A 236,874-nucleotide genomic window follows, 5' to 3' on the forward strand; every position below is an offset into this window, starting at 1 on the left:
TTGTTTGTGCTCTCTCTCTCTCTCTCTCTCTCTCTCTCTCTGCTTTTGTCCGATTGTGATTAATTAGGCGCCACGGGCAGCAGCAGTCTCAAATAATATTTAAATGGCTTGCATGCATAAACAGAGAGCGGCGGAAATGCAAATATTTTGCTCCAAATAGCCGCGCGCGGGCTGCGATCGCGGGCCGGCCAGAGTTGTTGACTGCGAGCGTCTCGCTGACAATGTGTCAACACAAGCTCTCTGTTTGTGAAACACGAACGATTTGTGCGTGAAAATCGCGCTCAAAGGCGTGTGTGCATGAGGCTAGAAAATGAAAAATAGAACTTTGAGTGGCGAAACGTCCCTCGTGACTAATCATTGCGCGCGGGGCGTGTGCCGCGGGCGCGCGTTGAAAAATGTGAGCCAGAGAGGAATTTTCCACGCACGCACTCGCGTCGTTTCTAAAACGGACTTTGTTTGCAAAAACTCGCCTAGCTAACTGGCAGCGCGGCCGCACTTCTTGTCAAATGCTACGGATAGCCTCTTTGCATGGCCCCGCAGCGAGGGAAAAAGCAAAAAATAAAACGCCAACAGCGGAAGGCTTTCCACGAATTAATGATCACGCTGCTAGTGGGCAGCGCGAGTGACGTTCAGCTACTCACTTAAAATATGTCTCGTTCCTTCGCGCAACCAGTATGCCAGGAAATGAAATTAAACGCGCGTGCGAGATGGGTTTCGGGGGGCCGAAAATTAATTTGTAGCCAAAAACGCGTGTCATGAGAAGATGAAGATCCTCGAAAAATTGATCTTGCGACTTATGTTTTCAAATTTGGTTTCAATTTAATTTTTATTATGGCAAAATCTAGTCAGTGGGAAATTTGCAAACTTAGCAAATTTAATTATACGGCATGAATTAAAAATTCTGTTAATTTGAGACTGTAAAATTAACTTTTTTAGTCTAACGCTGTTATCTATGTCCGATGAAGGGGCTAAATAAAGACATCAAAATTGTCAAAAGTCTAGAATTTATTTTCTTTCAAAGCTCTTTCATAAATATTTATAAAACATAATATTTTGGTATTTTCCGTATTTTCAACCTTCAAAGAAGAGCAAGATTTAAGACTTAAAGGCATGATTATACAGTGCTTTTTAAATTAAATTACTTTTCCTCTTTAATGTTTTTTATTTTATTTTGGTCATAAGGGTCATATTAAAATTCATATCAGTTTGAAACATCTTCGGAGTCCGATGTTATTTTTATCAGACTATTTAATAAAGCTAAAAATCCTCCATTTTAATTTCGTATTCAGGATATACACATAAAGCATTTGCAGCTTTCCCGTACAAGACTAAAACCTTAAATTGATTTAAATTTCTAAAACTATTTATGGAATGATCTGCGTCTTTTCTTACAAATTAATAATTTATTCACTTTCTTACTGCAAATTTTCTGAAAGGAAATCCTCTGTCAGGGATCGGAACAAAAAAACAAACGGATGCTGCCTAATCGAAAGAGTGTGCAGTTGAGGGAAATTAAATGGGCGAGACTTGGCGCCGTCAAATTCAATTTCGTTGTGATTTCTCCCATTTTGCAAGGCAACACAGCTGCGCAGGGCTGCAAAAAACATTTTATTTCTCAGCCAATTTCACGTGCTCTTGGTGGAGGGCAAACGCGAGGAATTGGCAAAAGCCGACTAATAAAAGTCCACTCGGACTTAACCTCCGCGGGCGCTGGCTTTTTCTCTGCGGCTCGTGAGAGGAGCGGCTGCCTCTATTTATATGAGAGAGAGTGAGAGTTTAACATTCATAAAATCTGGAGTAGAGATTGACGTCAGAGACGAAAACAGGACAAATTTTATGTTCTGTCCATTTATATTGGAGGGCAGCGCAGGGACGTGCGAGGGAAAAGCGTCTATTTCTGGCCCAAATATGGCCCGTCACGTCCGATATTCTCCCTCCACCCACGACACGTCTAAAGGTTGTTTTGATGCGTGTAGACGTTTATCGTGCATAATCAGGCCCATGCTAATTACGGCCCAATATAGTGACAATACAGTCCAGATCGATTGCTGTTAAGATAAAATAAATTCATAAATATATAAAATTGAGGGGATATTCACCAACTCAATATTATTATTGAAGGTAATTATAAAAATTATGAGCACAATAAGTAAATTCTGACGAAGTAGAACAAGAATATATGTGCAAAAAAATAAGATATTTTGAGTAGATCATATTAACGGTCCCCTCTGTGCCCTTATGAATTTAAAAAGAGGTTATGTTATTTTTTTGGCAATTTAATATTTATGAAGTTCTATTTTTCACGGAATTTTATTAGATTTGGATAACAATAGTGGAGAAATTTAAATTTTAACTTTTAAATGTTTAAACCAGTCTGTTGGCTCGGATTGTTAAGGCATTCTCAGGAATGTATTTCGCACCTTTCTAGCGGCTTTAGGGAGAAATGTCTGGCGTTTCAATAAAAGACCTCGGTAAGTGGACGCGAAAAGATGGCCACTAGGGCCCCATGTCATCCGCTCAGCGGTGAGCTCATAGCCCACGGGATGTGCTGAGTGAGCAGAGGTTCAAAAATATATCATCTTGAATGAAAAATCAGACTGGACAACATTATTGGTGGATTTGGTTTAAAACGTTTTAACAGCCCATTATATATTCGAAATTTTATTTTACAAAGATACACAGTTTCCAGCTTCAAAAGAATTTTCTCTGTTAAAATTAAATAAATACATATTTGTTTGAGACAGGTTTGAGGTGAAAATTAATTCTTCGCTGGTTCCATTGCATAACGGGATCCGAAAAATCTACCAAAAACGTGGCGTTTGACACTAAATGAGCGTGATAATCAATTCGACAACTCAAAAGGAATTAAAAAAGACCCTGAAATAGCCTAGTAAAAATAAAAAATTTGAAGACCACACCATTTGTCCGAGTTTCATTTGGAAAGCTAACAAAAGTGTTAATCAAGCTTTTGCTAATTTTATAGCCAACATGTGTATTAAAATCAAACTGAATATATTATAGACCGGCTGAAAAATCTGGAATTTTGGCAGTTATTTGGAAGAAATGTTCATTTACGTACAACATAAAATAATTTGCTTGATTACTCATTAAAGCGCACAAGTAAAACACATGGCTACGTGCTTGTCTCGTCTAACATTGAAATATTTTCAGCCATATGTTGGGAGCGAAAATATGCTGTCCGTCAGGAGCCTTTGATGCCGCGGTTGATATTGCAAGTAAATAAAGCACAGCTCCTTATATAACATGCTATTCCAATTCCGGGCCGGTGCACGTGAAGCCGCTCCGCCAGAGACCACGGGGTTGGATTCGTCGATGTCAATCATGTGTCTAATTGGCCCGCCCTCGTTGTTTACGGAATTATCTTTCACAGCAACATAAACCAATCGATATCAAACGAAATATCTAGCTCCCTGACCTGTTAATCAGACTTGTTCAGAATCAGCAGATGCTCATGTGATCATTTTTTTCCACCGATGACGCCGGTGCAAGTGTGGAATTCGACGTTTTAGTAAAACACGCAGGATTTAGAGATCAAAAAGTGACTATAGACCGTATTGTTTTGATATTTTGGCTCCACATTTAAAAAATGCTGGCTTTTCTTTGATGGGAAATAATTTATATATTTTGTTTATTCTCACACTAGGTTCAATACACATTCATGTTATTAAAAAGTCGTCAAATTTATAAAAAAAAACATGCGAGAAAAGGCAGCATACCGGGCAAACATCTTGTTAAAACTTTACCCAGGAGGGCAAAGCCGGTATGGGCCGTGGGCCTATACTAGAAGAGTGACAATTTAAAAAATCGCACTCACATACGCCTTACAAACTGCTGGAAACTGCGCCGCCGAACAGTCCTTCATGGCGAGTGGTGCAGCGTTCCATTCCGCAACGACGCGATAATCAAACCCATTTTGGCCGACTTAAACCTCAAAGTAAAGAGAATTTCATCCACGTTCTATCTAGTGATTTTTTGGGCCTCTAGGGGATTCAGCCTCCCTATTTGCAGATCCATTAGATGCCAAAAGACCCAAGGCGCTGAAGCATCAATGGACCAGTGAATGCATTTATATTTACGATATTTACATAAAAATCAGCTTCACGGCACTATAGTGGTCGCGTTTGTGTATTTCGTGCCCGGTTCCATTTCTCTTCCTCTCTCTCTATTTTTCTGCTTGCTGATGTTCGACGAGCCAGCTAGATCAATTCATTTTCGCGCTCGCCTCTGGCACAAACGGCTTAGTAGAAACAAACCGTGAAAAAAGCTTTAACATACCATTAAAGCTGTCAAAGTGGCAAGAAATAGCTGCTGCTCGCCGGCCAAAGAACACGCACGCACCACGTTTCCTCGATTATCTGTCAAAACTCTGAAATTTGACCTTCAAAAAGTTCATTTGATCTTTACCCAGTTTCCAAAATTATTACTGTACAAAATTTCAATCATTCCTGAGTGGTTATAAAGGGAAATGAAACTATTTGAAAATAATGGAATGGTGACTCGAAATGCTCAAATAGCTCAACGGACTGGAAGGCATACCGGCGCCGGCTCACCTCTCGCTGGTTTTCGCACCTTTCCAGCGGATTTAATGACGAATGGTCACATTGGGCCCCAGGTGCCCATAAGCAAAAGAGTTCAATGTTTCACCAGCAATTTAAGATCAGCTCTGCTAACAATTTATATATCATAGAAATCCGGCAAGATACCACAATCAGGACATCTGAGAAGATTTTTACCCGCAAAATAACTCTTACAGAACTTTTTAGGTCTAAACTTAGGATTCATTTCCATCCACCAGTCATTATCGTCTATTTTGTCCCAAAATAACTTCAACAGTTTTGTTTGTGTAGAAATTTGAGAGTTTGCCTGTTACCTCTCTCAGTTTCAGGTTGCCTAATTGAATTTCCGTTTGCGTGGCGAAGCAAAATCAACCCACCGACCCTTGCTGCTAGATAGAGAGACGCAGAGAGTTGTTCCTTTTGGAGCTGAGGATCTGTCTTTTTCCGCTTTGCTGCCGATGAATTATCAATTTCGCCAGCGGGCGGGAAGAGTCGATTTGCAGCAGCCATTTCTACGCCCCGGTGCTCATCACCCACAATCACACCAAGGTCTTCTCAGAATCTCGCGTTTTATTGCCTCCTCACGCGTCACTGTTGAATTATTCTGTTGCCTCTTGGCAGCTTGTTCGCGAAAATTTTGTTCATTTTGCTCTGAAGTTGCTTTTGTTCGAAGTCACTAATTTCCAACAATTTAATTTAGCAGGCTGGATGCCACCCATGTCAAAGGACTGAATGATCTAAATTTTAAGAGAAAAGAATCTGAAATCTCGTTACTGGCTAAATCAAAATCAAACTGATAAGGTTAATTGATTCATGATCAAATTCGGAGCATCTTCTTTACCCGTTTTTATAAATGATATTTAAATTTTTTACTGTATATTGACCCACATTTTTGAGGAGCAGGAAGCGAGTTTCCGTCTTCAGTTTATTTCTCCTGCCTCGTGCGGCTAAGTGCCTATATGTTATTTGCCAACGCTCGCGGCGCAAGATTTAATTTTGGACGCGCACATATTACAGCTCATAAATAAGCGGTGTATAACACTGATCCTTTCCTATCCTGCCGTTAATTAATTCACTCCCGCGCGGCCTCAAGTTATAAACACGACAACTTGAACCAGAAATAAAACTATTCTGCTAAAATCGCAAGTTCTGCCGTGCTCTGCTAAATTTACACTTCCATTCAGCGCGACCGGCGACAAAATTAAAGCACACGCGTGAATGGGGTAATCCGCGCCTGGCTTTTATGACGTGCCTTGCGAGATGAAGTGAACGGCGCTAGCTCTCGGCTGCCACCTGTCACATCTTTTCACTACAAAATATTCGGCGGCTGAGAAACCAGAACAGAGAGAATTTTGTCACAGGAAAGGAAGTCCACTAGACGTTGTTTTCTAAAAAAGAGAAAGCTGAAAAGTAAAACAAAAAATTCCCTAAAAACTGTTAACTAAGTGGTTAAAAAATTATAATAACATCCTTGAGTGCATCTGCATTCATTTTAATATTTACATAAAATTAGATAAAACGATTATACATATAGATTTAACACATCTCTATAGGTAATTATTTTCTTTTGAAAATGAATAACAAAAGACTTTTTAATTTTTGATCGATTCATCTCTCTCTCCCCTGATTGTGAGAGCGTAAACTTCGTGTCCCAACTTAATTATCATTTATTTAGAAGTTCTTTTTTTAAGAAATAGTTAAAATTGTGTTGTAATGTTTATTGCATATATTTTGGGGCATACTTCTTCCTATCGGTTTTAAGATTAATTTGTAATCCCATGAGAGAGGGCAGATTGGATTCGCCGGGAACAAGTCAAGTTAAAATGTAAAAAATCTTTGTTTCAGGCTGACTCTTCGCCAAATGTGATTACGGGGTGCAAATAGGAGTCGAAGAAGGTGAGGGGGTTATACTATGTAGTTGGATATGTAATCAGTCTTGTGTTTACAACCAAATCACACCTAAAGTCGGAGCAAGTTTCTACCTGGTTTAGTATTTGCTAGAGTTTCGGGGTTCTAAGGGGTTGGTTCGAGGTGGTATGGCTAGATTAGCAAACACCCCTGATAAAAATTAAACAGAAAGTTGATTTAGAACTAATTTCATGTTTCGCAAGTAGGTGAAACGACATCGAAAACTCACATATTGGGGGAAAATCATAGGGGTATTAGTTAGGGCTGGGGTAGTGTTTCATTCTAATTAACACAACCTCAAAAACATCCCCTGAGAGTTTCATAACGTTATTACAACTATTGAGTATGCAGTGAGAAAGTAACCATATGCTTAGAATCGTTTGCTACTGCTCGAGCACGAGCACCGACTTGCTTTGCAACCCCAATATTCTCGAAAACGACATAATGTATGTACCATTCCAAAATTTTCAGGATGATAAAACATTTTAATGAGCAACATATTTTTACAAGACAAAATATATGGTACGGGGGCACATTTTTAGTTCATATCATCAAAAAATTTGACCTTAAATATTTTAAATTAATGCACAAGATCATGATCTTAAAATCTACGAAAATATATTCTGGAGGTATGTTGTTCAGCGTAAAAAGTTCTACTGAATAGAAAAAGTTATATTCCGATATCTCAACTACCGACCGAGATGTTATGCATTTTGAGTTATTCAAAAGCCCCCCCCCCCCCAAAAAAAAACGGCAAATATTCATTTTTTCCAAACTCGTCTTTTTGGTTTGAATCAAAGTATCTTTATCAACAATAAATTGTTTTACGAGATGTATTTCTGGAGTTACATAATATTGTTGATTCAAGTTGTATCGATTCAGGACAAAATTTTAAATTTCCACTTTTGCTTGCTTCGATAACATCACTCTTCAAAGCACATTTTAATTCCACTTGATGAAATTATTTCACTATTTCAAAAAGTTATCCGGCTGAACATAACAAAAATAATTGGCAATATAGAGCTTTGCGTTATATTTTGGTCCTGTTTGGACCAGGCAAACGATGAATTTTAACGATCAGCAGACTGAACAGCCTGCCGGCATGTTTTACTGCGATTGTAATGACGAGAATTATATGAGAGCCGCTGTCAAGCAGGGAACAAACACATGTCACAAAAACGAAAATAAAAATCTGGATCTGGAGTGTGGGGAAAATAAATTTGTCCCGCCGCCGCGCGTTTATAGGTTCATCTCGGGCGACGGGGCTGAGTGAGATGCACACATGCACCAAAGCGGCACAAAGTGTAGCTTTTCAGCTAGCCGCCCGCCTAGCTGCCAAGAAAGTTTCGAGGAAAATAAGTGCATTATTTTGACTGATGCGTAGTTCGAGTGAAGAGATATTTTCTTTTTGGCCCTCGACTTGCTCTAATAATAATTTTCCCACCCTCGCCCCCGACGAGAAAGAGGAAACCATCATCCCAGCAACCAGCCGCGGCGGCTTCTTGATATCACGCTGATGACTGAGTGCCTCTGCTTCTGCTCATCTTTCTTGCCGAGCAGAGAGCCGGCTATTTCCAGCAGAGGTCGCCGCGAGCTTAAGTGGAATGAAGAGCACAAGTGTGTGCGTTCCCATGAGCGAGATAAAGAAGAGCCGTAAAGCGTTTGCAAATAGAACACACACTGCTGGTATGGAAAAAAATTAAAAAAATATATTCGCTCGGATTGGGAATCAAACGCTTCAACGGTGATATATTATGTTTCATGCCCGCTTTTTCTTTCAAAAAGTTTTTTGAGTGTCACACAGATGGATATTCATGTAATTTTTAGAATCCAATACACGATGGAGTTATTACAAAAAAAATCAATAAAAAAATTTTTATGGTAAAGAGTTTTTTAATAATTTAAAACCCCTACAACATGGCAGTTTCTACTATTCAACTTTTAAATACTTAAATCTTTCAACGGAATGAAGGTCCCCTCATAGACACAGAACTTAATAATTTTTAAATTAAAATAGGACCAATCCCACACCAATATCCTGATATTGTGGAATTATCCAATCTCTCTTTTTTATCAATAATTTCTACGGCTTGACCAAGATTTCATGACTGCGATGCCGATTCTTCTATCCTATAGCATAAACAGTAAACACCTTTGCGAGAAAACTATTCAGCTAATTAAATCACACTTATTAGCAGACAATGAAAAAATACACGGCAAACCCGAAACTAAAAGTTGTGTTTAATTCATTCTTAAGAGTATTTTTTAAAGGAGGAGTCGATTGCTATAATTATTGATAGGCTGATTCTAGTGACAAACATGTTCAATTTCGTGCAGTGTTGCTTCATAGGAAATAGGAAATACATCGAGCGGCGTTGCATGACCTTGGGAATTCTTATCGCTTTTAGAATCAGTCCTAAAGTTTTTACCCTGGCGATACGGCGCGATAATAACAATTGTAACCAATTATCGATTATCTACTGTCGCTAAGGTGCAATATTTGGCGAGAAAATAAGGAACTGGACCTCACGCCAATGGACGAATGAATCTCTCCCCCTCGATCGCAACCCTGGACAGCCACCCTGTATCAACAAGGACCTATTGAACATCAGGTTTGTTTGAAATTAGTAATAACTTGCTTTTCTCCTCTCATACCCTCTTCGCGTGATTATCAGCAGCTAGTAAACCACCACAGATCGTCGCGTTTCTCCATATTTTGGGCAAGTGGCCCAAGTTTGAGAAGCCACTCCGTGCCCTCTCATACAAGAAAAGAAATTTGTCGAGGTATTAAAAATTAATTAAAATTAGCAGAAACGGGTTTTATGAGCGTGGTTGCGAGAAGGTACGGGATGGAAATATATCAAATTCCGCAAATTCCTCATAAAAACAAGTGCTCGACACGTGCTTTTCTATGCTAAAAATGTGAAGGGGGAGGGGGTTGTTAATAGATTCTTATTGTAGCATGGCATTTAAACCAGTAAGGTCCAGGGTAAAACCTGACATATTGTCAGAAGATTGTAGATTATACCATTTTTTTACATAAACTCGTCAACGGATTCAAAGTTTTAAAAAAAAACAGTAATAAAATTTTCATTTGTTCAATAATTAGTGAATTGATAAAAAATTAAATAAGAGACAATTAATAAAAGCAAATCTTATTAGCATGAAGAGAATGTTATTTTAATTCCATAGGCCCTAACCCTTGTGAGTTTAATGAAAATATCAAGTAGTTTTTTGGGGGTTTTCAGAAAGTATAAAAATTACCCACCAATCGATTCGTTTTGTTTATAGGGGAATCGATAATCTAAAAATCAAGGGGATTGATAAAAAAATTGGATTTTTAAATAATCATATCTTTTTTCAAATAATAACTCCAATTTGTAACTAGAAAACAACGCTAGATGGAAAAAATTCGACTGGTTTTTCATGAATACATCAAAAAGCCAAGAAAGAGAACACGCATATTATTTGATGCAAAAGAGGTGCATGTCAGGGCGGAAAGGACTGCGGGATTTCCTTGTTAGTTGAGTTTGGGGATGTTCAAATCTTAAAATTCGGTTTATTATCGCAAAAAGTCAATTCAAAATTTAGTTCCATTCTAATCTGATTGTTGAATACATATAAGCGGAACTTAAGTTCAGCCTCGTGTGCTCACTCATGAACGTCGAGCTGCAGCAGGCCTCTTTCCCGGCTCGACTCAAAGGCGCGCTGCTGATTGGTCGCAGTAATTTAAAGGGACGAAGTGCGGCCCAATCAGCTGTCGTTTCTCATCACAACATTGACACCGACCATAATGGAGTGATGAGTGTTTTGCCAGCTAAAATCACTCGCATTTCGCGCATTTCCCGAGCGTCGCCAGCAACCTCCACCTTGCAGCAGGTACCCAACTCGTCCTGATTCTGTCCTCATCGGGGTTACACCCTCAATTGGGCCGCACAAATCGCAAAATTCAGCGAACAGGGAACACCCTCCGGGTCGTGAGCCAATGCTGTTTTGGATCAATCGAATCAATATTGCTCTTTCATCATCGTTCCGATAAAAGTTGTTTACAAATCAGGTTCAGTTACTACTCCAGGCACCGACAGCAGTTTGCTGGAGGTCGCACAACGGTGTTATTGCCTTCAAATTTCAATTAAATCTTCTCAGGATTTAATTGTTGGGCTCGAAGGGTTCGTTTGCTTTTTGGAACGTTTTTTTTACACCCAGCCAGAGATTTTAAGTGCGTCAAAATTATCTGCTAGATATAAATACAAACACGGTTGATTATTTTATGAAGTTCACCCTTGACCTAAGTGGACCGGCACCTGAGACCAAAGATCGCAGGGTCACGGTGTGCCAACCCCCAGCAGAGCCCACGGTTGTTTGTGCCATTGTTCCCAACTACGCAGCAAGGACGAACAATAATATAATGTCGACGCACGGACACGAGTCGCCAGTTTAATGCTTCGTGGAGCGCCTTAAATAGCACTCATTCATTTTTCCCTTGCCTGCGCTCGGTAATTGGAAACTGACACCAGCACGATGCTTTTGTTTTCAGATTCCTGCAACTTGGTCCAGCGCAATGGCTCGTCAATGGCAGCGCTGCTAGGCTCTGGGAATTAATTCCATTCACTGAAGGAACGAGTTGCGACCAAGATGAGCAAGTACAAGTCACCTGGTACCCTGCAAAATGCCTGCATCAGCTTCATCTGCGAAAACCTGGAAGAATTGTGTTATCTAGTCCCGCCAGCCTCGGAGTCGTGCGAAAACTCCACTCACCATGGTAACTTGGTTATTTTTCCCTTTCCTCCTGCCAAAATAGTGGCATAATTTATTTACCTGGAAATTCGTGATTAAAATTTAAATCAATAAATGTATTAATAAGAAGCATCTTAGAAGAGCGAAATAGACGCTGAAAAATGACTGGAATTTCAATTTTCCCAAGTACTTTTTCTGTTAAACTTAGCCCAATAGTAATTATTAAAGCATGCAAAATAGTATTTTTAGGAAACCCAGAAAAAATATTGTGGCTGTTGCATTTAATATAATTCATTATTAATTAGCACTGTAACTTAGTAAAGTGGCTCCAAAGTATGTGTTTGTTTTAAGTGGCTCCAAAGTTTGTGTGCTTTTTAATTGGCTTCCTCTCTTTCTTTTTTCGTTCCCCCGTCTAAAGGCCTTCACTGCGATTATATCTCTTCAAGAGTCAACAAAATCTGCCATGAAAAAATGGTCCAGTGCGACTAATTCCGAGAAATAGCCGAAATCTTTGTTTTTCGTTGTTGCTCTGGGTCTATTTAATTTTGTTGATATTGAACTAAAACTATATAGTTACTAACTGCATCTGATGATAATGATCATTATCGATTGTTGTCGTGCTCAAATCCACTTCAAATTTATACCAGGACGATTTTATCTGCAGCTGATTGTGAGATAAAATTTATTTTCATATCATGTCGTCATTAATTGCAAACAGCTGATTTCATAGCCTGGCTTCGTGCAGTACAATGAATCTATAAAATAAAATTAGGATTAAAGCATTCCAACAAGTTTTTTTTTCAAAACAGGCTTATTCATAATATTTTTTCAGTTTGAATTTCACTTTAAAAAAAGAAGCATACTATTAGTTCGCAATAGTTTTGTTATAAAAAAATGTTATTGCTGCCTTTTTCATCTAATTATTTACTGCTATTGCTTACTGTGTCTTATGTTTTTCTTTCAAAAAAGATTTTTTAGTAATTAAGTTATGAAGTTACAAATTATGCCTTACTATTTTCCCTCCAGCTGAAGTCAACGTTGCTAATAATCAATAAATATATCCCAAGTGTTTTGTGCATTTAGAAAAATATTTAGAAACCTTTCCTTGCTGGAATAGTAGGAAAACAATTATTGATAATTTATATCTGACAATTTCTTAAATCTCATCATATTCATCTTCATAATGTGACTTGGCAGGTGCATCTCCGTATCCAGGACCGAGCAAGTGCTGCGGTTGCTCGAAAGAGTCGACCCACCGGCTTCGGTTCCGGTCAGGACTCCGGCTGCACTCGGACCTGGCCTCGAGGCTCCTGTTTGAGCTGTGCGAAAGCAGAAAGCTGTGCGACACCGCCCTCACGCTGTTTGACACCAACGTGACCCTGCTTAAGAAGATCCAGCTGAGAAACATCAAAAACACCTACGTCACAGCCAAGGGGCTTCGAATGCTCAAGAGCCACAAGGTTAGTTCATATTTTTTGCATTAATTAATTAATATATATATTATTTAAACAATTACAAAGTGTTTAATTAAGGAGTTTAATTTTATTTTTACTAGTATTTAATTTGATTTTTTTTTCTGTAATCAAGATTTACCTTATAACCCTTATTTGCGATATTATTCACAGCTGACTGATCTGGAAATAACTGGCTTGACTCAAGCAACGGTGAACGATCTGCTGGGCTGCGTCGGCGAGTGGACGCTGCAGAATTTACGTAGCCTCAACGTCAGCAGGGGCACGTTCCTCGACCACTCCAAGTTCTGTGTGGTCGTGTCTCTGTCCAAGCTGAAGGGGCTGCGCTCGCTTGATGTGTCGTACACAGAGTTCAACAAACATGGCCTTGAAGTTGTCACCAATGACCTTCCAAACCTTGAGTCCCTCGACATTTCGGCCACCAGGGTTGATGACATCACGCCACTTAAGAGGTAAACTAAATTCTGTCGGATCTGCTTGAAAATTTTTAGTTTTAAAATGGTTTGTAGTACCCATGTAATTAAATTAGTAGACTGTAAAAACCAGCTATAATAATTAAAGCATTCTTAAGAATGTAAAGATTGGGAGATATTTGAACTTTTCAAAGAGCTAATACAGATATGGAAAACGGTGGTTAATTGATCTATTCGAAATGCTTAAATAGCTCAACAAGCTGGGAGGCGCACCGACGCCAACCCGCCACTTGCTGGTTTTTTGCAATTTTTGAGCGGATTAAGAGAGTTTAGAGACAAACCAATGCAATCAACAAAAGCTCTTGGTGAAAAGATGGCCACATTGGGCCCAAGCTCCTCTGCGGCCACTTGGGCCCCATTCTATCTGCTTGGGAGTGTTATTGGGACCCGTTGATCTCTTAGCCCATGGCATATATGCTAAGCAGAGGTTATAACAACAAATTAAAAAAATGACGTAGCTAGGAGTTGTAATTTAATATTCTTGATTCACATTACAGATTAAAAGATCGCCTGCGGTCGCTGTCCATGTACAATCTCCGAATTTCAAGCTGTGAAAACACAGTGGCCGTGCTTCTTGAGCTGAACAAGCTGTACAAACTGGACATTTCCGATGAAAAAGACAACCACCCCTTTGAAATGTTTTCTCCGACCAAAATTAACGTAAAAGATAATAAAATGCAGTCATACAAATTTATGCTTATGTCCTCTGCTCTTAGGCTACAGATTTGCTGAAGCACGCTCCAGGAATTTGGCCAGATATGGTGTATCTGGACGTTTCGGGCAAGGACGACATCAATCATGATGACCTACTCAACTTCGTCCTGATGCACCCTAAAATCCAATTTCTCGGTCTGCTGAGAACTGGAGCCTGTTACTCTGAAATTTTCCTGGACAGTAGGTCTGCGCATTATCGTCCAGACATGATTGTCACAGGAACCGCGGATGTCAGGCAGATTTTAGAAGCTCTAAATCGGTACCACTGAAGTCTACCACGTCAATCAAAATGTTCATGATCATAATTTTTCTGCAGCTATGCGTATCGTCCAGCTTTTGTGCAAAAGTGCCTGTACAAGCTGTTCCGGATAACCACTAATAGCAAGGATCCCCAGATCGAATTTCTTAAGGTGGTGCTTTTCTTTATTTAATGTCCATCTATCAATAATTTGAATAAATTTCTCTTAGGTCGTGCTGCGAGCCATGAAAACGCACGGTGATCAATTCGGGGTGCAAATGGCGTCGACTGCCTGCTTGTACAACCTGACCAAGGGGGAAATAGCCAAAGAGATACACCCCCAGCTGCTGGAAGTTGTAGTCAACCAGACTCTCGGTGCCATGGAAACATTCCCCAATCACTATCAGGTGTTAAATTATAACATTTTTTTTCTTCATTTTTCATTTGGGTACTTTAACTGTTCCCTCCTTATTTGTCTGCTTCAATTAGGTTGTCAATCAAATTTTTGACAATATTAATCACTCAAAATCGGGAGAACCTCCAAGCCATTTTACCCACCTGGATATAATATGTTTCTTTCTTGACATTTTTGCAGTTGCAAAAGAATACTCTGTTGACATTATGCAGCGACCGAATCCTGCAAGATGTGAAGTTCGATAAGTTCCGGTGCGCCCGCCTGGTGATGGAGTGTCTCTGTGCTTTTGACGACGCCTCAATGAACAGAATGAGCGTCGCCATTTGCTCCATCCTTGGTATGCATTCCTTATTTACTCCATCTATCTATCAATTTAATCTTGGGGTCTGTTCAGCTGCCAAAATTTCCACCAATGAAACTTCTGAGCTTGGCTCCAAACCGGCTTTCATGAAGAAACTGCTAAGCCTGGTGCGCTCCAAGGTGGAGACCAAGCAGGTCGACATCACCATGAAGTTTACCCTGAGTGCCCTGTGGAATTTGACAGGTGCTAATTATTACACTTTGAAAGGGATTTTTTTCTTAAAGCGAGTAAATTCTGCAGATGAATCTCCAAAGACTTGTGATGTTTTTTTGAAAGAAGGGGGCCTTAACTTGTTCCTCGAGGTCCTCAGCATCTTCAGAGGAGAGAGTGCTGTCGAGACTAAGGTGCTCGGACTGATAAACAATATTGCGGAAGTGCCGACTCTCAGGAGAATGCTTATGGTCGACGTTTTCCTCATTCATCTCAGGTATACCACCACGATTCTGATTTCCAGGAAAAGGGAAAGCTAATAAATTATTGATTGAAGCTTGAACAATACATCTATTCAACAATCCAAACCGGTTTTCATTAAAATATTTTATATATAGATGTTTATTCTCACTTAAATACAAATATACAAATACATCAATACGACAAGTCAGAAGTAGAAAAAATGAAGTGAGAAAGGGCACCATTCCTGGCAAACAACTTGATAAAACCTTGCTCCTAGGAGCAAAGTCGGAATGGGCATAATTGTGGCATAATTTTTTATCAATTCATTAATTTTCCTCGTTAGTTTTTTCGCAAAGATTTGCCAATTGAAGCTTCTTCAAATTGACACACAAAATATATAAACAAATGACAGTTTTGAGTATCAAAATTTTTCAAACATCCGTGCATATTTCATCATTATTCAATCGAAATAAATAAAAACTCTTGATTTCATATTTTAATATTCAAATATCAATTTCAGGGAACTTTTGCACTCGGAACATTTGGATGTAAGCTACTTCGCAGCTGGCATCGTAGCTCACCTAGCGAGCGATGGTGCTGAAACGTGGAGTGTACCTAACATCAGCAGGAACGACATGTTGGAGGAGCTGGTGAGACTCTTCGATTTCTCGCTTTGCTTGGCACCAAAATCTGACGAAATCTGACTTTACTCTCCAGGGCAGCGTTGTCCTCAAGTGGGAGACTCCAGAGGGCGAAATGGTTGCCTACCGCTCCTTCCAGCCTTTCTTCTCACTGCTCAAGAGTGACACACCGTTTCAGGTGCAACTCTGGGCAGTTTGGGCCATTCAGCATGTTTGCACCAAAAATGGTGAGTAGCAAAAATATAGTTTGACAAAAGTAAATGAAAGTGATTGAAGTGATGAGCTCTTTTAAATTCTTCTAAATGAATTTCTGTTTAAAAAGCACATAAAAAACACTGGGAAATAATTCAATTTTTCCTCAAACTTAAACTATTAGCTGAGCCAGTAAAATTTCAAGAAATAACCAGTGAGTATTCCATAATTTCTGTTTTAAAGCACATTAAATATTGGATGTAATATTTTTTAACTACATAAGAAATTATCCTGCTCTTTCGAAGCAGCTCAAATATTTTTGTTTGTTGAAATCATTTGACTTCAACAAGCATGTCTGTATGTGTTTAGCTAAGCGTTATTGCCCGATGCTGATTGAGGAAGGCGGTGACAATAGGATGAGGGTGTTGATGGACTCTGGCAACACGCACTCTTCGGTCAAGGTTGTGTGTATGTCCATTATGGACGTACTAGCCTCAGAAACTGCCTCTCTCTACTTGATGGAAGCTGAAAAGGTGAGTTACTCTCACTGCGGATTGTGAAAAGTCGGCTTTATTTATTTTGGGATTGTTTGCTCTATACCAACTTGTGTGCTCAAAGACTATTTTTGCAATTAGTCGAGAAAGCAGTGACCAGCGGACAGCTGCAAGAAATTCTTTTGAAGTCAAGTTAAAGTTGAAACAGATAACAAATTAAATCGTGACAGCTAAGAGAGAGAGAAAGACTATTTTTTGTCAAGAAGAAATTTAATTAAAATTTGTGAGAAAGAGGATAGATTGATCAAACCAACAACGGGTCAAACGTTTTGGTGGGTTGGCTATCTGCACCTTTTTATGTATTATATTATCTAGGACCTTATCAAGCAAAACCGACAGCTTCAGCAACATAAATTTAAATTATATCATCAAGAAATAAGAGTTATTGCTTTTAATTTTCTCATTGAGAAATGACTTCATAAATATATTTATTTTTGCTTATTTAAATCTCGCACTAAGACAAACAACCTCAATAGCCGTTGTAATTAAAGAGAAGTAGTTTTTTCATGCGAGTTCACACCATTTTCTTGATTGTGTTGGCAGATGATGGAAGATGTGCAGTCGGAGAACGTGGAAATGTGCGAGTGAGACACAAGAAAGGCTATTTTGTTGATTTGAGCCGCGGCAAACTTCAAATTAATGATTCTTGTTAACTGTGTATTAGGCAGCCGTTCTTTTGTCTCTCACAAAAGTCTGTTTTAGATTTACTACGTAACAGTCGACGCTTAATTTGTTTTGGTTGCTTGATTTGGTTTCTGAATGCGGTCGGGAGCAGGAGCTCTCCCCAAGTGATGCAAGCAACGTGTCGTCAAGTGGGACTTAAGCAAGCACCTCATTTTTATACATTAATTAAATATTGTAGTTGTTAACCAGTACCTCCTTCATAATTTATTAAACCGTTCTTTGAGTTTGGAAATGTGATATTATAATTTGGAGATATTGCAGTTGAAAATTTGTATTGGTCGCCAACTTTGCTTGGTCACCTTGGTCGATTAGTATATATGTCCACGGAAAATTTGCAGGTTTCTATTGTTTACAAATTATGCACTTACGCTAAGAGATTTCTTTAATTTGCTCTATTGTCTGCAAATGTGTAAGTGTACTTTATGGACATTAAAAGCTTATACTTAAATACTCTGTTTTTTTTTCTTTAGAAAATTAGTAAATCCCTACTTTCATGATTTTTAAAATATGATGTTTGATTTTCAAAGAAAGTGCAACTGTCAAAGTGGAGGGAATTTTACACACGAGGGAATATGCGTACGTATGGTACGTATTAAAATTAAAACTCAAATTTTGGTTAATCACACTTCGGTTACCCCTTAGAAACACTTAAAAATGCGTTTGAGTTTGGGAAAAAGTTCCTGGCTGTCCGGGTGAAAAGATGAACTTACCTGCCCTAAGAAAGTCGATAAATATTCTGGCATTATACCCAAACAAAAATCTCATTTACGCGGTTTTCAACATCCTGAAAATTTCTTGCCATTTTACATAAAATTTAAGTCACACTCAATCACTAATTTAAAAATATTCTTATTGAGATATTCTAGAATTATTATATTGAAAAAATAAAAAAATATTGTTTGGGCTATAGGCAGTCTAAATGGACACCTTTTGGCTCTATGTTCATTAGAACTCGATATATTCCCATTTTTGTTGTTTCTCTGGATTTCTAACCGATTTTCTAAAAAAGTGTGTTAATTTTTTTCCGGAAATCTTAGCTATTTCGACACCCTTAACAAAATACTAAAAATCAGGAAGGTGCTGAAACAAAAAGTTTAATATTACAGGCCATATGTCAAATCTCTCGTGGAGACACCTGAGGAGAAATTAACGAGTTTAATTATTACATTAACTACTAAAAATATCCTCATTGCAGAGAATATGTAGTTATAGGTATGAATCAAATTAGTCTCTTAATCAATACAGACGAAAGTATAAATGGAGACGATTTTGACTTATATTTAGAATTAACTTTTAAAGTGAATAACGTGAAAAATAAAACATGGAGACATCAGATTAAAAAAAGGAGTTTAATTTAAAAATCAGTCTATAACTTTTTTGTTAACAGTCGAATTAAAAATAAAATTAATTAATTAAGTAATTAATTCATCAGAGATGTAAATCATTCTTTTATTCATGAATTGTTAAAATAATAAAGTTTTAATTTAACCTTTATGGTTCAGGGGTTTTAAACTTATTTTGAATTAACTGGTATGACCATTACTTTATTCACTAGCTAAAAAAGGCGACGAGGATCGTACAAAAATGTATATTTTGCAGCCTCATCTTCAGAACTGCCGGCGGTGAATAAGTGGCCAGGCCATCATGTTTGAGTTATACTGCGAGTGCCGATATTAATGTTTTCCATCAGACCGACCGAGCCGGTTGCATTGCATAGGTCCCAGGCGGAATGCGGCGCAAAGACCGAATTATTCGTGCGGCGGCGGCCGGCGAGAGAGCGCGGGCGGCGCGGTGAGAAGAGGAGGGCTGAGCCGCGGGAGTAGTAAGCCGAGCAGAGCGAGTGGCAGGAGCAGTCGCCTCCGAACAGCCAGCTTGGCAGCACACACCCCGGTGCATCGGCCCGCAGCCCAGCAGACAGACTCACTGAAAGCCGTTTGTCCAACTGTCCGTCCTCGCCGTGTCCGACGCAATCCGAGCCTTCTTCTTTGCTGATTATTCCTGGTGTGCGCAGCCCAACATGTCATCATCTGTTGTCGTGGACCAGCGCTCCGCCGCTTAAACCGCCACATTTCGCCTGAGGTGAGTGCCCGCCCACCGCAACTTGTGCCAGTCTGTGTTTTGATTTAATAATTGATATCCGCCAACCGCCGCTCTCTGGCAGTGCAGTCAGCGCCTGCCTACCCCCGAATCTATTTCTTCCCTTAAAGGGGACAGGTACTTTGCGACTTTTTCTTTAACCTGTCAGAGGCAATGAATGAAATCAATATTAATTTATGAGTTTTATATTTATGTTTCTTGATTTCTGAAAAACCTGTTTTAAGGGATGAATTTTGCTTCAACATTTTATGGAACTTGACTTTGATGGAATGATTAGAATACTGTCCATCGGACTCTTTACAACAGTTTTTTTCAATAATTTACAAACGGGAAACCTAATTCTTCACGCTTAAAAGAACCTTGAGAGCATTTATGTTCCGCTGTAATTTATAAATTTGGTTTTACTTGTACATAATATCCAAGACTCTAAAAATATCAAAAAGTAAAGTAGCCAATCAGGATGTCACTTTTTACCTTTTTTTGTCAGTCAGTCAAGAACAATTTTTGCGTCAGTGCGACGTTTTCTTATCAAAATATTCTTTGATCGGGAAATATTTCAGTTTTGTATCTTTTAATCATTTTACTGACCCTATATTTTCAGCCACCTGACTTATTTCTTCACAATTTTAAGTAATGATTTTTTAGTTTAAATAATTAATTTAGTTTGGGAAGGATCTAAATCAAGTGACACCCCCCTTGGCAAGTGGTCTTCAGATTTTGATAAAATTCGGTGGAGATGTTGCCCTAGGGGACCTAAGTTGAACCCTAAAATATTAGGTGAAAATTCCAAAAATTGCCCATTTTACAGGGGTTCAAAATTTGAGATTTTTGAAAAAGGTGATGTTTTCGGCGATTTGTAACTTTGACTCTGTTTGTGGTAAACACAAAAATTTGGTATCCAAAATAATCTACGTTTAATGCCAAACAACTTCCCCACGACGACCAACTTCGTAGGTCAAAGGTCAAGGTCACTAAATTCGGGTCAAATTTTTCAAAAAAATCCCACATACCCTAGTACATAAAATTTTGAAAATTCAAAATAGCCAAAATGTGCCTCATATTCATGGTAACAACATATAAAAAATTGGCGAGACTTATTTTTTTGATTTTCGAGATATTTTGAATTGAGTGTTAAAAACCGGTGTTTTCCGGGTCATCTGATCGCAAATAAAAACACGTTTTCTGCTTAATCTCAGCTTCTATGGGTCCGATTTAGAAAAACCGCACACCATTTGATACGTAATGACCTCCCCTAGGTAATGCAAGGGATCATAAGGGTGCCCATCCCCTTCGAACCCTTAACCACCCCCTGGAAATCCGAAAAATATTTTTTTTCAAATATTTACTCTTTAACTCGATTAATTAAGTAAAATACTAATCAAACATGTTTTAAAATAATTAAAATATAAAATATTTTTATTTACTTTGTGGAAAAATAACTTTAAAAAAGTAAAATTGCTATTAATAAAATAATTTAAGTTTATTTTAAATATATTATTATTTTCGGTTTTTGTTTATTCAAAATAGCTGATTTTTTTTATTTTTTTTAAAGAATTTTAAAATATATATTTTATATTTTAGAGTGTTTCTTTATAAATATAAACAAATGCAACCAATACCAATAATTTGTTAAACACACAATTTTCACCAAATGCATATGGTTTAACAAATAGTAATGGTTGCATTTATTTATAATAATACAAGAACACTCTGGAATATAAAATATATTTTAAGATTCTTTAAAAAAATAAAAAATCAGCTATTTTGAATAAACAAAAACCCAAAATAATTATATATTTAAAATAAACATGAATTATTCTATTATTAGCAATTTTACTTTTTTAAAGTTATTTTTCTACAAAGTAAATAAAAATATTTTATATTTTAATTATTTTAAAACATGTTTGATTAGTATTTTACTTAATTAATCGAGTTAGAGAGTAAATATTTGAAAAAAAATATTTTTCGGATTTCCAGGGGGTGGTTAAGGGTTCGAAGGGGATGGGCACCCTTATGATCCCTTGCATTACCTAGGGGAGGTCTTTACGAATCAAATGGTGTGCGGTTTTTCTAAATCGGACCCATAGAAGCTGAGATTAAGCGGAAAACGTGTTTTTATTTGCGATCAGATGACCCGGAAAACACCGGTTTTTAACACTCAATTCAAAATATCTCGAAAATCAAAAAAATAAGTCTCGCCAATTTTTTATATGTTGTTACCATGAATATGAGGCACATTTTGGCTATTTTGAATTTTCAAAATTTTATGTACTAGGGTATGTGGGATTTTTTTGAAAAATTTGACCCGAATTTAGTGACCTTGACCTTTGACCTACGAAGTTGGTCGTCGTGGGGAAGTTGTTTGGCATTAAACGTAGATTATTTTGGATACCAAATTTTTGTGTTTACCACAAACAGAGTCAAAGTTACAAATCGCCGAAAACATCACCTTTTTCAAAAATCTCAAATTTTGAACCCCTGTAAAATGGGCAATTTTTGGAATTTTCACCTAATATTTTAGGGTTCAACTTAGGTCCCCTAGGGCAACATCTCCACCGAATTTTATCAAAATCTGAAGACCACTTGCCAAGGGGGGTGTCACTTGATTTAGATCCTTCCTTTGTTATTTTTGATCAACTTTTATATTGTATAGCCTGAGTGTAGCCAGCAAATAACTTAATATTGTGGCTCTCCTTCAATTATTCATGCTAAATTAGGATAGTTTTCCAAAAACTGACAGCAAAAAATGTTTAGCTACCTTGCTCACACATGTTTATCAAGTTGCTGCTCGTTGAAGATATTAAGTTGTTTGTACTGTATCTTTAATTAATATTACTATCATACCATCCAATCTCGTACAGTATCTCATTCTGAATAAGGATGATAATTAAAATTCGAATTTCTTGAGTTTGCTTGAGCTAGTATAAAATAGGGGTATGCAGCATGAAAGAACTCACATTTTAGATTAAAAATGCTCTAAACAACGTTGTAAATGTTAAATAATGTTAATCAAGAAAAAATTCTAAAGCAGACTGAAAAAACAGCGAGTTGTTTTGCCTCTTTGTTCTCTTGTGAAAGAGAATGCAAAATGTTGTTTTTTTGCGAGTCTGCGTGAATTGCTGGAATTGCCTGTGCTTTGCCAAAATATCACCACCTCCACATATGTATGTAGGCTGCTTCAACCACCATTCCGCGGCCATTCCAGTGGAATCTCGTGCATCAATCAGCCTCTCAACACAAAAGCAATCGCATCGCAACCGCGCGAGTGTTCAGAAATAGTGTGTAGTTAGGCCGTGCACGTTTGATTCAGCCGCGCGATAAGAGGAATTCAAAAGGGATCGGGCCAGACATCGTCGGCCGAACGGACCGACGCTCGATATATGCGCTGCTCGATTTTTTTCGCACGGGGCGAAGGTCGTGCAATTAGCCGCGCGGCACGCGAGATTGATGACGAGCCAACCGATTGAAAGTCTCTTCCTGTTTTCCGCCTTCGATAAATAATGAACAGCATTTCGCTTTAACCCCCCGTGCTGCAATATTTTTTTAATATGTGCTTGGAGCGAATTGCATTCTCTCTTCCCGTTTTCCATGAAAATGTTGGAGTTTACTTTCTTTATCTCGTTATCATGTTATTGCGTCAAGCAGATGCAAAGAAGTAGAAATTCCATTTCAGCCACTGCGGTTGGACACACTGATGAATTTGATTTGCAACGCAAATTCCAACCGCAACCGTGTTGCGGTAAATGCTGCGTTTTTGCCGTGATTTTTTCGCCGCTTTTCATATGCTCAACAACTTTGCTGAAGCAGGCAAAATGCAAATTTGAGATATTACGTAAATGAGGCAGGGTAAAAATGAAGTCAATTCGGATAAACACGACTTTTCAACGTGCATTAACATATTTATTTAAATTTCAATGAAACACTACTTTTCTATTTTCATTATCATTTAACAACAAAATTTGAACTCTCATTAGGGCTTTTAATTAAATGAGTACGAATCATAGAATTTTAAACGTATTAAATCACACTCGAAATCGTCTAAAACCGTCTTAAATCCACTTATAAGTGACTAACAATAACATTTTAATTTGCTCAGTTTGCCATAATACAACTTATCTTCAAGCATATAAAATAAAAAATAATGATAATCTAGTTTTCTTAAGAAATTCTCACTCTCAGAAACTGCTGCTTACAATAACTTTATTATTAATAGACTTTTCAAGCTCTCCCAGATCGATGGGGATTTCTATGGCACCCCTGCAATGGGCGATCCGGGCTGGAAAAATGCCTGTTTTCTAAATAGACATGTTTTCACCAGGCACGCCTGTCACGATTATCATTATGTTTACTGTACTAACAAGAAATATCATTGTAAGGCCGGTTTCGATTGCAAATGTGTATACTGTGATGAATATGTGAAGTTCTACCACTTTTTGGAATGCAAGAAGATCCCATTGACTCTCATGCGTGCTAGTGTACTGTAATATTTATGCATGTCTATATCTGTTGTACACCATTGGTGTTTCTTTAAATAAATATATATAATCTAGTTCCTTCTAACCATGACCTAGGTTGAGACAACATTTTGGACCGATTAACGTCCAGAGCCATATTTTTCAATAACTATATGCACGTGACGAGTAACACAAGTTGATCCATGTTTGCTAATTTTGTCACCACCAAATCTCGGGTTCTAACAATTCGAGCAAAAACTGCACGGTTTGACTCGTCTCGACTTTCCGTAGAGAGCCAAAGAGCTATGAGGTCGATCAACTTTCATCCCCCTCCACCCCATGCGTTGCAGATTTTGTAGTTCATCTCTGATGGCTCAAACCCAAGATTTGGCGATGACAGTGTTGGCAAAAACGTTTTCATTTTTGCTAATATTAATTTAAAATGTAATTTATCATTGACTTAACTCTTTCTTTCCCTCTTTAAACGCACAGACTCTAAAAATGCGTAGGAAATATTTTTACATAAAAACAATAGTAAAATATTAGTAAAACATTAATAAAAAACATAATCATCTAAATCGACTAAAAACCGTATAAAGCCGACTAAATTGCTACAAAAAACAATCTAGTAACAGTAGACTATTTTGGCGGAAAGAGCCGTCTAAAAATAACAGTCCTACTAATTATTTACTAGGGGAAAAGGTGAGGAAGGTGAATAGGAGTTTATCATAACTGAATAAACTGTGTTGGTGTGCTGATGTAAATTTTTATTGCATGTTTTGGAAAGGTACAGGTATAGGTAAAAGTTATTTTTAACGAGGCAGATTAAAAAAGCTTGCGAGGGGTATCAAAAGGCAGCGTCTGTGCTGGCTGCTGCCTACGCCGCACGAATTTATCTGCAACAGCCCTAATTATCCAGTCAGGCTGCTGCCTCTCGGCCGCTTTTGTGCCATAGTTCACGCTCTGGAGCGCAGCACAAGGGGAAAATCAGTATAATTACGAGCGCCACATCAAACGCAGAAAAGCGGTCACCTGACTGACATTTGCGAATTCCGCCGACAAACTATTATAGGTTGAAGTTCAGCTCGATGACATTTTGCCGAAAAGAGTGAATAACAGGTTGCGGCTTCATTCTCCTTTTCCACCGTGTGCGTGGGCGTTCCGCAGCATAATCCAATTTCTGCGTCGACTTTGCCCTGTTTACCAACCCGTAGATTTTACTTTTGCTCTTTTTGGTGCAGGCTGACACCCTCGCGGCAAAACGTTGTGGGCGTATGATTTGAATACCTCTTTGCATGTTTGTTGAAAGCAAAGTCTGGCAACAAATTTAAATGCTGTGGCATATGAAAAGCAACCAGCACAGCATGCAGATTCTCTAAATTGCGTTTGGTAAAATTTTTAGGAATGCTTATTTACGAAAATTTAATTGCTCGAAAAATATTAAAAGCAATTAGGATTTACCCTTGAATCATTACAGGTAAAATGTATTTCAATGCATTTTAAAGAAAATTTTATCAGAAAAACGTAAGCTTTAATTAAGAAGGAAACACATCGGTATTCTATGTTCATATGACGTAGACGAAGCCTTCAAGGAAGATTCGATCATATGAATATAAAATATATTCTAGCTTCATTTGCGAGCCGCATTTGGAGAAAAGGAACAATCTGGCAGAAAATCAAGTTACACAATTGTAATCTGAGGCTTTGATGAGGCCGCTGAATTAATTTACATAAAATGCGATTCCGAAAAATAAGAGGGAGAATTCTCGACGAGTGAAATTGGCTAAAACTTTTATATCCGCGGAACGATCTGCCTTCGGCAAATGGGCAAAGTTGGATAACTTTTATCGCTCGTTCTACTTTTTTCCTCGCAGATGGGAGCTAGAAAACCGGAAAACTTGCTCAGCAGATTTTTCCTTGCATTATAGTTTTGGTTTCAAATTTCTAGATCATTTATATCAGTGCCGCTTAACACATATGTTGCAAGTTCACTCAAAATTCACCCCTTGAATGTGGTGAAGTGCTGAGCCGATGCTAATGAATGACAGAGTCTAATTGAAACCGCGAGTGCCCACTCTAACTAGATAACGTTGAGTAGAGTGTGTTGTGGGAGTGCTTTCTTGGGGCTAATTCAATATCTGTGGGTTTTGTTTGCTAACTTTGCTGAAGAGCATCAAAGGCAGCTCCTCAAAGGATTCGGTCGGAATTGCCTGGAATCGCTCCACTATGCATATATGGTCGTGTGAGTGATATTAATAATTCAAAAACTATATTTTCCCTTATGCCGCCTTATGCCTTAATTGAGGGTTATTAAAAAGGTTTTTGTGGCAAAGAGCTTAGAAATATTTTCCCATTTCAGAAAGTCATTAAAATATTGTTTTCAAATATAATTTAAGTTAATCTTCATTCAAGACCATAACCAATCACAATTTTACCAGTCTCGATTAAATCACATTTAACTAAGTGGTGGCAAATAACTCAAATAATATTTTTTTGCTCCTAAAAATACTAAGCAACAAAATTTACTTAAAAATTAGCATTACGTAGAAGGGTAAATTATTTTGGTAAACCTTTTCCTATTTTCCTTGATCTCTTGTTTTTCTGTTAGTTATTTGTGTTCCGCGAGTGATTGCGAATCAGTCCCCACTAAACTACAGCTTCCAGACAGCGAAATAATAATCACCAAAATGAAGGTATATATACACATTGTTATGACACACAGTTTTTACTTGAAAAAAATATTAATTTTGGGACCGGAGGTAACACCATATTCATTTGAATATTCAAACCTAAATGAAATGCTCTCTCTTAGCAATATAAATGTTTTTTTTTCAAATAATTTATTCGGATTTTAAAAATCTAACATTTCATTTTCTACACCATTTCCAAGGTTTCTTCTTAAAAGGGCCAGGAAATAAAGTCTGAGGTGAAAATGGAAAACAATACAGCAATTTGCGCCGCACGCGCGGAGCCTTCCTTTCTCACTCGTTCTTTCTTTCTCTTTCTCTCTCCCTCCCTGATGATTCAGAGAGATAAAAACGTACGGTGCTTCTTCACCGCGTAATTGGCCGGCGCGCGTCTCGGACGTCCGAAGGCGGCAGACGCAGCAGGTTTTGCCTGCTCGTCGGCTGCCTTCTCGTAAATTAGCGCGCGATAAGAGCCCACGCTGCTCTCGCTCGCTTTCTTCTCGCAGGCAGAAGACAAGAAAAAATAATACAAACACACAAAAAAGAGACGTTGCTCTTGTTAGCTTGCGAGGCGTACATATTGGTTGGCAACACGCCCCTCTCGTTAACAAACAAACACAAATTAATCCAATTTAAGTGGCTTTACAGGTGCTCCTTGAAAAGGATTTCACGCAAAATGCATTATAATGCCTTTTCCCAGCAGGTGATCACTTTTCCTGCTGGCAGGCTACAAAGGGAAATTTTTCTTAGCTTGTTTTCACCATTTAAATTTATCCAACTGTTAAATAATATGAGAGAAAGTGGATTATAATACGAACGCTGGGAATGTTATTTATTTCTAGAAAATAATTTGGATTCATAAAGCTATCGCTTAATTAAACTCTACAATAAAAACAATTCAAATATTACGTTAATATTCAGATTTTGTTGACTTTCTCGAAAATTTAGTTTCAAATTTACTGAGCTTTTTAGGTGACTGATTTGGATTCCTCTCAACAAGAGATCTTACTATCATTGCACTTATGACGGAAAAATATTATTTTTTGAGTTGGGAGCCAGTAGTGCTCGACATTTTAAATGCTCAAACCTTATCGGCTTTGAATATCTTTCTTCTTAAATTTAACAGAATATAAAAAACGAAATATCCTGAAATCTGCAATACAACACTTTTCAGCAAATTGACAAACACTTCACTGTGAGTTTGACAAACATTTTTTTCCAAAACATGTCGCACTGTGAACTACATGTAATCATCGATGGATTGGCGAACGGTGTGGTAGCTATAGAGTGTGCGTTAATTGACTTATATCCCTTGTACACGCATTGCCCCTGCCGTTCTGCCGGCGTATGCAACAAGCAACGGAGGACAACTCGGCCGGCTGCCTAACAACCAAAATTGGCAGGCGGCGTTGCGGCCAAACAAACTAGGAATTACATGACCGCAACAAGTTAACGCTAATATTAGCCTAAATCCTCATACGCTACCGGAAAAACAGCTTTGTGCATCACACACAGAGGAGCAACTAATAGAGGGATGATTATTCGAAGCCCAGAAGAATCCTTCTTGCATTTGCCTAAAAATTTATTTGCGGATTTGCCACAATTTAACCCATTTGTTACCACAAAATGGCGTCAATGGTTCGAATCGGAATTAAATGACAAACACATTCTCCCTACTCGAATGCTTTTTTTTTTTTGAAAAATAGCGTGTTTTTCTAAATGAGCTACGAGCACCGTTAGATCAATCTCGTCGAAAGAGAACAGGAAATAAAAACTCCACCACTTAATAAACCTAATAAATATTTGTGTGTTAATGAATGTATTATTAATCTATTATTTTCATCAGTAATAACTCTCCGCGTTCAATCTGTATTAAAAATTCATTCATCCAATTGTTAATCATTCTCATCTGGAAATCTTATGATATTTTTATCTAAAAGTAAACTGTTGTATATATTTTCATTTATAAAAATTTCACCGTTTTGCTGTCTTGATCATCGGAGCTCGCTGTCTCGATGCGCATTTTCGGCCCATCACTGGTCTCTGGTTGGTGGCCGGTTTGCGGCATTCAGTCTCTCGGGGCCTGTCTTCGCGCAGATAAGTGATAAAAATGAGTACACAGAGACGAGAGAGGAGGCGATCAAAGGCTGGCGGCCGCAGTTTCGAGAGGGTCGCGCCTCTCCTCTACACGTCAAAGCGGATTTTTGTTTGTGTGCTCATTTGCACGCGAACGGCGCGATTAGACGAGCGAAAGAGCAATCGTCTTCGGCCTTTGCCACTTTATTTTTAAAACTCGCTATCATCGGATGACTTTGTAAACGCGCTGCTCTCCGACGTGCGTGACTTCGACTCGGCTTTGAGCCCTTTTTGTTCCTATTGTGAGTGTTCAAAGCTAATTTTCTGGAGAGAAATGAGATGTCGAGCTGTGAATTTTCAAGTTTCTTTGAAACAAATTTAACTATTTTCAGACCGTTTTTGGGATCAAACCGTTGGTTGTAGGCTGTTTCTAAGTTAATGTCTGTGGGTACGATTTATGAATGAAGATTTTTTAATGCAAATTAAGTGTTTTGATGGTGAAATTGGCTTTGAACAAAAGCACCTAGATTGATTGAATTTTGTACAGAAAAATTGTTGCAAATCTATTTTACCTGCTTTACTTAAAATACTCTCTAAAAATTGTGAACGATTTTTAATTTTCCCAGGTTGCTATTTAAATTTGCGGGAAAGGCCCCAAAGTTTGCACGCTAATCAAGCAGCAAGCACTGTCTCTTCATTAAAAATCGTGATTTAATTCTACCAGAATCTTCGCCTCATAATTTCACACTGTTGGATAGATCGCGACGAAAGCAATCGAGATCAAGCGAAAAAATATTTACAAAAACCCGTTTTATTATTTGACTAATTTGGAAGATTCTTAAATTTAACATCAGTTACTCAGTCCTAATTTTGTGATTTTATTATTACTCAATGTTTCTAAATTCCACAAAAAACAGAGATTTAAAAAAATAATCTCTTTTTTCTTTAGGAGGTGGAGGAGGAAGACATATTATTCAGCTTTAAATATGTATACATTTCCATCCGCCTGGATTCCCTTAGGATTCTTTATCAGTGTTGTCAAAAATTGCAATAAGAATGGAAATACACTTACACAGCGAAAATTTGGAATATCCTCCTCTGACATGCACCTGACTCAGCTGCAAAAGTCCCAAATTCAACTTCCGCCAGGAAAATCGCCGTCGGCTGATTTCAGCCCACGTCTCGGATGCACCTGACATGAATCCAGTGCGCTGACAAATTTGACGGGCAACAGAGTTCATATGCACGTCTTCATCAAAAGAAACTTACTTTCAGCTTTTGGGGCCTGCTCTGCGGAATTTTATGCATCATCCACGCTTCTCTTTGAACTCGGGAGCATGGTGAATATTCAGCGGAAGGATGGAGCCTTGCATTTTATATTTCTCTTCTTGAAAGCTTTAAATAAACTCGACATGTTTCGTTATCTTTGGAACCAAATTTTCCTCCTCTAGACTGAAAGTATCAATTGTCGGCTTTCACTGTTATTTCACACTGGAGAAATGTAACAAGCCAATTGAAGAGAAACAAATACTCGGGCTGAAATTGGAAATAAGAGCTAGCTTAGCAGGTTTAAGGTGGGAATTGAGCCCTATTCGTTTTTGCTGACCTAAGGGGAACTCTATAAAAAGCACCGAGTCGCACGCGGCCGGCATGAACACGGAGACCAGACCGGATCGGTTATGCGTGGGACGAGGCCATAGTGCTCCTTTGAGAATAGTGGTAATGAAAATAACTTTTGATCTGGTAAAGAAACAACAATGTCAAGGCCGATAAAAACGGCGTGTTCAAGGGGAAATTGGATTTCCTCTGTTACGACAATTTGAACTTTTCCATTTTTTGCTTTCTGTATCGATAAAGGGCATGTAATTTTGAAGTTTTTCCTTTTTATTTGGGACTGGATGAAAAAGTTTTTTGCTACAATTGTTCTTTCATTCATTTTCCTGGCGAAAATAAATATCCATGATTTGGGCTAAAATCGGCAGACGAAACAATTTGTTCTTGAGACGAATTCGGTCACGCGGAGATATCAATTGAATGGCAAAACTATGTACCTAAATTTCTAGCATTTATGGACTGTAGCTATAGAACTGTGTAAAATAAATCCTATATAATTAAATAAGAAATTCCTATAGCCGCCGAAAATAAAATTAATACGAAAGCGAAACGTTTACTCGCTTTGATGGCTTCAATTTCAGGGAAAGAGATGAATTTATATATGGTGCCTGCTGGTATTACCGGCCAGCGCTAGTGACCGGACAAAATGAGGACTACGCCCCCTAGAGTCGATAGAAAAACAAAAAAAATGTTGCATACACAGTGCCACCTTCTATTAGAATGGTACACTACGAATTAAAGCTCAAATTGGTCGTGAACCAGAAACACGCGGCGAATAAAGTTGAGACATGCCATGTAAAGCGAATGTTAACAAAAGAGCTATCCAGTGCCTCATTTTGAATTAGGAGCTGTCGTCAAGAATTCGGATGGTATTATGTATTATAAACTATGGACGGGAAGAATGGTTCATGAGGAATCCATTCATGTCAAATTTATGCATGAATTATGATTTAAACTAAATAAAAGAGCCTAAAATTCAATGTACGGTAATAGGACCCGTTGGAAAGCACCTTGCTGTAGTTACCGTACAAGTTGAATAAAACGCCTCCCCATCATCGGAATTGCATAAACTACCCACCGTTGGAATCGTCTCGACCTCCCCTGACCAGCTGAAGGGTTAAGGGGTGCTTACCCTCCACCCCTTGGTCACTATACTTCACCCCCCTCGAAATAATTGAATCATTTAAAACTCTGGATTTTTGTTTTAATTTGCATAGAATTAAAAAATATTTTATTTAGTTTTGAACTATAGGGCGAGGTGGTAATTTAGTAGAAGTTTTGGACATTTTAAATATTTTTAATCCCAGCAGAGGAAGCATTTACTAAATTTTTTACTATCAAAATTGTAGCTATGGGGTTGAAGGGGGATGAAGTTGGCACCCCCAAAGTACTTTAGCTGGTTAGTGGTGGTCAAGACGAGTCTAACGGTGGTTAGTTTATGCAATTCTGATGGTTAGAACTAAAGTTTGGGAGTTGCAAAAATAACGAAATTTAAACGAATCATATTTTTTCGTGTTTTTGGGTCATCTTTGCGCATCCAAATCTCGGGTTCTCAGCATCAAAATTGCAACAACTACCCACCGTTGGATTTGTCTCGACCTCCTCTGGGTAATTAAAGGGTTTTGGGGTGTTTTATCTCCACCCCTAAGTTGCCATACAGCCTTGAACGATGCAACACTGAGCGGCGCCAGGAACGGTGGTCGCTTTGTTATCAAAATTTAAGTAATGAAGGATGGTTTTTTTCACCCCGTAAACCCTTCAGCTACTCAGAGGATGTCGAGACGAGTCTAACGGTGGGTAGTTTCCGCAATTCCGATGGTTAGAACCCGAGATTTAGAGGTGCAAAGAACCCGAAATATGTCGTGTTTTTATTGGAAAATCTCAAAAAAACTAAAAATATTCTAAAATTTTTCAACAAAATATGATAATTTATGTCTAAAATAAGTGATTTCGACAGATCATGTGGGATAAATGCATCCAAAAGCAATGAAAACCGCACTTTAATCAAGGAAATGAGCTTTGGCCGGTCACTGGTGCACGCCTGTTCGGTCACTGGTGCGCATGGCCGGTAAAGCATGATTCTCGTCCGATCGTCTTTTGTTCGCTCAGCTGGCGTTATAATGCGAATTTGTTGACAAACTCTACGTGAATATCACTCATGAAGGTGTTGTGAACAGTTATCATCCATAATATTATAAGATAAGCAGCTCTTTCTCTAAGAATTTTCGTTTCAAGTTGTTCTGATGCTTAAGTGGCCGGTCACTACCCCCGGCACCATAATTTAAAACCACTTGAAGTGTTGTATAAGCAGCCGTTATTGCTCATGTTTCTGCTTAAAAAAATGTTGACGACCGTCTCCATTTTTCCTCTTTGTATACCGATCGGGAATTTTTGCACTTTTTCTTCAAAAAGTCGAGTAGCTATTTTCGCCAGCGTTTTACAACTTTGGCTCGCACAGGGCGATAAAGTCTCAAGTGACTTAGACAGGCGGCAACGTGAAATTCGGTCCTTTAGCTATCTGTCGGCGCCGTCCCTATAGCACCCATTCTCTTTTCTCATAGTCGACTTTCGCTACAAAAGCGGGCGCGGCTGGAGTAGGAAATTCGGTTGTTTGCGGCGAGATAGCCGTGAACGGCCTCTCCTTCGAGTCATTCATCCCACAAGCGTTTGCTTTTATTGCAAAGCTGTAAAAAGCATTGTTGTCCAACAAAAATCTGTACTGTAATGAAGAATTGTGAGCTCTCTTACGGCAGAAATGATCGAAGACAAAGCAATTTTCCGCCACCTTCCAGTCCGGAATACGTTGATAAATTGAATGTCTGATGAAATAGTTCGAACACAGTTCGCTGTTGCAGCTGCAATTGCCAGCAACTTCCGACAAAGGGTTGAATTTTAATTGTTGTTTAATTTTAGAGCGATTTTTTAAACACTCGAATTTGTGTTTCATTGTTAGCAGTTACTGGCAATCGCCACTGTATTAATTTAATTAAAGTGGATGTATTCTAGGCAACAATTGAAAATAACTAGACTTGTTGACAGAAATAAGCTGTAGATCAAATCGTTAGTTTTAACCATTTATTGTTTTACAATGTGCAATAATCAAAGGATGTCCTTGCTACAATAAAAATTCAACATTTTGCAAATTCTCTCAAATATTATTTACAGCTCGACCATGTTTTAGGGTAAGGTTTCGATTCCTCTCGTCGAGATTTATCCTATGTGTCACTTTTTGGGAGAACCCTTTGTTATGATAAATAAAAATAAATTTCATCAAAAATGTAATGTGCTCCTAGGTTAAGTTGGCTTTGACTGATTCCTTAGGGATTAGATTATGCAGTGGCAACAAAGATTTACATGGCTTTTAAGTATTAATCCTCTTTGAAGGATAAAACATTGTTAAGTTTATATTGAAACATAAACAAAATCCACAATTACTAACTCGCGTGAAATCTTTGAAATGTAGGCGTGGAAAGACCGGTTATTTAATAAAATGGGTGTAATGCAAGAAAATGAGAAAAAAACATTTGTCAAACTGATACTTCTTGGCAAAACCTTTGATAAAACCTGCTAAAATCGGAAAATGGTTGGTTGCTAAGATAATTTTTTTTAGATGCGTCAAAAAGCTAAAAATTTTTGACTATGCTCTCTCACTTGGTGGTTCAAACATCAAAGTGGCCACCTAAATAATCAAAGAAGTCTACATAGAACTCAACACTGGAGGGTTCCTTCCTTTGAAAATGGAAACTCATTGGACGCAGCACGAGGCTCGATCTAAAAGTCGTAGAGGAAAACTTGCCAGGCCTCATTTTCTGGCCAATTTCGCTCCAGTTTTGGCACGGCGCAAGGCCTGCACACGTGCGCCCCAAACGAGGATGGCAACGCGCGTCTTTCTCCACACATAAGCAGGTAATTTGTATGTAGCCCTAGGTCGGAGGCAAATTAGATGAGCGCCCATAAGCCATAACGCCGAATTGTAAATTTAAGTGATGACAGGGCGCGGGCCTCAAGGCTACAGCGTTTTGCTCGCGCCTATCTGTTCGTCTTTCCCGTTTTTGCTCTCAGCTGGGGTGCGTTAAAAATTCATGAGTTCCTGCACGCCGGCATTATGCGTGTGTGTAATGAGGACGAAGATTCGCAGTTAATTGCATTAAGTTTTAATGACGCTCGACGGTCACGTGCCAAACGGAACATGCATACGTGAGAAGGACATTGTTAGGGCCATAAGTGCGTGAGTTAGAACCTGCTTCGCATGGAAAAAAATTCACTTTGTGACTTTCCTGCGTATTGGAATATTAGAATTGAATAGGAAGTGTTTTCGTCCCAAACGCCAAAACGCGCAGTACCTGGTAATGAACGCCCCATACACGAATTTTTACACTCGCCAGCATAATCGCCATCCTCCCTTCGTGGGGGACGTCCAAAACGTGAATTTCGCGGAAAATCGTGCAATTCCCGATGTGCTGCCAACCTTAGAAAGTTGTTATTCAATTGAACAAGTTAAGTGAATGCAATCACCACCAATATATGAATTGTATTTTTAATTTAACATCTCTTGGTAAATATAGTGGTTGGAAAATAATTACTTAGAAATTATTTGCGAACGATTTTTTGCTATATTTAGAGTCCTGAGATTAAACAAATCAATACGTAATAATTTTGTTTAAACTAAATTACCTCTCAAGAAATCAACACGAAGAATTTTCAATCAATTATTTGTGATTAAAAAATACTTCATACTGCATTTTACCGTGTAGTTTTATTTTTAGAAATGCGCTTCATCGTCAAGCTATCGCACAGCAGAGTGATCATGCAATTCACAGTGATTTATAGAGGGGGTGTTTTTCTTCTCTATTTATTACAATTCAGGAAACGGTCAAATTCTCACAAAATTAAAGAGATTTTACTTTTAAATCCAGAAATTTCACTGTTTTCCGTCAAACTGGCTTTTAAAAAAACAGCATACCTGGCCCTTAATAGTTTCCTGATTAAGAAAAAAAATAGTTAAATTGATAACAATGACAACAAGGAATGGAAAATGGAGGGCTACGGAAATCAAAAGAAATTTAATCGCTCGCTCTCATACGGTACAGCAGCTGTTTCGACCCCACGGGCCTCATCAGCATCACTTTACCTCTAAAACAAAATACATATACCATGACAGAAAGAAGAAATATACTTTTTCTTGAGTAATTGCATCCCTGAAATAGAACAACATCAGTCCTAGAACTCACGTTGAAATGTTCATCCCTTCAATGAAACCACACAAGCTGACAAGTTTTTGTACTGATTAGGTTATTGTGACTTTTCACAGTTGGCATGCCCGCAATCAAAGAGAGCTGGTAAATGTCAAAAGGAAGAGGCGACACAGTTACAGTAGTTGCCATGGTGGCTTTTACATCTCAACGAGCCGCGCGCGAAATCTTAGGTCAAATTAAGTCTAATTGCCAGAGAGAGAAAGAGCCGTTTAGGGGGCTGGCAGGGTGGGTGTGGGGTGAAAGGGCCGGCTGGATGGCGAGAAGCGGCCGGCCCGGCGGCGGCGGCGGATGGCGGGCAGGAGGCGGCGGGGGCGGCGAGGGGGAGGCACTTGTAAAGCTGGTGCGCACCCCCAGCACACACATACCGCCCGTCCGCCAGTTGCGATCAATAGTCCTCCTCCTCCTCCAACAACAATGTAGGCCACCTTTTTGCATTCTTCCTTGCCTGGCAGCCGACCTAGAGGCTGGCCTCCTCAGGGATCAATCGCCGCCGGACACCCCCGCGCCCCCCGCCAGCGGGACTTGTGGTTTCGCGGCCAGCCCTGATTCGATTTTGCCATGTCGTGGGATGGCCCGAGCAGCAAGCACGCGGCACGCGTCAGACTTGACTCTTGTTAAGAAATATTTGTTTGGTTTAATTGCAAGATTATGGCGAAATAAAAATCAAGTTTTTATATTTGACTTAAAAACAGCAACACAAAATTATAAAACTTAAATAACATTTTGAACAGGATCGCGGGCGGCGAAGAATTACATGTCAGTTTAATCCTCTTGTAGTTCTCTCAGTGGATGCTTTACAGGGTTTTTCTGTAACTATGTTTCCTTCAAACGAACCTCTTTTTAAATGTTTTTCTTCTTCAATAATTTCCTTCAAAGCCTCAAGGGATTTGATAAGCTTTTTTCGCTTGGAAGTAAATACTTTTAATGATATAAAAATACAAAGTACATTTTTTAAATTAAACTGGTTGATTTGCTTCAAAACAAGAATAAATTAAGCGACAATTTCAACGCGGACCCTTTAAAGTCTGTATAAAAGACAAGGAAAAGTTGAAAAGTGCTCTCCATTATTAAATTCCCAGCTCTCGTTGTTATTTTCTGTTTCGACCACAGACCGCCTTTTCCTGCTCGACTTGTAGCTGTGGGCGGATTATTAAGGAAAAAGGGAAAAGAGTGAGAGGAGCACGGCATGAGAGCTAGCGACAAGCAGAAATTATTATTTGTTGCTCGCTGCCTGTGATGAAAGCCTAAGATGTCGGGGAAGGATTTCGTCGAGAGTGTGCAAGAGTATATATATGCTAGTAGAATTGTGTTTGTTGCTTCTCTCTCTCGCTCACTCGCACACTCGCGCGCGCGTCGAGATAAAATAAAGCAGAAGCGGCTCTTTGCCAGAGAGAACGACTCCGAGATTTTATTTGCATCGTTTCTTTCTAGCTCTCTAGCGGCAATTTCCCTTGATTAAATCCGCGGTTAATGCTCTAATCTCCTGGATACGATAGTTTTGAACTTTCATCCTGCGTTTCAGCACCGACGACTTATTGGAATTCCAAATTGTTGACGGAACAGCATCCTGCTCAGTCCCCCTGCCAGATTAAGTGCTCTCGTGTAACAGACAGCGGCAAATTCTGTCGCAGATTAGAACGCACGGCCGTCGGCGGCTTGCATAATCACCCTCTCTCGCTCTGATTTTGCAAGACTACTGTGGCCCATCAGCTGCAATCATTGTCGTTCTCTCTCTCAATCCCGTCCCAGCAGCGAACGTTTAAATCGACGCTGCTGGATTTTTCCTCTCGTCCGCTTTAATGAGAATCTAAACACACCACAGCTACGACTGTTGAAGAGCACATTAATTTGCAATTTGTTGCCTTTTTTATTCGGCTTCCTCGTGAATCGATGCAGAAAAATTGCAAAATGGAGGCCCCTCTATTAGAATACTGCTGTCATATTGATTTTGTTGTCATTTTTTACTCGAATTTCGTTGGGAAAATGTAATTTAAAACATTCGAATTTGGATGTGTTGACATTTAAATAGTTACGGCAGCATGAACTGAATAGAGACTCGTACGCCCCCTTGGCATGGGTATTCAGATCTTGAGCAGCATTTTTTGATGGAAGTGTTGCTCTAGTGAACTAATGTTGAACCATATATTATATTATGGGTCAATATTCCTAAATTTGTACATTTTGCAGGGGCTCAAAGCTGCGATTTTTATAAAAAGGTATTTTTAGAGAATTATAGATTTATTCAGATTGGGGAAACTCCAAAAAATTGGTATACAAATTTTCTACGTTTGACGCCCAATAACTTGTCCATGGGGACCAACTTCGTAGGTTAAGAGATCAATGTGATAAATATTTGGTCAAATTAAAAAAATGGTATGCCTTAGTGCATAATAATTCGAAAATCGAACACAGCTAAAATGTGGAACATACACGTGGTGGTAATAACATTGGTGATAATAAGGTTGCTGAAGCAAAAAATGTGTTTGTAGCAAGGCAGAGAACACCTTTGCCTTCAGCAATCTTATCGGTGACCTGCGCGCCCAGGAGCGTGGGGTGCTATAAAGTTGAAAAACTAGTTTTTTCGCAACCTTAAAATCAAGGTCTTTGGAAATATGGCTTTGACCTAAATTTGGATTAAAATAATAATTATTTATGACTTTTTGGGGTCATGATCAAGAGTTGGGTTCTCCCAGCGGTGTATAATATTCGATTTAAATAAACTTGGTTATATCGTGGAATTCTTAATGTTTTTCGCTACGAAAAAAAAACAAATTTGGACTCATTTTTATCGTAGTTTACTTCCCTCTGGTTCTTAAACAGTTGGTTCTCTAAGCAATTCTTTTAATCAATAATAAAATAACTAAATATTTTAATGACGCTTTAAGAGTTTTTTTGCGGAAAATGAAAGAGGAAATTTTTGTTAGATGGATTGAGAGCTACTTTTATCTAATTAAAAAAACTGACTGTACATCCTGATTTTAAATCCGATTTTCATTCCTGTTTGTAAAAAAATCACTTTGAGTTGAAACCTATACCAATTTCTCATCAACTTTTAATTTATTTCCACATTCATTTAGCTAAAATTGTGCCCTCGAAATCTATTTCAGTCACGGAAAGGAAATTTTATTTCCGTCAACACAAGAGGGGACAGCCGCTGTCTCTATAATTAATCTGGCACGTGATACATTTAAGATTTTAATGTCACACAGGCGTGTCTTTCTCCTGCTCCTCCGAGTCTCGTATTTTTTTTTCGCTCGGCGTGTCTCGTGAATAATAAAGCTGGAGGCTGCGTGTGGACTGAAGCAGTAGCAGCAGCAGCATGCAGCAGTCCCGCTTGGGCTTTATTCTTTCGTCCTCGCCGGCTATCGGAGAGATGATCACGAGAGCCCAAGACGGCGATGGAAATGTACGTGCACCAAGAGAAAGGGTTGCTCCGCTTGATTGCGAAATAGAGGAGAAAGCGCAGCTGAAAGATGGTTAGCAGTCACAGAATACCATCTCCTATCTTTTTTCTTTTGTTTCCTCCTTGTTTCTATTTTCTCTGGATTTGCACAATCCACAAATGAAATTGAATAGAATATGTACGAGCTAGGAAAATTGTGAGACCGTTGAACGTCGACCAGATTAAGATTTTCCTTCAGATTTTAAATTGGAAATTATGTTAGATCATCTGAATGATTTACTTTGAATCAAATAGTGTTAGAAAAACGAAGACGATCTAATTTTGTTTGTTGGGTTGACTTCTAGTGATGATTTTTTTTATAAGATTTTAAGGCGCTACTTAAATTGTTAAAAAAAACGTTTGAATCGCATGTTTAGCCTTCCTTAAATGAACACCCTCAAAAAGCCGTAGCATTAATGGTTTTTTCAATAATATTTTCACGTACAGGTTTTCATTCTCAAAGAAATCTTTTCTTTTAGGCATTTTTCCTTACCAGATTACGTGAATTTTTAATGTGATTTCAAAGAACATTTAAAAAAAATGCATTTTAATCTTGTTGAGCTTGCAATATGTCATTTGACGGAGTCGTGAATTTTTAGGAATAATTTATTGTGACAAAGATTGTCCCAAATATATAGATTAAATTTCTATTTTACTACAGACCTGTAAATATAAACAGGTGAAATTTATGCCGTATAACTCATTTTACACGAATTAAAACACTTGAAAACTGGCCAGAATTGTGATTGTAATAGAAAATGTTGTGTAAAGATTTTATGTAAAAAATTACTAAAACCTGTCAAAATTGAACCCATAATCCGTTTACAATCAAAATAGTTGGTAGATACATGGAAAATGAAGACATATTTACTACGCTTGAACCATTGAGATCGCAGAAAAGTTAAATCGACAGAAAGTGCATTCGACATTTTACCAAAATCTGGATAAACCTACAAGAATTAATCTTTTTTTACGTTTTCCTGCTTTCCAGAATCACGCACGTTTAGATAGTACGTTTCCTGAATCAGTAGTACGTTTGATCGCTTTTAACTCATCTATCCGCATGGAAATAAAGCAAACCAATACAATATTTTCACTTTACATCTACTAAAACAGAGGTATAATCCTTCCGTAATTAGAGAAACAATTAAATCAATCAATGAGAACACTCGTGCCATTAGAAACGATTTTGGAAAGCAACTTTCCGGCTTTCACAACCAAATTGTAAATCTAGTATAGAAAAACCAGCAGTGATTTGATTCGAGTGATTACTGTGAATGCAAATTATGCAATGGAGTCTACGTACGTGAACTATGGCGTATTTTTGTTTCGGTTCAAATTTGGGAAAATTATAGGATTAATTAAAATCCTTTGAGGAAATTTTGAGGAAGCTTTGAAAACCTAGAGCTTTGAAATTTGAATTACCGTATGTGTTATATTTCGTTTTACCGGCAGTTACACAACGACTGCAGGAACCCGGTGCAAATCATGCAGCAAAACAGACTTGGCAGCGAGTGTCACTCCCTAGAGTCTGCGTGTGTTTGTTGTGTTGGCCGGGCTGAAGCATCCAGGGGATTACACAATCCGAGTGCACCTCACCCTCGCGCCGCGGAACATATTTATACACACACACATCAAACAAATCGAGCGTCGAAAGCGGAGATGCACCACGCAGAGAGTGTCTTAGGCGTCGGATCTCCACCGAAAAGCGTTTTGCGTTTGCGGGGCTCAATGTCAGTGTCAGTCGAAATGGTAGACGAGGGCAGAGCGTGGCCGGGCAAAAAATAATGCGCGCGGACAAGGCTAATGACGTTTATTTTAGGCGATAAATGCGTGAGGGCGCGCCAAATGGAAGCAGCATGCAAGGGGTGGACAGCAACGCCGCTCGGCCTTCAAGGCGTGCGAAGCCCGAAAAAAAACGCCCGCACAGAAAAAGCTGCCGGAATATCTATGTATAAAAAAGGTTCTTAATGAAGAACATGAAGACCTTTTAATATATTGAATTTGTAGTCAGTTCGTGCCCGTTTTTTGCAGAGCAAATTCTTTTAAATAATATTATATATGGCTTTTATTTGTAATAAATAATATTTTTATTAAAAATAAACTAGGTTACAACTTACTGATACGAGGCCTGTGGAAAAATTTCGCATCACAGTGTAAAGATGTACCCCAACATTTGAACAGCTGGAAAGGGAAAATATGTATCGTTTCTCTTGTAGCAGAATATATTTTGAAACGGCTTTTCTTGACCCTGTCGGCTGACGACGGCTGGTCGGTCGATTACCGCATTTTAGGTCGTGCGCTTCGCAGAGTCTCTGGTGACCGAAATAAATATGTATTTGTGTGTGTATAAGCGAAATGCAAAGGTCGCCGCCGCGCAAATATAACTTCCGATTATTTTTGGCGGTGATCGTTTGGAGACTGCCTGCCTTGGACGGAAAAAGAACATTTTGGATCCAGAGTTGAGCGGCCAATGTGCAATTTACTATGGTCTAAGATTGTCAGGTTGAGTTTTAAGATTTGGCACTGAATAAAATTCAGGGTATTCATTTTTATTTGAACAATTTGAAGTTCAGCGTGAGAACTAAAATTTCCTACATTGAATCACCGAGAGCCAGATTCGCGCGACGCGCAGATACAGTGCTTTGAAACTGCTGGTGAATGAATATGTATGTATAAGAAGACAAAATTGTTAAATTTGCATTACATGAATTTATTATACCGGTTGGATCGTAATAAGTACACACTCGCTACACTAGAACAGAAAGCAAAAAGAGGATCAAAATTTTCCACATTTCGACGCCACGTTAGATCTGACCGGCGGAAACCAATTTCCACGCGCATCTGGCCACCTCTGCAGTGAGATTTAGAGAAAATGGGCTCTTGTGTGTCAAGAACTAGTTTTTTTTCTGAAATTTGTTCTTTTTTCGCTTTACAAGCAAGATTTCCCTCACAAGAAAAAGAGTTAGAGTAAATTTAATTGAAAGAAGCCACAAAAAACATAATCTACAGATTTAGAAAATTGGTAATCTTTTGATTTTGATAAATATGTACGCTTCTTGCCAGTTAAAACAATGCACAATACAGATCATTCTTATCCCGCAAAGTCCTCCCGCTCATTTTGTGGCTCATAAATTTTAAAATACCGTTTTATATTCATATAAAAATAACAACCAGGTTTAATTATATTTTTGTTGCCATTGTAATGAAACACATGTAGCCTGTTGAATAAATTAAAAAAATAAGTGGGATTTTAACGAAGAATGCGCAAATTCATCTGCTGAAACTGCGAATTAAATTGTAAATTCAACGCGTGCATAGAGATAGCTTGTGATGAAAAGCGTCATGACAAAGGCAGAGCGAATTAATTTCAATTTTGCAAACAAAACCACCAGCACATTAAACACTCGGCGCAAGGAACAAAGGACCTGCTTTCATCACTGCCATCTCGCTGACAAACAGTTTCGGTCCCCAAATCTGTCTGTAGCACTTTTGCTATTTGTTTTCGAGCTACACATAGCTCTGTGATCACAACCAGAATTTTGGCTGTCGATTAAACGCCGCAAATCCACAAAACTAATGCCGATAATTGAAACTTGATCAAGCTTATGCTTTGAATAGATAATGAACTCGCTCGATCAAAAACTAATTTGCCTCGAAACTCCAACCATCTACAATAGGGTCCCTAACAAGCTGCATAAAAGAATCCCCGAATTTTCCTGCTTAACTTGGCCGTAACACGGAATAAAGTTTCCGGCTGCGGGGGGTGAAACGTGGCCAAAAGTGTCTCTCACTTGCCAATCATCAATCGCCTACGAGCAGCATTCAACAATTCAACGAGGCGCAGGCAAAAAAATCACCGGCAGACTGCACAGGGAGAACGCTGGGCGCGTTCGCGAGAGCAATACGGGCAAAGTGTTGGCATCCATTGATCAACTGTCATAATAAAGATGGATACGTAACGCGCGCTGGCTAGGTGCCAAAAGAATCCCAGCTCACGAATATGAGCAGAGCGGAAGAAAGCAGTGGCGGGGCAGTGAGAAATCGTTGTTGTGCCGCAGCCGCTTTTGAAGTCACGCTCGTAAATCTCGCGCCGTGCGTAATTTACCTCGGAACGCAGGGAGAAGCCGATTTGGGCTACACAATGGAGGCAGCGGTAGTAAAACTTCCGTAATGCGCAGATTTGACTGTTGCTGTCTATTAGTCAGTTTAAATAACATGCGTGTTGGGAGAGTGAGTTCGTTTCTACCGCATTTAGTTTTATGACTAGAACAAGAGTAACGTTTGGCTGGAGGAATAAAGTTTTGAGATCCTCCCATAGTCAGATGAAGGCTGCAAATATATGAACTGTAAAATCAATTTGGTCGTTATTTAATGTGGATATATGATCTACAAAATTCAGATAAATAATTACCCTCAATATTCACTGAAAATTGAGAAAGAGCCAACATTTTCTTAGGCCATGAATTCCATCAAAATTTCTGACTAAATAGCCACAAAGTTTGTATTTTAATCACGCGGTGAGTACTGTATCCATTATTGAAAAGCTTGATTTATTTGCTTAGAAGGAAAATTTATCTCACAATTTGTACACTATTAGATAAAATGTGAAATCAAGGGGAAAAGAAAAATTGAATACTAATTTTTTGAAATTTGCCAAATTCTTATCAGCCAACTAGCCTCAGCAATCTCGAAAGAGATACCCTTTTTGAAGGATTTTTCATCTCTGGGAACATTCTTTCAGATTTGTTATGCAATTGTATTTAAACATCAATCATCCATACCTAGTAAAATGAAGCTAGAATTCAAATTTTACCTTCAAGAATATTTATGAAATACAGTTTACCAATATTACATTTTTAGATATTAATTACAAAAATAAATCATGCCGGAACGAGTCATTTCATGGACTGTCAGTAATAATAAACTGATGTGCTCAGAATTATAAAAAAATAGTGTGTAATACTCTCTGCATTATTTAATTAACTACATTACTTGCCGTAAAATCTTCGACAAACTGCTTAATCTATCTATAGAAATTTATTTTCCTAGCAAACATACTTTAAATACTAATCCCTAATTAGAAGAGGGATCCAAAGTAAATTTCCTTCCCCTATTGCTTCTATTAAACATATAAATTTTTGTTTTAGATTTATACATGTTCTAGATGAAATTCGTTCTAAAGCCGTCTATTTTCACTTTTTTTACACTGTCCTCGCGAGCTGTACAAAAGTCATAAATTTATGTGGATCGTTTTTGGTTGAGGAGATCTTTGGCCTGCGATAAACAACCGCTGCAAATATGTTCCAACAAGGGAATATTTGTGTTCACGAGTAGCGGCTTTATTTCTCTGGCAGGATCACATTTAATTCGATCAAACACATAAATAAATATACAAGCCCGTTAGGGATTTGCAGTGAAACGTCAACATACACGTACGTGTTTCCACGTTGCATCCCTGATATCTGTTTTCTCATCGTGTTTTTATCCATCCTGGCGAGGACTTTGTTTTCATAGTGCGTTTTGTATGATCTGTGAACAAAAAATAGATCGCTTTTTGCGCTCTGTGCAGTGCTGCTGACGACAGAGTTTGTGATGAATATTAATGCCGTTGAACCGAAACCTGCGTTACGCTTTTGTACATCATCGAACCGAACCAGAGCACGCAGATTTTTCATCAGTGATTTGCAGCCGTGCAATTTTATATTCCGTGCAATTTTATATTCCGCGGGCGAAGTTGATCAATAGGAACATTTGAATTTATTTTTTATTTTTTTACCAACGTTATATTTCATTAGAGGAAATTTCTATTTTATGATTATGAGTTGAGTTAGGGTGCACGCCCAAAATGATATTTTGGTGCAGGACAGTTTGATTTATTGATGGTGCAACAAAATTGTTGTTTGGATTTTAATAATCTGGAAATTATAAAAACAGGGTTTCTCCAAAATCAGGGAGGATGGCTTGAATTTAAAAATTTCAATATAAATTTCCACGTATGAAATGTATTTGAAAAACCGAACCCGCCGATAATTTCTATTCCGAATTGACGTACGTATAAAGTTCCAAGTGATAAGTAAAATTGAAAAAGCCAATCTCCGTGGACCTTAACAAAGGCTGCGACCGATGTCAAATGAAAGGAGTTTGAAAGAAAATATTTTCCCATTTGAGGATATCAAATATCTCTGAATAATAAACGGATGAATTCCACCTCATTTGTAAATTAACTTACTGAAAAACATTGAGAACACCGTTTTTCTTACACCCGCGTTCTAATGGTTTTGTTTCAGAGGCTTCGTTTTTCGAGTGAGTGAGCTCATTCCAATTACGAATATATTCAGGTCACGGAATGCAATGTGACAGCAGGCCTTCTTCTAGCCAAAAACACATAGAGAAGTTATGCCCGCGCTGAAGGGCGGCTGGCTGGCCCCTTTTATGGCAATTGATTTTCCTTCCGAGCTGCCTCCACGGTGATGGAGCGGCAGTTGATAGCACGCCGGTGGACCCTTTCTGGCCTGCATCCGGCCCAACTACCCACGCGTAACGCAGGGGAGAGAAAAACATCGTTTCGCAGCAATTTGTGCGCTCAGACAATTGGCCTCGCACAAAAGAATCGTCTCCACTGCGAAGAAGATGAATTGGACAAGCCCCGATGTCTTATTTATCAAATGGAAGATCTGTCTTTTAAAACTTCTTACCGTTCTTAGGGTCAATAAATATGCAGTTTGGTCTTAGTTTTATTCCAGCCAATGATAAAGGCATAAATTGGCCAATTGGGAAAGTCCGTGGCATTTGATGCCACCAGAAGATGGAGCCACTGATTATGACAATTTATTGCACTCTTAACTGTTTTGATTTAAAATTAAATCCTGCCGCTGAAAATTCTAGACTAAGAAATCATTTATTTTAGGTTTGCTGAAACTAAAAATGAAATCTAGATAAGGCATTTAGAAGACCTACCTATTATACAATATCCTAATAACTACATAATTTTTATATAACATTACTTTTTCGACTTATCGAAGGGAAAATACCCTCTGTATAACTCTAAAAGTAATTTTCTTATCTTCCGATTGTTCACGTCCCTGCCAAGCTTCTAATGTAGGCGTGGAATTTAATAATATCGGCCGCATCGGTCTCGGAGTCTGAGTGCTTGGGGCGGGGGTAATATTTTAGCAAATTAATGCGCTCGGCAGGAGACATTCGGACAGGTGTATAAGGCAATCGGCCGAGAAATCCGTCCGTCCGCACGCCACTCGGTGTTATTATAATTTGGCCTGCTTGCAGAAAGTTGGCGGCATACACCCCTGTTTCAGCTGTGTGGCAAGGGGCGGACTGTCTCTTTGCCGGGGATTAGGACGTCGTAAAAATTTACGAGCGCCCTCACGAATTTATCGGGAGCTTGGAGGCTAGCCAAATTCGCTAATGCAGTAAATCGTCTTTATGCAATAGATAGGATTGATTCATTCGCAAATTAAAACTCTGGTGGGGAGATAATGCTGTTAATTTCAATTGAAAATCTTACAAAATCCAGTTTTATTTCTTCGGTAAAACGTAGAGGATTTTCGTGATTCCATTTGGCATGCTTTCAATTGAACCCAAGCACAGTTTGACGATTTTAGGAGAAATCAGTTCGGGAGGCGAAAGGGTGAAAATTTATGAACGGAACGTTGGCGGTTTGGCGGAGAATATTGAAAAGGTAAACGAGGCGTCGGCGGGCGCTCCGCCACCTTTTCACTCTACTTTACTTTTATACCCGTTTATGAGCACTTTTGCAGCATCCAGTGCTAAAAAGCGGCTGAGCCGTGTCTGAAATTATATTAAATTTTATATACGTGAGTGTGCATGTACATGCCGTCTCGCCAACATTTTTACACCTTTGTTTAGGTTCGGCGGCGTTTCGCACGTTTTCCTTACTCCCTGGAGGTTCATTTCACGCCCTTGGACGTGTTTCTAAGCGACAAACTTTTGTGCCTGGTACCCATATGAAAACACTTTATTACAGACACAGCCTCGCTCGTTTCAAGCAAGCAAACGCCCTAATTTAACTACTATCTTAATTAAAGGAGGCAGGGCAACAATTACGTTTCTCAATGCCAGCAATTTAGGATCATCTTCTATCGAAGGAAATTTGATATTAAATCACGCCGCTTTATCTCTGATGCTATTATTGTAAGAGAAAATATTGGTCGGGAATTGGTATTCGTGCGGCAACTGAGAAGTCTGCAGCAGAATAACAACGTCGACTCAGAAATATTTATTCAGTTTTCTTTAGCCTATTCACCAGTGACCCAGAGGGGCTGCTTATTTCTTTTGAGTAATGAAATTCCGCGAAAGCTGCGGCTCCGTTTTGCCGACTCGATTTGCATATTTCATGTGACGACCAACGCTGGAGCGTGAAAATTGATAAACCGCCTTCGACTAATGAGCCCTGCGCAGACCGAATTGCTTGAGTCGGCTTATGTTCAAAGGCCTCGCAGGGCTGGAATTTCTGAGATGAATTTGGTTTTTTCATCTCGGCCTGAAAAGACGGCTGAAATGAAAGCTGTAAGCGGATCGGCATGGGAAATTAATTTCACATCTTTTTATCTTGCGATTAAGGAATACGTGAAATTAAATTTCGGTCATAGTGAAATCTAAAAGCCGGCCTCTGGCGCTCTTCCATTTGTGTTAACTGTCACCCTCACCGAATTTTCATTTCATTCGTTGGGTCCAACAAAGAAAATTTACATCATTCTTATACAGTGTTTAATTCGATTTTATTCGTTTTTAAATCGGATATTTACAGATTTTTATTTAATTTTCAAGCTGGCTCTCTCACCATTGTTAATGATTATTGCAAACTATTGAGATCATGTTATCAATTGATTAAAACTTCTGCATTCACGGTGATAAATTTCATATTGGACGTTGTATTCATTTAAAAACAATATCATAAATCATCCAACTCTGTTCACTTTGCTTGAATAAATAGCGAGCTAAATGCAATACCTGTTCACAGAGACAGAAACCTCGGCCAAATGGAAATATAAACGGGCATTGTAGTGCGCTTGAGCCTTTGTTATGATTTATATGTATATGAGGACCTCTCGGAAGCCCGCTGCTTTTTCAATATAGTGAACTTAATGAATAGAATGTGTACTCAGCGCTGCTATAAAACCCGAGCCAGTATAGTCCGCACGATCCGCGAAAATATGCGGCATAATTATACAAAAGCTGACGAGTTGGAGGCACTCGGGTAGAAATTCGCTTTGATTTCGCTGAGTAATTAAGTCGGAAGTGAGCTCGGCTCTTCTTTTTAATTGGCTTGCTGCTTTTTATTGCTTTAAATACAATTTTGACCTGGTTTCCGTTAATCAAGATTTCAATATATGAAACTCAAACTGCAACTTCAGCACAATATAGAAGGAATTAGAGCCAAGAGTATAATGAGACTTTGAAATTACATTAATTAGTTAAAAAATCCTCTTTTGATTATTTTCTTGAGAGTTGATATCAAAATTTTAATTTAAAATAAGAAAACCGTTTTTATTTCACTATCGAGATTATCTCACATAAAACAAAATTAATTTTTTTATGAAATGAATTGGCATGCAATCACGTAAAATATTTTCCTGGAGTTTTTTTTTGTCCAGAAAGTACTACGTAACATCCTCAAAGCCATATTTTTTAATAATTGATCTCAACCGATGATTTATTTTGTCACAGGTGGCCGATTCAAGCGTCAAGCTGGCCCACCAGTTTTGGATCTCGTACCCTCCGCCGGGCAGCGGCAGCGGCCGCGGCCAGTCCGATGAGGAGAAGAAGGAGAAAAAAGACCAGCAGGCGGCCGCGGCGGCGGCTGCCCACCAACATCAGGTGGAGCAGCAGCACCGGGCTGAGCAGCGGGCGGAACGGGCCGAACAGCGTGCCCTGCACCGCCAGGAACGGGAACGCGAGCGGGAGCTGCAGCGGGAGCGCGAACACCAGCAGCAGCACGCCGTCGTCGTCGCCGCAGCCCTCTCGTCGTCGCTCCAGTCAATGTGAGCCCAAAATGCTATACATTATTTATAGAAAACATTATGTGTTCAAACGTTAAAAAATTTCAAAAAATGCATTACAAACAGATGGGTGAACTGCAAAGAAATCAACTGCACAAATTCTAAAATCTTTTTAAGTTTTTTTGCATGTTGACCATAATAATTACGCAGCATTTAGGCTAAACAATCTACAATAAATGTCATTATGAACATAATTGCCATATAATCAATAAGCCGCCATTCAAATTCACGAGTGCACAATGCTGATAAAGCGGCACAAAGCCTCGTAATTTTCCCAGTGGTAGCAGAAATTACGAAACAAAAGTTGTCTGTAATCACAGTTTATAGCAGTCAAGCTGTTGCTGCTGCTTGTGCATTGAGTGCAGGGTTGTAAAAACGTCGCGGGCAGGAAAAGAGTGTGTTTATTAATCAAGCGAAGCTTTTCATCTGGCGCTTGTAACGACGGGGCGCCCGCCGTAAACGCGCGCGAGCTGCACTGTACTCGCGGCGTAATGTTGGATAAATATTTGGGTCAGTGCGCGTAATGCTCTTTCCGTCGTCGCAGCGCTTTTAAGTGCACTGCCGGCGTAAAATATTTTACGGCCGGCCGTAAACACACACATGTAGAGTCGCAAAGGGATTTCCGATTGGACGGCTCTACGGACCCGACACGCGAATTCATCAGCTCCGCGAATTGCACGTGCAGGTAGCTGAAATTACGCGTGTCCTGACTGTCCTGTGCTCGATCGCTCTAGCTGTTTTATTTGAGAGGAGGGAGAGATTGTAAACCTTTTTTTTATGAACAGCACTCCTCTGTCAGTGGACGAGATCGCACATAATGTTGGCTCCCAGGTACTTGGCGCGATGTAATCGGAACAGCAGCGAGGTGAAATTCTTTCCAAGACCTTCGCCAAGTCACGCACAGATCAAAAGCGAAGTTAAAGTTTTGTTAGGTGTTTGAAATGCATGTGGGTTTTAATTTCCACAATATATTTGACATCGTCGCAGTTTTAAAATTGTTTGACCTCCTTCCCGATTTTTTGAATGTTGTCAGGGTGGTATAGAAGAGGTGTCAAAATAACCAAGTTTGCCGGTAAAATTTAGTGCACTTTATTATTGTTTATTCTCACACATTCATGTTATTAAAAAGTCGCCAAAATTATATAAAACACGTTAGAAAAGGCAGCATACCTGGCAAACATCTCGTTAAAACTTTATCCAGGAGGGAAAAGTCGACATGGGCCTATACTATAGGAGTATCACATTACAAATGTATTTCGCATTCACATACGCCTTACATACTGCTGGAAACTGCGCCGCCGAACGGTCCTTTTTAGCGGGTGGTGCAGCATTCCATTCCGCCACGACTCGGACACACGTTTTAACGAAAAATCAGTGTGAAATCTTGAGAAATGGGCCTCTAAGCGTTCACGAAATTGAGAATATCTCGAGTCCTAATTACGCTTGAACAGTAAACTTTGTGCAAAAATGACGCCAATTGAGGCAAAAACTTTTAAATGTTAACCTCATTTTTTGTATTAATTGTTCACATTTGAGTAATTTTTACTCATTTTAAGTTTTTCAAAAAATGCATTTTTTAATAATTTTCAGCGGGTAAGAATGTTTTTATTCCCCTAAGTGTGTGTAACATTCAACACATAAAATTAATCTTTATGGAAAGTAACCAGAAAGGCAGAAAAGTTGTTAGGAGCAGGCTAGAGTTTGCAACCCTGATCGGAAAAGGAGTAGTTTTTTATACAGATTTACGGCCGACACTTTCTTTCGTCCGGAGAGCAAGCACTCACCACACGTTTAAATAACGTCGTGTGTGCGGTTTGTGTACATGCCGCACGGTGCGTGGAACGTGGAAGTGATTGGCGAATGGACAAAGACCGCCTTAATTGAGTCGTTAAATTTATCGTGTGGAACGCCAAAGGTGCTGGATGGCAAAGGTCGACTGTCGAGAATCATTCACCGACGCCTCCAGGGACTGGTTTTTAATTTTGATATTTAGCCATTTGGAGCAGAGGAAACTAATCCTCTTTTCTCGAGAATCCTGCTCGAGAGGGCAGTGTTTTTTTTTATTTTCACACGAGCGAAGAATTGCACGCCAAAATGAAACCGTCGCTGACGGGAATGGAATATGGCGAAGCATAAAAAGCAGACGCAAGAGTGTTATATGCCGGTTGAAATTCTCATTTTGTTTGCGGATGCCTCCGCTATTTATTTCGCCCACCTCTCCGAGGATGAGAATGGGCTGGCTGCTCGTCGAGCAGATCTTCAAAAAGCTGGTGTGCATTGTGCCAGGACACAAGGGGTCGGGCCAACATATCCATCGTGTGCAGGTGGGTATACGCTGGACGGGAATTGTAACAATGGAGAAAAACTATACACTGTCTGCATGATCTTTGTTAGGAACCGTAGTATTTGCTCTTTACACTCAATAGGTACAAAGTGACAATTTAGGTAGCACTGGAATTTCATTTTTGACAGTGACAATCGATTCCTGAGAGTTGGGCAGCCGAATCACTCGACCGACAACTCGACAAGAGGTGCCGAAAATCAGCGAAACCTAAAAAAATATTACTTTAGCCATATTTCGTCTAAACCTAACAAAAAGTGTTTTAAGAACGCCAGTGACCAATCAGAAAATGGAGCAGATCTCTGATTGGCTCTGTGACGAAGCGCTGCTGGTCTAAGAAGCTTTTTCATACAATTTAAATTTTGGTGTTAGCTCACTCTTAATATAAATAGTTTGTAGCAGGTTAATTTTTGAAAAATACACTGCGATTTGTTTTCATTTATCCTCTATATTCCTCACTAACAATTTATCTTCAACGCCCTTCAAAATGGCAATGTCAACAGTAGAGAAAATAACTGGCTCTGCACTTACTCTAAAACTCATCCCGATTCGCAATTGTTTGCGAGGGGCGGCTTGTACATACAAAGCGAATAAAAATGCAAAGTAGCCTCGTTGGGCATTGCCAGGGCGCGTGTGTGCATGTTCCCACTGGCTGAAATATAAATTGTCCATCCATTGTGTGCAGGCAGCGAGCGAAAGAAAATCTCTTTGGCGGCGTGGCGAAACATACCAAGCGGGTTACGTGAGTGGCAAATTACTTCCACGTTGCGGGGGCGAAAAATTGCCCGCAGCCAATGCGAAAACGTGCCCCACTTGAGTCGAATCAATTCAAATCACAATCTAAATGGCGGCTAAGGATCTATAGCGGCTGGAAAAGTACTTCTTAGTCCTTGCAGCCAAAATTGCCTCTTTCAGGAAACTACATTTTTTCCTGGGGAAGTCTTGCTTAAATCAATAACAAAAAGTGCATTGCCGGTCGGTTGCTCACTCAGTAAAAAAAATACTCTGCGAGTGTTGAGGAGTGAGACAGAAATTATTGATCCCTCTCTCAGGGCAAAAAGTGTGCTTTAGGCGTAAGCACTTTGTGCGTGGTCGGCACAGTGGCAGATGCTGTTTGCTTTTTTTGCCACCACACGCAGCAATTGAGGCAAATATCGACTCAAATCTGTAGCCATATTTATGTATGTGACACGTTTTCCTGTGCGAAAAATGCGCAATTTTCAAACAACAATCCGTCTTGATGCCTTTATGAAATATATTATGTCAGTGCGGCTTACACAAATTTATGTTATGAAACGTGCAGAATTACAAATGGCAAACTAGGACTTGCGACCTATTCAGTTAGCTAGAACTTGTCCGGCCGAACTCTTGCATAACAATTAATCGACGGGTGAAGTCGAGGCTAACTTGCTCAAGCCCGAGCTAAATTCACCTGCAAAACTTCTCCAACAGCTAAGGAACTCGTTCGCTCTCAGCATACAGGCGTCTTTTGTTCATTAAAACGCTCGGCTTTGCTTGTTGCTTGAAATAATTCACAAGGAACAATGGAGTCTGAAGGAAGATAGATAAGAGACAAGGCTGAGTGTCTGGCAAACTCATTTTAATACTGAAAAAATTCAAATGATTTCGATCTTACCTTGAATCGTCTAGTTTCCTTTACTAGTTATAACTCCGTTGGGAAATGATCAGATGTACTCGAGCAAAAAGTAAATATGAATAACAGAACTAACCGTTTACCTGAAAATATTGACATGCAGCAAACAAATCGTTAAAACAGAAACAAATCACGATTGGATAGTGGTGAGCCGATAGACGAAACACAAACAAATCATCCTGCGTTTTTGTTTGGCATTTGTAATTTTTTACGGCTATATAATAAAGCAAAATCTCGGGTGCGCATGTTTCATCGTTAGCTGCCCGAGGCTTTGTGGTAGAAAAGCGTTTCATTTGCGCTCTGTTTACTTTTGAGCAAAATTATTGATGTAAAAATATTTCCCAAACAAAGTTTTCTCTCTGGCAAGTACGCAGCCAAATTAAATGTTTATTTTTGCCGTTGAAATTAAATTAGTTCAGTTCTAACGAAGGCAGACCCATAGTCCACGCAAGTTTGCGGTCGCGAGGGGTGACTTTGTTGCGCGCAGAAATGAGTTACACGCTGCAGTTGGCAAATGGAGAAACACCGCAGGCACGGCGGCCAGTTGGTTGGCGGCGATAAGCGTTGAAAATTATTAAGGTCAAAACGCGCTTATGAAATATTAGAAATTATCGTGCTGTAATAATGATTCTGCAAGTTTGCCCTCGGAGGGAAACTGGTTGGCGCTAGAACTAATGAATTAAATTAGGATCGATTCATTGATTTAATACTCATCACCATCGTTGAAGGTTCATCAGATAAATATTTCTGTTCCCGTTATTGTAGACTAGGTGGATTAATGCTGGGCTAACAAATTTAATCGTAATGAAGGTGCCAACGAAGGGTTGATTGGGTTTAATGTTTAAATAAACTGACACAAATAATGAACATTGAGATTCTACCTATTTTCTTGAAATTTGTGTTTCCGACGAAATTTGTTTTTCTCGTTGGGATATGGTGCTCAACATGCGATAATGATGCAGTTTTTTTATAAGTGTGCTCTAGCAAATTTTGGCGGGAACTTAATAATATTTAGATTTGGTTTATTACAAAAATATTTTTTCTGCATTTTATATATTTTTTTTAATTTTGAATCAGTTTTTAAAAGTTTTTATTATTCACAACCAAAATTATGATCTGATTTTAAAACGACATTAAAAGCCCAAAATATTCGGTCTCTCTTCAAAATATGTATTTTTTTTGTGTCGTTTTACGGCTCACTTGAAAGTCATGTACTCAAGCCGGACACAAAAAATATGTTATGACACGAGCACATCACAATCAACGCTCTTGAGCACATTTTATCCTGGTGCGACAGGCCGAAATCCATCTCAGGGTCTGGCGGTACCGATAAGCGCCGTTGGAGTGTACATGTGACACCGAGAGCCCACTTTAGCACCTTTATTGTGCACATCGATTGCCATTCCAGCTCAGTCTTCTGTAAAGGAGGTCAAACAGCACGGGCGCGATGGAGCCGCGAGACAAAGTGATTACCGATTTTGCTCCCCTGAACCTTATCAACGGCTAAACAAAAACAATGATCTTGAACACAAAGGAAAGGGCGAAATGGAAGTGTCTTGAAAAGAATGGCGAAATGACGAAACGTTTTCAAGAGGACAAAACAATAAAGCTCTCCATTGCGGCCGTTGGTTCTCCACAAGGCTAAAATAAAGTTGGAAAATCTACCATATTCTTGCTTTTAGCAAATATTACTTAGCAGAAAAAACATATAAATGTTCAAGAAAATTATATCCTCCAGGGAAGTTTCAAAATACAAAAAGTTGCAGTTGCCAATTTTCAAGCTCGGCTTCCCTTCTTGGCGGCACGCCGAAATGCATCTTTGAAGTTCGCCATCGAGCCATGCGATGGCAGTGGAAACGCTGTCGATGTGGCATTGGTGTCGACATCGTGCACCCTCTACCCTCCGCAGGGGCAGCTAAAAGCCGGCAGCTTTTGTTTCTAGTCCGCCAAGCACGATGCTTTTAATGAATGTGCAATAACTCTTTGCAAACGCAACGCACTTGCTCCCAAGCAATCCACTCAAGGCCGCATTTTAAGATTTAAAAAGAACACATTAAATTGCTGTGCAGAGCCGAGGACAACATACACATTGCCCCTGACACTTTGTGGATGTATGCAACCAGTGTAATGCATTTGTTCAACGGGTTGCGTACTTTATTTTCATTTATGCAACTATCCAAGGATAAAAAAACAGCTGAATTTTATGATATTATTTCAAATGATAAAATAGAAAATTTGGTACACTTTAATAGAAAATTCTTATTTGCACAAATTCTTGTTTTCACCTGGATGTTACCGAGAAATGTAAATGTAGTTATTGTAATGCTGATCTGTATAGTATGTACCACATTCTTGATTGTCCTTTAAAACCTTTGACTTTAACCAAAGCTGCCTCATATAAATGCTGGAAATAGTTGTACGCCGTTGGCGTTTAATAAGTAATATTCTATTCTATCTATTCTTAATAGAAATTAGATCGCCATCAAGTGCTGTTTTTCAGAGGATTTATTTTAAAAAGGGAGAATAATTAAGAGACAATAATAATACAAAAAATATATTGAAAATCAATTTATCTTTAAGCTTTTGTGCACTGTGCATTATCATGTATTATTATTTTCTTTTAAAACCCAATAGAGTGAATGGAAAGACACAACAATATAAAAAATTGCTTTCGACTGTTTTCCTATGAAACAAAAATATGTAAATCATTTTGGGGAGCTCACTTTTGTTCCATCGATTCCAAAAGTGTCTTGTCTGCCCCTTGATTATACAGCGAGAAACTGCATTTATTATCAATTTATGCATGCAGCTTGTCTCGCTCGCTGCTTCTGGGAAATTAAACTTTCTCTACGGAGGCCTAACTTGCTGCCACCTGCTCACCATCAGCCAACTCATGTCAAATTCAATACATTTTGCAGTGGAGCTTGACGTCAGCACTTTTTCTTAATCGACGCTCAAGTTCCCTCTTATCTGCTTTCCTTCGCGGGAGATTTGCAAATTCTTGCATCACCTGAGAGCAAAAAAGACGGTGCCGGTTTAAATTAAAAAGGCGCTAAACTCGCGAGTGCTGCTTTAGAAGTCAAATGACTGAGCGAAAATCTTGGATGACAAAGACTTCTCTTATCCAAAAGAGCGCGTTTCTAGTGTCAAAGGTTGCGGCCATTCTATTTGCTTCAATTTTAGAGGCTCGCTCCGAGAGCTTTTTTGTTATCCCGAGGATAACTTTTTTATTCGCCTGCCGCTTTCTGCATTGATCCGCGCGAATAGCAGAGAGAAGAGGAGGAAGGGTTCGAAAATTCTGCCGGCAATCCTCAAACAAACCCCTCGAGAGCAATCTTAAATTAGACTGGCGCTCAATGGAAATGGAATTGAGTTGCAGATATGCTTTTAAAGACGGTTGTAATTTGGTTTAGAATCGCTCTTGTAAATGAGAAGAGTCTGTTATTTCTTAATTTTAAATTACAAAATTATGCCTTAATGTAATCAAATTTTAGTGAAAATTCTCGGTTTAAAATGAGTGACAGTAAAAACTGGTCAAAAATTAATTAACAAGTTCAAATATAATTTATTTTTATTTTTGTGTAATTTAACGCAATTGCAAAGATAATACATTTTGGTTTAGACAAGCAGTAATTTAATTTAGATTAAAGTGTGGCCTGTTATGGAGTTCTATTGTTTAGAAAATTTTAGTGAAAGGCTTTAGCAATTATTAGGGCAAATTGTGTTTGTAAATATATTTTTAAAATCTTGTTTATGATTTTTTGCGATGAATACTTGATTTCTAAACTAATTTTTGTCAGACAAACTCACCAATACTTATTTTTAACACTACAAAAAATAACAAATAAAACCCGATAATTCAACAGGATTGCATATAACACGAAACAGCTTCTTAAAAGCACAGAAAAAATAAACACATGGTAAGGGTGAAAGGATGTTTCATTTCTGAATTGACACGATCATCCCCTCTTTAATGACAAAATTTATTTGACCTGTAAAATCTCATATTCGATCGCACATATACAAATGGTAGCGAACCCAACAGCGAATGAACGATTCAGGCGCAGGAAAGGGAAGATGGGCTGGTGTCGGTGCACAGCTGGGGTGGTGGTGGGTGCGGCGGAGGACCGGGTGGGCTCGGCTGCCGGCACCAAAGGGGTGACGTCATGCTGCTGTAAGTATCGAACCACTATATTTTCACTGCGGTACGTCTGCAGAGGAGTCGGAGTCGCGGATCCGCCGCCGCGCCAGCCAATCAGAGCGGCCACCCATTTTTGCATGCTGGCCCACTCTCTCATTTATCTCTGCGCGGTTTTTTCCTCCATTCCGCGCTTTTAAATGCGCGATCTCATTAGCTCTTCAACCAGCCCGCTGATCCTTTTCTTTGCTGGCCAGTCTTTTTTCGCCTCGGCCGGCCAGCACATTGTTAAGTCTCTCTTAAAAGGCAATTACTAAGGCCGACTCTGTTGAAAGGAGACTCCATACTGGCAATTTTTGCTGGAAATGAGAAACGAAAATTATTTAACTAGGCATGAAAGAGGAAGGAAATATTCGCCACAGTGTAAATAATATTCTTGTCTCTTTGCAGATGTATTTTTTAAATATGTATAAGAAGACATAATTTTATAGAACGAAAAGATTTTAACTGACCGCCAGATATTTTTGAATTTAAATAGTTAATAAAAAATAAATATCAAGATGACTTGATGCTCTTAACTTGAGCTTAAAAATCGTTTTCTATATTAAGAAACATATGGCTTGAGAAATCGTTTTAAAATATTAAATTTTCACCTAGAAAAATAATCAATGAAACATGCAACTTTTTATGGTATTAGTAAAATTTTATGTTTGGTCCACACAGGTTATAGGTTTTTAAGGTTTTAGAGTGCTCCTAAAGTTGATGGGAAGCACAGAACCTGTTTAATTCCCTGCCCTTTTATTCTGCTGCTTTGGAATGAAAAGAAAAGCTGATCCTGAAACACAATAGGCTGAATCAAAGGGAAATCGGCAGCTTTGTGATCAGCACCAGAGAGACAAAGGGAAGGTGGGCGCAGGTGGCGTCGCTTCCATCACCACCCAAGCATAAAATATGCATTTTGCAATAAACAGCAGTGTGCAGCGATGCCGGAGACAATCGCTCTATTGTTCGTCCAGAGGAGGCAACCTGTCGGGCACGGCTGGTGCACCGGTTGCATATCTGCCTCTCGCCTTGAGCACCTCCTCATGTCTGCAGGCCGTTACTCACCCAGCCTCGTGAATTATGCTGAGCACGGCTAATTATATATGCGTCCTGCTGATAATTACGCTAGCCAGACCCCTCACAGAAGCTCGTGGCGTGCTGGAAAAGCCCTCTCCAGCCGTCTCATTCATCACTTGCTGGCTTATTTCCTTCCGAAAATACAGATTGAGACGTCCGACCCTCATCACAATGCTAATGACTCCTATTTGGGTCAAAGAATCCTGCACGAAATTAGATTTAATTTATAAGAGGAAAATCGGTGAGAGTTGCTTAACAATAAGTTCATAGGAAAAACATTCTCTGTTAAGTAACGTTTCAGTCTTCTCTAGGACCATTAATTTTTTTATTAAAGATATATTTACTCGCTAACACTCTTTTGAAATTAAACACATCTTTTGAATTGTTTTTCAAAATCCACTGACAAAGCAAAGACAATTTCACATGAGTATAAAATTTTAGAAAATTCGTAAGTTTTAAAGTCACTTCATAAATAGAAAGCATTACCTTAGATAGGAGAGACATAAAAAAATAAAATTAGAAATCAGCCATAAGGCTTTGCAAATTAACAAAAAAAAATAGTGGAACATTATTTTCTAGTTTATTTTAATTTCATAAGTATTTTAGTTATTAGTATTTTGCTTTGTTAAAAAAGTAGCACATTTCATATCAAGTGGGAGAAGGAATAAATTATCAGCTCCCAAATGTCACACACATGATGTTCCTGTGCGACAATGCCGCAGGAAACTCGGCTCAGAGAGCGTTTTCAGCGGAATGAAAGGGCAAAATTCAGCCGTCGGGAAAAAATGAGCGCGCCGGAATAAATTACGCGCGCCGCGTCGGCTTCCCGAGAGCGGCAGATTTGGCTGTCAGTTAGAACAGGTGTTTTTTCCACCGCCGCCGCTCGCAGTCAGGTGGCGGTTCCGCAGCTCACATCAGAGAGAGGCAGGCGATTCATTCGGTGCGCGCGAGAGTGAGCAGTATCGACGTCGTCGGTTCGCACTGCTTTTTGTTTTCGAGAAATCCGCGGTCACGAGAGAAGCGTGGTAGGGCGTTCGTGCAGCGCTTCTTGCATATATATTTCGGCGGGCTGATTCCGCCGATAATTTGATTTATATTCCGTTAAAGCGTGGTTGGATTGAACTGTTGAAGTCGCGGACACGCACACGCCCCCGACGAATATGAATTTTGCATGAGCCAACTGATTTCTACATTCATGTGATTCCTCTGAGATTGACTTGCGCTGTTTTATGAGGAGAAAATTGGCCGGAGCAATTTGGGAATCAAGAGGTCGAAACTTTTGATGAAGCGTGGGAGTTTTAGCTAGCTTTCATCATATTGAAGGAGTCTGTTATGCTGTATGATATTTGAAACAAAAATGCTTTTCCTGCCTCACGACATTTTAATCATTTAAAGCACCAATATTTAATCGAAAGCATAAGTCACATACTTTGAATATCTAGGGGAGATCATCACGAGTTGAATGTTGTGCGGTTTTAGTAAAACTTACGCTTAGAAGTCGAGATCTGGTTTTAAGAATATAATTTACCGAATTTCAATGTCATATTCGACTCGTATTCACGTTCCATGATGTTCTGAGGGTGATAAACACTTAATTCCATTGCAGAGTGAAGTGCAAACAATAAAATTGCACATTTTTGCGTATTTGTTATTGGGGTTCGCTGATTTCGAGTGCCATAACTGAAAGAGCGATAAACATTTGAAACCGTTGCGCAGTGAGTTGCTAACAACAAATCATGAACAATAAACAAATACAAAAAAAAGCTTTGTTATATTTTTGTTAAGTTCTGGATGTGGATGTATGGGGCACAGTTGCCCTGCTGATCCGTAATAAACCAAAATTTGAATCTAAACAGCGATATATAGGTTGCAAAAAAGAGGGTTAAAGAGGTAGCGCCCTTAGACTGCTTCGAATATATAGGGGAATTGGGGACAAGTCAAAATGTCTGCAATTTTTGAAAATCTAATCTTTAGAAGCTGAGAATTTGGCGCGGAAACATTTTTAAAAAAAACCCTGAAAAATCACTATTTTTGTACTTACCATTTTTTCTTTTTAATAAATATTGTGTATTTGAGCTACACCTATCTAATTTTTGGTGCTCTACAATGTGGAAATATTAAAATTAATATATTCAATTTGTTAATTTTAAAATTTGAGTTCAATATCTAAAATTCTATATTAGTGACCTTGACCTTTGACCTAAACTCTTGAGATCGACAGGAAAGGAAATTTTTCATCAAATCTCTGCCTCTCCTGGACCAATTTAAATCTACAAATTCGCATGGATGTATAAAGATAAATACAGTTTATCAATAATTTGCATCTGCAGATGGTCGTACTCTGTTAATAAAAAGTGAGAATGGGCTAGGCAAAAGGAAAATGGCCCTCGCTGAGCATCAGCATGCATGTGCTCAACGAGAATCGCAGGCTATAAAACGAACAATACGACATCACACGCAATTGTGCATAGTCTGCCATCCACTTCACGTGCCAGATATTTTCAATTGAAAAGCGCAGAGTGAAATTGCTGATTTCCAAGAACGGCCTTAGCAACAGAAATTCGACGGGCTGATGCTCATCGCTGTTGTCTCTCATTGTTGATTAAATTTCCCGGCAGCAAACTTTGTTAAGGGCTCGAGCGACGATGAACCAATTTGCAAAGTTGCGCACTTTTGCCCCTCCGGAGACGCTGGCGGCCGGTATCGATTGGTGGCCGGGGCGAAAGTGACGAAGGACGGGAAAAAAAGGACGGTTCCTCTGCAGGTGTGTGCAGAGCGCCGAGGATGGTCTGCCTTCTGCGGGTCTAACGATTTTCCGCGGAAGCCGGTCTGCCGGATGGTCTGGCGCGGCGAAAAGAGAGAGAGAGAGAGAGAGAGAGAGAGAGAGAGAGAGAGAGAGAGAGAGAGAGAGTTTAGCGCAAAGTGTGGCGCTAGTGCGGGGCGCGCAGGCTCGGCTCGGGCCGACGCCGGGCGGCCAGTAGCATTTCCACCCTGCTGGTTAGTGGTGCAAATTTTAGCGAGTGCGGCCTGCGCCTGACACACCGACACACCGACCTTTTTACCCCCCGCGGCGGGCGAACCCTTTTTTCGTTAGCCAGGTCGCGCAGCAGGTGCGAGTCCGAGACTTTCTTATTTCTCTCTTATACTCTTTCTCTTACTCTCTTTATGTCTTTTTTCTCGGTTTCGTTTGTTTCTTTGTGTATTGACCATGCCTTTCGTAGTGTTTTACTCCTAATTAGGGACTCTTTGTTTGTGCAACGCCTAAATGTTTGCTTTTCGTTTCGTGGGATTTGCCGCTGCCATTCGTGTTGAGAATTTGGCAACCTTGCAGTCATGATTTTATAATCTGAAATATTTTTTATATTTAAAAGACATAGCTCTGGCACCAGATTGTCATAGTTGCAACCCCAAAGATATTTGTTTCGAATGTTACCGATTTTTTCAATGAAGATTGTCATTTTCATCCCAAAATAAAATTTAAAACCGTTACGAAATCAACGAACCTTAGAAGAGTCTATTAAATAATGACATTATTGCGGATAAAATCTGCGTTGCCCAAGTTCATTTTTACAACCTTTTACGGCTAAATTAAGCAACTTTTTTGTGACAGTAGTTGGCACACTAAAATATTATTGATTTTAAACAAAAATAACGTTTTACACACAAAAGTGATTTAATTTTTTCATTTTTCAAAATAAATTGCAATCGTAAAATGTTTTTTTGCTTTTCATGGTAATTATTTTTGCTAAACAAAGACAAGATTTTGAACAAAAAAAGCTTGATTAACTTTTATGCAAAACAAAATCATACGAATTTTCTTATTGTCACGATAGTCAATAATTCAGACATTATGGGTAGAAGACTCTTCTATTTGCACAAGAGGGAAGCAATTTTAGAACCAGGACTGAAATTAAAACGTCACTGCCAGCGGCAAATCACACTTTCCCTTATTTCAGTTTCAATTTGTGTTCCATGCTCGGTGCTGCGACAGTCGCGAGACTCTAGATGAAAACCCATTAGTTCGCATACAATTTAGTTTATAGCGGAACGGCAGCGCATTAAAAAAAACCGACGCACGCGTCCGAAACTAAAGTAAAATCGGCTGTTGATTGATTGCGCGAGGCGACTGTTTCCTCTTCTTTTGTTTTCTAGCATGTCTCGAATTGTGCTATGTAGTTTAGGAGGTAGTGGCGGGAGCAACAGCAATAATTCTGCATCCACCAACGCGACCACAGCCACGACAAACTCGTCCGCAACCATGAGCCATGCCGCTTCCTCCGCCGCCACCGCCGCCCCCGCTAACAATTCCTCCGCTAACGCTGCCTCCGCCGTCGCCGCCCCCGTCGCTAATAACGTCAGCGCCGCGAACAATAACGCGAACGCTAACGACACCAACAACAACAATAACGACGACGAGGATTACCCCGTACCCACCATCTATCGGTAAATTTCTTTCAATCAGATTCATATTGCTATGTCTGTCACTCTCTCTACCTCTATCTCTGTCTCTCTTTCTATTCTACTTCTTCACCCTTCAGCAAACACATGACACAACTTTTGCCCTGTCTCTTTGCATTTGTTCACACATCAAGATGAGTTTCTCTCCGCACATTTTCTTCCACTTTTTTCACCCTCGGATTTTCTACCATATGAGAGACTGACTCTCTCAGGTCTGCACCGCCGATCGGTTTCCTCTCTCGAAATTATTGCTGATGACCATCGCATACTAGCCACAATTAGAACTAGACTTTAGCAAATTTAGAGCTTTTAGCTGATAAGAATAATGATTCGTGAATACAAATTATTTATTTATTAGTTTTCCAGGTTGAAATAATACATTTTTTTCCGAGAAATAACTAAACTATAATAACCATTTAACAGATGCATCCACTGAGGAGATGCTTTTTAATTGGATAAGTTGCTTCAAATTAGCGTAATTAGCTCTCCATGCAAGAAATGCTGAGAGACACAGCTGAATCTCTCAATGCTAAAAATAGCCTAGTTTATTAACATTAATTTAAACCATTATGAAGGTTATAAACACGTGATTTTTACCGTTTTATGCCCATTTCGTAATAACATACAATAGCCATTTAGGCACATTCGTAATAGGAAGATATTGTAACCAACAAGGTATAGAAGAGAACAACAATAATTATTTTTTGTGGTCTTATTAACGTATTGTTGATGAGCCAATATAGAAAGTTGCCTGCCGCCTGGACCTAGGGAAACCTTTAGCTGCTTTTGGGGACATTGATTCTGCTAAGTTTAAACAAAAATGTGGATTATTTTGAAAATTAAATTTAAGAAACAGTATTTCTAAAAACAAAAAATATATAAATTACAATTTAATTGGAAATTAGCTAAAGACTGGATGAATTTCTTGGCGAAAGAAATGCACAACTAAAATGATATAGCATCATTTCATAACAAAATTGCACAACGCATTTGTGTTTTAGCAAACAGCTCTTTCAAATTAAAGATGCAAAATAAAATATGTGATCAAGCTTTTTTTTAGTATTTTACGCCTTCTATCAGATTCTATTGTTAAATAACTACTTAACATATTGAAAAAAATGGAACTTAAAAATCAATGTTGACAGTTTGGTATCAGTCGACATAAAATATTTATATGCCATTCATTTTCTCATTTTTTAACCATGATATAATTATATCAGGCAGTTTTCATATTTTATTTTAAAATCAAAACTTTGTTTTTAGCATAAAATAAATTCAAATTTTATCAAAAGCATCAGATAGACTGCGCCAAGTTAGTTCGGAGTAGCATAATTCGGGTCCCCGAATTTCATTAACTGGTATCATAAACGACAACGTCGCGGCGTCACGTCCCCTTTGCAGCTGGATATAAATGGCAATTACCGAAAGCCAGAGACGCCATTAGCCGCGAAATGGCCATTAGAGTGTGTCTTTAGATGGATGGAGGTGACAAAAGGGTCATCGAGAAGGCAATGCGGTCGGACGATTAATTAAAAAGCCGGCGACGCGCGGTCCTACAAGCGACGACGAGTTTATTTTATCGCAGCTCACTCGAGTGCGGCTGTGTATTATAAACACACATGATACATGCGGAGATACAATCGAAGCGTGCAGTGCAGCAGCGAGCCAGGCATGGGCTATTACATTATTATCGGTGCTCGTGGTGAACGCCGCCATAACCAGTGCCAACAATTCAATTAAAAGCAGTCTAATTACATAAACATCACTCAGCTGAAGCTGGTTGCGGCTTCATAGCCGATTGAAATTCGCAGTTGCACGCTTTGTTAGCGCCAACACGGACTAAAACCGCAGCTACTCATTTTTAATCATTGCCTGGAAGCCAAGTTAGCCAAGTCATTTGTATTTATTTTACTACGTCCAAAACAAAATGTTTTGAAAATTTTGAAAAATCAACAGAGAACTATAATTGCCAGTGCGAAGAAGGCAGAAGCATGATGTAAATATTTTTCATTTAGAAAGCATCCTCCGTGTAAGGCGAGCTGTTTATTTTACCGTATTTTTACTGAAATTTCCTAATTGTATTTGTTTTTAAGGAAATTTATTTTTAACTACTAAAGTCAAGCCTATTTCGGAGAATTATCGGCTGGTGTTTGTTCAGCTGCATAGAGGGCAGCTATGCATTAGTTTTGACTGCTGGTTGCAGGATCAGTCCTCAGAATTCAGACCGGAAAACTCCAGCAGCAGATAATTATAATAGCAGGAAATTAGGAAAAATTAACAGCTCGATGTATTTAATATAAAATGAAAACAAAAATAACGCATCACCATTCCAGAACTTTGGGAGCGAGTAGCTTCCAAAGTTCTTCCTTTCCACTCGGTATCATACTTTTTGCTGTTGGTTGTTTCAAAACAATTTACCTAAATTCAACATAAAAAATGCATTAAAATAAAACTTAAAATAGTTTGACCAACTTCGACGAGTAAAACAAAATGAGGGACACTTAAACTTTAGCCAGTTTGTTCCTTTGTTTTTATTTTGCACTCCAGTAAGGATGCGCAGAGCAAAAATTGCAGCATTTGCCGGCAAGTGTGAGGCAAAATTGCAGTAGCTGACTGTGTGCGGCGGTTGATTCCTCTTTATTTTTGCTGTTATATTTGAAAAACGGTGATTGTACTGTTATGTGTGAGTGCACACTGGATACGAATCGTTCATAGGTGGCGGGATGGGAATTATCGATTTCATCGTCGACTTGGCGAAAGCGGCTTCATGGATGGACGTACGAAGAGTTCTCTAGCTCGGTCTCTACTACAAGTACTAATCCTTTCGTGTACATGCGGCACCAACTGACACACTCAGTTATATAATACAGCTGAGAAGTTGCTTGCCGGAAACTTTGCTCCATGATCAGATGGGGCAAATTGCAATGCGAGCGTTAGATCTAGTTAATATGCATAAAGGATTGCGCATTTCATCTGGTTTAATTAAATATTAGTAAATTGAACTCAGAAATTAGCAAATGATGCTATGCTGAGTTAATTATAGCTTGAATTAGTGGCTAATTAGTGTGGAAAACTGCAACTGAAAAGAAAAGAACAGCAGCTGCTTCCGCCTCTTAAAAACTCAACTCTGAATCAAGGACCGTTGATATTGATAACTCTTTCTTACTTAGCAGAATAGTAAAATTTTATTAAAATCATACCACTTAAACTATCCCTGCTATATACAATTTCTCCTAAAAATTCTCAAGTCTAAATTTACATCTTTGATTTGAAGCTTTTTGACGAGAGAGTTAAAAAACTTAAAGAAAAATGCACGTTGCATGATATAATTCTGTCATTCCATCAAATAAAAAAAAATCATTTGCATAATAATGGGGGAAGTGCAGATTTGCCAAAAATTAATAGCATCCAAAGTAGACTCTAAAGGAAAATTACATCATGCATTGTCATGGTTCGGGTAATACCATGAAATCAAAAAAGTCTTTCACCAAAATAATCTATCCCCTGAAAATGCCTGTTGTCATTTCTGCTTTGCATGGCCAAGTAATATATCCAACTTGAATTCTTTGGTGTCCCGGGTGGGAATTCCCTTTCTTCACGGCTGAAAGCGTTATTTGCCTATCGCCTGATTGATGGTTGTCCGTCGAGAAAAATCCATTAATCGCACACGAGTGTGGGCCAAAATCGGCGGCGTGGATTCCGTGCCGCCGGTAACAAAGCCTGCTCCATGCACTCATTAAATTGCGTGCAGATAAGGGAATGATTACAGCAGTTGTTATTGCCGGGGTAGAATAATTTTTCCGTTTACAACGTGCGGAAGGAAAGGCACAGGGGGAGCACCAAGGCGCCAAGCTGGAGGGCCGCGATTCGTGTCAAGACCCAAATTTCACCTGTGCGGTCCCAAACGGTATCTTTTGTTCGCGCGACTCATACACTCGACAAGCTGCTTGTTTGTTCTCTGTCGAAATGGATTGAAAGTTGGCAGATCGATATGCGTGGTATAAACGCATCGGAGAAATTTAATGAGAGTGTTGATTGGTGGCCGCACGAAATTCACTTGCTGAAAGCTTGAATGCACATTACACACGAATGAAAAACTAAAGAGGGGATCAATACAAATGTGTGCATGCAAAAAATCGAGAAAAAAAGAAATTTTGCTTGGATAAACAGCATAAGCGAAGAAATGAAGAGAAGGATTCTGACAAACTGAACAATAGCCGCTATGGCCCCTCAGAATTTTGGAGCAGCGTCAACAAAGCCCATGACCAAAAACTAACTGTGCACAAAAACCATAAGCCCAAAATTCCATTCTTTTCTTTGGTGCTTGTTTTTAAATATCTTCTCATGTCACTAAATACCAAAAAAAGTAAAATTTTTCTGTTCAACAACAAAGGCTGCTTTAAATAAAGATTTTTGCGGCAAAGTGACATGAGATATTTTACCCATTTTATTAGCTTTGAAAAAAAACTTATGTAATTTTATTGCTTCAGCTATTGTTTTGAAGCCTAATTGATGCTGTTACGTTCTTAAATATTTTTGCAGTAATTTGCAAAGTTTTAAAAAATTTAATCTTTTTAGCAACATAATATATTCTTTATTCATCAGCGTTTTAACAGTCCTATTTGGCGATAATTTTAATGAATACTAAAAATTAAAATAGCTGGGTAAATCCAATAATACTCCATTGTTCTTCGTGGAAATTAGATATTTATTAGGGATTGGATATTTTATCATTTTATGAAAATTAAATAATTAAACGCGCAATAGTTATGAATATACACAAACCAAACAGCTGAAACCTCACCCTTATTTGAGGTCTCAGCCAGAAGCCAAATTTTGGCCGTATTCTAGTGAATAATTTAGTTTTCGGTGCAAGAATTACTTTGAAAGCACCTATTTATTTTTAAATTCCAATTTCGGTAATTTTATAAGGCAAAAGAAAACATTTGATACACCGTTTTGAAGTGTCCAATCTAAAGGATGTTGAATAAAGGATGCAGTTCGCGGTTTGGAAACGAGGTCATGTTTTCGCGCTGGGAAGAGATCGTGTGGAGTGACCAAAGCACGTTCGCGTCTCGGAAACTCTTTAGCTCGTGCATCTCTTGCATCTCATTAAGGAGCAACCTGCTCGTGTGTCGCCGCCTTTCCTCTAGAAACGCCTCATCTGCTCTTCTCTCCTGTTCCCCGGTTACGTCTTGCTCGCTCTCGCTCACTTTGAATGAGGAGCTAGCATAATATGACCCAGAAAGGAAGGCGCAAATTTCCTCTTTTACTCCTCCTCTCGGCCTGTGCAGCTCAAATATTTGTATGCCCGCGAGCAGTGCAGGGGGGAAAAGCCCGCGGCGAATAATGCTAGCGAATAAAAAGAAAGCAAAAGCTTGCGAAACTTTTCGCGCGGAACAATAGCTGCGTTGTGTGTGTTGGTCTCTCTGGGTCAAGTGGGAATCGGACACTGTATGAATGATAACAGTTCCAACAAACTATGGATGGTAGACAGCCAAGACCTCACAATTCAACCATCCTGTAAGTCAATATGTGTTGCACTAATTTTGAAAAACACATGATACATTTTCCTTATGTGATTTCCTCTTTACGCAAATTAAAAATGTTCTGAAACTGTGGTTGGGACTTTTCGTTTTAGTTATCATTTCTGATGAAGACGATTTCTTGAGCTTAATTTAGATAATAAGTTAAAATTATTAGTTTATCTTATAGCACGATAAAAATCCCTCAAATAAAACAAATTGATTTAGTATTATAACGTTTGAAGCATCTTTTCGATCAATCTCATACTTTTACATTATCAAAAGCACCATATTCAACTAGGCGATTCGATAGATTTATGTTTTTTTTCGATCTAAATTTTATATTTTGGGAACTAACAAAAATTACTAAACATATCAATGATTGAATATTACTGACAAAAACAGAAATAAACCTATGTTTTCAGTATGTAGAAAACAACCCAGAGATTCTGAAAATCATTGAAAATTTGAAAACTGGAGTATTATTTATCTATTATTTATTTATTAATAGCGGTCAACTTTTCACCAAGATTATGGAAGAAAAACTTTTGCTTTCAAGTTTAACGATATCAGGGAAGTAATTAAAAATGATGTGAATTGTTGAATTCGGTGAGTTGATTGTTTCTATACTGTATTTAAACGAATAAATCTGTTATTAAAAGAAAACATTTATTTATTAATATTCTTTTTCATTATTTCCAAAGGTATACTACGCTCAGTCATTATTTTTATTGCTGATTTCGGTTTCAGTCACTTTTTTTAATTACAATTCATGGGTTAAATTTGGCATGAACTCTTTCCTTCAAAAATGGTTAATATAACAAAGAGTTTTCCGGGTTTCGCAGTATAATTTCCTTGTCCTAAAAATTATATGACCATATTATCAAAGATTCAGCTTTATCAAGGGTCTCCACACAGGTGCTACTTCCCAATTCAGACAGCTGGATAGAATTATTAAATATACCGAAACTGCGAAACTCGTCGGACTCACGGAAAATTGAATTGTAAATTATTTAAGCCAGCGGCGCCCAGCAGAGCTGCCGGGCACATCGAATTGATCCGCTGACCTTTTTGCCGAGATCTGCGGGCGAATTTCGTAGATTGTTTGAGTGCGAAAGACCATTCGTTGCGCGTGTCGATAGCGGCTGAGTATTGCATGCAGCACACCGCGTTTGTACTTTCCACCCGATCCGTGGCTTTGGGGTGGTGCGGCGGCGGCGGCCGGTGCTGCTCTCTGGTTCGGCCAGGCGCCAATTTCCTGCCTCCGCTCTCGTTCGCCCGCGCAATCAAATTTTATTGCAGCTGCTCGCAACACAAAAACCAGGTTAAACACTTTATTTTAGAGTGCAATTGTTTTCCACTGGAAAGCAAATTGCCCTTCTTGATTGGACGCTTTTGCTTTTATTATTAAAGCTTGACATAGATTTCTACAGAGGGGATTTGTGATATTTTTTAAGTTGTTAAATATTTCTTTTCGTATAGAGAAATTTCGAAATCATCCAGCTGAAAATGATGAATGAAGTCTTTGCATTTGCTCTCTTCAAATTATTTTAATAAAGACCTTAATAATGAAAATGACTACTGATGGACCCAGACCAACAAGATAACATCTTGGTCTGATCTGTAAAATAATTAACTAATGCAAAAAACTGACTACATTTTTCATAAAAACGATCCCCTGATAATGTGGTGATAAATGCGGCTGAAAACGTATTTATTTGTGTATTAATTTTGGGACCGCTGCTTGCATAAATTTAATTAATGGAAATCAGGTACCAGGTAAATTTTCCAAGGGTTCCATTCGTAGCAACTACGGCAATATCTGAACGATCTTTTAGATAAAAATTGGTTGTCCAGAAAAAATCCTAGAGTAACTTCCTTCAATTTATGTTCAATGATTTTTGCTGATTTCCCATAAAATGTGCGGTGGTACTAAGATAAATATCTAGATATTATAGATGAAATTTCACCAAATTTCACTAAAAAAGTATTGTTAAAAAATGGGGTTGAAAACTTCAAGATTTAAATTATATTATGCATATTTTGATTATCACGTTATGAAATTTTTCAAATCTCATTAGCTTTATTAGTTCTTATTTTCTGTTTTATCATTGGGCTAAGAGAATAAATTACTTCCTGCGTTTCCCCAAGCCCTTGAATTTTTTTTCAAAACTCGACAGGCCATTAATAGAAACTCACGCGCGGCACTGGGTTGCTTTTGTCATTTTCAATACGGCGCTTACGTACACATTTATGTACAGCAGCAGTGCGGGGCGCAGACAAAAAGAGCAGTTCCGGCAATTCCACTCGTCAGCACTCTCATTCATTGAATCATTGCAAGAAGAGCAATTTAAAAAAATGAAAATTTGCCGTGCTGTTGCGGGCTGCGTGAAATTTCACATCAGCGGCGCCGCCACTCGCGGGGTAAATAACGCAGCATTTTCTGTTGGCTCGCTGCCCGGAAATTTTTAATTAAAATATCCCGGCGAACGCGCGCGCGAGCGCGGCGGGCGGATTTATTCAGCCATTAAAGCCGACGAAAGGCGTTTTGCATCCGAGAATAAAGCACAGAGGCCACCATTGATGCACGTTCAAATCAGCGTCGCGTCTTTTCTCATAACAGGTGGTGCTGAAATTTTAATGACACACAGGCCTATATAGTGCACGAGCAAAAATAGGCTAAACACACAGAGTTGTTAATTGATTTCAGCTTGTTTTCCCTTTAGAAAATTGAAAAAAAATTAACTGAATCCACGGATTGGTTGTATTGTTTGACACCAGCTGGACGCTCAACTGCTTTTCAAAAAAACTAAAAGCAATGCCATCGGGAATTTTTCATAGAACTTACCTCACATGAGTGGCTTGATAGCAAGCGTAAATAAACAAAAAAGGGTTGATGAGTGAATGGATTTAAAACAAACTTTTTGGTTATAACCGAATTTATCTATCATGTTTTTAACTGGAGTTATGGCTAAACAATTTATGCCATTTTATATCTACACAAAATGGACAAATCACCAATTATTAAAAAAATACTAAAAAACAGCTATGGTTTAAATTGCAAGGTTGTTGGGGACACAAGAAAACTTTTTTAGTTGAAATCGCATTTCTTTAGCATGCCGGGGATACTGTCGATTTACGTATTTTGGGGCTTAATTATAAAAACTCAAAAATCCCCAAAACCAAAAATGATATTGTCCGGAATCCTGGTGCATTGCACATCACAAACAATCCTTAACGAACTATGCAAACAACCTATATGTTTAAAAATCCACAACGCAAATTTGCTGATGCCAATTTATACAAAAAAAGGATGGAACGGCCTACAAACAACAATTCGCATTTTTTGAGACAACATAATGGAGCCATTTGTTAATTTGAAAATAGATTAAAACCATGACGGATTTATAAGTTCTTTTATTAGATAGTTGAGAAATCTAATTCAAATTCTCTTTCCCTTGAAACTGTATTTTTTAATCAGGAACAAAGAACAAATATATTCATCCTCCTGAAAAGAGACAAGACTACCCGATTCGCAACAATGCGCCGCTTGGCGAGGCCCAGGGCCGCAGGGTGGTCTGAGGCGTCCCACGTGGCCGGCCGTCGGGCCGACTTTGTGCGTGCGGTGATGCGGCGGTGGCGGTGGCGGCGGCGTTGTGCGAAATATCTGCACTGTCAGGACAATGAGCGCGGGCTGGCTGGTGACGTCACACTGCAGCACGCGAGCAGCTGGGGCTGGGGGTTGGGGGCGGGAGGGGGCAATCGATTGGGCACGACTCCGTGCCGCCGCCGTCGACCCTCCGCGCGTCGGGCCGGGCCGTGAACTGTGCTCACCGTGATCGACGCGGCGGCAGGTGCGGGCGGCCAACGCACTCACACATACAAACTCACGCCGCGCGAGAGGTGACCTTTCCGCGGCCACGTGTCTGACCAAGGGCGCGGCATCTAATGCCCTTCTTCCAGATGATGTAATTAGATAAATCAGTAGGCTGTTCTTTTTGGAATTTGAAAGGTAGTTTATAATTAAAACAAAAACACAAGGAGATATTTTTCTTACTCGATATGATTTGATTTAAAAAAAGAGTTATTTTGATATAAACAAGAATTTTAATGATAAAGCAGGCTAAAATTCTTTCAGCAAAATGCTATCCCTTTTGGTATGAAAATTCGAATGATTTAGGATGTAAGTAAAAATTTATAGTTTTTATAAAAATATTGGTGGAGTAAAATCATTATCATTACTTTTAGTTAGTCAAATTTTTTTCAAATAAGTTGAAATGGGATTTTTATGATCAGGAAGTTTTTATAAATGCAAGGAAACGAGATTTCCTTCCAATACAAATTATTAAGAATAATTTTAATTACTTTTCTACTAGTCATTAGGGAACTGATGATTTCTTAACGACTGCTGCAGTTGCATAAGTTTACTAACTTTTCTTTGACCGCTGCAACAAAGTGAAAATAACATTGCAGTGGGAAAATTATGTACCGGCGAATTCCCGAGTTGCAGAAAAGTTTCTTTGCAACGTTTCGACTTGCTTCTGTACATTTTTGCATCCTTATTTCCCGGGGGCAAAACAAAAAACTTGTTTGCTCTACATATAAGTGAGATACTAAGTTTAAAGAGATAGGGGGACAGGTAAAATTGAAATATGGCCTAAAGCAACATAGCAGAAAAATAAAAAAATCCATAATCGCATAGCATTTAGTTTAAAAATTGAAAAGGACAGTGCTCTCCTAAATTTTAAAGTTGAGCTTCACATCACATGCCAACAATAAAGAAAATTTTGTGTTGTTGGCTAGAGCAAGTGGTTCATTGATTCATAAACGCGGCGTCGAGGGGTAAACGGGTGAGAGAGTAACTCCGCGGGCGCCCAAAATTGGTAACCCGGCTCGGCGACGGCCAAAATTTTTTTTGCTTGACGTTGGTTCATCTCGTCGCAATCTATCCACCGGTGTGCAATTTTGGAGGTAAATGTGAATATATTCTGATTTTCAAAAGGGAGAGAAAGCTAAGCGAATGATTAACATGTAAACTTTGGAGCCAATTTTCATACAAATATTACAAAAAATTTTAGAGAGTACAATATTTCAATTAAAGGTAAAAAGGATTTTCCTCAAATTTTCTTTGCGGTTTATTTACATTCATTTTTATACGATTCTGAAGAAATCCCGGTTTAAAATTGATAAAAACTTTTTTTATTCTTAAGTATTTTTTTATTTTGCATCATTAGTGCATCACTAATAATATGTTGTTCTACCTCAAGCAGATAGTGAGCTGAGCAAGATAGTTCTCACCCGTCAAATTATGGATGCAATAATAGTCATGAAATATTCGTTTTCTACTTGTCCGTCAAGTGTCAAATAAACCTCAGTGCTCAATTGAGCGGTTAAAGCTGCTGACGTTGGCGTAAAGGCAATAAATTGCAAATCCATAAAACGAGTTCATTTTTTGGAGGGCAATATTTATTTTCATGAAAAGTGCGCTGTTGGAAGTAAAAAGAGATTCCCATTTTGTGCATGGCGTCGTTTGTTGGCCTTGGCGGGCTCAGCACTTCTGCCCGAGCTGCTCATTTTGCTCCTCTGCTCTGATCAATCTCGTAATGGCTGCAGCCGAGCGTCTCAATTTTCTCCTTTGACAAGCGCAAAATGACTGCAGGAAATAAAAATTCACGACGGTGCTGTGTCGCCAGTCTGCACATGTGTATACTCGGATCGCTCGCGTGTTTATCTTTGCTCAATTTATACGCAGAGGGAGCAGAGAGGAGCGCGGGTCGAATATCAAAGCGATCTGCTGATTGAATGCGAAGAAAACTGCTCCTAATTCAAATTCAATCTGAGCCCAATAAACAAATTTTGATTTTACCCTCGCTAAAATAATATTTGCTTCTCAGAAGAAGACTCTTCAACGCTTTCAGTATCTATTAGGAACGAGACTTTAAACTTAGTGAATTATAACGCCGGGGAAGCGAGATCTTCCTCCACATTTTGAGTGAATTGCGCAGAGGATAAATCAACGTCTTGGTAATTAACTCCGGAGAAGTCGAATGCGACGGGCAATTAGGTTATCCATCGCTCGCGGCCTCTGAGGAACATCTAAAGAGCAATAAACGAGCTAACTTTGGTCATAGACTCGCTCTCTTGAGTCTCTTGGCTAGCCAGTTATTCCCGTGGGCGCAGCTTTTCGCGTCAGAAAGCCGCAGAGATGAAACAAAAGTTGGAACCGGCAGATGACCGAGTCTAGGGAAGGAAAGCAGTGCCGAGATGAAAAGAAAAGAACAAAGATTCAGTGATGGAACATCACAGAAATGAAATAAATGAAAATTGAAGCAGGAAAGCAACAGCACTATTTTGTTATATGTATTCAAATAACTGTCTCTGATAATCCAAACGTGGTCCTTTTAAAGTAATGAATTGAAATCCTGAGCCTTACAAACATCGAAAATTTTAATGTTCCTATTTGTTCTGTTTGTTCATGATAAAAGCTAAAACTAAGTAGTATGATGTTTGTACGCTTAAAGGAAAAAGTCTGGAATTGCAATTCATCATGATAAAAAATAATGTTAAGGAAGCACTTTAATTTTTAATAGTCCTGACCTCACGACTATTCTAGCAGAGGAGTTGGCAACATCTGCGGGGATATATAGAGCTGCGTAGAACACTTATTTCTTTTTATTGAAGTTTGTATTTGTCATTTTCCTCGCCGCTTTGGCAAACCTCGGTCGACCCTCATAATTCACTTTAGTGCCGCTCGATGTGTCGCAAGTTTGTGTGTATTTTATACGTCAGAAGCTACCGTAGGACACACTCGACGCGTTTCAGAAGTGAATCGATTGAAGATAAAATACCAATGAAAACAGGAGAGGAGGAAACATTATAAGAAAATTCTGAGAGGTAACTGGCAAACTAAATTTCCTGAGCGAAAGCGTAATTTGAAGAAATTTACAGAAATGCTCTCTACCGTATCTCAAGGGAAGAAATGATATTAAATCTTGCATCAGCATCTTAAAATAAAAATAAATCTTACTCATTTTGGGAAAATCTTACTCATTTTGGGAAACTACAATTTTGTTCTCATGGCATTACTTTAAATCATATTCCATACGGAATCAATCAATGGTGCCATATACTACAAATTAATGTAAACAACTTTATAGAAAAATTGTGAACAATCCATATCCCCCTTTAATAGAAATTTCTCTAAAAATTGGGAGAGAGCTAAAATTTTCCCAGGTTGTCGATTTGAATATATCGCGATGATAGGCAAAATCAAGTTAATTTCATGAAGTTAATACATCGTTTAATTTTCCTTAATTTCCGAGAACTTTGACAAAATCTGAAATATACACAACTGTTACTTGTGTTAAATTCCACAAAAAGTAGACTCATTACATAAACCTGTTTCTTAAAAGTCAACAATTCAAATTTTTCTTAATTGTTGGCATGTGAAGTTCTACTACTTAAACATATACATATCACATAGGTAAATAGTGCTTGCCAATTGAAAAGCAATTGAACTGACAATGATAGTGACCACTTTTCTTGAAAAATATTTCTGACGAGGTAAATTATGTAATTGTTTGCGTTAAATCGAACACAGGTGATTTCATGCATTTTGAAGTATCATTCCTCTTTAAGGTAACAATATCCTGCCTCTTCTCTGTGACGGCATCTTGAATAATAACTCGCACCATCAGCAGCAGAGAATAAAGCGTGTTCCGGTCGGTCGTGTTGGGGCAAAGAAAGCAGTTTCCACGCTTTTGCAAGCGCTCATCCTTGCCACCGCTTTATTTCTGTGTTTCTCTGTGTTTTCACATTTGTACGGGTCGTCGGCGGAGTCATAAAACTGCTGTTTTCCCTCCGCACGCAGTCTGAATGAAATTTTTAATGAGTTGCTCTGCGCAAAGAAAGAAAAGCGGCCGCCACTACAGACGACGACGCAGGCTTTTCAGCTGCTCAAAGAAACCGGGAATTAATCCCAACACCGACGTGCGTATCAATTGCTCTCGAGACGTGGCTCAAGTGCAGAGACACACGTTATTATATATTCCGTCCGAACTGCAAGCACATAATTTAATGACAGACCCGACTCGAATCGGTGGGATTTAAAGCTGATTGTGGGTCTCTCATGTCGTTAAGTCTGACATCCGACGATCAATATCGGCTGCTGGTTTTGAATTAATTTGGGTCGGGATAAAAGGCAGTACTCAATCGAGACAAGTTTTTCTGATCAGCGGCGAGGATAAACTCTCGAGAGCAATTTCAATGCACTGAAAGTTTTATTTTGCTTGTAAAACCAATTAGTGTAAAGAGCTCTTGGACGACTGCCATAGATCAAAAACAGTCAAAACACTTCATTTGAAAATTCATGACTAATTTAGTACGTGAGGTCTAGAAAATTAGATCATTGAGTACATTTTTAATTTTGTTGTGACACATTTTCCTCGCATATAAAAAAATGTGATAACTGTTTTAGACCAGATTACCGGGCAAAAACTTAACATCGTTTTCAAAAGAAAAACACAATTTATTGGACAACAATGGTGTACGATATTATTTAATTTGCTAAAAGAAGTGAACAAAATTGGCACGAGGTCAAGCAAACAAAACGACATGTACACCAGAAATCAGTCGGATTGCCGCATAAAAATACTCATCGACAAAGTGATACATTTTATGGTACACAATCTAGGAAAACTTTGAGATCTCAGTAGTAATAAGGCTTACTCTGGATGTCTTTCGTTCAGCCCGATCGAACTGCCGTCAAATTTGATGTCCTAAGCCACGTTCAAAGGTCATTACTTTTAATTTGGGTTTCTATTAAAAATGTTGGAAATTAGCTCAGGATTGGACAATGTTCAAAATGTTTCATGACATAATATGAGAACTGGAGTGAAAAATTCAGAGCAGTGTTCTTTTTCTTTTCGATGAATTCCGCTTCAAAACTAAAAAAAACCTAATTTTTATACTTTTTGTGTTGCCAAATCTTGGGTTCCAACCATCAGAATTGCAAAAACTGCAGACTCACCTCCTGAAAATCAAGTATGTGATACATAGTACAGAATTACAAAGAATTATTTTGTATTCATTGAGTTTTTAAGAAATTTTATTTTTCTTAAAAACATTGAATAATTTTATAAAATTCCAAGGCCCAGCCTTTGTACTAATTTTGGCCATCAGATTGTTCGAAACTTCTAGGAACTAATTAATGTAAGAAATTAGGAATAAACGTTATGCTACGCTATAACCTAAATTAAACCAATATTTATATTTGGCACAAAACGATTTAATTCCCCTTCAGAAACATGTTCATCGAAAAACCTCATTTATGTTTCCAAAAACAAAGTAAAATATATTTCTTCGACTTACATGTCTCTTAATTTAAAATAATCCGATGATTCTGCGGGGCAACTACTTTTGCTGTATTAAATTTGAGCTTAGCCGTCATCAAGACATCAGTCGGTCATCTCTGAAATAAAAGACAGAACTTCAGAGTCGATTTTAAATGTGGAAATCAATTCAGAAATTCCTGCGTCTAAAGTGCAATTGCGCCCTGCGGGCTACAATGCTCTTTGCTCACTCTCACACACACGCGTGCCTGGTGAAGGCACGAACGGCATCAAGTGTCTGTATGTGTGTGTGTGTGTGTGTGTGTGTGTGTGTGTGTGTGTGTGTGTGTGTGTGTGTGTGTGTGTGTGTGTGTGTGTGTGTGTGTGTGTGTGTGTGTGTGTGTGTGTGTGTGTGTGTGTGTGTGTGTGTGTGTGTGTGTGTGTGTGTGTGTGTGTGTGTGTGTGTGTGTGTGTGTGTGTGTGTGTGTGTGTGTGTGTGTGTGTGTGTGTGTGTGTGTGTGTGTGTGTGTGTGTGTGTGTGTGTGTGTGTGTGTGTGTGTGTGTGTGTGTGTGTGTGTGTGTGTGTGTGTGTGTGTGTGTGTGTGTGTGTGTGTGTGTGTGTGTGTGTGTGTGTGTGTGTGTGTGTGTGTGTGTGTGTGTGTGTGTGTGTGTGTGTGTGTGTGTGTGTGTGTGTGTGTGTGTGTGTGTGTGTGTGTGTGTGTGTGTGTGTGTGTGTGTGTGTGTGTGTGTGTGTGTGTGTGTGTGTGTGTGTGTGTGTGTGTGTGTGTGTGTGTGTGTGTGTGTGTGTGTGTGTGTGTGTGTGTGTGTGTGTGTGTGTGTGTGTGTGTGTGTGTGTGTGTGTGTGTGTGTGTGTGTGTGTGTGTGTGTGTGTGTGTGTGTGTGTGTGTGTGTGTGTGTGTGTGTGTGTGTGTGTGTGTGTGTGTGTGTGTGTGTGTGTGTGTGTGTGTGTGTGTGTGTGTGTGTGTGTGTGTGTGTGTGTGTGTGTGTGTGTGTGTGTGTGTGTGTGTGTGTGTGTGTGTGTGTGTGTGTGTGTGTGTGTGTGTGTGTGTGTGTGTGTGTGTGTGTGTGTGTGTGTGTGTGTGTGTGTGTGTGTGTGTGTGTGTGTGTGTGTGTGTGTGTGTGTGTGTGTGTGTGTGTGTGTGTGTGTGTGTGTGTGTGTGTGTGTGTGTGTGTGTGTGTGTGTGTGTGTGTGTGTGTGTGTGTGTGTGTGTGTGTGTGTGTGTGTGTGTGTGTGTGTGTGTGTGTGTGTGTGTGTGTGTGTGTGTGTGTGTGTGTGTGTGTGTGTGTGTGTGTGTGTGTGTGTGTGTGTGTGTGTGTGTGTGTGTGTGTGTGTGTGTGTGTGTGTGTGTGTGTGTGTGTGTGTGTGTGTGTGTGTGTGTGTGTGTGTGTGTGTGTGTGTGTGTGTGTGTGTGTGTGTGTGTGTGTGTGTGTGTGTGTGTGTGTGTGTGTGTGTGTGTGTGTGTGTGTGTGTGTGTGTGTGTGTGTGTGTGTGTGTGTGTGTGTGTGTGTGTGTGTGTGTGTGTGTGTGTGTGTGTGTGTGTGTGTGTGTGTGTGTGTGTGTGTGTGTGTGTGTGTGTGTGTGTGTGTGTGTGTGTGTGTGTGTGTGTGTGTGTGTGTGTGTGTGTGTGTGTGTGTGTGTGTGTGTGTGTGTGTGTGTGTGTGTGTGTGTGTGTTCCAATCGTCAGGGCGGCGAGCCGAGTCTTGACCCTTGAATCGAGGCCAAATCTCGACGGGGTTGAAACAAAAGGCACTCCTTGCGAGTCTGCCAAAAGGGGAACGCTCGCTCGCCAAGATGCGTGATTTTTCTTTAATAAAGGTTGTCACGAGCTAAGAATAAGAGCCGCCCGTCTTAAATTCACTGCAAACACACTTTTAAGGCTTCCAACACCACGTGGTTCAAAGACTGACAGTTGTTTCATTGACAATTTTTTTCTTTTTGCTGAGTATCTGTTGAAATGAAGAACAACTAGTACTTCTAACAAAGCTCGTATGAAATAATTGTAAAAGACGTTTCTTCGTCGGTTTTTGACAGCCCTCCAGCGGTACAGCAAAAAAATATATTTTTTCAAAATTAAACCACTGCTAAAGTTTTCTACTGTAATCAAAATATGCCGAATATTTAAATTTTTCTAACTTCGAATTTTGTGGATATATTGGCAGAAATGTTTGCTTTAAACGCAAATAGCTAACAAATTAAGCCTTTAATTTTTTTAAAAGATGTAAAACAATGTAGAGGTTTGAAATGCCTAGAAAATTTGCTCTCTATTTTAAAACGTTTTTGGAAACTAAAAAAATGTAATTTTGAAAATACAACAATCAGACCTAATATCCTAATATCTTGGTTGTGCATTTTTTTGTCTATCCACCTGAGTAATAAAATGAAATCTTGAAAGAAATATTTATAACATTTCATATGTCAAGGGAGCGAATTTTTGAAGCAGAGAGCAGTAGTTCATAAGATATATAAGTTTAGGGTTACATTTCTTATAATATATATTTTCCCGTTTTTAGTGCGTATTTTTTCGAAAAAAATGTTTGAAAGAAACGAATACTTGATGTTGCAAATTAAACTTAAATTGCTGAATTAATGCCACTGGCAATAATTCCAGTTTGTTTTAAACTTTAAACACCTCCCTTTGTGTGAGCTTGAGAACTTTAAGCATATTATCATTTTTTAACAAAGTGAAAATATTGAAATAGAAAAAAATTATTCAAACTAAAAAGCATTGTGGATTAAAAAAACTGTTTTTGGAACTCTGGCAGCGGCAACGCAAATTCTTTTCTGTGCTCTAAGGTCAAGGCCGTCCCGCATCCCTGCGTTTTGGTTGGTTTCACGAGGGTTGTTTGGCGAGAGCGGTCCTCTCAACAGCCCGAGGGGAGCGGCAGCAGATCTTCGGTAGCGGCGGCGGCGGCGGGTGCGTCGTTTTTCTGCACGGGGGGCGAGCAGGCGCCGTCCTCCGCTCGTTTTTCGCACTGTGGCTGCTGCCTGCCGACGGCGGAGCTCACTCTCAGCCAGTCAGTGCGGTCGCTCCTCTCGCCGGCTCCTCATCTCCCGTGTGCGATATTCGTGCAGCGCTGCGCGCGTGTGAGCTGGCCCTTTGCCATTATTTGCGACTTTGTGACGCTCGCGTCGGACATGGCGCTGCCGCAGGGCCAGCCTTTCTCGGACTGAAGGTACGCCAATTTTCAACGACTAAATCGGAAATCATTATTCCTCTTGGGTGCAGTTGACTTCTGTTCCATCTCATTGACAGGCAGTAAAACGTGACTTCAGTCCTATTTTTTTATAGATTGATACTGGAGCTAAATTAATTCGACGATGTAGATATCAAAGCAGTACAAGGATATTATTTTTCTTAATAAAATGTTTAAATGACTTCAAATAGGTCATACAAACTACAAACAGTAAATTAATATTATTATGTGACTAAATTTGCGTAAAGCTGGGCCAAAAATCTATCAAAGGTCACATATTTACATAAAAATTGTTTTAAAAATTTTATTGGAAGGCAAAGTGAATGAATGATAAAAAAAGTGTTCAGCACAGTCTCGTTTTGGTGCTTTATCTGCTAAACAAAATCTACACAGAATAGTAAAAAGCACATTTTATATATTTCCTATTTTAATTTTCATTGTATCCATGCAAACTTCAAATAATTGCAAAAATTAATAAATTATTTATCTCTTAAGTTTATTTCAATTGGACAAAAATTTTAAATCTTAGGGCCGAAGAACTATTTTTTAATTTTATACCTCGCCTACAGAATTTCTATGATTTTAGAGCTCTCCTTATTCTGCAAATAAAGTTTTTCAAGTTCCAGCCCTCCTTTTCGGAAATAGAAATATAATTGTGATTCGCCAACAGTTTTAATTTTAAATTAAAAATTTCTTTGAAATGCAGCAGTAATAGTTCAAGTTATTTTTAACATTCCCATTTTGTCCCGTATTATGATAGAAACGGACTTCATCCTCGTTGGTTACAAAACTTCCTTCTCTATTCTTCGAGCAACGAGGATGAAGGAATTACCAACCTCGAGTGTTGACATTTCAATGAAGATACCCATTTTCAGATAAAAATTGTTGATTACAATAAAGGGGTTCGTGTTTGAAATATGCTCTTAAAATCATGCAACTGATTCGATTGCTGAGTGTAAGAGGATATAAGTAGTTATTTAACCAGGTTCACTGTATCTAAATTGGAATCGATCTCTGTTGAGATAACTAGAACAAATTTGCACAAAAAAATATTTTTTTGCCTCTGAAATGCAAAAATGCAGTTTTGATTTAAATCGAATTTATAATTTTAAACAATCTGCAGCTGCTCCTAAGAAATTTACAAAATTAAAGTATGGATTTTGAAGCCATCAAAATAATTGAATTAACTTCTTTAAAAATTAAAATATGGTTTTCAAACGCTAAAAGTTCCTAAATTTATTGTTTGCGAATATTGACAGAAAGTATTGGTCTCTGGGCTCAAATTTTGTCCCCTTTTGAGCCTCGGCAAAAATCCCCTTGGAGCTCACGATTTATCGCCGGTTTTGTGCGCCTACAGCAATGAAAAGGGCTTTTGTCCAAATACACAGACTGATTTAAGGCGAGATGACACGGTGGAGCGCGCCATGTCATTTTCACTCGCTATTTTGGTCTGCGTGAAAAAAGTCAGGTGATTGAAAAAAGAAATAAAGAAATGTGTGCGGCGTGTGTGCGTCAGCCGCGTAGGACCATTTTGTTTCATTTTTCATTCGCCGCTGCAAAATCCGAGTCGACGAAAGAAACAGTAAAGCTATAGCAAACAGGCGGCGAAAAATGGGGTGAATAATTTTCTTATGTTCACTTTCTTGTGGCTTCAATTAGGTCTTATTCGATTAGCGGCGCGGTCAGAGCACAATATTTTCTACCAGTGTGTGCACACACAATGCCAGACGATATAATCATCATTCAAGTAGCGCAATTGTTCAAATCATGATTGAACTTTTAAACAATATTTTGCTCCATAACACTGGGAGAAATGAAAATGGTATATTTTGGTAATGAAACATCTCAGGTGATCTTTCTCATAGGACTGAAATAAAAATCTCCGAATCAAGAAAGAGGATCTAACCGCAGATATAGAAGCTAAATCTCGCATTTTTTCACGTGTTGCTCTATTCTTCCATGGGGAAAACGAACTTCATCAATTTTTCTTCAAAGTTTGTGTCCCTCATATAAAATTCACTGATTTTATAGGATCATAAAAACTTACTTCAATCGAGACTTAAACTAGAAATTAGTATATTGTATCTGGATCAAGGCCTATTTATTTTTTTAACAAAAAATATTCATCGGTAAATATGCAATTATTAGTGCAATTTAAAATTTTCTGATTTGAAAATTTTCGTAAACCTCTCTTGTTTTAGTTTGAATTTATATTAGATTTGGAATGTAAATTGCTGTCTTTAAACAGAAAATATGAATGTTTGTTCACTTTATTAATGCATCTTAAATATGAATATAATGATGCATCTCAGAGAATATGAAGAATTTATCAGTTATATAAAAAACTTAGCAATAAATTTTTATCTTAAAACGATTAACCTTATTTTGAAGAAAAAAAAAATCAAATTTATTCATTAAATCCAATGCTAAGGCAATTAAAAGTATTGGAATATATTAAATTTAAAGATCGTTAATTTTCCAGTAGCTTTTTTGTCGAGAGATGTATCCACCAAAATTATTTTAGTGGATGATTGAATTTATTGGTTCAATCCACCAGTTCCTTTGAATATTTATTTGCTGACGATTTGAGTTAAAATGTTTGTCTGGCCTCTCTATTCCGGATGATTTTTAATTTTTAATTTTAAATTGATATTATTATTCCAATTTTACCCGTTCTCGTGTAGGAATCAAATGGAAAATTTCCAACCTGGGAATTTCTCCAATTCTTTAAACACATATTTTTTCATAAATTTTCCTATCTTTTCAAAATAGATTCGAATAATATGATCTACATTATTGTTTCCCTTTGAATAAGCATTTAATATTTTTCTTTTTCTTTTAAATAAGCTAGGTGGCTTGCTTCGAGGAGTCAAAGAGTAATCAGCGAAATATGGACTTCGATATGGTATATGATGAATTATGTCCGGCCTGTCCTAATCATGTCAAATGGCCTCCTATGCAATTCATCACTCACTGCAAACAATCACTTACAGTGGCTTTTTGCGTCCACTCAAGTCGAAGGAACAGTCGAGCGAACAAAGTGCGCCGTTTTTCGCAATCCGTTGAGTGCGTGCGCCAGAGAGCGCTTAATGGAATGTTTGCTGCGTCGTGAACAATATCTCATCCTGCACATAATTCTCGAGTGAATGCATGCAAATTGAAATGCGACTTAATGTTTTTGCACAGAAGAATACACACGATACAAACACGTATAATGACATCAAGGACACACATATATATTTGTCTGGATATTATGCTTTGAATGGCTTTGATTTAGATGCATTTTTGTGAATGTATCCGAGGTCAACATTAATAACGAGGGGATTATTAAAAATGAGAATTATTTTTATCACTAAAATAAAAAAAATCAAAGGAAAACAAAAAAGATCTGCTTGTTAGTCGAAAATCTGCTAAAACTCCTTGAGCTCCAAAAGCAAGGCAGATTTGTTGTTATTAATTCATTTTACAGGGCACCTAAGAGAGAGCTGTCAAAATTAAAAGTTTCTTCGATGGTTATATACAGATTATTTTAGATTTTTTACGGTTAAAAACGCGGTGGTGTATTTTTAAAAGAAGCATGAAATGCGTCCGTTTCAAATAAATGGCTAGAAAAAGGCTAAAATTCCCAGCACTAGTCGTTTGTTAAAATGTAGTTTGGCCTAGAGCGCGCTGGGGGCCGATGTGGCGCAAAAAGCAGCCGATTTTCAGCCCAATAAAGCACGGGCACGCGGCGACGAGGGGATTTGCTCCTTAGTTACACCATAAATTAACCGCACGGAGCCGGCGGCTTGCTTATTAATGGGCAGCCGGCCAGTTATCGGTCGAAACTGCACGGTTTATTTTCGCGGACTCGCCTTTCTACGGCTGCTTCCTGCTCCACTCTCGTTCTCATTCGTGCGCACTGCGGAGGCTGCTGCATGAATATGGATGGAGAGTAGACTCTTCTTGCGCGAGTCCAAGATTTCCTCCGTGCAAAACAAACATTTCACGTTCTCGCGCAGTATTTATTCCGTCTCCGTGCAGTGTCGAAAAGAGGAAAAATGCTGCATTTTTTCGCACCGCACGTCGGGCTCTAAAAAAGCAAACACGGCCTAGGAGGCGAAACGACCCATCCGACCGACCAAAGAGCATGTGGAAATTACCGCGCGTGAGTTTGTTGCCCGCGCGTAATTTCATTTGCCTTTACGTCTCCTTCATTCTCGCCCATGTAATAACCAAAACGTGTACATGCGCCCATGTTACGCGCTGCTTATTAAATTTCACTCGCAACGTCCACCAGGCCTTTTCTGCCGGCTTTATTTGTTCTACTTCAGCCGACCTGAGGTGCAAAATGTTTTTACGGCCTTGTTAAAAATTTCTTGCACGTCGGGAACTTACTCTACAAAAGACAGAAGAAACAAGCTGAACCTAATTTACAAAAATTATAAGTTTATAGCCCTTATTATGTGTATTAATTGAAATTCTTAAACATTTTTCTCCGTTTTTATCTATTCTTTTGAAAGTATGCAACCTGCTGGACAGCCATGAACCAAAAATCCGTCCGCTGCATAGCTTACAGGGGCAGGTGTACCACAAAAAATATTGTGTTAAATTAAAAAGATACATGGAAACATAAATAATACTAATTTAAAAATTTCAAAGAGCGTTAGAGCTGCGGAGGGAAACCTAATTTTACTGATTGCATGACGTGGGTTCGTGTGACACTCCTCTATATTTAAAAAATTTTAATTATAGCTTTTAAAGAAAATAATTCAATTACCTGTAGTCATTCTAAAATCCTTTTTCGTGGAGTGGGAGTTCCATGAGGCAAACGAAATTTCCCTTTATAGATTTTTCGTGGTATATGGGAAGCAGATTTTTACTTCTTAAAATAGCTTTATTTTTATTAAAAGGATGGGAGTTTTGCACAATGTAGTTTTTTTACAAATAGTCTATCTTTTTCAACGGCAGGTTATTTATATTATACTTTGCACTTTATTCTTTTGTTGGTTTAGATTGTGTTTTGAAGGTGAAATACTGTAGAACCAAAGCCAGAGGGGCCGAATCAGCTGCTGTCCCTTACGAGAACGTTCAAAATAACCTTTCTCTTTAATTACTAACTTTTGTGGGGTACTCGGTTCGAGCCAAAAGGAAATGCATCTGGTTCCTTCGTAGACGTAGATTTAATCCATAATTAAGACTGTAAAGTTTTACAAAATAAATATTCACAATAAAATCTCAAAGGAAAGTCAACAATTAATTAACGCATCAATATGCGAGTCGAGAATAACAATAATTATTATCACAGTTAAATACAATGCTTACCCCGGTATTATCTTCGGGTCTATAAGTTATTACAAGCGTCATATATGCGCACGACATTATACTCCCGGCCGGAGAGGTAAATGCGACATGACCGTATGCGTGCGTAGGTGAGCGGTCAGTGAAGGTGTATTATACAGGGTAAATGAGAAAAGCTTATCATACAGTTACAAGTGACATCTAAAGGTTACAAACTAAGTTAACGCCAATAAGCGGGAACCGCTACACTTTAATCCACAAGCCATAATCCAGGTTGGAGCCATTTGCAAACTTCATTCATGAAAATTGATTGGAAATTTTTGAAAATCAGTCACCCCCTATTTATGTATAAGGAATTAAATCTCCTTTTTTAAATGTACATGCCTGAATTTAATTATGTAAATTGAATTACTAATGAAAGGACAACAAATAATTATTCACACTGCTCAAAGGGCTCCGCCCTTCAGCTCGTAAAGGCTTCACAATTTACAACACAACGAAAAAATCCCCCGGCCTTAATTAATTTAGTCAGCGAGACACGCGTCTGTGCATCTCAGGTGATTATTAAAGCTTAATTAAGAGCCGCCGGCTAATTTATTTTCGCTCGGTCAGTGACAAAGGCGGAAAAAATTCAATAAATCTGCGCTTTTATCCCGACAAAGTCAGCTCTGAGTGCGCTGTTTATGTGGCGAGAGAAAGCGTAGGGAAAGCGCCGACGGAGCCCAACGAAAACAACAACATTTTTTGGACCAACTCCAATCAACGGCGGCTATTTTGTGTATTTGAACGCTGGTCCTCTTAAGCAACTTTCTTTCTCGCCGCTTTTAGTGGCTCGCGGGATATTCCCAACGCGATGATTTACAGCTCTCGACGGCCCTGACAACGTGTTATTAAATTTTGGCACTCGAAATTCCGCTTTCAAACACAAAAAGTATGAGACAAAGAAGCCGTCCTCTTGGCAAAGAAATGAAATTTTTTCACGGGTCGATTCCTACAAAGTTTCTTGAATCATGAACAAGATTTGAATTAAAAAATTAACATTTTTTAACAGGAAATCTTGCAAGAATTCCTCCTAAAATTTAGCACAATAATATTTTATTGAATGCATTTCATGGTTTTGCTTCGCGTGGCGTGCGGAATTCGAAAGGAACAAGTGGCATTTTCTTTCCACCTGCGAGGCTTCCCCGTTGATTTCTTGCGGCTTTACGCGCGGCATTTGGCCTGCTTTCTGCTTCTTTGCCCGCATATGCACCGCTTCTCGAGGATAAAAAGAATTGCGCGCGTTGCCACAAATGCGTGTATTTATTTTGCTTTGGCCGCCGCCCCTGCTGCGAGGAATATCCAATTCTCATTTGAATTTTTTAGACTCACACACCGCTCTGGAAAATCTTTTTCGCCTCTCTCTTGTGCGCTGGTGAGAGAGGAAGACGCGAAAGTGCTCTTGATGCGACTCTTCCTCTCTCCGTTCGCTTTTTCTCTGCTGATATGCCACGTACAGTTGGACTGGCATCTCCTGCAGAAGAAGAAAAAATGCCAAAATCTCATGGTATATAATATTGATGACTTGGAGAATTTTCTGCAACGTTTGCGGAGAATATGAAGAGAGAGATTTTAAAACTTTCATTCAACATCATAGTATACTAAGGTACATAGATTACATTATTTTTGCCCATCATGTTCAGGGGATGATTCAGGAAATAAAGAGGATTTTCTCAGTTTATCTTGCTTCATTTTTGAGTGGCAACCTAAATTGTGATTGATGCAAACGAGACTCAAACACGGCAAATCAATCGTAGATTGTGCTCCAGATTCCTTAGTAAATCATTTGTTTAGTCTTAAAACAATTAATCGATCGTTTAATTGACAAATAAATCATTCTGATTTAATTAGGATTCTGAATAAAGCAACATTTTTTTACAAAAAATATCAGTGTGATTAAATTTATAATTTACTCTGTTATGGCTTTAAATCAATTTTTAAATTACATTAAAAGATCTTTAAAAATTGGTGTATACAAATTTGAAAATCCTGAGGTTCCACTACTTCACTAATTTAAATCAAATTAGAAAAAAAGAGACAGCTAAATCACCTAACAAATGAGCCATTATTCAACGTGACCTTTTACAAAACGTGGGCCGTATCTATCATCAAAGGTACAAGCCACAGCACGTGTTTGCGACGGGTAGCTGCGTTTAATCCAAATTCCTGCGAGCGCGGGCAAAAAAGTTGCGATCTCTGGCAACGAGAAGAGAAAATCCGCCGCATTGCAGGATGACGTCAGTGCGCCCCTAGCTCCCAACCGGCCGGCCAGTCCATTTCGAGGCCGAATTATTGCCGGGCGCGTTTAATCTGCACCCGTGAATTTTAATCCAGGCCAAATTTGCATCGCCAGGCTGCTCATTAGGGCATTACAGCCCCTCGTTAGCAAATTGGGGTGTCGCAGGGGCCGTCGGAGGGGCCGTCGGAGGGTAATTCGCTTACAGCTTCTGCCGCTTCAGCGCGTCTTCTCATTTTTTCTTGCTGTCCCGCGGGAACAATGATAGTCTGGCTGTGTGAGTGACGCGCCACAATCACCGCCGAGCATGAATAGTAAAAATTTAAGGAGTGCTCATTTAGCTACAAACCCTGTGTTAATTTTGATGTTTTTTCTTATCAAATATGGTTGAATTTAGAGAAGATTTTTAAAATAATCCATCGCGCTTGGAAAAAGAGACCGTGCCTCAGCGAAACGGCACTTTTGTTCCCCAGATTGTTGGCCCCTGCCGATTTTTTGGTATTAATAATATTATATCATAAAAGGAAATCCTTGGATCACTCAACATATTTGCCGCTCGCATGGTCCAGGACTTGACTGCTAACGCAGCGGCCGCTCCCAAAACACATTTTTGATCTACCACAATCCAGGCAAAAAATATTATTCTCTAAAAAAATTGTCGGGTTAAAAATAACTGCAAGCTAAGAGTGTGACATAAGGACTACTCCTTCCTTCCAAATCAGAAAAAAGTTCTTTATTTCCAACCTCCACTAAAAATTCAACAAATTGTGTTTATATGAACTGCAAAAATGAGATTTATGAATGTCCAGTAAAATCCAAATTGCATAGCCTGTGTAACACAAAAGTTAACTAACACTTGACTAAACTCGTTGAACGTCCTTTTAGTCCATGGCCGCCATTTTGATAAACACTTCAGATTTTTTGGGTAAAATGCATTTCCCCATCAGAGTCGAGCCCAATAATTGTTGAACCTGAAGCGCTCTTGCTTTATGCAATTACGCGATCCTGGGTCACCGCTGGAAAAACAAGTTACAAACGCTCGAATCGTTACGTCCGCAGCCGCGGATTTGTAATTTGCTACGCCCCAATTAACCAGAGAATTACACTCGCTGACGCCAGCCAATGGTGGATTGTATACGCACCTTTCGTAATTAACAGTCACTGTACGCATTGCGCAATATATTTGACGTTGGAAAAAATTATGCAAGTAGATGATTTAATGTGGCTGCTGCCTGAGACAGGCATTTTTTGTTTACATCGGCTGAAATTAATGGTAATTAAAACAATATTCCGTTTCAAATTTATAATTTGCTTGATGTTGTTCAGCAATAAAAAGTTGACGGTGTTTGTAAACAATAAACAACGTTGTTTTACCTCATTTTTTGCGGTGCGCTCTGGGAATTCACAAATAACACAAAAAGAAAGCTAGATCGATCTGATAAAATCACGCATATACATTTGGTAAATTTTGGCATTTCGATTTGCTAAAAGTCTCTGGAGAACCGCAGCAAAACCTTTCTCCCGAGAGCGGGCGCATTTAAATAAATGAAAATACACATTCGGAGCAGCCCGACACAGATCTCGTTGTTTGCAAACACTGTTCTAAAAGCTTTTCCTTTCATCTTTCCGGTGCGGAGGGCAGTAAGAAGGTGCAGCCTTTGTATCGAGTCGTGGCCACGCGGCCGAATATTTTTTGGGCCAATTTGCCCACTTAATTCGCGGTGAATAATGCAGCGAGCTGGCGACGGGGCGCAACGAGCGTACGCACACACGCGGATTGGCACGCTGCCATCGAGGCATTGATTGTTAACGCTCGACTTGCTCTATTCTGCCCCGCGCTCTAGATACTGAGTGCCCCAGAGTGTGGAAACGGTGGGCTGGCCGGCAGCTAGCGGCACAGGCGGACCTCTCGCTAGCTGCATGCCGCCCGCCCTCCCGCACTGATAAATCGACGACCCTTTTCCTGCTCTGCAGCATTAGCCATCTGCATGGCTCGAATTTCGCGTCGCAAGTGGACAATTCGTTCCTCAGGGGAAATGCATGAATCGCGGAATGACAGATAGACGACAGGGGAACCCTTTACTTGATAAGGCGGATGGGTTTGGTTCAGATAAATCAGTAAAATAAATTTGGTTAGAGTCGAAAAGGACTCATAAAAGGGCAATAATGAGCGTCATTGAAGTTAAAGTAAATTTCAGAAAAATAATTTTTGCCTTTTTGTTAAATATATGCACTGAAATTTGTGAAAGAGCTAAAATATCCCCGCAGGTTGTATAATTTTAAGAGAAAAGTCTGCATGTTTTAAAAGTGGTGAACAATAACTCCAAATTGAATATCAGAATTTATTTTCCCAGAAAAAAATAAGCTCGCCGGTGGATAGATTGCAACGAGAGGGAGCCAAGCAAAAAATCATTGATGAGCAAGTTGGCAAATTCTGAAATTTAATCGTTACTTGGTCCTGATTAGATGCTACATTGATGTGTTGAGATCAACTGTCGCTAAATACATACCACAAACAGAAGCCTCAATGAGCAGCTTGCTATAGACAACAATGCAAAATTATCTTAATTACATATTGTTGGTATGTTTAGTTCCACTTCTTTAAACAAACAAGACAACTGACAAATCACCCTTAGTCAAAAATGAAAAAGTTAAATACATAATGTACATAAAAGATTTTTAATAAGGAGATGAAATAGGATCATTCATATTCATTTGCGTCGTTTAAGCTATAAATATTCATATTTCGGAGAAAATATTCATTTCTCTTCTCTCTCCATTGGTGATTAATTTGCAATACAGTAAAAGCAAATACTAACATCGATCAGTCAACAAATATCACGGGATACCATGCAATAATATTTGAAATTTAAACTTCAGAAGCAAAATTAACAGTCAACCAATTCGAATGTAGTGTTTGTTTTCCAGAGCAAATAACCGCAACGTCTGAACTTTTGGAATGTGATTGAACCATCCGCGCACACACACACACACACATATAAACTCGTGGATCCCACAGCAATGCTCCCTTTGGTAGTGCGGAAGAGCCGACAAAACCAAAGTCTAATATTTGTCTTGTGTACTGAGGGTTGGCGGGCTGGAGACGCAAGAATTCCCGCTGCACAATTTTCCATCAGTAGCAGCCAACTCCTAAAAGCGTGTGTGTGTGTGTGTGTGTGCCAATAGTCAAAAACCGCATCGCGCGACACTCGCTTTCTCCAAGCTCCAAGCCATCTTCGTGGCTTATTGACTTGGCTCGTCTGTGCTTTTTTGTTACACGCAAATCTGCAGATACTTTGATGCATGGAAAGGAAAAATAATGTAGCACAAAAGAACACATGTTTGTAATAATTTATTTTACCTGAAATATTCAGCAGAAATTTTTATGCGTCACTTTCACAAATTATGTCTTGTGAGGAATTTTCAAATGTTCTTCCCTTTGGTAAAACACGATGGCCAATATTTTAAATTCATACTTCATCAGCTATATTTTTAGGAGCGTAAAAAATATTGAAGTAGAAGTTTCCGTAACAGGAAAATGAGATCGGATCACAAAGTTTTCCTCTTTTCCTCAAAGCAAAAACCATGATCTAAAATTTTGGTAGAGTTACTTGTAATTAAAACGAAAATGAAATGTTCGCCTCAAAAGAGAACAGCTGGCTCACTCTGCTCCTCCGACACATAGCTAGCTGCTCCACCAAAAAGTAGCACTTTCTGTGTTTTTCCGGTAGTGAAAGAGGGAAAAAGAGCCAGCAGCAACGCTCTCATTATCTCCACCAGGGAATAATGAAACAAGCCGGCTACACTTTCATTGTGCTTTATTTTCATACCCTCCAGCGTTTCATGGGGAATAATAAAAAAAAAATCGGTGTGACACGCGGCAGCTTTTTGCGCTGTGTGCTTGGCGGTTTGTGTTTTGCATATTATTTTTCTGGCTGTAAAAGCCTCGCACAGCTAATAAAAACGCCGACGTCAAATTCAAATTTTTAAAACGCGTAAAATAGGGTTAGGGGAGAGGCCTACCCTAAACCAAAGCTGTAAATCATCCTTTTTATGAATTGCTGTGTCACCTAAATTTTGACGTTAATTATGAGCTTTTATGCGTCAAGTGTGCAGCATTACATTTTATAGCTCTATTCCACTAAAAAATTCTCATTGACGCACGCGTGGAATTTCAGTTATAAAAAAGAAACTCAGATATGAAATAAATGAAAATTGGGTAGTCTGAAAATAAAATTCACGCATTTGACCAAGAGAAAACACGCTTTTCGGTTTTTATATTGACAAATCTTATTTATCCCGGATAATTTGAAATTTGGAGCTTTTTTAATTCTTTGATTCAACACTACTGCATAAAATTTAGGGTTCTTCTTGGGAATGACTTACTATTTGGATAACAGAAATAACTTTCATTATATTTCTAAGGATCCTTTTTTCCTGAACGCAACACTTTTATATGGTAGAAAAACAAAACAGCGCAAGGAAAGGATTTTCAAATTGAATTTAATTCTAGAAACAAACCCCCTTAATTTTCCCAATCTAATTTTCTATTCAGCTGAGCAGTTTAGAGTGGAGGAAGCAATTCATCCATCGCTGATTAGATTGTTTGGCAATTTGTCCCCTTCTTATCACCTAGGCCTGAAACGTAAACACTAGTGTGCGCGCTGAAAGCGATTTAACTACACAAAGCGAGCGTCCAGTTCGACCGACATGCACGTGAGGACACGCGGCAAATGCATTAAATTCGAGTCCAGCGCCGCTGCGCTATATTGACCAGCGGCAATTTGAATGCCGACGGGCACGCCACGACGCTAATGTCAAGGGGGCCGACGTCAGGAGGGGCCCAGTCAGCCCGCGGGGCCACGCGAATCCAATTAGGCGGCGCCGACGTGAATGCGGCGATTCAACAAACCGAGGCACGGCCCACGGGGATTTTGCCCATCTCTGCTCGCTCGGACGGCCGTGACAGTCGGGTTTGGGGAAACTCCGCCTCAGAGGCAACAGTGGGGATCGGGCCGGTCTAAATCGGGGCCCACCACAGTTTATGACAGTACTTCAAAGAGTTCAAAGGGAAACGAGATTTTACTGCAGTCAAATGTTACGTCCGGTTAGAGAAAGAGCCTGTTGACATTAAAAACTAATCAATCAACTTATGGCCAAAACTTAGCAATCTTAATATTTTCGCCACACTTGAAAATATTTAATCACAAAGGAGACAGCCTCTCTAGGGGGAAAAAATAGAAAACGCCCGGTTGACTTACCAGAAGCAAATTTTTGCTTGATGTATTTAATTTGAAACACTAACTTTGTATCTATTATTTTTCACTTGGGACCTATTATAAGTTTCATTTATATTTTTTACTTGTGTTTTGACGTTCTTTTACATAACTGGGATATGTTTATTTCAATGGAGAGTAAAATATACAGTAAAAATTAAATATTTTTATTCCGATATTATTTTTATTGTTTTTTATTTGTATTTTTCTTGGCGGGTTTTAAAATTCTAATGCCAAAATAGACACTTGAATTTCTTTCATATTTGTGGTTAACACACCATGATTGAAAGCAATTAATACTATTTTAGGACAGAAAATGCTGTTTCCTCGTTAAAAAGATTTGAGACTGAATTTTACACGGCTGTTCTCGGAAGCAGAAGGCGATCGAAATGGCCTTGCGTGTTTCCTCTAGTTAGCCGGAAAACGGGGACGGCCCCTCAGGGCTAGACGGTCCTGACCGCGCACTTGAATCATTTCCAGCACCGAGCAGCTCAGTCTCGTGTTGGTGTGCAGCTCTTTTTCCAGCAGCTAGTTGCGTCGGCTTCGCGTTGCGGCATTCGCTCTCGCTGCGTCGAGTGCGCTTGCTTTCTTTTGCCGAACCAGTCGGGAGACAAAATGTTTCAACCCTTTGAAACTTTCGATGAGTACCAACAGTTTGGCGATGAGTATGACGACGAGTGAGTATAGTTAATATTTGCCCACTCTAGATTGTCACGTTCATGAATCGATTTGTTAAACGCTACTTTAGCCAGTTAAAACAGATATTAATTTTTAAGCATTCAAAGTTCAGCTGCTGGAAATAAACTTTTCCTTGAATTTAGAGAAATGGTTTATTTTTAATGACACTCGAATTAGCCTGATTTAATGTGTTTCTGTAAATTGGAGCAGCTGTGTGTACAGAAGTAGAAATGCAGTCGGTCTCGTATGTTTTATTCAGTCTGGATCAAAAGCTCTCATTTCCAGACACTATTATTCACGGCAGGTTGGCGTGCAGCCGCTAAGAGACCACTTTTCACGTGCGGCACGACCGCGAGACCAAGCAAAATCAATTTTAAAAAGCACAAACGCCGCTTTCCAGCCGCATAATGTGCGTTTTTTCAAAACTCAGATTTGTCGCACGAGTGTCTGCCAAACTTTTGGAAAACTTACTTTTCCGCCTGGATGAGTTAATAAAGCACGTTCATAATAATGAAATTCCCTAGCGTGCCGTGTGACACGATCACCCTTTCGCGTCTATTTTCGGGCTCTCCACTGAAATATTCAAGTGAGTGTGTTTCCAGCCAGGCTGAATATTGATCCGATGAATGTATATTCTGGCTGCTGTGTGTACCCATGTTTTGCTCCAAGTTCACACGTTGCGACTGTCTTTTGATACGCTGATGAGTTGAATTTTCCGCACCACATGTTTGCGGAAATTATGCTAGCTTGACGACCGATGCGCAACTTTCTGCTCTTGACTGACGCGTGTTTAGATTGCTCTCATTAAATTGCTCAAGCAAAATGTCTAGACATCATGTTGAAAATTGAAATATGTCTAGACATCTTATACTTGAGATGAAATGAATTAACTAATTGATTTTAACAGGAGTCGTAGTAAGGGTAAAAAGAGGAATATTTTGCCTGCAAAAAGAAAATTTAGAACCGAATGTAAAGTTTTCCTCAATTAAACTAACGAAATCACCGGGATCATTTGAAAATTGGAAAACTAAATCGCAGTTTCTAAAATTAATTATGAATAAAAAATGCTCCTAACTAAAGTTTAAAAAAAACTAACAGCTGTTCGTGGGAAGAATAGCTGAACATTAAGGGTTCAATTTTAATCCACTATGTGAAGCAAGAAATTAAAAGAAAAAAATACCTAATACTTAAGCAAAAATTTCATTGAATTTTTATATCATTGTTGCAGCTGTCGCGCTCCGATCGCCAGCCTCGACTGCATGGACGACTTCCAGACGGGCGCCGAGCACTCGGCATCCACCCTGCAGCAGGCCGCCTCCGGGGGCAACGCCAAGGCCCTCGAGCCGCTGGCGCTGAGCCCCGCCGGCGGGCCTCTCGGCGCCCTGAGCGGCGGCAGTGGTGGTGCCCTCGTCAGCAGACAGTCTTCCCTGACACCGGGCCTCAGGTACCGCAACCTCGGCAAGAGCGGCCTTAGAGTCTCCAACGTTGGCCTTGGTGAGAGTCTTGAAATCGCAGTCTAAGAAACGCGTTATAGCGACAAACTTTGTAACAAATTTAAAAAATTCGAATATTTATCAGACACATATAGTGTAGAACATTGGACAAATTTATGATATATTATGATCCATTATTTACAAGTAAAAATAGCTCAAGAAAGGATTGAATTTTTAGCTTGTGGAAAAAGGAAATTTTTATCACCGGAACAATTTATTTACTCGTTTCTCTTATTATGCTTTAAGAACTCTCTGCCATCTAATATTGTGGTATTAATCTTGTTTTGGAGGTAAAGTACTGCTAGTTAGGCTAGCGAGGCCGAAACAGCTGCTGTAGAGTACAAGAGCGTGTGATTTTCTTTTGTAATTTTTGCCTTCCATTTCTTGTTCACTTTTGGGAATAGTCAGTGCAAAATCAAATTTATACAGACAAAATAATTATTTGTTTCTCATTTTCTGCCAACAAAATGGTTTCATTTCAGGCACATGGGTAACATTTGGTAGCCAGCTGAGCGAGGAACAGGCCGAGGACGTGGTAACTCTAGCTTACGAGTCGGGAATAAACCTTTTCGACCTGAGCGAGGCGTATTCAGGCACCAGGGCGGAGATCGAACTCGGACGCATCCTGCAGAGAAAGGGATGGAAGCGGAGCTCCTTTATAGTCACAACCAAAATTTATTGGAATAGCAAGTGAGTGTGTCCCCCGTTTACAAAACACGACCTTACACACCCGTATAATTATGTAAGAAAGCATTCTTCCCGCGCGGCACGAACGTCGTGCGTGCTGCCTATCTACGGCTTCTCGCAGGCGTCATTGCGCGCGCGTCAAACACAATTTGGCAACTGACTGATATTTGCACCGATATCGCTGCTTTGTTAAAGATCTGACGAAAGAGGCCTTTCAAGAAAACACATTATCGAGTCGGTGAAGGCGTCGCTCGGGCGTCTGCAGCTAGAGTACATCGACGTTGTGATAATCCACAAAGCGGATGCCATGTGCCCCATGGAGGGTCAGTATGCACAATGCACAATTCCTCACTTGCCCAATTCTGACCAAAGCGACACAATTTGGAGCCTGCTGTACAAAAATATAGTTTAATTATTTATGCTGTTAATATAAAAAATACCCCAACGGATTTAGTAAAATTTTATTTAAATTAAAATGCCAGCTAGTTGTTCTGAGAGTTGTTAAATTATCCTGAGTTGCTCAAACAAATATCACAGTTTCAAACAATTTCAATCAAAGATACTCATTAAAATACAATATACATAAAATAACATAAATCTATAACGATGCTGGATTTTATTTTGCTCAGAGGTGTACAGGTTTTTTCTGCAAATTTTAAAATTAATGTTAAAATACTTGGTCATTATATCGTCTGTGAATGTGAATGTATTTTTCGTATTTTTCTTCTTCTTTTTTTCTATGTTAAATTAGTGTGTTTGGATTTTTCAGAGGTGGTACGGGCGATGAACCACGTGATCAGCCAGGGTTGGGTCATGTATTGGGGCACGGCGCGGTGGACGCCGGTTGAGGTGATGGAAGCGTACACAAACTGCCGGCAGTTCAACTGCGTCACACCCATCCTCGAGCAGACCGAGTTCCACATGTTCTGCCGGGACAAGACGGAGCTGTACATGCCTGAGCTGTACAACAAGATCGGCGTCGGTATGATGGCCTGGTCGCCCATTTCGATTGGACTGATCAGCGGCAAGTTCGAGGACGGCGGCATGTCGCTCTTCGCCAGAGCCTCCTTTAAGGTAAACAAATGAGAAATGGGGAAAGTTTCACCACAACGCTCTTTTGCAGAATAAATACTCCACATTCAGCTGGTCCGAGGACGAGACAACGCAAGCACCTGGCAAGGAGGTCAGTGGATACAACTCTTTTTTTCAAAATGTAGAAATAAAATGAATAAGATAAAAACAACAGTTCAAATATCTTAACGAGTAAAAAGTTAAATTATTACAAAAAAAACCTTTCAGGGCTACACCTGGATCAAAGACCGATTGCAGCCCGAGGAAGGTGGGCGGCGGCAGCAGGACAAATTGCGTGACGTCAGTCAACTCGCCGAAAGACTGGGCTGTACAGTGACTCAGCTAGTGATCGCGTGGTGCCTCAAAAACGACAGCGTCCAGTGCCTCCTGTTAGGGGCGGCTTCAGTAGAGCAGCTTTACGAAAATATCCAAAGTCTTCAGGTAATATATTTCAGAAAATATTTACTCGACAGCCGTTCCTTTGTGAAAAGATTAAGTTAATTTCAAAATAGATTTTTCAAGGTCCTGAAGGGGAAAATAGCTCAGATGTTTGACTCATGCGTAAAAATGGCTGTTGTCCAGAAGTAGAAAAATTGTTCAATACCAAGGGAACTAAAGGGTAGGTGGTGGAAATGTCATGCATCACCTTTGAAATAATTTATTCAAGCTATGGTCCTGAATATTTGAAACTTTTAAGTCCATAACTGTGGCCTCAGAGGAGATCAGAAAATATGCAAAAACGTGTTCCCTTAACGGGAGAGAGAAATTTTGCACTCCACTATTTGGCTAACAATGTCATGATACCACCCTGAAAATTTCATTTTGGGATATGTCAACAATAATTGTGATCTCGGCAGCGAATGTATTCAAGTTCTCTGAAAGGACCCCACCATAATCCTGGTTTCAACCTTAATACGCGTTGAAACAAGTTACCCTTATCCTCAAGGGTTAAATCGCCTTTAAATCACAAAATTACAACCAAAATATATATGATTCGCAGCTACAATACATAAAATTTGCCAGCAGCTGGATTTCTCCACTACAAAATTGACGTTTTGATAAATGACCCAGCCCCATCGCTGAATTATTTTTATTCAATGGTTCTGTTGTACACCATTGGTGTTTCTATAAATAAAAATATATAATGGGGAAAATCAATTTTGCTTGGCTGCTATGCCAGATTTATTTAAAAACATCGAATAGCATGTGCGTAGATTAATAAAAGTGGTATGATTACAGTTGGTGCCTAAGCTGAACACAAACATCATGGGCGAGCTGGAGCGCATCCTGGAGAACAAGCCCGTGCGTCCGCCGATGATATCAACGCTGGCACTAAGATGACAGTCAATGTGCCCTCCCGGGGGGGCGCTGTCTTCCTCAGACCCCGGGGCGCTCAAGCAGGGCGACGACGACGTGGTCAGCATCGTCGCCGACGAGACCAAGGACAAGAACGTGGCCTTCTGCAGCCTGCAGTGACGGCGCTCGTCGCTGCAAGGGCAGCAGCAGCAGCAGCAGCGCGCCACCCCCAACCCCCAGCAGCCCCCGACAGCCGGAGCCGGCGCCGCGGGGCCGCAGATGTTGCGCTCACGGTCCAGCACCTCGTCCAGGGGCATGTCGCGCAGCAGCAGCGCCACCAGCAGCCTCAGCGGCTTCGCCACCTACCGGCCGTCGCCGTCGCTCAGGACGCCGCACTGAGCATCAACTCCCCTCGGCGCCCTCCCCTCTACCACCTCCGGAAAGCAGGCAAGGCAGGCTCTCGTCGGACGATTTTTGCCAATTTGCCAGTGCTGGATGACGAAAGACATTTTTTGCTGATTCACGACTGCTCTGATAATATGAATTAGTCGCTCGTACACCGTAATATACATATATGAATTGTTACAAGTCGCGAACGTGCTTTCACACGTTCCCTCTATATAAACGGATAATATACCGCGTTTACCACTCGTTGTTGAGTTGTTGTTGCAACACTTTTGTTGACCTGGCGTGTCTATAGCAACTGAGCGAGGTCACGAGGAAGAGACGATTGTTATGTAGTTTGTTGACAGATCAGGCTTTCCCGCCGTTCTCTTCCTCGAGTTTGGTGTTTTCGCGCTAGATTTTTTTTTCTTGCGTAAGGAATAGGTCGTAGGCAAAAGTTCCTGATAGTGCGAGCCCTTAATTAATGCCAAATCATTAAAAGAGAAATAAACTCACTCTCTGTCTCTTTCTCTCTATCTCTCTTTCTCTCTCTCTCTCTCTCTCTCTCTCTCTCTCTCTCTCTTTCTCTCACACACACACAAACACAAAACACACAGAAGATGCATACATACAGAAGTAAACGCCTTTATTAACAGCAATTTTTGAAACAAAATTAAATTTAAGGTACAATCACGCGCAAATCTCAGCATCTTGTAAGGATTTAGACTTCTGTCCGGAAGATAGCGCGTTTAAAATTACACAATGTATCGCAGCATATAAGTTTTACTACTCGTAAGTTGAGAGTAGTAAACAAGACACACTCACCCACGATTAAGCAGAGCAGAGGAGGCGTTGACGACGATGCATAGGATTTATGCTTTAATGAAGTAATCATTAGGGAGCCAGAAGGAAATTACACTCACACCTCTTAAATAATAGAGAGCGTACGCGAGGAGCAACAAGAGAACTAAAAACTATAACACACGTATATTTAAACTAGAGTCAGGACGCAGACGTACCAATTAATCTTGGAGCAGGCGAGAGGGCAGAAAACCGAGAGCAAATAATTAGCCAGCAGCAATTACAGCCATTCTAGATTCCGTCGAACATGTAAAACAACATAATTTCATTGTATGCTTTCCAGCGCGCGCACAGCACGAAGTAAAAAGTATTTGCCATCCAGAACAAATTTTTCGACAAATCCAACATATCACGCAAACATGATCTTTTTGCGTAGAACACGAATTTACACACTTTCCTTCTTCTTGGAGCACGTTCTTCGTTAGAAAATCCACGTATTCCTTTCAGCAAATTTTGGTGTAATATTATATAGAGTTCGTGTGTTCTTCTGAAGCTTTCCGATCATTTCGCTCGATCAGAATTGTTAAATATTCTTTCTCTGAATGTGTCATTTTCACATATCACACAATTCGAATACCGTTTGCACGCTCTGGATGTGAATACCGATCCGTCTTTAAACCGAATGGTAAAAAACTATACTTCTCTTGCTGGCGACAGGAAATTTGTCCACACGTGTACATTTTTATCGATATCTATAATAGAAGAGTCTTTTTACACACACGCATAATGATATATTGCCGCTTCTTATCGTTGGATTCCATTCCACTTTACTGTTCATTGTCGCGCACAGAACATTCGAGATCAAACACAAAGTATATGAATTTGCTCATTAAGCAGTAGTCAAATCAAATACCAGCCAGAGAAGCTTTTTCTCGCGTCGGTTAATTTCAATATATTCACGAGCTTGGCTTGCCGTAGGAGGAGACTTGTGTTTGCAATTCCGTTTTTGGGGAGAATCAAATATCAGTAGAGTGTATTTCATCACAAATTTTAATACAATGAACGACACAATTGAGGAAAAGATTTTTGAGTGCCTTTTGCCCGCGATTTGTATCTGTCTCTCTTGGTAGGTCTGTAGACGCTTGTCCCCGCGCTGAATTTCTACTTGGTTTCGCATAAAATCAATCAATCAACCAGTCGCACTGCTAACCTTTCGGCGAAAATATGAACAATTAAAAGAGTCGAATTGATGGGCTCTTGCGTTGTAAATAATATGACAATACTTCTTCTACCACTTTCTTCTCAGTCCATCTTCTCTCTATATTCTCGAACTAAATAAACGTTAACATTTACACAGCACGCAGAAATGGGGGTGCGGAAGTAATTAATTAATTAAATAATAATCTCTGATCAAAATATATTAAACAAAACGGAGAAAGCGGATTTAGGCGCGCGTTTATAAGCATAAAAGAAAAGTCGTAGCGATGTAGAGAGAGAAGCGACGACGAAGAATGAAAATAATCAGACAAAATGTGGTGATAACGTCCTATTTTTATCGACCGGTAAGCGCTATAGTAACAAGTATTTGATGATTTTGCTAGGCAAATGAGAAAAAATAACGAACTGGAGCCGAAATCGATTGACGCGATTTTTCGGTTGAACTTGATTGACAGGCAGTGAGACTTGTGTAACTCTACTCACTCCCTCACACACATTTAAAACTGATATGTACATATACGCAAGAAGCAGTTTATGTATAGGTCGTGTGTCGGGTCGTAACCAAAAAATTGTAATTTACGCTTCTACTCTTGGTGTGTTTTTATACACATAAAAAGCTGTTAATATATATATTATACGATCAACTTTTTAAACTGTGAAAAAACAACTCACTACAAGAGCAAAGGTAAAAACTGTAAATATTCCTCTATAAAAAGTAGGAAAGGAAGATGAAAAGTCCATGACATTCTAATGTAAAAGCTATATATTCTATCTTTTAAAGTTTCTTGTCAGGTTATATAAAAAGACACGCGAAATCGTTGAGTTCTGCCAAAAATTAGGTAGCTTCCATAAGTTCAATCCACAAACTATATTAGTCTCTCTGGAGTTTGTTATTGAAAAACTAATTTTCCGAGCTAAAAAGTGAGATTCGCGGTGGGGCGGATCACGAGGTCCATTTACACATTGCTTGTTAATTGAGACGACACAAAAGAGAGAACTAACTCGATTTTCGGAGATCAATCTTCTATACTTAACGTTTTCAAGGCGTTTATAGTGAAAAGGAATTTTCCTACTTAACTCGTCGGGTACGCAAATTCCTTGGCCTTTTAATAATTTGTAATGTAAGCCTGGAAAAATCAGATAATTAGCAAAAGAGCAACTGCCTTGGCTATAGGCGCCATGTTGATTGAAAAGTGAAAATTTATAACTGCGTAAGACACATATGGAAATTTAAGACTAAAGTAAATAAAATCGAAACCTTCTTTGAAGCGCACTGCATTTTTATTCCTGCACTCTCCACCAAAGTTAAAAGTCAACAATCAAATGTACAGCCAGTAATAATTAATATCAAAATTGCATTTGGCCCACTCAACCAATCGTTGCCGTTTTGTTGCACTTATCCCATATCACACTTTTGTGTTTGTTCAAAATCTCTCCTCGCCGCTCGAGTTGAACTCGACCCCCTTAGCGAAGGAGGCGGGCGAACCCAACATGGCCTTGTTGTCGTACGAGTAGTCGAGCACGTTGTCCTCAGACGGACTGCGGTGTTTGTAGCTTGTCAGGGTTGGCGGCGTCCTCGACTCTATTGTGCCGGACAAGGTGGTGGAGCACGTGGGTGTCGTGTCGTTCAAGTTCTGCGGCGCCGAAATCGCCAGCTTCAAGCCGGTTGATGACTCAACCTTCAAATCCTCCTTTACCGGTTTCTGGAAACACAAAAGATAAATTAAGCTCTCGGCAACATGAATAGCTGCATAAAATAATTCTCTGAAAATTAATCGAGCAGAATTATTGGATATTTGTAGTGTTTTTGGTGTAAATTTAATTTCTACCTCTCCAGTTTCCAAAAGGAAATCCTGTCGGTTATTTTTAAATTAGTGATTTACAAAGTTTCTGTCTGTTCTAATTCGATTTTAATACCTTGAAAGACCTAAGTTTGGTTCTCAAGAGCGGCACAACTCCGCCGTGCTTTCTTTTGGCGCTGGTCAATTTGCTGCAGCCGATCCAGAGGAGCAACACGGCCGCCACTCCCGAGAACGTCATGCTGAACCATGCGAGTACTTGCAGCTTCTTCACTTCAACTGTCAAATCTGGAACAATAACATAATTTTTTTTATTTAAAACTCACGTAAATAAAAGAATGAAGTAATAACATATTTTGAGCTAATCCCTAGAGTATAATTTTAATAATTTGTTTCAAAGATCGGCTGTATAATTTTTCTTATATTTATTTAAACAACAGCTCCAGGAGATGAGAGAAGATTATAATGAAGAAATATGAATGGAATTAAAAATAAAAAATAAAAGGGATTAATAAAATTAAACTGGGCAAGTGGACGAATCAGTCCTTAAATGTACTACACTGAAATTTCCAAGGAACTCGTGGATTTTTCCCAAAAGTTTGAACTTTCTGATTAGAAACCGAAATCAACAATTATATATAAGCAAAAAAGCCTTTGAGTTAAAATCTCTTTTTTGAAATTAAATTTTTATATTATGAAAGGAAATACACGACTTAACGTAGAGTACATTATTTTTAAGTTATATTTACGATTTAGCAGACATATGGGTAAAATCGAGCAATTCACAATCTTTTGATTACAACCGTTGGCGTCATGTGACGAATATCCTGTTTGTGGTTTAATTTCGATGCGGAACTTTGTGCAGCGTGTCGGCCAAGAAGTAGCAATATTCAAGACGGAGAGTCCGTTTCAAATCACTACACCCGAGGGACAGTTTACTGTTTCAAGCTGGATCGAATACGAAAAGTGAGTTTAAACCATCTCTGCTTTACTAATAAATACAGAGAGCATAATTTCCTGCTTTTATCAAGCGCCCAGCCCGAGCGAGAAGGGCGTGAGCCGCTTCTTCACTGCTAGGCGAGCTGCGTGCATATCATATGTTTGCTAGCACTGCTTTCTCGCACTCTGGCTTCTTCGCTAATTAAGCCCAGCAACGCTTGATAAATGAGTCACATCGTTTTGCGTCAACTTTTAAGCTAGAAAATAAATGTACATGCGCGTTATCACCCCATACGCTCTGCAGCAGAAATTTTTATCTCTCCAGGAAAAATGATAAATTTTATTTTCGTTTGCTTGCTTCGTGTGAGAATAAATGTTCAACCTCAGCAACTGAGCAAAACGAAATTTATATTTCCAGCTTATGGGTCAAGTGGTGACCAGATCACATGAGAACCTATCGGCTTTATCATCAAGTATGTTAAAATTACGTGTAAAAAATCCCGTCTTGAATGATTATATTACAGGATTGAACCAACGAAATTCAACGCAGGTTAGGGAGTCCAATGAGTACTCAACTAACCGCCGTCCAGTTACGATTTTCGGCAGTGCAACACCAGTCCCCAATAACTTAGAACCACTCCCGAATGCGCCGAATCAACCCACGCCAGGAGCAAGTATGATCAAATTTGTACTAAAATGCACAGCAAGTTTAAAATATATATATAAAAAATAGCAAGCCTCAATTATCAGCAATATCAAACAAACATTATCTACGCTGAGGCCCAGTATCCTTTCCAAGCAATTGACGACAGTGAAATTTCCTTTAACCCCGGCGACTATTTTAAAATTCTAAACACAATTGGGTAAAAATGCAATTTTACTTCCTGCAACTCTGATATTTATCGCAACTTTTCTTGATGCAGGTTTCACGAGGGGAACGACTGGTGTAATGCATTGAATTTGCAAAACAACAAGGAGGGACTCATTCCTAGAAAATACGTCCGTACGGTCAGACAGATCGAAACAGAGCCGTAAATTGAATAAAAGCATCGGCTGAAATAGAAAATAAAATCAATCTAATTCCACAGATGGTTTTTTGGAAAGATGAGCAGAGAGAACGCAGAGCGACTGCTGCTTGCGGACAACAGTTCGCAGGGCACGTTTTTGGTGCGAATCAGCGAGACGAACGCAAACTACCTGGCCATCTCTCTCAGGGACAATTCTGCCACTGGAGAGAAAACGGTGAAGCACTTCAAAGTCAAAATCAGCTCGACTGGCAGGTTTTACATCGTGATCCACGAGTCCTACCCGACTCTAAAAGCTCTCATCGAGCACCACAAAGGTAGTCATTTACAAAATTCGAAAACGAACAATCAAAAGCCACAAATGGGGCATATTAGATTAAATTTATTAAATATTACCAAACATTCAATTAAAACGTAAACCTAAAATTTTTAGGCAACATTCTGCTTTAGTATTGTGTCCTACCCTAAATTTGATTAAAAATTCACTCGTAAATATAAATATCCAGTTTGGGAAATTTATTAAGGCAATCAAAATTTTTCCTGTGTGCATCTAGTTCACTCTTAGACACGAAATGAGCACAATTCACGCAATTTAAGACTTTTAATTCGCACATAAAATCGTCTTAGGGATGCAAAACCATCTTAATCACTTTTAATCCTGACCAAAATAATTAAAAATTGTGGAACTTTGGCTTTCATTGCTTGTTATATAATGATTAAATATTTAAAAATATAGTTTTTGGATATTTGTTTGATAAATTGAAAGTTTTCTTTTTGAAGCCTATATGTTAGTTAAATAAACAGAAAAAAAACAATAGTAAATTTGAGATAAGAATAAAATTTTATCCGCAAGGGAAATCATGGAATAAAAACTAAGAAAAATTAATAGATTTTCTCATGAGACTTACATAATCAAATATTCAAATTCCGCTCGTCCAAAAAAATGATTTAACCATTTTATCTTTCAATGCGATATTCCCAAAGGGTAGCAAATACCTCTAATTCCTGTTGTTTGATCACAATTTCTGTTTGAAATTTTGATGATTTTGTTAATGGAAAAATGTTTTAACCTTTTTATGATATAAGCATGTTAAAAATCCCTAAACTTAGAAATTTCTTAGTGACTAATCGCGTTAGAGATTGCAATATTTTTTAGCTAATATCGATTAACAGCAATAGCTTACCATATGCTATATTTTCCCAGGAAAATATTAATTGAAGCAGAAAATGTTCCCCAAATTAGTGCAGACGTGACTGAGACACGATTTTCTCAAATTCCTTAGTGTACCCGACCAACGTGTCCTGCCTGCTGCAGCGGCCTTGTCCAAAGAAGCCCCCCGTGGTTAACCACTGCCCTCCAACCCTGCCACCGCGGCCAACCTACTCCAGGGTGGTGAAAAGACCCAGGGTTCCCTCCACCATCGCACCACCGCCACCCATCCATGTGATAGAACCCGAGGAGGACGTGTTCTCGGAGGCCAGCGCCGAGCCCTTTCCTCCCTTTCCCCCGATGCACTCACAGACCATAGATATGAGTAACTATGATCCGCCTCCCACGCCTCCGATGCGATCCTACAAGATACACGGCAGGCCACCAACTCCAGAAAGCCCTACAGACGAAAGCCCAAAACCCCTGCCCGTTGCGGCGGCCAGACGAATTACGCAGCGCCAGGAAAACGACTCGATTCAACTAGTGCAAATTCTGGGCGACGGCTTTTTTGGAGATGTGTGGAAAGGTAAATATTGGAAAATGGAATAAATATTTAGTTTAAATACTTTATTTCAGGAATATGGAAAGGAGAGGAGGTAACCCTGATGATAATCAAGTATGGAGATGGCATTTATAGGACTTAATAATTTATTTAACTTAACTTATAGTTATGCATTCAAAGTTTGAAGAGGATACATTCAAAACTAGCAATAATATAGGATTTGGGATTCATGTACGTCTCAAATGATCATTTTGTAATTCATTACTGAATAAATAAACAAAGTACGCTACTGAAGTGTATAAGTAGGACAAAACATTCGTGTTTTATTCAAAAATAAATAAAAGATAATGCAAGAGAGTTAGCGCATCATTGTTTGCACGAACGAATCAACAGTGTCGAGTCCGATGCGCTCAAGGAAAACTTGAACAATAACGTCCTACTTGCCCTTGGAATAAAAAAGAAACAAAAATAAATTGCAACTGCGACGGCGCCAATCAAGGAAACAATGTGAACAAAACTAAACGCGCAACGGAAGTTGTAAAAAATATTCTTACCTCTTAAACTGTTGGTGAGTCTGACAGACTCGCTTTTGCTTGCGAACTGCTGGTCGTGAATATAACCTGTGAAAAACAATAAGCACTATTGAGTTACTTTGATTTTGCCTTTTTTAAATACAAAAATAAAATGGATTATTTACTATCTCGATTTAGCTTTTTGGGTCGGAGGGATTTTTGTGCTGAGAACTTGAGTGGGAGAAATTCACAGTTTGATAATTAATGTGTTTCACAGTGAGGCGGCGGTGAGCCAATTCCAAGTCTGACGTCATCGTTTCTTTAATGGAACGCTGAGAGATTGTAAAGCAGGGGATTTTGGTAACAGATTAATATTCTTCGAACTAAAGGCTAGTTTTTTTTAATATAAAAAACCTAACATTAGAGCATTAGCGTATATTTAGCATTCAGATATTTTTTTAATGTGCTGTGGTTAAATTCTTCCTAGCGCACGTTTTAAAAATGAATTTGTATTTTGGCTAATTTAAAATGAACGGAAAGGGAAGCGTCGTCCGTAGACGAAATCCTAGACCCGGAATCAGTTGAGAGAGCGGCGGGATATTTTAAAGAGGATTATTATTCCCTTCACATCAACAGAGAGCGCAGCCATATTCCCAGGTCGCAGCCGCAGGTCAGCGTGCGTGCACGAAAGCGGCGATGAGTCACACTCACTTCGGCGGTCAGGTATATGCATGCATGAATTCCCCGCCAATACCCTGATACCCCCACTAGACTCCTCGGCCGAACCTACACGGAAATAACACTGAATAAAAATCGTGTTGCCTCTCTCTCATGCTCCGGATCTGAACGATTTCTGTGAAATCAACTGCGTTTTAACAGATTTCAAAAGTTCTCCAGCGTAAATTATAGGGACACGTTTAGGGGAATGACCTTCGCGGACGCGCAAAATTGTGTGTGAACCGCGACGGGCCTTGAAAAATGGAACTGCACGCAAGTTAAAATCAGCAGTGATGCGTCATGAAGTGAATGTGGATATCAAACTGTTTAGTTTATTTAATACAACTACAAGAATAATAATAAATATTACTGAAAAATTATTAGCTAAAATTTTAATTAAATTTTAAATTTCAAATTAATTTGGAAAACGAAATTAAATGTTACCTTGGCACTTATCGAAGCATTGTTGATGTTCGTAGTTGTGTGACTTGAGATCGCAAATGTTGCTGCAGTCTGAGCAAATATTCCCGAAACTATTACAATACTGGTTGTCCGAACAAGTGTGGACTCCGCAGAGGACCCTCGATTGCACCGCCAGGCCCGCGTGGGCCACCCTCAGGGTGAGCACGAGTCCAAAAGCCACCACAAAGAGTCTCATTTTTTAAATATGCATTTGCCGTATTAAACAAAAAAATACAATTCACATGGCGCTATCGCCGCACACTCGCATCCACAGGCCTGGCTTTCCCCGACTGCTACTCTCTTTCACTCTCAGGGCCCAGGTTGTCTGGTTGGTTAGGCCGACGTCCGCTCGCAGGTGCTGCCACTGACTCGCCTGCACCTTTATTTGTATCTTTTCTCCTCCTTCTCTTCTTCCAAAGACGTACAAAACGTGCATCGCCAAGCCAACCGCTCCATTATCAGCAATTAGCATAGAGGGGAAGCGCAGGTGTTTTTATTTGGCTTTGAGCAGCGGTGAAGTGGGCGAGCACAATTAATGTGTGCGCTGGATTGCGAAATGCATGAACTGTGAGAGCGAGCTGAGGTAATTGAGGTGTGGTTTCATACAAGAGTATTAAATTTTACTCTAGTAAAATTCTGCAGTGCCTTTGAAAAGGAGAAATTATTTTCTTGGCTCAAAACCTCAGAACTTTACGATTTTTTATTTTAAAACTTTGTTCAAAGGCCAATTATTTCGCTTTTCCCACGGCACTGATATTTTTATGTGAGGGAGTTTGATTCATATGATACAGTATATTTGGGTATAAATAATGCAAAAGCCAAAAAATGAAAGCCACGACGCGCATGATTGAGTTTTATGTTTATTTTCGTTAATTATTGCCTATTAAATCTCAAATTTAATGGTTATATAAAACAAACAATTTGAAAAAAGACGTCGAGATGATTGATGAACTGTCAACATCCATCAATTACATTGTCAATAATTTTTCATATATCAATAAATCACAACATACAGTCGTCAATACGAAATGAACAAACGCAACAGTGGAATGAGAGGAGAATTAAAATTATGCGTGAGGGTTTTTCATTTCAGGATGATTACCTTTTTACACGTATTTGTAGTATGTGAGTGTGTCTGTGAGATTTTATTTTATGATCCTTTTATTCGCTATATGTACATTTTTATATAGTTATAGTTTCTTTCTCTCTCGTTTCTTCAAGTCTCAGGAGTGTGTCATATTTTTCATCATCGCTTATTGCGGCTACTAATCTCCATTTTGCTGATCGAAAAACTTTTTGTAATTTCTTTAGCTTACGCGGTAATAACAATAACGTTTTCAAATGAATAAATCAACGAAAAATAGTGTATTACACGCACATCGTAACTGCTCGCAAGTTAAACAACTTTCGGCACTTATTTGATATATTTTTATATTTTTTAGTATTTCTTTTCAGCGTCGCCTCTTGCGATCGTGTTACTTTTTACAGCTTGTCACCTTAACTTTTACGTAACTCCTTAACGCGTTAGTTTCAGTTTTTGTCAGTAAACAACATTGATAGGTATTATATTTGTGAACGTTTTTTCTCGCAGTTACCACTCGCATCGGAATATATCGGAACAACACTGACGATGAGTATTTTGGATGAGATTATGCGTATTCAAAGAGGAAGAGACGACAACTAAAATGACCGGCACGGCAAAGCCCAAAAATTTTATTCTTTGATTGCTTTTCCTGCTGAGTTAGTATTATTTATTGTTCCTTTGTAAACTCTCATTGCTTTCCCCCAATTTTGGGCATTGCCAGGTTGCAGAGTATTCTTTTCAACAACACGTAACGAGGAAATCACACTTAGAGGCACATTTAGAAGAGATGGAAAGTGGTGGAAAATACCCTGATCACAAGCACATAAATTGAGAAATTTGCTGAAGGAATCACACAAAGATGCAGACATTTGTTAAATTTTAGTGGTATTTTCCCCTCCACCCAAAGTAGAAGGGAGAAATAAACCTCGCAAAGACACGTGAAGTGGCAAATGATATACTAAGTTTTCCCTCTTTTCGAGAGGTGAATAGTATAATAGCTATGTCAACTGATTAATCTAGCCGTTACTTAAGTGTGAAAAGTTGTAGTGCAAAAATTGTGCTGACGATAATAATGCCACTTAGACGTATCAGAAATGAAATAGTGTAAAGAGCAGTCTCATTTTCGGAGAGGACAGAGGACTAACTAATAAAAAGTCAACCGCATGCTTTTGGAACGGATTTCGCAGTTTGCTTCAAGAGGGCAGCACGACAATGGAGTTTCAACAAACATGCACATTGATAGACGCGGGGTTCGTAACGATCTTTTCCCTTTTTTTACACGTACTGATAAAACCATCGAGGGGCATTCAAACGCACATATATTCTGGACAAACAGCGATCAATGTAAGGAAGTTCCGTGTGGAATGTTGTTTTCTTGTCGCGGTTTCTTTTGCTCTTGGCCCGCTGGAAGGGCCAGAGTGAAAACCGCGCTGCTTAGTTTACTTAACGCTTTTGATACGTGTGTGAGTGTGAACATTCATAATATAGATATATTTATACTTTTCTGTTGTAAAGTTATACGTTGTAACAATCACAAACATGTAATAGAGATTCAGAGTTTGTAACAGGAGAGTGTGAGTTTATCTGTTTACTTTTGCTATAACGATTTGCAGAAACAGATGTTGTGTTATTACTTTAATCCTAGTACTTTCACGCCTCCGCTCACATAAAACAAAACTCTTGAATTATTTACAAACACCGAGAATCACTGCTTTTATCATTAAATTCAACACGTTACTTGTAAATATCACCGTTATTACTTTTCCGCAGAAATCAGATGAACATCTTTTCATTTTATTCTTTTTTGTTTCGTGAGAATGAAGATCCCTCCCGATGAATTTCTTCAATTAACTGCAATAAAAAGTCGTTTCCCAGCATTTCGCACTTTGTATCAATTGAGTTTTATCAAAATATATAATATGGAGTTTCAAAAGTCGCTCTCTTTTTGCTTCCGCAAAACTAAACACTCCCGAATGTCCTCTGATTTTAGATAACTGCGTCTCGTGAAAATAGATCCACTCGTCTTTACAGTGTAGAGAGAGAACGTTTGGATTCGCTGCCAGCGCTGCGCCCTCCACGCGGACAAACGAGTTTTAAGGACATAGACGTCGAAAACTAATAGTTCAAACTAAAAATATAAATTAAAATGATATGCTCGATTAAAAATTAGAAAGTCAGAGCACCACTGGATTTATTTTTTTAAATTCAGCCTTCACGTTAAAATTTGGGCTGGACAAAGGATGTAAGCAACCAGGACATTGTGACGTCGTCAATGCTCAGGATGTTGAACTGCTTGGTTCATTTTCCGTTGTTATTATTTAATTATTTACTGGTGCAAGAATCCAAAAATCAGGACAATAGATGTTCCAAATCTTTAAATTTAAAAACTTTTAAAGACCGTCATGAAGCACTGGCCGCTCTCTTAGTCCAGCGTTTGTCCGCTAATTTTAAAAATCGAATGGCGCTCAGATTTGCAGATTTATACCGACACATTAGTTCAACCGTGTCCATGTCCGTTTGAAGCAATTAATTAGAAGAGGGGATGCAAATTTACACGCATTCGCTCAAGAAACGACGCAGTCTTTGTTCTTTTTTATACAAATTGATGCAATTTAACTAAAAGTTCCGACCGTGAAACTTTCATGCTCATAATAAAATTTGGCATCCTGAACGAAAGGGTGCAACACTGGCGGTGATTTTGATATGACTGGTATAGTTCGCGTCTTAACAATTATATATATATTTATCTTTTAGAGATCATTGGTGCCTGCTAACTAAATCAAGTCTTTTCGAAATACACCCAAGTCCTTATTTCACAAGTACATACAATTTACGACTCGTCTTCAGATATGCTAAACTGACTACGAACAAAAAAGGGGTTTCCGAGATTAGTTCTTACAAAGTAACGCCTTTGGAGGAAGGGCTACGGCACTGGCGACGTTTTAAATCAATAACGGGAACTAAAATCACGCGGATTCTCGGACCAGTGCCGTGACCCGAGGCCCCGAAGGCCTAACTGTCGACTGTGAGACTTGCGTCCCGCTAAAGTGTCCGGCGTCTAATGCTCTAAACACAACTACAACGTATGTATACTCCTGGGGACAACTCATTTTTCGTCAGTTGATCGGCTGCTCAAGTTATTTTTTCTCGTCTATGCGTTTTTATACAGTGTGCTCAGCCGTTTCAACTTTATTTAGTCGTCCCACGAAGGGAACTGCGACTCGTCCAGGACCATGCCCATGTTGTTGATGCCGCCTCCGGGCGCGTAGTAAGGCGCCGCGGAGGTGGGTGGCGGCTCCGCCGTCCGCGATGGCGCCTGCGGGGGCACCAACGGCGCCTGCGGCTTCGTCACCGACAACTCGATGTTGTGCATCGAGTCCTCGCCGCCCATGCCCGATGCCTCATCCTGCTCCTTCTGCAGCGTGCTGTTCTTGATGCCATATCTAAAGTACACTATGAAGCCTGCAAAAACAAATTCAAAATCGTTAGAACATGTAAAATAAAATTGTAACAAAACATTATAATATTTTTCTAGTCAAGCTAAACCAAAACTTGATCTTAATATTGCAGTCTTATCAGTGATATATACATTTTAAAATCTCACTGTTCTTATGTAAATTGATATAGCCTGGTTGAGTAGCTCTAAACAAATAATCCCCATTTATTTTAGATTAATTCCTCATACCAGAAAAATAATCAATAATCTCATGGCATTCATTTGAGACCTTTTCATTCAATATATTAACTCATTTTTATGTGGAGAGTTACAAATAAATATTTATGCGACAAAATACAGCTATCCGTCCGTTGGAGTGGCTGTTTCATAAACACAATGGAAAATAAACTCAGTTGAGTTTTATATTCATGTGATACAAAGCACACCACGTAAAAAATAAAGCTGTCAATCGTTTATTTCCCAGTTCCAAACGCTATATATACACGAGTGTTACAAAAATAAAACTTGCCTATTGACATCCAGACGGTAAACCGCACTAGCGTCAGAATGGAGAGCTTAAAAATGAGGTAGATATTCACAGTAACTGCGATAGCTGGCACAAAAGGCAAGCCGGGCGTTGTGAACATGAGAACTTTCCTGCAACAACACAAGTGAACAAGGTTAATAAATATCACACAACAAGCTTTGTTCCTAAAAGTAATGGTACACAGACTAAACAGAAAAATAATGGGCGCATGAATTGTTGCATTTTCAACATAAAATTAAATAGTGTACTACTTGTTAAAGCAATGAATCTACATGAAAACTGAAATAAATGACGAGAGAGCGGAGAGAGGTATGCAGCCGGTGTTACATTTGTGTCCCGCGGGTTGCATAATATTAAACCCAAATGGAAGGTTTTATTCAAAACAGTTTCCACTCTACTTCATTTCGATTATAACCACCTTTTTCTATAGTTCCGGTTGCGATATTTTATGAATATTTGGAATTTTATATTTAAGAAAACATTTCATTAAATACTATCTGTTTTGATGTTTTTTTATTAATTACATTTTAATTACATTATTGGAAACATCAGTTTTAGATGCAGATGCATGTGTTTTGCTCAAAATACGTACCCAAAAATTTAATATATGGAGAACAGCTTACAAGAATTTAAATACAAATATTTTAAACTCGTCCAAGATGATAACGCAACGTAAATCATTTAAACATAAACATAAATAGAATAGGATAAAAACCAACCAAAACTTGAGGATAACATTCAATGCAACAATTAGAAATTTAAAGACAGAGATGAAGAAAATTTTCATGCTTTCGGAGCTGCTGACAGTTTTAAATGGATAAATGTTGCTTTTATATAGGACTAGTGAAATTTGATGCCCCGCGTTGAGGGAACAAGCGTTCGCGGAAGTTAAAGAGGAACTCTAAAAAATCCTTGTTGCCATAGCATAAACTTAAATTAATCCTTGGTGGCCCTGGTAAAAGCCAAGATTTACCTAGGGAGCAGTGAGAATTTCTGAGAAAAGTAGCTGTAAAGTTTGTGTGTTTTCTAATGGCTGCATTGTCTCCCTACCGGATTTCTTATATTCCTTCATAAGAAAGAGTTTAAGAGTCACCGTTAGATGGACCTCGCTGAGAGAAATAGAAATCTAACATGGAAAAATAGGAAAGTAATGGAAAATTTCCAGAAAATCAAGGAAAACGTGATTTTTGGTCCTTCTTTGAACGAGGAGTAACCAATTTTTCGTATTTTTATCCGATAATAATCCAATAATAATATTTTATCTTTTTACTTGATTGGTGTGAATTAATGATTTCCCGTATTCTAATCTTGACCAGTCTGAACATCAATGACGGCAAAATGCTCTGGCCATTCACTTTTTTAAGCGCTGTGGTCCTTTCCGCTTAAACTAATCGTTCCGGCATAATGTTTCTCGAATAGATTTAATATTGAATAGGCAATAAAAAAAACTCACTTGTTCTGCGGCTTGCGCGAAATGATGAGGAGCACGCCGAGGATGGCACAGAAGAAAACAATGAGGAAGAAGAAGGTCCAGCCGCCGGCGCCACTGGCGACGCCGGCCACCACGATAAGGTCAAAAACAAGGATGAACAAGTAGAGCAGTCCGACCATCTTCATCACGTACATGCCGGTCTCCTCGGTGGCCGGGCCCTGATCGACCCAGGGGAAGAGGCCGGGGCACACGTAGGCCAGCGTCTGCACGATCCGCCGCTTGAGCCCGCTGAGGAAGCCGCCGAGCGCCTGGGCGCCGGGCGCCGCGCCCACGGCGTCGCCCACTGTCGCCGCCAGCCCGCCAACCACGCCGCCGCTCTGCGTCTGTCCGCCAACTGCGCCGCCCGGAAGCGAGCCGTAGAACTTGTTCTCGCACCGGTCTGAAACCAGGTACTCGTCCCCTTCGTAGTCATTTTCGGGGAACGTGTCGTCACTGTCTGGCGAGCCGCGCGTTACCCGCCGCACCAGCACCTTCTGGTTCGTGCCCATCGCTTGGCTCTGCCAACAGAACAAAGTAATCAGATTAAGACTATCGTACTGCAAAAATTAATTTTATCAGGAAGGAATATCAAATCATGAAGGTCGTTTTTAAAAGATACATTAAAATGGTATTGTCCTCATTTGGAAACGTCGAGTTTTTTCCTATCGACCAGATTTTGGCTTCTAACGCAACTCAAATGATTGATTTTAGTAAATCTATTTAAATTATAATTAAATAAATTGGAATTTTAAATTATACTTATGAGCAGGCTTTTTGTATTTTTAAATTTTTGGAGTAAAATGTTTTAAAGTTAGCTAACCAAAATTAATAATGCCATTTGACTATTGAATATTTGTATCGTTATTATTAGGGCTGCTGGGGTACCAAAACCAGGTCCATAAATGAACATGACATGAACTCGAATGAGGACAAGACAATTTAATTTATTTTGACATTGTCTTCCCTGCGGTGAGATCTAGGATAAAATATAATAAATCATTTGAATATCCCAAATACCGTTGTCCTCTCGGTATTTGATAAAGAACACGAAAGATCTACTGTAAATTTGAATGGACGCAAACAAGTTTAATCATAAAAAATCGGCCAAAAAATTAGTCTTAAATTCCAATAAAGATTTTTTCTTGATGTATATTAATTATATCATTACAAATTGAAAGTAAGCTTAGTAGATTTAAAAAGTTTTTCAATTCCTTTTTTGAACGTTCAAATTTTTGTGGCAGCGACCTTAACCGATTCATGAATTAGCTTGCTTTGAAAATTAATTTTTAATCGATTTGATAACGAATCAACGGTCTTAGTCGATTTGATTAATTTCGAAGATTGTACAAAGCACCGTCAGCGTTAGCCAGTTATGCAACCGGCCGAGCGGCTGTGCTTGGCACGTTGCCTAGCCTACATCCTATTTCATGTTGCGGTTTGACCTATTTATCACAATCTGAGCATGGTTATCTGTTATTGGCTTGGCTTGATCAACACAGCTCAACAGGCTGCGTGGTAGATGCAAACTGCCGGACTCCCTAAATTGACTAGATAATGTAAACGACGACGAAGAGGACATGAAATTTAATGGTTGCTTGTAAATCTAGATTGTTTGGAACAACGGAAGGAATTTGAATAAACACTATCTGTTGAAGAGCTGCTTGGAAATTTGAATAATAGGTAACTAAAACTTTTGAAGAGTCTTGATGTCTTATTTTGTTATAAAAATTTAACTCTTCAAGTGAATTATATGTATTATTTGCATCTACGATAACTTTAAAATTAATAAAAAAGATTTTAAAATTGGAAAAATTCTCAAGACAAAAGAGGAAATTTTTCATTTACTAGTATTTAAAAATTGCGCATGGACATACAGAATCAATTGGGGCACTATAGCTATTTCAGCTAATCCCACGCCTCGTCAGCAAACCTGGAAATTGAAATTCCCACCAGTCTCTGGCACATGTGCACACAAACTGATCGAAGAATATTTTCTACACCCCCTTGTGGTTGACTGTTTTTGTCTCCTTTGCAGTAATTTATAAAATTTATCTTTTCGATGGCGAGTTGCCATCTATTTTAGAAACCAGTTTAACACATGCAAGGCATTTGTCGATGCGACTCTTCGGGCCTGGTTTCCAGTGAGTTGCTGATTCACTTTAGATCCAATTTTAAAATCTTTTTCGTTCTTAACGGCCAAGACAACGCGAGAACGAGTAAAGTTAGAATATTAGCATTAATTCATCATCTTTTATAAATTTATAAAGTCCAAAGATTTCATATTGCCTTGTATCAATGCTATTTACGTAAGTATTTGATATCGATTACTAAAACACGTGACTCACAGCATGTCCAATCATGAAGCCGGACATCATTGGCTGGTGTCCACCCGGCCCGACCTCGAGGGCGCTGCGCAGGTCCTCGGGCCGCAGCTGGTCGCCGTAGATGGCCTGCCCATTGGCCATCTCTTTGCTCGGCGAGCGCCGCATCGGCGTGCGCAACGCCTCGGGCAGCAGGTCCATCAGGTTGGTCGTGTGCGGCTGATACCGTAGGATCAACACACACGTCGACACTAGGGTGTACGCTAACAGAGTGCCTAAGAATCAAATCAAGGTTTTATAAACATTAAGTAAACGAGAAATTTTATTTATTTAAACAAAATTAAAATGGATATGTTCATTTCAAATGTTTTCTTTTTTTACTCATTTACATATTTTTTTAATTTCACTGCGTGTGCCGCTTTTTTTAATTTTTGCTGAAACAGTTTTAAAACAAAATTTTGTAATTCTAAAATCTAGTCTCTGAATTTTGACACTAAATTGTTTTATTTTGACTCACCAATAGACATCATTTCTACAAGGACCTCAAGTCGAATTAACAGGGCGGCCAGCGACGCCGCCACACCTGAACACAATGTGGCCAGCACTGGGGTGCCGGTGAAAGGAAGCACTCGGGACAAATCTCTGCAAAATTCAAAACAAAAAGTCTCCTAATTTATTTAAAGAAAACAAAAATGAACACTTGCCTGAAAATAAGTCCGTCTTTGGCCATGGCGTACACGATCCTCGGCATGGGGAACATGGAGCCAAACATGGAGACTGTCAGCCCCGCCAAGGCACCGATCGCCACAACTATCTTGCATTTGTACGCGCCCACCTGGCCGAACATCTCGACCAATGCTGAGTCTTGATCCACCTCATCGTATGGAACTGCACATTGGTCGTAATTTTTAATGAGTTGGAAAACAGATTGTGAATTCTAAATAAATTTTTGCAGTTTTGAATCATATCTGCAGAATTTTAATGATATGACGATTAGGAAATTTTAAAGGTATTCAGTGTTACTTCAGGGGGTTTCAATTTTTTTTTTAGTAAAATTCCCATTTTTTCCTCAGGCGCATCTAATATTTTCCCAAAATCACCGCATACAAAAATTTTTGTAATTTTTTACTCGAATCAATTTGTTAATCTACTTTTGATGCACAGAGTCTAATAATGAATTATTTTTTTTTGCAACGCAACTTCTTTGCTGCCAAAATTTGGATTAAAAGGAAATACGTTTTAAAATTTCATATATTCTCTTCATTCATGCACTAAAATGCACGCCAAAGTAAGAGTAAATAAATTTCCCAATCCGTGCGGTCCGTTCAACCCCACGTGTGTGGCGGAGAGGACATTCATGCCGGCGGCACGAATGGGCTCGCGATGAATATATATGTGTGCGTTTAAGCGCGGCGCCGAAAGTAGGTGGTATTGCTCACCGATAAGAGTCAGCATCATGGAAGAGGTGACGTAAGCCGCGAGTATAATGGCTAAGCTGGTCACGATGGCGTAGGGGATCGATTTCTTGGGATTGGTGGCCTCCTCGCCGGTTGTTGCGATGATGTCGAAGCCGATGAACGCGTAGAAACAGGTTGCTGCCCCGGTCAGTACCTGCGCAAAGTTCACCCTTGTATTACTTTTCTGCATTAATAAGCATGTAGTGAGTAAATGGGGCGGGAAAATCGCTTTGCCAGACGCGACTGCTTCATGCAACAGCCCCGTTCTGGGGGTCGAAACATGGTTCTTTTGCAACAATTATTTTAATGGATGAAAATCGATTTTCCTGGTTGCACAATTTTTAAATATAGTCAAGGTAAAGACGTAAAAGCTATAGATATTTGATTCTTTTATGCACCAGACATGTTTTATCGAGTTTGTTGAGCTACAAAATGTTCAATTTTGATTTTTTTCAAGCTATCAGTATATTTTTTCAATGAATTACAATTATCGGATCCCCCATTGATTTTCTTTTCAAAAAGTGCTAAAGAAACTCGAATAAAAATTTATGGGATAGGTATAATTCCCTTTAAAAAACAATTCAGAAAAAATGCACTAGTAAGCTCAATTTTCGTGCTAAAGAATACATCCCCAAAAATAATTCATACCTGACTTATTTCTGAGAACGATGATTTAAACTGGAAAAAACTTAAAAGCCAACTAATTTGGTCCAAATTTTTACTAAAAAAATCAACCAATATCGGTCAAAAACTAACTTGAATTTCCAAGTCTAACAATCAGCTATAAAACGTAATCAAAAATTGCAAATTAATCCAATTAGATTTTGCTTGGTCATTTTTGTTGTTAAATTTTGAATAAAATAATATATTTTCTACATCCTCCAAAATAGTTAGTTAATCTTTGTCTCGGCGAAAATTGCAGAACATGTTTTCACAGTTTATCCTCCTTTGTTTTAATGCCTCAAAGGTTAATTTTACAAAGAGGCATTTTTTAAGAAGAAAAAGATAAAGAGCAAGGAAGAAACTTAGAGTTCATCCGAGCTTTCTTGACAAACAACAGTGTACAAAAGTGAAGAGGTCTTCTAATTAAGAAGCGTATTTATACTCTCACTTTCTCTATCAAACGCGAGTCAAACTTCTGCGTTTACAGTACTATTCTTGAGGTGCGTGTTTGTTCTCATTAGCAGTGACGAGTGGTTCTCCACTCGCAGCAAAGAGGGACTCAGAGATTGTGCGTGTTGATCGAATTATCCGCCGAATTAGCCATATGCAAAAGCGTGATTTAACTCACCCCCGACCAGCCGTAGGGGAGGAATCCCTTGTGCTCCGTCCAGTTCTTGGAGTCAACGTAAAACATTCCGGCAGACATGATGAATACCCACACAGCCAGGTTGATAACATTCAGGATGTTATTGAAAATGAGAGATTTCTTCACGCCGGCCGCCATGATCACCATCATGACCAGCGTGATGAAAAAGGCGAGGAAATCAGGCGGGCGACCTAAACACAAAACGATTAAGAATATCGGCACTAATCTTTTGAAAATATCGCAGGGTTAAATAAGTTTAAATTTTTCTTCACTTTATAATTTTAAAAAAACCTGTAGGTTTTTGATTCTGTTGAACTTGATTCAATTTTTACTTACTTTAACCTTAAATGTGCTGCTGGATGTTTTATGTAAAATTCAATTTATTATTAATCTTCTTTCGAAACGTATTATCAGATTTTTAAACTTTATTTATAAATCAAACACGTAAAAAATTTTAAATAAAGATTTTTCTTAAGAAAAGCAAAGAGGGCTTTCCATTTTTTTCCAATTTTGTGATTTTTCACTGTAGAATATCCATTACCGAAAAAGGTGCCGATACTGTTTGCCATCGCAGAGCTGATGGCGCCGTTGGCGAGCGCGTCGAAACACGCGCTGAGCGCACACGCGCAAGCCGACGTGCCGATCAAGTACTCGAGGACCATGTTCCAGCCGATGACGAAGGCGATGAACTCGCCCACCGTCACGTAGCTATACATGTAAGCTGAGCCTGTCGTGTGCGGAACGCGGACTCCAAACTCGGCGTAACAAGCACCTGCAAAACAGAAAAAATGTGATTCGTAAAAAACGTGCAAATCCAGCTTGATGACGATGAGGTTTGATTCTATTTGGATTGCGAAAAAAGCTGGAAAACTGTAAGGGAGAAAAATGTCGATGCAACAAAAGAGTATTTATTTAGAACTTCATTTTTGTTTTTATTGAAGGTACAATATTTTAATTTCATATTTCATATAAAAGAAGAACCTTTTTGTTTACTAGCTTGCATTTTTATATTTAAAATTTTTTTATTTGAAAATTCTCATAAAAATATTTTGTGAATTCGTCGTGAAAAATGAACTTTTGTAAGCAAAATTAAAACTGAATGGATTAATTTTTTGCTGTACTACTGGACTGCTTGTACTAAAAATTGTGATAAAATTGCGTTATTAGCCGAGCAGAAGCAATGGAAAAATTGAAATTACTTTTTTGTTATGGTTGTTTACTGAAGGCAGTCAGACATCAAAAGCCAGTCTGCGTTAATTATTTTCAGTGTAAACCATGATATGAATCTTGTGCTTCACTAAAACGTCTAATTTTGGCAACTAATTTGTCGTTGAAAAGAAAATATTTAAATATTTGTTATATTTGTAATGGGAATTTAAAATTTCCATTTAATTTGTCCATAAAAGGGAAAAAATTGTATTATGTAAAAGATCTCACTCTAACAATTTTGAGGCCTGGCTAAGTATCAAAGGAGTGTAAAAGGGCATTTTTATTTGATTTTTCATCATTTTAACTGGTGCAATTTTGCCATAGACCAGATTATCACGGGACACGAAAATTTGCCAGCTGGCAAATGGACTTTGAAGTCTGATGTACTTTGTCTCGTTTGATTTTTAAAAATTTCAAGAATTGAGTAATTGGCTCATCATAATGGATTAAAGGCAGAAAATTCAAAATTTCCAACACTATTCATGCTGAAATTGATACCAAGGACAAATTAAATTGGGTTAAAGTACTAAAATTTGCAAATTTTCTTTGCAAAATTCGCAAAAAAATAAGATTTTTAAGAGCAAATATGCTGGTGATTATATAGGCGCTTATTCAACGTTTGGCCAATTTTATTTAATTCCTTTCTCACTCGAAAGAAATAATGTGAATTCTGCTTTTCTGTCATGGGCGTGTGGCACCCGAACGAAATCCACACACCCGGTTGTGAGAGTCCAACTACATTCTCGATTGAGAGTAAGGGGTGTCGTGAAGTCAAAGCAAATGTATATCCGTACTGCTGTTGTCCTTGGTCGATATAAGTTATTTCAAGAACATGTATGTCGTTCGCATCATTCGAGCACGTTCTTAATCAAAAGCAGCCTCTTTTCAATTTCCTCCTCTCACGTCCAACAAAGAATTTTCCAAAAAGCGAAAGTTATGAATCACGATCTTTTCTCCCCATTGATGCAGAACCCATCTTTTCATCTCAGGCCAGCGCACATAAATGATCGCATGCAAAGGGAGAAGGAAATATAGGTCAAATCCATTCCCTTTCAACCCAAATCATTTTGCTTGTTTTGTTTTCTCTCTGGCCAGGATGCATGAGTTTCCGCCCCCAGGTGCGATTTCGATTTCGCCAAACAAACGGAGAGCGACAAATGAGAAAACGCAAACAAATGAATGTATGGCAAAAGGACAGGCGGATAATTTATAATACTTAAGTTCTGCGGCACGCCTGTGGCGCGCAATAAAGATTGTCATTGAGAGTTTACAACACCGGTGGGAGACGCGTGTAATTGTATTTTTGATAAAGTGGCGTCGTAAATAAATGCTGTCAAATTTTAATCGGCACGAGTCGGTAATGACTCTTTTCGGGTGAATGGAAATCACGCGTTTGCGTGGATCGAGCCAATTTGCGTTAATGAATGGGCTAATTGTATCAATTCAGCACCGGGAAATAATGGCTCTACTAAATGGGCTGTCACGAAACGAGCAAACAAAGGAAGAAATCTAATCTGTCTCGCGTTTAGATCAGATTTTGTATGTTAGTCAGAGGCTAATGACGAGAAATCCCTGTTACTGTCTGAGTTGAGAGTTGTTCTTTGGAAGAAACATAATTTAATAGCCTAAACCCAGAAAATATGTATATTTTTTCCATGGTAAAATGTGACCGCGGTCCTTGCTTTACAACGCGTTTGTTTAGTTAAAAATTGAAAGAATTTTATTTGATTAATCCATTAAATTTTCTAAAATTTACCAGTAAATTAGAATTCTCTGCAGCTAATACTGTGATATGATTTTCGTTTTGAGAGTAAATACTAACGATCTAATTCCTGCGCGACCAAAACAGCGAATTGTACAGTTCGAGAGCGTGTGACTTTTCAATAAATTCACTTCGAATTTGTTTGCTTATGGAGGAAAATTAAATTTATAGCGAACCCTCTAGTTTAAAAAAGTTTTCCCCTTGTCATTAATTAGCTAAATTTTCATCTAGGGAAATACGATCTCAGCGTGTGGATATATCTTACTCGCATCATTATTCTCAAAGTTGAAGACATCGTTCTCATCTTTCCATCCTCTTTTATTTTATTACGTGTTGTTGCCGCAGTAGGCAAATTGCATTAAATTTTCAAAAGGCTTTGCAGCTGCAGCTCCACGACTTCACCAGCCTTGCATTATTGTGAGGCAGAAAGTTGAGGAGCTGTGCGCGTATTTCGCAATCCCCTACAGTCATTTCAATCTGCTGGAAAAAAACACGTCTTTTTGCAGATCACGTATATGTATATAAGACAGTGCGGCGGTGCAGTCGAGTAAAAACTTTGAACAACGCAAAGGAAAGATACGCATGTAAAATTCATGACACACGATTGTTTTCCAAGGAGAGGATTAAAACCCAACGGACAAACTTACTGGATCGAATATCCTTGGCATAATTTTACGAATAAAAATGGCATCCCGATTTCTGCCACAAAATACATACAATGCGTGAAAGGAATAAGAAACCTCTTAAAACATCTCTACAATTTAATTTTTTTTTAGCTCGTCAATTCTTTTACAAGAATTTGGGTGTGCTTAAGAAAAGTGGAGCAAAATTGTTATTCCCGTACTGGAAAAGCACAATTTGAGCATAATTTAATTTATTAAAGGTTTGGCACTCTTTCTAGACTCATAAATCATAGCTAAAAATGTTTAAATGCAATCGCAATTTGTCAATGAAACCATTTGAATTTACTTTTAATAACAATCGCCTATAATTATATCACATTTAAAAAAAATATTGCCTTTAAAAAAATGAAATGGTGTACAAACAACTTTTATTTGCCGAAAAAATAAACCTCTAGAATTATCACATTTTTTTCTATGATTCTCCAAGTGACTTTTTTGGACTTTAAATGATCGTTTTACTACCTGCAGAGGGAACTCACTTCTTTAAATGTACCAAAAGGATTTTGAGATTGATTACCATCAGATTAGGTTGTCATTGTTAGACCCTCGCTTCGCAACTTGCTGCCTAGCGATCAATTCGTGCTGATAAGAAATATACCCGCTAGCCCACGCGATTCCTTTACGCATTCAAAAACCACTCAAGCAAGGCGGAACGACGAGAAGAGCAAAGTTTCGCCAGCGGCAGGAGACGAAAAATGAAGCAGGCAGTGTGTGTGCACGCGCGAGCATTTCCCAACTGGCGCAGGAGATAAGTAGTTGAGTGTCAGCGCGAGCGTCTCGTCGCGGCCACAAAGTTACCGGCGGAATCAGCGCGCGCAATTAGCATGTCGAGCCAGCAAAGTTGTTGAAAATTTCACTGAGCGGCATATTATTCCAACAGATAGAGATCCAATGTATGAAATGTCACGTTTTGTGTGGGCAACCTATGCACTTTGTTAATTTGCTCAATCTAGTCGAGTAGGTAGGTGTTTTTAATTAAACTTGATATTTCTGCCACACACGCCCACGCAAACATCAATAATTGATTATCGTCGAATTACAATTTGGAAACTGGCCACAAAAGAAAAATACCAACGAGTAGAGGGAGCTGAGCACAAGCACGCATAATTGTTTGTTAGCACCAAACAAAATTATGTTCGTCGATTGTACGTTTTGTTAACCAGCACCCAAGAGTAAAAACTTCTCTAAAATATTTCCTCATTAAGAAATAATAGTTAGATTAATCAAATCCTGTGCATTCTATAATTTTGAAAAGATGAAGTTTGTGGAGTTCGGGCTGAGAGGAACAGCCGTTTTGGTTCACGAAGAGTTCCTTTCACTTCGAGCTTCGAGACCCTTACACATCTAACTTATTCATGGCTAACCATGTCATTAAGGCCCTAAGTTTTTCGCCACCCCAGGTGTGGTTAACCAAAATTAGAAGGGAGCAGGATTTTGGTTGATAAACAAACGTTTCACGGGATACGCTTGTCATGTTTAATATTATTGAATTTCTACTAGATAACAATGACTGTGTTTACAACTTCTGTTGGGAAAAAACAAATATTTGACTACATATTTCATGAGCTGTGTAGAAACAATTGAAATTTGGCTAATGCCACGAAAGAAAACATAAAGTGATCATAAAACAATTTTCCATCTTTTTTCTAAATGAAGGGCAAAAGAATTAAAAGTTTTCAAGATCAGATTCAGAAAATCAGGACAATTTTCTAGCCTTTTCCACATTATAAGTCCAATTGTTAATTGTTTTTGGTTTTTGGAGCTGGCCTAAATTGCCTCATGAATAGGACGTACTGGTTGACGTCGAAACTATAGTCGAGAATCAAAACGACGAATTGGAATAGAAGAACGAGGATGAAGTCTGATTTCATTTATTCCCAATATGTTAATACTACATTGATAAAAAGTCATGCTCTAGGGCATCACTAAAATCAGCCGCTAGTGACTGCTAGGATGTTCTGACCCTCTCATTAGCACGAATCATCAACTTTAAAATAGTCTGACACAGTTTTAGAATTAAGCATTTCTAGAGGTCTTAAGCCAGCTGCGCTGCGTCGCGCCAGCCGGCTAATTTTGAGTCACGTGGTTAGTTGCCATGACTTCGGAAGGACGGCTCCAGTCAAGCTGGTCAAAAAGTCGGTAAAAAATTGAAATGTGCTCTCAGGCTGTTAAACACTTTAAAAATTTGTCAGCTGCGTCAGCCGTCAGCAAAACTGCTCAGTCAGCCGCCGTAGATTACGTGGCTGAGACCTCTATATAAGCGTTTTATCTAAATCAAATAAATTTGTTGAGATTAATTTCTTCAACACTAACTGGTTAATTCTTGATATTTGTCAAGTACTTTTTTAATATAATAAAATCTTACGATTTTTGAAGCGGGCTAAGGCACATTAAACGCTATTATTATTATTTTTTAATTTCGTAGGACTGTACCACTCCTTAATTATCGTAATTTGCGCGATCTTCACTGTTCACTTACCAACATTTTTGTTCATTATCAAAGAGATGCAGTTTCTTAAAAAAGTCCCGTTTAGGAATTTAAACAAAACTTTTGGTATTAATATAAATTTCAATCGCTCAGATAAAAACCCACAGATTTTTACAGGTTGCTTTGAAAGTTCAGGTTCATGCCATTTGCATTACGGGGTGCATGTTTGCGGCGAAGTGCAAACACAGTCGGTGAAACACAATGCGGTGCATAACGAGGCGCATTCAGTTCAGTTAGTCAGCCGCGCCGAACGCGGCTGTCGAGCGGCTTGCATACGCCGCTCGCTTTCGCAGGCGTTTTTCTCCAGAGCTATGGTTTGATAATAGTAGTAGCGGCTGAGCGGCTAATTTCGCTCGCGCGGAATAGACCGGTCGGCTGCGAGCGATTTGCATTTAGATTACTTTTTTGAAAGCGGCTCTCTCTCGTATCGCAACGCTGGACGCTACTTTTTGCGCTGCCGACGGGTTCAGCATCAGACTTTAATGAACCCTATTCAAATGGACTCGCGAGCTGCGCTAGGCTGGTGCGATGCAAGGCACGTTTCCATATTATGAAATCTGGACCGTTCGACTTTTTGTTTTGTGCTGATTGACCTACATCCTAGGCTGGGATGATCTATTTAAGGTACGTTTTTCAGAAGCAAAAAATGGATTTTCTGGGACATTTGGCAATAATTCAACCAGACCTTTTGATCAAATATGGATAACCCTGAAATCTCACTAAACAAAACAACATTGGAAAAAACATGAGGAGGCATACTTAGCATTACTCAACAGGAATTAACACACAAGGTGTCAGCGGTGACAAAGAAAGAAGAGAACGTACGTGATAGAAAAATCATATTTTTTACTTGGGAGATAAAAGGAGCTTTCATGCCTCTTTTCTAAACAGAAAATTTAAATCTCATGAAACATGTTTTTACCAATAGAGTTTCAACAATATGTGACCATCAAGGACAATTCTGAGAAATGTGAGTATTATTTTCACTGCAGCAGTGAAGTATCTGCAGTTGTAATGTAGTTTTAACGAAATATTCTTTTGGTTTTTAGACCCTGCAATCTCCCTTGCAGCGTTATTTAAAAAACTTTTCCAAGCAAAAATTTATCTGAACCATCATAAGAGGGGTTATATTTTTATATTAATGTAAAATTTACATTTTTCAAGACTGCATGGCTCTGAAGTGATTCTGCTGGCGTTGTTAAAAAAAAAATCTGAAACAAGCTGCTGGAAAAATATAAGACGAGCGTTCTTCCGATGCTTGTTTAGCGGCACGAGAGAGAGGAAATTATCCGAGGCGCAACACTCGCAACACAACACTCGACTCCCTGGGGATTGAAACAAAATACCCTTTTCCAGGATAAACGCGTAGGCATCGGAGCAGACTTGTCGATGAGTTTATCTTTTAATCTTTTAGCCTTAGAAAAACTACTATCTAAGATTTGTTGGGAGAAAATTGTGATTCGTTGTTTGCTCAAGATTCACTCAAAACACTTTTTTTCTTTTAGATTTAACTCTTCCGCAAATTTTGATTTACACCAACAACGTAAGTTTTTGAATTTTTCTTACCTGAAAATATGGATGCTACTGCGGCGATGATGAAGGAAATAATGACACCAGGCCCCGCTATTTTCCTAGCTACCATTCCGGCGACTAAATACATTCCTGTGCCTACGCAGCTGCCGACGCCTAACGACGTCAGGTCTAATGTGTCAAGGCATTTCTGTAACAAGAGAATGAATACAATATTAGTCAACCTGAGAGGCCTCAATGAAAATTTAAAAACCAGTTTTCCGAATCAATGCATAGGAAAAATTCGATTTCAAGATTCCAGGACGCAATCTTTTATCTACGTAATTTAGAATGGCTCCTCAAGTGTTGATTTTCAATATCACGTATTGGATGTTAATTTATTTTAGTATCACGATCAACGCAAATCTACTTGAGGCACCAGAGTGTTTATTAAAAACGTCGTCAGTTGGTATTGAACAGCTGTTGTTGACTTGAAAAAGTGGATGGTTGCCAGACAGAAAAGTTTTCCAATTACTGCATGGTGGGGTCCAATTACATCGGAGAATCGGTACTCAAAAACAGAGATGAGGACGACAGACTCTGCTTTGCTGGCATTTTTCCACCAAAAATCGGGCCCGGTCTCCAGGAATTTAATTACGACTTCATACTGACAGTTTTCAGCAGAGGAGGAAAAGAAAGGGGTCTAGGATATTATGAGAAAACGAATTGTTTTCCACATGCTTGTTATATTTGAGAGAGAGAGTTGGTATGTTTACAACTTTAAACGAAAAAAGAGTTTTGTAACACTTCCTATTTCTTACCGGAATAAAATAAGAGCACTTTTGCCAAATATTAAAATAAATTCCTTTTTGAACACTATTTCATAATCAACTTAAAGAATGTCCGGATTTTAATTTGAAGAATGATTTATAACTTTAAAAGTGGTTGCTACGATCCTTAAAAATTTTACAATGCTAATAAGTAATGCGTGTGTATATTTCATTTAAAATTTATGGTACAGTAAAAATAGGATTTATGATTTGCATTTGGTTCCAATGAACGCATGGCAGGAATTGATAGAAATCCCCCCTAATTCAGACCTTCAACCGCTGATTCAACCCTTAGCACCGCAATAAAAAAGCACTTAAAGATACCAAGTGCTCCCCTTTAACACACGACGTGCGTAAAAAGCATAATTCCTTATATACGCATCAAATATAAATATGGTTTCGTTGAACCTTGAGCACTTCATTGGACTACATAAATAGACTTTCATTATTCGGTCCCAGCGGTCTCCTTTCGTGGAAGTGGCGGCAGTAAATTATTCATAGTATTAAGGAGAAGTTCGGGAAAGGAGATTATCCCATTTGAGTGTTGGCTGCTTCAACAGTGAATTTTTCAAAAGGGTCTGACTAAGAAAGTAGCGGGTGGCACGTGCGTCGCCTGCAAGTTGCCTTTTTCGCCGATCGTCTGTTTTGCAGGACACAGCTGGCCAGCACACGTAATGTGGGCATTTGCTCGGTCATTACAGGCCAAGACGCCCGAGGGTCAAATCTCGTGCACCGTAAATTCTCAAGACTTATAATTTTTGGCTGCATCGCGTGAGCGACACCATGCCATCAGTTCTCCAACCTTTTTCCAGCAGCACTGCATGTGTGTCAGGCGGAAAATGTGAGTTCACGGCATTTTTCCTCAATGATAATTCAGAGTTTCTTGACTTCTTTCACTTTTGATGAAAAATACAATCTCTACAAAAGAAGATGAATTTTGCTCAGTTTACGCTATACTGTGCTCAAAAAATGAACTTAATTTGGTATATCATGGCAAACTGATCGAAAAATCGATCTGCTGTGAATTTAGAAAATCGGCCCAGAAAATCACAAAAATAAGTTAATTGTATGGCTTTGAATTGGAATATAACTGCTCGAAATTTCCACAGCTAACCAACAGGTAGGACGTTTTAATTAAAAATTATTAATATTGAATTTAAAAACTCTTTAGGGAAAAGTAATAATATTTCGGCTCGCTTCAATTATATTATTTTTATTTGATTGGTTTATCCCTTTCGAGATGGGTGACCCGCTGATAGCAAACAACTTGCGAAACTCCGTGTCCTAATAACATCCCGAACGAATAACATGTGCGCACGGCTTCATTGGGGGAAACCCAGACCAGAAAAGGACCAGCTCTTGTTCCAGTTGCACTAGGGCCTTTAATTGATTCTCGCACGCTGGAAAGGTGTAAACCAGCAAGTGGCGAGTTGGACTGCTGAAATCAATCCTACCAAATCTGATTTGAATCGTCATTGCAATGAATGAGAATCAAAAGTAGGCGCAAGCCAACTTTGGTTAAAAAAGTTCAAACTGCGTAAGAAAATTGTACTAGTTAACCTTAATCAGAAATAAATAATCAGCTCTCAGAATCGGAACAGTTTTTCTACTAGGTTTGGAAGTTTAAATAATAAAAAATTGTATATTTTTGTGTCAATCCAAAATACTCTTGAATTAGTCTGGAATGCTAATTCCAAAGTGATGCAGTTTGCCCATTTTAAAAAATTTCAAGGTGTTGGTTATTTACATATTTGTGCATAGCTTACAATTATAAAATTAGTTTTTCCCGACGGCCATGCCCTTTATTGAAGAATTGCAAATTTTCAAATCAGCGAACAGGGTGGTGAAGCCGTGGAATGATTTGCCCCCAACCCTAAAAGACTGTTCCGTGGCCCAGTTCCCTAAGTTGTGCAGGTCTTACGTCAGTGCAAGTCTGTGATCTAACTCTCTGTGCTTTAGTATGGGCCCACTTCGGCTTTGCTCTTCACAGAGTTAAGTCTTAACACGGTGTATGCCAGAAGTGGTGCCCGTTCTCACTTTTTTATTTCTTTTGACAAGTCATTTTTGTGATATTTGACAAACACATATGTATGTATTTTTAAGTGAGAATAGACATGAATAAACATGAATCCAATGAGTTCGATGGATACAAGTCAAAACTGAAAATACCATTAATTTTTTTTATCGGGTACATGAGTACAGCCCGTTGGCTCGCATTGTTAAGGCACTCTCAGGAGAGTCAAAGCAATGTGAGGTATTTGAGCAGTTCGGAGATCTAATACTGGCTACCCAATGTCAGAGATGGCAAAAAGTGGTTAGTTTAGTGACTCGAATTGCTCAAATTGCTCGACGGGCTGGGAGGCGCACCGGCGCCGACTCGCTACTTGCTGGTTTGCACCTTTCCAGCATGCGTGATTTGGCTTCACGGGACAAATGTCTAGCGTTTCAATGCAGTCCTCGGTGCAGAGGCAAGTGGCCCTTCAGTGGGCTGGGTCCCTGTGCGGCCTGGTGCGCCCATGTTATCCGTTCGCGGTGTTATTGGGACCCGGGTTTCAGCATTCGTGCTAGTGCAGTGCGCGCCCTTCCCGGTCCTCGGACGGACAAGGATAAAAAGAGCAAACAAACAAACAAAAACATGACTTTAAATGTAAATAATCATGAAGTTTTCTGATATCAGCGACATTGCCCACAAAATAAGCACCAGCAGTGAACGAGTTTCAGCATTTTTATGCCACAAGAAACGCGATACTTTCACTGCAATTTAAATTAATCCGCCGAAACTACTCGGAAGGGTCGGAATGAAATTTTAAAGGAGCAGGAACTAAGTTTTTGAAGCAACCGGGGAAGAAGTCCTTTTAATTATAACATGGAACAATTAACCAGCTTCAAGTGTTGAGATTTAACTAAAATTTAAATTAAGTTTATAATTTGAAATACAAATTTTAGTTTTGATTAATGGTCGAATTGCATGCTTGAAATTAGGAATATAGAAGATTGTTTGGTTAGCGTGTAGACAGGGAGGAGGAAAGCACTGCAAAGTTATAGTGTTCCATACATCCATGACCCACTGCATATGTATCTGGGTACGCGGCTTGCGGCATAGTGGAGTTCGTACGTGCTCAACTCTGCAAAGTGCCTCGAGTTAGCAAATTTGTGCACTTTGGCGACCAAAGACTGTAGCCTTGCAAATACATCACATGCTGTGAGTTAAGAAAATCGAACATCTGGAGTTTTGGCTTTGCGGTTTTCAAAGTTCCTCTCTCCAGCGTGAGATGATGAAATCTCCCGGGAATAAATAAAGAAACCATAGAAAAATATGACGAGAGTAAACTGTAAAATAAACATGCTGTTGTTGTTTTCTCTGAGGAAAGAAAATTAAAATATTAATTATTCAGTTAGACTAATGAGAGTCTGCTTGCATATTTTTCCTCGAGCAATAAAGGCAAGCAAATTTTTAACATCATTTATGCTGTGTGCCTTTGAATAAAATATAAAAAGAGTAAAATTTGTTTACATGCTTGTAAAACTTGATTTGATATTCTGCTCTCTTGCTTAAGAGATTTTAAAAGAATTGGTAAGTAATTAAATTAATAACAATTTCTTTCCGCTTCACTTTGTTCCGCACCTATTGTACGAAAACTTGAAATTACACAATGGAACAGTTATTCGCGTGCACACAATAATGGCATTTCTAGAGCGTTTGACCGGCCACCCACGCTCAAGCGGAGCAAGTCTGGGGTAGAATAGGCGATCGAGACCCGCAGTGTGTATTTTATTATGTGCATCGGCGGCAGCGGGTTGGGTCGGTCAAGGGCCTTTTCAACTTGCCGGGGAGAAGGAAGAGTTGCGTGGGCTCGAAAAAAGAGGTCTCGACGGCGCATGTTTTCACTTTGGAGGTAGTTGGGGGCAACAAAGGGAGATCGGAACGGGCTGATTTGCTCACCTGTAATCTGGGTTTGCCACCGCTCGACTGTGTCTGTCGCGATTCGGCCGCCTCTTGCAGACTGGCCACATTCTTTGTCCGAATAAGCTTGGAGAACAGACTGAGGCCGTCCCTGCGCAGCGCGTCTTTGTCCACGTTGTTCAGCTTTTCCTGTATGTTCTTCATCCTGGCGTCTGAAACAGACATTAGGTGGATTAAACATGTTGTCCTACTGTTGGAATTTTTATAATGTTATTTTAATTAAAGACCCAGATATTTGAAATAAAAAATTAAACTCAAAATAAAGGGATGAAACGTGTTTTGTAATTTTTGAGATATATGCAACCAGCAGTCGGTACTACTTGAGCAAGAAATTTCTGTAGAAATACAGAAAATGCAGCTCAAAATACACCGAGGAAGCTGAATTTAATGTCAACAGTAAAATTGTTCCTATTATCTTAAAAATAAATCACCAACTTTGAATGTGTTTATTTAAAATTAAAAAAAAGGTAAAATCCGCAGTAAACACACTAGGTTTAAATTGTTTTGCTGTCGTGACTAAAACTCCGTGATTTACACAAGGCACCCAGATGGCCCTTGTAAGTTCAGTGAGATGGTGCGAGATTTAGCATACATATTTGTCAAGCCTCCCCCACTTGGCTAGCTGCAATTATGCTGGATTTAATTAGAAGGCCGGAGGGCTCATTATTTTCAACACGCCGCCGTGTTTGGCTGCAATTAGCGCGAGAGAGCCGAGACGCGCGCGGTGGTGTGCGCGGACCGACCCACTTTTCGACGGGGGCGAAATGAGCCGTGGAAACAATTAGATTAGGCATTGCGACAATGGGTCGGTCCTCGAAAGTGGGCCCTTTGCCTCGACAGCTTCATTAATAATCCCTCTTGATTACGCCCTTTGTTGCCGCGCCGCATCACAAAAGAAACAATCACGAGCGCCGAAAAAGCAGCAGACCGTTCGCCACGGAGCGCAGCCAACCAGCCGTGCAAATCTGAATATTTAATCGTCGCGCCCGCCAGCCAGCCAGCCAGCCAGCCAGCCAGCCAGCCGCCTGCGCCTGCCTGCCTGGCTCGAGTGGTCTTTGAGGCCCTGTGAAAAGCGACGTTCATTCATGCCGACGAGGTATACAATGAGGGCAAATTTTACAGAGAGCTCAAGATGCAGAAAATGTCGTATCTCTTTAAAAATGGATGTAACCTTAATTTATTTTAGAAAGCTCATGCATGTACGTGGATAAATCCAGTTTGTTTCTATCACAACTGCTGTTTTGCGATTGGTGATTTTGTGGAGATTTTTGCACTCTACATTTTTCCCTGTTGAATGAAAACCCCCAGCAATAATTTTATATCTAAAATGGCAGACTTGAAAAGCTCGAATGGCGCTTGTTTTTATTTTTACGAATTACCATGCGCCCGGTACATTAACCTTTCCGCTTTTTAATTCATAAAGCGTTAGTTGCAAACATCAAAGGCGAAGAGCCTAAAGCAGAAATTGTGAAATGATGTATTTGCCTCTGATGTGAGTTTGGCCTTCATTTTTAATTTCATGCTTTGTCGGCTGAACGTAATTTGACATGGGTACGAATAAAAAATGCCTGAAGCTGATGAATACACTTTATTTACAACTCACAGTTGCCTTGTTGCTGACCTTTGAAGAAATATATTTTTAAAATCCGGTAATTTATATTGAAGTTAGTAAAAACTTTGAATCTAAAAACGATTCATAAATGGAGATTTTAGATTTTCCAAGAGGTTTTTTTTTGCTTTTCCAAATTAATTATGAATCTCAAAATATAACAAAAAGTCACACTTCCGCATTGAAAACAGCTGGAAGTGCGCCTTCTGGAAGATAAACGTTGACACGAGTCAACAGCGGTAAATAAATGTACCATATTACTTGCATCAGTATTATTTAATAGATGACTGATTGAATGTTGATTGCTGAGACAAGTTTTCAGAAAATTAATTCTTAAACTTTGCAAAGGAAGGACACTGCACATCCTTAGAACATCCTTGTTGCCGACGCATAAACTTGAAACAATTGAACTATGTTTTTGGTTTGCTCGATTTGTGCACTGGAAATGCAAGAGTAAAATTTTTGAATTGCACTGTTCTGCTAGTTTTTAGTCATATCGCTATCAAATACACTTAATATCCATTGGTTCTTAGCAATAATTATAATCTCTCTGGTCATATTTCTAGTTAGCTATGTGGCTCTTTCTCATTGTAAATTTTGACAATTTTTTTTTAGACAGAACGCAATGTTTTAATTATAATTGATTTGATGAGTAGACAAGCAAATATTCAGCAAAATGTCATAAAATATTTATGTCCCAGTCTGAAAACGCTGAGGCGGAAAATAGGATTTATTAGTCATCGGACTGATACTGTACACATCAATCAGCTAGTGCTTGATCGAAGCAGGTCCTTACATTTAATTGGCCATCGGCCGTGCGAACAGCTCCATCTGCTGAAAGGGTTGAGGTATAAACACACAGTCACGAGGGATCGGAATAGAGCCATCGCATGCAAATTCGCGTCAAATTGTCGTGCGTGCTGTGTGTGTGGTAGGCCAGCAAGTTGCGGCGCCGCGGGAAGTAGCTCTGTCGGAATTTCTCGCATTCACCCTTACACGTACATGCGCACATTTCCCCATCTGCCGCCTCCGATCCGTGGTGAATGGGGGCTAATGGCCATCGAACTCTCCAACGCCAGCTTTTGTGTGCCATTTTTTGCGCAAACAGCCTCTCCGCTGCCGTGCGCAAAAGCAGGCAAATAACGATGCTTCACATTGAGAGAAAACTCTTGAGAGGAAATGGAGATAACGGTAGAGAAAGATTTCATTGTGAGATGATGCTCTAGGTTTTTCTTTTTATGTTTATTGAGTAGTGTAACGTTCCTTTTTTGCATATGAAATAATAATATTCATGACTTGTTAGAAATTTTTTTAACTCAGAAAATAGTGTGCAATGGCTCTTTTCCACAAGAAAAATGAACAGTTTAAAATAAACACGATATGGACAGCAGCTGATTCTGATCGTCAGCGGCATTTTACTCGCAAAAAAATACTTAATCCATAGATTAAACTGCAAAGAGGATTATCACGACAGCCGTTGGAAATGATAAGACTGTTGGGAACATTAATAAATAGGAGGGACAAAATTCATTTCAGTTGAATACAGATCCTTCGTTCTCGCCAAAATTTGACTGAAGTAGAACATTTAATTTAACTGTCCACTTACGCTATTTAAGAACATATTCCATGCTCTGAAACTCATGAATAACAACTAATTGTTTACATGCAGAGAATGAAAAAAAAATCAATTTGAGGAAAAATCACAAAATTCATTTCCTGGCTAGTTTTCTTAGCTATGTTAAATAAAAAAAAACGTTGATATAATGACCAAAACGTGTCACAAATAGTGAAAAATTAATTGAGATGCAAAAATATCTTTTTCATTGCCAAAATATGGAAGCCAAAGTTGCTACTCGTAGCAATAAGGAATTTTCATGTTAACTTAAAATATAAATCACTTTATTTTGTAACAAAGTTGTTCATCTTAATTTTTTACAACTTGCATGTAAAATTTGAGTTTACGAATATATAATGTTATTTTACAGTCCAGAAAAGTGAAAAACAACTGAAAATTGAACATTTTTGCTAACAATCACTAACTTTTACAACATTTAGTTGTTTATATATGGCCCCTTAAAATAGCATGTTTGGTGCTCAAAATGCGTGTGTAATTAATTTATTACAAATAAGTGCCCAGGAAAGGGAAATGGAGAGCTTGGCCCCCCGGTGCGCAGAAAGCGTTAGCGCGGAAGTCGAATGCGTGTTCGTTTCGGAGATGCGGCCCCATCTGAGCGAGTGAGCGAGCGAACACGGCCAACGCGCCAGTCTTGTGCTCTCGCTCCACGCTTGCAGCACCGGCTTCCATTATCGATCTAACAAGACGGCGTCGCGGCGGCCCGACACAATTCGCTCAAATGCACCCCACAGACACACTGGCACACCGAGCGACCGCCTTTGCACCCGACTTTTTGCAAAGTTCCTCACTGCGATAAAAATAGCCTTGCATGCTAAAAATATAAATGCGAATATTTCCGTCACTATTTTCACTGGCGAGAGTAGATGCCTGAAGATTGAAAGTACATAAAAAGATATGAAACCCCATTTAAATTTCAAAAAAAAAACATTTTCTGCAATCGTTAATCATATATTCATTTATTTTTCATAGCAGTATTAGCAGAAATGGTAAAATTGTCTATATTTTAACATCCTTTTCTCGCTGCATGACTCGTAATATTGATTTTTCGCATTACATTTTCACAAGCACTTCCCATTAATTTAAAGGGACTGCCAATTTAAATTTTCCCAGAACATTTTCCCATTTTAGCTACATCTTTTCTTAAGACGAAGCACAGTAACGCATTATTACTGCGAATCAATATCATCCAACCACTCGTGAGAAACGTGAGGATGTATAACCATTTTCCAGGATATAATTTTATAAATCAAGCAAAATGCGAAATAATGAAATTAAGGATTATTTTATAAGCATAAAATGATGAATTTTAGTAAATTTAGCGCTTTTTAACTATCAGTTAACAAGAGAGCAATGAAATTAAACAGTAAGCTGCAAATTAAGAATGGTTAGTTTACTAGTAACCTATTTAGCAAAACAATATAGCTGTAATTGAGACTGTTGCAACTTCCAGAGTGAGGTTTCAGCGTTTTGCTTGCTCGTGTTTGTTTGTTTGTTGTTTGGCGTGATGGATAACAGAGTATGCAAGTAATACGACGGTTTTGCCGGCACGATTAGAAGGGAGTCCGCGGTTTATGTGTTTGCGGAAAATCGGAATGACAAGTTATCGCAGCCTGCAGCAAAGTCGGAAACCGCACCACGGAACGGCTCAGGAGGAAAATGTGTTACTCAAATTGTCCCATCCCGGTTTGTCAGTCGCACTGAATTCAAGTTTTGATTCCTTGTGCAGAAATCGGAAACCCTTTCAAACGTCTCACATTCTGGAAAGTTCCAGAAATTACATTCAAATTTAGAGATACCTCACCGGCGGACATTAAATTCATTTCCCTGATAAACCCACTGAATTCAAAATTGGCGCTGATTAAATTTTCCCACCCTTTGCTCACTTTCACATTCCAACGATTTCACTTATTTGTTATAGATGCCATGATTGCGTAATTTTGCTGTGCAAAAGAACAGATACAAGAAAACAAGTTAAAAAAGATTTGGCATAGGTATTGACAGACTTTCTCTCAGTCAGTTGAAAATCCTTGGGCTGGAGCGCATTTGAAATGCAGATTCAGTCAAGTGTGTTTACAGCGGCTGAAGCACCCGTTTCCGCTCTAGGCTCTTTTGGCAGCTAAACAGTGCGACTGATATTTGCATGAAAAAGGGTGATAGATATTCTAAGTCACACGCATAAAGGCCAACTGGAATGTATTTTTATATCAAAACTACTCAATAAATAAACAAATTAATTGTATTTCTTGTATGAATATATTAAATAGTATGTTTCGTTTAATTTTGTTCCGCGTGTAGCTCGACGCGGATAGTCTTTTCCGTCACAGCAGGCCCACCTCCGCAATCGCAATCAAATAGGTTTCCTGGAGAGACTTTATTATTTTTTGGTTTCGTTTTAATTTTGTTATGAATTCCACCAGCTCAATATAGCATTCACTCCAGGATAAAAAGATAAGTATTGTGTGTATTTTTCTTTTAAGTTCAGCGTTATTGTCTGCTGCAGAAAATAAACTCACGAGATTTATATTTTCCTCTTCGTTCCGTCGCAAGTGGCACTGTGGCTCTCGACTAAAAAAAAGAAGAAAAGCCATCTCAGCGGCATTTGCCAAGCACTGAAGCTCATTCTTTGACGGTAAATTGTGAAGCATATAGCGCACGAGACCTGCTTCGCCGCGAAATAAGAAAGTAGCAAAATGTGTCTTGTCGTGAAAGGTGGAAAGGATCAAACTGTTGCTTAAAGGAAAGTTGAGTGACAAATTCTTTCAGTCAAGACCACTTGAGTTTTTCCGAACTGAATGTTTCTAGATTTAACTCGCCGCGCCACAAACCTCTATAATTAGGCGGACGGACAGACCATTTCTTTGTGCTTTGTGACGTGCAGACAGCTTTCTCGCGATGCAAAATAACGAGTTGGTGCGTGTCAAGCTGTCGCTCATTCTCAGGAAACGCGCCTCGACTGCTTTCTTCCTCTCTCGCCCCTATTTTCACCTCTTTAATAGTCGGAACGGAAAATGACACGGGTGACGGCTCGACGGCCTTGCTCCGCACACCATTTCCCGACCAAAGTCAAGTCGGTGAAAGTGTCAATTGCCGAGGAGGAAAGTATTTTAGGGGAATTGTGTACCTGGAAATTGTAGTTTGCGAAAATCGATGAGAATGCTACACATTTTCCAGGCATATTTGGTGAAAGAATTCCTTACAACCTATACTTAAGTATAGGTTCTTTAAGAAAAACAAATTAAAACAAAAAATATATATCATAGTTCAATCAAATAACCAAGCTGATAATGGGCTGCAATCTGCAAGTGCAAATTTATTGAAGGAAAAATTAATTGCACGTTTTTGAACTGGCCAACTGCTGTTTCGACCCATCACAATGATGGCCCGAAAAAATAAAAGCCATATTATGCGAAACAAAATTCACATTTCTACTCTCACAAAATTTACCATAAAGGATTTCGTAGCACAGGCTGGTAAAAAAATAGAATTGATTGAGTGTGCATCAACTACGCTGCTGAGCAAAATGAAAAGGAGCGCAAGACACAAAATCTCTTGTAACCCCGCCCCTCGCCCTCCCTGCAGCTCAATTCCTATTAATATTTTAATGCAGGGAAATACAGTATATTACAGGTTTTTGTTTAGCAATCTGAGAAATTATATTGTTTTATATTTTGGATCCGCAGGCTGCTCTACTTAACAATTTAAAAAATTCCACTCTCTTGATCCAAGGAATCCAGATTATTGAAAACGACGTCCATTTTAAATCAATATTTAAGCGGGACACGTTTCGCGTGTAAATAAATTATCGCTACGTTCATTTTAAGCAGCTCCGGTCTGTATATCGTGCTTAATAGACCTCTTGTTATTTATTAATGTGTGGGCCCAGTTTGACGTTTATTGCTTTTCCCAAAAGCTTGAAGCTGCGCTAAACGTGTCGTGGCTGTTCTTTTGTGCCGCCGCGAATTGATTCGGAACTGCTGCCATATTAAATTGCGGGCTGGAAACCCGTCGCGCCGAGCTGAGGCAAGTTAAGCCCTCCTCGGCTGATTATCATATTATAATCTGCTCGGCAGCAGCAGCATCTTGCCCCTGGAGTGTATGCAGCTGGTAAATGATATGGAAATTAGGGGAGAACCTTGCCGTAGCCGCAAGAGGCGCAAAGTTTTATCAGTGCGAGAGGATTGCGCGTTCGCGGCTCGTTGAACCGGCGGAAATGGAAGTTTTGCTTGCACACGTTGTTTTCATTTAAATAAATGGTAAAGTGTGGGGTTCGACGCTGATGGAAAGGCATTATTTGCTGTTAAAATTTGTTGCTCAGGACAATAGAAATATTCCAAGAAAGTTTTGTTTTGTTTGCTAACCGTTTGTTTTGCGGAGCAGACGAGAGATACGCAGAAAAAAGCAGAGAAAGGACAGCAGCTCTGATGCATAATTTATACGAACGTGACGAAATCAGAGAGAGAAACAACTCGCCGACCTGAATATTTAACATTTTATTTCGTTCCAGTCGCTCCCGCTACTTTTAATTACTGCCCGTCCGCTCCTCTCGTTCCCTTGGCAACTTTACGAGCCGTTGAGAGTAATTATTCTTCTCGCTCTCCCTTTTTCACATTTTGCAATTTCATGCCCGAAATAAAAATGAGAATACAGATGCGGCACGAGAGTAAAAATCTGCAGGCACATAATTAAGATGCTTTACGTCCCAGGCGGCTTTCAGGATAAAAAAATCGATGAAATACTGTTCTTTCGCTTTTTAAACACTGGTGCGTAGCTGAGCATTTCAATTTATTTTTTCTTAATATAATTTGTTCCTTTTTTATAAGTATAAAAATTCAGAGAGAAATATATTTCATCATTAAGAAATCAATATTTTGTGTTAAATAGAGCAAATAATTTTACTCCTTTTTTCCAGTATCAAGAAATATTTCCGAACAAATCAATAATGCAAATAGCTTCCAATAAAAAGATAGAGAAAGAGCAGTTCTTAGCTTTCAACTCTCTTCTAGCACCAAGACAATCTTATCTAAATGTATTCCGTGGCAGAGGACGAGCTGAGGCTGAACAAGTCTGCATCAATTATTACGAATAATCGATTGGCTCCGCTGCAGACGACTTGCTTATTTTATTCATGGGACGTTCACACTCATTCCTGAAAAGCTCATCGTCGATAAGAATCTAGGATTAAGCATTTCAGAAAATTTATGCAATCAATCATGGCAACTAAACCGCAGCATTATCCACTGGTATAAACAAAATGGGAAACCGTATATTTAAATTTACTGCTGCGCGCGAGTTTTATCTGTCCAGCTGCATGCTAGTGTGCAAAGTGAAAATGCGGCGGGAGAACAATAAAATCTTCATAAACCGACCATACTGCTGACAATGGCGTTTATTATCTGCCTCTGCTGCTGCTGCACCGGCGGCTTTTACGGCCGGCGAAATGAAAATGACGAGCGGTCGGCTGCCCGAGCAGTGCGCACACATATGAGCAGGAATTTCGCAATAATTACACCGACGTTGGTTCTGCGGCTAAGTTTTCAAAATTAATGAGAGGCCCAACGATGATGATCGACGATCAAACCAACGGTGTTTGGCTCCCGTAATTTGCGGGTCATGCATGTTTGTCCGCCAGCTGACACGACCGAGTTATTGGGTTTTGCCGCTGATTTGCAACTTCTGCAGATGGGAAAATATCTAATTTTATCTCTCGTATTTTATATCAAATGATCTTTTTAAAATATAATCAGAAACCAATTTCCTTATCATTTCCTTTCATTGCACCGCAGTGGGAAAATTGCGTCAACTCATCTCGAAATCGTCTCGTTCCTGCTCGGGTGCAATTTGCTGCAGTTGCATCGCGTTCTTTGTGAGCTCGCGAGAATGCAACACTAACGACCGTGGCTGCAATTTGCACGGCGCGATTGCGAGAAAAAAGGTTGAGGAGGAAAATGAGGGACGAGCGAGTCTCGTGTTGCACTGCAGTCAACTTTTTTGTGTGTGTGACGAGCTCTGCAAATCGTGCGGTGAATAAAAAAACACATGTATGAATGAACGTCTCAGTTTCACCTCTTGAAAAAGTCGGCGACTGCCAGAGGTGTTGATGCATATTTTCACTTGCAAAGCAGACAAGCAAAATTATGTGCATTTTCAAGTGCGCGGGTGACGTTTAGATTAAGCAAACAACCTTTTCTAAAGGGGAAAAAGTATGTGTATTGGTAGAGACAACGTGAAAGCGGGAGTAATTTTAAACATTTATTCCCCTTGCAAGGATTGCAAATGGTTCAGAGAGTTGATTTCTTCCCTTGCTCAAGTTTGCTATGGCACAGGTAAATTAAAATTATTTGAAATCTCTGACGTGTATAAAAACTGCAAACTGAAACCGGGAAGAAGCTATAAAACACATTTTTTGAAGATTGCAGCAACGATGAGGGGTGTTTATTTTCTTCACTAAAACAAAACATCCACTGACTCGAAAAACAGAGCAGTCGCGTATTATGTTCGTATCACGAACACAAACGATTATCCTCTGCTATCTTGTGTCTGTCTAGAAAGGAACCATCGCCGCCGTCGGCTATAAGCGATTTCCTTGCACGCTCGCAATAAATTCAAAATGACGTGACGCAACTCAGCAGGAATCTTTTTTGCACAGCGCGTGGCATGCTAATTAACAGCGTTGCCATAAAATATTTTTTCCTCTTTTCTCTTCCAATGCCATAGAAATTAAATCCAATTTGTTTTTTTTTTGCTATTGGTAACGCAACCATCATTTTCCTGGTTTAATTTTTCCCTTTGCCGCAACAACTCTAAAATGTGAGAAGGTGAACAAAATTTTTAATAGGTTTTATTTAAAGAATTTTGATAGTAAACTAAAATTGCATTGATTTTTTCTTCAATTTGATGCTCTCTGGATTAGTCTGGATATATAAATGAGTGTACTTATCTAAACTAAATTTTGTTGCGTTATTTACAACAGCAATAAAAGTCCCATATTTTATCAACATTTGTTCTATACCAACCAAACATAGTACATGTTGAGAATGAGAAAGCAGATTTTTTCGGAAATAGAGTCTCGAAACTAGAGGTTGTATGCGCCACAGGCGTTTCTAGCGAAAATTCACTTTCGAAATATTGCTGTTCAAGCAGATATCGCAGTCAGGGGAAAATTCCGGATTCGGAGCACGCGAGCGTTTTACGCGGCGAGCGAAAAGTGACCCGCCGTCAAATTTGGCCACGATTTACTGCCTCGGGGCGGCGGCATCCACCCACGCGATGCTCACGCAACCTGTTTGTCCGGCGTGTTGCGCCGGTTGCCTAGCCGCCGATATGAATTAGTCGTAACGCGTGCGCAGCTTCTCATCTCTCGCTTGATCCACAAAATCATATTCCGTGGGCGGTCGTCCGCGGGGCTTCGGACAAAAGCGACGCAGCCGCCAAAGTGTGATTTTCGCGTTTGCAGCCGGATCAACGCAACAAAGGGCCGAAATCCAATTTATGTAATGTGCAGCCAGACTGATTCAATTTACAAGCTTCACGACGGCACTGCGATAGAAATAAAACATAAATCCAAAAATAAACACTGAAGGTTGTTGTGTTTAATCTTCTTGCCTTTTCATGAAGAGTAAAAATATTACTCTATCCGATTTCAATGTTAATCAACTCTGGAAAATTGTATATTTTTAGCTTCAGGTCGTTAACACAAAACCTTCGTTTTATATACTGTATATTTACTATGTTCCAGTCTACCAGCAGGTGATATTTATATTACACCAAGAGGTAAACACAGCATGAGAGATGCTTTCAATCGGAGAGCAGAATACCGTCAGTGGAGCTTGTTCCAATTTCCCACGCAAACAAATTAATTACGGCATTTGGAACAGCACGGTTGACCTTTCAGACTAATCCGCAAACGAACGGCCGCTGATGAATTGGAAAAAAGAGTAAATTGCCTGACCCGAGTGCAAAAAATAGACATGAAAGCTACCCTTCATGCGTCAAATTCTCTCTCTTCTACTGATTGGTTGATTTACTATTGAAAACATCAAAATTTAAATTTAACTGGACATTCAATTATATTTTGAGCTTTGGCATTTAATTAAAATTGCGTTTTTAGACAAATATTTAAAACTAATCTTCGAGCAATTAAAAACATATGATAAAAATTGTTTGAAACGCTGTAAACTATGAATAAAGTATAATTTGCAGTGCTTAATTTATTTTAAATCATTTGTGTTCGAGTTTTTAACATTTTTTTCAGCTCCGACTAAAAACTATTTAACTATCAAGTTTAACATATTAAACTTTTTTGTGGTAGAGGGTCAACTCTGTCTCACAAAAAAATCGTTAATTTCCGCAATACTTTTCTGACCAATTTAAACATCGGGATTTTTTCAAATCAATATTAAACAAATAATATACAAATAATTTTTATCTGGTTGGAGCGTATCTTGTTGCGATGGTAATATATTACTCTGGTTGAAATACAATTTTCCATTTATAGTTGGATTCACACCATAGCCTAGTTTGAAACTGCGAAAAATCAGACCAGCCGTGTTCGCACAGCGCCATTAGAACTCCCACAGCACCAGTTTGGTGCCCGAGCCTGCCAAATACAGCACCCGGTTTGTGGCGAAATGGCAGAGGTATTCGATAACAAAAGGCGGATTCGCTGAAACTTTCACAAGGGCGGAAAGGGGCCTCTTCTCGCCACACATGGGAAATCACATGTCGTCTCTTTCGCAAGCGCTTTTGATAAATCAAGCGTCGGGATTTGAGCAGTGCGATCGACTATTCAAAAGGATGAGAGATAGAACTGCCGCCGCTGATTGCTGAAAAAGATTTCGTTGCAAAATCGCAGCCATGCCTGCTCTCTTCTCGGCCTAAATCAATAAACGACGCCGGGAATGGATGAAAGAATTAAGGCAGTCGTGCCGAGTCAGCGAGAAAGGAAAAAGCTTTTTGACTCTCTCCTAAGCGCAATCGGGATTGCAGAACGGACTTCACTTAAGCTAGATGCAAAACAAATGAATAGTGATGAGGCTAGAACGACGAAAATAAAGTGGAGGATTCTAGCGGGACAAAGACGATCGTCAGCAGCACCTCTATGCGTCATCACATCACTGACGTCAGACCTTGCCCGCTTTTGTCTCTGGCTAATTAATATATATCAAGAGATAGTTGCCCTTAAATTATATTGTGTATTAGCATACATTTGAAAATATTTTATTGAAAACAAAAAACTTCTTGGAGCCTTTTAAAATGGTTAATAAATTATTTGTTTTTAAGGAATAAAACATGCCTAAAATATAATTAATTATATCTTGTAAAACTTATTTCTCGGCAAATTTCCAATCTATAGAATTAATTATTCGCGTTTCTCGCTTTCTCTTTGGAGTAAGTTCTCATTCAAAATTTAAGCAAAGTGGAAACTGAGAAACGCAAACAAAACCACGGGCTTTGCTTTTGTTCGCCTACCCAAGCACACGGTTGAGAGCAACCATTTCGTTTGTATTACGTTGTAAACAGCCCCATGCAAAGTCGGAGTTCTCCAGAAGTTTGCCCAAGACTGGTAGGAGAAGACGAATCGTCTGCCCACGCTGGTCTGCCAGTTCTTAATGCGATTTAATCTCGTGCAACTTAACATCGGCCTAAAACTCACAGGGGAAAACATTCTTTCGAGTCTTCCCTATTCCAGATTTTCCTGCTGCCGAATAATAAATGGCGCTTCACTCAACAGGGAAAAACACACAGGATTTTTCCTGTTCTTTCCGACCCGAACTCACAGTCCGAACCAAACAAGCTCTTGCAAATTGCGGTCATTTAAAGCTGTAATCGGTTTCTATACACGTTTGCCGTCGATTTCCGATTTGCCGCTAGGTAATTTGTGCCATTAGAGAGCAACGAGTGAATGCCTCCTCTCCATAGCAAATCATTACTGACTATTAATGATAGCTAATCTTATAAAATGACATGTTGCGATGGCAAAACGATTTTAATATTTTACCCAGGGTCATTTTTGTGATTATGGGATTTAAAACATTTTCAGTAATACCTATCAAGGATTTATAGTAGATGAGCTATTTAATTTAATTCTAATTTATTTGTATTTACAAAATTCCCTGCCTGTGTTAATCTTTTCTATTTGTTCAGTTTGTAACTATTATTTTCTGCATATTTAAATGTCCTCAAAAACTAAGAGAAATTTCTTCTATGTGTCAAAGCCCCTCGTCCTATCAAACCGTGCACCGAGAATATCCACAAACTCAGCCGATCAGGTCTCTACTCTGCGCTCGTTCCCCACTGAAGCAAGTGACAGGAGAAGCAGAACGGCTCTTTCGATGGAGCTGAGTTTGCTGCTTTGGGTGCGTGGCAGGTTGTATTGTAGTGTATGTCGCACACCTGGGTTGCGAGTGAGTGAGAGAGAGGGAGGCCTTTGATAATTAGCCGGGCGGAGATCGATACTCGTCCCGTGTCCGCCGCAGCACTCCTCCGCGCGTCGCGCGGCTGCAAATCGCACCGCAGCAGCTTTTTTAATTCCTCCTTTCGATTCGAATTCCCCTGATGACGTCCGCACGCCACACATGAATTATTCACCTCCGGAATTTATATATCCACACAACGCTAATGGCTCAAATCACCAGAATTTATGATAGCAGTCTCCCGGCTAATTGCTCTTTTTTAGCGTGAGCCAGCCTCGATGGTGGTTATTCGAATGGCAAATAAGACGGCACCCATGTGGGTCTAGTCGATATCCAATTAGGCTGCTTGTTTTGATTGATTTCGGTTGGGGTGCCGCAAGCGAATCTGTTGCTTTTGCGGTTAATGTATCACGAGTTCGGTAAAATAAAGTTATAAATGATTGACCGTTGATTTAAAAAAAAACAATTCACCTGAAAAGGAACCTGACATCAATTAAAAATGAAGCAGTGTTTTCCTCTGTTTCTAGTTATGAATTTAAAAGAAATTACCGAATGCAGGCGTAATTCGATGGAATTCTGAAATCGGAGGATCTTAAACAGTGGTGTTCTTTGAAAATTTTTAAAGTAGGTGCTTCTACACATGCGTAAGAAAAAAATCTCCAAGCAACATATCGGACAAGACTTTAATCACACACACACACATATATATATATATATACAATATGTTATATATATGACAGTCGTTTTTGATGAAAACAATCTTTTTTACCCCGAGGGATCGCTCAAAAGTTGGTTTTGGTCTGAACGTGTTGGCAGTTACAAAACTTTGTTCAAAAACGAATTTTGCATCTCTGGAAAAAAAAAAAAACTCAACGCTATTGTGTGGAGACGATTTGGATTTTAGTTGAAAATGACTTGACTGAGGGGTTGCAGCATAGCCAAATATTTAAATATTCCGGCTCGTTAACGCGCATAAATATGAATACATACTCAACGCAGGCACTGTCAAACGCATTAAAAAGCGACAACACTCTCTCGCTCTGGCGCAGCACCATAGACTCTCGACGCGGTAATTATGCAAATCTGACGCTGCATCCATTATGCCGCAAGTACTGGAATTCGGCCCCGCACGGATTTCGCAAACAAGAGGTCGCACACGTGTAATCCGTCGCACCGCTGTGTCATTTGGGCTTTCAGTTGACAGCCGCCGAGAAAGCAAAGTCCTGGTTGATCGAATAAATGAATTACATAGTTCGAGTGTTAGAGCCAAAGTATCGATTATTAAAGAATATACTAGAGAGAATCTAACGCAATTTGACATTTTTTTAAACAACTTTAACTTCAGTGATAGATGGAAAAAGTCCTAAATTGACCCAGGGAGACTGAAAATTCTTTGGAAATGGACGACAAAGTTTTCCTAACATACACCGTTGAATAAATTAGATCTCCTCGAGGGAAATCAAAATCTATCACGAAAATATGGGCAAGCAGTTTAAATTGGATTAGTAATAAGTAATAATTTTATATGCAGCCATATTTACAGAGGACAAGGGAACAGTTCGTTCTACTTTTACGTCTCTCACGGAGATTCCATTTTCAATCTGCAAAATTATTCGAGCCTGTGAAATCAAAAAGTATACCCCGGCTGATGTAAAAATGTTGGGAAACGACACGCACGCGGTCGGTTGTACATTCAGGGTGTGCATGGAGTCGGCGAAATAAGGATCGACGACCGCGAGCATAGTGTGCGTGCGCGTAAAGGGCCAGAAGCCGGTGGATCAATGTCACGTCAGTGGGGCGCGCACGTGACGTCACCTTTCGCCCATATACAAAGCTGCACCCGCTCTCGTCGCGGCATGTGTTTCATTAGACGCGCCCCACCTTAATTAAAATTTCACCAGAGCCAACATTTTCTCTTTTTTTAGATCGAATGAACGCGATGGTGTCAGGTATGAAAAATGTTTTTAATTGTAAACGCAGTGTGTGATGGAGTTGCCGTGCTTTGAAGTTGACGTTTTCTAATTTGGGCTTGGATTTTCTTTTGTTACCGACAAGAACCAACAATCAGGGCACTGGAGGTGGCGTGTCATAATCTATGCCAGGCTTAAAATTTATGATGTCACAATGTACTGGCCGCTATCTTTGTCTGCAGAAGCGCTTGTCCGCCAATGCGGTGGCTGATTCAAAAAGCATAATACAACGGCAACCTAATGTTCATTTGTATCCTCTGCTCAGCACGTCCCGTGGGCTTTGAGCTCACCAAGTCCCAATAACACCGCCAAGCGAATAACATTGGGTCTCAGTGGCCGCTGAGGAGCTTGGGCCCAATCGTGGTCATTATTTTGCACCGAGGTCTTCTACTGGAACTCCAGAAATTTGCCCCTTAAGCTGATGAAAATGTGCAAAAACCAAAAAATTGAGTCGGCACCAATGCGCCTCCCAGCATGTCAAGTTATTTGAGCCTTTCAAGAAACTTAATCAAAGCACCTTTTGCCTTCTATGATAATTGGCTGCTAGAAAAAGATGCCTGAAATGCTCAAATTCACTCCTAAGAATGTCTTAACAATGCCAGCCAAAAGACTGGTTTTCCGGTGAACATCTTGTGGGATAATTTTTTTAATTCCCGTTTTATAATTTCACTTGCATTTAATGCCGCTGAGCTTTGTTAAATTATTTTCACCGCCAACTTTCTCTACAAATCGCAATTCAGCAAGGTTTTCTGGAGACAAATTAGGGAGACTAAACATGAACAAAAAATAAAGCACATTGCTCAACGAAGTTAATGAAACTGAAAGGCTGAAAATTTAGTTGCTGTTTGGCAAAGCAGTTTCCACCGTGGTGCTTCTGTGAACAATTTCTCCTTGAGAAGCACTGCGCCCGGTTTTTATAATGAAGCCTGCAAATTAAATCTCTATACGCTCGACTTGCTTTGCCAAGCAAGCAGCTTTGAGTAGGTTTCGCCCTAGAAATTCCTGGAACTCACTCAGCAGTCAGATTTGAGATTTGTACGTTTGAAATGTCATGCCGTAACTTGAGTTAGTTTCAAACTGCGACAGTTGTTGTTTAATAAACACACTCGCTGTAGCGTGAATAATCTGGTTAGTATATATATGTTCGCAAGCGCAAGCGGATAAATATTCATTGGCGTGTCTCATTCACAAGCTCGCCCGCTGAAGGCATTCGAGGAATGTATAAACACAGTGGCGCGTAAAATGAATTATGCACGTGGATTTTTTTGCAATGCCCCTCACACTCTGCAGTTTGCGATAGATGTGATGACAGCTACGCAAAACTAGTCTACCGATAAATTTCCCATGAACCCAGGGTATGGTAGATCCGCTGGCAGGCTGCCTCTGGTAAAACAGAACAATTAATGGCATGCTCAATAGAGTGGGCGTTTTGTGTGTTTGACACATACAGAATTTGAAACGAAGCTCGTCTATAAACTAATTATATGAAGCTGTATTCTGCATTGACACATTAGGCTCTCCTTTGACACGAACAGAAAAGCATAGTAGTCATTGCCAAAATCAGAGTAAAATAACATACGTTGAGGAATTTTAATCGATAAAAAATGAATGCAGGATGTTTCGAATGGGTGGACAATTAACAAAAAGACTGTCCAAACGGTATCCTAAAATTGAAAAGACAACGAAAATTGGCGAAATTTGCCACCAACAGTACATGTCTTTTTCTTTTACGAGTAAAAAATTACAAAATTATTATTATTATTTACTCTCACACTTTGTCGCAAATACATTGATGTTTATCACAAGTCACAATTTGATGTCTTTTATATTTTTTGGGCTTCTCCCGCCCTGATTAAAATAAAATGCATACAGCCTTTTCCTATCACGTCAGGCAACAGAAAAGATCATAGTTAGCAAACTTAGCATAGGCGTAAATTCCTCATGCGTGTGTTTGCTATCATCGCAGCAAGGGTGCGAGCTTGCCCCTTGTACACTGCAGCGGCAGCTCTCTTAAAACAACACAAACAATGAAAAGCAGTTTTGCTAGGTCTTCGCCGCTCACTACTCGACCGTCTTTGTTGATGACGAGGTCTCGAACGTGTTTGCACAACGGCACAGAGGGAACTCAAAGGGTTAAGCCGCCGGTTGAAGCTCAGAAATGAGTAATTATTATTGCCATTATTGCTAGCTGTGTATCTTGTCGCACTGGGATGCCCGAGCAGTGCTTGGCAATGTCGATACTAAAGTGAAAGCTGGTTTAAATAAGAGGATTTTGTGATTTTTATGCGATATGTTTAAAAGATGTTGAAGGGGATTTTGATGTTATTTTGCAAGAGCAGTTTGGTAGCGAAAATACAAAAAAAAAAAACGATCGAGTGCTCAACAGAAACTGGATATCACTACAATTGTTATTTTACAATGGGATTTTTCTGTGAAACAATTTAATTCCCGGGAATCGAAATTAAGCGAAAAAATCATTGACAAACCTTTGAATATTTTTTTAGTTATTTGTCAAAAATCTGAAATTTAAAACTTGGTTCTGATTTTAATTATTGAACGTCGAAGAAGATAAACTGTTCCTAAATTTAAAAAGAAATAGATTCGACGAATCACTTTTAATAACCAACAATGCAAAACAAATACATGTTTTTAATTGTTGGCCTTTCATGATCCACTTTAAATCAATTTCGAGTCCAGAATTTATTCGGCCAAAAGATATTACTTTCCATCAGATAATTTCTTCAAGATCTACATGCGTCACTGCTGCGATGTAACTCCAGATTTGGACCCGTCGCCCATAATTTACAATTCTCTGCTCGGAAAATTCGGTTCAAAATTTCTCGTTTGACCTGAATTCCCTTTATAAAACTCGCCTGGGGGCTTCTCTTTCTCCCTGCTTGCTTGCTTGTCAGCGGTAATAAAAACGTGTCGGATGCAGACGGTCTGATGCTGCAAAAGAGCCCGGTTTTTCATCGCTCCGCGTGAGCTGCTCATCTATCTCATTCTCAAAAGAATGTGTGTGTGCCATTCCATTCTTCTTGTGCAGAGAAGCGACTATGCATTTCCCCGGCAGAGGAATGAGCCTCTTTTTGCATGTCACTGAAAAGGGGTAATTGCATATTTCACTGACCTCTGGAAGAGTTAATTTTAGACCCTCTTCATCACAGAAATGGGCGATTGTGGAATTTTTTATGCCACACATGTTTGAACTTTCAAACAAATTTCTTATTTGGATCGCTATACAAGTCCAGTCAAAACAGAAGGAGCTTTTTACAATAACATCATAAATTTTGAAGATAACCTTTTTGTTAAGTTTCCTTTTTTCAATTTACTAATCTGGGTCACTTTGGCATTGTCCTCATGTGCAGTCAACCTGTTTACCTGAAAAGCATCATGCTTTTTATTTTTACCTGGGATACATTAATGTATTATGATTAATTGTAACAACGGAAATCAATTAATTACAATATCACGATCATATCGAGGTGAAACAGAAAATTAATCTTCAAGCTCAGTATCTTTTATATCATTCTCTGGAGACTCCCTACTGATTGCACATTTTACGTAAGTCTTTATTATTATTATTCATTTTATTGGACACCATCGGTGTACAACTAAAAGTCAATTACAAATTTATTTATTATAACGGAATGCTTGTGATAAAGTTAAAGGTTTTTTGACACAGTCTAGTAAATGGTACATACTAGAAAGCAAAGAATCACAATAAATACATTACGTAAGTCTTTCAATAATTATTTTTAAGTGAATAAATATGAAGTTCACACAAGCTTTATTTATGTGCATTGATTTTTTTTTGGAAAAATCGATTTTTGAAACTCCAAGTTATGCTGGAGCGCTGGGATTAATTTTCTGACGGTAGGTTTGAAATCCAATCACCATCAACTCGGCGGCGTGATTTTTTGTATGGGAGAGTTTCCCATTGTTTCAAGTCACGCACGAGGTTCCAGGAATAGTCTACTGCCATGAAAGTTGGGGTACGGACAAGAAAAAATGCATTCCTGGGCTGACGGTTCTTTTTACCAGTGCGAAATGTGCGCATATCTGGCGAAAAAGTTTTCACGGCAGACAAAGAGCAAAGTTTCACGATTGGAAGGGGAAAAATCCGAGAGATTTATGCCATCAATATCGGAAAGTTGCTCGCGCGTGTCTCGTGGAGTTGGCACGTGTCGAGTAATTTTCTGCCAAAACTTCTTCGTCTGCGCGATATTGTTTTTGCCGGAACATCATAATTCCTTGTGAGCTTAGAAAATATTGCAGCCCGCTGGTGTAAAATCGAAACATATTGTAATTTTTTGTGTCACAGGCACGGATATTTTAGCTTTTCGTGGAACAGTTTTGGAGGTGGTGTTTGAAACTCTCAATCAGTTCTGCCATGCCACCCCCGAGTATATTATCTGTGCACCAGCGTGGCGTCATCAGCACGCACGAACTTTGTCCAATTAAAGTTAGACAACTCGACCAGGTTTCCCAGCAGCCACGGTTGCAAATCGTGTTGTTTTGCATTCAACCGACACAACTTGCTCCCCAGGGCAAGCCAAAAGCTCCGAAGTTAACGTAATCAGAGAGGACAGGCAGTTTTTTTCTCAAGCAAACGGATCGTGAGGAAACCTGCGAAATGCAGCCCCGTAGAGGCATTAAATCAAACTGTCCGCTTTAATGGACGTGAAAAAATCGACCAATCTCATATGCGGCGACAATGTTGCGGAAAAGCACTTTTGCAAGGACTACGTGACTTTTGAGCTCAGCCTTTTATTTACTCCGGCTGAGGGCGGCTCAATCCATCAGCAATTTCATATTTTTCGTTTCTTAGAGTAAGAGGATTCTCTCGGAAACACTTTTCAAGATGAATTTATTTGTTTTGCTAAAAGTGTTTTCCGCTGATAGCTGCTTTTAAAGATGTGACCTGACTCTCTTATCAGAACGTTATTTTCAATTTGTTTTTTGGACGGGAAGAAAAATTGGTAAAGTTTCTTAGCCGGACACGTTGTGCGTGCTAGCTATATATTTCATTTAATCAAAGTCTCAGCGAGCAGACAGCAGAGGAAAATTAGCAGCATTATTTTTCAATCCAGCTGCAGAAGAAGAAAAACGAGCACCAACCGAGTCCAAGAGAGTGCAGCAGTCGATTTATATTCACGGTGTGTGTCTGGAAAGATGTGATTAAGGCAGCAGAGCAAATCAATAAAGTGTAGCGGCGGGCAGAGAGGGACGAAAGAACAACTACTGCTGGGAGTCTGGCGAAAAAGGCAGGGCTACCAAACGGACAAATTAAATTTCCAACGGTAACAATCTCATTTTAGCATATATTTTCTTCTCGGAAACAGAGGTAAACTCCATTGTTTATATTTCAAAGGAACTGTACTCCCGATTGAATCACGTACAATTTATTGAGTTGATTACAAAGCAATAAGCAACTCGTTTGATCGATTGTGTGAGCTGCTGTTGGATTAGCAAATTATTGCTATATTGCAGAAATTCCCAGCCAGCAGTAGCAGGACTGACGGGGAAAAATGTCGAGTTTTCCTCTCGAGGGAAATTGAACGTGTCTGCTTCATTCATTCGCAACGGTGGACGTGTGGAATTCCTCCTGACAGGTGGAGTGAAGCGGCAGGAAGAAATATAAGAGATTTTGATGTTTGCTTGCGGTGACCTAGTTCTCCGTAAAAAGCCAGACCCCGACGCAATAGAAAATGATGACTGTAATAAGCAATTTTGAAACGCAAATTAGCGACATGCAAAAATGTGTTTAGCAGGAGAAAAACTGATAAATCGCGTGTGAAAGCAAATTTAAGGTTAATTCGCTGTTTTTGCTCACATGATGCATTTAGCAATTGATAATAAAATGAGGTAAATATGCAACTTGTTTATAGTAATGATATATTTATTTTTTCTTTTAGCTCCAGTTTTACATAATTATTTTGATCCACGGATATGCTTAGTGCTAAAAACATTTTTTCTTGCCACATGCATTGATTTATTTGACGAAAAATCTTCGAGTATGTGCACTGCAGCCATGTTAGCAAAGACTACCCTCCCGTTCCCTGCGGAGTGGAAATTGAGTTTTGAAACTAGAATGCTAACATATCTCTGCGACTGACGTGGCGCCAAGCAAATATTCTCAAAGCGTAGTAAAAAAGTTGCGAATAGCGCTCATAAAAGTGAAGGACCGGCAAAATTATGATTGCTCTGCTGTCTCGACAGGAAATGTGAGTCTGAGAGCGACGAGGGTATTGATGCTGCTAATAATTGCGTGGGTACGATGAACAACAACAAAATAAAAGCTCTATGAGAAAACACACTGGAAAGAATAGACTGTGTAAATCGTCTGAAAACGTATATTTTACCCTTTCAAGACTGGAAAAATACATACATGTTGTCATGATTTTTTTTTATAAAAAAATGTCGGATAAAGGTACCGAAATTGACGTGTGGGTTTCAGCTAAAACCAGTATTAATATGTACTACAGGATCAATTTTTCATTGTATACTTTATGAGTTGCGAACTTCCTGCAGGCACAAAAGCAGCAACTAGGCCAATTTTAGCGTACCGGATCTTTTTTCCGGTGTGTTTGTAAAATGGTGTAATGGCGGCATGTATAGCAGCGATCAAATTTTCATGCACAACTGCTGCTGTGGCGTTGGCGGCGGCTTATCTAATTTAATAACGACGACGATGACGCTCGCTATGGCTCTCTCGTCGCAATAAAAAGTGACAGCCATATTTATCCCGCGTGTGTGCGAATTTCGCGTAAACCATTAGCAAAGGCTGGCGCCGCATTCAAGGGTGCAGCGCAATTTATATTCACCCCGGCTGAATCGATTTTTGACGTTATAACCCAGCAGCCGCCACCGATGGTAATTTGCACTCTCGCACCACTTTTATCATCTCTCGCGATTTTCGCGGAGAAGATGGCCGTTAGGATAAGAACGGCGAGAAAAACTAATGGATTTCAAACATAATAAATAAGATGTCTCACGCGGGTAGAGAGAGTTGTGATTTTAGACCAAAATGTACTTACTTGTTCGAAAATGCAGTTGAATAATGATTAAATATTATTTTAGAAATTTAAAACTTGATGAAAAATATTTTTAGTTCAACTTCCTTGTTCAGAATTTTTAATTTCGCAACAACACTAGGGGAGGGGCGTAAACAAACTGTTGGTATTATAGTTACACACATTCAATTAATTAATTGTTTGCTACTTGAATTATTTTTTATTACAGCGAAACGGAGCTCTTTACACAACAATTTTCACGCTGTTTTTCCTGCTAGGCGTGCTTTTTAATTATAAATTTTTTGGATCAACTCTTTCGATTGCGACATCAAAACAATTGACGTCACACGTTTGGAAAAACAGTTGCGCCAGTGCTTAATTATAACTTCGTTTAGTATTTGACACGCAGACCACCGCCTCCCTCGCCCCCATGCTAGGACAACATGCAGGTTTTCACATAGTGGCATCAGATAATCAGAGAAATTTATTCAGTTTCTAAGCACCAATTTTAGGAGAAAATGCACTTGATGTAGAGCACTCTAAAATAATACAGTTGTGAAATTAGCTTAAATTTCAAAAAAATATTTATATTTTCTTTTTCTGAGAACCTTGAGCATTTATGTCATTAATAAAACAATAAAACGCATTTTTACTCATTCCTGGTAATTTGAATCAGGAGAAATATTTATTTATCAATTAATTCTTGCTGTAGCAGATAAAAATTAGAGTTTAGAGGATTATGCAATAGTCAAATTTTAAAAATACGAGAAGGATATTCTGTCAATTGCAGCATCAAATTTGCTCTCGACATACTTTGAGATGCTTTCACAGAAAGTTGAGGGCCCAACTTGAGTGAACCAGTGATTGGAGCTCTTTCCCCGGATAATCAAAGTTTCGATTTGGGTCAAATATGGACACTAATTAGCGATCACGCGAATATTCGCAGCACGCAATCAGCGCGGCGAGTGCTTTGCAAAACGCAGTCGCCCACGCGGCCTCCGCACCCCCGCCGCCAGACAGACGCGGCGGGGAGGCGAACGGGGGCGGCAGGCCGGCATCCCTCTCTGCTGTGTTTATCCGCCCGAGCTGCCCGGCACAGAGAGTAATCCGAGAGCGCGGGATTTAGGTGTTTGATCGCCAGTGTCGGAAGATGGACGTGCATCCAATACATCACCCTGCCCCCGACAACGCAGGGGGTTGTTCTGGAGTTTCTTTTACTGCTGAGAAAAGCACAAACGCGTGTGCGATAGGAAAAGGCAGTCGAGCTCATTGTTTTACGTCTTGGACGGGATTTGTATTCTGCTGAAAAGACTAAAGGAGAGTGTATGGAGATGGAGAGCTCGCCAGTGGATTTTCAATGTAAACAAACCCATAAGGCACCCGGGGTCTATTAAAAAAGATTGATTTTAATTTAATATTAAAGCAGTCAATGCCTCCTAATTAAGTGTTAATAACACAAATCAACTCGTAGAGATATTAATATTTTGATTTTCAAGTCCCGCAAAGGCGCTGAAGTAGAAAATTTGCTTTTTATATTTTTTTTAAAAAACATTTTAGGGCAAATATTAGAAGTCTTCAGCCGCGCAATTTTAAATGTCTTCTGGCTGCAGCCGATTTTTGACCCGGTGGCTGACAAATTTACAGAAGTGAAGTTTTGATAGTGCTTATTTTTCTCTAGTTCGTTTCGATTTTTTCAACTTGTTTCCGGTAGCTGGTGAGGCAGGCGAGGCTGGCATAGCTTGGCCTAATTCCTGGCGGCTGAAGTCTGACTACGTGACCCAAAATTAGATAGCTGGCGCGGCACTGCGCTGCTTTCTGAATCAAAAATAGATTGAATTGAATATAGACGTTGAGATGTATATCATTATATCATTTCACAAGCTTCGAGTGTTTTTTTAATCCAATCTTCGGTTTTATTTATAATTGATTATTGACTGTTTTTGAATATTTTTAACTACATTTTAGTATTTCAATATTTTTCACTAAATCTAAGAATATTATTCCCCTGTTTTTAAGGAGCAAATTGGTGTGTGTGTTTGCTCATAAATGCCCTCGATTAGATTTCTGTACCACCCTCGAGGTGAAGTGATAGCAATTTCTTGCCATCAAGGCTCATAAATCATGTGGCCTTTTTTAGTCCGCACTCTATGCACACACATTTTGTTTAATTATGCCTTCAGGCTGCATGTCCGCAAATAGTGTAAAAAGAAGTCTGAATGTATCGACCCGTCCGCTCATTTATCAGCCGGCTGTCAGAATCACGCAGCAGCAGACAAAAAACAACAAGCTGCTCCAGTGTAAGAACACAAACAAGAATAGTTTTATAGCTGTGTTTGAGTAGTAGCAGCCAGCAGCGGCGTTCATTCAATTGTACATTCGTCGTCCAGCCCTCACAGTAGCGGGGGCGGACTGCTGCTCCTCCCACTCGGCGTGTCAAATGACAAATTTATTGATTCAACCCGGTTTTTTCCGCCGTCCGCTTGATGAATAAAAAATCACATTACGCTGTCATAAGGACCTGTTTGAGTTGGAACGCGTCAGACGAATATGTCAACGACAAAGTTTGCTCTTTGAGAAGTCAAACGGCTTCATCCTTTTTGCTCTTTTGAAACGGTTTGATATTGACGAAATTTAATTTTCCTCGTACACAGATTTATTCAGATCACTGAGTATCAGTTGTGATAATGTTTATTTCGAATTTGCGCCCTTTTTTCAGGTTGACTAAAAACACTATACCGTTTATATAGTTCATTAAAAAAACATCCAGGTTGAATTTAACATTATTTTTTCTCTTGATTGGGCTGCTGATGAGGCCTGCGGGGCCGAAACTGCTGCTGTACAGTGCGAGAGCGTTAAATGTTATTTTTCAATATCCAGTCTTCCATTCCTCGTTGTTCGCCTAAGGGAGTAGCCACTGTGAAATAAATTTTGTTTATATGCTGTTGTCTATAATTACGATGAAAATTCAGTCTGTATGTCAATTTTCGTGATACCATAATCACGTTTATTAATTGTTCTTAAAACATTCTCAGCTACCACTCGTTGCAAGCTTGCAACGCAAACATTGATGAAATCTCACGGGAGGTGATCAAGTTTTCACGTCCAACTTATAATCCTGTCATTTAAAACACTCCGTGTAGTCTCAACATCTTGCTATAGTGTGTGTCATTTTTAATCCACTCTTACGGAAATATTGACGGAAAGGGTGACACTCTTGAGCCCATCGGCGGCGACATTAGCAAAACATGCAGCCGGCGTGATGAGAAAGTCATTATCCGGTGTGTTTACCCTGCGTGCTTGCTCGAGCGCAAGTCTTGTTCACGTCGATTTTTTAATAATTTCAACACTGCATGCAGGCCGTGCGCCCCTTCGCATATCCTACGCTGGCCCTCTAAATGAGGGTGCTTATGAACCCACCCTGCATGCCTGTGGCAAATTTATATTAATTGTTTTTCAGCAAACGGCCTCATATTGATTCATTTGAACGTTAAAAAGTGGTATTACATTTTTAATGGTCATTAACTTAAATTTTTAATAAAAAGAAGTTATAAGAGATTGCTAGACAGACAACAGTGAAATTGCTGAAATTGAAATCCCTATCCTAATTAACAATAGTAAATAAATAATCCCATGTTATTCATGTTCATATTTCTGGTCCAATATCAATAATGTAAAACAATATAATAAAGCATTTTCGATAAATTTTCTAGTTAGTGTTTTTTGAAGCACGTTTAGGCTCTTGGGAGTTGAAGATTGTTGATTCTTTTTTATTGATTATGCATAAACGATTTGTAAATATGTGTCAATTCAATTAAAAATTTAAAAAAGCATTGTTTGTTTTAAAAATTTCCCCCTCGTGAATAGGGCTGCAGCAGTTAAAAAAATAGAACTGACTTTTTACAAGGAAGCATTTTTTTAATTTCGGATGTTTTTAATGTTGAGCCGACTGAGAACTCAAAATGAGTGGGATTTGCAGTAATCTCCTCTTTTAATTTTTGTCGGCGGAGATGAAAAAAAAAACTAGATAAATAAGGTGCATTCCCAGATCACGCCTTTGCCGCTGCATCGATTCGGAGCGCCTGCCACATAAGAAATATGCAACCGGGTCGCGTTTGATGTTGCACAGGTTGCATACGTGCCCCTCAAGAGCAGAAACTCCACTTAACTCTCCACCATTCCTGCTCGTGTTGATGCGACGGCGACGGCACTCAAATTTTCCGTGCCTTTGCGACAATTAGAGGTGCGAACGGAGCTTTCTTGCGCGACGCAAATTGCTTTCCGTTTGCGGCGAGAAAATATCGCCTCTTGATATTGCGAGACGAGAATTATTGCCCGGTAAAGTGAGTAGAGGGATGAATTCACGTTCGGCTTTCCTTGAGTGGGTGCAACAGTCTCGCACTTGAATGTGTATCCACCCTTTTGCCATCCCTAACGCCAACAAGAAGCAATTTTGCATTGGCTACATCCCCCTGTGAGATTTTCGGTGAAAAATAACAAAAAATGGAATAAATGCAATTAAATACAAATTTTGTGGCTATTATTTAGCTGTTGAGCTTGTTACATATTCCAATCAATTGGTAATCGATGAGAAAGAAATTAAATTTAATCCTTCAGAAATGTTTCGCTTTTAGTTTAGTAAACAAAAACGCACCTTTCTGTTTACGATCCAAAAGCCGCTTTTACGTCGACCCCTGATTCCTTTTGAGCGAAGGATTCTCCGCAAATAATTACTTCCCTCGAAAGATGAATGGATTCTTTCATTTTCCTTGCATTAGCAGTCCCTTTCATCCCCCAACTGCCGCTCGAGGGAGCAGTCTAACGAAATTCCCGTTCGCAAAAGTTGCTTTCGGCAGCTGGCGTGCCAAATACTTCCGGCGGGCTTTCCGTCTGCGCCTCAAAAGCTTGAAATTCTCGCATCTGGCTCTCTGCGAACTCTGAGCCTGTGCCAAGAGCAGCGCCAGCGCCGGGCTGCTTTTTTCCGCCCGACGAATGCATCAAAGGGGTTGAGATTTAAAAAGTCAAAGCGGCGGCCGATCAACAGATTGGCCCGCGCCATTTCCGTCCGCACTGCTGTTTGGCCGGCGTCTCCATCTCGCCAACACCTGACGCGAATCAATACTGGCAGACCACGATTTTCACCAGCCCGATCTTTTCTCTGCCGTTCAATTTGTAATCGGCTTTCGTCACTAATCCCCGGACAAAAACTTGTTCACTTTACTTCATCTCTCTCTCTCTCTCTCTCTTTCCTCCACTAATTTGCACTCGAGCAAAGTTGACTCGTGTCATTTCCCCATACTAAAAGTATCAAAGTGATGTTGATTGAAGAGGACTAAAAAGCTTTTACCCATTTGTTTGAAATGGTTTGAGCGTGATCAACAGTTGACTGAATGAAGAGGGAAAAAAGGGAAAAACTCGGTAAATGAAATCGACTTTTACACAATTATTTTAAACTTCGTAGACGCTAAATGTGTTTAAATAATTAGGTTTTTGGCTGCAAAGATAAATCAGATTAGGAAAACTTTGTAATGAAGAAGGAAACGAGCTGAATATTTTCCCCCTCAGCAACAAAATCTTCACTGTGGCGAAATCAATTCATTCTGGTTCATTAATTACTCTCTTGAGTGTGTTTCATCTACGACCTAATGAGCTACCACCTCATGAGCGCATGATATGTTTTGCACGCCTGGTGTAGCGAAGAGTTAGTGATTCGGGAGAAGCGCGGTGGGCTCCTAATTCGAGTAATTATCTCTGCCGAGCCGGGTGGAAACTGTTCATCATTTCCCAACCACAAAAATCCCACCTCCGAGCAAAATGATTTTTTACTCTCCTAAATTCCAGAAAAAAATTAAAAATCTATCTTAGAAAAAAAGCTGAATTTTAGACTCTCTTGTTACTCACCCCTAAGGTTGCACAGAGGGCAGCAAGTGAGTCAAGAGCAGAGTGGTGAGTGTGTGTGTGTTCCCTGTCACTCGGCGTGTTGTCGAATCGGCTCGTGTGTTCGGACGCACTCTCTGCTCGTTCAGACAGGCATGGCCGGGTGCAAGATAAGTGCTGGGGAGCAGCAGAGAAAGAAGGGTTGCAACAGTATCAGCAGCAAAATGGAGACTGCGGAGAAGCAGGCCGGCCCACCCTCGCGTCGCTCGCTCCGATTCACACAGGCAGGCAGCTCGGTCGTTCGGCGCTGCTCGCTCCAGCCGAGGGTCGCGTCAGCCGACGTTCTCCACGCCGCCGCACAACAGCCCCCTTGCAGCATCGCCGCCACGGTCGCCCTCCATCAGCCAAAAATGTAAGATTCTTCCTATAAAAGGACAACACACAAAATTTCAAAATTTCCTTGAGGAAAAGATTATTTGACCTGCTGAGAAAAATTTGACAATTATTTCCATCCAATTTTTTTCGGGCATGCGAAAGTCTGTTTCATTCAAATTAAATCATTTTCTTAGAAACGAGGAATGAAAATTTTCTGAGCTTCTAATCCTTCCAGGACCCTCAAACCAGAACGAATCGTGCAATTTTAATCCACTGAACAATACTCAAAATCTTCTCTAAAACTGCTACAATCTTATAAATTGTGTCTTAAAACAGCATAAAACCGATTCAATCGACAAAGAATACGCGTAAAATGCACATTTTTGCTTCTTCTTGTTAGGAAATTTTCCTTTTTGTATCTAAATTTAGTGCGATTTTTAGCCCATAGCCCATGCCCAGCAAGAAATTGGATATCCGCCCTATGACATCGGGCTGTACAGATGTATATCATATGGGATATCCATGGATATCCCGGATACCTTTTGAATATCCTGAATGATATCCAATTTCTTGCTGGGTAACTTAAAAACAGCTCAAATTTGCCGATGTACTGTTTCAAGTTTGTTTTAGTGGCACAGTTCTCATTAAAAATTGCGATTTCCTTTACGTTTTGTCAAAGTCCTATCATTTTTAAGCAAAAATGCTAAAATGTGAGAGTAAAAATCTTTTAATTGGGCTATTAGACGATGTCTAAATCAGCCCAGACATCCTCCAAAACCATTTAATTTGAAATGGAAAAGTATTTTAACGAAATCGCACTAAAAATAATTTGGCACCTAAAATAGTCTATAACCTCACTGTTTTCACTCCAAAAACAGTTTTAAATTTAGAGCTATTAACTTACAAGATGTGTTGGGGTCTCGTGGATTACAATTGAAACTTGATTTTTTGGGAAATTTGACAGCAAAAATCAACCCTATTTTCTCCATACAACTCCTAAATCAGGTCCCAAGTAGCCCCAATTTTGAACCCATAAGACCGTTGATAAATGTTTTAATTTAAAGATAAAGAAAACACCTCTAATTATAAAAAATGACACCAAAGCCTTGTTTAGGTTTCTAGGCGAGATATAGTTTCAATTTCGTGGAGACGCAAAGGTTGGGAGCAATGCGGGCTCCCATGAAATTCTCCGACCCCTTCCCCTGGCCTCGCCACATGTATTCCACCCGCACTCGAGCTGCATTGAATTCATCCCTGCCGAGTTCTGGGCCCTCTCTCTCGTTCTCACTGCTCCTAGCCCTCTCTTTCATTTAACCGCCTCCGCGCGGGGATTTCTCTTTGCGCCTTTGCTGCTTCGGCAGCTGCTTTTTCGGGCAAAATGAAATGGTCGCCGTGGTGCAGCCCTGCGCAGCCTGCTGCTTCATTTTTTGCACACGCGTGACCAAAATTGGGGTGGCACCGAGGTGGAATTTCCCGAGGAATTTATTGCCGAACCGCCATGATTATACATATATGCCGATACTATGTATACTTGCATACACACACACGGGATGTATCGATTTCGTCATTCACTGCACACTCTGTGCTAAGTTCCCAATACGATATCTCGCACCTTACTCTCGAAGAAATGCTAAAAGCCAGTGCAGACATGCTATAAATCCGCTATTCCGCGAGAGGAATCTGGAATTTCACCATGGTTTTTGTGCTGCAATATTTTAATAAATGACAAAATTTAGATTATTTAATATGATTTTACAACGCGTATATTTTTCTTCTCGAAAATAATTAAATAATTTCGTTCGTGGAAATTTGATGCATTTGTTGTGGTGGAACTTATTAAATTTTATAATTTGCTATAGCAAGCAGAACTCAAATCACATTAAGTATTAGCGAAAATTGTCTCTCCCTCTCTTAGACAATAATTTTTAAATCTATTTGAACATAAAAAATGAGCTGTAATTCAAAATCATGTGCTTAAGTCTGTGGAACATTTTGTGGTCAAATATGTGAAGGGCTTTAGAAGTGATCGCCAACCAACCCCAATTGGCCTTTTCCAACTTCTCTAGAAGTAAAATTTAGTTGTAAAAACACTATGAAATATTTGGTTTTTCTATCTTAATTTTTTTTATTCATAACTTTTTCAATCTTAGTAAAGAATAAAAGGTATTAGTATAACATACTAATATTTCTGAACATTTAGTAGTGGATTTCTTTTGGATATAAGAATTGAGATATTTTCCCTGCTGATCCACACTAAAATTATTTTAATTTTTAATTAAGTAGTATGTCAACAGAAAATGTTTTTGGCAATAAAAGCAATTTAAAAAATCCAGTCTTTTTAAAATTGGCCACAAAAATATATTTGCGGGTCTGATTTCGTATCGATCATTGGTCAATTTTTTACCTAAGCACCTATCGATACACTACATAAAAAATGTACAAAATAGTTTTATGTCATAGTATTTAAAATATTCAAAGTTGTTTTTCTTGTCACATACTAACTAAGTGATGGGAGGGACTGTCTGCCAGTAAATGTAGACCCTTATTCAAGCAATTTGCATCTCATTGGGACAGCAGCTCGACGAGCGGCCTTTCGTCACAGACCATACCGATAAACTAATTAATCACCCGTAGAGAACTAGAGACGCAGCGTCTGCTCAGGCTCTGCTCGTCCCTAATGGCAAAAAGCTGTTCGGTGCAACCCAACTTTGAAGTTTGCACATAAAACGCGTTGCTAGATCGCTTTTCAATCTCGAGAGGGTTGGTTCGCACAAGAGCGGTCCAAGACTCTCCTACGTAAACACACTTTCCGTGCACGTACCCCTTGCGAAATTCTCAATCACGGTTTGCAAGGCTCGTGAAAAACCCCGTTTCTCTGCTCGATGAATTACATTAACTGCCACAAGTCTAGTCAGTGACGAAATCACATCGAGAAATTTGAGTAGGAGAGAAGTTTGCAAGTATATCTACGGCTGGGAAAATACGCCCACTGGCCAATTTAATATTAGGGCTGAATCGACAAACGAGATACGTGACGTCAGGTAAAACAAGTGGATTAAAAATATAAATCACAATTTCAAGACAAACATGCGAAGGAGGAAAAGCTTTAAAAATATATTTTCATTCGCAAGCTAGACTTTGCACAGCTAAAATACGTGATTTGATTTTGCATGTTTAAACAAGAAAAATACATTTTATTTTTAGCAAGTCTATTATTATTATTATTGTTTATTCTTGCCAAAGTCATAAGATACAAAATATAAAAATTACAGCAAGAAATGGCATACAATGCTAGCAGAATACTGCAAAAACGATCAGATACATTATATAAAATCACGCCGCACTGAGCCAAAAACTATGCAACAATTTTTAATGTAGATAATTTCCATGAAAGGTTAATATCATAATTAAAATAGTTTAAAATTGAGCGATTATAATGTTCGCACCTTTAGCACGATCAAAATAATTTTCTAATTTTCGTGATTTAGCCCACGATTAAATTCTAAAAAGTTGTCATAAATAAAGATATATATTTTTTTGTCTCTTATTTAATGACAATTTTTTTATATTTGAATTGACTAATCTTCGTACACAAAGCTTAAATAATTGTGCCTTCAGTAAATCGCGGTAAAACTTGAACAGGCAAAAGTGAGTTCACTGTGTCTAAAACAGTTAAGTTTTTGTGAATTGTTTATTCGATTTGCTGTTGTGACTGTAAATTAAGTTATCAGTCAACCACTTCTTTTATCATCTGCGACTCTACGTGAGTTTGGTGGCTTGGAATGTTTCCAGCTTGAACACACTTTGAAGCTGTGCTGGCATTTCGCAAGCCATTCCTCCAGCCCGGCTCAGGGGTGGTTGAAAACAAAAAGAGCACAGCCACCGAATATAGATTTGCATGCAACGCGTTTGCTCTGGCGCACACGTTTCAGCCGCGGCGAAGCTATGAGAAAGCAGGGGAGTGGCAAAGTCATTTGGGTGTTTTGTTTTAATCATCAGCGTGTGCCTGAGGAGGAAAAGCCAGCCGCGTGCGATCACTGACAAAAGCTGTGCGAGAACTGCCTCCTGAATTGACGTATTTAACAATAAACATGCTCTATATAGTTTAAACATGTTGGAATATCGTAATCGCACTCGTTGTTCTATAAAACTAAAACTTAATTTATCTTGACATGTTTTTGCTCCAACTGGCACCCTATTCATATGAGTTTAAATTTCTGGAAGCCTATAAGAAAAGGAACCCCTCGTTACTTGGTTTGTGTATTTTTTGTTTGTATATGTTACTTAAAATCCTTTTGTAGTAATGGTAAAAAATAAACAATTATTTTTGCTATATATGACTAAGTTTTTAAGAGGAAAAATTCAAGTTCCATGAATTGGGCACCATTTAGAGGGAAACCATGTTAAAGACGAATCAATCCCCAATATGGTTTTTCTGCAGAAATGGCTATATCTTCATCTTTTTTTTTTGCTCTTTTTATCCCTGTCCGAGGACCGGAGGACCGGGAAGGGCGCGCACTGCACCAGCACGAATGCTGAAACCCGGGTCCCAATAACACCGCGAACGGATAACATGGGCGCACCAGGCCGCACAGGGGACCCAGCCCACTCAAGGGCCACTTGCCTCCGCACCGAGGACTGCATTGAAACGCTAGACATTCGTCCCGTGAAGCCAAATCACGCATGCTGGAAAGGTGCAAACCAGCAAGTAGCGAGTCGGCGCCGGTGCGCCTCCCAGCCCGTTGAGCAATTTGAGCAATTCGAGTCACTAAACTAACCACTTTTTGCCATTTCTGACATTGGGTAGCCAGTATTAGATCTCCGAACTGCTCAAATACCTCTCATTGCTTTGACACTCCTGAGAGTGCCTTAACAATGCGAGCCAACGGGCTGGTTCAAGTCAAACTGGAACATATTTCGCATTGAAACTCCAGCTAAGCATTATTTTATATCTTTTCGCTCAACTAAATGGGAACTCCTTGGAAGCCTCCTTTATTTGCTTAATTTTATGCATAATTTGTGGTTTCGGAGTGTGAGCTCAAGAATACCAAGCAAGCTAATTTACTGTAGATATATTTTATGCATGTATACGCTCCACGCCTGCATTCAAAGTTAGCATACAGTGCCTTGATTACCATACTAACTTACCGCGTAATTTATTGTGCTGTTGTGTGCACACAAGAAGGAGCCTAATAGAAAAAGCTTCCCCCATAAGAAATGATTAACTTGTGTGAAAAAAATTTAAATTAAAATTTTAAATTTTTAAATTTGTCTTCTCTCAATGGGGTTTTCAGAATGCTTTTATTTGTTGAGTCATTGTTCATTGTTATTTCTCCTAGAATCAATTATCAAATAAAAATATTATGACAGTGATTCTGAATCTCTCTAACAAAAATCCAAGTACTCGTCCTTCTCACAACCTATTGAGCGTATTTTAAAACATTCATTAAGCTACGCAGAATTTCTTCTAATTTGTTTTCACCTGGGATTATTAAATAAGCCGATATTTTATATCTTTAGCCCTTCTCATTTAATTAAATTTCAAAGCAACTTAACTCTTAGGTTTTAAAAATTCCTTTTTTGAAAGACGAGTTTTGCTTTGTGAGAAATATTAAATTTTTGTATCATGTTTTCCTGAGTGCGTGCGTTAACCGCACTTAAGTGGTTTTCACCGCAAATCCGGGAGCCCTTGCTCCAAAATTAGGGTACAACAACTGTCCGCCGCGTCGCTTTAAACTTGCAAATTCGCTATACACGGCAGAAACCTCCGCAACATTGTGCAAATGTCAAAGGTCAGCGCACCAGTCGATATAGTTGAGAGAGGCAACGAGAAAGAAAGAACGGAAAGAAAAATCCGGGATCAAGTGACTTGTTTCAATGAGCATCGAGAGAATTGTCTTTTCAGATAGTATACATTCTACTTTTTTCTGTATTGGGAAAAATATAGATTTTTAGATGGTTAAAAAACTTGCAGGAAACTTCTCGGTAACATTCCATTGTTCCTCCTGACTAGTTTGTATTCCAAATGACGATTGAAATAGTCTAAAACAAACACAAGCCAAGTCTAGATTTCACAGCTTCATTAAGGTATCAGGTTCTAGCTCTCGATGACATTCCCACAGCAGTTAAATATGTTTGGTGTTAAATTTCGCAACGACTGCGGCTTCAGCGATTCCAAGCCGAGCATCGTTTGCAAAAATCGATCGTCTGAGCTGGCCAAACAAAAATCGAAGCAAATATTGCGAGAAAAGCTGTCGCAGGCGAAAAATTTCCAGCGTCGTGTGTCGTTTTCAGCGCGTTTGGCTCGCTCGGCAAAAAGCGGAGAGCATGAGGCGGTTGTGCCGAGCAAAAATAAAAGGGTTCTTGCGCACATATTCGCCTAAGGCTGCTCGGCTGGGCAGAGAATGAGAAAAGTATGCGGCCTGCCAGCCAGGAGAACGAGATTATTTCTTTCGCGTGTGTGTATGCCGAGGAGAGAAAGAAACAGCGCCTGCATTCCGCCTGTTGACAGTAGTTTCAGCTTTTGTCCGTTTATGAATAGTCTGCAAATTGGTTTAAACGAGACTTTAAATTCCAGTTTGTAGCGTTTTATTTTTTACTTGGTTTTTATTTGCTTAGGAAATCGCATTGATTATGTTTTCTGTTACTATAGCTTATTTTTAAATGAGCACAAAAATTATTTTTATGCAAAATCTGAGCGCCAACGCAGTTTGAAGCTCGATTTTAGCGACTTAACCTATTTTTTTTATTTACTGGTAAAAGCTGATCAATCAATCGTTCTCTCAAGGATTTTTACCGCAGCAGGTACAGTGAAAAAGTAAATTTTTTTGATTTTCCCGCGGTTAATGAACCACAACACCTGCTAAAATATCTTCAGAACCACAGCCCTTTACATGCATCATTTTTGGAATCCCGTCAATTTACTCATGCCACTTTCCAGCACAGTACTTTCAAGGAAATAACATATTGATAGATAGATAGATAATTCTTTTTATTTATCTTAAGTCGGTATTTACAGTGTTGACTCATTAACCCTTCTATACTGCTCTTCTCAAATGAGTCATGGCTTGAATATATATTCACTAAAAATTTTACCAAACACATTTTAAAAAATAAAATGCCAATTTTTTAATTTTCCTGACCATTTTAAACTGTCATTTGCAGCACAGAAATTACAGAAAAATAATTTTACAACTAAGATGTTCTTAAAAATTGTCTAGTGTTAATTTTATTTGAACAAAAACTAATGATTATAAATCAAAATATATTCTTTCAGCCATGGTTTCTTTCTCAATGGCATAATATATGAACAGTTATTAATGTTTAAAAAGTTTATATATTTTCCCATTTATTTTACCTTAAAATTAATTGATTCATCTTAAAATATACAGTTATTATTTTGTCAAACAGACAAAATCTCAAAGTCGGCACAAAGTAGAGGAAAGAAAGGTAGGGGAGGGGGCCGCAGGTGCACCTGTGCTTCCCCTCCAGCCGCGAGGCGGGCGACCGGCGCGGAATCCGGCGCCCGAGTAGTGTGGTTGGTGCTGGCTGGCTGAGCGGAGGCCGTTTTTGTTTCCATCGTGCCTGAGTTCAGGGTCCAGCCGCGAAAATTCTGTGCCTACGCAAGGGGAAGCGGTGGGCCCGTCGGCAGGCCCACTGCTGGACCCCAATCAAGCCGGCTGCCATCACCGGCGATGAGCCTGAAGACGACGGGCGCCGCAGCGAGGCGTCGCTCAGTCGGCGCCACTCGTTCCTGCAGGACCACTTGGCCAGCACTGAAAGCATGTCCGGCAGCTTCCTCTCATTGTGAGTACCAGAATTTTCAAATATAGGATGAATGAGATTTGAGATCTTCATTTCTTAATATCTTAGTAGCATTTAGTAAATTATCGGAATTCAGTATTATATATGAGCGAGAGTGCGTGCCATTGAGACACGATTTGTTTTTGTTGATGTTGCTGTTAATTGGAATCATTTACGTTAGAATAATTAGGTCGTGTTATGCCGTCAATCATTTTCACAATATTCGTGGAAAGTGTTTAATTATTTACTCAATGGAAGTTCGTCCTTGATTTCTAATACCATCTAATAACGTATGTTTTGATTACGTGTAAAAATAAAATGCAATAAAATAAAATAAATAAAGTATAACATCTTAAAGAATTATGCCTATGGCTCAAATTCCATTGCGGGTAAAATTTTAATTTGTACAACATTTTAACATTATGCCGAGAAATTTATATATCTCCAAATTTTGTCAACGGTTAAAAGCTCAGGAAAAAATTTCATATGTAAATGTTCATAAAATATATATTAAGGAAAATAAAATTATTCAGTGTAAATTGATGACACGAATATACAATTTTGAGTGATATAGTTCAGTTAGCGGTGCTGCGCAATTTGTAAATAGCTTCTTATCGATCCAACAAACCAATGCAAAATATTTTAAAGCCATGAAGACATGTGATTTTTTATCTGTCACGTATACTGAAAACGGCAACAATCGTCTAAAATGTGGTCTTTTAAAAAGGCCAGCAGATATAGCAGCTAATTTTTGTGACGGTCGAGGCAATGAAGGCTTTCAAACAATTATTATTACCTATGTACATAAGTACAGATTGAATAAACGTTTCTAAACGTACTACTTGTGTGTTAATCAATGTTTAATATTCTATGATTTATTTTCCAGTCTTAAAATGATTTTTAAATTTGTCATCCTTGTTTCAAAAAATTAAAATGAAAATAATGTGACTAAATCAAACTAATTCATAATATGATTTTTATTCAGTTCTTAAAAAATTTAATTTATTGAGATAAAGTCTTGAAAAGGTTTTCACCGATTATAAAAATTAAGTGGATCGAGATGCGTGATATTTGGCGTGTAAATTTCTCCGCCGGCGCTTCCTTTTCCCTTCACACCGGCGAAGGAAGAGGCGCCGCCACTGCTTTCATAAATTCATTAATATCCGAGGAGACGCGGCCCGGTTGACAAATTCACTAATCTCAAACGCTTTCTAAGAACGCGAAATCACGCGGGTTATGCAAGTACGCGAGACCAGTTTTTAGTGCGCTTATATCAGCGGCGGCGGTCGCGACCTGCGAGCGTGAAGGCTGCTCCTGGCAGAAAAAAGCCCGGCGCGATTTAATACTCGACGGGGGCACTTTGTTGGTCCATTGAGGCGGAAACGACGGAACCTGTGTGGGTGCAAAAAATATTCAGAATAGAAAAATGTATCATCGCCCTGTGGGAAATTCATTAATTAACGCGATGAGAGGTGCCGTGTTCCACTGCTGACGGCAGGAAAAACCTGCAACTGACGCCGCACTGCAATTATATCCTGCACTTTTGCATACCGACGGAGCAAATATAACGCGAGCAAAGCACTTTTCGCGGAAATCGAGGTAGAAATAGTTAAGCGCAGTAAAATGCTTAAAGAAGTGTGCTAGACAATTAAAACTTTGCAATAAAACCCTACTATTGAGTGCAGTTATAAAACTGTTTGTTACGCTAATACGTTTAATTTTCCTGGGATTTTAAATATAGTCTACATAATGCCATCCAATACAAGAATTAATCATATTACACCTATTCGCAATTTCCCTGGAGCTGCAGCAAAAAATGAATTCGTTTTATGTTATTTTTTCTTTATGTTTAAATAAAGTAGAACTGAAATTTCAGTCTGGTTTACCGTAGGGAAATCAAACTAAGCTCACTTTAAATTTTGAAATGGGCTCTAAAATTGATTTCCGTAAAAAGACAAACCTCTACCATTTTCTCTTCTTTGAAAAGAACAAAAAAATAGATCTAGTTCGTCGCAAGCTTCTAAGGCTGCAGTTTCAAAATAGTGGTCCTACTTGTCTACAATCCGCTGTACAAAATTTGTGTTTGATGAAGTGATATGAAATTTAAATAAAAAAATAAAAATATTTGCTCATATTTTGGTACATAAAATACTTAGTTATATTATTTTTCTTGGCTTGTGATTTTCAAACACATCTCACCCATTTTTATTATTTCTTGCATGTAGCTTTCGGAACGATATCTTTGAATTTTAAATTATTACAGTAGAATATATTATAGTATTATTATTTAGTCATTTATAATGTACATAGTTTAGCTTCAGCATTTAAGCGATTTTGCATTAAAAATTGAATGCTAGTTCCCTCAATCAACTATTCAACGGCTCTAAACCCTTGTATTTGAGTTGCTAATTTAACAAAAATTTCTGCAGTTGCAAAATAGATAAATCTAGAACAGACGCAACAGCAGTTTGGGCTAACGATTCAATTCATATATTTCATAAGCAAACATGGGTGAACAGATTTTAATTACAGTTCCGTTAAAGCTTGAAACATGTGTTTAACTTGGTCTTGCTACAATGTTTAACTTTTCTATAGCTTTTCACCGCGGCAATGAACCACCTTATGGAGGCAATAAAACCGAATTTCTCGCTGCATGCTTGGGAGTTGTTTGCTCGCAGCCCTGCGGCTGCAGATGCAAAGGCGAACGAACAAAAGGTCGCGAGCATCTTTCCAAAGGTTTCCCCAAATTAACCAAAAAATCAGCGATGAGGAAATTGTGCGAGCAGTGAAACGAAAACTTTTGGCTTCCCTCCGCCTTATTTTTCCGCGAAAGGACAATATTAACCTTTGCTGCTTGTCAAAGGAAGTTTTTATCTTGTTTGCAATTTATGTTCTGGCTTGACATTTAATTTATCCCATGTTGAACCAACAAAGACTGTCAAAAAATCGAGCAAAAATATCAGGAATCCTCTTGTTCTCCTTGTTGAAGCGGCAGTTCCATCATTAAGTTTTGGTGAAATTGTCCGCTTTGCAGCAGTTAATTTTGTGAACACATGCGTGTATATCTAAAGCTGATATCATTTTAATTAAAAGATAACTCTCCTCTCTGGAGTTTGATAATTTGGCTCTCGACGAAAAACAAAGCATTAATTTCGAGCTGGAAAATTATCTAGCGCGTTTTCACTTTCGGCTTATTACAGAGTTGTTGGCCTTTCGCGTTATTGATGTGGATTGTGCGTGAGCTCATCTAGCCTCGCGTTTTAATTTGATGATCGACCAAGCTGGGCGGACCGAGCCGTAGCTGCGGCCGGCCCTTTTCCTACATAATTTGCCCCGCAGCAGGGTGGGAAGGGAATGCGCCGGCAAAAGTGGTCAGCGCTCTGCTAAATTAGGGTGCTTTTGATTTACACCCGCGCCCTGCGCGCAGAGCGCCTCGAATATGAAATGACTGACCAACTGGATAATGAAGAGGGTGCAAAAAAGGAAAACAAAACGCGGTGCGCACTTGTACGGTTGGCGGGCATTACACTCACGCCAAAGTTTAACAGGCACATTTTCCGGGTTTAACCATAGCGGCCGCTTTTACCTTCAATTCAATGCTATACACACGGAAAGGCAACAATTTTTTTAAAAGGTTTCAGCAACACGCATTTCAGCACAACGTTCTCTTCTTTTCAAATGGAAACACTCGTTATACAGGGGTGGAAAACTAAATGTGTTATCAGTGGTAATGCCGGGTTTGTGTTCACTGCTTTTTTTCGTGCAAAATAGTGCAGAAAAATCAGGGTTTGCACAAATATATCAAGCTAAAAACGAATACACATTGCCACGTTACACTAAAATTATATATACTCGAAAAAAGGAAAGGAATAAGATTCAAGACTAGCTGTCATAAAATTGTTATGGGAGGAAATTTTTAAATGATGAAAGTATCTAGCAGAAGCCCTCTTTATTTTTAGCTTGCTATAGTTTGAAATATTTTGAACCAATAACGGCTACAAATTTTGTGCTTGTGAGCTTTTGATTTCCAGATTCATCAAACTTCAATAATTATTTCAATTTGCCTAAACACGGTAGGAGTGTAGCAAATACATCTTCATAGTTTTGGAGAACTCACTATTTAAAATGTAATTGAATTTTTAGATAAATGAGTACTTTTTGACAATGAATTGATTATTTGAAATATTAAATTAGAAAAAAACGTATTGTGTTTCCCCACCTTTTTTCAACAAAAAAGAAAATGTAGCTCTTTATTTTTTATTTTGAAATAATTTTAGTGCTGTCAATTGAACTGTTTGATTTTATTATGATAAACTCGTTGAACAATCACCATCTCGGTGTCTCAAAATTAACAGTTGACAAAAAGGAAGAGCAAAAAACTATTATTAGATTGGACGAGTGAAAGAAACACAATAGGTGACACAGCCACGTACTAATCAAACGAATCACGTTGGGGACAAGTGTGGAAATGCGAGAAAAGACACGTGTGCTACAAAGAAAATCAAACAATACAGGAAAAGAAGCATTCACGGTTGCTTACTTTTCTCATCGCACAAGTTAGTTTCCCTCGGTGGCCCGGGAGTTGGAAATATACAATATAAGAAAAAAGAGAACATGTACAAAAACAGATAACAAAACACGGCAGCAGCGACGGCTCACAGCTTCTCTCCCACCCTTAGCCCGAAAGATGGAATGAAAAAAGCAGTCGCATTCTAGTTAATTACTTTTCGCGCTTTTCATTCTCCCATGAGCGTCGGCGCGCTGAAAAGTAAGAGTTTGTTGTGTTCGTCTTAACGTCGTTTTCAAAGGCAGCAGCTTTCTGGACGCAATAACTCAGCGCTCGTATATATGCATATGCAAATTCCTCGTGGGAAATGGAGCTGCGTTTGCATTATTCCTTTGCTGCTGCTGCTTTTCTAGTCGCGTCTGCCCTCGCTCTCGGCGTGTTATTTGTGTTTCCGAGCTGCATGACATCGCGAGAGTGGAAATTAGTGATGCGTTCGCTGCTGCTCGCGAATGAGGCAAACGTAACCCGACTCGCTGTCAGCGCAAATTGAGATCAGCAGGCTCATTTGGAATATATATATAGATCTGGAGGGAAAATAAACGCGTCCCTTTTGTTGTTTGCACGGGTTCAAAGCGATCGTCGGCTCAAATTTGCGAAAGGTCATGAGCCACGAGAGAGGAGAATATAATGAGTTATTTTTAAGCTGCTGATAACTAGATTTAGGTTTTTTTTAAACTGAATGATAATTTACAGCCAGAAAACGTTGATATATTTTTGTAGAAATTCTGACCACTTTTTACACTAATAAAAGCAAAAACAATTAGTTTTATATTCTAAAGAAATTGCTTTTCATGGCAAAAATCTCTGGAAAGCCAGGCAATTTATTAAATTGATATATATATATTTTACCACAAAAAGCAAATTATTTGGATCTGCAAATTTCATAATTTTCAGCTGATGTTTTATAAGCATCGACTCAATTAAAAAGCGAAACATAATTTTGTACGGCATTAATTGCTTTCCATAAAGCACCGCACTAATGAGAAAACAAATGGAAAACGAAATTATATAATCCGAACTCCCAAGGGGAATCATATTTCGACTTACATTTTTTCCCCGTTATGAAGAATTTTGTAAATAAAAGTAAATGCGCTCTTTTTTCGAGCGGAACTTCCAACGTCATTACCCAAACGGGGCAAAAAATATTCGACCACTCTCAAAGGCAGGATAGAAAAGAAGAGTGTCTCTTTCATAGCTGTTGCGATGGGTGTTAGAAACATAATAGATCGAGCTTCTTTGCTCCAAACATAGCCAGCGTGTGTGCATTGTAAAACAAAAAAGAGGACCGAGCATGGAAAAAGAGGCGCGCGGCAGTGTGTTTATGTTGTTGCTGCCAGGGCTATTTAACCGCGCGGCAAGAATGAAGTCGGCTTCAAGGACTTGGCCCGCGAGATAAATTAAATAAGAAAAGCAGCGGCCGAGAGAGAAGAGCGAGCCAGTCGAGGAGAAGGATTAAAAGAGACAGGCAAGCTGAGCGGCATCTCTCTCCCTGCATGTTTTTTGGACGGCGCGAGTTTATTACAAAGACGCTCCAATGAATGGACTCGCTCGAGTTGTTTCAACGAAAGTGAATTTGCGGCACTCTCTGCGAAACTTAAACTTTTACGGTCCATATAATTTGCAAGAATGTGCGAAGTTTACATTCAATTGGCCCACGGCTGGGTTTCATTGAGTTTATTTGTCTTTTGAAATTCAACATTCACTCTCAGCTAACAAAGTTGTTTTTGGTAGAAAATTTGCCTTTTGTTTTGAATATACATATGTAAAATAGGAAGAGCTAAACAAACCATGCATAATAACCGTTCCGGCAGCTTTCCTCTTGTAACATTTTTTTAAATTCAATTTGGAAACAAAATCTGACTGACCATATTGAAAGGAGGAAATTTATAATTTAGCATCAACAACAGCAAGTAGAAAATGATGCTTACATTGTCTTGGCAGCATCTCTATTTAAAATTCTGCTTACACAGGAAACATGCAAGGTTTTTCGCATGTTTGAGGATAAATAATAAACAATCCATTTCCAAACTAATAATGTAATATGTTGTGTTTGCAAATTTCATCTCTTCCATCTCGCTATTAGGGAAAATGTAGGGAATTTTAAGCAAAAATTCCAACACTAAAAGGCACTCCAGCGCGTTATGTAAGCCTTGATGGCCAAGCAGGTAGCTGCTGCCAATAATTATTACAAGCTATTTACGCTGAAGGCAGATTTGGACAGAATGGATTCGTGGAAACCAGAGCTGTAGAATTTCGTGCGACGACTAGAATGGCCTTTTTCTCTCTCTCTCGAATCCCTCCGTTTTCCTTGAGATTATATATAAAAGCTATAAACAAAACGAAATAGAGCAACGGTTGTAAAAAAGAAAAAAAACACTAGAAACGACGTAACTATTAAAATGAGATCGCAGATTTGGCCAACTTTTGTTGCCACGGGAATAATGAAGACACGATCATGGTTTTCTTGCAATTTTTCATATTTGAAAACTATTAAGCTCTTATCATATCTTCAATGGGCACCTGAGTCAGGTAGCTACCTTCCACAGGGTAAAAAGCCTGCAGATTTGCCTCGTTTCGGTCCTGGTACATGCAGTGCCAGGTCCATGTGATTAGGCCAGGAAAGAGTCCTGTAAAATAGTCCAGGAAGTGGGCAGGGTTGACTAAAGGGTGACCCAAGCAGTTTTTGATGTAATGAGGCATCGAGTTGTAGTGCTCGCTCTTGTTGCGGATGAGCCGCAGCAAGTCACGGACTGAATCATCATAACGCCGACCTTCTCGCATTTCGTCCAGATAGCCCCTTTGTATCCAGTTGGAACCCAGAACTGAGGAACTCTCCAACCTGGAATAAAAATGAGTGAAATAATAATCAAATCTGTGAATGAAATAATTTATTTATTTTCATAGATGTCCGTGTTTTAGTTTTCACTGCTAAATGCAGCAAAAATATTGAGTGAGAAATTTAGTTGAAAAGTAATTTATCAAGTCTTTCAGTATGCAACAATTAAACGCGCAATAGAAAATTTTTTTAATTTTCTTTTGATTTAGAAAATGAGATGGTCCCTATTATTTTGGAACCGTACACAAAATTGCGGGAGCGTATAACCAAATGTTTTTTAAAATAACTATCTTGATACAAATAAATATGGAAAATCCATACAATAATACTAGGCACCTTTGTTCAGCGGAACTGTTGCGCCTGCTCATTAAGAAATCCTTGCAGCCATCAATAAAACGGAGCACATCTTCAGGCCTATGCAGAAAAATGTGGTTTTCCAACCCTTCAGCCAGGGTGTGTCCTGCCAGCAACGGATGCACCAAACTGGCGAGCATGATGCTATCGCTCTTGCTCAGCGTCGATCTGCAGCTCAAAATTTGGACCAGGAATCTGGAAAATTGCCTGGTGGACGTGGATTTGTATAAAAAGTTAAATTTAACTTACGCAGGATTGTTTAGAGGCACGGTCTCTTGACGCTCTCTCAGCGGTGCGTTAAATATTGACATGGCCATTTGCTGCAAATCACTCCTGAGTTCGTTCAGGTTTTGGCAGACTCTGGCACGGGAAAAGCTGCAGATTTTGAGGCGGTTGTAGTCCTTGCTCATCAGCAGATGGTCTAAAGTAAGATGTCCGTGCTTCAGCTGACGTAAAAACATATTTACGATGTGAAAATTCGAAATCAACACGCTTGTACCTTCATTGTTTTATGCAGGTGTGAAACCACTTGCACAAAGTCCCCCACAAAGGTTTTGAAGTTGTTGCCCTCCAAGGGTTCCAGCTGGTCGAGGCTGCCTCTGCAAAGTTCCAGCACGAGGAAGGTTTCGTCGCCTTCCTTTGTAACCTCAAACAAATGCACCAAATGGGGGTGACACCCGATCAACCGGAAAATTCCAATCTCATTTTCAGGAAGGGAAGAACACTTAGCGGCAACTTTAATACGATCGTGGTCTAAATCGAGGGTGCCGCAAAATATTTGTTGTGCCAAAACACCGGTCAGATTCAGGTCAGTCTCGTTGTGACCTTTCACTTTTCTTGGGAATGCTCGCATGGTGACTTTTGAATAATTTTCTAACGAAATAAAATTTGAATCTGTTATGATTGTTGTAAGGGTAATAAATATCCGACAATTCTCTGTTACGCCCCAATGTAATTCTTATGGAGGGTAACAGGATTTTGGTTCATTGTCAGATCCTAGATTGTTGCAAGTCGGTCAAAATTAAAAGTTAAAATGTAAATTTTTTGAGAAAATGAAATTAATTTTGTTTTTTTCTTACATATCCAACTTATTTTTCCTTTCATAAAAATGATCTAGAAGTTTTTGCTAAAAGAATTAAGGAGAAAAGCATATTTTTTACTTAAAGATTATAATAGTATTGTAAATTATATCTTCCTTAAAAGTGAAAGAATATAAATTAAAATTCTTAGCTCTTTTTTGTTTCTTAAAAATGTTTTTTTAAAACTATCTAACAAGTTGTCTAAATTCAAATAATTTTAGTTTGAAAATAATATTTACGATATTGTATGGGATACGACCGTCTCTGATCTACATCCAGTTCATATTTTTACAATTCTGTCCGTGCAGCAATAATCTTAAATGCATATTGATGATGGAGTGGAACTGCGCTTTGTCATATATTTTCAGCTCATCGCTGGTTGAATAGAAACAAAATCGTGCAGTTTTCACGGTCGATACGTGACGCAAATAGCGTTATAGCAAGCTTTATTCGATACTTTTTTCAGATTAACGTCAGATTGATGGAGAAGACCACTTTGAATTTTAAATTAATCAACATACATATATGTGACTGCAATGCAAATCAAGCCTCGACACGTTTCTGTCACCCACCGGAGTTAATTTTTTTATTGCATTAATATGCGGACGACTTTGACGTGTTCGAGAGCCTTGCTCTCTCACCCTTAGCCACGTGTGGCAGTGCATGTACGCCAACATTCAAAGTTTGTACCCCAGCGCTCTCTGTGACACAGAGAACACGAGAGTTTAGAGTGTGCGACGTGGCTGTAATTGCGGTTTCCGCCGCAATTAGAGCAGACATTTCGCCCTCCGCGATGCTTGCTCGTCGCTAATATCAAACAGAATAACTGTGCATATATGCACATGTGGTGCACGCCAAATTGATTGAAATTTTGTGCATTTAAGCATATATGCAGTTTAGAGTTGGCACAATTGTAGCTTGTATTTGCGAAAATGAAATTAGAATACCACGGTTTTTGTAGGAATGTGAAAAATAGACTGTATCTATTTCTGATAAATATTCAGCATGAATCATAAAATATTTAAAGCATTCTGGTACACATGTAAATAATATCAGTTCTAAGGAACCGAGTACTTTCTTATTATCTTTGTGAAACTATGAATTTAACAGTTTGCAAAAGGTAGATTTTTTATTTTCAGCAATTTTATGCACCTTCCACGTACTATTATAAATTATTTTGTTGGATAAAATATTCCCGTCTTTCATCCGACATCAAATAGAACTCCACATTGCGTCATAGATTTCAATAAAACACAAATTCCCTATAGTGGAGCAGACGCCCGTTACAACAACTATTCCTTTGACCCTTGCACAATGTGCAGGAGAGTATCGGCTGATTGATTGATATACGGTTGCACTTTGCTGTTGCGTCGAACGCGAGCAGGCAACCCTCGATGCTCTCTCGCCTTTGCTACTGCTGCGGGATAATTTTCCCCGAGGCGAGGCTCCATTACGCGCGGCGTCAGCGACGTGCATTAGCATAATTGTGTGCTGCTCTGGATCAAGGACGTTGTTTGTTGTGTTTCGAGGCTGTGTTCCAGCGCAAGAAGAGCAGCAGACGGGCAAATCTGACTACACGTTACGTGATTACTGCTCGTACACGTATATTATACATATGCGAGACGAGCTTCGTACGCTGCGGCTTGATGGGTCGGCGATGATGATGATGACGAGCGAGAGGGCAAAGTCTCACTATACTCGCCGCCGAGAGGGCCGTGAAGAGCAGTTTGTTGTTTAAAAAGGCATTGCTAAACTAAAATTTCTGACAGGAAATTTTAAAAATAAACAGAAACTGAGATTTAACTGAAAATATTTCAGACTGAGGATTTGCTGACATTTTGCCCAAATATTTTATTTTGAACTGGAAAAGTTATCTATGTTGCGTATACTAAGACACACAACATTTCTTTTCATATTTATCATCTATACAAAATTTCACGTGGATGAAAGATGAAAACCAATAATGGTATCCATTCAAATATTTAATTTTTAGTATCAAACTAATATTAAGAGGAATGTGAGGTTTTGCTGCTGCTGATTGTGAGTTGAGATAAAACGTTTTGCTCTTATATTATCCATCTTCTTTGATTTTGTGTAATTCTTCGAGAGTATGTTCGTCCAATTTAACTCAACGATTAGATTTAAACTTTTCTAGAAGTGTGTGTTCAGGAGTCTTTTAAGGGTAATTGTCAATTTTACCGACTTTATTTCTCCATCCTGAATTTTACATATGTTGTTAGAGGTGTTTCATAGTGTGTAACCTGAAATTTTGAGCTAAAAATTCGGGGGCTTTTTTGGGAAATCACGATTTTCGAAAACAGAAAATTTCAGATAGTATATCCGAAATATCAAGGTATCTTCGGTCCAGATTGGAATTTCGATGTGGTTTTTTCACCTTCACACGTAACTTTTTGAGTAGAACAAATTTTCCATTGGCCAAAAATTTGTAGGTCAAAGGTCAAGGTCACAAATTCGCGTGCAAAATGTTCAATTAAAAATTTCGCAAAATAAGCCCCCTCGGATTTTTTTCATGAAAACGTAAAAAATGTAGCCCTGAATTTGTAGAATCGAATGGTGAAGAGAAATCGATGGAGACTCTGATAGATCGCGAGATATTTTGAATTTAATGATTCGTGTCGCGCGTCCGGCACGACGACAATATCATCCGGCGATTTTACTTTCGTAATTTACGTCGGAATTTGATATGTAACCCACATGTTATGCATATGATTACCTAGAAAAATAAACGAGCTTTCCAGTGGTGTGCTTACATTTTGTATTGGTTTCAAACTTCTCAAGAAATAGCGGCGCGCGAAAAGAAAATATAAATTTTTCAAATATTGACATTTTTACAAATCTCAAATCTCGGGTTCTAACCATCAGAATTGCAAAAACTACCCACCGTTGGACTCGTATCGACCTTCCCTGACCAGCTGAAAGGTTTAGGGGTGTTTACCCTCCACCCCTAACTGTAAGATGCTACATTTTTTGTTTTTTTTCTTGGGGGTTGAAGCTCAGCAACTTAGGGGTGGAGGGTAAACACCCCTAAACCTTTCAGCTGATCAGGGAAGGTCGAGACGAGTCCAACGGTGGGTAGTTTTTGCAATTCTGATGGTTAGAACCCGAGATTTGAGATTTGTAAAAATGTCAATATTTGAAAATTTTATATTTTCTTTTCGCGCGCCGCTATTTCTTGAGAAGTTTGAAACCAATACAAAATGTAAGCACACCACTGGAAAGCTCGTTTATTTTTCTAGGTAATCATATGCATAACATGTGGGTTACATATCAAATTCCGACGTAAATTACGAAAGTAAAATCGCCGGATGATATTGTCGTCGTGCCGGACGCGCGACACGAATCATTAAATTCAAAATATCTCGCGATCTATCAGAGTCTCCATCGATTTCTCTTCACCATTCGATTCTACAAATTCAGGGCTACATTTTTTACGTTTTCATGAAAAAAATCCGAGGGGGCGTATTTTGCGATATTTTTAATTGAACATTTTGCACGCGAATTTGTGACCTTGACCTTTGACCTACAAATTTTTGGCCAATGGAAAATTTGTTCTACTCAAAAAGTTACGTGTGAAGGTGAAAAAACCACATCGAAATTCCAATCTGGACCGAAGATACCTTGATATTTCGGATATACTATCTGAAATTTTCTGTTTTCGAAAATCGTGATTTCCCAAAAAAGCCCCCGAATTTTTAGCTCAAAATTTCAGGTTACACACTATGAAACACCTCTAACAACATATGTAAAATTCAGGATGGAGAAATAAAGTCGGTAAAATTGACAATTACCCTTAAAAGACTCCTGAACACACACAGAAGAAACTTGAAAATTCAGTTTTTCCGAAAAATTACATGACTTCTTGATCATTTGAGGGCTTGGTATTGATTCCTCTCATTTCTCTCGTCATAAAATATAACAAAAGGTTCGGGTTTTGAGGAAATATCCGCAAATATCAGTAAATCACGATTTTGAAAGTAAATTACTTTATATGAAAGCACACAAACGTTAGGGTCAATTTCTAGATGTTCCGTACTTTTACCCGTAATTGGATTGCCTGAGCACGTAGTTCTTGGTAAACCCGAAAAAATGGTTGCTCCGAAAATGCATGGCCCAAAACATATCAAATGAAGAGCGTACGTGGAATGCCCGAAACCTTTTTACATATTCTTCAGCGCTGGAATGGTCTGCTCCTCTTTTCATTCCATTTTTTATGTTTGGCCATTTTATATTGGCAAATTTCAAGTACTATTTTAAGCCATAATTAATTCTCATTTTGCTTTTGACTCAGTTTTAGGGAATTTGCAATTCAAAATAGATTAAATTTTTTACTAAATTTCACGTAGTGCCAAACAAATTATAGACAATTTTTCCATCAAACTAAAACTTCATTTGAAAGCAGGATTAAATTTTGATCTAAAATGGGTCATTTGTCACATCCCCAACTGACAGCATCGCTTGTATATTATGTATGGCGTGGTCGGTCATCTCCTAACACAATTATCATTGTTGCTGTTGTATTGGCGGCGAGAATCACTGCATTCCTCTCTCGAGCTGCTCTCTGCAAATAAGCGATAGAGCGCCGAGAGAGATGAAGAGAGGCAATTATGCCATTACGCTCTGAATTATAATTGCTGCAGCACACGTATAGGCCTTCGGATCGGTGGCGGCGAACACCTGCGAGCAACAACACGCTCGGCAACAACTTTGCGAACGCACGTCACGACCAGAGCAGCCGAAATTCAAGCGTGGCTCACAGCACAAAAGGCAAATTTGCGTGTTTGCGAATAGTAAAATTGTTCGCAGAACTTGCAGCTTTTGGTATTGTCCGCGGAAGTTCATTTTTGGTCAGGGGGCGGACAGGATAATTATTAATTTGCGACAAAGGGTCGCAGACCTTTCTTCCGCGCAGAAGCCACCACACCCGTCAGCATGGCCAAAACTGCCAGGTGATCGACTCGTATTTTCTCGATTTGGCCTAGGGTTGAAATTCCAAATATGAGCTGAACAGCTGATTATGCCTTCTTTAAGATAAAATGGTTGAGAAAATTTCCAAAACCGAATAAAAATCATAATAAGCAATAAATCATATAATCTCTAATTTATTTCCATCAATATGGCTATTCAGTTTTGTAAATAAAAGTAATCAATAATAAAAATTTCTCCACCGGCAAGTTTACTTTCAAAATATCAGCAATAACTCATATAAAGAGATGATGATCAAAGAGAATTTTAAAGTGCATAGACATGATATAATAATTGATTGAAAAATGTTGCTTCCCGGCAGTTTTCTGATTTATATGATTGATCTCCTAGCTCCGTGGGCCACCAGCAGTTTTCTTCAATCCAAACATGATCAGAAAAACACTCCTTCGGCCTTGATCTTCACCTTTCTTGGGCCGAAAAGAGCGATGAACTTCCCGCCGGATATTTTATTTATTCAGCCTATGGTGCGACACAAACCACACACGCCAGTCCTTCGGGCACAATTACTTTGGCACCTTTAGGTCAAGCTCTTGGTTGTGCGAAAAGCGTCCCGCAGAGCAAACTCATTAAAAACTGTAAATGAAAATAAACCGACTCAAAGGCAAAGTTTTCTATATCGGCGCGGTCGGTCAGCAAACACTCACGACGCGGACCGGAAATCCTCTTATATTTTCGTCGAACCCATTTAAGGAGACTCTTTTTCAAACAAAAGGGCGTCAGCGGCGATTCATTATGCAAAGCACAAAGGCAGCAGATGACTAACACACTTTGGAAATCAGTCCCAAGCTCAATTATTCATGGGCTAATTATCACAGATGGCCCTTTAAGCGCGCCGGGATTAAATGCCAAATCCACACGCACCTGGAGAATATTAATTCTTGCGATGGCAATAAGTATTAAAGTGGGCCGCCGGCCGCTAGCTGCGACAAAATAGTTTCACGTTTGTCACCTGACACATTTCCTAGCTCTCATTAATTTAATTAATAATCTCTCTGCTCTGCACTCGTGGCCACAGGCACGCCAGGAATTTCAATTTTGAAAAAGGTCCGTGTGTTTCAAAAGTGAATTTATTCTAAATTACGCTGATTGATAGTTGAATTTATTCAGTGCTAATATGGCATAATAATTGCTTTATATTTACTCCAATTTAACGCTCGTCTGTGTTAGAAAGATTTTGTTTTCATTTTTCACGAAAATTTGCAGCGCTTGTATTTTTTACGACAAATTTGAAGTCCTTTCTTCTAGGTCTTTCCAAAGTTGTTTGCCTTATAGGGAAAATGAAAATACCTTAAGCAACGAAAATAAATACGATTTCCAGAAGGGGCGGGCACTTAATTGCAAACCTCATGAGATAGAAATGAGTTTGTCAAATTAAAAATAACGAAAGAAACTGAATTTATTTAATATCAAAGAAGTATATCTGTGGTCTTTTTGTCTAACTTTTTAGCTTCACAAATTTCAAAAAACAATAATCAAATCAATTTCTCCCAGCTTTTTTACACATACCGCAAATCGTTCGACTCCATGCTCAAATTTTCCCATGAAATGCTTTCGTGAAGTCACCAAGTACTTTGTGGTTTAAATTTTTTGGTCTTATGCAATCAATAACTGCGAATGATCTTCATTCAAGCAAAGGTGGCTATTTATTTCTTCTTTTTATCGCCCCTTCTCATCGTTTGATTCATCCTGCAGGACACAATCGGTGGTCACGCATGATCGCCGGCATGTACGTGTGTCTGCTATAATTTATCATGCAAATACAAACAAATAACAGCAAATCAGAGCAATCTGCCTAATCCCTGAGGATACCGTGCGCGTAGGTCGGCTTGGGATTCCGATTGCGTGGCGCACTAACGTATATACACATATTGAACAACTAGCTAAATATACACACGTATTATTTGCGATTGCTGATTTCAAAAGGGATTTTCCGTGCTCTCCAAATATCAACAAGCAGTTAATAGCCAAATTTGTATGCAATATTTGTATTTCGCAACATAACCTGTTTATTTTAAAATAAATTAAACAAATAATAAACACCGTTCTATGTATAGCAATGAAAAAATCAGCAATACATCGTTAACAAAAGATTTACCATTTTTTTTTAATTTCCTTATATTATTATGTGATCAGCATTTAACATCAATTTACTTCTTAATGTACTGTAACTTATCAATCCATAAATCCAACCTTAAAAACCACTGCTATAAAAGGTTGTTTTAGGTTTTATTCGAGTGAAAGTGGAAATTTTATGCCTAAAAACAGTAGATAATATTCAGTGCCCGTCCTGAGTGTCTCTGCCACATAAAATGAAAAGTCGATAGACGCGGCAATCAAATGAATTTTATGCGTTCGCCGGAGAGCATCAGGTGCAAATACGCCAATAAAAGCGGCATAACTTGGAGCACTCAAAGTGGTGTTGGTTTTCCGACGAATCCACAGGTGGCACTGCAAAGCACTCGCAACGGCCACGAACTCCAGCGGCGAATGTGCTGACTAAAAAATTGCTGCAGGCGACAAGAAGTACGGTTGGGCGCCTCACCCAACCTTATCCCCGAAGGAACGCAAAAAGTCTGATGGGGCCAACGCACAGCACACACAATGCAGCCTGTTTAACTGCGCGAGAACACATCTTGGACGACTTATCACGCGTGCTTTTAAGACCCGTCGTCGCTCTGCTATTTGGGAAAACAATAAATTTTAATTCGAAAATGACATGTTAATGTTAACGTCTTGCTTTTAAAGCCAGATGGTGGAATAGTGATTTATTCTGCCTCTCTCGCGCTCGAGCAAGAATACATCATTGGTTAGCGTGCCCTTTATTTTTTAATGGGGACGAATGATTTTTTTCTCTAATTGTTTTTGTTAACAGCAAAAAATCATCCTCAAGAATTTAAATATAGGGCAAGAAAAGAAATACGTTTCAAAAAGCCATTTCAATTTGTTTGCTTTTTATGTGAAATAATCGTTTAGAACGTAAAAAAACTCAATTCAAAAGCTCCAAGAAGTTTTAAGATTAATTTTAATTTAATTCAAACATTTATAACTTAAAATAATTCCAACATACGCACCTAAACCAATTATTCAAATACTTTTTGTTAGTTTTGAAACCCCTATTAAGCTGTGCCAAAATACAAATTGAAGCTGAAAGCATCCCCAAATGAACAAAAAGGGCGATTTTCTTTGCACTCCTGGCACGCCTGAAAGAATCCCTTGTTTCCCACCTGCGTGTAATTAAATTACGCCGCTTTGTCAGCCACCCGAAGTAAAGAAACAAGGGGTGGAATTAAGACAATACAACAATATGTATTGCTGAAGGCAGCCGACACAAAAGGAAGAGTTTAATCTCGTCGCGGGAAAAGTACATGCACTACCTTTTGCTCACTCGCGCTGGCAAAGGAAAGGGCGAAGCCTTTGATGTTGTTGCCACACAGCGCACAATATTCATTACAATGCAAATCCCCTTCACCCCTGTGCAAAGAGAAAAGAGGTCATAAATGAGGTAAAATGAGACGGGAAGGGAACAGAATAACATTTTTAAACCCCTGACATGTACATAGAGGAATGAGGTTTACGACACATTGCGTGCTGCTTTGATGCTACGACAGCTTTAATGTGTCGCTCCTCTGTCTCTGCGTGAAAACGTAAATAATATTGTTCTGTATTAAATACGATTAACCTGTACCTATTAAGACCCACAAAAATCAAGTTTTTTAGGGACTTTTAAAATATTTGAAATTATTCCTCAATTTTAATATTTAATTGCTCTAATATTTGTCAATTATATACAGTAAAATTTCAAATAAGGGAAATATTTAAAGGTTATTTTTTACTTATAAAATTTGTTTTGATCGCGGGTGGTAAAGCAGTATAGTTCGTGTTAGCATGGAAAATTTTCGTACAGTTATAGTTTATAGGGTATATAATGTAGCGGTTCCCGCTTATTGGCGTTAACTTAGTTTGTAACCTTTAGATGTCACTTGTAACTGTATGATAAGCTTTTCTCATTTACCCTGTATAATACACCTTCACTGACCGCTCACCTACGCACGCATACGGTCATGTCGCATTTACCTCTCCGGCCGGGAGTATAATGCCGTGCGCATATATGACGCTTGTAATAACTTAATAGACCCGAAGATAATACCGGGGTAAGCATTGTATTTAACTGTGATAATTATTGTTATTCTTGACTCGCATATTGATGCGTATATTAATTGTTTATATATTGACTTTCCTTTGAGATTTTATTATGTAATATTTACAGTCTTAATTATGGATTAAATCTACGTCTACAAAGGAACCAGATGCATTTCCTTTTGGCTCGAACCGAGTAACCCACATTTGGTGACCCCGACGTGACGCACGGAAATTTGCCCATAGACACGGATATTCAGGAAATTTGAGATGAGAAGATGACATTCCTCACGCCCTGAAATTCCGAATCCACCTTCCAACGCAGCCCAACAACTTCAGATATTTCTACAATTCTCTGAATGAATTTTTATGTGGTAAAATTTATATTTCGAGCCAGTGACATTTCCCAAATTTCATTCGCAACGAACATTTCATAGCCAGTGATAGATTCCAGTAATTCTTAACTCGCCGTGAATTTGTTTAAATTGTTAACGCGCATTCTTGCCCACAAGTTTGTAATTTTAATCCCTTTGTGAAGCTAAGTAATTCCTTGAGTGCTCAACATACGCTTTTCAAATTTTGCTAATCGGTCTATGAGTCGAATCTTTCGCCTTCACTGCTCGCGCTACTGATGTCTTAGGGTCACGTCGCCCTGACATGCTACTGCGCTAGAGCCCCTCACGACCTAGAGTCATTGTCGCTCTGTCGTCGCATAACGTTTCGCCGCTGCACGCCGGGGAAGCCGAGGACTGTTGCGAGCGGCCGCCTCGAGCCCCCCAGTCCCTTCCTTACCGATTTAGGTATCGTTTTGGACTCAGTCGAGTCAACGCCGCGCCGTGCCCGAACGTTCCTTCGTCTTTGATTCATCCGCGCCGCGCAACCGCCGGCTAGGACCATCATCGACAAACGCATCCGCGAACACTCACAGCCCTCTGCTAGCAGAAGTGAGATAATCTCGGTTTGCACCTCAACCAACTCTTTATGACCGTACCGTCCGAAAAGCATTCATTCCTCAAGATGTATTTTGTAAAACGCAATTTGTTTCTTTCCGGCTTCCAGCCTCAAAGGGGGGGCACTGTAGCGGTTCCCGCTTATTGGCGTTAACTTAGTTTGTAACCTTTAGATGTCACTTGTAACTGTATGATAAGCTTTTCTCATTTACCCTGTATAATACACCTTCACTGACCGCTCACCTACGCACGCATACGGTCATGTCGCATTTACCTCTCCGGCCGGGAGTATAATGCCGTGCGCATATATGACGCTTGTAATAACTTAATAGACCCGAAGATAATACCGGGGTAAGCATTGTATTTAACTGTGATAATTATTGTTATTCTTGACTCGCATATTGATGCGTATATTAATTGTTTATATATTGACTTTCCTTTGAGATTTTATTATGTAATATTTACAGTCTTAATTATGGATTAAATCTACGTCTACAAAGGAACCAGATGCATTTCCTTTTGGCTCGAACCGAGTAACCCACAATAACTTTTTTGATTTATTTTTTGATAAAGGATTGACTTTTTCATTTAGCATTAAGCATTTTTTCAAGAGGTTCGGAGGAGTGGTGATTTGCGGGATTTCACTTAAATTAACTATTCTCTGCGGTATTGGATTTTGCTTTCCATTTTGCAAGAAAAAAATTCTGCTCTGATCAGGCTAGAACCCTGAATAAGAGTGTGTGTTACTTCAAATTTTCTTTAGTTTTTGGTATCAAAAATTTACGTTACTTGTTATTTTTAAAGTTTTCTCATAAAATAAAAATACTAAAACAAAAATAACCAACTCCTCTCTAGAGTCCTTAGGACTCTACTCCTCTCAGGCTCACAATCAGTTTCATTACTACGCTGATGATTTGGTTTCCGCTTCAGCCGATAGGTGTCAGTGCAATGGGCGCCGTCAGCAGGTGGACTCTCTGCAGGGGTCAGGTGGAGTTGCGCGCGCACCCGTCGCGGTGCATCTTCTCCGCTGGTTGCTGCTGCTGCCTCGCCATCCGGCCGCCGCGGCGAATACAAAAATAATAAAGCAGTCAGTCAGTCCCCGCAAGCGCTCGGCGGACCGTTTGCTGCATCTCGCAGCGGCGTCTTTTCCAACCGTTCTTACTCGGCAACCGCGGTGTGTTGCCACTCGACCTGAGTGCCCTTACCCTGATATTGGACCTTGTCCTATATTGTTAGCCCCAAAAACCGTGTCTTGGTGCAGAAACCACCTGTTGCTTGAGTGACGGTTACTCCTCTGCTCATCAGTTACACCCTCTGTGAGATGACAGTTCGACCTGAGCTGCGAACCGGCGATTTCTGTAAGTTTTTTTTTTTTGGTAATTTCGTCAATTTTTTTTTATAAAATCGGTCGTTCTCTTTGTGTATAGCTATAAATGTTTGCCTTAAATCCAGATTATAGGCAGGTTCAAACATTGGTGTGCAGTTATTTTTTAATTAAAAAAATGTGGAAATTCAAATTTCAGGCTTACACATTTTAAATTTAGCACGAGAATTTTTAATTCAAGTTATTTCAAGTGGGTGGGTCTGAATTAGGCTTGTCACCTAAGTGTCCCGTTGTGTCCTACCACAACCCCTCATAGGTGCATGTCACCTTAAAATTGAGGTGATACATTATAATAGCGGATAAACCTTTTATAACCAAATTTTATACCGATGGTGAAATTTCAATATTAATTGAATTTCAATTACGAGACACACAGTGGAAATCAGGAGGATTTAGAAATTCAATTAATTAAAATCAATTACACACCATTTCGGCGCTGTTCTCTCCGTTGGCGAAACTTGCCGCATCATTCCTTCTCGCTCGTCGTCGCTAGTTCTCTTTGAAAACACGAGGCTTGTTTGCCGCTCTCGAGGAATATTTCTCATGCTTCTGAATGTCGTTTGTCTGCTATGATAAAATTCCCATTTACCTGCACAATGTCCAATTAAAAACTCCAATTTTTCGACCTCTCCGCGTGACACGCTGACACATTTCGCGCTGCGCGAGATGAGATTCTCAAATACATAAGCAGCAAGCACAGCGGCGAGAACAAATCTGCCGCGGTCATTCATTCGAGGAAACCTTTTACCTCAGCCTAGCGGTTAATCACTCTTCTTCTTGCCGCGCTGGACGCACCGGCCACTCATCGCGGGTTGCGGATCGTAATTGTTTAAAATCGATTACGCATGATACTGCCATCAGCCGAGCACCGAGATTGAAAAAGGTGTTGTTTTTGCTCACTCAGTCAAAGGTTGATGCACCAGGAAGTTGGAAAGAAAGAAAATTCAAATTTTCACAGAAATTGACCCTTTTGAAAACCATATCCGTGTTCACTTCTTGGGAAAGGAGCATATCGGAAGCACTAGAGCATAATTTTGAAAAGGAATGCTCACTGACTTCATAAGTGGGTCGTCGGGGACAAACAAAAAAATAAATGAATCAGTTTTGAAGTGATAATTTGTGAGCCGTGGACGCCAAGCCACCGCAAGCAACGATGGGATTATTCATTTTTTTTATCCAACCCGTTCACGAAAGGAGGAAAAGAAAAATGCTTGTCTGAAAGGTTTTCAGCGTTTCTGTTAAGTCCTTTATCCGATTTTGACTCGAGATCTTATTGATAAACGACGATGAAGCATAATTTTTGAAACGCCTGCTTGCTTTGCTTCAATTACAGTGCGACCGAAATCCGGTTTATTCGATCCCATAGGTCCTCTTTGAATATCGTGAAGATTCTGCATTCCTGGGAGCAGAAGGACTTTATCTGTGTACGCCCCATTTGCGACGCACTGCGCACTAGCATTATGGAATGTGGTTTTGATTACATCATTCGTAGATAAACGTGCATAATCTCAAATTCCATTCATTTTTGCATTACATTATCGACGTTATTTTATTCATACCTATTTTAGAAAATCTACAAAAAAACTCACATTTTTTTTACTTGTAAAACAATTTTTAAAACCACCCAAGCTGATGCAGACAGGAAGAATAAATTAATTATTAAAGCGATTGGAATGATTTGAAAGGCAAAGAAATGCTCTAACGCGTAGAATATATCTTTACTTTCCATCCAGCATAATATATGCATGTGACTGGATACGCAATTCAGCTGAAAAGAAATGGCAAAACCGCAAGTGACGATTCCGTCTAGAGAAACAGAAGCGCTTGACGCGAAACCTGATCGGGATTGGTGCGGTCACCTTAACCCTATTCAAAAGCGCAATCAGACGTGATGACTGCATATATGCATTACCCTTTCTTCTCGCTGATAAAGCCCTGCATTAACGTTTATGCGTGCGGTGAAGGTTGCGAACCAAATATAAAGTTGATTTTTGATAACTGCCCGACCTTTTACCGAAAAGGAAACGTTCTCTTTTTTCAATAAGATTCCAACTGTCACAATGAACTCGTATCTGACTATGCACTTTTTTCGGCAGTCTGCATGAAATATCCCGCTTGAATGATTTTCCCATTAAATCCGCGGTGGAGAGCTGAGAGGCACAATTACTTCTCTGGCTGTAATTGAATATTATTTGAGAGATGCGCTGTGAATTATATGTGTGCATCTCCTCTTCCTGCTCCCGGGGCTAAATTGCTACTTCTGTCGAGGAGAAAACAACCGCTTCTGTTCTTGGGCTATTGAGCGGATTAATACGTGCCCTCTAAGAATTGTCCACACTCGGCCGAGTGATGATCCAACTCCTCTTGCTGCCTCATTAACCGCACAGACAGCAGCTATTTTCTTTCAGACCTCAAGTGCGGCAGCAAGAGGATTTTTTGCTAAAGCTGAAAACTGCGCAGAAAAATATACCGTGACTCGTTAACTTGTCAATGTTGAATTACGGCGTTTTTAAAATTTATATAAGCTCCTTTAAAATTGCTCCGAGTAAAATTTTCGACTGTTTTAGACAGAAAATATTAATGAAAAATGCATTTTGAAGCAATTTAAACTAAACAATCTGAGAGTTTTCCTATTCATGTGGGTGAAACTGATTACTCGATGAACGTGTAGCCCATTTTTTATGATTAGGGATCTACACTTTTTTCTGGATACTTTCAAGCAGCTTTACAAGCCAATTGGTTAAAAATGTGGAAAATTACTTTTAAACTAAATATTTTTATATTCGTATTAAAAATTACCAGGTTGTAATTCCAAAAACCGGTGGCAATTGAAAAATTAGTTAATTATTCCACTTCTTTAAACTAAATATCTGCCTCTAATTGTTAGCTGATTTTTCTTGTCCTAAAAGACTGATTACAATACTGTCATTAATAAAATTTTTGCTCAACTCTCTGAGAGAAATTGTGGTTAAGGACCAGGAACAAATTTCCTGGAATATTTCCATCCTTTAAAAATGATATTTTTGCTCCATAGGTTTTAAACAAATAGCAGACTGAGAAAGGTTTTTGTCCAGCAAGCTCCGAGCTTTTTATTCCGCCTTTCAAAGTGCGTTTTTCACACAAAGACGTGCACCAATAACCACAGCAGAGACAGTCTGCAAGCTAAGCAAGGCAGTATTGTATGCCTGCGTCTCGCTCGCATCTTTCTTGTTCCTCTCAAGTGTCCTGTCCGCCGTCGTCGCCACCGAGAACCAAATAGCAGAACGGACTTCACAGCTAACGCGAGAAATGAATCGGCCCCGTCTATGGCAGTCTCACGAGAAAATGCTGCGGCTTGAATGCGAAAATGGAAAAAAATGATGAAAGCTGCACCGATGTTTCCTGGCTTATACGGACGAATCGGCCGTTTTGCGGTTTGCACTCGCTCCAGGCGAGGATCGGTGCAATTTTACGCTGTTTTGCCTAAAATGGCTGATCTGGGATAAAAATCTTTGTCTCAGCAGTGAAGAAAAAGTATCTGTGGCTTGCAAACAAGGTAAACAAGACCTACGCACTTGAAACTTTCGAATGAAGTCTGTGTGACATTGAGTTTGATATGCAAAAACAGCAACAACTCACCAAAACACCGTCTAAAACGGTCCAATTTCTCATGGCAATGGTTTCAATGGTCACTCAGTTGGAACAAATCGGCCGCCCGAAGTAATTAAAATTAGGCAATAGCAGGCAGCGCTCCACAAATCATAATACACAAATGTGCTTGGTTTGGTTCGCCGGACAAATCGAAACACGTGCTCCGGTGTTTCGCTCCAAGAGTTTCACTTGTGACGAGCAGGTGCGAGTGAAAAAGCTAATTGAGGCGTGTGTGTAAAGCACTTTCAGTTCAGTACCACATCACTGTAACCGACACAGGTACTGAGAAATGACACGCACTCTCATCAGCTCGAATCATCTTTCGTAATTCATGGTCGAAGAGGTATATCGAAGCAGTGCTGGAGAGCGGCCGGAGAGTGCACTCACCCAGAGTTTGCCGATTATCTCTTGAGATTGAGTTTGACACGGAAATCAACACACAAGTTTAAATCGCTCATCTCTCATCTCGATTGAAATTATTGTTAGAGGAAAGAGAATGTATAATTTTAACTCTGCGGCTCTGTGTGAGTGTAAGTCTTATTATTAATCAAGAACAAAAACTAGCCCCTTGGCTCGCATTGTTTAGGCATTCCTAGGAGTGTCAAGGCAATGGGAGATATTTCAGCATTTCGGGGATCTTTTACTTGGCTGCTTATTGTCAGATATGGCAAATGATGGTTAGATTAATGACTTGAAATACACACAAGTAGCTCAACGGGCAGGGAGTCGCAACGGTGCCTACTGCCACTTGATAGTTTTCGCACCTTTCCAGCGGCTTTAGAGACAAAAAATGCCTGGCGTTTCAATAAAAGAGGTGGAAAGATGGCCACGATTATGCCCGGGATCATCTGCGGCAACTCGGACCCATGTTCGCTCGGCGGTGTTATTGGGATTTTGTGAGCTTATAGCCCGCGGGAAGTGCTAAGCAGAGGCAAGAAAAATATCATAAATCGGGAATGTTAAAAATCACACGCCTTCCACAATTCGCATAATTCCAAAGCTTGCAATTTTTTGATCAAAATTGAAATTTTCCGATTGTTGTGAGCGATTCTCAGGCATGTAGCAAAAGTTTGGTTAGGTCATCGTATCCTTCAGAATGACTGGCGATCGTAGTTTGATACACGTCACAAAATAAAAAAAATAATAACACATAGGTAATGATGGAAACGTTACCATGCGCCGAGCAACCAGCACAAACGCACACACTTTGCCGACGCATGCAAAGGATGAAAGCAAGGGTTTGCATCGTTCGTTGACCTTGCGAGCGAGCGCGCGGTGAAGAGCGAGACGAACGGTTCGGTGCCTGCCCCGCGGCCCTTTCGGCCAAATTTAATCCACCTTCACTGCTGGCAAGGTGCAATTTTTCTTCGGCGAAATTTCGCCCCGAGACTGGTGCGTGCGAGTCATAAACCAAAGAGTCATGAGGAGTTTCTATATCCGCATACATACACGTGTCATTACTCTCGCGTCAAGCAAGTGTAAGAAACTAGGAAGTGCGGCAATGTCTACTAAAATTTCCCTTTTTTACAATAGAACAAAAACTTTGGAAGAAAGTTTGAATTTTGGGCTGCAACTTTTAATATCTTTAAAAGATGTGTATAGGATAGAACAGAGTAGTTGAATTCAAAAACGTTGACGTCACGGCAATTAGCAGATGGAGGATTGAGGATGTAAAGATTTTCGACTCTCGCTTGCTTGACATATTGACGTTTTTTCCTCATGTTGTGAATTTCATGAAAGTTAGAGTAAAGTAAATTCAAAAGTTTCACCATACCGAAAATTTCAAATATTCCCTGTTGATGTGTGGTTAAAAATTAAACAATTTAATTAAAATGTTATGCTCTCGGTAAAAGTCTATGGAAACATTCTATGCTTGTAAAAATGAAGTGCTCTTTTTAGCTTATTTAGTTTAAATGGATTGCCTAGAATATTTCCTTAAGTTAGCAGAAAACATTAAATTTGTTGACAAGTTCGTCACGTTTTCAAAATTTGAAACAATCTCCTTTTTTGATCCCTTTACTTTTTCCGAATATCTGAAAGAGGCCCCATTTCCTTAGAACTAAATTTTCTTACATCGCATTTTTACTGCTTCATTGGTTTTGCAAATTTATCCTAAACAGAAAAATGACAATCTCTCACGCACCCCCGGGAGCAATAATTTGTTGCTGATTGCGTGGCACGATTTGCAAAACACGAAACTCGTCTCATATTTGCACAAATCTCAAAGTGAAATGAGAGGCTGCTGCAGGCGCAGGTATGAAAAATCGATGCTTATCTGAATCGCGCCGCCGCCGCTTATAATAATAATTGCTGCCGTTTTTTAAACGTACGAAAATTGCGCAAGAAAAATATGGTGCCGCTTCCTGTATTTCACTCTCTCGCGCCGCGAAGGATTGTTTCGTCTGATGCAGGGAAACAAAATCAGCAGATTGCAATAGCATCACGAGAATGAAATTAATTTGCCCGCCGCTTTGCTTATCGCGTGTTGTCATGCTTTTGTGCCTCGCCGCCACATGCAAACGTTGATATAACACTGACTGCTGAGCTCTTCCCTCGCCATCCGCAAATCCTTCCTTTTGTTTTGACTCTTCGAATATAATGGACGATTGTGCGCAGCTCCTAGATAGGAAGTGTGAACCCGGATTTCGGAACGTGCCAGGAATGAACAATATGGCCGCAACTTCTTGAATTGTTAACGATTAGAAATTAGCCGGGCTGATTCATTCAACAGTTCAATCGTGCGTTGTAATAAATTATAACAAAAATTGTTTGTAAAATCTAGCGGCAAAAGAGTTTAATTGAAAATGTGCAATAGTTAAAATAGGACCAAAGCTTTTTCATAGCACATTTCAATTCCTCTCAGTTTATACCTTAAGATAGAGATAGTTCTTGTATTATGAAATAAGATAGTTGAAGATTTCCAGAAGGGAGATATTGCCCATGACCGCATTTTAAAAGCATTTAAACTTTTCAGCCACTTTTTGAAAATTAAACACTGCATTCTGAGAACATTTATATGCGTTAATATTATCCCCAAACGCTTCTTAGGTAAACAATAATAGTTATCTAGGTTTCGCAATAAAATCGTACTATCAACTCAAAAATTTTAATTGGACTCTCAATGTTTTGTTTTTCTTATATAGGTCGTCTATCTTTTCTCTTTCAACCACTAATCCTTGGTTACTAAACATTTCTATTCTTGAATAGTGCGGTCAAATATTAGTAGAAATCTGTCTGCTGTTAAATTGGACATGTCATGGTGAATAACCACGTGACACATTTTTGTGGAAATTAGAGCCAAACGCACACACGCCGCTCACAGTGGCGTGCATACGAAATGAGGCAACTATACATTATGCAGGCGCATCAGGAGAGAAAAAACTATATATAGAACCTTTTAGACAGCAATGATAATGATGCTTTCTAATTTTTTCCATTTATCATATCGCGTTGGCTGCAGAAAAAAAATGCAAATTCATCATCTTCCCGGCCGTAAATTTATGCAAGTTGAAGCAGTAATGTGCAATTGTTTTAGGAAGGAGAAATCCTCGGAGTAATTTTAGGCCCTCTCTGATGTAGTATATAAAGAGGACTGATTTATCAAAACGAATATTATTGTTCTTATAACAATCGAGACACTTTTGGAAACCAGAAAAATACTAATTTTAAAATATAACTCGTATGTATTATATTTTTGATATATCAAGGACATCAATTAAAAACGCTTTTATAATTGTCCGTGAACACAATCAACATTGAAAGAAAATGCTACTTAAAATGTTACGCAGTTAATTAAAATCTAATTAAGAAACAGTCTTTATTCTTGACAAATTGTGTTGTTATCGTAGTCAGTTAGCTCTTAGCATGACAATAGTAATTTATTATTTAGTCTATCAAGAGTAGAAAGAATAAGTCCCCTCATTTTATTATCTGTGAAATCCCCGCACCTATTAATGAATAGATCGCCAACCAAAACACAATTCCAGGATTCAATTAATTACCGAGCCATAAACCGTGTAAATTCAGCTCCTGAACGAATTTGAATGGAAGGCGGACGTGCCGGGCAAGAGACCCTGAGGGCTCCTCTCTGGTATTGACAGTTAGCTTAAACACTTTACGGCGTTTGCGCGCTTAATTTTGCGCACATACAACAATTATTGCTTTATTGCTCCTCACCGCCCGTGTGTGATGTAAAGAAAGAGAAGCACCAGCAGCAGCATGAAGCTCTCAGTAAAACACGCACCGGCAGATGCGATAATGGCGTTTACCTTTGCAAGGTCGTGCAGGCCGAGCGCACGCAACCTGCGCCGGGCTTTGCGTTAATTGAGAGCTCGCTCTCGCCATTGGCAGCGAGGTGGGCGAGATTAGCACACGCCCGCGTCTCGCTCTTCTTTTGTTGTGCTTGATTTCAGATTTGCGAGAGACACCTGTTTTCCATTCACGCGTCCATGCGGGCCTCGCACTGCTAAAAGCTTGTTGTGCCCAAGACCGGCTCAATTTATCGTTAAATTATTTTGGAATGATGCAAACCTTACTTACTCACCGAATATTTAAAATTCTAATTAAAGCTAATTAGATTTCATAAACTGTAAAATCTTTAGTGGGTCAGTTAAACTGTAAGATAAAACGCAATGAAAAATTTCAGTCTGAAGGAGATACATCTGGAATTCAAAATTAAAATAGATTAACCGTTTAAAATTATCAACCAATTAAAAATTCTCGCGATTTTTCCAATTTTAATGAATTTTTGTTGTCTCTAAATTATATTAAATTTAATTTGTTTATCATGTAAAATTAAAAAGAGAATATTACATGTTCAAAAACTAAAACGGCCATTTCTGATAAAGGTTAAGTTCTCCATTCTCCATTCTTCACCACAATTTTAGCAAATTAACTCCGTTTTTGTAGCTCGTGGCAGTGTCTCGCGTGCTAATTTTATTCCAAGATGCGCGTTCAAATGACGCAATTAGCCCGGTTCTCAGCACATAAAAGGACTATTTGGAGCCAAACTGTGCGCTTCTTTGTCATAATTGTGCGCAGCGGAAACCGAATGAACGATCATGAAGACGTCTTCTTTTTACAATATAAATAATAGTTTCCGGCTCTCCTCTATTTGTGGATTCATGTGCTGAAAACTGATTACCATTAAAAGGGGAGAGAAGCATTTTTTCGATGTTGCTGCGTCCAAAAAGTAGGCAAGATGCATCGTGGACCGGAGCAAATTGCGAGACGCATGCATTGTGCAAATAAGGAGCACAAGCCGCGAGAATGTGAAAAAAGCTGGATAAAAAGCGAGTGAACGAGACTGTCTCCTCATCCGAGGAAAATCAGCTATGTTTGTCCCGATTTTCAAAAGACGCAAAAGACACGCACGATTTTGTGAATAGAACGAAGAGAAACTTCGGGTGCCAGTAATGCATTTTATCAAATTAGTCCACGCGATTTTTTTGCTAGAGTTGACTTGTGGCAAAAAAAATGACTATTTCTCATAATTAATTACGTTGGGGTTCAGTCCACAAACGTCGGCACGAATTGGAACAGTAGGAATCCTTGTCGTTCACAAGAGTGAGTGACTGGCGAAGAATGCGCGTGAAATTAGGGACCGGACGAACTAGAGCCGGAATCTCTCCCTGGAATCAAAGGCACGACTCGTTTTTATTCCTCCACGGTCACACAGAAAAACAAATTTCTCTCTGCGTCATAATAATTGTGCAGTGGTATTAAAAGACCATTAAACCAGCCAGTCAGCCGACACTCGATTGGTAAAAAAGAGAGGAGAAAAATTGAGCAAACACGCCGCGCGCGCGTTGATGAGCGCGTTTCAAGTTCAAATCCCGCTAGTTCTTTCGGAGGAGCGGCATTTCTGATCTGATACTTCAGACCGCCGAGACGGGCGCTCCTAAAACTCATCTGGAGCAGTCGTGGGCATTCCTTACAAATGACCAGCACCGTTTTATGCAATGCTCTGTACTTTTTATATACCGAATAATTAAAATATCATTTACAGCTGACAGCATTGTGTAAATTGGCTAAATATATTGTCATGACAAGTGGCCTGTCAGATGATCAAATCAAATCCAATTGCTTGATAGCAAGGTCACGTTTTGCCGATTACACCGGAATAAAGGATGGGCGGTGGGTGAAATTTCGGTTTGCCCACTGACGCAGCAAATAGTTTCCTTCCTGTCTGCCTGCATATTATGCCGGGATGAAGGTACTTGGCGGAAGATAATTTTTTACCTTTCATTTAGTCATACACGTTTCACAATGGTGAGTGAGTTTTCAAAATCGGAGCCAATCAGCAGCGTTTAATTTGCTGCCTCACTGCTTTCCGTTGCGTAAAAGTAAACCTTTGTGAAATGAATTCCATGACTTCTCTGTATCTTAATTCATTTAGTCTGCTATGTAAGACGGTAACGCAATTTTGTATGCCATTTCCTCATCTAAAATCATTTAGGATGTGTGCAAAACTTGATTTTTTTTGTTGACCGTTACAACGTCAGGACCGTTAAATAAGAACGAATCATTTAAGGTAAATTGTTTTTATAAAAAGCTTCTTCGTGTTTATCTATTCTAAAACTATTCGATGAAGTTATCAAAGATTGTACCCGAAGATTTCGCTAAAAAAACGATTTAAAATTCTCCTTCGGTGATAGACCCTGCCTATCCTTAAAAACTAAGAAGTCTTGAAAATAATTTAGAAATCCTCTGCAAGACATCACTGTGAAGAGAAAATCCACAGGGAACTTGTTCTACGGCTCCAAAAAATTGCCCAAAAGTTCATGACCTACGCAGATTTCACCATATTTCCGATAGGCATGTTGAAACCTTTAAACATTTTTAACAGGTAAATCAATCTAATCGTTGCAAAAACTGCAACAAATATAATAGAGTCATATTACTTATTTGATTATTTTCAAACACTTACCTTAACTTGAAAACTGCTAAATTGGATAATGGCTGGTTTGTGTTGTGCTAGGAAAATCGATTTACATCTTTTGCATTTATGAAATTCGCCTTTTTTCACATTCCTAGGCCAAATTCAAAAAATCATATTCTTTAGCATAATTATTTTAATACTTTTTATCTCTACAAAAATGTGGTCAAGTTTTCTCATTGTTAGTTTTACACATCATTGCCTTTTAATCTAATTTCTGCTCTCCAACTTTCCGAAAAGTTTTTGCGAGCTGTCCTAGCTCTTTCACTCACACTCACACACTGCAAACAATGCAGGCTCGTCGGGAGCAGTTCCAGTGGGGCAGAAATTGACAGCAAAACGTGCCCTACTTATTCTCGTCAATTGAATTATCGCTGGCTCGCACGCGCGCAAAAACCATTATTGCACTCGTGCCGAACAAAAAACCGAGCAATCAACGCCTCGGCCTGGACACTTGTCTCTCTCTTTCACCTGCCGCGTGATTTCCGACGCTGATAACAGATACAAATTAATGTAATTGCCTTCTGGAAGCTAAACCAGTCCAAGGTTTCTGCTCAATGTCTGCCTGCGGATGAAATCTAGTCAATCGATGGCGACATTTTTACAATCATACATCTCGGTGGTTAGCTGCTGATATAATTCACGCGGTAGGAGAGGTGTGCAATTATCGCGCGCGAGATGCTGCGTTGTCTTATACGATTTTGCGGGGGAACATTCCCACGGAAGGCGTTATTTCATTTCAATTAGATCTGCTTTCGCGCCTCCAGTACATCTTCATCCGCGTTATTTCTTTGAATGGGGAAATCGGCTTGAGGAAATATCTAACAACTAAGATAAATAAAAAATGTAATTTCTAATGACGTGGAGGAACTGGTCTCTTTTCACGGCGACCTAATAGTGAGATTGGAAACTAATTCTCTTAAAAATATCTCCAAATTATATAATTCTTTGTAACAATTCTCTGCTCTTACATTTTGGTCCAAAACAGTTGTTTGATGTAAATGAGTATCGGATCACTGATTATTAAATAATTGTTTTTTAATTCTGTCAGTTTGATTTGTTAGTTGGTTCAAAATCCCTAGTCTATTTTCAAATATGTCTATTGTCTATTGAAATTTTCTTAAAAGGTCAAATTGTGTATTTAAGACAAGAAAACTCATGCTTAAGTAGGGTAATAATATGATAGTTCTGAAATTCGGAGGTTGCATCTCTGACAAGGATGAGTAATGAGGATGCAGTAATTTACGCTTTTATTGCACGCGAGCGGGCACGAATGTTGCAGGATTCTCATCTCGAGTAACAAATTTACGACACTGCACTTATGTGAGTGCTCAATTTATGCACCTACTTAAGTGCTTGAGCGGAAGAAAGTGCTATTAGACTTAGTGCTCCCGCCGATTTCTGCAAATGACTCTCCGATTTGCATGGACTCCTTTGAGCTATATTTGCGCAGCTACGCATTTCAAAACAACACACCAACTAACTTACACTGCTTTAAAATGGTAACAATGGCAACAACAAATGGTATACATTAAAATAATATTTTCAATGAGATAAAAGTATAATTAAAAATACCGGTATTTTGATGATTGATATGTCGAAGTAAAACTGTACGCCTAGAAAATATCTGTTCACATCAATCATTAAATGCAAAATCATCGAGCTTGTAAAGACAGTGTGCTACAATCCGCGACAAGGAAATAAACAATAAAAAGGCGAATGCCATCTGTTTTTCCCGTCGAAGAAGAAATATTGCAACTCAAGCAATCACAATTAATGCCTGATTACCGGCGATGCTAATCGCATTCTCATTCATTCGTCAAATTCCACGAGATCCGTTCGCGGCGGTGGCGGCTGTTGTTGCTCACAATTGCGAGCGGCAAAAAAGAAAATAACGAGCCGGCTCTTTCTCTCGGTTGGCGCTGACCTTCCGAAGGCGTTGACCTGACGCTGAACCTGCGCTTCGCTAACCTGCGAATTTCGCTTTCCTCGATCGCGATTGTGCGCGAAAACGAAAAAACGCTTCATTTTTCACGGCGAGGCGAACGACCCAAAAATTATCTGCTCCTTTTCAAAACATTTTCCACGCACTGTCACGCTCTACCAAATGATTAATGACGTTTCATTCACTTCTTCCTTTTTAAATCGGGAGAGGAAAATTAATTCACTTTTACGGATACAGTTAGCCTAGAACTGGTTTGCAAACTCGAGAAGCTGGCAGATCGAACTACGAAATCCGAAAATATAGCTTTCTAAACGCAACGACAAAAATTAGGTTTGAGTTATCCGATTCGTGACCTCTTTAGTTTCTCGTACAAACAATTTATACCTTTTTATTAGTTTGGATTAAGGCTTAACGTGGCAATAAAACGTCGGCGAGTCGGATAGAATTAGGCAGCTTGACTTAACATTGCCACGCCTTCTCGTTACCGTGTAGTTATTATTTTCGACTGTTCGTTAGCTCAAACAATCAGTAACAGTTAAAGCCTCATTTATTGTGCTTATAATTATAGTTGTTGGTCATTTTCTGCATTATTTCGGAGTAATAATCATTTCAAACGCATTCTCTGTCTTCACGGATTTGGAGAGAATCCGATAACTTTGCCGGCTAGTGCGCTCACGCCTTCCTGCTGGAAACGGTTTCTGCCAGCTGGCAAAGAATCGTTTGAATTAATTCAGCTCAGCTCTAGTAAATTAGTTTTTAAATCTATTGGATCGTGTATAATGTGTGCTAATCTTATTATTTCCTCTCTGTTTCAGGTAAGTTTCCATTGCAGCCATCTGTCTGAATTTTCAAGCCGATATTCGTGAGTAGAGAGAGCAGCTATTAACATTTTTAATCGCATATAGAATTGTGTAAGCTATCAACGATATTTTTCTTCAAATCCGTCCTATTTAAATTGATTTTAAGCCTGGTTCAAATTGAATAGATACGCATGAACTCGTATTTGGCACTTTCTTGTGTTTCCATCAGTATTTTCCATCAAAAATGTTTTTAAACTTTTTCCGAAAAAATAATATGAATAATTCTACAAACCCTAACAACTATATTATATTTACAGTTTCTTGAGTGTAGAACAAATTTGGTTGGACATATCATTTCCGAAAAACTGTATAGCCAAATATGTAAAGGGCCTGATTCAAGTTTCAGCTACCGTTTTTTAGCCTTTTAACCTCTCTGAAAATAATTAAAAATCTCATAATACCATCCAAAGCCAGAGGTTCCGTATTACCGACTTGTTCGCTGCGTTGCATGCGATATATTCAAATAATTCCGCATTTCGACACCAGCAAAAACAAGGGACTAAATTTGGCAAGTTTTTCGCGTAGGCCGCGCCTAAACGAGCAAAAAGCGGTTCTAAATAACAACAATAATGACGGCGTGTTCGCCTTGACTCGTCTTCGTCGGCCGCCACAATTTGAGGGTAACTGTACTTAAGTGGTGGGCCCGGTGGTCACGTAATGTGGTGGCACCGCACGTCCCGAACGCCGCGGTGAACGCATGCAGCAATTCACGCAAATGCATGCATGTGCTGAATTAAAGAGTGCACAAGCGGCTCTATGCTCGACTAGTGACGTTATTTGTGCAGCGCCGCGTGCAGAACTCGCCTCTCTCTATTTAATGCGTGTTTTCGTCCAACACATTAATTTGCATATTATCTCGAGCGCTCGGCAAACACAACAGCAGAAGCAGTAGTGTGAACTGCTGCTCACGAGTGCAAATATCAAGGGCCACGTGGAGGGAAAGAATGATGTTTCTTTGCGTGATAAGACGCGGAAAGAGGTTTATATTGCAGAATGTTTTGTACAGTTCCTATGAATGACAGCCATTTGAAATGGATGAGAAAATACTGTCTGAAATAATGAGTGTTATTTTTAATGGGAAATGAGTTAATTATGATAGTTTGAATGTCCGGAAAAATATTAAAAATCACCAAAACGTAATCATGAATTATTAAGTCTTAACCCGTTTAAGGAAATAATATTCAAAAAACAAGTTTTTAAGCAATTAGCAGTCCAAGGATAGGCTCTAAGAGAATTGCTGGATTTTTGAAAACGGCGTTGATAACATGTATCATTTTTTTAAATAATTAACAGAGTTTGCAGCAAAAAATTATCGATCATACTCTGTGCAGCATAATTTTCATTATCCTTCTCATGTAAATCTGCTGCACAGCAGGCGTCCCAGGTCTTTTCTCATTCACCAGCAAAATGTGAGCTTTTAATAAAGCCCCGTTGGTGTATAGTTTGGGGGTGCGGCATTAGGCAGGGAAAAGACATGCAGTAACTGCAAATTGGCTCTGCCACGCTACTTACACTCACTATCAATTTAGTTGCAGAAAAATTACGAAATTCACGTCCAATTAATAATGGAATTGACAGCTAAACGAGTTTTATTTTAAATAAAAGAAGTAGCAAGTTAATTATTAATATTCCACCTCGTTGACCTAGCGAGTGGACATGTTTGATCTTCGAATTGAATCAAACATGCAGCAAACATCACGAAAAAATAGAATTCGCCCACGGCCTTCCCACCTTAAAATTATCGCGTCTCGAAAATGAATTGTTGACGGCGGCGGCGGGCGGACAAAGGTAAACAAAACGAAAAAGGATAAAAGAAAGTAGACAAACTAGGCCCGCCAGATGAGTTTTTCACTCTCTCGCGATGTGGTTTATTCGGCAATTTGGTATTCATGGGCTGGGAACTCGGAAATCATCGCCGTCATTAAGCGATATTATTTTTGTACGTCAAAGAATGCGCACCGCCTAAAACAATGAGAGCCAACCTCTTGCTTTGTGGAGATAGCATCTCGCTGCTTTTCCCACAATTACACGCACAATCTCAACCGGCCGATGCAAAACCCTCTAGGAAAGTGTTCGCAGGCGCTAAAACGCGTTTTGCAGTGCAATTGGCCGTAGAAAATATATGCAAACGGTCTTCTTTTGTTAGAGATCGCAGTTAAGGAGGTGATTGACAGGAGAAATATCTCTGGTGACTGTGCCATTGATTGAAGATATTTTTGTGACTGTTATGACGTTCTCACCACCAAGTAAACACGAATCTTGATTCATTCATTCTGGCCGCTATTATTTTTTACCAAAACTATTTATATAATGATTTATAATAAACAATTCAATAATTTTATCCGCCTTCTATCCGGAAATGACTTAAATTTCGCAATTTCTTACATATACCATTTTTAATATTATTTATTTTTTAGATTATTTTTTATTACAGCGAATTCAAAAGCAATGTACCGTTTTCTGTGGATAAATTGTCAGTAAATTTTGAGGTTAAGTTGTCCCCTCAAATTAAGCAAGAAATTCCGTCACCTCACAAAATGAAATTATGAATAATAATCCTTCGAGTGACATAATCATTGCGTGATTGCTATTTATATTTACTGTTGGAAGCACGCACTTTGTTATTTTGTTCCGTTGAGCCGCGACAATGGATGAAGGATGTGAAAGAAAAAGAAAGAGACAAAGGTCAGAGTGAATGAATGCGAGATGCACCTCGAGTCTTGAGACGCAAAGGTCAAAACAAACGGTCTCGTGCATATTCATCGCTCCGAGTGTGTGTGCGCGCAAGTTCAAGGCAACCAACGGCCGCGAATGCCAAGCTAATTAAGAGCTAATAACCGCGCTAGATGCGTGTGGAGGAGGAATTTGAGCGTAATTTTTTAGACGTGCTGATATTTCAAAACGTGACCTCCAGCAATTGCAAAAAAGTGGAATTATATCAGTGAAGAAACCACTCGAGGATGTAAATCGTGCCATAAAATTCAAACCGGACTTCTACCTCAGTATGAAAATATCTTGTGTCTACATAATGCTGTTCATTATATCTTTTAATGTGGACTTCTTTCTAAAAATAATTAAATTATAATGATTAAGCATGACAGAAAAAAAACAAAATCTAATAGCTCCGCAAGGTTAAAAGTTAATGAAGTGCTGGAAAATCCCATAACTGCTTCAAATGTAAGCTGCAAGCAAGCAAATCAAATTATTCATTTAAGCCAGATCTACAATTTTCTCCGTTCAGACGTCTTTCAAACTCCTCAAAATATAATTAACATCTCACGTCTCAATTTTGCAACGTTTTATTTCCCGCACCTATGAATACCAAAAATAAAAAGGCGTTGTCACCGGTTGAGGGACACAATTACGGCCGCAATGAAAAACAGTGCATTATAATTTGCTGTCGAAACGTGCAGAAGTGTCACCGACCGTTACGAATTAAAATTCAAAGCCCATTTCGGCCGATGCGAACTCGTATAAAATATATTAATATCCACGCGCGGAGGAAAATTAACGAGCCACTCGCATTATATTTAACGGTTTCTCTCTGTGTACGGAGTGAAGCTCTGGCCTCACTCGTGTTGTGGTCCAGCGCTGGAATTCGCGATGGTTTCGGTTTCGGACCGCGTCGAAGTGGTGATGGGCGCCGCGTTTTATAGTCGCTTCCTCGAGTGGAACTCTATTTCTGAACGAGCCCTCAAGCCGCAGCAGGCCAGCAAAGCAAATGTATTTGTCCAATTTGTGTGCACGACGGTGTGGAGGAGTTGAATGCGCGCAACATAGAAGAGGAAATTGCACATTTGCAACAGTTGCACTCAATGAACTCAAGCTGAGTGAATTGGTGCAGTATCAATAATAAAAGCACAAGCCGCCGAGTGTGCTGATCAGGGTGCTTTCGACCGACAAATCAAAATATCACTTGCTCATAAAATTAGTTGCACCACAACCACAACGGGAAGCAAATATATTGCAAGTGAAGTAAATTTAATGAAGATAAAATAATTGATCTGCTGCTGGAACATAAAGTAATTAATTTTCAGCTATTCTCTTGCTCAAATTAATGTTCAGTTACTTTTTCCACTTGACTGAGAAGCAGCATATTATCCTATTTGACTTGTAAACAAATTAATTTGAAATGTTAGTTAAAAATATCACAAATCAAATCTATTATTCGATCTTTATATTTTCATAATCAATTTAAAGCATTAACAACGATAGAAAATCTCTTTATTAAATATATTTTCAAATGCCTAAAATGTGCCAAGCAAAAAGAAAAGCAATTTTTAGCATTTTGGAATTTAGCTGCCTTGCTATCAAAAAGACGTGCGGTGCTCTCTATGTTGGTGCCACATTCACAATAATTATGGTGACTGAACAATTTTGGATTGATGCATGCAGAGTAAGATTTTATTGTTATTTTCATTGCTGTTAAAATATTAATTTTGAAAGTAAATTTGAATTCACTCGCATTTGCATTAACGCAAACCAGTATGAGAAGTTATAAAAACTTAAAACATTATTAAATTTTCTAAACAAATTATCCCGCAAGCAGAGGAATAAACCGAAAAAATGTAATGAAATTTCTTTTCTTTTCATTGAGAGGTTCAGGAAGTGGCTGATTGTTTGAATAAAAGGCACAACACTTAAAGGAAATCCTATTGCAAAAAGCACAATTAAAATCGGTTATGGCTGATTTTCATGAAATTTGGTTTCTTGGCCATTTTTTCGTGGCAAATTTTGATTCCTCTTGATGGGATCTACATAACAGTATTTTTACCGCCTGTGACAGAAAAGCTCATTATTTGTAACTAATTAAGATTTCAAGTAAGGAAACAGTTTGACACACTTTGAAGCTAATTAACTTGAAATAACAGTGTTTCTGAGGTAAAATGTATCTTTAATTCGATCCTCAAGGATAATTATAATGACAACAAGGATTGTCATTACTTTTTAACGATATTAGAGAAAATATTCACAAAAGTAATGTTCAATTTCCTGCCTTTTTTGCCAAAGCCTGCTGACAATGAGAGGATTTTAAATTGCAATGCACGTGAGTTTCGTGAGGAGTGACAGTGAATAGTCTGAAACGCATCCGCCTTGCTCTTGAAGATTTCCTTTTAAATTATGGCAACACTTGCATGCACTTGGCACTTGACTGACTGACCAGAATTGCCATTTCCACTGCTCCATTCATCTCAGCTTGTCCGCTACCCTTCTACAGAGTGTTGTTTTAGTGAAAGTGAAAAGTCAGCATCAAAATACTCGTCCGGTGTGATTAGATTTCAGTTTTATTTCCATATCAGAATGAATAAGAAGTGTAAACACACTCTCTCGACTTCCTCGCCTGCTGCATATCAATTAGCAGAAGAAGAAACTCGTCGTCTCGCGTTTCCAAAAGGTTCTCTCTCTCGTTCACTGCAAAAAAGTAAACAAGCACTCGTCAATGGGATGAAAGTGCGCAAAACTTTTGTCTCTCGCTCGGCGGCTCTCGGCGATACAGCGGCAAAAAATTGTGCGGTGGGAAAACGTGCTCACGAATTCCTCAGAGAAACAAAACGACTCTATTCGAGAAGATTTTGAATAGACTAGAATAGGTAATTGTCAACCGGCAGATGGTGCAATGATTGGAGTCTAGTCTAGCGAGCTATTTCCTCGCTCTCTGCGGCAGTGTTGCGTGAAATTCGTCTATTTTTTAGAGTGAATTTGAACAAAGATCTTCTCATTTCAAAGTGATAAACATGTGATTGGGGAATAAATTGTGATGAAACGGGGAATATTAACCTTTTGAAAAATCAATACAAAATACGATATTTTTTTCAGTATACATGCTTTCAAAACGGAAGAATGAATTATTAACGTTCAGGAAATTATAATTATGTAACTAATAAATCTCGATTAATTAAAAGCCGGCGTTTCCAAAATTATTACTTTCAACACAATAGATTGTTTAGAACGTTTCTTGGCCCTCGAAGCATTATCATTATAATGCCAGGACTTATTTCGGACACGTTTCTCCAGCACAACACAAATTCCACATAACAGAATGCACTTTAACCAGACAATAGACTAGAAATAGCTGCAAAATAGATCGAATTTCCACGACAAAGTCGAGCGATCTCCTCTTCAGGCCGGTCAAAATGCAATTTTATCACTGCAAAGCGATCTCTCTCCGTTCCCATATATATATTGTTCTGCAACCCGTAATTATACGGTCTTGGCGGCCAGTCAAATGGTCTGAAAAATATAGGATTCACAATGCTGGTGCTACTCTTTCTCTGGCTCTAATAGCTTTTCGGGCGCCGGCCAACTCACGGGATCCAGCTCTTCTGATATCGAATTTCGTGCTCGATCACAGGGCCGACGCGATAAATAAACAAGGGTATCGTGCGTGGAGAAAGCACACAGCCGCGGCGAGAATTTCGAGTGGAAAGCAAGAGTCAAGTGTGCGCTCGGCTCCGCAGGCAGAAAGAGCAATTTCAAGCTTGGAAGCCTAATCTATTCAAATTGTGCCGGGATTATTTTGAAATCGGCTATGCAATTGCTTGCCTAATTAACTCTATAAACAGCTTCTGGTTTTGCTGATGGATTGTATTGTAATTGGACTGCAGGCAGAGAAATTTGACTTATGAATGGGATATCCGCGTCCGTCTTCTGCAATTCTGTGCATATACAATCATTCAAATGTTAGGAAGTTGAATTGAATACAACGCACATCTGGTCAATTCAGATGTTCTGAGAAAGCAACAATTATCACAGTCCCTCTTCTCAATATTGTGGCAGAAATGAGCTCAATTATTGCTCTTTCAGAATGTACCAAATGGTCTTCATTTTATAAGGATTTAGAAAAATAAATAATACGAATCTCAAGAGACTGACAGACAAGCTCAAGTTTTGTTTGGAAGTAGCTTTCGTAAATAGGAACAGCTTGTACTTGCGCCAATCCACCACTGTAAATCCAAGCTAAAATAATTTATACTCGTTTTAGCACTCCATCACACTTATTTATGCCGCTGCAAATTAAACTATACTTTGTCACGACTTTATAATGCAATTCACTCCGATTGCTGGCAAATTCAGTCGGTCGCATTTTCACTTTCGTTGGCAAAGCTCACTCATAGTGAAATCTGGCAAAATCGTCCTCTTCCTCATTACATTCTGGCAATCCTTACGCTATGGAGATGACCTAATCGCGTCTGCACTCCTCATAATAAAACGATTACCGAGAATGTCTGGGAGGTCACGACAAGGACGAGAGAGCATACAAAGACGCAAAATCCATTCGCAATGCGCGGCACACAGCCGAATCTCGTCACATGTGAGAAGCCAAGGGTGACAGTATGTATTCTGTAAAGAAAGAACGTGCACTATTGTTTTAATATGCAAATCATACAGGATATCCCAGCAGTATGTTTTTGGCGCTGCTAACCAACAGAGAAAAATTCTTTACATTGGAAATCGCAGTGGCTTTAATCCCGTTTGCATTTTCATATTTTTTATCGGTTGTACTCGTGATAAATTTGTTACGTATTGAATTTATAGCTCATTCGAAGATTTTTGTAAGTGGAATAGTAGAAGCATTAAAATTGCTGTATTTCACATCTTTGTTATTATGGTAGATATTTTTGTCACTGAACCCTGGCGATATACGCTAATAATTACAAAATAAATTATCTCTGCAGAATTCTGAAGCATTAAGTTCAACGGCTGACTGATATTTTATTTAGTTATATGTACATCTGGCACTGTGTAGATTTTGTTCTTGAGCGCACTTTTCAAATATGGACTGATTGGGAAGCAAATTGAGCATACATTCTGCTCCATGAAGCAATTTGGCACTAAAATGGAAATGATTGCTCAGTTTTCGCCAATTGTCCGCCGAGTCTGGCGGTTTCACACTGAGGCCATTTGCCATGATTTTCGCAGAAAAGTGTCGCTCTTAAAACGCATGAACGCTTTTTCACTCTCTTTCCATAATGAGGAAGCGAAGAGAATCTCTCGCTTTGTCACACAGGCGCCGATGTGCTTTTCACTAACTCAATGGACCAGAGAAGAGCTTTACATTTGACTAGTCGACCGTCTTGTGAGAATATTTGTCAACTGAATCATTTACACTTCCTCTTAGAATTTATTTTATAACTTTTTCACGCACCTGCAAGGATGTGACTTAATTCAATATGGAAAATAGTTTTTACCAAGCAAAAAATATTGAAAGTAATTTATGCTAAATAATTCAAAAAAATCAGGTTGACTTATTTAAAATGGCATTGCAATGACCGCTCTTGTACGATAAAGTGGATTTTCAGTTTATTCATTTCATGGGCTTACAGTCTGGTCATAAATATTTGACGGACTCATTTCGCAAATGTGCAAAATTTCACTTGAGCGCATTCACCCTGGAGCAAACTTGAAAACTGGTCGAAGAATAAATTGGCTTGGTGCACGTGAACCTTGCGAGCAATCAGCACCGCAGAGTAAATTATAACACGTGCTGTGCGATTGCTTTTTTTCCACCGGATCACGAAGATTCGCGACAGGTTAATTGCGATCGGGGTTCGCGCGATCACGCAGAGCACGAGTGGCTGCGGAATTTTCTTGTCACCTGTCGAAAGCAGGCTGCGCATACTGCGCTAGGAAAGGCAAAAGGAGGAGAGAAACAGTTGCGCATTCGGTGCGAGTCCTGTGGGAAAGATGAAATATTTATTTCTAAGATTGAATCGCGCACAATGGCATGTTCGTTTCTAATTTGACAGTCGCAAGATCGGAATCGCGTGCAGGAAGTCGTCAGATTGCGTGAAATTTCAGTTGACTTGCACTTTTTACTAAGGAAGGGGGAACGTTATGAAAAATATAAAAACACTGAAGTTGAGATTTCGAAAGAGATGCAGATGTTTATGTTAACTGGTATTGTCAGCCACTTGGGTAAACTTTTATGAAGTAAGATGTAGAACACGCTTAAAAATCACAGCAAATAAAAATCTTTCTTCAGGAAATTGTTTTGATGTAAACAATACTCTCTAAAAGAGCAGTTTCAGATATAAAATCCAATGTGAAGGTTGAACATCTTAAATTTTAATTTTAATACAGACATGCCCAAATTTCGAGTCTGTGGCTCCTTTAAAAGCCCCTTAAATTTCAGCAGCTGGGTCTGTGCTCAAGCTGAAAATCGACGTCTGATTGCACCTCGATTGAGGCCGCCTTTCTTTTCCTTCGCTCTGCAGTCGAGCCGAGGGTTGTAAAACTTCAGCTCGCGAGAATTAATCACACAGGTCGACGCTGACAAAAAGTCGCGCCAGAGTGCGCAATAAACGAGAGTCTTTCTCGAATATACAAGGTGATCAGGTGTCCGGCAGAAAGAAGCTGAAAAACCTGCTGATGCGTACGCGAACCGGCCAGCCGCCGAACTGCTGGCGACGACGACTTTTCTGCAGCAGGTGAAATTAACCGCTTCGAATTTATTATCATTTATTCCACTGCGGTCGACAGAAATACTGAAAGTGAAATTGACTCTTGTGAAATATGCTTCAAAGGTTTCCATTTTACTTTTTTTCAAGCACATTCCTCCCTCGGAAACTTCTCACCGAGTGTGCTCTGATACTCTAGAAACTTTATTCCCTTTACCTCCCTGTCGTGACTCGAGTTTTTCCTGCGTAAATATCACTGCAGCATGACCACGACGACGGCTGCGATTATAATGTTTAAGAGAAGAAAGGCACGCGAGGAATCCCACGCTCGGCGGAAAATCAGCTGCTCCTTCCTAATTGCCTTGCCGCGACCTTGAGTCGCCCCGGGTCAATCCAACGGACAACGAATTCCCAATTTGGTTGATAATGATAGTCCCTTTTTCTCGTTGGGATGGCGAGAGCAGGTGCGCTGCTATCATCATTTAAGCAGGTAGGCAACCTGCTTGTCGTGCCAACTCGAAAATTGCCTACGTTCTGGTTACAAATAATTTTGAATGTCTCCGGACGGCGTGAGTAAAGCAACATATCCTTTTACGGGCTAAAGTGAATATTGCGTTTAACCTTGAGGGGAGTTTTTTCTTCCTCTCAGAACGTCTGCAGCGCATGAAATAAAAATGCCGCTGCGCTAGCACATAAAGTCTGATCTTGGCTCGTCAGCAGGACAATGGAATTCTTCTGTGTATATTCGTGCAAAGAGCCGCCGCCGCTTTTTGTACCTCACGCACCATTTTCAACTAAAGCTTATATATTATACATATATATTGCTCTAGACTGCTCACCCACCCCGCACAGCCAACAATTCAAATGCGGGCGACACAACAGTAAAGTAGCTCTCATCTCTAGTGACAAATCGTCGTCTTCCTATTGCGCGTTGACTTTAAAAAAGATTTAAGAGACTAGGATTTAACTTCGCCCCAGTGACATAAAATATAGAAAATTTTACTAAGTACTTTTGAGTAAGCGAAAAATGCATCCTTCATAATATTTAACTCTTTTTACATCATGCTAATTACTGTTGTCCAAAAATAGGGATTCTACTAATCTTTGGTAAAAAATACGTCCCTCCAATTTGATTTTCTTTAAACTCCATAATTATATTTGATAAACTTTATTCGATTGACACAGATCTCTTAAATACTTCAATTGTGTGTTCAATCAACTCCTCCATCTCTTGCTTGAATACTGGATCATTGTCGAAGAACGCCATGGCTGGCGCTGACAAGTCTGTGTTCTGCATCGCCTCCATGATCTCCTCGGTGACTTCACCTCCCGCATCAGGATTCAGTTGTGACATCAACAGCATTGGCTTAACGCCCAGGGCGAACACTACGCCGTAGTACCGTGCCTTGTCGTAGCCCGCGTAGAACGTGTCAAAGTCGAGCAGGTCCGGTGTCCTGTTTGCTGCTGCGTTGAACGCTTCGATGTATACCCTGATCAGGTCCTTCTCGTGCTTATTCCTGAACGAATTGTTGGTGCCCGTGTAAAGAAAGTTGACCAGGTCAGTGTAGGGTGGCGCGTATCTCAGGATCTGGAAGTCGATAAAACGCATGTCCAGCGGCGTGCCGTCCTCGCTCAACTTGAACATGGTGTTATTCAGGTGGAAGTCAGCGTGCAGCAGCAAATTGGGACCATTTGCCTCGTCATACTTTGTGAATGGTACCATGTTATCGAACATAGTTTTGCTTCTCAGGAACTCCTCATATCTGTTAAGAAAAATACTTAGTCTTCGTCTTATTCAAGTAAATTAGGTGGCTTGCAAAAGATTTATGCCACTTACTTCTCTAATCCTGGTAAATCCGGCTTAATTTTGCGTAGAATGGGAATGATGACCATTTCGATTGTTTTGCCAAAGTGCTCCCCGAACTGCTCGGCTGCTTTGCCCTCCATCAGGATGTCTTGAGCGAAGAATCCAGGCGGCGCTACCTGCTTCCAGTCGATGTCCAGTGAGGCGGCGTGCAATTTGGCCAACTGGCGGAAGCACATCCTGGCGACTGGTAAGGTCAGGGCGCCGCGTCCCATCTCGCCAAAGTCCTTGGCCACCGTCTTAAAGCCCTTGTCACACAAGTCCTCCATGATCAGGGCATCCTTGTGGCACACCAGAGCCTTGACCACCGGAAGGCCGGGACTACGCTCCTCCAGGATGGGCAGTAGGGTGTCGAAAAAGATTCCTTCCCGCTCTACCACGTTTCCCATGCTGGCAAGCATTTCTGCATGCAGTGCCACCACAGGAGTCCTCTTCACCATGAAGTTGATCTCTCGCTTCTGGTCGCCATCCTCCACCTTGACCTTGGCACGCAGCATTAAGGAGGCAAATCCTTGAATCGTTTCCGTGCCCTGCACCACTTCGTAGTCGATGATTCGTGCATCGGGGCCGAAACGGGTCCTGACCGCGGCCAGCAAGTCCCCTGGATGAACGAGAGACTTTTTGTCGTCACTGCTCATGATTCACGAATGAGTGAAGCAGTTTTCGCCTCAGCTGCGGCCTGTAGTCATTGTTTATCTAATCTTCGCGAAAGAGGGGGCAGTGGTAGGCGGGCGGGACGCAGGAGCCAAAACCCATATAAGGACCTTGAATGATGATTATAAAAATAAATAATATATGACGATGAATGTTAGTCCAATGGTCAAGTTCTTAATTGCACAAAACTGCTCAAAGGCCTTGGGCTAATTGTTAATTTTTTATGCCTTTGAAAAGGCAAAGTGTTTTGTGCATCTGGATAGTGTCAAAATTATTTAGTGCGATGTTGGCACTCTGTTTCCTCGCAAAGAGAGACGTGCCTTCACAGCTTGAATAATTCTTCGTCATTCTATACGCTCGTGTGTGAGCACGCAAATTGCTTGATAAATAAATTACACTCATTACGCGCGAATTTCCTTTCAAGCCAAAAGACTCCGTGATGTCAGCATAATATTTTGTACCAGCACGCGTTTCCTGTGCTTGCAGGAGTGAAATTTCACTGAATCGCTGCAATGTTACTCCACAAAGGTTTTTGTGTTGAAGAACAAAATTTTAATCTTTGTTGCGTCATTGGCCTTGGAGATGCGCGCATAGGGACGACAAAAAATTTGGACGGTGTCTCTGTAGTTCGCGGGCATTAATAATTCAGGCCTCATCGGAGCGTGAACGGGATAAACAAATAATGCAAGCGGAGAATGAGAAACAAAACTATGTATATTCGTATCCCTGCTACTGACTTCTGGCACAAGGAGTTGTATTTATTTTGGTCGATTTTTTTCGCTTTCTTACGTTGAAAATAATGGGGTATCTTCAATTGCTAAACTGATTCATTACATAAATAGATAAATTCATTTTAATCTATTTCTAAATAGTACTAAAATGTAAAATTAATATTGTATTTCAAAAATATCGGATATGTTGGCCACAAAAATCTTGATACTCAAGCGATTTTGTTATTTCATGATACAAAATTGTCATGGTTGGAGTACCCTGACATCTTATTAGTAAAAACACATTCCCAAGACTGAAAACGGCGTCTTATTATTGCACTATGAATAAGTCTGTGGTCAAAACTTCGAGGAAGTCAAAACATTAAAGTATAAAAATAAATGGGCAAACAGAACTAGAAAAATAATTCAAAACTATAAATTAGAGGCTGTATCTCACCGCACTGAACCTTGAAACAATAAATAAATCCTCCAAAATATAATTTACGGAATAGATGTATACAATTTTCCTAAACTGTCTTATAAAATGTAGGAAGAAACATTTGCATAATTTATAGCTAACTATTTAGTGTCATTTATTGATAAACAAATTCAAATCAAGCTCCACCTTAAAAGATAAGTTAAAGCACAGCTGCTATATTTTTTTAGCGAACAATTTCTACTCTACACTTTCTAACAGCCATCTGCACTTTTTTCCAGGAGTGAAGACTCCTTCAGCGAGAGCTTGAGCAACGCCGGCGACGTCGCGATGGCGCCACCACCCTCCAAGCTGCACCCGACTGGCAGTAATTTGCTCATGAGACTGGTCACCGAGGACACTCCACCGGACATGCTGGCTGGCTCCATGGACCTCAGGGTCACCTTGCCCAACGGACGCACGGTCAAGATGGGCGTCGATAGGAGGCAAGTACAGATTTTTTCCTTAGTTTTTTATGCAACTTGTTTTGCTTCTTAAACATCTTAATTATTTTGACTATATATGATATGACAAGCGAGAAAGAGATAAAATTGAACAGAATTATCTTTAAGAATTAACACTTGTTTTTAACTGGTCTTAAGGTGGGGAAAAATTTCTTGTATTAATCGAAATCTAATCAATTTATTTGATTTTTTGGGTGGTTCTGATTTTTAACCTTTTTGTTCAGCACGCCGATGATGGACCTTTTGATACAAATCACCACCGCAAACAAAGTTTCTCCTGGTGACTACATCCTCCAGCCAATTGGCGATAGAGGAATTCTTCCATACAAACCAAGCACTCCAATAGGTATATATTTTCGCCTAAAAAATCTCCTACAACATCCGTAAATTCTGTATTTTGTTCAGGTGCTTTGGAAACAATCGGTATTAAAGTGGTGCCAAGACACTCGACTCCTAACAACAACCAGAATAACAATTCGCTGAACCGAAAGAGAATTCCTCTGGTCAACTCGCTGATCGGCCAGAACCAGCCCTTCGAGCAGACCTTCCGGTTGCAGGTGCACTTGCCGAGGAACCAGCTCTTTGTGGCCAGGTTGAGCCCCAGGACGACCCTGGCGGACATCCTGACGCACGTTTGCCAGGAGAAAAACCTCGACCAAAACAAGTACGAGCTGCGACACCCAGGTGAGCGTTTAATTTGTTATTTCAGGTGAAAGATCGCAGGAAGCGATTTGATTGATGAAACCGCTCTAAACACCGATGCAAAAACTACCGTGAAAGTGATAATTCGGAGACAAAAAGTATTGAAAACCGCAGCAATAATGCCTGTGACCCAGAACGCGGCGCGGCTTTTTAGCTTTTTTCCTCTCGACTTGTAAGATTAGAAAGACACTGATTCGGAGAGATAAGTATGACCAATTTGAGTGTAGGTCGTATCAAATTTTTGGCCGCTGAGCGATTAACGGTGATGAGTTGTTTGGAGAGGCGCACGCTAAAGGATGTTATTTTAGTGGTCAGTTCTAAGGGAAATCGAGAACGAAAATTTTAGGAGAGAGAAAAATGATGAGCTTTTTATAATTGCACTGGCCTTTTTCAGCAACATAATATATTAAATTTCCGTAAATTTTAAATTTGCATGACTAGATTACTTTTTACCAAACATAGAAAGTCAGAAATTCACACTTAAGCTGATTATCAGTCCTCAAAATTAATTCCATATCTGTGTGGAAGAAGCGCCTCCAAGTATGAACTAAAGAGCTGATTCTATTTGCCAAAGCCACACACATGCACACGCCACTGCCTCTACCGTTCTCTCTTTCTGCCTTATCGGCGTCCGTCAGCTTTTGTTGCGCGTTTGCACAAACCAGACGAGCTGAGCGAACGCTCAGATAACGTCCAGCTGTTGGGATACACACCTCACTATCAAAAGATTTCGCTAATTTTCTGTGAGAGGCCACCTTCGTTTGTCTCCTTTGGGATCAACTTCAAGGTGAAAATTTATTACTATTTTCAAAGTCGGAGTGAGCCGTGACTTTTATATTTCAAAATTCTTCTTTTTATTCTTGTTGAAGAAAAAGAGCTGTGTATTTATTTGTCAATCAATATAGCAGATATGACTCTTCTTGAGGTTATTTACTCACGGGCACGGAATAGTTGCATTTAAAAGCGAGTTAAGTCGCTTTACGAATAACACTTGTGCGGCTTCCAACGCGACATGCCGCGGAAAAAATACTGGGATTTTCCGTGAGCGAGGGCATTGGGTAGAGAAAAACATGAATATTAGATATCATTGTTTTAAATTTTGAAACTGTAAACATAGAGTTAATAATACGCGGTTTGAAATTTTATTCAGTGTAAGAATGTGTTATCTAATAATAGTAATTAATAAAATTATTTTTTGAACTTAATTAAGTTATGAATAAAAACACCATTATCTTTTAATTGAAAACGATTGATTTAATCTAATTGCCTCTAATTATGGTTTCAGTCAACACAGAGCAGTGTCTGCAGTTGTCTCTGTGCTTGGCCGACTATAAGATCACGGAAATAGTGGTGGTGCCACGCGGCTCGCGCCCTTCGACAGAACTCTCCTCGTCGGACATTCCGGCGCTGCAGAGGAGTAACAGCGAACAACGAAACGGGACGTCCTCGGCGGCTTCTTCTGGAAGCGGCAGTGGAGGCGTCCTCTCCATCCTCAAACGGAACGGAAAACCAGTAAGTTTCAATTATATATGAGGTAATTTACAAAGTTTGAGATGGTATACCAGCACGTTTTGTGATTTATCTTCTCAGAAATAAATGTTTATCAAGTGAATTTAGGTTATTATTGTTTTTTTTAATCACACGTAAAACCGAAATGAAGTGCATTGATCGTGTACTGACATGAACGTTATCAATCGTGACAGTTACTGGAGGCTCAACAAAAAAGCAGTACGCCGAAAAATGGATCAATCCTTCACTCTCACGAAGAAGCGTGGTATTAATTCATCACTCCGTCGGCAGACCTTTTAACTTTTCCGCTCAATAAACCAGCCTGTAATGACTTTGCAATTATTCCCCAGTGCATTGCGCTTAGAAAAAACAGTTAGTTAGCCTGGAAATACGTGGTTAAAAAACATGAATTCATTGTTAGTTTGGCCAATTTTCGAATTCCTGCTCGAAATGTGCGGTGTGTGCACGCGCCTTTGTCTTATCGCTGATCTGCCGCAACAATGCTCTGCACAGATAAGCGCGGCTTTACCAGTCCATCCATAGAAATTCCTTCAAAGGAGAGCAAACAAAATTTTGGACCAATTGCGGGTATCAGATCTCGCAAAAACAATGTCGGAAGGAGATGAGAGAAAGCAGAACTAAAGCGATTAGCTGAAAAAAAGTAGAATTAAATGACATGGTTGTTGAAATATATATTTCTGTAGAGCTGCTGAAACATTTGAAAAGCACTTAGTGCGAGAAAAAATCAGCAACAATTGCATACGACGTTATACATTTTCAGGACAGTGAAATTCATGAAAATATACTTATTTTGTATTTAACTGGCCCATCAAATTGTAATTACTGTCCTCTAATTTAAACAAACGTTTTATAAAAAATGAATTATTGAATGTTGTTATTAAAATTTCTTATAAAAATATTTTGCAGCTGGCATAAGTTTTGTTTCCAAAAAATGAACATTAATGTAATTCCTAAGAAAAGATAGCGCATGACTTATTAATGTTCACGTTGGCAATAAAGATTATTTTCCGATCACTGATAATTAGTGAGCGAGCGAGTGACGCTGTAAATATTTTCAATGTGTTTTCAGGATGGCAATCGCGACGGTAGCTTAAGCGGCGACAGTCTTGGCGGGCGGAGTAGCTCGCCGGCCAGATCAGACGAGAGCCTTAGTCGGTCAATTTCGCCCCCAGTGGGCAGCAACAAGCTGATGGAGAAGCAGAGCGTGCCGCCTCCGCCGATCAGGCACCGAAAGGGCCGAGCACCCAAGCCACCGTCTGCCCCGACTGTGAGTATCCATCGCTTCTGATTAGCATGTGGATTTTTGGATTTGGAGGAATAAAGTTGCACGTTTTCCTTTCGCCTCTTTTTTATTTCACTTGCAAATCATTTTGCCACTACTGGAGAATGCCAAGGTTGTGCAATGTGTTTATTTGCACTCCAAGCTCCATTATCACTCGGTGCGCCAGCGACTCTTGCTTCATTTTTGTAATTAATTGCCGTGTCGCAGCGGCACTGACGAAGTGTTTGTACTCCTCTGCGTGTCACTATGTGTAAACACAAGAAGAGCGTGTCGCCAAGAATAAAAATTATGCACAAGCTTCCTCAAAGCGTCCCGAAACTAAATAATATCTGCAATTAACGTTCTTATCTAGCTCCTTGGCTCATGAGAGCGATATAAAATCAATTATAAGAGATATAATTCAAATTTTCTCCGCCTACACACTTTACTTGATAAAAGCTCGGCTACAATAAACAAATGAAAGTATGCATGTAAGTCGCCCAGTGTAGATTAGGGCGCTTTTTATTTTTCTTTCCACTGCGAGCGCGATAACAGAGGCCATTTGCGTGTGCTCGCAAGTTGGTTGACATTGTTTTTTCGCTCAGCAGGTGCCTGCAGTCGAGGAAGAGGTGGCCCAAAAAGCAGCAGAGGCTAAACCGGAGAGGACTGCTCTTGTTATTTCGCACTCGAGAAATAGCTCGGACAGCAGCGGATACCACGAGGCCTCCGTCCTCAGTGACACGCCTGAGAACCTCAATGGACACACTACTAGGTGAGCCCTATAGTTGTTTGCTTACGTGGAAATATTGATAAAATTAAAATATACAGAATGACTCAGCTTTGCACTGAGTTCACTCATGAGGCTATTTCAAATAGTGAAATTTATCTTCTTGTTACACATAAAAAATCTTGACGAAAATATGCCATTTCTCATGCTGTCCTATACCAAATCGATTTTATAGGCAAAGTCCCAAAGATATCTTCCCTATACAAGAAGAGAGAAAAAAAATCCTGTATTCAATTTTTTCCTCTCAAGGTTTCACTCATAGCTATACATTCTGAGAGCTAAATCATTGTCTATATGTTTCCTTTTAAAATTTTCTGTTTATTTATGCTATTTTTACGCAGCCCCCCTGGCACGATAAACCGCCAAGCAACGACCTCTGCCGCCCCCAGAAAAGCAGCACAGCCGCCTTCTCCCGGAAAGCTGCAGTACTCGTTGTCCATGTCTGACGTGTCGAAAACGGAGGCAGGCGCCGGCCGCATGTTCAGCGCTGCCTCCAACACCTCACTCAGCAGCAACAAGAAGAAGCAGAAGGCGCCGGCGCCTCCCCCGTTGGCCGCCCCCGACTCAGTGCTGATGCCGCCACCCCCCAGCACCCAGCCCGCCGCCAGTAGGTCTAGCAGTAGGACCAGTAGTGTGCTAGAACCCACAGGTAAGAGCAAACCCTTCCCACCGGACCTAAAGAGCGTCCCTTTCCCTGTCGAGGTTCGGCCCCCGCTGCCGAGGGCGCCGCCACCCGTGGAGACAAAGACGAAAAGTCTGGACTCCACGGGCAGCTCATGGGTTTCGAATTTGAAGGTCAAGGTGCCGGTTAGGCTGGGCCCAAAGCCCTTTGTCAAGCGCGAGGTTTCGCCGTTTAGGCGTCAAGGGGCAGACAAACAGGGCAAATCGCTTGATGGGGGAGGGGTGACGTCCGGACAGGTCAGAAAATTCAGACCGAGCGCCGAGTTCTTGAAGCGCGAGCAGTTACTGGCCGTCAAATATCAAAAACAGGTCGCTGCCCTGCAAAGCCAGGGTGTTGTCAATATCAAGCAGAGACGGGAGGGTGGAGAGGGCGTTGCAAAAGCTAAGTCAGTCGAGGAAAGCGGCTGCCTCAAGCCGTCGCTAACCAGGAGTAACACCGATGAGGAAAGTTATGCTCTATTCCTTAGCCAGCTGGCCAAAATTTTAAATGGCAAGGCCGAATACCTGTAAAATGTCTAAATATATTTTTCATGTCGTTCACAGAAAATTTAAAATATTTATAACGCTTTTAACTTATCTGCTTATCTTAACATTAACTCTATGATTTATTTTTAATTTAGGACAAAAACAGGTTTCTTAAATGTGAATGACTGATACTCAGAAATATTCCTAGTCAAGTGTTTCAATTTTTTAACAATATTGGCAGTTTCATGCTGTTTTATTCCGAATTTTCTGCTAGCTTGGCATGACGTCAACGATAGGCGATAGGTTGTTGCTCTACTTTCGCGGGTTGTCCGCTAACCAAGAGGCAAAGTCTCTTTTCATTGTCCTGTAAACTTTTGCTAAGGTTATTTACTTTCATACTTAATAATTAAATTTATTGCACGCCAAAGGTGTGCCACACTAAAATAAACTTGAAATAATCATATTACTGGTACTTTCCCTATAGTTCATTGTTTTTACACTCCATTTTTTCCTATTATTTTTTTCCAAAAATTTAAAAACACATTAATCACTTTGCTAAAAATAAAATGAGTTATGATATTACAACAGTAAATTCGTAGTTGACTTTTTATATTGTACATTTTTAGAATGTACGTGGGTTTGGGTTGCAATTAATAGAAGATTTTTTACTTTGAAACTATTGTAAATCTTATTTGTTTATATTTTTTGTAAACAACTCTATATTGAATGAAGAGAATAAATAATAACTCATGCCGCCCATAGTTTCTAATAAAATATCTAACGTGAAACACCAAAGAAAAATCGATAAATTATCAACTTGAGCTATCAAATTCGAACCCAAAGACAATATTTGCACTAATCACCTCGTTCATCCCTAATTAAATCAAAAATGACCTAAATCCATGATAATACTTCCTATCTCACACACGACAATTCGTGTGCTTTTGTTATGGCACCTTTTTTCGTAACACGTTTAATTCTTTCTAACTTAAAATTAACCCTCTCATCTTCTAATATTCTTCCAACTCCATCTCGCTCTCATCTTGTAGCTTGCATGCTTGATAACCCACGAGCACGAGTATTAGAAGTAGAATCGAGCGTGCCACCTAACCCACCCGTCCCGCGTGCACGCAGACTGACCCCGGACGTGGTGGCCTCGGCGGTGCCTCCGCCGGTGCGGCCGCGCCGCCTGCCAGCCGTGGAAGCGGCCATCCGTCGGCAGGTGTCGTCCACGTCGCTCGTCGGCAGCATCGGCTCTTCGTCGGGCAGCTCTGTATTCGGCGTCGGCCGCTCGATTTTGTCGTTCAACCTGGCCAGCGAGGCCGGCTCCGAGCACACGTACGAGGACATCGAAAATGACGACCTCGACCTGAGTCTCTTCGAGGGCTCCACGGCCAGCGGCAGCACGTTCCGCCGCACGACTGACATTTTGTTCGAGGACGACGAGGAGTATGTAAAGTTCCACAATTCGCTGCTTAGCGAGAGGAAGAGGAGCTCCATCACAAAGCATTTGGACGATGCTGAAGGGAAGAAGAAGCCGAAGCGGAAAAAGGCGCAAGCACCGAAAGCCCCGAAACCCATCGGATACAGAAACAGGCCCAAGCTGGGAGACATCATGTGGAAGACGGAGACTGAGGAGTCTGAGAAAAAAGTTGCCTCGCCAACAAACTCGGTCGAGAAGTCCTCCGTGTTCGACAAACCCTCCAGAAGCTCATCTCTCCTAAGGAAAACCTCGGAAGAATTTGGAAAATCGGCCGAGGAGGAACAAGTTGTGGAAGTCAGTTCAAGAGATTATATGTTGCATTCGCAAATGTCGAGCTACTCAACTCGCAGCGATTTGAGGGATGAGTTTGGCTTTCTCACATTCAAACCTGCGCCAGGAGAACATGAGGAGGTCGGCACCACGTCGACCGACGATTTGGACTTGGACCTTGACCTGTTCGCCATGACTAACGCTGGTAGTGGTGATAAAGGTGTGCTTTTACTAACCTTAATTTTCATTCATTAACTTGTGTAGATAACTTAACCTTGGTGATGGCTATTAAAAATAATTACCTTTCCCCTTTCCTGTGGGTGTAATTAATTCTCTACAAAAATCGTTAATTATCATAAAATCATGCTTGTTTCAATAAAAAAAATCTGCAAATCTGAGTAGCACAGAAAATAATTAATTTAAGCTCATCTCGACATGTTGCACTAATTATTGCAGAAGGCACTGAAAAAACCCCATCTGCGGACCTGCCCCGTCCCTCAGAGCCCGTTGCCGTGGCACAGACTGAAAACGGCCATAGTGATCACGGTAACGGCGCTTTGGAGAAGGAGGACGAGCAGCGAGTCGAGGTGCAGGTGCAGAGCATGGACGTGGGCAAGGACGACGAGTCTGAATACGCGTCGGACGACGAGGACGACCTGGACAGCGCCTTCCAGAGCGTCACCGACGTCCTCGAGAAGCAGCTGGAGGCCGAGCAGCTATTACTGCAGCAGAAGCAAAAGATCGTCGAGGTGGTCAACGAGGAAGAGCTCTCCAGGACACCCAGTCCAAACGAACAGCGACAACGAGATGAGGCGTTGAAGCAGGTAGTAGAGGAGGAGAAGGAAGAGACGCAAGAGGATAAGGAGGAGGAGGAGGAGGAGGAGGAGGAGGAGGAGGAGGAAAAGGTTAAAATCCTTAAGGAACTGGACAGAAAGAGGGCACTGCATGAGAAGCAGCGAATGGAAATCGAGAGGCTACAGAAGGAGCAGGAAGAACTAGAGATGGCCCTCAAGAAATATGAACAGGAGGTAAGCGTGATGATTCAAACTTAATCATAATTATTACATCATTTTATAAAAGTCTACGGAAAAGAAGGAGGACTCCGTTCCAGTCTCACCAGAGCCAGCTGAAATTCTGAACTGGGAGTACAAATTACCAGCACCGCCAAGTGCTTTCAGAGATACGAAGGAAACTACGACGCCTTCAAATACGCCAGAAGTAATTAAACCATGCACACAACAAATAAATTAACTGAACGAAAAATCCGAAATATTTCAGGAGGAGAAAAGAAGACTGTCGTTTGATTCTGAATCAGTCAACGAAGTGAAAGAAAAGCCTCAAATTGAAGCCCCTCTTCCAGATATTATCTTGCAGCAGCCAGAAGTTAGAATAGAGCAGCAAGAGGAGGTCAAAGGTAAGCCCAATAAAACATGTCTTAATATCTTCACTAAAAATAATCATCCTCAAGTAGAATTGATTCCTGAAGAAGCTGTGGAGCTGAGGCCAAAGCCGCCAGCGATCGTGGACGTGACGCCCAAGCCAAGCGTAGCCAGGGAGACGAGAAGCGCGTCCCCTCCCAAGGTGACCATCATGCCTCTGCGCTCCGCTCAATCCCTCTGCAGCCTCGTGTATGACCATGAGGAACAAAAGAAGGAAGCTGTCAAGGCGGAGACGCCTCCAAGGCGGAGTTCCAGCTCAGACAGTGACAGCGACTTGGTGCAGAGTCCGCTCAGGAAGACCACCAGCGTGGACAATGTCTCCAAGATGGCCCAGTACACTGGTGAGTAGGATTCTAAAATTTAAAAATGGGGCTTTTTAATTTTTTAACTCGCGAATGCAATTTGGGCTCACCGCTGTTCTTCAAGTTACAAATCTGCTTTCTGGCTCCAGTCGTTTCTGATTCCCTTGATAAACAAAAATAAAATTGAATACTTGACTCGCACGTACTCCAAACTAAATTTTATTTTATTGATCTTTGTTATAATGAAATGCCCGGAAAATAAAATAAATTGCGTGTCAGGTACCAAAAATTGCAGAATATTAGTATAAAAGTGGTGGGTTTACCAACATATTATGCTGAATCTCTAAAAATTAATTTTACCAATAATATTCTGTCATCTTGGAATCAAATCTATTTAATTTGAGTAAAAATTAGTGAGAATCGCCCAGAGACGAAGCCTGCCTGCGAGGTGATAGCGTGTCCCATCCGCGCCCCCAGCCCTTTATGGCCGAAGCGCGTTTCTTTTGATACAGTTTTTGTAAACTCTGGAACAACCTGCCACCGAATGACTGCGACGCATCCAAATTCCCCTCTCTGAGCAAACAGTTCTTGAGGTTAAATTTTTAAAGTTTTAGTGTGATACGTAATTAATTTATTAACTTCATCTACAGCACAGCATGACAACGTCGACTCATTTTTTTCGCGCATTTATTCCTGCTTTTCATTGCCTTTTGTTCATTTATTTTCACTGGTAATTTTCTCTGACTAATATTTTGAAACATGATGAATATAAACATTGATAAACAGCATGCTTGATAATTCATAAATTCAATTAAAGCTGCTCTTGAAATTTCCGGCTCATGGGTAAAACGTCGCGACATTGCAAACATTTGCACAACATTGGAGATAAGAAAATACTTAGAAGATGATTGGCTGGCGATGCTGACTGAGTATTTCATGGCGAAAATAAGTGTGCGCCTCATATTTGTCGCCACAAACGGCAAGCTCAAGCAAACAATCTATTTATGATGAGCTTTTTACGTGACGTGCACCGTTTGTCACTGAAAATGCTGACAGTATTTTTCATCGGCAAGGCTCTCTTTCCTTACGTTGATCTTGAAGAAAAAAACTCCTCTGCCAACGCGTAATAGGATGTTTTAACTGTAAATGCCGTGCGAGCTGGTGCATGGATGCTGCTGACCAGCGATCCTTTGTTGCCTGGGGCAGTGAAAAGGGACATATTGAGATAGTCCCTCTTTTCCTTTAAAACTGTATATGATGCGTGTTGCTTTGAATTTATTTTTACATCTATGTATTCAAAAGCTAAATTTAATAGAAATCAAAGGTCCAATATGCAGCCCACGTAAGTCATGGAAATTTCTATCTTTTTATATCGAACAACATTTTTTCACTTCCCCGGTGCAACGACGTGTCGTTTATAGCTCTCGTTTATGATGCATGGAAAATTGTGCACGCATGCACCTCTTTCTTTCTTTAGTTATTTCAGTTATTTATGTCTTCCTCTGCGCGGCGGAGTGACCTTTGCCTGGTGCAACGGCCAGAGAAAGCCTTGCTGCTCCTTTTTCGCGCCAGCAGGTGCATCTCCTTTATTTTCCCCGTCCGCAACGAGTTTTATTATTTATTTGTTTACCTTGTGCAAGGACATGTATGCAAGTCGTGATTTGGTCCTCTTCAGAGATCACGGCAAATACACCGTCATCCTCTTGCCAAGTTCGGAAATCGCTGATCCGCGTCTTTCGAGCCTTGCGTTTATGTGGCAAACAAATTTCACGTTTCACTAATTTAACTCGAGATATCCGTGTTTCTAGTGTAATTATGCATCACTCGGCGACGTGTTTGAGCAGTAAAACAATTAAAAGACATTCCGCGAGTTTGAAAAGTCTACAGGAGAGGTGGAGAGGTGAATTCTTATTCTCACGGCAGCTGAAGCTTGCTTCGAAATTAACTCGTGCAAAACGAGGTCAAATCGGTCGGGCCGAGAAGCATAATTGATATTCGATATGCATGAATTTCTGACGAATTTTTAGGCCAGAGATTTAAACCGGAGTAATTACTTAGCGTTGCATAAGATATTATCTCGATTTAGGCAGCGTTTATTTAATAAATTCCACCTTTACGTATAAAATTTAAACGTTTTGCAAAGTTAATTTTCTTTTCATTAAATAGTCAGACTTTTTAACATACAAACAAGTGCAGGAACAGAAAGCAACAAAGACGTAAGAATTTAATGTACCCAAATTTTACGCTTCGTTATTGTGAAATTACATTTTAATCGCGTTTCAAGTATTCAAGCAACTCTATAGAGGAAGCTAAATTACGCACACCGCAAAATCGGCAAACAAGAATGTGTAGGCATTATTATTTTTTTTTTCAAAATGCACGTCAATTTGCGATTAAAACCGCGCACGCACGCCTCATTAGGTGCCGCAATCCAAGGCGTGCGGCACAATTTTGTTCACATAAGGGCAAAACAACCAGCGGGGAGTGTTTTGCTTTTGCTCGCACTCCAAGGCCAGAAAATTCTTTGCAATGTGACGAGAAATGCTCATTTGACGAATTATTAAAACTTGAAAATGCATTGTATACTTCTTTATGCCAAAGCGTTATGAATGTGTGATGGAAATAGATTGATTTATTTGTTTTAGAGGTGACACGGATTTTGCTATTATTTTTTTTAACTAACTATTTTATTCTAAGGTGACTAAGATACTCATGTAGTTCAAATCGATATCATTTAACGTGTATGTTTGATAGGTCCCAATTTTTTAATTGTGTAATATATTATCCACAGAAGTAATTGATAAAAAGCAAAAAATAAAATCGTAATAAAAGTCAAAATAATTTCAACGACAGTTAAAAAGACGTAATTAAGGTAATTAATATAGTGAAATGTCACACTTGTAAGTCATTTCTCTGACAGGTATTTTCAAACACGGAAGTTAAAGAGCAAACTTTGTTAGAGTAATGACTCTTACATTCCCAAATGCGCAATGATTGATCGTAAGCAGAGAATAATGCCTTCTTCGAACGGAAAATTGCGCAAAGCAGGCGATGACAGCATTTTCTCATATCACCGGTCGAAGGAGAAAAAATCCGACTGATAAACAATGGCTCATTGGCGATAACACAATCACCCGTAGTCGGAATCCCATCGACGCTGCGGCTGGGAAAAAAATGAAATTACGTCACACTCACCTCTGCGTGTATATGTGTGCTCGCCATAAGTTGCATAAAGCAGAGCATATTTTCGCACACAGACACATACATACCTTTCGAACCGTTCGATCGAACAGAGCGATCTTTGTTGTTCGCGATCCGTAAAAGTAAAAGTCGAGCGAGCCTTGTAATTTCATACAACACACGCATTGTTTATGGCATAACGCAAGCACACCGACCTGACATTTATATTTCATCCTAATCCCATTTTGAACTAAAATCGGAAATTTCGTCATTATTTACAAAATGGTTGTAAAAATAAAGATATTGCTTTATCTCTAATTCCTAAAAGTGATTCACGCTTTTGTGTCAATACCGCGCGCTTCCTCTCTGATCCTCTTTTGTTGTATCGGTTGCATTATTTACTCTTAACAAAGCCATTTCCGCGTGCAGCTTGCATAATTTTCGAGGGCTTGGCGAGCAAAAAGAGCTGATTTTAATTTCGGTCGTCGACGTCACTGGATCGGCTCTCTGGGCGTAGAATGTCGGTGTGTGGGACGCCGACTCGCAGACAGGTTCTCTTTCCATTGAGTGAGTGAAAGAAAGAGCTCTGAATCCTTTGGAATAAGTGCCTGCAGAGTCGCACAGGCTGGACTGAAATTCTCGCTTTGAAAATCGAAAGGGCGTTAATAGGACCACTCGTGGTCAGTTTTGAAAACTGGATTGGACTAATTGTTGGGCGTAAATGTGAGCCAAGAGCGCGTTAAAAGCGCGAATCTAATCAAGGAGGAAAAAATGCTAAAAGCAGATTAAAATGTCATGAATAAAAAAATACTACATGCTATTTTGGGAAATACATTAAATCGGAATTTAAATAACAAAAATTTTTCAAAATAAGATTAATTAGCCAGCTATGCTTTAGACTTAGATTTTAAGTATTAAATTAATAACTACTCAGTTTTTAATTTTTTTATACGTTTTCAACGGTCGCTGATTGAAAATACTTTGCATTGTGGGTGTGAATTTTGTTTTTGAGGAACAGTTACTACTGATTAGGCCAATGGGGCCAAAACAGCTGCTGCACAATACAAAGTACGAGAGAGTGAGATGCTAATTTTCTTGTTAAAATTTCTATTTTACTTTTTAGCCTTCCATTCCTAGTTAATGGCCTAAGGTAGTAGCCAAATTGTAAAATCAATTTAAAATTTAGTGTAGCATCATTATTGCTTCGATTTCGAGTGTCACTCAATGTTTTTTTTATCAGATCCTGCAAATATGTATTTGGTTTCTGAAAAAGTAGCAGTTAAATCCTTTCCAGCGTATTTTTCTAACAAAAGCTTTATATTCATAATATATTGAATCTTCTCCTTCCACTGAATCGCGGGCCGTCCTGTACACCTGGCCGGCCGTGTGTGTCCCTTTCTCGCCAGCGTTGTTGTGTGAGTGGGGGTCGCCGGGTTGCTGCCGCGAGTCGGTGCTCCTTCGCCAGCGCACCAGCAGTTCGGCACCGACCGCCCTTGCCTCAGGTTGTTGTTTCATTGTTGTGTTCGGTGTGTGTTGACAGAAAGCGACGAGGAGGAGAAACAGCGTCTGCAACAGGTGCAGCAGCAAGTGCTCAACTGGCAGAAGCAAGTACTCACCAACCAGAGCGTCCTCCAGGAACACGTCAACATGCCTCTCCAGTCACTACAGGTTGGTGCCATACGAATTTTCCTTCAAAAATATTGTAGCCAAAAATTTAAAAAATTTCGAAGAAGAAAACTACGTGATTTTCCCCTTTTTTTATCCCATTCCGCATTCTTGCCTCTGACGGGCTTTCCAGTTGCAAGCATGAAGTTAACCTGTTCACCTGAGAGGTCAAACGAACTCTCTCGGCATCCGCTGCCAAAGTAAAACAATTTATTTACAAGACGAGGGCCAGCAATTTTTCGCATCTGGGCCAACATCTGATGCTTAACTCGCAAATAAGTGTCACTCACGATATCCTGCCAAAAATGCCCAATTTTTTTCTTTTGGAATCTGCCTTTGTCTCTTTCAGTGCGTGAAACGCGTCTGTCCGCGTCCTCCTTTTCAATTATGTATGCTCAGCAATTTTTAGCCAAAAATTGAGTGTGCAGTACGTGCTGGTGAACCGTTGCCGTTACTCGAAAACGTGTTTACGCCGAGATTAGGCAATAGGCCGAATTAAGCTCGTGATTTTTCATATCACCGTTTTGCTCATCTCGTCATCCACAAGGAGGAAGACGAGCGTGTGCGGCTTTTGTAACCGAAGCGAGAAAACAACTTTTAGTTTTGTGGTTTCTCGTCACATCGTATTATGTGTGTACTAGTTTCGAGGCAAGTCATCTTTCAAACTCCCACGCTTCTGCACTCACACGCAAATGCGCTGAGAAAGAGCAAAAAGTGGTCTTTCGACCCAGCGTGGGCCGTTTTTCTTCATAATAAAAATAGAATTGATCAATTCAGTTTCGATTTCATCTTGCTTTTTCTCTCTATGAAAATTATCCGCGTGTATTTTTAAATTAGAAAGAAAAACAAAAAATATCCCACGCTGGATTAGGAAATTTATATCTATATTTAACTGTGGATAAATCAGATCTTGAACATTTTCGTCCTTTCTTTTCTCTCCCCTAGTTTGATCTTTAAAAATACAAAATCTGGTAACAAAAACAGATCCTTAATTAATTGGTGTAAAAAACAGCTTTGATCGAATGATATTTTTCAACTATGATTCATAAAGATATTTTCAAAGGTGTTTTTAACAGGGATCAGAGGTAAAATTAGTAGATAAAATGCCTAAGCCATCGATTGCAACTTCAATGTAAGATACTAATTAAAAGAAATTAGAGCTGAAGTAATACTGATTTCACTTGAAGCTGATTCCTCTTCAGCTGAGCGCGTTAAAAAGAAACTGATGGACGAGAAACAAAAGATTTGCTTTCCAATTAAAGCTGATTCCTTTTCCTGATTTGATTATTCAACGGTTAATCAACAACAACAACAAAAAGCACTCCTTTAAAAATCAATGAGCGGTGGTAATCAGCTGGCGAGAGATCAATTAATTCCGGAGCGACGCTAACGAATTGAACTTTCTCCGAGGCAGCGAGCGATTCGTTTTATGATCTCTGCTCTTGCCTTCTCTCGGCGCAGCCAGATTATTGTACATACAAAGAGTTCCGCAACAATCCAGCGGCGCCGCAGGCGACCAAGAATGCACTTTTGTTGCACTTTCCATTCCCGCCGCCGCCACCGCCAACTCAGTTGATTGTGTGCTCCGGCTAAGAGAGTTTTAATTCACAGGTACTGCGCGAGATCTTGCCGCAGATGAAGCAGAAGCTGGAAGAAGACGCACTCAACGGCACCTCGACCACCACAATCAACGAGAGCTACACCACCAGGTATTTCAGCTTTTCGAAATTATTTACTATCTCTTAAGTGGGTGTTCGACGAAACGCTGTTCTCGGGTGCAACGAACGCGATAATCGTCACGAAAAGTGCGTGTGCGCGAAGCAATGGCGTAATGAATTTCCCACGCACGCTCCATTCATTCGTTTGCTCATTCACTCTGAATTTGTGCTGTGTCGCATTCGCGCCGGCAGAATAGTCGCATTAGCCTGGCCCGGTTTCCGCTGGTGATCGAATAAAAACTCAATTTCTTGTGACAAAAAGCGCACCGGCGTGACTTATCGGCTGGAACTGCTGACACACATGACCGCTGGCCCTCTTACCCCGGCGCACACCCTGCTGGCAAATGTATTACGCTGCAGTCATTTAAATCTCCAAAAGTTCTTCCAATTACATAATATTATAAAAAGGTTACTTTTCTATAATTTACTTAAAATATTAGATCACACTGAATATTTTAAAATTTACTTAATATTTCACAAATAACAGTTTGAAAAATCAATTCAATTTTAAAAATAAGAAAGGGTGATCGATACAGATAAAAACCCACGTAACCCCTGCATATTAAGAGCAATCATTTTATTTCTTTTCCAAGCATATATCAAAACATTTTATCCCATTTTAAGCTGAATTTGGTAGGAAAAATCAAGATTAAAATTTATTTGAAAGTTGAATAACCTCGTTGATTGGACTATATCTATATCCTGCAACTGCAAACAAAAATTTCCAAGAATCCTTGAAATATGACTTTGATAGACTGACTGTTTTAAATTAAAAACTGACATTGAGGTTCTTTTCAATTGAAAACTAAATCTTGAAAATTATTATTACCCAAATGAAGATCACATGGAACTTGAAAACATTTAATTAGCTATCAAGCAGATTAATCTGAAGTTAACACGAATGAAATAATCGTGGTAATAATTTAGAGATATTATAACTTTATTTAATTTCTGGTTTTTTGCTCTTTGAGGAAAAATAAATTATTTTTAAATATGGTAGGGAGTCGTTTACGCCTTTGCTGTACAAAAAGATCTAAAAATTTGTCAGAAAAAAATGAATGCATCACAGTCAAAATCATGAGAGAAAGAGCGACACTTTAGGCAAACAAGTTGATGAATATTTACCAACCAATTACTTTTCAATTTTTTCCGATCAAACGAGATGGTTATAAAATTATCTGGTCATTTTGTACCGTTTTAATGGATATATCTTACGATACTTCATCGCTTGCTCCTATTTATAAAAAATCAGAGAAAATCATACTGAAAAAATTTACTAACAGACAAAGTTTAGTTCTACATCAGCGTACTACTTTTGATATTTGTTTTACAATTAATTTATCTTCTATATTTAAAAAAAATCAAATGTTATTTTTGAATCCGCTTCCCTTTACATTATTTAGAACAAAACCGAATTGACAATGTGAAGTTTTTTCATTATAAAATCGTCTCGTGCAAATGATGAATGAGTAAAATATACAGTAACAATAGTTGTAATAAATGCAAAATGTGGGAGAATTTCTTCTTCCTTTCTTGCATTACAGTTCTATTAATTTTGATTATTCCTATGGTAGATTTAATTTTAATTATTCTATATCACTATAGTCGTATACATTCTTAAAAGCAATTAAATCATTCCAGTTTTACCTGTTTGCGCGGTGGTTGTTGAATGTTGCCTAGATCGAATATTATTTTAAAACCTATTATGTTATTGATCTTCTTGCAAAATTTTATATTTTTTCACCTCCTAAGCAAATGGAAAATTTCCTCCTGCAGCTAGGGAATTTCCTCCAATTCGTTTTAATTCTTTATCTTTTAACATACTTGAAATCCACGGAAAGCCAGATGAAAGTATTAATTTTAGACATTTAGAGAAAAATTTCGCCTGACACTCATTCCTATCGTAACTGACACTCACTCAGGTCGAGTACCCTGCCTCGCAACGCACGTTCGCTGGACGTAGACAGTGAAGCAGTTCTCCGCAGTAGCAGCAGCAGCACCCTGGAACGGCGCACGATGACAACGACGACGACGACAAGCAACGTGCAGCAGCGCTTCCGGCCGCCCACCATCAACCTGGGCACGTGGAGCGATCGGCCAAAGAGCGAGATCGCCCTGAAGCACGACTCGGACTACAGGGTGGGCGTCGGGCAGCTGCAGGCCAGGGCGGCGCCCATCATCCGCCAGGCAGAGCCCAAGCCCAAACCGGAGAACCTCAACCTGCTCGGCTCGTCGGGCGAACACGTGACCAGGAGCAACTCGTGGCGAGTCACCCAGCAGCCACCCTACAAGTCAAGTGTCACCATTCACAGTCTTGCCACTGAACAGGTCAGTTGATTGAAAATGAAATGTAAACAAATTATCAATTGATATTTTTACAAGCGTAGTTTTGTTCATTTTGACTTGTTGAATACTCTTTAACTTATTTTAAGATAAATTAAATCAACAGAGCAGTTAAATATTTCTGAACATAAACCAAGAGCTGAAAGAGGGAACAAAAATTAATGATTGACGGGATTTTCGATTTCAAATGTTTTTTATGTGAAAAAAGGCTTTACAGAGAGCTTAAAACATTTAAGGCTTTAAGGTAATTTGGACTGAGAAATCGTGATTTTTGTTGTTTTGGAATAAATAAAATCTTAAAGCATGAATGAAAAATTAAATTTTTTCTAGTTTCTCTCTCAATTTTCTCATGAAAAAAACATACCTACATCTTTTTTTAATTTCTGTACTGAATTCCCTACTGAACAACAAATATTTAAACTGAATTTAATTTCGTCAGGTGCGTGCGAGCAACAAGCCAACAGTGGTGCTGCGACCAGCGTCGTTTGTGCCGCAGTCTCATTCGCAGGACAGCGAGTACGCGCCACGACCCACGGCTCAGAAGCGCTACACGACCCTGGTGGGGCTGAATGGCGCACCACAGCCCAGCATGGTTGCCCCCGCGACCCCCTCATACCCCAAGCAGGTGGTTATCGCGCAGGTGGCGCCCACTGCACCGTTTCCCGTCGTCAAGGGTTTCCAAAATTCGATCCCCAAGGAGCAGGCAACCCCGGTGAAAATCTCGCCCCTGACAGCCCCCAAGCCGTCGTCGCCCACCCCGGTGCCGCCACCGCCGCCCCAGTTTCAGAAGCCGATGGTGATCAGGCCCACACCAGCGCCCAAAAAGAAGCAACCTCCTCCAGCTGCTGTCGACAGCCAGGCCGAGCTTATGGACGCGATCAGAAATTTTGGCGGCAGGAGTAACCTCAAAAGGGTACGTTATTTTCAATTTTTTTTTAATGTAAATTTGTAGCCATACTGATGATAACCATCAAAATCCCTGTGCCTATTGCATAAACCGATTCTACAAAGTTTGCACTGAAAATTTCATGCTTTGATGGATTTTCTCTGGCAAATAATAAAAGAAAAGTGTTTGAAAGACAAATCATTCTGCTAGCAAGACGTCTCCCCACTATGTTAGGTGGAAAAAACCGTACTGTTTCTTGCTATGTGACGCTCAATATCTTAAAATGAGCGTAAATTTTATAACATATATATTCAAATTAAAATCAAGAAAATGGCAAAGTTGAAAAGAAGATAATTATACACGGAGAACTAATAGCTTTATAAAGAAAATTACTAAATTTAAGCTCACCCTTCAAGGAAATCGCATTTAATAATTCCCAACATATTTTCGCAGCCTTCCTTTTTTCAATTTAATTTGTAATTTAAAAAACAGTGACATCTCCAAAGCAGCATTCGTGGCAACGCAAAATAAGATTTCCATCAGTTCGTAATGATATTTTAATATAACAATTTAAGTTCTTGATTCTTTTCTCTATTAATAAGACAAACCACGCAAACTAAAAACCCACTTTTACATTTTTAGGTAAAGTAAAACCACGCACGTTTGTCATCGTTTGAGAATCTTCGCCAGGCGGCAACCTTTTTCGTCATATTTCGCCCTCCCACACATCGAATATCCAACGTTAAAATAAGGAAACCGCACCGCATCCATCGCCAACGCGCACCATTGCAGAATCAATAAATAGCAAAATCACACGCACCGCTCCATGTGTATATATAATAAAGAAGACAAAATTGTTTGTATGCAAGAGATGAAATCGTGTGAGCTCCTTCAAAGTCTGTATCTTTTAAATGTTGTCGATGCGTGTTTAACGAAATAACTCAAAGCGGAATAATCCAGTTTTAGTTGGTAAAATACACAATATATCAATGTTATAATTGCTCAGCACGTCCATGTGATATGCAGGTAGAGTTAGTGTTTACTATATATATAAAAAAGAGATGAGCGTCAGCACTCTCAGAACCCATATTTTTTTTGTAAAAATTGTGCAACCAGCTATGCAGAGAGAAAATGCATTTAGACTAGGCCGAGAATAAGTGGAATCCACAGCTTTTAGGTCTACTCTCTGATATGATTTCCTGGCACTCGTTGTGGAGGGTTTGGAGATTGAAAGTATATGTGTTCTTTAATATTCTCTCTCCACCAGGGTTTGGAAATTGAGACAGCTTAATATATGTGCCTCGATGTATTTGGTTTTTATTAACATTCACACACTTGTTAACTACTCATGATACTTATTGTTGGTTTCTTTTTTTTCAAGCCACGTGATAATCTAAATCGAGGTGTGAAATTATAATTTTTGTGAAGAGTGAGAAAGAGGAGCGTTACGCTTGAGTAAAAATATATATGCATTGTACATTATTTGTTGATTTTTTATTTTCACTGGATCCCATATTAGTAGAAAAGTTTTTCAGATATAATTATGAACTGTATTGTATCGTACACGCATACTTAAAAAAATATAAATCTTTTTTGGTGAGAGATAATGCCTCAAATTTTCCCATCCTTTTATAAACACTGAATAATTGAATTTCTTATTTATACCTACTCTTGCGAAATTGAATTAAAAAAAAAACGCAGAAGCAAAAGTTGGTTGAAT

The 236,874-nt window shown here is 39.4% G+C and overlaps 8 protein-coding genes across 17 annotated transcripts; 4 read left to right on the forward strand and 4 right to left on the reverse strand.

Annotated features, from left to right (window-relative positions):
• Positions 1–10,230: 10,230 nt before the first annotated feature.
• On the forward strand, positions 10,231–17,807 carry LOC135945799 (protein zyg-11 homolog). Of its 2 annotated transcripts, none has more exons than XM_065493678.1 (15): positions 10,231–10,364; positions 11,023–11,247; positions 12,420–12,682; positions 12,848–13,146; positions 13,665–13,827; positions 13,884–14,140; positions 14,198–14,291; positions 14,350–14,526; positions 14,715–14,871; positions 14,929–15,078; positions 15,136–15,322; positions 15,809–15,938; positions 16,006–16,156; positions 16,491–16,654; positions 17,219–17,807. In XM_065493678.1, exons 2-15 carry the CDS (start codon positions 11,121–11,123, stop codon positions 17,261–17,263), a joined length of 2,364 nt encoding a protein of 787 aa, XP_065349750.1. In that variant the 5' UTR covers positions 10,231–10,364; positions 11,023–11,120; the 3' UTR covers positions 17,264–17,807. The 2 variants fall into 2 exon arrangements, with proteins under 2 accessions (XP_065349750.1, XP_065349751.1); XM_065493679.1 differs by lacking the exon at positions 10,231–10,364 and adding an exon at positions 10,534–10,654.
• A 44,305-nt stretch (positions 17,808–62,112) lies between these two features.
• On the forward strand, positions 62,113–102,531 carry Hk (Hyperkinetic). Its single transcript, XM_065492460.1, has 9 exons — positions 62,113–62,368; positions 62,429–62,719; positions 95,542–95,807; positions 96,289–96,496; positions 96,689–96,816; positions 97,263–97,567; positions 97,617–97,676; positions 97,793–98,005; positions 98,804–102,531. Exons 2-9 carry the CDS (start codon positions 62,430–62,432, stop codon positions 98,903–98,905), a joined length of 1,572 nt encoding a protein of 523 aa, XP_065348532.1. The 5' UTR covers positions 62,113–62,368; position 62,429; the 3' UTR covers positions 98,906–102,531.
• On the reverse strand, positions 102,523–108,748 carry LOC135945064 (uncharacterized). Its single transcript, XM_065492464.1, has 4 exons — positions 108,412–108,748; positions 107,293–107,358; positions 103,181–103,350; positions 102,523–102,966 (listed from the first exon to the last, which is right to left on the reverse strand). The coding sequence occupies exons 1-4, from the start codon at positions 108,623–108,625 to the stop codon at positions 102,688–102,690; spliced, it is 729 nt and encodes a 242-aa protein (XP_065348536.1). The 5' UTR covers positions 108,626–108,748; the 3' UTR covers positions 102,523–102,687.
• LOC135945062 (tyrosine-protein kinase yes-like) lies at positions 103,952–107,046 on the forward strand. Its single transcript, XM_065492461.1, has 8 exons — positions 103,952–104,028; positions 104,420–104,474; positions 104,526–104,675; positions 104,735–104,864; positions 104,925–105,032; positions 105,090–105,343; positions 106,310–106,762; positions 106,813–107,046. Exons 2-8 carry the CDS (start codon positions 104,423–104,425, stop codon positions 106,878–106,880), a joined length of 1,215 nt encoding a protein of 404 aa, XP_065348533.1. The 5' UTR covers positions 103,952–104,028; positions 104,420–104,422; the 3' UTR covers positions 106,881–107,046.
• A 521-nt stretch (positions 108,749–109,269) lies between the features above and the next one.
• On the reverse strand, positions 109,270–161,310 carry LOC135945059 (solute carrier family 7 member 14). Its single transcript, XM_065492458.1, has 12 exons — positions 161,041–161,310; positions 132,479–132,651; positions 127,763–127,916; positions 120,596–120,826; positions 120,037–120,245; positions 118,728–118,899; positions 117,993–118,176; positions 117,806–117,930; positions 117,313–117,563; positions 114,950–115,485; positions 113,479–113,606; positions 109,270–112,975 (listed from the first exon to the last, which is right to left on the reverse strand). The coding sequence occupies exons 2-12, from the start codon at positions 132,641–132,643 to the stop codon at positions 112,707–112,709; spliced, it is 2,424 nt and encodes an 807-aa protein (XP_065348530.1). The 5' UTR covers positions 132,644–132,651; positions 161,041–161,310; the 3' UTR covers positions 109,270–112,706.
• A 7,631-nt stretch (positions 161,311–168,941) lies between these two features.
• On the forward strand, positions 168,942–236,636 carry LOC135947137 (titin-like). Of its 9 annotated transcripts, XM_065495751.1 has the most exons (19): positions 189,172–189,479; positions 202,833–202,879; positions 216,221–216,424; positions 216,667–216,788; positions 216,848–217,126; positions 218,430–218,656; positions 219,744–219,941; positions 220,541–220,703; positions 221,060–221,371; positions 222,918–223,841; positions 224,078–224,649; positions 224,702–224,839; positions 224,900–225,035; positions 225,090–225,401; positions 230,083–230,210; positions 231,819–231,916; positions 233,848–234,253; positions 234,708–235,181; positions 235,797–236,636. In XM_065495751.1, the coding sequence occupies exons 3-19, from the start codon at positions 216,270–216,272 to the stop codon at positions 235,803–235,805; spliced, it is 4,653 nt and encodes a 1,550-aa protein (XP_065351823.1). In that variant the 5' UTR covers positions 189,172–189,479; positions 202,833–202,879; positions 216,221–216,269; the 3' UTR covers positions 235,806–236,636. The 9 variants fall into 9 exon arrangements, with proteins under 9 accessions (XP_065351818.1, XP_065351821.1, XP_065351825.1 ...); XM_065495746.1 differs by lacking the exons at positions 189,172–189,479; positions 202,833–202,879 and adding an exon at positions 168,942–169,197 and having other exon boundaries at positions 220,541–220,707; positions 221,064–221,371; XM_065495749.1 differs by lacking the exons at positions 189,172–189,479; positions 202,833–202,879 and adding an exon at positions 168,942–169,197 and having other exon boundaries at positions 220,544–220,707; positions 221,064–221,371.
• LOC135945074 (serine/threonine-protein kinase/endoribonuclease ire-1-like) lies at positions 176,252–177,861 on the reverse strand. Its single transcript, XM_065492484.1, has 4 exons — positions 177,451–177,861; positions 177,201–177,397; positions 176,934–177,146; positions 176,252–176,600 (listed from the first exon to the last, which is right to left on the reverse strand). Exons 1-4 carry the CDS (start codon positions 177,802–177,804, stop codon positions 176,252–176,254), a joined length of 1,113 nt encoding a protein of 370 aa, XP_065348556.1. The 5' UTR covers positions 177,805–177,861.
• Positions 213,428–214,814, reverse strand: LOC135946572 (uncharacterized). The gene is made up of 2 exons (XM_065494850.1): positions 214,113–214,814; positions 213,428–214,038 (listed from the first exon to the last, which is right to left on the reverse strand). The coding sequence occupies exons 1-2, from the start codon at positions 214,775–214,777 to the stop codon at positions 213,444–213,446; spliced, it is 1,260 nt and encodes a 419-aa protein (XP_065350922.1). The 5' UTR covers positions 214,778–214,814; the 3' UTR covers positions 213,428–213,443.
• Positions 236,637–236,874: the final 238 nt, after the last annotated feature.

Source organism: Cloeon dipterum, chromosome X (assembly GCF_949628265.1).
Source record: "Cloeon dipterum chromosome X, ieCloDipt1.1, whole genome shotgun sequence".
Lineage (NCBI taxonomy): Eukaryota > Metazoa > Arthropoda > Insecta > Ephemeroptera > Baetidae > Cloeon > Cloeon dipterum.

Coding starts and splice junctions, on each gene's coding strand:
- LOC135945799 (XM_065493678.1), top strand. CDS start 11,121: ATGAGCAAGTACAAGTCACCTGGTACCCTGCAAAATGCCTGCATCAGC. Junction 15,939..16,005: donor ACGACATGTTGGAGGAGCTG/GTGAGACTCTTC, acceptor TTTACTCTCCAG/GGCAGCGTTGTCCTCAAGTG. Junction 16,157..16,490: donor GCATGTTTGCACCAAAAATG/GTGAGTAGCAAA, acceptor GTATGTGTTTAG/CTAAGCGTTATTGCCCGATG.
- Hk (XM_065492460.1), top strand. CDS start 62,430: ATGTCTCGAATTGTGCTATGTAGTTTAGGAGGTAGTGGCGGGAGCAAC. Junction 95,808..96,288: donor AGTCTCCAACGTTGGCCTTG/GTGAGAGTCTTG, acceptor GTTTCATTTCAG/GCACATGGGTAACATTTGGT. Junction 96,817..97,262: donor TGCCATGTGCCCCATGGAGG/GTCAGTATGCAC, acceptor TGGATTTTTCAG/AGGTGGTACGGGCGATGAAC.
- LOC135945062 (XM_065492461.1), top strand. CDS start 104,423: ATGGGTCAAGTGGTGACCAGATCACATGAGAACCTATCGGCTTTATCA. Junction 104,475..104,525: donor CCTATCGGCTTTATCATCAA/GTATGTTAAAAT, acceptor ATTATATTACAG/GATTGAACCAACGAAATTCA. Junction 105,033..105,089: donor AGACAGATCGAAACAGAGCC/GTAAATTGAATA, acceptor CTAATTCCACAG/ATGGTTTTTTGGAAAGATGA.
- LOC135945064 (XM_065492464.1), bottom strand. CDS start 108,625: ATGAGACTCTTTGTGGTGGCTTTTGGACTCGTGCTCACCCTGAGGGTG. Junction 107,359..108,411: donor ATGCTTCGATAAGTGCCAAG/GTAACATTTAAT, acceptor TGTTTTTCACAG/GTTATATTCACGACCAGCAG. Junction 103,351..107,292: donor ACTCACCAACAGTTTAAGAG/GTAAGAATATTT, acceptor TTATTGTTCCAG/ATTTGACAGTTGAAGTGAAG.
- LOC135945059 (XM_065492458.1), bottom strand. CDS start 132,643: ATGAAGAACATACAGGAAAAGCTGAACAACGTGGACAAAGACGCGCTG. Junction 127,917..132,478: donor GTGGCAAACCCAGATTACAG/GTGAGCAAATCA, acceptor CTCTTGTTACAG/AAATGCCTTGACACATTAGA. Junction 117,931..117,992: donor AAAGACGGACTTATTTTCAG/GCAAGTGTTCAT, acceptor TGAATTTTGCAG/AGATTTGTCCCGAGTGCTTC.
- LOC135947137 (XM_065495746.1), top strand. CDS start 169,175: ATGTCCGGCAGCTTCCTCTCATT. Junction 225,402..230,082: donor CAAGATGGCCCAGTACACTG/GTGAGTAGGATT, acceptor GTGTGTTGACAG/AAAGCGACGAGGAGGAGAAA. Junction 234,254..234,707: donor ACAGTCTTGCCACTGAACAG/GTCAGTTGATTG, acceptor TAATTTCGTCAG/GTGCGTGCGAGCAACAAGCC.
- LOC135945074 (XM_065492484.1), bottom strand. CDS start 177,804: ATGCGAGCATTCCCAAGAAAAGTGAAAGGTCACAACGAGACTGACCTG. Junction 177,398..177,450: donor ACCTGCATAAAACAATGAAG/GTACAAGCGTGT, acceptor TTTTTACGTCAG/CTGAAGCACGGACATCTTAC. Junction 176,601..176,933: donor AACAGTTCCGCTGAACAAAG/GTGCCTAGTATT, acceptor TTTTTATTCCAG/GTTGGAGAGTTCCTCAGTTC.
- LOC135946572 (XM_065494850.1), bottom strand. CDS start 214,777: ATGAGCAGTGACGACAAAAAGTCTCTCGTTCATCCAGGGGACTTGCTG. Junction 214,039..214,112: donor GATTTACCAGGATTAGAGAA/GTAAGTGGCATA, acceptor TTTTCTTAACAG/ATATGAGGAGTTCCTGAGAA.